Raw genomic sequence first — 288358 nt, 5'->3', positions numbered from 1 at the left:
ATAAAAGGTGTGGATAAAGTAGACATGGGGCAGATGCTTCCTCTTGTAGCACATTCTAGGACGAGAGGTCATAGTCTCAGGATAAGGGGCAGCAAATTTAAAACAGGGAAACACTTCTCCCAAAGGGTTGTGAATCTGTGGAATTTGCTACCCAAACTGCGATGGATGCTGGGACAGGGAGTAAATTGAAGGAGGAGTTAGACAGATTTTTAATTGGTAATGGGTTGAAGGGGAAAGGCAGGAAAATGGGGATGAGGAGCATATCAGCCATGATCGAATGGCAGAGTGGACTCGATGGGCCGAATGGTCTAATTCTGCTCCTACATCTCATGAAGAAGGCACGTCCCTGACTTAGCACCCTGGAAATCTCAATGGTACAGCTCCATTGAACCAAGACAGGGCTGCAATGCTTTCTATGGCAGTTCAAAATCCTTCCACATGTCTGTTAATTATGGTGTTTCCAAGTTGGTCTAAAGGGGGTACACAGCCACCTGGTTTGTCTGAATGGATTTACAGTCACAGTGACTGGCTTCACACCATGTGAATGATCAGAAAAACCATCTTACCAGAACCAGGCACATTTCAGAATATCCCAACAGTGCAATAAAGTACATCCTGAATCTAAGAGGAAAAGTTCTGACATTGCTCCATTGTCTTACCTTGTCTTGTTTGTACTCCTCGTACTCTGCGTTGTCAGTGGGTAACTCCAGTCTGCACAGTGGGCAGGAATTTGTCTAGGAAAATACAACAACATTCGAATTGAGACACTCTCTCTCTCTCTCTCTACTGACCGATGCAGACCGCGAGCTGGTGTTACTTAGGGTGGCACAGTGGTTAGCACTGCTGCCTCACAGCGCCAGGGACCTGGGTTCGATTCCTGGCTCAGGTCACTGGCTGTGTGGAGTCTCTTGTGTCTGTGTGGGCTTCCTCCCAGTCTGGTGAGGTGGATTGGCTCTGCTAAATTGAACTTAGTGTCGGGGATTAGCGGGGTAAATACGTAGGGTTATGGGAATTGGGCCTGGGTGGGATTGTGGTGAGTGCAAACTCAATGGGCCAAATGGCTTCCTTCTGCACTGTAGGGTTCTATGATTCTACAGGGCCACCTCAAAGGGACAAGAGAGATTATTGCTACTAATAGTCAGTGCCCTTGGGAAGGAAAGTTTCAGGGATCGAAAACTAATTAATATCTAAATGAACGGAGAAGTTTCAGGTGGCAAACCGGGTGGCACAGTGCCTCATAGCACTAGGGTCCCAGGTTCGATTCCCAGCTTGGGTCACTCAGTGTGGAGCCTGCATTTTCTCCCCATGTCTGCGTGGGTTTCCTCCGGGTGCTCTGGTTTCCACCCGCAGTCTAAAGATGTGCAGGTTTAGGTGGATTGATCATGATAAATTGCCCCTTAGTGTCAAAGGGACTATCTAGGGTAAACACATGGGGTTATGGGGATAGGGCCTGGGTGGATTGTGGTCAGTACGATGGGCCAAATGGCCTACTTCTGCATTGTAGGGGTTCTATAACTTGTGCCCACGTACCTTGCCCAACCAGGGCACGATGCACCCAGAGTGGAAGAAATGTTCACATGGCATCTTCTTCACTTTCTCTTCTTCCTCAAATTCTAACAAGCACACCGGACACTTCAGGCCTCTGTCTGAAAGGAAAGCAAAACAGCCCTTGCTGTAACATGGCGCAGAACAATTCTGTGACACCTCAACTGCGTGATTCACCCAAAACAGAAATCGCTGGAAATACTCAGCAGGTCAGGCAGCATCTACAAGAACCAGATTTGAGCTCAATGACCTTTTATCAGAATGGGCTATTTTTAAAATTTCATTCATGGTGATGGGATGTGGGCATCGCTGACTAGAACAGCATTTGTTGCCCATCCTGTGAAAGGGTAGTCAGTGATAAGCTGCCTTCCTCAGCCATTGCAGTCCATGTGGCATAGGTACACCCACAGTATTTGGGAGGTGGTTCTGGGATTTTCACAGCGACAATGAAGGAACGGAGATTTGGTTCTGAGTCAGGATGGTGTTGCAGGGGCACTTGGAGGGGAACAGGTGGTAGCATTTCCGTGTGACTACTGCCCCTGTCCTTCTAGGTGGCAAAGGTTTGGCCAGTGCTGTCAAAGGAGCCTTGATGAATTGCTTCAGTATATCACCAACACAGTCAACAGAATGGCATACCAACAAAGAAAAGTAATTCCTTCTTTCCCTGCTTTTTTTAAATTCATTTGTGGGACATGGGTGTTGCTGGCTGGCCAGCATTTATTGCCCATCCCTCATTATCCGAGGGCACTTGAGAGTCAACCACATCGCTGTGGCTCTGGAGTCACATGTAGGCCAGACCGGGTAAGGCCAGCAGATTTTCTTCTCTAAAGGGAACCAGATGGGTTTTTCTGACAATCGACAATGGTTTCATGGTCATCAGTAAATTCCTAATTCCAGATTTTATTTTTAATTGACTTCAAATTCCACCATCTGCTGAGTTTCTGGATTAATATTCTAGCAATAATACCACTCAGTCACTGCCTCCCTGTACCTTAAACTACAGGGCTATGAACCAGGTGTAGGAAGGTGGGATTAGAAAGGGCACTTGGGTGTTCTTCGGCTGGCATGCACAAGATGGGCCAAACAGCCTCCTTCCATGCTGTTTCATAGAATCCCACAGTTCAGAAGGAGACCCATCAAGGCCACACCAACTATAATCCCACCCAGACCCTATTCCTGTAATCCCACATATTTACCCTGCTAATCCCCTGACACTTAGGTGAATTTATCATGGCCAATCCATCTAATCCGCACATCGTTGGACTGTGGGAGGAAACTGGAGCACTCGGAGGAAACCCACACAGACACAGGGAGAATATGCAGACTTCACACAGACAGGGACCCGAAGCCGGAATTGAACCTAGGTCCCTGGAGCTTTGAGACAGCAGTGCCAACATCTGTGCCACCATGCTGTTTTTTGCGCTATAACTTTCTCTTGATCATGCCTATGGATCTTTGAAGGTGACAGGGCACTGACAGTAGATAGCAAAGCAAAAGATCCTGTGTCTTAGTGGGTTCCCTCTGGGTGCTCCAGTTTCCTCACACAATCCAAAAGACGTGCTGGTTAGGTGGACTGGCCATGCTAAATTGCCCCCTAGTGTCAGGGGGACTAGCAAGGGTAAATGCATGGCATTATGGGGATGGAGCCTGGGTGGGATTGTGGTCAGTGCTGACTTGGTGGGTCGAATGGCCTCCTTCTGCACTGTAGGATTCTATGATTCTATCTCAAAAGGAAATCGGACTGGATAAAACTACAGGGATACGGAGATAGAGCAGGAGAATGGAACTGTCTGAATTGACCTAAAGCGAGCTAGCATGGATTTGATGGGTTGAATGGCCTGCGTCTGTGATGTAATGTCATTATGACCCTAAGGGCTAAACCTGGAATCTTGAGATTAGCATTGCACACGTCATTTAGGTAACCAATTTTACAATCCTGTACCCTGATCCCGACAACACTCAATCATCAGGCAAGGCTAATTATATCCCCTACGGTGCTGGCCCTGAACCTACCTGCCTGGGCTGGTGTCACAGCAAACGTGGGGAGATTCTGTACAATCTCCTTCTTGGCAGCGGGTGGCAATCGGTGATCCCAGTCAGAGAAATCCACCTGCCCCAGGTCCAGGTCCATTCCTGCCAACAAAGACCTGCAAAACCCACAGCACAAAACAGGAAGAAGAGTTATTGCTCAGACATTTCATATCTTATCCTCATTAATACGAAACATCACCCCCACCTCCCATCCATTGGCTCCGTCTACATTTCCCGTGCCTTGGCAAAGCAGCCGGCATAACCAAGGACCCCACGCACCCCGGACATTCTCCCTTCCACCTTCTTCTGTCGGGAAAAAGATACAGAGTTCTGAGGTCGTGTACCAACCGACTCAAGAACAACTTCTTCCCTGCTGTCATCAGACTTTTGTACCTCGCTCTAACTTGAATTTTCCCTACACTCTAGCTATAACTGTAATACTAGATTCTACACTCTTCTCTATGAACGGTATGTTTGACTGTATAATGTGCAAGAAACAATAATCTTCACTGTATGTTACAGATACGAGAGAGAGGCGAGAGGAGGGATTACGAATGGGAATGAGCCAGAATTCGCTGCCTACAAGGGCAGTGGAAGCAGAGAGGATGAGTGATCTTGTGGGGCAGCGCGGTGGAACAGTGGTTAGCACCACTGCCTCACAGCGCCAGGTTCGATTCCCAACTCGGGTCACTGTCTGTGTAGAGTTTGCAGGTTCTCCCCTGTGTCTGCATGGGTTTCCTCCCACAGTCCAAAGATGTGCGTGGATTGGCCATGCAAACAAAGTCAAATTTCTGCCGCCACTTCAGGAATACTTTATCTTTTTAAACAGATATCTGTCCTTCCTATCCATTTCATGGAAGTCCCTTTCTAATATAAGAACACAGCCTCTTCTGCATTGTAAAATTCTACAATCCTTCCTCAGAAAAGGAGACCAAAACTGCACACAACACTCCAGGTGTGGCCTCACCAAGGCGCTGTATAATTGCAGCAACAACAACATCCCTGCTCCTGCACTTGAAACCACTCGCAACGAAGGCCAACACACCTTCTTTACCACCTGCATACTTACCTTCAGTGACCAATGCACAAGGACACCCAGATCCCTCTGCCCACTGCCTTCTCCCACTTTACAGCCATTCAGGGAATAATCTACCTTCTTGTTTTTACTTCCAAAGTGAATAACCTCATATTTATCCAAATTAGACTGCACCTACTATCGATTACCCCACTCACCCAACCTGTCCAGGTCTCCTTCCCATTAAACCCCACCCCAACCCCACAGATATCTATCTATCTATCTATCTATCTACCTACCCTCCCTGTCCTGTCCGTAAAGGTCTCGGGGTGAGGCTCTGTACCTGGCCAGCTCCAGCAAGGCGTTCTGCCGGTACTGCTCCTCGGGGTCAGTCGGCTCACAGTCATGTTCATCGAAATAGGAAGCCATTTTGATGCTTCAGCCGCTCCTGCATCATCACCACCCGCCCACCGCCGTGACTGACAGGCCGCTCCACCAATCACTAAACCCGATTCCGGCCGCTGACTAGCAGGTTAACCAATCCGTGGAGAGGGCGAAGGTGGGACCTTTTCACCATCGTCCGCCCCCTTCCGGGGTGCTGATTGACATCAAGATAGACCAATCAACTTTCGAAGAGACGGCCATTGACGGATCATGAGCCAATCGGTGGAGCGGGAAGGCGGGACCGCTCTCGCGAAGCCCTGCTCCCTCGCCCCGTGACGTTCCGCAGCCCTGTATGCTGATTGACATGCAGTTTGACCAATCACCGTTGGAATCGTGTTGATGGGCGATTAACCAATCGGTGTTGAGGGAAGGCGGGACCGTCTCAGCATCTCCTCGCCCCCTTTCCTGGGCTGCTGATTGACATCAAAATTTTCCAATCACCATTGGAAGCTGGGCTGCTGACGACCCATGAACCAATTGGTGGAGAGGAAAGGCGGAACATCGCCGCATCGCCCCGGTGTTGATTGACATCCGAATCAACAAATGACCAGCCGTAGGCGGATGATTACTCAATAAGTGGCGAGGGAAGGCGGGTTCTCCCTGTCTGCTGATTGACAGCCAGGTTAGCCAATCACCGTCCGATAACTGGGTATGGCCCATTCAGTGGAGAAGACCCGCCCCTCTGTGCTGATTGACATCTCGGAAACCAATCACATCTTGGAAACCAATCACATTTGGAACTGCCTCCCTTTATCGGAGATGAACCAATTGGTGGCGAGAAGAGCCACCTCCCTCCGTCCGTGAGCAGATTGACAGCCAGCTTGACCAACCAACATTCACAAAACTGTCCCCTTTGACGGACGTGGAGCCAATCGGCTGAAAGAAGAGGCGGGACGTATCGTCCTCTCTCCTCTCCCGCCTGCGGCAGGCCAAGCTAACGGTTACCTCAGCAACTGCGCTCACCTGGCCTGAAGGTGTTGAAAGATGTTCTGGCCATTCCCCAGGTAGATGCTGAAGGAGCTTGACCAGATAACCAGCTTCCAGGTAACTATCTCCAGGTAACTAGCCTTTCTTAAACGTTTTAATTAACTAATATGAGTTATTCATTATTATCAATGATCAATCATTCTGGCTTATGCCATAAGCAAAAAGCATTTATTTTTATTTGGCAATTTATATTTCAGTAATTTTTTTTATAAAACATTTATATTTATTTTGCAGTTTATGTTTTCTGTAATAATTTCTGGTAAAATATATAGCAACTTATATTTTCTATAATAAGTTTTATAAAACATTTAAATTTATTTAGCAATTTATATGTTGGTTTTTTTTTGTAAAACATTGATGTTTGGCAATTTATATCTTAGTAATTTTTTTTTGTAAAACATTTATATTCCTTTAGGAATTTAACCAGGATTATGAATGAAGCCTGGTCCATCACAGAAACCAGTCTCCCACTCTGTCTACACTTCCCACTGCCTCGGAAAAGAAGCCAGCATAATTAAGAAGCTCATGCACTTCGGAAATTCTCTCTTCCATCTTCTTCCGTCAGGAAATAGATACAAAAGTCTGAGGTCGCATACCAGCAGACTCAAGAACAGCTTCTTCCCTGCTGCTGTCAGACTTTTGAATGGATCGACCTCATATTAAGCTCATCTTTCTCTAGTTAGGACTGGAACACTACATTCTGCACCCTCTCCTTTCCTTCTCCCTTATGTATTGGATAGACAATATGCTTTATCAGTATAGCGTGCAAAAAATAATATTTTTCACTCTATACTGATACATGTATAGTATAGAATCATAGAATTTACAGTGCAGGAGACCATTTGGCCTATTGAGCCTGCACTGACAACAATCCCACCCAGGCCCCATTCCCATAACCCCACATATTTAACTTCCTAATCCCCCTGATACTAAGGTGCAATTTATCATGGCAAATCAACCTAACCCGCACATCTTTGGAGTGTGAGAGCAAACCAGAGCACCCAGAGGAAACCCACGCAGACATGGGGAGGATGTGCACACAGTCACCTGAGGCTGGAATTGAACCCAGGTCCCTGATGCTACGAGGCAGCAGTGCTAACCACCGTGTCACCTCTCTGGCACCTTGGCCATGCTAAATTCTCCCTCAGATGTACCCGAACAGGTGCTGGAAGTGACATAAGAACATAAGAAATAGGAGCAGGAGTAGGCCATCTAGCCCTTCGAGCCTGCCCCGCCATTCAATAAGATCATGGCTGATCTGTCGTGTCTCAGTTCCACATTCCCGCCCTCTCCCCATAACCCTTAATCCCCTCTCTTATCAAAAACCCATCAACCCGTGTCTTAAAAATATTTAGCGAGGCAGCCTCCACCACCTGAACGGGCAGAGATTCCAGAGATTCACCACCCTTTGAGTGAAGAAGTTCCTCCTCAACTCCGTTCTAAACCACCCCCCCTTTATCTTGAGGCTGTGCCCCCTAGTCCTACTGCCCTTTCTGAGCGGGAAGAGTCTCTCCACCTCTATCCTATCCATCCCATTCATCATCTTATATGTCTCAATTAGATCTCCCCTCATTCTTCTAAACTCTAACGAGTACAAGCCTAGTTTATTCAGCCTCTCCTCATAGCTCAACCCCCTCAACTCTGGTAAACCTAGTAAACCTCCTCTGCACTCCCTCCAAGGCCAAAATATCCTTGCGTAAGTACGGCGACCAAAACTGCACACAGTACTCCAGCTGCGGCCTCACCAATGCCCTATACAGCTGCAGCAAGACCTCCCTACTTTTATATTCAATCCCTGATTTTCCCAATAACTTCACTGCAGTGTTAATGTAAGTCTGCTTGTGACACTAATAAACAAACTTTAAACTTTAAATAAATATTGCTTCTCGATTCATAGAATCCCTATAATGCAGGAGGAGGCCATTTGGCCCATTGAGCTTGCACCAACCACAATCCCAATCACTGTATTTAACTTGCTACTACCTGACACTAAGAGACAATTTAGCATTAACTAATTAATTAATCAACTTAATCTGCAGGTCTTTTAAAAGCTTTTTACAGTTTATTTAGTATTGTCACAAGTATGCTTACATTAACACTGCAATGAAGTCACTGTGAAAATCCCCTCATCATCACACTCCAGTGAACAAAGAACAAAATCAGCCTGGGAAACAGGCCCTTCGGCTCAACAAGCCCGTGCCGCCATCCCAACACCACCAGCCCACCTCTCTACCCATGACCCCTATCTAATGTTTTATGGCCATCCAGATTGAGGGAAACTGATTTAGGGACAATTTATTCCTGCCAATCAGCCTAACAGCGCATCTTTGGGGTGTGGGAGGAAACCGGAGCACCCGGAGAAAACCCACGTAAGCACGGGGAGAATGTGCAAACTCCCACAGACACCGGCCCAAATCCATGTGTCTGCACAGCAATCAGTGATAGTCACTGAGCTGTCGTCTTGCCCAGTATCTTGTCCAGTTTAGGCATACACTAACGACATGAAGCACTCGGCCAATCTCGAACAACCAAGAGCAGCCCCAGTACGACCCATCGCGTGTATGCCCCTCGTTGGACATGAGGTGGACCGACTTAAAACCTGTGAATGAAAAGAAAAAAAACAGTATTATCATACTATACCCATTTATATTACCAGGGACGCCCCAATGCTAATGACCCTTATTTAAAAGGTTCTCCTACATCCACCCATCTCCAACTCAGTCATGTGCCTGTCTAAGTTACTCTTAAAGGACTCTAGCGTGTTTGCCTCCACCACCTTACTTGGCAGAGCATTCCATACCCCGACTACCCTCTGTGTGAAAAACCTCCCTCTAATATCTGTGTTGTACCGCTCCCCCCTCACCTTAAGTCCATGGCCCCTTGTCCTATGTGTCTCTATTATAGGAAATAGCTTACCTCTGTTTACTCTATCTATACCCTTCATAATCTTATATACCTCTATTAGATCCCCCCTCAGTTGGCGTCTTTCAGGGGAAAAGAACCCCAATTTCTTCAATCTTTCCTCACTGACGGAGAATTTAGCACCTAATTAGCAAATCTTTCGGACTACGGGAGGAAACTGGAGCACCCAGAGGAAACCCATGCAGACACGGGGAGAATGTGCCAACTCCACACAGACAGTGACCCAAACCGGGACTCGAACAGGGTCCCTGGCGCAATGCTAATCGTGCCATCATGCAGACTGTGGGAGGAAACCGGAGCACCCGGAGGAAACCCACACAGACACAGAGAACGTGCGGACTCTGCACAGTCACCGAAGCCAGGAGTTAAACCTGGGTCCCTGGCGCCGTGAGGCAGCAGTTCTAACCACCGTGCCGTCCAGTTTAAGGTAAGGTTGTTGGTTTATCTGAAATTGATTGTCAGTGTAGCTATTAATGCACTCAGAAAAGTTTATCAATCTCTGTTTTGCTATCAAGCTTCTCTCTGCCTCTGCTCGGGAATAGTTTGGTATCATAACATTGCATAAATGCAGTTCAACGCATGGGAGGGTAAGGTCACACACTCTGAATGTAAGAGAAAGAAAAACAGAATAATGAAGGAGAAAGGAATTTTGGATCCACGTCCATAAAAGTTTGGTACAAAATCAAGAAGGCTTAAGGGAGTTATCTCTGGGGTAAGGGTGTATAAAAGTAGCAATGAGTTATAACTAACTTATGCACAGCCTCAGTCACACAGATCATACGGAGTATTGTATTCAATCTGTGCAGGAAGGATGTGGAAATAGAAAACCTGTTTTTCCTGGTGGGGCAGCCTGAACAAGAGGGAATGGATAAGATTGTGAATAAAAGCAGGAAGTCCTTTTTAATACAAAAGGTAGAACACTCCCCATAAAAGTTTATTATTAGTTCACAAGTAGGCTTACGTTATAGAATAGATTTCCCACGGTACAGAAGGAGGCCATTTGGCCCATCGCATCTGCACTGACAACAATCCCTCCCCCCACCCCTGTAACCTCACATATTTACCCTGCTAATCCCCGCAAAACTAGGGTCAATTTAGCACGGTCTAACCTGTGCATCTTTGGATTGTGGAAGGATATCAGAGCACCCGGAGGAAACCCACACAGACAGGGGGAGAACGTGCAGACTCCACACAGCCAGTGACCCAAGCCAGGAATAGAACCCGGGTCTCTGGTGCCATGAGGCAGCAATGCTAACCTCTGTGCCACCCCAACATCACTGCAATGACGTTACTGTGAAAATTCCCTAGTCGCTACACTCTCCAACATCTTTTCGGGTACGAAGAACAAAGAAAATTACAGCACAGGAACAGGCCCTGCAGCCCTCCACGCCTGCACCGGCCACGCTGCCCATTTGAACTAAAGCCCCCTACCCTTCTGGGGACCATACCCTCTGTTCCCATCCTATTCATGTATTTATTGAAATGCTTCTTAAAAGTCACTTTCGTAATTGCTTCCACTACCGTCCCAGTACACTGAGGGAGAACTTTGCATGGCCAGTGCAACTAACCAGCATGTCTTTCTGACTGTGTGAGGAAACCGGAGCACCCGGAGGAAACCCACACAGACATGGAGGAGAACGTACAAACTCCACACAGGCAGTGACCCAAGCTGGGAATCAAACCCGAGTCCCTGGCGCTGTGAGGCAGCTTTGCTAACCACTGTGCCACCGCGCGTTTGGGGTACTGGCCGGATTATGGGGCCAGGGTGAGTCAGGTCCATGGTCTAACTGAATGGCGGACGGGGCTCAAGGGGCCACCTTCTGTTTCTTCCTCCCTATTTACAAGAACAAGGCTCACTGCTTCTGGTTTGTACTGAATTTGGTCTGAGTAGGTGTGCCACTAGGTGGAGTTTAAGAACCACTTCTCAGTTAAGTGCACATTTCTGATGCCTCATTTCAGCCTCTGGGATCCTGAGCGGAAGTGGATTTGATGTCAGCAGCCTAGCAATCATTAACTGAGAGCACTTCATTCACTGTGTCCCTTCCAACTGCAGCTGTTGACATATCTCACTGCAGGGATCAGTAAACTCATTCTGACTGATTTACTGGGCTGGACCATAAAACCGTCACGATAAATGTCACTGGAAAACTTATAAAAAACTAAATTAACCAAAATTAACATTCAATATTTCAAAAAAAGTAATTGTAAAATCTCAGGAAGCCCAACTGGAAAGTTTAACATTTATTTATTAGTGTTATGTTAACACCGCAATGAAGTTACTGTGAAAATTCTCCAGTCGTCACGCTCCAGCACCTGTTCAGGTACACCTGGGGGAGAACTTAGCACCTAACCAACACGTCTTTTGGACTGTGGGAGGAAACTGGAGGAAGTCCATGCTGACGTATCAAGAACATGCAGATTCCGCACAGACTGTGACCCAAGCCAGGAATCGAACCCGGGTCCCCGGCATTGTGAGGCAGCAGTGCCACACAGTGGAAGTGGATACGGACTCCCTAAGACGGTTTTAGTTTAGGCAGGTATCATGATCGGCGCAGGCTTGGAGGGCCGAAGGGCCTGTTCCTGTGCTGTACTGTTCTTTGAAACCAGAGCACCCGGAATAAACTCACGCAGACACGGTGGGGTGGAATTTGCAGACTCCACACGGACAGTGACCTGAGGCCGGGAATTGAACCTGGGTCCCCGGCGCTGTGAGGCGGTAGTGCTAACCGCCGTGCCACCAGTTGAGGAGCAGAATGAGGGAGAGATCAAAGTGCTGAGTTTTGACTATAAAAGGCATGGTTCGATGAAAAAATACTCGATAGTCATCACCTGATTTGAGGTCAGTCATTCTGAGAGAGTGATCAGCAACAATATATCTCAGTTTAGCTCAAACATTCCTCTTTCGTGCAGTGCACATGCTGAGCTTCCTCATTAATAATATCTGAACTGGCTGAGGTTTGTTACTGTACATGTTTACACCACGGTAGCCATTGTCACCTTCCCCTTTCCTCAAATCACTTGGTTCCTGATGGTTTTGAGACACTTTCGAATCTTTTTGTGGATTCGTAGAAGTTTACTACACAGAAGCAGGCCATTCAGGCCTTCATGCATGTGCTGGTCCTTTGGTCAGTCAGTCCCTCTTCTCAACCTTGACCCTCATCCGAGGTGTGGTGATCCTCAGGTTAAATCACTACCAGTCAGCTCTCCGCTTCAAAGGGAGGAGGTGCCTCTGTTATCTGGGCGACTATGGCAACTTTATCTTACCTTACTCTTGTCCCAAAGTGTTGTAATTATTTCTTTCCCTTTGAGTAATTATCCATAGAATCCCTCCAGTGCAGAAGGAGGCCAATCGGCCCATCAAGCTCACATCAACAACTATCCCACTATGTCGCAAAGGGGCAATTTAGCATGGGGGGGCTGATGGCCTAGTAGTGTTATCGATAGACTGTTAGTCCAGAAACTCAGCTAATGTTCTGGGGACCCGGTTCAAATCCTATCAGGACAGATGATGATATTTGAATTCAATAAAAAAAAATCTGGAATTAAGAATTGACTGATGACCATGAAACCATTGTCAGAAAAAACCCATCTGGTTCATTAATGTCCCCTTAGGGAAGGAAATCTGCCATCCTTACCTGGTCTGGCCTACATGTGACTCCAGAGCCACAGCAATGAGTGTGGTGATTAGGAGATTCTCCACAGTAACTTCATTGCAGTGTTAATATAAGCCGTCACTTGTGACACTGATAAATAAGCTTTACTTGACTGCAGTCCAACATGAGTAGGACTGAGGAATCAGGGTATTTGCTGCATTGTCTTAGTACTTATTGATGTTGGTATTTATAGTTATTTTCCGACAGCCCTGCTGAGAATATATTTCCACTGTGGATGTACTTGCACGAAGAAAATTGGCCCTGAAAGTTTTTTGTAATCCAGTCTGGCACTGCCTGTCAGATAGGTCCTCACAGTAACAGTGCTTGTTGCAGGACTGCTACAGTTACTGCGATTTTCTGTTTCATTCTTATACTTGAAAGCTTGTAGGCTCACAGCTAGTCTAACTGTGTTATCCCCCAAATTATTGCTGGCTAGTACATATCTGTTAAAACACTGTTGAACCTTGGGAGCCATTCCTAGTTCAAAATAGCTGTGGGGGGGCTGCAGGTGGAGAGAAGGGCTTTGAATGAACAAAATAATCATTCCAAAATCATCTGAAAGGGCGCTGTTTTAGCAGCACAGAAACTAAAAGCAGGATGAGGCTATTCAGCCCTTCAAGCCTGCTCTGCCATTCCACAGCTGATCATCAAATTCAATATCCTGATCCCCCCTTCTCCCCATATCCCTCGATCCCTTTAGCCCCAAGAGCAAAATCTAATTTCTTCTTGAAATCTCACAACTTTTCGTCCTCAACTACTTTCTGTGGGAGTGAATTCCACACATTCACCACCCTCTGGGTGAAGAAATTTCTCCTCACCTCAGTCCTAAAAGGTTTACCCCTTACCCTCAAACTGTGACCCTCGAGTTCTGGCCTCCCCCACCATCGGGAACATTTTTTCTTTATCTACGCTGTCTAATCCTGTTAGAATTTTATAAGTTTCTATGAGATCCCCTCTCACTCTTCTAAACTCCAGTGAATATGAGCTTACATTAACAGTGCAATTAAGTTATTGTGAAAATCCCCTAGTTGCCAAACTCCGGCGCCTATTCGGGTTACACTGAGGGAGAATTTAGCATGGCCACTGTACCTAACCAAAACTTTGACAAAGAGTCATCTCTCCTTCCAGATGCTGCCAGACCTGCTGAGATTTTCCAGCATTTTCTCTTTTGACCTCAACTACTTTCTGTGGGAGTGAATGCCACACATTCACCACCCTCTGGGTGAAGAAATTTCTCCTCACCTCAGTCCTAAAAGGTTTACCTCTTATCCTCAAACTGTGACACCCCCTAGTTCTGGACTCTCCCTCTCTCTCTCTCTCTCCCCCCGTGGCCCCCCCCCCCCCCCCCCCCCCCCCCCACCACCACCACCACCACCACCACCACCATTGGGAACATTCTATTTGAATCTACCCTGTCTAACCCTGTTAGAATTTTATAAGTTTCTTTGAGATCCCCTCTCGCTCTTCTAAACTCCAGTGAATTCAATTCTAACCAACTTAGTCTCTCCTCATATGATAGACCTGCCATCCCAGGAATCAGCCTGGTAAATCTTTCAATAGTAACTAAATGAACAATATAATTTGGTACATCCAAAACATCTTAGCAATCAGTGATATTTCCAAAATATTCAAAAAAACGGGGAATGTATTTGTTAAGGACCAGGTCTTAAATTCCAAGGTACATTGTAAAGTTAGCCTAAACCCCAGCTTTATTTGATTTTGGCATTATTCTGAACATAAGGGCTTTCACTCCAGATGTGATTCTATTGACCCACCAGGAAGCTTTTATTAAACTTTATTTCACCATACAGTTAGAATATAACAAAAAAAATTAGCATAACGTTTACCAACTGGAAATACTTAAACACGACCAGGAATAATTCTCAACTGCTGGCTATCTCTATAGTTCCAATGTAAGCAATATCCCCATAGGCATATATCCTTCTTCAGAACCAATTCGAACCAAAAATAGATATGGTCAAGTGGATGCTAGCTTTCCAGCCTTTTAACCCCACTGGGAGACACAGAAAGGCAACTGCCTTCTGACTCCCATATAGCAATCTCTGGAGAAATATCTACCTTCAAACAGCAGAACTTAAGAGAAATAGATCTATTTTCCAGCAGATCCCACAGAGAGAGAGAGAGGTATTCCTTCTCTCTACCGACCCCCAAACAGCAACTGAGCTGTGTTTCTCTCTGTGAGCCGAGCCCTGCCCAGCCACATGACCTTTTGTGTCAAAACTCAAATCGAGCCCCATTTATCCAACAATCCCATTCAGATCCTATCCCTGTAACCTCCCATGTTTACCCTGCTAATCCCCCTAACGATAAGGGACAATTTAGCGTAGCCAATTCACCTTAATCTGCACATTTTTGGACTGTGGGAGGAACCCGGAGCTGCCAGAGAAAACCTAAGCAGACATGGGGAGAATGTGCAAACTCCACACAGACCTGAGGCTGGAATCGAACCCGGATTCCTGGTGCTGTGAGGCATCAGTGCTAATCACTGTGGCACTGTGCTGCCTAGGAAAAGGATTGGCTGAACAGCTCTTACAGAGAGTCAGCACAGACACGATGGGCCAAATGGCTTCCTCTGGACACAATGATTATTAAAACAGGTTTACCCGCTGAACATAAATATCTGTCTACAGTTTCTTGAAATTGGTCATCTCACAGATCCTGGCATCGAATGCCAACAGTGAGGAATGCACAGCCTTAATGACCCTATCTCTGTAATTTCCTCCACTTACAGTCCACTTTTGAAAGTTCCAAAATACCACGGGAAACAGGATGACTGCATCATTGTTTTATCCTTTGGGAAGAGTGTCATACACGTAAGTAACTATTCCCGAACTCGCAGAGACCGACAAACAAATGGAGGAAGAAAAATTGAAGGACAAACTGAAGTGGGCTTCTATTAACATGCTTCCTCGATTTGCTTTATTTTTAGTTTTCCTTGTAGCTTCACATCCTCTTCCACCAAGTGGTACAGTGGTTAGCATTGCTGCCTCACAGCACTAGGGACCTGGGTTTGATTCCCGGCTCAGGTCACTGTCTGTATGGAGTCCCGGATTCCCGGCTCAGGTCACTGTCTGTGTGGAGCCTGCACGTTCTCCCCCTGTCTGCGTGGGTTTCCCTCAGGCGCTCCAATTTTCTCAGAGTCCCAAAGCCATGCTGGTTAGGTGCTAAATTCTCCCTCAGTGTAACAAGAACAGGCGCTGGAGTGTGGTGACTACGAGTTTTTCACAGTAATCTCATTGCAGTGTTAATGTAAACCTGCTTGTGACACTAATAAATAAACTTTAATCTTAAGCTCAATTATGATGGCCGATACAAAGCCATTGAATTTGATGGTCAGCCATGATCAAAGTGAATGGCAGAGCAGGTGTGAAGGGCCGAATGGCCTCCTCCTGCTTCCAGTTTCTAAGCCCTGACCAAAGTCTTGCTTTAAAAACATTGTGTCATGTGATGTATATCTCGCTGGCTGGGCCAAATATTTATTGCCCAACGCTAATTGCCCCTTGAGAAGGTGGCGGGTGAGCTGCCATCTTAAACCCACTGTAATTTCTGTGGTGTAGGTACATCCACAGTGCTGTTAGGGAGGGAGTTCCAGGATTGTTATTGGACATAAGTCAGTCCATGTGGTGTAGGTACACCCACAGTGCTGTTAGGGAGGGAGTTCTGGGATTGTTATTGGACATCAGTCAGTCCGTGTGGTGTAGATACACCCACAGTGCTGTTAGAGAGGGAGTTCCAGAATTTTGACCCAGCAACAGGGAAGGAACGGCCGATTTATTTCCAAGTCAGGATGGTGAGTGGCTCAGAGGGGATCTTGCAGGTGGTGGTGTTCCAAAAGGGGGTGTGGGGTGAAGGATGGTGGTGCAAAGATCACGGAGGAGGTCAGGTGACTGCTCTTTCGTGGTTGCTGTCTCTGAGGTTGAGAGTTACCTGACTAATTACATTGAAAATTGAAACTAGAAGTAGGAGTAGGCCATTCGAGCCTGCTCCGCCATTCATTATGATCATGGTTGCTCAGCGAATTTAATATCTTGATTTTCCCCCCCCTCTTCCCCATAGCCCTTAATCCCTTTAGCCCCAAGAGCTACTGTAATGACTTCAATCAGGCCATTGAGGTTGGTCTATTGGAATAGGAACTCCCTGATTAAGGATCCAATTGATGGGCCAGTCAGGGTGTCTTTGCCTTGTACTTAACCAGGCATGTCAGTTCCTCTGGCACCCCCAAGGGTAGACAGCTGATTGATAGCACTCTGTGTACTGCTGTTAGAGTTGTAAATAAAGGGATATTGGTGAAGGGACTTCTGCCTCTGAAGAATTATTACAGCTATATCGAATTTCTTCTTAAAAACACACAATGGGGCGATTTTACCATTGCGTTGCACCTCAGGCACAACACGGTGGTAAAATGGGGTGTAAAGCGCTTAGCGCGATTGCTGCTGGTTTTCCAGCATGGTCAACTTGCCGTTGAAAATGGTTGAGAGATAGCACTAAAATAAATTTAAATACATTAACCTGTTATACAACTACATAGCGAGCCCAACACTCATTCATCCAGGCTCACTCCCATTTATGGCTTCGCCTGGAAAGGGCAATTTTCATGGCTAATCCCCCTAACATGCACATCTTTAGAGATTAGGGGCAATTTAGCATGGCCAATCTCCTTAACCTATACATCTTTGGACACTAAGGGGCAATTTAGCATGGTCAATCCACCTAATCTACATATCTTAGGACTATGGGAGGAAACCGGACCACCCTGACAAGTGAAGAATGTGCAAACTGCACACAGACAGTGACCCGAGGCTGGATTCAAAGCCAAGGGTCCCTGGCACAGTGAGGGTGCAGTGCTTAACCATTGTAGGTAGGGATGAGAAGTGGAATGAAATGAGGAATTTCATAATTGGAGGTTCTAGGGAACAACTATGAGAGCAGGACACAATACAACAGTCATCATTTCAACACTGTGGAGATATTGTGTAGGAAGAAATGTGGGAAGTCAACGTATAATAAATAAAACAGATCATTTTCTGAATGAGTGGGGATAGATAGATTTTTATAACGGGTTGTAATTCTGAACACAATCTCCAAAAACATTTTTATTTTACCAGATTGTTGGAGATATGACATCATCCACTGCAGTGTATCTGATCTGGCAAAGAGCCTTACTACATAAATCCACACTCATTTTCATTTCAAAATGCCTGATGAGATGTATTTTATTTACAAATTCTTTTGAATTCCCGAGGCACTTTGAATGGCTTCCAGCCTTATTTTAGAATCATAGAATCTTACAGTTCAAAAGGGTCTGCACTGACCACAAGCCCACCAAGGCCCTATCCCCATAACCCCATGCATTTACACAAAGGGCAATTTAGCATGGTCAATCCACCTAACTTACACATCTTTGGACACTAAGGGGCAATTTAGCATGGCCAATCCCCCTAACCCGCATGTCTTTGGACAGTCAGGGGCAATTTAGCATGGCCAATCCCCCTAACCCGCACGTCTTTGGACACTAAGGGGCAATTTAGCATGGCCAATCCCCCTAACCCGCACGTCTTTGGACACTAAGGGGCAATTTAGCATGGCCAGTCTGCCTAATTTACAGATCTTTGGACTGTGGGAGGAAACCGGAGCACCCGGAGGAAACCCCCACAGACACCGGGGAGAATGTGTAGACTCCACACAGACACTGGCTGGAACCGGCGCCTTGGGATCTGGCGCTGTGACAGCAGTGCTAACCATTGTAGGAAGGGAGGAGAAGTGGAAACGAAATGAGAATTGGAAGTTCTAGGGATCAACTGTGAGAGCAAGACACAATACAACAGTTATGGTTTCAACATTGTGGGGTATATAGTGTAGGAAGAAATGGGGGAAGCCAATGTATAATAAATAAAACAGATCATTTTCCGAATGGGGGAAAAAAGATAGATTTTTATAACGGGTTGTAATTCTGAACACAATCCCCTTTAAACCTTTTTATTTTACCAGATTGTTGGGGATATGAGGTCATCCACTGCAGCGTATCTGATCTGGCAGAGAGCCTTACTATATAAATCCACACTCATTTTCATTTCAGAATGTCTGATGAGGTGTATTTTATTTCCGAATTCTTTTGAATTCCCGAGGCACTTTGAGTGGCTTCCAGCCTTTTCTTAGAATCATAGAATCTTACAGTTCAGAAGGAGCCTGCGCCGACCACAATCTCACCAAGGCCCTATCCCCATAACCCCATGCATTTACGCAAAGGGCAATTTAGCATAGCCAATTCATCTAACTTGAACATCTTTGGACACTGAGGGACAATTTAGCATGGCCAATCCACTTAAACTGAACATCTTTGGACACTAAAGCGTCAACTTAGCATTGCCAGTGCACCTAATGTGCACACCTCTGGACTCTAAGGAGCAATTTAGCATGGCCAATCCACCCTAACCTGCACACCTTTGGACACTAAGGGGCAATTTAGCCTGCCCAATCCAACTAATCCACACATTTTGGACATAAAGGGGCTATTTAGTATGGCTAATCCAGCTAACCTGCATACCTTGGGACACTAAGGAGGAATTTAGCTTGGCCAATCCACCTAACCAGAACATCTTTGGACACTAAAGGTCAATTTAGCATGGTCGACCCACCTAACCTGACTTCTTTGGACTATGGGAGGAAATTAGAGTACCTCGAGGAAACCCATGCAGACAAGAGGAGAACATGCAGACTCTGCACAGACAGTGACCTGAGCCAGGAATTGCACCCAGGTCCTTGGCGCTGTGAGGCAGCAGAGCTAACCTCTGTGCTGCAGTGCCGCCCTTGTTTCTCTTACTCCTTCAGTTTTCTTTCCTCCCACTCCTGTGCGCCACTGAACTGTGACACCCCTCAGCACTCCCAGGGTGGCCTCCACTTTTCATAGGTATGGCACTTAAGTGATACAATGGATAGGAGGCAAACTGGGAGGATGTTGCCCTTGGCAGAGTCAAGAACTCGTAGACACAATTTAAGAATAAATCGTTTCTCTCCTAAAATTGAGATGAAGAGTTTTTCTTGACTCCAGAGGGTTGTTAGTTTGTGATATTCACCAACACCGGTGGAAGCTCGCTCATTGAATTTATTTCATAGAGTCTAGAAGCAGGAGTAAGCCATTCAGCCCTTCAAGCCTGCTCACCCATTCATTTTGATTATGGCTAATTCCCCTTCCCTGCCCTTCCCCCACCGTATTCCTCGATCCCTTTAGCCCCAAGAGCTAATTTCTTCTTGAAATCACACACTGTTTTGGCCTCAACTACTTTCTGTGGGAGTGAATTCCACACATTCACCACCCTCTGGGTGAAGAAATTTCTCCTCACCTCAGTGCTAAGCGGTTTACCCCTTATCCTCAAACTATAACCCCCCCTAGTTCTGGATTTCCCCCACCATCAGGAACATTCTTTCTGAATCTACCCTGTCTAACCCTGTTAGAATTTTATAAGTTTCTATGAGGGTGTCATAGGCATTGCTGCCTCACAGCACCAGGGACGCCGGTTTGATTCCCGGTTTGGGTCACGGTTTGAGTCTGCATGTTCGCCCCATGTCTGCATGGGTTTTCTGCAGGTGTTCCAGTTTCCTCCCACAGTCCGAAAGACGTGCTGGTTAGGTGCTAAATTCTCCCTCAGTGTAACCCGAACAGGTGCCGGAGTGTGGTGACTAGGGGATTTTCACAGTAACGTCATTGCAGTGTTAATGTAATCCTATTTGTGACAATAATAAATAAACTTTAAGATCCCATCTCACTCTTAAGCTCCAAAGAGTACAATCGTCCCACATTCCAAAGGTGTGTGGGTTAGGTGGATTAAGCATGATAAATTTCGCCTTAGTGTTAGGGGGATTAGCAGGGTAAATATATAGAGTTGTGGGGAGGAGCCTGGGTGGGATTTTGTGGGTGCAGACTTGATAGGCCAAATGGCCTCCTTTGCACTGTAGGATTCTATATGTGTTGAGTTTGACATCCCCATCTACCTACTAGAAACATTTGATATGATTTATTATCGCCTTGTATTGGGATACAATGAAAAGTATTGTTTGATTTATTATTGTCACATGTATTGGGATACAGAGAAAAGTATTGTTTGATTTATTATTGTCACGTGTACTGGGATACAGTGAAAAGTATTAATTTATTATTGTCACGTATTGGGATACAGTGAAAAGTATTGTTTGATTTATTATTGTCACATGTATTGGGATACAGTGAAAAGTATTGTTTAATTTATTATTGTCACATGTATTGGGATACAGTGAAAAGTATTGTTTGATTTATTATTGTCACATGTATTGGGATACAGTGAGAAATATTGTTTCTTGCATGCTATATAGACAAAACATACTGTTCATAGAGAAGGAGAGAATGCAGAATGTAGTGTTACAGTCATAGCTAGGATGAGAAAGGTGAACTTGAATCAAGATAAGTCCATTTAAAAGTCTGATGGCAGGAGGGAAGAAGCTGTTCTTGAGTCGGTTGGTATGTGTCCTCAGAGTTTTGTATCTTTTGGTGGAAGAGAGAATGTCTGGGAATGCCCTCGATTTTGCTGGCTACTTTTCTGAGGCAGCAGGAAGTGTAGACGGAATGAACGGATGGGAGGCTGGTTTGCGTGATAGACTGGGCTACATTCACGACGTTTTTGTATTTTCTTGAGGTCTTGGACAGAGCAGGAGCCATACCAAGCTCTGATACAACCAGAAAGTGCATCTGTAAAAAATTGGTGAGAGTCGTAGCTGACATGCCAAATTTCCTTAGTCTTCTGAGAAAGTAGAGGTGTTGTTGGGCTTTCTTAACTATTATGATGGCATGGTGGGTCCAGGACAGGTTGTTGGTGACCTGGACGTCTAAAAACCTGAAGCTCTCGATCATTTCTACTTGGTCTCCTTCGTACTGAGGTAGCAACAGGGAAGTGTTTGTTCCTCCCTCTTCCTGCCTGGCTTCGGATCCGAGGCTAGTTTCAGCATGCTCTGTCACTTGATCAGAAGATATCTGCGATTGTACATGGGCTTTGGCGACCAGGAGAATCCCAAGTCTATTAAATGAGAACTTGAAACAAACAGAGACAAAACTTGTGGACATTCTGATTGTCCAATACAGCTCATTTAAAGTTTATTCATTTATTTATTTGTGTCACAAGTAGGGCTTACATTACCACTGCAATGAAGTTACTGTGAAAATCCCCTAGTCACCACACTGTGACGCCTGTTTGCGTTATGCTGACAGAGAATTTAGCACCTAACCAGCACATCTTTCGGACTGTGGAAGGAAACCGAAGCAGCTGGAGGAAACCCACGCAGACATGGGGAGAACTTGCAGACTCCACACAGACAGTGACCCGAGTTGGGATTCGAACCCAGGTCCCTGGCGCTTTGAGGCAGTGGTGCTTACATTTTTATTTGATTTGACTTAGTATTGTCACATGTATCGGGATGCAGTGAAAAACATTGTTTCTTGTACGCTATACAAACAAAGCATATTGTTCATAGAGTACATAGGAGAGAAGGAAAGGAGAGGGTGCAGAATTTAGCATTACAGTCATAGCTAGGGTGTAGAGAAAGACCAAGGTTGTATTACAGCTTGGTATGGAAGATAAAAGGGTCGTGAATGAAGCCCAGTCCATCATGCAAACCAGCCTCCCATCCGATGACTCCGTCTACACCTCCCACTGCCTCGGAAAAGCAGCCAGCATAATCAAGGATCCCCATGTACCCCGGACATTCTCTCTTCCACTGTCCTTTGTCAAGAAAAAGATATAAAAGTCTGAGGTCAGGTATCAACTGACTCAAGAACAGCTTCTTTGCTGCCATCAGACTTTTGAATGGATCTTACCTCATGTTAAATTGATCTATCTCTACACCCTAGCTATGACTGTAACACTACATTCTGCATCGTCTCCTTCCCTTCTCTATGAATGGTATGTTTTGTCTATATAGCGCGCAAGAAACAATACTTTTCACTGTATCCAGTGCATGTGACAATAATAAATCAAACAATACTTTTCACTGTATCCCAATACATGTGACAATAATGAATCAAGTCAAAATATAACCAATTTATGCTATAGTTATGCTACAAAATCCAATAATGGTTCTTATTTTTTATTCATCAACAGCATTTGGACAATGCCAGCAAAGGCAATTTATAGTTTGCTCCAGTTTGTTTCATGGAATATTAAAATTCAACAATATATATTTTATTCATTACTGGGATGTGTGTGTCATTATTTATTACCCATCCCTAATTGCCCCTTGAGAAAGTGGTGGGTGAACTGCCTTCTTAAACTGCTGCAATTCATGTGGTGTAGGTACACCCACAGTGCTGTTAGGGAGGGAGTTCCAGGATTGTTATTGGACATCAGTCAGTCCGTGTGGTGTAGGTACACCCACGGTGCTGTTAAGGAGGGAGTTCCAGGATTTTGACCCAGCGACAGTGAAGGAATGGCTGATATATTTCCAAGTCAGGATGGTGAGTGGCTCGGAGGGGAACTTGCAGGTGGTGGTGTTCCCCATTTATCTGCTGCACTTGCTCTAGATGGTAGAGGTTGCAGGTTTGGAAGGTGCTGTCTAAAAGGTGGGCCTGCGTTGCTGTGGATGTGTGGCACTTCTTGAGTGTTGTTGGACGCAAGTGGAGAGTACTTTTTAATTCAGGGACTGTGGGCGTCGCTGGCAAGTTCAGCATTTATCACCCAAGTGTCCTGCTCAGCCATTTCAGAGGGCAATTAGGGGTCATTATTGCTATCTGGAGGCCAGACCAGGTAAGGCAGACTTCCTCCCCTAGGGGACATTAGTGAACCATGGAACAGAATGGCCTTGTTTTGCACTGTAGCATTCGGCCCATCAAGCCTGACCCTTCAACAATCCCATCCAGGCCTATCCCCGTAACCCCATGCATTTAAAATGCTAATCTCTGACATTTAGGGGCAATTTAGCATGGCCAACCCACCTAACCTGCACATCTTTGAACCAGACAGGATTTTTTTTATGACAATCGACAATGGTTTCATGGTCATCATTAGACTTTTAATTCCACATATCTTTTATTGAATTCAAATTCTACCATTTGCCAAGGCAGGGTTCGAACCCTGATCCCCAGAACATTACCCTGGGTCTTTGGATTGCTAGTCCAGTGATAATGCCAGTACACCACCGCCTTCTCATATTCCATCACACTCTTGACTTGTGAATAGGCTTTGTGGGGGAGAGTCAGGAGAGTGGGAGGTGGCCAATTCGGGTGAATCATTAGAATCCCGACAGATCCCTGAAGGAGGCCATTCGACCCATTGAGTCTGTAGCGACCACAATCCCATACAGGCCCTATTCCCGTAACCCTCATTTACCCTGCTAAGCCTCCTGACACTAAGGGTCAACTTACCATGGCCAAGCAACCTAACCCGCACATCTTTGGAATGTGGGAGGAAACTGGAGCACCCGGAGGAAACCCACACAGACGTGATAAGAAAACGCAAACTCCACATGGACAGTGACCCAAACCGGGAATCGAACCCGGGTCCCTGTCGCTGTGAGGCAGCAATGCTAACCACCGTACCACTGATTCTCTTAGCGGACCAGTTGAACTTTCCTCACAACTCAATTCCTCGAACAATCATTTTCTTCAATGCCGCAACTACCTGGCTTTGTCAAATTCTCTTTGACTAATGTGGCGATGACGGTGCTCTGATTAATTTAGTACCGTAACTTATAAAGCAGTCATATCTTAATTCTACCCATTGGAATGGTGTTAAGGAGGTAGAGGTGAGTTCTAACCACACTGTTTGAGTGACAGACTCAGGAAAACCAAAGACTCGAACATGAGATGACTTTGAGGTTGGCCTGTTGGAATATGAACTCTTTTTGATTAAGGAGTTAGTTGATGGGAATCTTTTCCTTGTATTTAACCGGGCACGTCAGTTCCTCTGGCGCCCTCAAAGACAGACCGCTGACGGATAGTACTCTGTGTACTGCTGTCGGAAAGGGATTTTGGTGAAGGGATTTCTGCTTCCGATGACTTGTTAGTCCAATGTAGTAGCTTAAATTAAGTTGCTTTGATTTTTTTTCCTCCCCAATACGGTTGGACGACAAGGTTGCAATAAAAACGTGTTAACAGTGTCAACGGCTGCTCCTCAGGCCGCTAACTTCTAAGTACCACAGTAAGCGTCTAGGCTCAGCAAGTTGGATCTTGCTGTGAATCGCACAATGGCCCCTTCGTCGAGGGAGCAGAAGATGATTCCACTGTTTTAGAAGACGGAATGGTGCAGATGATCACAATGATGATGATGAGGATCACCAGGCCAATTGTCACTCCCAAAATAATTTTCCATTTCTGGTTCGCAAACCTCTGCTGCTTCTCCACCTCTTTGGCCGTCTTCTGAAACACTTTACCCTACAAAGGTCAACACACACCATTAGCATGCGCCAAAATCCTCAAACAGTGTCCTCCTATTGCAATTATTGGTGGGACCTGGGCATCCCTGGCCGGGCCCAGCATTCATTGCCCATTGCTAGTTGCCCTGTCAACTGAGTGGCTTGTTAGGCCATTTGAGAGTCAACCACATTGCTGTAGTTCTGGGGTCACATGCAGGCCAGACCGAGTAAGAATGGCAGATTTCCTTCCCTAAAGGACAGTAGTGAACCAGATGGTAGTGAATTCAAAATTGGCTCAGTTGTAGGAGACAGAGAGTGATGACGGAAGGCTGCTTTACTGACTGGAAGCCAGTATCACAGGGATCTGTGTTGGGCCCCCTATTATTCATAGAACCGCCCCACAATGCAGAAGGAAACCATTCGGCCTATCGAGTCTGCATCAACAACAATCCCACCCAGGCCCTATTTCCTTAACCCCATACATTTACACTTGCTAATCCCCCTGATTAGGGGCAATTTGGCACGGCCAATCCATCTAACCTGCACATCTTTTGGACTGTGGGAGGAAACCGGAGCACCCGAAGAAACCCAAGCAGACACAGGGAGAATGTGCAAACTCCAGGCAGACAGTGATCCAAGGCCAGAATTGAACCGGGGTCCCTAGCGCTGTGAGGCAACAGTGCCAACCACTGTGCCACCGTGCTGCCCTATTATTTGGTATTTTTATGAACGACATTGATGACTATGCAGGGGGAATTAGTAAGTTTGCAGATGACACAAAGATTGGACGGGTGGTTAACAATGAGGCAGAGTGTCTTGGGCTGCAAGAAGATATAGACAGAATGGTCAAATGGGCAGATGGAATTTAATCCTGAAAAGTGTGAAGTGATGCAGTTTGGAAGGAGTAATTTGACAAGGAAGTAATCAATTAAAAACATGATATTTGGAAGTTCTGAGGAATAAAGGGACATTGGTGTATTTGTCCACAGATCTCTGGAGGCAGAAAGGCAGGCTAGTAGGGTGGTGAAAAAGGCATACGGCACACACTTTTATCAATCGAGATATAGATTACAAAAGCGGATAGGTCATGTTAGAATTGTATAGAACATTACAGCTAGAGTACTGTGTGCAGTTCTGGTCACCACGTTTTTGTTTTAGCTTACAGAAATGCAGAAGGAGGCCATTTGGCCCATCGAGTCTGCACCGACCACAATCACACCCAGGCCCTACCTCCAAAACCCTAAGGTAGTCCCCATGATGCTGAGGGGCAATTTAGCACGGCCAATCCACCCAACCCGCACATCTTTCGGACTGAGAGAGGAAACCGGAGCACTTGGAGGAAACCCACGCAGACACAGGGAGAATGTGTCTGCCTGATGGGGAACTGCAGCCCGGTCTCCCACATGATAAGCGAGGATACTAACCACTATGCTAACAAGGAATGCATTATTATAGGACGGGGGTGATTACACTGGAGGGGGTGCAGAGGAGATTCACTAGGATGCTGCCTGGGACGGAGCATTTAAGTTATGAAGAGAGGTTGGATAGGCTTGGGTTGTTTTCTCTGGAGCAGAGAAGACTGAGGGGGCGACCTGATTGAGGTGTACAAGATTATGAGGGGCGTGGACAAGGTGGTTAGTTGAAGGATCAGTCAGGAGGGTCAGAGGTTCAATGTGACGGGGGGGGAGGTTTAGGGGGGATGTGAGGGAAAACGTTTTTACCCAGAGGATGGTGAGGGTCTGGAATGTGCTGCCTGGGAGGGTGGTGGAGGCGGGATATCTCGCATCATAAAGTTGTCTATGGGCCCAGTGCTGGCAGATGGGATGAAATGGGGATTCAGGTATTTCTAATGTGTCAGTGTGGACTCAAAGGGCCGAACAGCATGAATGATTCTATGATACCACTCCCATTGCCTCCCCTAAGTGGGGCATGCTAAATTGCCCCTTAGTGTCCAAAGATGTGCAGGTTAGGGGGATTGGCCATGCTAAATTCCCCCTTAGTGTCCAAAGATGTGCAGGTTAGATGGATTGGCCATGCTAAATTCCCCTTAGTGTCCAAAGATGTGCAGGTTAGGGGGATTGGCCATGCTAAATTGCCCCATAATGTTCAAAGATGTGCAGGTTAGGTGGACTGCCCATGCTAAATTGCCCCATAATGTCCAAAGATGTGCAGGTTAGGTGGATTGGCCATGCTAAACTGCCCTTTAGTGGCCAAAGATGTGTAGGTTAGGTGGATTGGCCATGCTAAATTGTCCCTTAGTGTCCAAAGATGTGCAGGTTAGGGGGATTGGCACATGTGTGTGTGTGTGTGTGCCGTGTCCTGTGATCGACTGGCGTTGTGTCCTGTATGTATTCAGCCTAACTGAGTTCCTGTCGGAAGAGGTTGTGAATTCTCACAACCACCGAACTGGAGTAAGTGGATAGTGAGAGTGAGATGAGGAATTTATAGTGCCTCTCTTGTTCTTCCCACATAGGATTTAAAAAAAGGCTGACTCAATCACTTTGGCAAAAAGGAAGTCAGTCTGAAGCGATATTGACTGCAATTGTACAGATAATCCTCAAACTCACTCTCGAGAATGGATTACATTATTCCACAGGTCAGATCTGTAGCCATTTCCACTGAATGACAACTGTGCAAGCAAGTAGCTACTCAGTGGAGTTTACTTACGGCTTCCATCAACTGTTCTGCTCGGTCTCCCAGAACCTCCAGGTTCTCTCCTCGCTCCTTGACCTTCTCCGTGTTAGCGACCATCACCTCCAAGACTTCGTCCGCATCTTCCTGGAGCTTTCTAATCATATCGGACTTTTTCGTACCCTGCAATGAACGAGACCACAGTCAGAGAGCGCAAGAAGGAACCTCGGCAATCAATGGTACGGGATTTGTAAATAACCTTCATCCTCTGCCTCTGAGAAGTCTACAAGGTTTATGAGGGGCATGGACAGAGTGGATAGTCAGAAGCTTTTTCCCAGGGTGAAAGAGTCAGTGACGAGGGGGTACAGGTTTAAGGTGCGAGGGGCAAGATTTGAAGGAGATGTATAAGGAGGTTTTTGTTTTTACACAGAGAGTGGTGGATGCCTGGAACCTGCTGTCAGATGAGGTAGAGGAAACAGGTATGACTTTTAAGGGGCGTCTGGACAAATACATGAATAGGATGGAAATAGAGGGATATGGTCCCCGGAAGGGTAGGGGGTTTTAGTTCAGTCGGGCAGTGTGGTCAGTGCAGGGTTGGAGGGCCGGAGGGCCTGTTCCTGTGCTGTAATTTTCTTTGTTCTTTATTCTCCCATCCAATCATTGGGATTTTCCAGCTGCGCTCACCCCAAAGTCAGAAAATCCCGCCTGAGGTCAGCGGATCCTCTGCATGGTCCGTGTCCCGTCCACTAAGATTCCCGTGGCAGATGGGACGGGAAAACTCCGCCTGTACAGCGCAGAGGGTGAGGTGATGGTCTAGTGGTACTATCGCTAGACTATTAATCCAGCTAATGTTCTGGGTTTCGAATCCTGCCATGGCAGGTGGTAGGAATTTGAATTCAATTAAAAAAATATGGAATCTATTGATGACCATGAAACCATTGTCAGAAAAGTCTATTTCCTGCACTTGTCCCAAATCCTTGAATGTTCTACTTTGAGCACTCATCAAAAATTTTTTGAGAGGTTGTAAAGGCATTCCAGATTCCCACACTACCCTCTGAGTTTAAAGGTTTTTTTTCTCAAATCCCCTCTGACTTTCCTGCTCCTAACCCTAAAACTCTGTCCCCTCGTGATTGGCCTCTCAGCCAAGGGGAACAGCCTACTCCCCCTCATAATCTTATACACCTCAATCATGTCCCCCCTTAGCCCTATCTGCTCTAGAGAAAGCAGGGGAGGCGGTGGCCTAGTGGTATTATCGCTGGACTATTAATCCAGAAGCTCAGCTAATGTTCTGGGGACCCGGGTTTGAATCCCGCCACGGTACGTGGTGGAATTAGAAATCCTACAGTACAGAAAGAGGCCATTCGGCCCATCGAGTCCGCACTGACCACAATCCCACCTAGGCCCTACCCCCATATCCCTGCATATTTACCCACTAATCCCTCTAACCGATGCATGGCCAATCAACCTAACCCACACATCTTTGGACTGTGGGAGGAAACCGGAGGAACTCACGCAGACACGGAGAGAATGTGCAAACTCCACACAGAGAGTGACCCGAGCTGGGAATCGAACCCAGGTCCCTGGAGCTGTGAAGCAACTCAACAGTGACAACAAGAGGCAAGCATGCTGGAAATTTTGACCAAGTTATAATTAAACATACATATATATATGTCGTAAAGGCTGCTGCGAGTCATGACCTGTTCTGGGAGATATGTCGACTGTACTACTCTCATCTACACACCTTATCACTTCCTGTGTTGACCAAATAAGGATAGTTATTTGGACTATGTTCGACACCCCAGAGCTATTGTTACCATGTACAGTGACCGACATGCAGTTTGGTATAAACAGTTAGGAGTTGTCTACGAGTAACTCTACTGGCTGGATTTTCAGAAGGCGTTTGACAAGGTACCTCACAAGAGGTTATTGCAGAAGGTCAGGGGACATGGAGTTGGGGGTAGGGTGTTAGCGTGGATAGAGGATTGGTTGTCAAATAGGAGGCAGAGAGTGGGGGTCAATGGGTGCTATTCGGATTGGCGGATGGTGACTAGTGGGGTGCCCCAGGGGTCAGTGCTGGGGCCTCAGCTATTTACCATTTATATAGATGATCTGGAGGAGGGAACCGAGTGCAGGGTGTCGAAATTTGCTGATGACACCAAGATTGGGGGAACGGCAAATTGTGCGGAGGGTGTGGAGAGTCTGCAGAAGGATCTAGATAGGCTGGGCGAATGGGCCAGGAAATGGCAAATGGAATTTAATGTTGGCAAGTGTGAGGTGGTCCACTTTGGTAGGAAGAATGGTAGGAAGGACTATTACTTACGGGGCGAAAAACTGCAGCAGGCGACGGTGCAGAGGGACCTCGGGGTCCTTGTGCATGAGTCGCAAAAACCCAGCTTGCAGGTGCAGCAGGTGGTCAGGAAGGCGAATGGGATGCTGGCCTTCATAGCGAGGGGGATTGAATATAAAAGTAGGGAGGTCTTGCTGCAGCTGTATAGGGCATTGGTGAGGCCGCAGCTGGAGTACTGTGTGCAGTTTTGGGCGCCGCACCTGCGCAAGGATATTTTGGCCCTGGAGGGAGTGCAGAGGAGGTTTACTAGGCTGATACCGGAGTTGAGGGGATTGAGCTATGAGGAGAGGCTGAATAAACTAGGCTTGTACTCGTTAGAGTTTAGAAGAATGAGGGGAGATCTCATTGAGACGTATAAGATGATGAATGGGATGGATAGGACAGAGGTGGAGAGACTCTTCCCGCTCAAAAAAGACAGTAGGACTAGGGGGCACAGCCTCAAGATAAAGGGGAGGCGGTTTAGAACGGAGTTGAGGAGGAACTTCTTCACTCAAAGGGTGGTGAATCTCTGGAATTCTCTGCCCGTTGAAGTGGTGGAGGCTGCCTCGCTAAATATTTTTAAGAAGCGGGTTGATGGGTTTTTGATAAGAGAAGGGATTGAGGGTTATGGGGAGAGGGCGGGAAAGTGGAACTGAGCCACGACAGATCAGCCATGATCTTATTGAATGGCGGGGCAGGCTCGAAGGGCTAGATGGCCTACTCCTGCTCCTATTTCTTATGTTCTTATGTTCTTAATCGAACACTGTGATCAGTTTCCAGTGATATCATTGCCAGAGTGCTAGAGAACTTTCTGGAAGAATGAGAGAAGTTCAGGATAAAGAGATGTGTTTGAGCCTTTATCTCTAGCGACAACTGCGCGCGTGTGCGTGTGTGTCAGTGTATGTGTGAGTTTGTGTGTGTGTGTGTGTGTGGGTTGGGGGGGAGGCGAGGAGGCAGAGTGGGGCTTCTCTGAGAACCTGGAGCACCTGGCTGAAACCCATAATTGAACCAAATTGATCATCACTGTCACATGTACTGGGATACATACAAAAGTATTGTTTGATTTATTATTGTCACATGTATTGGGATACAGTGAAAAGTATTGTTTGATTTGATTTATTATTGCCACATGTATTATGCAGTGAAAACTATTGTTTCTCGCGCACTATTCAGATAAAGCATAACGTCTATTCATCCAAAGCATAATGTACATACAGTACAAAGGTGTGACGGAGAGGAGAGTGTGCAGAATGTAGTGTTACAATCTCAGATAGATTGAAGAGTAAGATTAGCTTAAGACAACCTTGAGAAGGTAGTGGGGGGGGTTTGAATGGGGAATTCAGCAGATAAAGTAGAGTCCTTTGCTGTGCTCGGCAAGGTGTGGACTTCGACCTGTGGCTGGGGATTTACTGGGGCTGCCCAGTGCCGCTGGCAGATTGTCACGGAGGTAGATTTGGCGGCATGCCCATTATTGCAACTTCTTTCAATCAACTTCCAAGACAAAACTGGCTCCTTGACAGAAGCCCGAAGTGGTTGTTGAGGGTTGTTTTTCAAACTGGTGGCCTGTGACCAGCAGTGTGCCTCAGGGATCAGTGCTGGGTCCACTGTTGTTTGTCATTTATATTAATGACTTGGATGACAACATAGGACACATGGTTAATAAGTTTGCAGATGACACTAAGATTGGTGGCATCGTGGACAGTGAAGAAAGTTACCTCCAATTGCACAAGGATCTTGATCAATTGGGCCAGTGGGCTGACGAATGGCAGATGGAGTTGAATTTAGATAAATGCGAGGTGCTGCATTTTGGTAGATTGAACCAGCACAGGACTTACTCAGTTAATGGTAGGGCGCTGGGGAGAGTTAGAAAACAAAGGAATCTAGGGGCGCATGTTCATAGCTCCTTGAAAGTGGAGTCAAGGTGGACAGAGTGGTGAAGAAAGCATTCCACATGCTTGGTTTCATCGGTCAGAACATTAAAGTGGAGATGCCAGCATTGAACTGGGATAACTTGGTGTTGTGAGACATTGAATACAGGAGCTGGGATGTCTTGAAGTTGTACAAGACATTGGTAAGGCCACACTTGGAACACAGTGTACAGTTCTAGTCACTCTATTATAGAAAGGATATTATTAAACTAGAAAGAGTGTAGAAAAGATTTACTGGATGCTATGGGGACTGGATGGTTTGAGTTATAAGGGGAGGTTGGATAGACTGGGACTTTTTTCTCTGGAGTGTAGAAATCTGAGCGGTGATCTAATAGAGGTCTATAAAATAATGAGGGGCATAGATCAGCGAGATTGTCAATACCTTTTCCCAAAGGTATGGGTGTCTAAACCTAGCGGGAAAAGACACCAAAGGGTCCAGAGGGGCAATTTGTTCACACAGAGGGTGGTGAGTGTCTGGAACGAGCTGCCAGAGGTCGTAGAAGAGGCGGGTACAATTTTGTCTTTTAAGAAGCATTTAGACAGTTACATGGTACGATGGGTATAAAGAGATATGTGCCAAACATGGGCAATTGGGATTTGTTTAGGGGTTTAAAAAAAAAGGCAGCATGTACAAGTTGGGCCGAAGGGCCTGCTTCCATGCTATAAACCTGAGTGTGTCCTCTTTAGACAAGGATGTGGCCTTCTGGGCCTCTACTTGCAGGGGAGAAAATGGCAGCGCAACCTCTCATTTCGGGCTTTAACCCCAGCTGCTGGTGTTGGGGAGTGCAGCAGGCATTGGCGCCCATCACCCTGCCAGGTAAACGGAGGGAGGTCAGTGGCAGGGAGGCTGGACTGAAATCACTGAAATTCCAACAGCCTGTTCTAAGCCTCATCCCCAACGGTGTTACTCAGCTTGCTGAATGCATTGACCTACGGGTGGCACAGTGGCCTCACGGTGCCAGAGACCTGGGTTCGATTCCCTTCTTGGGTCAATGTCTGTGCGGAATACAGTGAAAAGTATTGTTTGATTTATTATTGTCACATGTATTGGGATACAGTGAAAAGTATTGTTTGATTTATTATTGTCACATGTACTGGGATACAGTGAAAAGTATTGTTTTATTTATTATTGTCACATGTACTGGGATACAGTGAAAAGTATTGTTTGATTTATTATTGTCACATGTACTGGGATACAGTGAAAAGTATTGTTTGATTTATTATTGTCACATGTACTGGGATACAGTGAAAAGTATTGTTTTATTTATTATTGTCACATGTACTGGGATACAGTGAAAAGTATTGTTTGATTTATTATTGTCACATGTACTGGGATACAGTGAAAAGTTTTGTTTCTTGCGCACTATACAAAGCATAACCTACATACAGGAGAAGGAAAGGAAAGTGTGCAGAATGTAGTGTTACAGTCTCAGATAGGGTGAGGAGTAGAACATAGAACATAGAACATTACAGCGCAGAACAGGCCCTTCGGCCCACGATGTTGCGCCGACCAGTTAAAAAACAATGACCCACTAACCTAAACCAATCCCTTTTCGTCCATGAACCTATCCACGGATCTCTTAAACACCCCCAAACTAGGCGCATTTACAACTGCAGCAGGCAGGGCATTCCAATCCCTCACCACCCTCTGGGTAAAGAACCTACCCCTGACATCCGTCCTATAACTAACCCCCCTTAATTTAAAGCCATGCCCCCTCGTGCTAGCTTTCTCCATCCGAGGAAAAAGGCTATCACTGTCCACCCTATCTAAACCTCTAATCATCTTATATGTTTCAATAAGATCCCCTCTTAGCCGCCTTCTTTCTAGCGAAAACAACCCCAAATCCCTCAGTCTCTCCTCATAGGACCTCCCCTCCATACCAGGCAACATCCTGGTAAACCTCCTCTGCACCCTCTCCAAAACCTCCACATCCTTCCTGTAACGTGGGGACCAGAACTGCACATAGTACTCCAAGTGCGGCCGCACCAGAGTTGTGTACAGTTGCAACATGACGCTGCGACTCCTAAATTCAATCCCCCTACCAATAAACGCCAAGACACCATATGCCTTCTTAACAACCTTATCTACTTGATTCCCAACTTTCAGGGATCTATGTACACATACACCTAGATCCCTCTGTTCATCCACACTACTCAAAGTCCTCCCATTAGCCCTATACTCGACACATCTGTTGTTCCTACCAAAGTGAATTACCTCACACTTCTCCGCATTAAACTCCATCCGCCACCTCTCGGCCCAGCTCTGCAACCTGTCTAAGTCTTCCTGCAAACTATGACACCCTTCCTCACAATCTACCACACCTCCGACTTTGGTGTCATCAGCAAATTTACTAATCCACCCAACTATACCCTCATCCAGATCATTAATAAAAATTACAAACAGCAGTGGCCCCAAAACAGATCCCTGAGGCACACCACTCGTAACCGAACTCCATGACGAATATTTACCATCAACCACCACCCTCTGTCTCCTATCTGCTAGCCAATTCCTGATCCAATTTCCTAGACTACCCTTAATCCCATACATCTGCATTTTCTGCAGAAGCCTACCATGGTGAACCTTATCAAACGCCTTACTAAAATCCATGTATACCACGTCAACTGCCTTACCCCCATCCACCTCTTTGGTCACTTTCTCAAAAAACTCAATAAGGTTAGTAAGGCACGACCTACCCGCTACAAAACCATGCTGACTATCTCCAATCAATTCATTACTCTCCAAATAACTATAAATCCTATCCCTAATAATTTTTTCTAAAACCTTGCCCACAACAGAAGTAAGACTCACTGGTCTAAAATTCCCAGGGAAGTCTCTGTTCCCCTTCTTAAACAATGGGACAACATTCGCTATCCTCCAATCTTCCAGTACTATAGTAATAAATCTGACAACACCAGGTTTTAGTCCAACCTATTTATTTGATAACATACTCGCAAGCTTTCGGGTTAGCCCCTTCGTCAGGTGAATGGAGAGTTCTGGCCTCAGACAGAGCATATAAAGCACAGACAGTTTAGAGATTACTGATTAGAATGCGAATCCTTACACCTAACCTGCTGTTCAAGACCTGAAGTGGCTGATAATGTGAGTGGAAGGAGCACTGATCACAGTTTAAAGAGATGTGTATTGTCTCCAGACAGTATAGTAAGTGAGGTTTTGCAAACCCAGGCAAGTCACGGGGGTTACAGATAGTGCGACATGAACCCAAGATCCCTGTTGAGACCGTCCTCATGTGTGCGGAACTTGGCTATCAGTCTCTGTTCAGCGACTCTGCGCTGTCGTGTGTCGTGAAGGCCGCCTTGGAGAATGGAGAAGTGGTCATGAGCATTCAGCCTCTGACCTTCGGGTAAGCATTCTCCAAGGCGGCCTTCACGACACACGACAGCGCAGAGTCGCTGAACAGAGACTGATAGCCAAGTTCCGCACACATGAGGACGGTCTCAACAGGGATCTTGGGTTCATGTCGCACTATCTGTAACCCCCGTGACTTGCCTGGGTTTGCAAAACCTCACTTACTGTACTGTCTGGAGACAATACACATCTCTTTAAACTGTGATCAGTGCTCCTTCCACTCACATTATCAGCCACTTCAGGTCTTGAACAGCAGGTTAGGTGTAAGGATTCGCATTCTAATCAGTAATCTCTAAACTGTCTGTGCTTTATATGCTCTGTCTGAGGCCAGAACTCTCCATTCACCTGACGAAGGGGCTAACCCGAAAGCTTGCGAGTATATTATCAAATAAATAGGTTGGACTAAAACCTGGTGTTGTCAGACTTTTTACTGTGTTTACGCCAGTCCAACGCCGGCATACCCACATCATGACTTCCAGTACTATACCAGAGGCCAACGACGACCTGAAGATCAGAGCCAGAGGCTCTGCAATCACTTCTCTTGCCTCCCAGAGAATCCTAGGGTAAATCCCATCCGGACCAGGGGACTTATCTATTTTCAAACCCTCGAGAATATCCAGCACATCCTCCTTATCAACTGCAATACTGTCTATTTTACTCCCCTGCAACCCAGTGTCCTCCTCAGCTATATTCATGTCCCCCTGCGTGAACACCGAAGAGAAATATTGGTTCAATGCCTCTCCAATCTCTTCCGGTTCCACACATAACTTCCCTCTGCTGTCTGTAACTGGCCCTAATCTTGCCCTAACCAACCTTCTGTTCTTGACATACCTATAGAACGCCTTAGGATTCTCCTTAATCCTATCAGCCAAAGTCTTCTCATGTCCTCTTTTAGCCCTTCTTAACTCACTCTTCAACTCCCTCCTAGCCAATCTAAACCTTTCTAGTGCACTACCCGAGCCCTCAAGTCTCATCCGAACATAAGAGCATAAGAAATAGGAGCAGGAGTAGGCCATCTAGCCCTTCGAGCCTGCCCCGCCATTCAATAAGATCATGGCTGATCTGTTGTGGCTCAGTTCCACTTTCCCGCCCTCTCCCCATAACCCTTAATCCCCTCTCTTATCAAGAACCCATCAACCCGCTTCTTAAAAATATTTAGCGAGGCAGCCTCCACCACTTCAACGGGCAGAGAATTCCAGAGATTCACCACCCTTTGAGTGAAGAAGTTCCTCCTCAACTCCGTTCTAAACCGCCTCCCCTTTATCTTGAGGCTGTGCCCCCTAGTCCTACTGTCTTTTTTGAGCGGGAAGAGTCTCTCCACCTCTATCCTATCCATCCCATTCATCATCTTATACGTCTCAATGAGATCTCCCCTCATTCTTCTAAACTCTAACAAGTACAAGCCTAGTTTATTCAGCCTCTCCTCATAGCTCAATCCCCTCAACTCCGGTATCAGCCTAGTAAACCTCCTCTGCACTCCCTCCAGGGCCAAAATATCCTTGCGCAGGTGCGGCGCCCAAAACTGCACACAGTACTCCAGCTGCGGCCTCACCAATGCCCTATACAGCTGCAGCAAGACCTCCCTACTTTTATATTCAATCCCCCTCGCTATGAAGGCCAGCATCCCATTAGCCTTCCTGACCACCTGCTGCACCTGCAAGCTGGGTTTTTGCGACTCATGCACAAGGACCCCGAGGTCCCTCTGTACCATCGCCTGCTGCAGTTTTTCGCCACGTAAGTAATAGTCCTTCCTACCATTCTTCCTACCAAAGTGGACCACCTCACACTTGCCAACATTAAATTCCATTTGCCATTTCCTGGCCCATTCGCCCAGCCTATCTAGATCCTTCTGCAGACTCTCCACACCCTCCGCACAATTTGCCTTTCCCCCAATCTTGGTGTCATCAGCAAATTTCGACTCCTTTTTCTTTTTAACCAACGAATCAACTTTTTTAGTGCACCACGGTTCCCTAGCCCTACCAATTCCTCCTTGCCTGACAGGGACATACCAATCACAGACTCGCAGTAGCTACTCCTTGACAGTCCCTGTAATCTCCTAGTCCAACCTGTGCTTCCTAATTCTCTCCTAATAGCCTCATAACTACCCTTCCCCCAGCTAAAACTACTGACCCGAGGTTCATGCCTATCCCTTTCCATCACTAAGGTGAACGTAACCGAATTGTGATCACTATCACCAAAATGCACACCAACTTCCAAGTCTAGCACCTGGTCTGGCTCATTTCCCAGTACCAAATCCAATATAGCCTCACCTCTAGTTGGCCTATCTACATACTGAGTCAAAAAACCTTCCTGCACGCTTTGAACAAAAACTGACCCCTCTAACGAGCTAGAGCTATAAGGTTAGCTTAAGATGCCCTTGAGAAGGTAGTGGGGCTCAGAATGGGGAATTCAGCTAACAAAGTAGAGTCCTTTGCTTTGCTCAGCAAGTAAATAATGTGGCAAGGTGTGGACTTCCTCTTGTGGCTGGCGATGCTGGGAATTTACTGGGCCTGCCTACTGCTGCCGACAGATTGCCATGGAGGTAGATTTGGCAGCATGCCCATGCTTGCAAATGCTTTCAACTGGCTTCCGAGACTGTTCTCTTTAGATAAGGATGTGGCCTTCCGGGCCTCTACTTGCAGGGGAGAAAATGGCAGTGCAACTTCTCATTTAGGACTTTAACCCCAGCCGCTGGTATTGGGAAGTGCTGCAGGCATTGGCGCCCATCACCATGCCAGGTAAACGGAGAGAAGTCAGCGCCAGGGAGGCCGGACTGAAATCACTGAAATTCCAACAATCTGTTCTAAACCTCACCCCCAACGGTGTTGCTCATTTTGCTGAATGCATTGACCTATGGGCGGCACAGTGGCACAGTGCTCAGCACTGCTGCCTCATGGCACCAGGGATCCAGGTTCGATTCCTGGCTTGGGTCACTGTCTGTGTGGGGTGTCAGTGTTCTCCCCGCGGCTGCATGGGTTTCCTCCGGGTGCTTCGGTTTCCTCCCACTGTCTGAAAGATGTGCTGTTAGGGAGATTGGCTGTGCTAAGTTATCCTTTAGTGTCCAAAGATGTGAAGGTTAGGGGGATTGGCCATTCTAAATTGTCCCTTAGTGCCCAAAGATGTGAAGGTTAGGTGGATTGACCATGCTAAATTGTCCCTTAATGTCCAAAGATGTGCAGGTTAGGTGGATTGGCTGTGCTAAATTGCCCCTTAGTGTCAGGGGGAATTAGCAGGGTAAAACGTGGGGTTATGGGGATAGGTTGGGATTGTTGTCAGTGCCTCCTTCAACACTGCAGGGATTCTAGTCTATGATCTTAAAACTCACAGTTGGTATTTTGGTTTCAGTTCTTTCAGTTTCTGTTGTTTGTAGTGTCACTCATTATAAACCCTCCTCTGGCTGTTGGCAGCCTTTGGAGTTCCCCTCTTTCGCGCCCCACCCAAAACTCTGGCCACATTTGCAGAGAGCAATTGTTTTGGTTTTCCACAAGATCCCAGCGCCTGTGTCTCTTTCTTTTTCCCTCATTCATGAGAAATGGGCGTCGCTGGCTGGGCCTAGCATTCATTGCCCATCCCTAGTTGCTCTTTGAACTGAGTGGCTTGCTAGGCCATTTCAGAGTCAACCACATTGCTGTGGCTCTGGAGTCACATGTAGGCCAGATTGGGTAAGGATGGCAGATTTTCTTCTCTGAAGGACATTAGTGAACCAGATGGGATTATCCGACAATGGTTTCATGGTTTTCAATAGAATTTTAATATTTTTATTTTATTGAATTCAAATTCCACCATCTGCCATGGCAGGATTCGAACCCGGGGTTCCCAGAACATTAGCTGAGTTTCTGGGATTGATAGTCTAGTGATAATACCACTAGGCCATCTCTTTATGTAGGTACTATTAATAGAGAACTGAATGACAAGGGCACTGGGAGCAGCCATTTTAACTCAAGCAGGAGTCTGACTGCTTCCAAACTTAACGCAGTTGCCCCAGCTGGGGTTTGATCAGAGAATTATAAAATTCCTACACTCTAAAAGGAGGCTATTCAGCCCATCAAGCCAACAATCCCACCTCGGCCCTGTTCCTGTAACCCCACATATACACCCAGCTAGTCCCCATGACACTAAGGGGCAATTTAGCATGGGACGGCAATGGCCTAGTGGTATTATCGCTAGTGCCCTCAGTTTCTAGTCTCTCCTACAATGGAATCATCTTCCCCACGTCCACTCTATCCAGGGCCTTTCAGTATTCTGTAGGATTCAATGACATTCCCCCATTCATCCTTCTAAACTCCATCGAGTACAGACCCAGAGTCCTCAAACGCTCTTCATGCATCAAGCCTTTCATTCCCAGGATCACTCTCGTGAACCTCCTTTGAACCCCCTCCAAGGCCAGCACATCCTTCCTTAGATATGGCACCCAAAATTGTTCACAATATTCCAAATTCGGTCTGGCCAGAGCCTTGTAAAGCCTCAGCAGTACATCCAGCAGCATGGTGTCACAGTGGTTAGCATTGCTGCCTCACAGCTCCAGGGATCCGGGTCAATTCCAGGCTTGTGTGGAGTTTGCACATTCTCCCCGTGTTTGTGTGGGTTTCCCCCAGGTCTCTGATTTTCTCCCACAGTTCCAAGTTAGGTGGATTGGCCATGGTAAATTTCCTCTTCATGTCCCGGGATGCACAGATTTGGGGGATCGTTGGTGTGGATATATGGGAGCGGGGCCTGGGTGGGATTGTGGTTGGTTCAGGTTCAATGAGTGAAATGGCCTCCTTCTGCACTGTAGGGATTCTATTATACCTGCTTTTGTCTTCTAATCCTCTTGAAATGAATGCTAACATTGCGTTTTCCTTACCAACTCATCCTGCAAGTTAATCTTAAGAGAATCCTGAACTGGGCAATTCTCCTGGTTTCAAATATTAATTGTCAATACACCACAGAGAAAATTCTACTTAAGACACCATCTTGTGATGCTGTGCAATATACTCCCCCTAAATTTAACTCCTCCTATAGCTCCCACCTGCTCCACAAAATCTGTCCCTATCAATTCTCCACCCCAGAGTCACTCGGCTCAAATCGAGTCAAAGGTATAACTTTGTAGCACACTCAATCTTACTCTGAAAGTAAGTGCACAGCCAGTGAAGAAGGTTAATGATATATTGGCCTCCATAGTGAGAGGATTTGAGTACAGGGATAAGGATGTCAGAACACTGAATACAGGAGTTGGAAGCCTTGTTAAAGTTGTACAAGACATTGGTGAGGCCACACTTAGAATACTGTGTACAGTTCTGGTCACCCTATTATAGAAAGGATACTATTAAACTAGAATGAGTGCAGGAAAGATTTACTAGGAAGCTGCCGGGATTTGATGGTTTGAGTTATAAGGAGAGGCTGGGATAGACTGAGACTTTTGCTCTGGAGCGTAGAAGGCTGAGGGGTGATCTTATAGAGGTCTATAAAATAATGACAGGCATAGATTAGGTAGATAGTCAAAATCTTTAAAGGTTGGGGAGTCTAAAACTAGTCTAAGATGAGAGGGGAGAGACACAAAAGTGTCCAGAGGGGCAATTTTTTTCACTCAGTGGGTGATGGCTGTTTGGAACAAGCTGCCAGAGGCAGTAGTAGAGATGGGTACAATTTTGTCTTTGAAAAAACATTTAGACAGTTACATGGGTAAGATGTATAGAGGGATATGGGCCAAATGTAGGCAGTTGGGACTAGTTTAGTGGTAAAAACTGGGCAGCATGGACAAGTTGGGCCGAAGGGCCTATTTCCATGCTGTAAACCTCCATGTTTTACTGCAATTGTATAGGGCATTGGTGAGGCCACACCTGGAGTATTGTGTGCAGTTTTGGTGTCCTTATCTGAGGAAGGATGTCCTTGCTATAGGAGTACAGTGAAGGTTTACCAGGCTGATTCCTGGGATGGCAGGTCTGTCATATGAGGAGAGACTAAGTCAGTCAGGATTATATTCACTGGAGTTTAGAAGAGTGAGAGCGGATCTCATAGAAACTTATAAAATTCTATCAGGGTTAGACAGGGTAGATTCAGAAAGAATGTTCCCGATGGTGGGGGGAGTCCAGAACTAGGGGGTCATAGTTTGAGGATAAGGGGTAAACCTTTTAACTGTCCAGTCTAGCTCACACATAGCTTGGTGTGGTTGCTGTTCTGATCAAGACTGCAAGAAATTACAAAGGGTCATGAACAAGTAGCCCAGTCCATCACCCAAACCAGTCTCTCACCCATTGACTCTCTACAATTCCTGCTGCCTCAGGAAAAGCAGCCAGCCTAATCAAGGACCCCCACGCACCCCGGACATTCTCTCTTCCACCTTCTTCCGTTGGGAAAAAGGTTAAAAGTCTGAGGTCAGGTACCAACCGACTCAAGAACAGCTTCTTCCCTGCTGCCATCAGATTTTTGAATGGACCTACCCTGCATTAAGTCGATTTTTCTCTACACCTTAGCTATCACTGTAACACGACATTCTGCACTCTCTCCTTTCCTTTTCCCTTATGTACTCCATGAACAGTATGCTTCACAGCGCGCAAGAAACGCTACTTTTCGCAGTGTCCCCATGCTTGACAATAATAAATCAAATTAAAAAAAATCTCCCAGACAGCGTAGGATTAATGGTTTGAAAGAAGCTAAAAACAAAAAAATGCTGGAAAATCTCAGCAGGTCTGACAGCAACTGTGTGTGTGAGAGAGAGAGAGAACAGAGCCAATGTTCAAGTCTGGGTGACCCTTGGCCAGAGATAATGAAACCGAGCGTGCAACACTGGGGCAATTCATATGAGACCAAGGAACAAACCATTTCACCTCCTCTGCCAATACTCACCCCGCTTTAAGGACATGGTGCTTTAATTTAACTTTGTATCTTGCTGGGGGAGGGAGGAGCGGGGGTGGGTTCGATCCAGAGTAATTCAGAGAGATAGGCGCACTGTGGTCGCAAAACTGTCTGGGACTATTTTCAAACTCGATCGTCCTTCTTCACCCACTTGTCATTTCAGTTGCGATTTCATTTTGCCTTCCTCAAGGACTGACACACTCTCTCACACACACACACACTCTACATAAAAGCTTGAAACTTTACTCACCATTACTGCTGCTTGCTCTCTCTCTTTCTTCCCCTGTCTCTCTCTGACTCCGTTTGCCACTTCGCTATTTCAGTCCTGGATTTCCCCTCTGCGTCTTTTCCTGCAAACAGTTGGCTTCCGGGTACTGGCACCCTTCTTGCTGTATGTGTGTGTGTTCTCTACAGCTGTTTATCAAATCGACTCAGCGAATGTTTAATTTAGAGTCAATTTTTTTCTCTGCTCTCCTGATCCTGTTGCTCACCACTCTGTAAGTAAAAAGTGGAGATTTACCAGAGGATTTTAACTTCCCAAGGCTGGCACAGTGCTTAGCACTGCTGCCTCACAGTGCCAGAGTTTGATTCTGGCTTTGGGTCACTGTGTGTAGCGTCTCCCCCAGCGTCTGTGCGAGTTTCCTCCAGGTGCTCCAGTTTCCTCCCACAGTCCAAAGATAGATTTTTTTTATTAGTGTCACAAGTTCCTTACATTAACACTGCAATGAAGTTATTGTGAAAATCGCCAGAGTCCTGTTCGGGTACACTGAGGGAGAATTTAGCACCTAACCACCTGGAGGAAATGGAGCACCTGGAGGAAACCCATGCAGATACGGGGAGAACGTGCAGATTCCACACAGACAGTGATCCAAGGCCAGGAATCGAACCTGGGTCTCTGGCCCGTGAGGCAGTGGTGCTAACCACTGTGCCGCTGTGCTGCCTGTGTGCGGGTGAAGGGAGACAGGTGAGCAATAAAACAAACACTTAGAATTCAAACAGCAATTTAAAATGTTGGCCCCAATATTCACAGCTTATTTCACGCTACCCCAGCACTCACGTGTTAGCACAAGGTGCGGTCCCTTAGGTGGGCTCGGGTGCAGCAGAGTGGCTTCACTGGTTGTCCATACGTGTGTGGGCCAATGACCTTGCACAGTGCGAAGTGGCCATCTTGTGCAGCCATCTTGCACCGGGCAGGAGGAACATTGGGGAAAAAAACTTGAAGAGATATAGTGGGAGGGAGGGGAAATCGGACAAACATACTGATCTATCCATGGCACGGTGGCAGAGTGGTTAGCACTGCTGTCTCACAGTGCCAGGGACCTGGGTTCGATTCCAGCCTCAGGTGACTGTCCAAGTGGAGTTTACACATTCTCCCCGAGTCTGCATGGCTTTCCTCGCAGGTGCTCCGGTTTCCTCCCACACTTTAAAGATATGTGAGTTAGGTTGATTGGCCATGCTAAATTGCCCCTTAGTGTCTAAAAATGTGTGGGTTAGGTGGATTGGCCATGGTAAACCGCCCCTTAGTGTCCAAAGATGTGCAGGTTAGGTGGATTGGCCATGCTAAATTGCCTCTTAGTATCCAAAGATGTGTAGATTACATGGATTGGCCATACTAAATTGCCCCTTAACGTCCAAAATGTGTGGGTTAGGAGGATTGGTCATGCTAAATTGCCTCGTACTGTCCAAAGAAGTGCAGGTTAGGTGGATTGGCCATGGTATATTGTCCCTTAGTGTCCAAAGATGTGCAGGTTAGGGGGTATTGGCCATGCTAAATTGTCCCTTAGTGTCAGGTGGATTAGTAGGATAAAGATGTGAGGTTATAGGGATAGAGCCTGGGTGGAATTGTTGTTGGTGCAGACTTGATGGGCCAAATGGCCTCCTTCTGTACTGTAGAAATTCTTCAGCGTGCCAGCATGAACTCAGTGAGCTGTCCTCCTGGGACAGAGAGTGATGGGTTGGGATGGTGTATATGCCAGGGAGGTGGGCTGATCAGGCTGGAGGGGGGGCAGCTTGTGGAATGACATCAGATGAGGGGAAAGTTGAGCAGCTTTTGTTCAGATTATAAATGGAATCACTTATTTTCATGCAAGCCTCGACAAGCTGAAGTGGCTGAATTGGCAGATGTTGATTTTCCCCCGTGGGTACTTGGTTGGAATATTAATACCTCCTCCATTCCATTCATTGTTTCCTCTCAAAGCGTGTTGAAAAGTCTTGTGAGAATAGCTTGGAGCGAACCTCCTCCCTGCCCTACAAGAAGGAAATAGATGCTTACCGGAATAAAGCTTCGCTTTTTGTCACACAGTGCCATTCACTATGAGACTGTGTCTTCTAGTCGACGTTAAATCCTGTTCTATGCTGAGATTAACTGTTGGTGAGACCAATACAGAGAGATTCAGCACCCCCCAGACTCGAGGGGAGAGACAAATTAGCCTTGAGTACACCGTGGCACAGTTGGTTAGCACTGCTGCCGCACAGCACCAAGGGTTCGATTCCCAGCTTGGGTCACTGTCTGTATGGAGTTTGCATGTTCTCCCAGTGGGTTTTGCCTGGGGGCTCTGGTTTCTTCCCAGTCCAAAGATGTGTGGGTTAGATGGATTGGCCATGCTAAATTGCCCTTTGGTGTCCAAAGATATGCAGGTTAGGTGGATTGGCCATGCTAAATTGTCCTTTAGTGTCCAAAGATGTGTAGGTTAGGTGGATTGGCCACGCTAAATTGGCCCTTGGTGTCAAAGATGTGTGGGTTAGGTGGATTGGCCATGATAAATTGCCCCTTAGTGTCCAAAAATGTGCGGGTTAGGTGGATTGGCCATGATAAATTGCCCCTTCGTGCCCAAAGATTTGTAGATTAGGTGGGATTGGCCATGGTAAATTGGCCCTTAGTGTCCAAAGATGTGCTGGTTAGGTGGATTGGCCATGGGAAATTGCCCCTTAGTGTCAGTGGGATTAGTAGGATAAATACATGAGGTTATGGGGCTCGGGTCTGGGTGGGATTGTTGTCAGTGCAGACTTGATGGGTCGAATGGCCTCCTTCTACACTGTACGAATTCTTCAGTGAGCCAGCATGAACTCGGTGTGCTGAATGGTCTCCTCCTGGGACAAAGAGTGATGGGCAGAGAGTAATGCCAGGGAGGTGGGCTGCTCAGGCTGGAGGGGGGGCAGCTTGTGGAATGACATCAGATGAGGGGGAAGTTCAGCAGCTTTTGTTCAGATTATAAATGGAATCACTTATTTTCATGCAAGCCTCGACAAGCTGAAGTGGCTGAATTGGCAGATGTTGATTTTCCCCCGTGGGTACTTGGTTGGAATATTAATACCTCCTCCATTCCATTCATTGTTTCCTCTCAAAGCGTGTTGAAAAGTCTTGTGAGAATAGCTGGGAACGAACTTCCTCCCTGCCCTACAAGAAGGAAATAGATGCTTACCGGAATAAAGCTTTGCTTTTTGTCACACAGTGCCATTATCTATGAGACTGCGTCTTCTAGTTGACGTTAAATCCATGCTGAGATTAACTGTTGGTGAGACCAGTACAGAGAAATTCAGAACCCCTGAACTAGAGGGGGGAGACAAATTAGCCTTGGGTTAGCACCGCTGCTGCACAGCACCAGGGGTTCGATTCCCAGCTTGGGTCACTGTCTGTGTGGAGTTTGCATGTTCTCCCAGTGGGTTTTGTCTGGGTGCTCCAGTTTCTTCCCAGTCCAAAGATGTGCAGATTAGGTGGACTGGCCATGCTAAATTGTTCCTTAGTGCCCAAAGATGTGCAGGTTAATTGGATTGGCCATGCTAAATTGTTCCTTAGTGTCCAAAGATGTGCAGGTTAGGTGGATTGGCCATGCTAAATGGCTCCTTCGTGTCCAAAGATGTGTAGGTTAGGTGGATTGGCCATGCTAAATTGTTCCTTAGTGTCCAAAGATGTGCAGGTTAGGTGGATTGGCCATGCTAAATGGCTCCTTCGTGTCCAAAGATGTGTAGGTTAGGGGGATTGGCCATGCTAAATTGTCCCTTGGTATCCAAAGATATGTAGGTTAGGTGTCACGCAAACACACACACACGCACAAACACTCACACACTCTCACTTTCCAGTGGAAGCTGTCACATTCTCTTTCTACCAAAGGCACTGGTATCACGGACACCGGGTTCGGAGTTGAGCCGGGAATCACAATGGAACACTGCTGAAACTTGTTGTATTTTATTCAGGATGTTAAAGCCTGGAATCAGAATATAGCTCTGCAATCTTCATGGTGGAATGTCTGGACAGGCTCCCCACAGATCAGTAACTAACCAGTATTTACCTGAGTAATTTCAGAGCCCTCTCACAGTGCATATTCAGTGTCCTGTTAGTTAGGGAGCCATTTAAAACACCACAGGCATACTTTCCACATCTACCAGATTCATGACTAAGATTTTTCATCACAATTTTGCCCCTCCAAGCCACTCACCGTCCTGTCGTGAAAATATATCGACTGTTCCTTCACTGTCGCTGGGTCAAAACTCCCCTCCGCAGCACTGTGGGCGTACCTACACGATGCGGAGATGCTGGAGTTGGACTGGGGTAAACACAGTAAGAAGTCTCACAACAGCAGGTTAAAGTCCAACAGGTTTATTTGATAGCAAAAGCCACTACCTTTCAGAGCGCTTGCTGCTCCTTCGTCAGGTAAGTGGTGTTGTGAGACTTCTTATGATGTACCTACACCATGTGGATTGCAGCGGGTACAAGATGGCGGCTCACGCACCATCTTCTCAAGGAACAATTAAGAATGGTCAATAAATGCTGGCCTAGCTAGTGATGTCAACATGAATGAATGATTTTATAAAAGATACACAACCAATGAAATTGACTTGAGTTTAGGTGGATTGGCCATGCTAATTTGCCCCTTAGTGTACAAATGTGTGTTGGTTAGGTGTATTTGCCAGAAAAAATTGCCCCTTAGTGTCCAAAATTATGTGGATTGGCCAGGTGTGCGGCCTTACAAGATGGGGTGGGGGGGCAGAGGACCTGGTGATGAGACTGTGTTAGAGGGATGATGCAGGCATGATGGGCCAAATGGCCTCTCCTGCATTGCAGGGATTCGGTGCTTCTATTTTGTGAGTTGCTGAACCCAGAAGGAAAGGAATTACATTTGCAACGTGTCTTTCTGCCCCTGGGAAGTGTCCCATAACATTTTCAACTGGCCCCTGAGGTGCAATCACACGCTGAATGGATGGGTGCCCATTCTCAGACAATACTGATGGAGCAGTCACTACTAGTGTACATTACAGCTAATGACTCCCCCTGCTGGAGGTACAATCAATAAACGGACGGGAAAAGGTTCCTGGAATCATAGAACCCCGAGTGCAGAAGGAGACCATTCAGCCCATCAAATCTGCACTGACCACAATTCCATCCAGGCCCTATCCCCATAATCCCACATACTTAATTCCTGCTAATTCCCCCTGACAGTAAGGGGTAATTTAGCATGACCAATACCCCTAACCTGCACATCTTTGGACACTAAGGGGCAATTTAGCATGGCCAATCCACCTAACCTGAGCATCTTTGGACACTAAGGGGTAATTTAGCATAGCCAATCCACCTAACCTGCACGTCTTTGGACACTAAGGGGTAATTTAGCATAGCCAATCCACCTAACCTGCACATCTTTGGACACTAAGGGGTAATTTAGCATAGCCAATCCACCTAACCTGCACATCTTTGGACACTAAGGGGTAATTTAGCATGGTCAATCCACCTAACCTACATATCTTTGGACACTAGGGGCAATTTAGCATGGCCAATCCACCTAACCTGCACATCTTTGGACACTAAGGGGCAACTTAGTGTCCAAAGATGTGTAGGTTAGGTGGATTGACCATGCTAAGTTGTCCCTTAGTGTCCAAAGATGTGCAAGTTAGGTGGATTGACCATGCTAAATTGCCCCTTAGTATCCAAAAGATGTGCGGGTTAGGTGGATTGGCCATGCTAAATTGCCCCTTAGTGTCCAAAGATGTGTAGGTTAGGTGGATTGGCTATGCTAAGTTGTCCCTTAGTGTCCAAAGATGTGCAAGTTAGGTGGATTGACCATGCTAAATTGCCCCTTAGTATCCAAAAGATGTACGGGTTAGGTGGATTGGCCATGCTAAATTGCCCCTTTGTGTCCAAAAGATGTACAGATTACGTGGATTGGCTGTGATGAATGCTGGGAACAGGGGGATTGGGTGGTGGATGTTGAGTGCTACTTTGAAGAGTCTGTGCAGACTCGAATGGGCTGAATGGCCTCCTTCTGCACTTTAGGGATTCTTTGTTAACCAGGAGCTGGGATGCTCTGCCTGAGGGTAGGAACAGATTCAATTTAGGCATTCGAAAGGGAATTGGAGCGTTATCTGAAGAGAAATATGAATTACAGAGCTCTGACAAAAGCTTGGGGAGCAAGTCGAGGTGGCCTGTAGACAGACAAATACTTCTGCGCTTGAAGTTCCAGAGAGGGAAGTATCCTACATTCTTAACATACCAGTTCTTCACCCTCAATTGTGTCCAGCTGAGAGTTATCCAACTTAAAATGTTCTCTTGAATCATTTTCATAGTTTAATGGGCAGTTTTTTTTATTCACTCGTGGGACATGGGTGTCGCTGCTGAGCCAGCATTTAAGACCATCTCTAGCTCCCTGGACAGCTGAGAGTCAACCACATTTCTGTGGCTCTGGAGTCACATGTAGGCCAGACCAGGGTAAGGATGGCAGATTTCCTTCCCTAAAGGGAACCAGATGGGTTTTTCCAACAATGGTTTTATGGTCATCAGTAGAGTCTTAATTACAGATTTTTTTTATTGAATTCAAATTCCACCATCTGTCGTGGCGGGATTCGAACCCGGGTCCCCAGAACATCTGGATTAATAGTCTAGCAATAATACCACGAGGCTGTCGCCTTCCAATAATTGTTCAAAGCTAACATGCATTTCACCATATCAGAAACAGGACAAAGAGAGAATTAGGAAACCAACTTTCTCTTTGTGAGTGAGTGTGTGAGTTTTTGTGTATGAGTGTGTGTATGTGTGTGTGAGTATGTCTGTGTGTAATATGTGTGTGTAGCGTTTGTGTGTGTGTGTATAGTTTTGTTTGTGTGCATATGTAGTGTTGGTGTGTGTATAGTGTGTGTGTGTATAGTTTTGTTTGTGTGCATATGTAGTGTTGGTGTGTGTGTGTGTATGTGTGCATAGTTCTGTTGTGTGTGTGTACTGTTGTGTGTATAGTTCTGTTGTGTGTGTGTACTGTTGTGTGTATTGTGTTTTGTGTGTGTGTACTGTTGTGTGTATTGTGTTTTGTGTGTGTGTACTGTTGTGTGTATTGTGTTTTGTGTGTGTGTACTGTTGTGTGTATTGTGTTTTGTGTGTGTGTACTGTTGTGTGTATTGTGTTTTGTGTGTGTGTACTGTTGTGTGTATTGTGTTTTGTGTGTGTGTACTGTTGTGTGTATTGTGTTTTGTGTGTGTGTACTGTTGTGTGTATTGTGTTTTGTGTGTGTGTACTGTTGTGTGTATTGTGTTTTGTGTGTGTGTATAGTGTTGTGTGTATTGTGTTTTGTGTGTGTGTATAGTGTTGTGTGTATTGTGTTTTGTGTGTGTGTATAGTGTTGTGTGTATTGTGTTTTGTGTGTGTGTATAGTGTTGTGTGTATTGTGTTTTGTGTGTGTGTATAGTGTTGTGTGTATTGTGTTTTGTGTGTGTGTATAGTGTTGTGTGTCTCTTGTGTGTGTGTACAGTGTTGTGTGTCTCTTGTGTGTGTGTGTATAGTGTTGTGTGTCTCTTGTGTGTGTGTATAGTGTTGTGTGTCTCTTGTGTGTGTGTACAGTGTTGTGTGTCTCTTGTGTGTGTGTATAGTGTTGTGTGTCTCGTGTGTGTGTGTGTAGTGTTGTGTGTCTCGTGTGTGTGTGTGTGTAGTGTGTGTCTCGTGAGTGTGTGTCTCGTGTGTGTGTGTGTGTGTATAGTGTTGTGTGTCTCGTGTGTGTGTGTGTGTGTCTCGTGAGTGTGTGTCTCGTGTGTGTGTGTGTGTGTATAGTGTTGTGTGTATAGTGTGTGTGTGATTGTGCGTATAGTGTTTATGGGTTCATAGAAACATGTTCTTTGAAATAATTTTTAAAAATGACATCTCCTCCTGGCATTGTTGGCTTGCAAATCTCACTCTGAGTGCCTGAGATAAAATTTAAGTACATACTAAGCAAGGGAAATGGTGTCACAAATGGTCAGCCCAGGTATGGGGCAGAGTTTTACATTTCACCTCCTGAGAGTATGTCATAGAACATAGCTCACTACAGCACAAACAGGCCCTTTGGCCCACAAGTTGCGCCAATCACATCTATACCTACCAAGCCATAGAACTATCTGTAACTCCCAATGCCATTAGATCCCATATACTCATCCAGAAGTCTTTTAAAAGACCCCAGCAAGTTCGCCTCTACCACCACCGACGGCACTCACCGTCCACACACTCACCACCCTCTGAGTGAAAAGCTTTCCCCTAACATCTCCTCTGTACTTGCTTCCCAGCACCTTAAACCTGTGTCCTCTCGTAGTGACCATTTCAGCCCTGGGAAATAGCCTCCGAGAATCCACCCCATCTATTCCTCTCAACATTTTATAAACCTCTATCAGGTCGCCTCTCAACCTTCATCTCTCCAGGGAGAAGAGACCTAGCTCCCTCAACCTATCTTCATAAGGCATGCCTCCCAATCCAGGCAACATCCTTGTAAATCTCCTCTGCACCCTCTCAATAGCTTCCACATCCTTCCTGTAATGAGGCGACCAGAACTGCGCACAGTACTCCAAGTGGGGTCTGACAAGGGTCCTATAAAGTTGCAGCATTACCTCCGACTCCTAAACTCAATCCCTCGATTAATGAAGGCCACTACACCATACGCCTTTTTGACCACATCCTCCACCTGCGAGGCCGATTTAAGAGTCCTATGGACCCGGACCCCAAGATCCTTCTGCTCTTCAACCCAGCTAAGACTCCTACCCTTGATATTGTAACTCCTACCCTTGATATTATATGCGATGTGGCTTCGGGGCAAACAGAAATAGCAGAGAGGTGTTCCCTGCTCAATTTCCAAAAAACCCCATCCTCAAAACCCCTGGCCTCACTCTCCGAGACCAGAAATAGATCTTTTTGAGGTTATAAGGTTGAGCTGGCATAATCAAGGACCCCACACTCCCCAGACATTCTTTCTTCCACTGGGAAAAAGATACAAAAGTCTGAGGACACAAGCCAATGACTCAAGAACAGCTTCTTCCCTGTTGCTGTCAGACTTTTGAATGGATGTACCTCGCACTAAATTGATCTTTCTCTATACCCTAGCTATGACTGTAACATTACATTCTGCACCCTCTCCTTTCCTTCTCTCCTATGTACTCTATGATTGGTATGCTTTGTCTGTGTAGTGCGCAAGAAACAATACTTTTCACTGTATCCCAGTACATGTGACAATAATAAATCAAACAATACTTTTCACAGTATCCCAATACATGGGACAATAATAAATCAAACAATACTTTTCACTGTATCCCAGTACGTGTGACAATAATAAATCAAACAATACTTTTCACTGTATCCCAATGCATGTGATAATAATAAATCAAATCAAATCAAATCAAAATGAGGCTGGAGGAGATATCAGAGGTGAAGAGAGATGAAGCAATGGAGCGATTTGCAAACAAGGCTCAGAATATTAAAATCAAGGCATTGCTTAACCAGGAAGTTTATTTTTTAGTTTATTTATTCATGTCACAAGGGGGGTTATGTTAACACTGCACTTACTGTGAAAATCCCCGAGCTGTCACACTCTTGCTTGGATAACACTGAGGGAGAATTTACAAAGAACAAAAACAGCCCAGGAAACAGGCCCTTCGGCCCAATGAGCCCGCGCCACCATCTTAACACTACCAGTCCCCCCTCCACCCGTGACCCTTATCTATGCTTATGGCATTCCACATTGAGGGAAAACGAATTTAGGGACAATTTACTACCTCCAATCAGCCGAATAGCATATCTTTGGGGTGTGGGAGAAAACCGGAGCAGAGAAAACTCACGCAAGCGTGGGGAGAATGCGCAAACTCCCACAGACACCGACCCAAATCCATGTGTCTGCACAGCAAACAGTGATAGTCACTGAGCTGTCGTGTTGCCCAGCATCTGGTCCAGTTTAAGTGTACACTAACAGCATGAAGTACTAGGCCAATCTCAAACGTTCAAGAGCAGCCCAAGTACGACCCATCGCGTGTATGCCCCTCGTTGGACAACAAGGCGGACCAACTTAAAACCTGTGAATTAAAAGAGAAAAACATTGGTATCATTCCACATCCTTATACATTACCAGGGACGTCCCAATGCTAATGAACCTTATTTAAAACAATCTCCTATATCCTTCCATCTCCAACCCACAATTTAACACCTAACCAGCACGTCTTTCAGACTGTGGGAGGAAACCGGAGCATCCGGAGGAAACCCACGCAGACACAGGGAGAACGTGCAGACTCCACACACACAGTGACCCGAGTGGGGAATGGAATCCCTGGCGCTGAGAGGCAGCAGTGTGGAATATTTTGACACATTCAAAATCCAGTTGAATAACCACGTCTGCACTGTTAAGTTGATTCCAGCTCAATGACCTCTGTTAAGCAATGTGATCGGGCGTTCAAATGTTTGGAAAGCTTGTCTGTACCTGTGCCAAAGCATGCTTATGTTAAAATATAAGCTTACGCAACAGGCAAGAGGAAACACGAGCTTCATCACACGTGACAAACCGTTATTTCTACTCCCACTGTCTGCAGCCGCTCACTGCTGTGGTTACATATCAGAAAATAGGCTGCCATGCAGAGAACACTGCAAACAGCCTGTTTGCTCACCCTGGTTAATTCAGGGGAGAGGTAATAAGGGAGAACCAGTACAAATCTGAGGGAGCTGAGGGAACAGAATCATAGAACCCCTATAGTGCAGAAGGAGGCCATTCCACACTGTTCCACTGACAGAGCTTCTTATGCGGGACCTCTCCCTCACCCCACACATTTACCCTACTAATCCCTCTAACCTACACAGCTTGGGACACTATGCGGCAATTTAGCATGGCTAATCCACCCAACCTGCACATCTTTGGACACTAAGGGGCAATTTAGCATGGCCAATCCACCTAACCTGCACATCTTTCAGAGAAAACCAGAGCATCCAGAGGAAATCCACACAGACACTGGGAGAACGTGCAGACTATGCACAGACAGTGACCCGAGGCTGGAATCGAACCTGGGTCCCTGGTGCTGTGAGGCAGCAGTGCTAACGCCTGTGCCACTGTGCCGTCCCCCACTCTGAGAGAATTAGCTCCCCAAGTGAACGGTAGTTTCTCACCACAAAACACACCGGTTGACTGCACCCTACAAGTCAAAGGGACTTGTGCAGCCTAACCAAGGAGTAATGAGTAAGTGGGGCGGCACGGTAGCACAGTGGTTAGCACTGCTGCTTCACAGCTCCAGGGATCCGGGTTCGATTCCCAGCTCGGGTCACTGTCTGTGTGGAGTTTTGCACATTCTCCTCGTGTCTGCATGGGTTTCCTCCGGGTGCTCTGGTTTCCTCCCACAGTCCAAAGATGTGCGGGTTAGGTTGATTGGCCATGCTAAAAATTGCCCCTTAGTGTCCTGAGATGCGTAGGTTAGAGGGGCTAGTGGGCACATGTGTGGTGATATGGGGGTGGGGCCTGGGTGGGATTGTGGTTGGTGCAGACTCAATGGGCCGAATGGCCTCTTTCTGTGCTGTGGGGTTTCTATGATTTCTACAATACTGCCAGCTAGGAGACATGTGAGGGGGATGTGATGGCCTGGTGGTATTATCGCTGGGCTGTTCATCCAGAAACTTAGCTAATGTTCTAGGGACCCAGGTTTGAATCCACCCCGGCAGCTGGTGGAATTTGAATTCACTTAAAAAAAAAATCATTGTTGGAAAGACCCATCCAGTTCACTAATGTCCTTTAGGGAAGGAAATCTGCCGTCCTTACCCGGTCTGGCCTACATGTGACTCCAGAGCTACAGCAATGTGGTTGACTCTCAACTGCCCTCCAAGGGGCAACTAGGGATGGGCAATAAATACTGGCCCAGCCAGCGATGCCTATGTCCCACGAATGAATATTGGATAGAGTTGAGTGCTTCTGAATGGATCTGTAGATACTAATGAAGGGAAAGGTTGGCTTGCCTTAGTCTGAGGCGAGGTCACAGCTTTGCAGTGAGCAACCCACAGTAACAAGTGTGGTCACTGCGAGGAGGTTAATCTTTGAACTGCATCACAGTTAGGAGCCATCTGCTGCGTTAATGTTAACTGGGAGATTCATCTGATAAGGCAGATCAACATGGACGGGAGTGGGGGTACACTGGAGGTAACAGTGAGTGAGGCAAAGGGAAAGCTTACATAGAACAAAGAACAGTACAGCACAGGACAGGCCATTCAGCCCATCATGTTGTACCCAACATGACAGCAAATTAAACTCATCCCTTCTGCCTGCCCTTGCTCCATATCGCTCTATTCCTTGTATATCCATGTGTTTAAGTAAAAGCCCCGTAAACCCCACCCCCTATCGAATCGCCTCCACCACCACCCCTGGCAGCAAGTTCCAGACACCTACCGCTCCCTGTGTAAAAAAACTTACCCTTTATTCTCTTTCTAACCATGTGCTGTACCTGTCCTGGGAGTGTTTGATGGGGACAGTGTGGAGGAAGCTTTACTCTGTATCTAACCCTGTGCTGTACCTGTCCTGGGAGTGTTTGATGGGGAACAGTGTAGAGGAAGCTTTACTCTGTATCTAACCCCATGCTATACCTGTCCTGGGGGTGTTTGATGGGGACAGTGCAGAAGGAGTTGTACTCGATATCCAACCCCATACTGTAGCTGTCCTGGGAGTGTTTGATGGGACAGTGCAGAAGGAGTTTTACTCGATATCTAACCCCGTGCTGTACCTGTCCTGGGAGAGTTTGATGGGGACAGTGCAGAGCGAGCTTTACTCTGTATCTAACCCCGTGCTGTACCTGTCTTGGGAGTGTTTGATGGGGGACAGTGTAGAGGGAGCTTTACTCTGTATCTAACCCCGTGCTTTACTTGTCCTGGGAGTGTTTCATGCAAAGTATTCCATCTTCGAGCCTGGATCAGTTTAAAATTCACCAGAAGAAAATATGCAATCTTCCTTATATTTTATTGAGTCAACATTTACATCAGTAAGTTTTTACAAGGGATTTTTTTTGCAGGGTTGTGTACAGTGAAGGGGGGTTTGCCCTGAAAATATACAACGCAGAATGGACAGGGTTACCGAGAGACAGGGCATAGAAACTGGCCACAAAGAATAAAATACTTCCTTCTTCCACCACTCAAGACCACGTGTGAAGTCTGGAGGTTAGGTTGGGATGACTCCTGTTGCAATAAGAATGATAAATGTCAAGATGATCGCGACAATGACGACAAGCAGGATAATCATCTTGGTGTTTTTCCACCAGTATTTCCGAGCCACTTTCTGTGAGGTCGTCTTAAAGTTCTCCGACTGCAACAGAACAAGAAAATAATATAATCAGGGGCTGTTCTACTTAAATAGGGCCTGTTGTGTCCACTCTCTTAACAATCACTCATACAGCCATAGAGCTTTACAGCATGGAAACAGGCCCTTCAGCCCAACTTGTCCATGCTACCCCATCGTTTTTTAACCACAGAGCTCGTCCCAATTGCCTGCGTTTGGACCATATCCAGGCCCATATCTGGGGCAACACGGTGGTTAGCACTTCCATCACACAGCGCCAGAGACCTGGGTTCAAATCTCAGGTCACTTTCTGTGCGGAGTTTGCGCATTCTCCACGTGTCTGCGTGGGTTTCCTCCGGGTGCTCCGGTTTCCTCCCACAGTCCAAAGATGTGTAGGTTAGGTGGATTGGCCATGCTAAATTGCCCCTAGTGTTCAAAGGTGTGCAGGTTAGGTGGATTGGCCGTGCTAAATTGCCCCTCAGTGTCAGGGGGACTAGCAGGGTAAATATGTGGGATTATAGGGATAGGGCCTGGGTGGGATTATGCAGACACGATGGGCTAAACGACCTCCATCGCCCTGGAGCGTTTCTATAACATTCTGTGAATCCCTCTCTACCCATCTTACCCATGTAACTGTCTAAATGCTTTTTAAAAGACAAAATTGTACCCGCCTCTACTACTGCCTCTGGCAGTTTGTTCCAGACACTCACCACCCTCTGTGTGAAAACATTGCTCCTCTGGACCCTTTTGTATCTCTCCCCTCTCACCTTAAACCTATGCCCTCTAGTTTTAGACTCCCCTACCTTTGGGAAAAGATATTGACTATCTAGCTGATCTGTGCCCCTCATTATTTTATAGACCTCTGTAAGATCACCCCTCAGCCTCCTACACTCCAGAGAAAAATGTCCCCAGTCTACCAGCCTCTCCTTACAACCCAAACTATTAAGACCCACTCACTAACCCTCACACAATGGACATGTACTGGGTTAGATACAAAGTAAAGCACCTTCTACACTGTCCCCATCAAACCCTCCCAGAACAGGTGCAACACGGGGTTAGATACAGAATAAAGCTCCTTCTACACTGTCCCCCCATCAAACACTCCCAGGACAGGTACAGCATGGGGTTAGATACAGAGTAAAGCTCCCTCTACACTGTCCCCCCATCAAACACTCCCTGGACAGGTACAGCACGGGGTTAGATACAGAGTAAAGCTCCCTCTACACTGTCCCCCCATCAAACACTCCCTGGACAGGTACAGCACGGGGTTAGATACAGAGTAAAGCTCCCTCTACACTGTCCCCCATCAAACACTCCCAGGACAGGAATACTGGCAGGACGATGCCACAATTATCTGTTGTGGTTCTCGGCAGAGGGTGGAATATTCTGGTATCTTGAGGGCAAGAAGGAGGCCATTTAACCCATTGGTTCCATGGTTAGTTTGGGTTTATTTATTAGTGTCACTAGTAGGCTGACATTAACACTGTACAAAACTCTGGTGCATCTGCACTTGGAGTATTGTGTGCAGTTCTGGTCCCCACATTATAGGAAGGATGTGGAGGCATTGGAGAGGGTGCAGAGGAGGTTTACCAGGATGTTGCCTGGTATGGAGGGAAGGTCCTATGAGGAGAGACTGAGGTTGTTTTCGTTAGAAAGAAGGCGGCTAAGAGGGGACCTTATTGAAACATACAAGATGATTAGAGGTTTAGATAGGGTGGACAGTGATAGCCTGTTTCCTCGGATGGAGAAAGCTAGCACGAGGGGGCATGGCTTTAAATTAAGGGGTGGTAGTTATAGGACAGATGTCAGAGGTAGGTTCTTTACCCAGAGGGTGGTGAGGGATTGGAATGCCCTGCCTGCTGCAGTTGTAGATGCGCCTAGTTTGGGGGCATTTAAGAGATCCGTGGATAGGTTTATGGATGGAAAGGGATTGGTTTAGGTTAGAGGGTCATTGCTTTTTCAATTGGTCGGCGCAACATCGTGGGCCGAAGGGCCTGTTCTGCGCTGTAATGTTCTATGTTCTATGTAATGAAGTTACTGTCAAAATCCCCTAGCTGCCACACAGTGTTCAGGTACACTGAGCGAGAATTTAGCACCCAACCAGCACGTTTTGTGGACTGTGGGAGGAAACCAGAGCATCTGGAGGGAACCCACGCAGACACGGGGAGAATGTGCAAACTCCACACAGACACTGACCTGAGCTGGGAATTGAACCCAGATCCCTGGCACTGTGAAGCAGCAGTGCTAACCACTGTGCCACCCATTTAGCCATATTCTAGGCTGTGGGCCAAGTGAATGGGATTAGGTGGGAGGTTGGGCATGCTGGTGCAGACACAATGGCTGAAGGGCCTCTTGTGTACTGCATGACTCGTTGATCTAAGAGGGCCTCTAGCTTACACTGGCTTGTAGATCCTCGGTCGTTCTCATAAGGTCGTCCAATTTCTCTCCACGAGCCAGAATACGGTCGACATTTTCAGACATGATGGTTTTTACGCCTTCTACGTCACTCTGGAGGGACCTGACACGGTCCTCCTTCACACGCCCTTCCTCCTGGCAAGAGAGAACATTATCCATTAACACAGCCAAGCAAAAAAAAAGGCGGCTACGCAAAAATGGGTCAAAAATGGCCGCCTGCTCTGCAACCAAGCACCCCTTCTGGACCCTGACACCTCAGTCCCTTGTTAACACTTTGACTTGTCTTCCTCCCCTCAAGGTGGTGAGGTTAGAATCATTGAACCCACACACGCAGAGGAGGCTCTTCGGCCCATCGAGTCTGCGCTGACTCTCCGACATTCTTATCCGGGGCTTATCACAAGACGTCTGAGCAGACTCACCTTGGCAAAGTGTGGCCTGGAGAACATCTTGAGAAAAGAACCATGAGGGAAGATCTACATCGGGGAACAGGCCTGGCCAGTTCACTCAAAACCGGTTAGTATCTTTTTTTGGTTAAAAATTAGAGTTAAGTGCATTAACGTTAAAGTGTTGCATCGGTTGTGAGTTTTGTATGCAATATTGGTGCCTAAAGTGTAGAATAAAGAGAAATGTTTCTTATAAATGAATTTAAGTCCACTCCTGTCCTTTACTTGGTCACGCTAAGTATCTGGGAAGAGGGCTAGGTTTACAGATGGATGGGCCAAAGGGCCTGTTTCTGAGTCTGTAGGTTTAGGGAATTGTAAGACTATAAGTTATAGAAGCAGAATTAGCCCATTTGGTCTGCTTCGTCGTTCGATTATGGCTGGTAAGTTTCTCAACCCTGTTCTCCTACCTTTTCTCCATAACCTTTGACCTCCTTACCAATCAAGAACCGATCTATCTCTGTCTTAAATACACTCAGTGACCCGGCCTCCTCTGTGGCAATGAATTCCACAGATTCCCCAAACCCTCTTACTGAAGATATTTCCCCCATCTCGGTTCTAATCCCAGAAACTCCATGTATTTCCTCCACTAATCACACTGACCTGCACATCTTTGGACACTAAGGGGCAATTTAGCATGGCCAATCCATCTAACCTACACATCTTTGGACACGATGGTGCAATTTGGCATGGCCAATCCACCTAACCTGCATATCTTTAGACACTAAGGGGCAATTTAGCATGGCCAATCCACCTAACCTACACATGACACTAAGGGGCAATTTATCATGGCTAATCCACCTAACCTACACATCTTTGGACACTAAGGGGCAATTTAGCATGGCCAATCCACCTAACCTACACATCTTTGGTCACTAAGGGGCAATTTAGCATGGGAAATCCATCTAACCTGCACATCTTTGGACACTAAGGGGCAATTTAGTATGGCCAATCCACCTAACCTGCACAGCGTTGGACGCTAAGGGGCAATTTAGCATGGCCAATCCACCTAACCTACACATCTTTGGACAGGGGCAATTTAGCATGGCCAATCCATCTATCCTACACATCTTTGGATACTAAGGAGCAATTTAGCATGGCTAAACCCCCTAACCTGCAGAGTATTGGACACTAATTTATCATGGCCTCCTTCTGCACTGTTGGGATTTGATGGAATGTCCACCATCACTCGGAGCACTGATCTAAGGTGCATAAACTGGTTTAACCAGAAATTGGTTTCTATCAATTCCAGGCAACACACAACAAGGCACCATTGATGAAGGAAGATTACCAGGCGGGTGGTTTCCAGCCTTTTGCATGCCTCAGTATACTAGCTTCCTTTAACAAGATGCCAAACAGGGTTGTACACAAGTGTTTTAACCAAAATTTGATCTATTCCAGCCCTCTAGAAATAAACCCCAGTGTTTGCACTTTTTTTCTCGACTTAATAATTTGTGTCACTACCTTTATTGACGTGAGTATTTGTATCCCTTTGTCCTCTATCCCATTTCAAGTCTTATTTTCAAAGTAACCCTGCAGGATTCCATAGCTCCTTTAATTTCGCCAGCTTGTCATCCCTCAGATTTTTCTATGTCACCACTCTTTTTGCCAATTACATGCCAGTTTTGCAAGCTTATTAAACAAGGGATCAACAGTCACGCAAATGTAAAAAGCTCAGTCACACCGTGAAAACTATGTGCAAACCACAGGCCCTGATTAAAGCAAACCCAGATGAGAGTCACGGACCTTTTCATGGAAGGATGTGCAGTTGAAGTTCATGTTTGCCCATTACAACAATGGAAAGGGAGGTTGATATCCCAATGATCAGAGGTTTGGTTATCATTGCTTGATGATATAACATGTACAAGTTATAAATGGACAACTATACCCTATGTATGCATGACGTAACCTTAATCAATAACTGAGGGGATTGAGACATCTATACTTTGGTAAATGTTAATCAAATTTGAAATGAAAATTGCTTGTGTATTTCTAAATTCAGCACTCTGATGACTTTGGATGGCTTAGTCAGAGTCCTGTAGCACTGCAGCGGTCAATAAATCACCTAGAACCACTCTGTGGCTTCGTCTGGCTTCCTGAGGGGAACAATAGTTTCACACACAGTGAGAAAAAGACATTGCGGCAGTCCCGAGACACTTATTAATAGCTACGTTATTTCAGGCCTCCTCACTATTGAATATCCTGCAACCGATTTGTTACCAGTGCAAGTTTAGAAACCGTTTTTAATTCCAAAGTCTGAATCATTAATGTAACTTGTGAAGGAGGTATAATGAACACAATGCATCTGCATAACCAGGACAAGCACTCGCAAAACCACCACCAGAAAATGGCGTAACAAACATCAGGAGGACAGGGACATATTTGGCTATGATGTACACCATTTCGCGTTGTCAATTTTAACTGACATCACTTGGGCTGAGGGGGACAAGCAGAGTCTGCCGAGGAACACACGGCTGCGTTGCACGGAAAATCCCACCCTAACAAGCTGCTAAGCATGGATCCTTTACTATTATTATTTTCTTGCTAGCAGACTCCCTCTGTTGGTATAAGTGCATATGGTATAGTAGCTTCAAGCAGACAAAATGCACAGTGCGATTCTCAATACATTACATACATTTTCGGCATCTTCCAGGGAGGAACACACAGGGAGAACGGTGGAGTGGAGGAAATAAGCAATCAAGATGTTTTACGCAGCACAGAATAACTGAGAAGCAGGGCATTATTAAAGCTACTATGATCGATGTCAACTTCCCTGATCTCAGATGTCAACCCTGGCAAGTTGTGGTGGTCTTTATCCTTTGATTCTAATGCTGGCAGATGATTGGAGCTCAGCAAAGTCTGGCTTTGCCTCGGAACATGGTTTGCTTAACCTCAAGCTACTCAGATCATGATGCTTGACATGTTAGGATTGAGCACGTGTTTGACATGTAAGGAATGATCACATGTTTGACATGTAAAGAATGATCACATGTTTGACATGTAAGGAATGGTTACGTGTTTGACATGTAAGGAATGGTTACGTGTTTGACATGTAAAGAATGATTACATGTTTGGCAGCAGGATGAGGGAGGGGGAAACCACTCACCTAGCTGACCAAATCAAACATGTCAACTGCTGATAAAAGGTGGATCTTTGCGAGAATGTGTCATGTTCTTCTTGGGACATAAACAGTTCTATGCTCAGCCAGGGGTGTTTAGAATTAGTGCTGGAATTGGCCACCGGCTAATGGCAGGCCACTTCTTCTGCAGTGGAACATGTGGCTGGGATTGCATGGAAAATCCCACCCTAGAACTGCACAAGCTGCTAAGCGTGGACTCTTGACTATTCTTATTCACTTGCTAGCAGACTCCCGCTGCTGGTACAAGCGTGTATGTAACTTCAAGCAGGCAAAATGCGCAATTCAATTTTCCATACACGACATAAATGCCCCATTTTGCATGACGAAACAAGGACACCTTCAGGAGTAGGACAAGTTGTTAAAAATACTCCAAAATGCTGGATTACATGTTCTCTCATTATTGTCCCACCCCCTCATCCCTGAGAGAAACAGGGGCGGCATGTTCCAAAGTTTTCAGACACTCTCTGCAGCCATGTCATAGGAACTAGAAGCAGGAGGAGGCCATTTGGCCCTTCCAGCCTGCTCCGCCATCCACGGCTGATCATCAAATTCAATATCCTGATCCTCCCCTTCCCCCCATATCCTTCAATCCCTTTATCCCCAAGAGTGAAATCTAATTTCTTCTTGAAATCACACAATGTTTTGGCCTCAACTACTTTCTGTGGGAGTGAATTCCACACATTCACCACCCTCTGGGAGAAGAAATTTCGCCTCACTTCAGTTCTAAAAGGTTTACCCCTTATCCTCAAACTGTGACCCCCTAGTTCTGGACTCCCCCCACCATCGGGAACATTCTTTCTGAATCTACCCTGTCTAACCCTGTTAGAATTTTATAAGTTTCTATGAGATCCCCATCTCACTCTTCTAAACTCCAGCGAATATAATCCGAACTGACTTTGTCTCTCCTCATATGACAGACCTGCCATCCCAGAAATCAGCCTGGTAAACCTTCGCTGTACTCCCTCTATTGCAATACGTGCCCCATAGAATCCCCACAGTGTAGAAGGAGGCCATTCGGTTCATTGAGCCTGCACCTATCACAATCCCACCCAGGCCCTATCCCCGTAACCCCACATATTTATTCTGCTAATCCCCTGACACTAATGGTCAATTTAGAATGGCCAATCAACCTAACCTGCACATCTTTGGACTGTGGAAGGAAACCGGAGCACCCGCAGGAAACCCACGCAGACACGGGGAGAACATGCAGACTCCGCATGGACAGTCATTTGGAATAGAACTGGGTCCCTGGCACTGTGAAGGAGCAGTGCTAACCACTGTGCCACCATCCCATCCAAAAATAATAGAATCCTGCAGTCCAGAAGGAGGCCATTCAGCCCATCGAGTCTGCATCGACAACAATCCCATCCAGGCCCTCTCACCATAACCCGAGCTCGTCCCCCTGACACTAAAGGGTCATTTAGCAAGGCCAATCAAACTAACCTACACATCTTTGGACATTAAGGGACAATTTAGCATGGCCAATCCACCTAACCCGACACCTTTGGACACCAAAGGGCAACTTAGCATGGCCAGTCCACCTAACCAGCACATCTTTGGAGTGTGGGAGGAAACTGGAGTACCTGGAGCAAACCCACGCAGACACGGAGAGAACATGCCGACTCCGCACAGACAGTGACCCAAGCCAGGAATTGAACCCAGGTCCCTGGCTCTGTGAGGCAGCAGTGCTAATCACCGTGCCACCGCTCATTTTTCAGACATGACAAAACAGAGACAGCTGCAGGAGCATGACAACAATACTGAGAAATGCCCCCACTTCACACTGTCATTATTGCCCCCCCCCTCCTTCCAAAGTTGCCAGCCACACTCTGTGGCCAAGTCAACGTGACATTCCTCACAAGCTAGCCCAGGTTTCAAGCTATCTGACCATAAAGGCACCACAGTCGCAAGTGATTCCTTCCTTGTACTTGACCTACGTGGGAAAACAGCCAGACAGAAGCCTCAGATAATGTTATCGACCCTTCCCATTGGTTCAAGGGTCAGGAATCAGGGGCAGTTGATATCAGATGAGTGTCAATACAGGCGACATGGTGGCACAGTGGTTAGCACTGCCAGGGATCTGGATTTAATTCCTGGCTTGGGTCACTGTCTGTGTGGACTCTGCACGTTCTCCCCCATGTCTGCTTGGGTTTGCTCTAGGTGCTCCAGTTTCCTCCCACAGTAAAAAGACGTGTAGGTTAGGTGGATTGGCCATGCTAAATTGCCCCTTAGTGTCCAAAGATGTGCAGGTTAGGTGGATTGGCCATGTTAAATTGTCCCTTAATGTCCAAAAAAGTGCAGGTTAGGTGGATTGGTCATGCAAAATTGCCCCTTAATGTCCAAAGATGTGCAGGTTAGGGGGATTGGCCATGCAAAATTGCCCCTTAGTGTCCAAAGATGTGCAGGTTAGGTGGATTGGCCATGTTAAATTGACCCTTAATGTCTAAAGATGTGCAGTTGGATGGATCGGCCATGCTAAATTGCCCCTTAGGGAATTAGCAGAGTGAATACATAGGGTTATGGGGCAGGTAAGATGCTCTGTTGGAGAAACAGTGCAGACTCAATGGGTTAAACAGCCTCCTTCTTCATTGCAGGGATTCTATGAACTAACCTGTAAGCCTTTAAGGAATCCAGGACTGTGCTACCACCAGCAAATCCCCTGGGGTAATGTCAGTGGGTTTTGAGGTGAGGTTGTTATTCATGCTTGGAAAGGGGCAGCTTCTGCCTGTTTATAAGGCGGTTAGGGCACCGTCTCTTTCTATTCTGATCTCCAAAACATGACATCAAATTACCAGAAATATAGAGTGAGTGAAATGAATGGGTTTGTGTCTCCCAGTCGCCACTCTGCAGACGCCTTTAATTCCTGGGGACCTGGGCTCAATCCCAGAATTAGTTCTCCCTAAGGGATGTGGTTAATATGTATTTGGGAGAGAAGTTCAGGGGATGGACTCAATGCAGAAAGTTAATATGCTGGTACAGCAGGCAATAACGTGAGCAATTGGCATCTCAACCTTTCGAAGAAAGCAGGTTGGAGCATGAGAATAAGGAAGTCTTTCTGCAATTTTGCAGGTACTTTGTGAGGACACTCTTTGCACACTTTTGGTCTCCTTGCCGAAGGAAGGGGACTCAGACGAGGGTAAAGGTTGGTTCCTGGGAAGAGAGACATTAATTCATGCGTGATGCAATTGAGCCAAATTGAGCCACATTCTCCAGTGTTTACAGGCACAGCGGTTAGCGCTACTGACTCACAGAGCCAGGGACCTGGGTTCAATTCCAGCCTTGGGTAACTCTGTGGAGTCAGTACATTCTTCCCGTGTCTACATGGGTTTCCTCCGGGTGCTCCGGTTTTCTCCCACAGTCCAAAGATGTGCTGGTTAGGTGGATTGGCCATGCTAAGTTCTCCCTTAGTGTCCGAAGATGTGCAGGCTAAGTGGATTGGCCATGCTAAGTTCTCCTTTAGTGTCCAAAGATGTGCAGGTTAGGTGGATTGGCCATGCTAAATTGTCCCTTAGTATCCAAAGATGTGCAGGTTAAGTAGATTGGCCATGCTAAATTGCCCCTTAATGTCAAAAGATGTGCAGGTTCAGTGGACTGGTCATTCTAAATTGCCCCCTAGTGTCCAAAGATGTGCAGGTTAGATGGATTGGCTATGCTAAATTGCCCCTTAGTGTCCAAAGATGTGTAGGTAAGGTGGATTGGCCATGCTAAATTGTCCCTTAGTGTCCAAAGATATGCGGGTTAGGTGGATTGGCCAGGCTAAATTACTGCTTAGTGTCCAAAGATGTGCAGGTTAGGTGGATTGGCCATGCTAAATTGCCCCTTAGTGTCCAAAGATGTGCAGGTTAGGTGGATTGGCCATGCTAAATTGCCCCTTAGTGTCCAAAGATGTGTAGGTTAGATGGATTGGCCATGCTAAATTGTCCCTTAGTGTCCAAAGATGTGTAGGTTAGGTGGATTGGCCATGCTAAATTACTGCTTAGTATCCAAAGATGTGCAGGTTAGGTGGATTGGCCATGCTGAATTGCCCCTTAGTGTCCAAAGATGTGTAGGTTAGATGGATTAGCCATGTTAAATTGCCCCTTAGTGTCCAAAGATGTACAGGTTAGGTGGGTTGGCCATGCTAAATTGTCCTTTAATATCCAATGATGTGCAGGTTAGGGGAATTAGCAGAGCAAATAAGTGGGATTACGGGGGTGGGTAAGATGATCTGTGGGAGAAACGGCACAGAATTGATGGGCCGAACAGCCTCCTTCTGTATTGCAGGGATTCTATGAATGAACCCATGAACCTTTAAGGAATCCAGGACTGTGCTACCACCAGCAAATTCCCCTGGGGTAATGTCAGTGGGTTTTGAGATGAGGTTGTTATTCATGCTTGGAAAGTGGTAGCTTCTGCCTGTTTATAAGGCGGTTAGGGCACCGTCTCTTTCTATTCTGATCTCCAAAACATGACATCAAATTACCAGGAATATAGAGTGAGTGAAATGAATGGGTTTGTGTCTCCCAGTCGCCACTCTGCAGACGCCTTTAATTCCAAGGGACCTGGGCTCAATCCCAGAATTAGTTCTCCCTGAGGGATGTGGTTAATATATATTTGGGGCAAGTTAAGGGGATGGACGCAATGCAGGAAGTTAATATGCTGGTACAGCAGGCAATAACGTAAGCAATTGGCATCTCAACCTTTCGAAACAAGCAGGTTGGAGCATGAGAATAAGGAAGTCTTTCTTCAATTTAAGAACATAAGAACTAGGAGCAGGAGTAGGCCATCTGGCCCCTTGAGTCTGCTCCGCCATTCAATAAGATCATGGCTGATCTTTTCGTGGACTCAGCTCCACTTACCTGCCCGCTCACCATAACCCTTAATTCCTTTACTGTTCAAAAATCTATCTATCCTTACCTTAAAAACATTCAATGAGGTAGCCTCAACTGGGCAGGAAATTCCACAGATTCACAACCCTTTGGGTGAAGAAGTTCCTCCTCAACTCAGTCCTAAATCTGCTCCCCCTTATTTTGAGGTCGTGCCCCCTAATTCTAGTTTCACCCGTCAGTGGAAACAACTTCCCTGCTTCTATCTTATCTATTCCCTTCATAATCTTATATGTTTCTATAAGATCTCCCCTCATTCTTCTGAATATAGTCCCAGTCTATTCAGTCTCTCCTCATAAGCCAACCCTCTCAACTCCGGAATCAACCTAGTGAATCTCCTCTGCACCCCCTCCAGTGCCAGTATATCCTTTCTCAAGTAAGGAGACCAAAACTGTACACAGTACTCCAGGTGTGGCCTCACCAGCACCTTATACAGCTGCAACATAACCTCCCTGTTTTTAAACTCCATCCCTCTCGCAATGAAGGACAAAATTCCATTTGCCTTCTTCATTACCTGCTGTACCTGAAAACCAACTCCTTGAGATTCCTGCACAAGGACACCCAGGTCCCTCTGCACAGCAGCATGCTGAAATTCTTAAACTGCACATCTTTGGGTCAGCATGGTGGCACAGTGGTTAGCAATAATGCCTCACAGCGCCAGGGACCCAAGTTTGATTCACGGCTTGGGTCACCGTCTGTGTGGAGTCGGCACATTCTCCCCATGTCTGCCTGGGTTTCCCCCGGGTGCTGCGGTTTCCTCCCACAGCTTAGGTGCTAAATTTCCCCTCAGTGTAACCCAAACGGGCGCCAGAGTGTGGTGACTGGGGGAATTTTCACAGTGACGTCATTGCAGTGTTAATGTAAGACGTCATAAATAAACTTTAAAACGTGGGAGGAAACCGGAGAACGTGCAAACTCCACACAGACAGTGACCCAAACCGGGAAACGGACCTGGGTCTCTGGCACTGTGAGGCAGCAGTGTTAACCACCGTGCCACCCATTTTGCTGTTATTCCTACTCAAATGGATAACCTCACTTTTACCGAGATCGAAGTCCATCTTCCAGACCCTTGCCCCCTCACTTCAACGCATCTGTATCCCTCTGCAGACTTACAAAGTCCTCCGTACTGGTTCAATGATTCCCTGATACAATGAGAAGTGTTGCCATTGAAACATGTAAAATTTTTAATCCGGTTTTTCCTGTTTGGAGAGTTTGGACTGGATGTCCCTCCATTCCGAGAACTAGGAATCTTTGGAATCCTCTACTTTACAGCACAATAGTTGTTTAATCGTGACATAAATCTTTGGCTGAGATTTTGAAAGATATCGAGAGGTGAGCGAGGGCAGGAAATGCGGAGAAGATTTGGAAGAGTAGAAAGTGCCGAGGCCACTCTTGAACTCACTGATTGGTGGAGTAGATGCAGTGGACAGAATCACAGTATACTACAGTTCAAAAGAGGCCCTTCAGCCCATCGAGTCTGCACTGGTGTTAAAAAAGGCCCTGACTGGCCCATGTAATCCCCCTTGCCAGCGCTGGGCCCATAGCCTAGAATGTTATGATGTGCCAAGGCTCATCCAGGTACTTTTTAAAGGATGTGGGGCATCCCACCTCCACCACCCTCCCAGGTAGCGCATTCCAGACCCTCACCACCCTCTGGGTAAAAAGTTTTTTCCTCAAATCCCTCCTAAACCGCCCATCCCTCACTTTTAACTTGTGTCGCCTCATAACTGACCCTTCAACTAAGCTGCTCCTTATCCACTCTGTCCCTTATAATCTTGTACACCTCGATCAGGTCACCCCTCAGTCTTCTCTGCTCCAATGAAAACAACACAAGCCTATTCAACCGCTCTTCATAATTTAAATGTTCCATCCCAGGCAGCATCCTCCTCTGCACCCCCTCCAGTGTAATCACATCCTTCCTATAATGTGGTGACCAGAACTGCACACAGTACTTCAGCTGTGGCCTCACTAAAGTTCTGTACAACTCCATCATGATCCCTCTGTTTTTGTAATCTGTACCCTGATTGATAAAGGTGAGTGTCCCATATGCCTTTTTCACCACACTATTAACCTGCCCTTCCGCCTTCAGAGATCTATGGACCAGCACACCAAGGTTTCTTTGTTCCTCGGAACTTCCCAGTGTCAGATCTTTCTTAGTATACTTCCCTGTCAAATTACTTCTTCCAATGTGCATCACCTCACACTTTTCAGGGTTAAATTCCATCTGCCACTTGTCCGCCTGTTTGACCATCTACATCTTCCTGTAACCCAAGACACTCAACCTCAAAGGCCTGTTCTTAGACTGTCGCCAAGTCAACACTGAAGAACTGGGTGTTATGGAAACAGTGTCATGCTTAACAAGCTACTGAGTCAAGTCTCTGTGTTGCTATGGCAGTGACACAAGATGGCCGCCTCGGAGAACAAAAGTGAAGCTCCCAGCCAAGCGAGTATCAGGTGCCATAATCTTATTCTGTACTGGCTCTTGCTGCGTAACCATGGTTTGCAGACCACCCTCCCTCACCTTGGCCAACAGGATTCCCCACAAGCGTCTGAATGAAAATTTACGGCAAATTGAGAATTATTTTTAGGAGTCCAGTCATTATGTGGACGTCATAGCCAAACGTTAGCCTCACCCAACGCACGGGAGGGCAGAATCCTAGTCCTCTGTCCTGTGGGCATGGTGCTTTTTATTGATTCGTGGGACATGGGCGTCGCTGGCTGGGCCAGTATTTATTGCCCATCCCTAGTTGCCCTGGGAGGGCAGTTGAGAGTCAACCACATTGCTGTGGCTCTGGAGTCACATGTAGGCCAGACCGGGGTAAGGACGGCAGATTTCCTTCCCTAGAGGGAACCAGATGGGTTTTTCTGACAATGGTTTCACGGTCATCAGTAGATTCTTAAAATCAAAGAGTCATAGAATCCTTACAGTGCAGAAGGAGGCCATTCAGCCCATCAACTGTCCAAAGATATGTGGGTTAGGTGGATTGGTCATGCTAAATTGACTGTTAGTGTCTTGGGATGTGACAGGCCAGAGGGATTAGCAGGATAGCTAAGCGGGGATCGGGCCTGGGTGGAATTGTGGTCGGTGCAGACTCGATGGGCCAAATGGCCTCCTCCTGCACTGTAGGGATTCTATGAAAGCTGAGAGAAGGCATGAAAATGACTTAGATAGAGGGAGAGAATCAGTAGAATCCTTACAGTGCAGAAGGGGGCCATTCAGCCCATCAAGCCTGCACCAATCACAATCCCACCCAGGCCCTACCACCATAACCCCATACATTTACCCTGCTAATCCCCCTGACCCTGAGGGTTAATTTAGCATGGCCAACCAGCAGATCTTTGGGGTGTGGGAGGAAACCGGAGCACCCGGAGGAAACCCCCGCAGACACGGGAAGAATGTGCAGACTGCGCACAGACAGTGACCCAAGCTGGCAATGAAACCCAGATTCCTGGCACTGTGAGGCAGCAGTGCTAACCACTGTGCCGCCCCGAGTAAAGTGGCTAAACGATCGCTGGACACCTCAAAGCAACTTATCAGTAGTCGACCCATGTTGGACGAGGTGGGCTCGAGGAGGAGTTCTTGGAATGCTGCCGGGATAATTTCCTTGAACAGTGTGTGTTGGAGCCGACGAGGGAGCGAGCTATCTTGGATCTGGTGCTATGTAATGAGGCGGGTAGAATTAGGGACCTTGCGGTGAAGGATCCTCTTGGAGAGAGTGATCATTGCATGGTGGAGTTTCTGTTGCAGATGGAGGAGGAGAAAGTGGGTTCCCGGACACGCGTCCTTTGTTTGAATAGAGGGGAGTATGGTAGGATGAGAGAAGAATTGGCGAATGTGGACTGGGGGAGCGCGTTGGAAGGTAGGTCTGCTGAGGAGCAGTGGAGGATCTTTAAGGAGATCTTTCTTGGTGCTCAGCAGAAATTTATTCCGATGGTCAAAAAGGACAGTAGGAGGAGAGGTAATAAGCCGTGGATAACGAAGGAGGTGAAGGAAAGTGTTAAATTAAAAGCGGAGGAATTTAGAGTAGCTAAGAGCAGTGGGCGAGAAGAGGATTGGGAAAGGTTTAAATGTCAACAAAGATTGACAAAGAAGTTGATAAAGGAGGGTAGGAGAAGCTATGAAGCTGGGCTAGCACTTAATATAAAAAAGGATAGCAAGAGTTTTTATAAATATATAAAAAGGAAGAGGCTGGCTAGGGTGAACGTTGGTCCTTTAGAGGATGAGAAAGGGGAGCTAGTGGTAGGGGATGGGGATATGGCTAAGGTATTGAATAACTTTTTTGTTTCTGTCTTCACGGAGGAGGACGTGAATAATTTGCCGGGTGTTAGCGATGGAAAGGTGGTAGGACTGGAGGGTCTTAATGACATTACTGTTACTAGAGAGGTGGTGCTCGACAGACTGGAGGGGCTGATTGTGGACAAGTCCCCAGGACCGGATGGAATGCATCCGAGGGTTCTGAAAGAAATGGCGGAGGTTATAGTGGATGCCTTGGTGGTTATTTTCCAGACGTCGCTGGATTCCGGGGAAGTGCCGGAAGATTGGAAAACGGCTAATGTTACGCCGTTGTTTAAGAAGGGTGCCAGGCAAAAGGCGGGGAATTATAGGCCGGTTAGTTTAACGTCTGTGGTAGGTAAAATGTTGGAATCCGTCATTAAGGAGGAAATTGCGAGGCATCTTGAAGGGAATTGCTTGATAGGGCAGACGCAACACGGTTTCATTAAAGGGAAGTCGTGTCTGACAAATTTACTGGAGTTCTATGAGGATGTGTCTAGGGCAGTGGATAGAGGAGAGCCGGTGGATGTGGTCTTTCTGGATTTTCAGAAGGCGTTTGACAAGGTACCTCACAAGAGGTTATTGCAGAAGGTCAGGGGACATGGAGTTGGGGGTAGGGTGTTAGCGTGGATAGAGGATTGGTTGTCAAATAGGAGGCAGAGAGTGGGGGTCAATGGGTGCTATTCGGATTGGCGGTTGGTGACTAGTGGGGTGCCCCAGGGGTCGGTGCTGGGGCCTCAGCTATTTACCATTTATATAGATGATCTGGAGGAGGGAACCGAGTGCAGGGTGTCGAAATTTGCTGATGACACCAAGATTGGGGGAAAGGCAAATTGTGCGGAGGGTGTGGAGAGTCTGCAGAAGGATCTAGATAGGCTGGGCGAATGGGCCAGGAAATGGCAAATGGAATTTAATGTTGGCAAGTGTGAGGTGGTCCACTTTGGTAGGAATAATGGTAGGAAGGACTATTACTTACGTGGCGAAAAACTGCAGCAGGCGACGGTGCAGAGGGACCTCGGGGTCCTTGTGCATGAGTCGCAAAAACCCAGCTTGCAGGTGCAGCAGGTGGTCAGGAAGGCGAATGGGATGCTGGCCTTCATAGCGAGGGGGATTGAATATAAAAGTAGGGAGGTCTTGCTGCAGCTGTATAGGGCATTGGTGAGGCCGCAGCTGGAGTACTGTGTGCAGTTTTGGGCGCCGCACCTGCGCAAGGATATTTTGGCCCTGGAGGGAGTGCAGAGGAGGTTTACTAGGCTGATACCGGAGTTGAGGGGGTTGAGCTATGAGGAGAGGCTGAATAAACTAGGCTTGTACTCGTTAGAGTTTAGAAGAATGAGGGGAGATCTCATTGAGACGTATAAGATGATGAATGGGATGGATAGGATAGAGGTGGAGAGACTCTTCCCGCTCAAAAAAGACAGTAGGACTAGGGGGCACAGCCTCAAGATAAAGGGGAGGCGGTTTAGAACGGAGTTGAGGAGGAACTTCTTCACTCAAAGGGTGGTGAATCTCTGGAATTCTCTGCCCATTGAAGTGGTGGAGGCTGCCTCGCTAAATATTTTTAAGAAGCGGGTTGATGGGTTCTTGATAAAAGAGGGGATTAAGGGTTATGGGGAGAGGGCGGGAAAGTGGAACTGAGCCACGACAGATCAGCCATGATCTTATTGAATGGCGGGGCAGGCTCGAAGGGCTAGATGGCCTACTCCTGCTCCTATTTCTTATGTTCTTATGTTCTTAAGTGCTTCTGGTAGTGTCGTCACTGTTATAAAGTCGGAAATGCTGCTTGTAAGCTGCCACAAACAGCGGTGCGATAACCATCTGATGATCTGTTTCTGTGATATTGATTGAGGGCTAAATATTGCCCAGGGAGAGCCTCCCCTTCCCTTCTCCAGAAAGGCCACAGCGGTAGCACAGTGGTTAGCACTGCTGCTTCACAGCTCCAGGGGACCTGGGTTCGATTCCCGGCTTGAGTCACTGTCTGTGTGGAGTTTGCACATTCTGCTTGTGTCAGCATGGGTTTCCTCCAAAGATGTGCAGGTTGGGTTGATTGGCTGTGCTAAATTGCCCTCTGTGTCCTGAGATGCGTAGGTTAGAGGGCCTAGTGGGTGGATATGGGGGTAGGGCCTGGGTGGGATTGTACTCGATGGATCGAATGGCCTCTTTCTACGCTGGATTCTCTTACAAACAGCTCAGTTTAACATCTCATTCTGGCCCTCTCTCAGTACCAGAGTGTCAATCCTGAGTTTTGCATCTGGGATTAAAAGAGTTTTTTTCTCCCTGTCACCCAAAATCTTAAATCTGTGTCCCTCCCCCCAGCTAATCCTTGTCCCATCAGCGAATGAGAACAGCTTCTCATTGCCAATTTGTCATAATCTAGTACACCTTCATCGAATCTCCCCCTCAGGAACCATTCTGGTAAATATCCTTCTTCACCCTCTCAACAATCCCTCACATCTTTCCGAAAACAATGAGATAATTAAACAGTTGATTTTTTAAAAATTCATTTGTGGGACTTGGGTGTTGCTGGCTGGGCCAGTATTTATTGCCCATCCCTAGTTACCCTCGGAGGGCAGTTGGGAGTCAACCACATTGCTGTGGCTCTGGAGTCACATGTAGGCCAGACCGGTTAAGGACGGCAGATTTCCTTCCCTAAAGGAACCAGATGGGTTTTTCCGACAATGGTTTCAGGGTCATCAGTAGATTCTTAATTCCAGATTTTTTAAAATTGAATTCAAATTCCACCATCTGCCGAGGCCGGATTCGAACCCAGGTCCCCAGAACATTCGCTGAGTTTCTGGATTAATAGTCTAGCAATAATACCACTAGGCCATCGCATAGTGGAGCCACAGAATCGAAGTTAAGTTTATTTTTTAGTGTTACAAGTAGGCTGATATTAATACTGCAATGAAGTTACTGTGAAAATCCCCTAGTCGCCACACTCCTGTTCGGGTGACACTGAGGGAGAATTTAGCACCTAACCAGCACGTCTTTCAGACTGTGGGAGGAAACCGGAGCACCCGGAGGAAACCCACGCAGACACGGGGAGAAGGTGCAGTCTCCGCACAGACAGCGACCCGAGCCGGGAATCGAACCCGGGTCCCTGGTGCTGTGAGGCAGCAGTGCTAACCACTGGGCCACTGTGCTGCCCCAATCCAACACTGGTTTAATGTCTCATGTGCTCTCTAGTTCTTGATCATTCTGCCAAAAGGGAATAGGTTCTCCCCATTGATTTGTCCAGGTTCACTAGAGATTGACACGCAAAACGAGTACTGAGGGAGTGCCGCACAATCTGTGTGTTTCGGATAACACGTTAGGCTCAAGGGGTGGAGGAATGTTTTCACATCTAGCCCTGGGCACTTATTAAAGTAGGAGCTCTGCCTCGTGAAAGCAAACCTTTAATTCTCATCTCAATCGTGTCACACAATGAGGTGACTTCAACTCTTAATGCAACACGGGTGTGACAAATTCCTCTCTGCTGGGAAGTGAGCAATTAGCATTCCATCGGCAGTTGCCAGAACAAATCGCTGGAGTGTCCCAAGTTTGCCAAGAGACAACAGGAGTGAGGTAAGGCCAACCACAGTGTGTCTGGCTCAGTAAGATCCAAAAAGTGTACAAATAGAATCCTTACAGTGCAGGAGGAGGTTGTTCGGCCCATCAAGTCTGCACCGACCACAGTCTCACCCATGCCCTATTCCCATAATCCCATATATTTACCCTGCTGGTTCCCCTGATACCAAGGGGGAATTTAGCATGGCTAATCCACCTAACCAGCACATCTTTGGACACTAAGGCACAATTTAGCATTGATAATCGCTCTAACCTGGACATCTTGGGACGCTAAGAGAAAATTAGCTTGGCCAATCTCCCTAACCTGCACATCTTTGGACACTAAGGAGCAATTTAGCATGGCCAGTCCCCCTAACCCGCATATTTTTGAACACTAAGGGGCAACTTAGCATGGCCAATCCACCTAACCTGCACATCTTTGGACACTAAGGGGCAATTTAGCATGGCCAATCCACCTAACCCGCATATTTTTGGACACTAAGGGACAATTTAGCATGGCCAATCCACCTAACCTGCACATCTTTGGACATGAAGGAGTAATTTAGCCTGGCCAATCCACCTAACCTGCACATCTTTGGATACTGAGGGGCAATTTAGCATGGCCATTCCATCTAACCTACACATCTTTGGATATAAGGGGCAATTTATCATGGCCAATCAACGTAACCCACACATCTTTGGACTGTGGGAGGAAACCGGAGTACCCGGAGGAAACTCATGCAGACACTGGAGGATGTGCAAACTCCACACAGAAGGTGATCCGAGGCTGGAATCGAATCCCGGTCCCTGGCGCAGTGAGACAGCAGGGCTAACCACTGTGCACCATGCTGCCCTTTTGGACATGGAAGGGAAAGTTCGAGAGGGATATGGGCTGGAATAGAATACAAAATGGACAATTGTACCACAGACGGCTGCGGGAAACACCTTAACTCTCGTGGGCTTCACTCTCCCATGTTGGAGTAGAAACAAATGCCATTTCAGGGCACGGTGTAGAATCAGAGAATCATACAGCACAGAGGATGTCCTTCGGTCCATCGAGTCTGCACCAACAGCGAGAAACACCTGATCTCCCATCTAATCCCATCCACCAGCGCTGGGTCCATAGCCCTGAATGTGATGATGTGCCAAGTTCTCAAACAGGTACTTTTTAAAGGATGTGAGGCATCCCGCCTCCACCACCCTCCCAGGCAGCGCATTCCAGACCCTCACCAACCTCTGGGTAAAAAAGTCCTTCCTCACGTCCTCCTTAAACCTCCTTTCCCTCACCTTGAACCTTTGTCCCCTCGTAACTGACCCCTCAACTGAGGGGAACACCTTCTCACTCTGTCCACGTTCATAATCTTGTAATCAGGTTGCCCCTCAGTCTTATCTGCTCCAATGAAAACAACCCAAGCCTATCCCACCTCTCTTCATCATTTAAATGTTCCATCCCAGGCAGCATCCTGGTGAATCTCCTCTGCACCCCCTCCAGTGCGATCACATCCTATAATGTGGTGACCCGAACTGCACACAGTACTCCAGCTGTGGCCTCACCAAAGTTCTACGGAGCTCTGAAAAAGCAATAAAACTTCCGATACACAGCCAAAATGCTTTAAGCTCCCAGTACTACTTACAACTGCTGCCATGACTCCCCCCCCCAACAGCAAGATCGATCGTTGTTCCACTTATAATCGCAGGAGACTCATGTACTCTGCTGTTCCTGTGAGTACTTCTCAATGCACTTCCTGCTTTTTAAATGTCATCATTCTTTTTTCGCCCAAACTTCCTGCTTCCTACTTAATTACCCATGCTGCGTAGACTACCTCTCTGTGTGGCTGTGGGCAGATTCGAACAGGACAGGAATGTGTGGAGCGTTAACCCTTCCAGCACCATCCTGAAATTCATCCTGTACTCAAAATCAAATATAGAATCAGAGGATCCTGGCCCGTCCAGCCTACACTGATTCTCTGACAGACCATCCCACCCAGGACGCTTCCCCGCATCCCACATATATACCCCATTAATCCCTCCTAACCCGCACATCTCTGGACACTAAGGGACAATTTAGCATAGCCAATCCACCTAACCTACACATCTTTGGACACTAAGGGACAATTTAGCATGGCCAATCCACCTAACCTACACATCTTTGGACACTAAGGGACAATTTAGCATGGCCAGTCCACCTAACCCGCACATCGAACCCTGTTAGAATTTTATAAGTTTCGATGAGATCCCCTCTCACTCTTCTAAACTCCAGTTAAATAATCCTAACCAACTTAGTCTCTCCTCGTATGACAGACCTGCCATCCCATGAATCAGCCTGGTAAACCTTCGCTGTACTCCCTCTATAGCAAGAACATCCTTCCTCAGATAAGGAGACCAAAACTGCACACAATACTCCAGTTGTGGCCTCACCATCGCTCTGTCCAACTGCAGTAAAACATCTGGGGCAGTACGGTGGCACAGTTGTTAGCACGGTGGCCTCACAGCACCAGGGACCTGGGTTCGATTCCAGCCTCGGGTGACTGTCTGTGTGGAATCTGCACGTTCTCCCTGTGTCTGCGTGGGTTTCCTCCGCATGTTCTGCTTTCCTCCCACAGTCCGAAAGATGTGTTATTTAGGTGGATCAGCCATGCTAAATTACCCTTTAGTGTCCCAGGATGTGCAGGTTAGGGGGATTAGCGAGGTAAATGTATGAGGTTATGGGGATAGGGCAGGGCTGGGATTGCAGGCTCAATGGGCCGAATGACCTCCTATGGCACTGTATTGATTCTATGATTCCATGATTAAATCCCTATCCCTATACTCAAATCACCTCGCTATGAAAGCCTACGTACCATTTCCCTTCTTTACTGCCTGCTGTACCTGCACGCTTACTTTCAGCGACTGATGCACGAGGACTCCAAGGTCTCGCTGAGTGTCCACCTCTCTCAATTTACACCCACTCGAATAATAATCTGTCTTCCTATTATTGCTACCAAAGTTGATAACCTCATATTTATTCAGCACAGATGCCACGCAGCACCAGGGATCTAGGTTTGATTCCAAGCTTGAGAAGCCTGCACATTCTCCCCGTATCTGCGTGGGTTTCCTCCGGGTGCACCGGTTTCCTCCCACAGTCCAAAAGACGTGCTGGTAGGCGCTAAATTCTCCCTCAGTGTACCCGAACAGGTGCCAGAGTGTGGCGACTAGGGGATTTTCACAGTAACTCCATTGCGGTGCTAATGTAAGCCTACTTGTGACACGAAGAAACTTTAGTAAGACTGCACTCGCAGCCTGTCCAAATCACGCTGAAACATCTCTGCATCCTCCTCACAGCTCACCCTCCCACCCAACTTTGAATCATCTGCAAATTTAATTCCCTTTTCCAAATCATTAATATGTAATGTGAACAGCTGGGGTCCTGGTATAGATGCCTGTAGTACCCTACTAGTCACTGATAGTGAGTCTTTAAGCTGATCTGTGTAACGCGTAACTAAGCTACCTTGACGCAAAGAACTCAATATGCATTCCTCTTACAGAAATGTGGAAAATATCCTGCCTGGAGTTAGCTAGAAATCTCGAAACTCTTGCTTCCCATTGCCACTACCTCTGACCACAACCACATGAAAGTAACTGGGTGAAGAATGAATGAGGAAAGACTGTATGGAACAATACACGCAACCCAATCCGGTGCTTACTAAATTCATAAACAGGATTGAAAATTTAACAAACTCAACCTGACAACATCTCAACAACTGACTTCATTACAAAATGCAGGTGACCTTTCCTTTCTGTTGTGCAAATTAAGCTTTAAGTTTATTTATTATTGGCACAAGTTAGACTTTTACATTAACACTGCAATGAGGTTACTGTGAAAATCCTCTAGTCGACAGACTCTGGACCGTGTTTGGGTAAATTGAGGGAGAGTTTAGCACCTAACCAGCACGTCTTTCGGAGTGTGGGAGGAAACCACAGCACCCAGAGGAAACCCACGCAGTCATGGGGAGAACATGCAGACTCCACACAGACAGTGACCCAAGTCAGGAATTGAACCCAGGTCCCTGGTGTTGTGAGGCAGCAGTTCTATCCACCGTGCCACCATACTGCCCATCTATCTATTGTTTGATTACATTGTTTGATTTATTATTGTCACATGTACTGGGATACAGTGAAAAGTATTGTTTGATTTATTATTGTCACATGTACTGGGATACAGTGAAAAGTATTGTTTGATTTATTATTGTCACATGTATTGGGATACAGTGAAAAGTATTGTTTGATTTATTATTGTCACATGTATTGGGATACAGTGAAAAGTATTGTTTGATTTATTATTGTCACGTATTGGGATACAGTGAAAAGTATTGTTTCTTGCAAGCTGTTACAGACAAAGCATATTGTTCATAGAGTACATAGGTGAGAAGGAAAGGAGAGGGTGCAGAGTGTAATTGAACAGTTATAACTCGGGTGGAGAGAAAGATCAACTTAAGGTGAGATAGGATCATTGTAAAGTCTGAAGGGAGCAGGGAAGAAGATGTTCTTGAGTCGGTTGGTACGTGTCCTCAGAATTTTGTATCTTTTTCCCGACAGAAGAAGGTGGAAGTGAGTATGTCCAGAGTGCGTGGGGTCCTTTATTATACTGGCTGCTTTTCCCGAGTCAGTGGATGGGAGGCTGGTTTGCGTGATGGACTGGGCTACATTCACGACCTTTTGTAGTTCCTTGCGGTCTTGGGCAGAGCAGGGGCCTATACCAAGCTGTGATACAACAGGAAAGAATGCTTTCTATGATGTATCTGTAAAAGTTGGTGAGAGTCGTAGCAGACATGCCAAATTTCCTTAGTCTTCTGAGAAAGTAGAGGCGTTGGTGGGCTTTCTTAACTATAGTGTCAGCATGGGGGGACCAGGACAGGTTATTGGTGATCTGGACACCTAAAAGGTTGAAGCTCTCGACCATTTCTACTTCATCCCCATTGATGAAGACAGGGGCATGTCCTCCTTTACACTTCCTGAAGTCGATGACAATCTGTTTTGTTGACATTGAGTACAGATTATTGTTGTTCACCAGATTCTCTATCTCTTTCCTGAGTGTTGCAGAGTGACGCAGTTCAAGTTTCACTATTATGTGTTGGAGGGCAGAGGTGGATTTACTGTGAGACACGCCATGCCTCTGCATAGGGCCCCAACCAATGGGAGGGCCCAATACTGGACGGTGCTCTGGGCATCCAATCAGATTTACTGGCGGGCTCAACAAATACAGATGCCAAATCAGACTCTGATTGGTGAGTCTGAAAGAGCGAGGTGCCAAAACGTAAGATTGACACCAAGTGAGGGGAGCAGTCGAGGCAAGCAGCAACAGCAATGGCAACAGAGGCCTGGAGCCTTAGCCATGAGGTGAAGTGACCCTTCAAGAGCCTAAGTGAGTGAAGTGAGTGATAATGAGAGAATGGGAGGGGGAGGTGGACACTGTGAGGAAATGGGGGTGAGGTTGGGGGGGCTAGTGGAGAACGGGAAGAGTGTGTGAGGGGGTTTAGCCAGACTTGCAAGGAAGGAGAGCAGAATTAGACCATTCGGCCCATCTGCTCTGATAATGGCCGATAAGTTTCTCAACCTCATTTTCCTACCTTTTCCCCGTAACCTTTGACCCCCTTACCAATCAAGAACCTATCTATCTCTGTCTTAAATGCACTCAGTGACCCGGCCTCCTCTGTGGCAATGAATTCCACAGATTCCCCAAACCCTCTGGCTGAAGAAATTCCTCCTCATCTCGGTTCTAAAGGGTTGTCCCTTTACTCTGAGGCTGTGCCCCTCGGATCTGAGTCTCTCCGACTAATGGAAACATCTTCCCTGTGTCCGCTCAATCCAGGGTCTCTCAGTATTCTGTAAGTTTCAATGAGATTCCCCCCCTCATCCATCAAGTACAGACCCAGGGTCCTCAAACGCTCCTCATAGAAATGAGGAATACAATACAAATACAATACATACAGGGTCCTCATATGCTCCTCCGCAAATTGTGCGGAGGGTGTGGAAAGTCTGCAGAGGGATCTGGATAGGCTGAGCAAGTGGGCGAGGACCTGGCAGATGGAGTACAATGTTAGCAAGTGTGAGGTTATCCACTTTGGCAGGAATAATAGTAGGAGGGATTATTATTTAAAAGGCGAAAAGCTGCAGCAGGCTACGGTGCAGAGGGACCTGGGGGTCCTTGTGCACGAGTCGCAAAAACTCAGTCAGCAGGTGCAGCAGGTGATCAAGAAGGCGAATGGAATGTTGGCCTTCATAGCGAGGGGGATAGAATATAAAAGCAGGGAGGTCTTGCTGCAACTGTACAGGGCACTGGTGAGGCTGCAGGTGGAGTACTGTGTGCAGTTTTGGTCGCCGCACTTGCACAAGGATATTTTGGCCTTGGAGGGAGTGCAGAGTAAGTTCAGTAGGCTGATACCAGAGATGAGGGGGTTGGACTATGAAGAGAGGCTGAATAGACTGGGTCTGTACTCGTTGGAGTTTAGAAGGATGAGGGGGGATCTCATTGAGACGTATAAGATAATGAATGGGATGGATAGGATAGAGGTGGAGAGACTCTTCCCGCTCAAAAAAGACAGTAGGACTAGGGGGCACAGCCTCAAGATAAAGGGGGGGCAGTTTAGAACGGAGTTGAGGAGGAACTTCTTCACTCAAAGGGTGGTGAATCTCTGGAATTCTCTGCCCGTTGAAGTGGTGGAGGCTACCTCGCTAAATATATTTAAGACACGGGTAGATAGGTTTTTGGTAGGCAAGGGAATTAAGGGTTATGGGGAGAAAGCGGGAAAGTGGAACTGAGCCACTTCAGATCAGCCGTGATCTTATTGAATGGCGGGGCAGGCTCAAAGGGCTAGATGGCCTACTCCTGCTCCTATTTCTTATGTTCGTATGTTCTTATCAAGCCTTTGATTCCCAGGGTCACTCTCGTGAACCTCCTCTGGACCCTCTCCAAGGCTGGCACATCCTTCATTAGATACGGGGCCCAAAACTGCTCTCAGTATTCCAAATGGGGTCTGACCAGGGCCTTATATAGCCTCAGCAGCACAGTTTGGTGGTGAATTTGAGCAGTTATGTAATGTATTTACGTAATGCACTCTTTGTAACTGTATAGATCTTATCAGTTTCAACAACGGAGTTACTGTGTGTAACTCTGCACACTTCCCTTTTCTCCTCAGTTGGCTAAGGATTAGTTGATTTGCAACTGGACATTTTTCCTGTGTCCTGGACACTGTCACACCAGCATCAGCATTTCGCAACGACTGTGGGTTAAAGGCAGCACTGTAGGTTGTAGGACACGCAAACATCGAAGATAGAAGCAGGAGCAGGCCATTCGGCCCTTCTATGCTGCTCCACCATTCAACTGATCATAGCCAATCCTTTATCCCAAACTCCCAGCTTTCTCCCCAGTCTTCCCAGAACATAGAGACAGCACGGTGGCACACTGCTGCCTCACAGTGCTAGGGACCCAGGTTCAATTCCGGCCTCGGGTCACTGTCTGTGCGGAGTTTGCACATTATCCTGCATGGGTTTCCTTCAGGTGCTCTGGTTTCCTCCCACAGTCCAGAGATGTGCAGGTTAGGTGGATTGGCCATGCTAAATTGTACCTAAGAGTTCAAAGATGTGTAGGTAGGTGGATTGGCCATGCTAAACTGTCCCTTAGTGTCCAAAGATGTCGGGCTAAGTGTATTGGCCATACTAAATTGCCCCTTAGAATCCAATGATGTAAATTGCCCCTTAGTATCCAAAGATGTGCAGGTTAGGTGGATTGGCCATGCTAACTTGCCCCCTAGTGTCCAAAGATGTACAGGTTAGGGGGATTGGCCATGCTAAATTGCCCCTTAGTGTCCAAAGATGTGCAAGTAGATGGATTGGCCATGGTGAATTGCCCTTTGTGTCCAAAGATGTGCAGGTTAGGTGGATTGGCCATGCTAAATTGCCCCTCAGTGTCCAAAGATGTGCAGGTTCTGTGGATTGGCCATGTTAAATTGCCCCTTAGTGTCCAAAGATGTGCAGGTTAGGGTGGATTGGCAATACTAAATTGCCCCCTAGTATCCAAAGATGTGCAGGTAGATGGATTGGCCATGCTAAATTGCCCCCTCGTATCCAAAGATGTGTGGGTTAGATGGATTGGCCATGCTAATTGCCCCCTAGTATCCAAAGATGTGCAGGTTCGGTGGATTGGCCGTGTTAAATTGCCCCTTAGTGTCCAAAGTTGTGTGGGTTAGATGGATTGGCTATGCTAAATTGCCCCTTAGTGTTCAAAGAAAGGAGTGGGGGGTTGGGGATAGGAGAATTTGGGGTGTCAGATAGTGGAACAGCAGAACTTACTGGGAGAAGAGGAAACGGTGAATTTCTGCTGGAGAGCAAAAGAGTTAAAACAGCAACAACAGTAAGCAGCAGCAAACTCTGGCATTCCCTAACTTTGGGGAGGAGCTTTTCACGACAAGCTCAGGGTTTTGCGGCAGTGTGTCTGAGAGTGGGGGTGGATACAGCGTTTGGGATTTGCTTTCTGGCAGTGTGGCAGAGTGTGCGGACGTGGTGACTGAGTGGATAGACAGCGCTGGAAGGAACAGTGTTGGTCCCAGCGGCAGCAGCGGCGGAGCGCGAACATGCACAGGGACAACCTGAGACAGACAGGTAAGTGCAGAGGCAGCAGCGACAGTACAGGGGCAAGCAGCGAGTCCCTCAAGTCAGGTCAAGTCAAATCAAATCAAATCAAATCAGACATCCCCACAGGCACAAAACAACTCTATTTATTTAAGCAAACTCTTGCAAAACCCACAATGGTTAATGATTTATTTGGGGGGGAGAATTAGGCAAAGAGTTAGTTTTCACTGAAATTTTTGCAATGTAACCCATTAAGCAACAGATTTCTTATCGCCATTTCTCTTCAGTTTAAGTCCTTATTGTTTAATCATTCAGTCCTGAAGGTTCATAGAATCTCTACAGTGCAGAAAGAGGCCATTCAGCCCATTGCACTGACCACAATCCCACCCACGCCCTGTTCCTGTAACCCCACATGTTTACCCTGCTAATAGCCCTAACACTAAGGGGCAATTTAGCATGACCAATCCACCTAACCTGCACATCTTTGGAGTGTGGGAGGAAGCTGGAGCATCCGGAGGAAACCCACGCAGATACAGGGGAGAGAACATGCAGACTCCATACAGACAGTGACCAGGAATCGAACCCAGGTCCCTGGTGCTGTGAGGCAGTGGTGCTAACCACTGTGCCACCTACTTCCCATGCTCCCCATCAAAAACCCTGCACTGGTGTTCTGAGACTTCTTACTGATACGGTGGCACAGTGGTTAGCACTGCTGCCTCAAAGCAGCAGGGACCCGCATTTGATTCCAGCCTTGGGTCACTGTCTTTGCAGAGTTGGCACTTTTTTTCCCTCATGTCTGCGTGGGTTTCCTCCGAGTGCTCCGGTTTCCTCCCACACTCCAAAAATGTGCAGGGTAGGTGGACTGGCCATGCTAAATTGCCACTTCGTGTCCAAAGATGTGTGGGTTAGATGGATTAGCGGGGTAAGTGTGTGGGGGTTACAAGGATAGGATGGGGGAGAGGGTCTGGTTAAGATATTCTGTCAGAGAGTCGGTGTAGACTCGAAGGGCTGAATGGCCTCCCTCTGTACATGGGTGGCACAGTGGTTAGTACTGCTGCCTCACAGCACCCAGGACCCAAGTTCGATTCTGGCCTGTGTGGAGTTTGCACATTCTCCCCATGTCTGCGTGGGTTTCCTCTGGGTGCTCTGGTTTCCTCCCACACTCCAAAGACGTGTGGGATAGATGGATTGGCCATGCTAAATTGCCCCTTTAGTGTCCAAAGATGTGTAGATGGATTGGCCATGAGAAATTGCCCCTTACTATCCCAAACTGCGTAGGTTATGTAGATTAGGCACATTAAAGTATGGGGTTATGGGGATCGCATGTGGGAGAGGGCCAGGGTAAGATACTCTGTCAGAGAGCCAGTGCAGCCTCGATGGGCTGAATGGCCTGTTCTGTTCTTTAGGGATTCTAAGTTGTTTCCTCTTGTGGGACGATCTAGAACCGGGGCTAGTGTCACTGTTTAAAAACCAGAGACTGACCATTCAAAATTCCTGGGGATATGGCCAAGTTTTTACCCCTCGAAGGGTTGTTGTGACTGTTTGGTACTCCCTTCCTCGTAAGGCAGAGGGTGGGATTTTCCAGCTGCAACCCCCAGTGGGGGTTTTCCAGTCCTCCCGAAGCTGACACTCCCCCCTCTCTCCCCCCGCAGGGGTAAATTCTCCAGTGGAATAGCCAGTAAACAAAGCAAATGTCTATTTCCTCTGGCGGGACTGGAAGATGTTTCTGGTGAATTGTGCTGGAAAACCCACCGCCAGAGGTTCTGAATATCTCTAAGGCAGAAGTGGAGGTTCTTGGTAAGCAAAGGGGGTCAGACTTCTGCAGATTTGAAGTCACTATTCAAACGGCCATGATGTTAAATGGTACGGAGCAGGCTTGAAGGCCGAATGGCCAACTCTGGCTCCTTAGAACAGTACAGCACATGATTCCCAACTTGGGTCGCTGTCTGTATGGAGTTTGCACGTTCTCCCTATGTCTGCGTGGATTTCCTCTGGGTGCTGTGGTTTCCTCCCACAGTCCAAAGACGTGTAGGTTAGGTGGATTGGCCATGCTAAATTGTCAGGGGGACTAGCAGGGTAAAATTGTGGGGTTTTAGGGATAGGGCCTGGATGGGATGGTTGTTGGTGCAGGCTCGATGGGCTGAATGGCCTCCTTCTGCACTGTAGGGAACTCTGAATCTAAGTTTCTGTTTGGGTCTTTTTATGGGGCGGCCCAGTGGTTAGCACTGCTGCCTCGCAAAACCAGGGACGCAGGTTCAATTCCAGCCTTGAGTCACTGTCTATGTGGAGTTTGCACATTTTCCTGGTGTCTGCATGGGTTTCCTCCAGGTACTCCGGTTTCCTCACATAAGAAAAATGTGCAGATTAGAGGGATTGCCATGATAAATTCTCCCTTGCGTGTACCTGAGTGTAGCCGGAATGTGGCGACTAGGGGATTTTCACAGTAACTTCGTTGCAGTGTTAACGTAAGCCGACTTGTGACACTAATAAATGAACTTTATTTTTGTGTTGGTGGGGGGGCCGGTGAAGGTGCTACCTTGGATTCCAGCTCTCCGGAGATGTCTCAGCCCGCACGGAGGAGAGTCCCAAAGGAGACTGGGGTGGAGGAGAAGACGGCCAGCAGAATGAAGAGGATCTTTGGATTTGAGCTGTCGGATTTCCAGAGTTGGCATCGGTTTGTCAGTCTGCTGAACCGGCCGACTGACCCTGCGTCCCTGGGAGTCTTCAGGTTTCTGTTTGGTGAGTCCAGACTTCTATCCCGCTTGTCGCCAAGGGGCATTTGGTCTCTGAGACAGAGAGTTATAGGTTTGAGGCCTTCACGGAGAGGCCTGAGCCATCTAATCGGGCATTGAGGGGGTGCTGCACTGTCAATGGTGCTGTCATTAAATTTCGGCCAAACCTAGAGTCGTAGGCCGAAGCCTTACTACCAGAACAGAAACGTCTATTGGCCTTGGGTGGGATTTTAGATCTCACCTGAGCGAGGCCAGAGAATTCCGCGCGTGGAGATATCCAGCATGGCAGCAGGCCCTTCAGCCCAAATTGTCCATGCTGACCATGTTTCCCAAACTGAATTAGTCCCATTTGCCTGTATTGGCCCACATCTGTGTCCAAATGGTCAGCACAACTGCCTCACAGCGTCAGGGACCCGGGTTCGATTCTCGGTTTGGGGCACTGTCTGTGTGGAGTTTGCATGTTCTCCCTGTGTCTGCGTGGGTTTCCTCCGGGTACTCCGGTTTCCTCCCACAGTCCGAAAGACGTGCTGGTTAGGTGCTAAATTCTCCCTCAGTACCCCGAACAGGAGTGTGGCGACTAGGGGATTTTCACAGTAACTTCATTGCAGTGTTAATGTCAGCCTATTGTGACACTAATCAATGAACTCAAACACCACCTCAGAAAAGGAACTCTGGAAGGTATGTATATGTACGTCACTCATGGCACTGTATCCCCTTTTAACTTAATTTGATTTATTGATGTGAAAAGTATTGTTTCTTGCACACAATACAGACAAAGCATACCGTTCATAGAGTACATAGGGGAGAAGGAAAGGAGAGGGTGCAGAATGTAATGCTACAGTCACAGCTAGGGTGTAGAGAAAGATCAACTTAATATATGTTAGGTCCATTCAAAAGTCTGACAGCAGTGTTTATTAACAGGGGGTTTGAGTTTAAGAGCCGTGGGGTTATGCTGCAACTACACCAGACCTTGGTGAAACCACATTTGGAATATTGTGTGCAGTTCTGGTCACCTCACTATAAGAAGGATGTGGAAGCATTGGAGAGAGGAGATTTGCCAGGATGCTGCCCGGTTTGGAGGGTGGGTCTTATGAGGAAAGGTTGAGGGAGCTGGGGCTTTTCTGTTTAGAGCGGAGGAGGATGAGAGGCGACTTAATAGAGGTTTATAGGATGATGAGGGGGATAGATAGTCTCTGCACATCCACTCTATTTTCTCGAGTGGATGTAGCTGTTACTAGGGGGGCATAACTATAAGATGGGAGATATAGAAGGGATGTCCGAGGTAGATTCTTCACTCAGAGAGTGGTTGGGGTGTGGAATGCACTACCTGCTGTGATAGTGGAGTCGGACACTTTAGGAGCTTTCAAGCAGTTATTGGATAGGCACATGGAGCGCACCAGAATGATGGGGAGTGGGATAGTTTGATCTTGGGATTGGACGTAGCTCGACACAACATTGAGGGCCGAAGGGCTTATACTGTGCCATAATGTTCTACGTTTCTAAGCTGTTCTTGAGTCTGTTGGTACGTGACCTCGGATTCTGTAACTTTTTCCTGATGGAAGAAGGTGGAAGAAAGAATGTCCGGGTTGCGTGAGGTCTTATGCTGGCTGCGTTTCCTGATGTGGATATGCTGGCGTTGGACTGGGGTAAACACAGTAAAAAGTCTGACAACACCAGGTTTCAGTCCAACCGATTTATTTTCCTGAGGCAGTGGGAAGTGTAGATGGAATCAATAGATGGGAGGCTAGTTTGTGTGATGGACTGGGCTACGTTCACAACCCTTTGTAGTTTCTTGCAGTCTTGGGCAGAGCAGGAGCCATACCAAGCTGTGATACATACGGAAAGAATGCTTTCTATGGTGCGTCTATAAAAGTTGGTGAGAGTCATAGCGGACGTACCAAATTTCTTTAGCCTCCTGAGAACGGTTTAAGTTGAAAGTTTATTTATTTGTGTCACATTAACACTGCAATGAAGTTGCTGTGAAAATCCCCTAGTTCCCACACTGTTTGGGTACACTGAAGGAGAATTTAGCACCTAACCAGCACATCTTTTGGGAGGAAACCCGTGCAGACTCTGCAGTGACCCGAGGCTGGGAATCAATCCCAGGTCCCTGGCGCTGTGAGGCAGCAGTGCTAACCCACAGTGCAAGGCAATAGTCGCGAAAGGAAATGAGGAGTGGAAGCAGTCACTGGCCTGTGCGTGTTTATCTGGTGAGATGAGAGCCACAGAGCTGAAGGAGGTCATTCGGCCCATTAAATTGGTGCTGGCTCTCTGTGAGGAACTTAGCTAGTTCCACCACCCGGCCCTTATACTCTGTAAAAACCAGAAACAAATGCTTCTGGTGAGGTTTTTTCCTTTTGAGAGACACAGTATATTCAGTTTCCACCTAGGGTGTGCATTCCAGCCAATCTTGTTACCATGCAATTAAAAGAAATGAAAGCACAGAGGCCTGTTCCACCCCTAATCATTCCCAGATTTCCTCTGGAGTTCAAAGTGGCCACGTCCCTTCCTTGTTATTTTGGGGTGTGATAACTCGACACATAACGGCCTGCAAACCTTCAGGAGACTGAATCACTCATTGTGTACCTGGGAGTTATGTGCGACATGTACTCTGTTCTGCTTCCAGCATGTGGGGGTGTGTTTGGTAGTTGAGCTAAGCAGAATGCTTGCATTTTTCTTTTAACACCAGCCATTCTGTAACCCTTCAACATGTTGTAACTTGCTATAATGACAGTCGTGATTATAGGGTTCCCCGCAGTACAGAAGGTGGCTGTTCGGCCCATTGATTTTACACCGACTCTCTGACAGAGCATAGTACCCAACCCCACGCACACATTTACTCCGCTGATCCCCCTAACCTGCACACCTAGGGACACTAAGGGGCAATTTAACATGGCCAATCCTCCTAACCTGCACATCTTTGGACACTAAGGAGCAAATTAACATGCCAATCCGTTAATCTACATACCTTTGAACAAGACATTAGGGATGGCATAGTGGCACAGTGGTTAGCACTGCTGTCTCTCAGCCAGGGAACAGGATTCGATTCCGGCCTCGGTCACTGTCTGTTTGGAGTTTGCACATTCTCCTTGTGTCTGCATGGGTTTCCTCCACATGCTCCGGTTTCCTCCCACAGGCCAAAGATGTGTTGGTTAGGTTGATTGGCCATACTAAAAATGCCACTTAGTGTCATGGAGGATTCGTAGGTTAATTTGTGGAGTTATGGGAATAAAGCCTGGGTGAGATTGTGGTTGGTATAGACTTGATGGGCTGAATGGCCTCCTTCTGCACTCTAGGGATCCTGTGATATGGGAGGGGGGGAATCAGGATATTGAACTTGATGATCAGCCATGATCAAAATGAATGGCGGAGCAGGATCGAAGGGCCGAATGGCCTACTGTATCCCCAAGTAGTTACCAACCTGGACGATCTCAGTGAGGGGTAATCTGCACTGTTTGCGCATTAATTTTAACCCCACATTGTTCACTTCTTTCCTTCACGCACGAGGCACATTTATTAGATGTGTGTGAACTTAGATAGTAGGCATTTCAACCGTAAATCTTAGAATCCCGACAGTGCAGAAAGAGGCCATTTGGCCCATCAAATCTGTACCGAGCACAATTCCCATAACTCTATATACTTACCCTGCTAATCCCCCTGACACTAAGGGGCAATTTAGCATTGCCAATCCACCTAACCTGCACATCTTTGGACACTCAGGGACAATTTAGCTTGGTCAATTCCCCCCTAACCTGCACATTTTACCTACCTAATTCTCTTCGTAACTGAAATGTTCCATCCCAGGCAGCATCCTGGTGAATCTCCTCTGCACCCCCTCCAGTGCAATCACATCCTTCCTATAATGTGGTGACCAGAACCGCACACAGTACTCCAGCTGTGGCCTCACCAAAGTCCTATACAACTCCAACATGACCTCTCTGCGTTTGTAATCGAGATATTGGTAGTTCCAGGAGCTGACACACTCTGAATAGCCTCATTTTGTGCTGTATGTTTTGCTACTGGGCGGCATGGTAGCACAGTGGTTAGCACTGCTGCTTCACAGCTCCAGGGACCAGGTTTCGATTCCCGGCTCGGGTCACTGTCTGTGTGGAGTCTGCCCGTTCTCGTCGTGTCTGCGTGGGTTTCCTCCGGGTGCTCGGGTTTCCTCCCACAGTCCTAAAGATGTGCAAGTTAGGTTGATTGGCCGTGCTAAAATTGCCCGTTAGTGTCCTGGGATGTGTAGGTTAGAGGGATTAGTGGGTAAATGTGTAGGGGTATGGGGATAGGGTCTGGGTGGGATTGTGGTTGGTGCAGACTTGATGGGCCGAAGGGCCTGTTTCTGCACTGTAGGGTTCTATGTTCTATGTTCTCAAGCCTTTCTCTCCTTTTGTTTCCAACCCCCCTTGCAGGCTTCCTCATGGCCCTTGACATTCCACAGGAGCGGGGTCTGAGTTCGTTGGACTCCAGGTACTTTGACGATCTGGTGGTCTGTCGTTTCCCCCTCTTCAATTTCTTGGAGCCTTTACCTTTGGACTGGATGTATGTGGTCTTTGTCACCATGTGGCTGGGTGAGTCTTCGTGTCTTTGGTTCCACAGAGAGAGTCTCGTGCATGGAAACATTGAGCACTTCAGTTAGAAGGGTAGATTGGGTGGCACGATGGTTAGCCATCAGGTACCCAGGTTCGATTTCAGTTTTGGTATCTGTGTGGAGTCTGCACATTCTCCCTGTGTCTGCTCCGGTTTCCTCCCACACTCCAAGATACGCAGGTTAGGTGGATTGGCCATGCTAAATTGCCCCTTTGTATCCAAAGATGTGTGGGTTAGGTGGATTGGCCATGCTAAATTGCCCCTTAGTGACTGAGGATTAGCAGGGTAAAAACATGGGGTTGTGAGGATAGAGCCTGGGTGGGACAGGCTTGATGGTCTGGATGGCCTTCTGCACTCGGGATTCTATTGTGGAGAGTCAGAATGGAAACAATGGGCTGAATGGCCTCCTCTTGTGAAGTATCAATTCTGTGAAGAGCAGGGGAGTTGTCTCAATACCTGTCCTGAAAAAATATTCCCAAGAATATTTGAGAGTCAACCAAATTGCTGTGGCTCTGGAGTCACATATAGGCCAGACCGGGTAAGGACAGCAGATTTCCTTCCCAAAGGGAACCAGATGGTTTTTTCCGACAATGGTTTCACGGCCATCAGTAGATTCTTAATTCCAGATTGAATTCAAATTCCACCGTCTGCCATGGCGGGATTCGAACCCGGGTCCCCCTGAACATTAGCTGAGTCTCTGGAATAATAAAACGATGGCACAGTGGTTAGCACTGCTGCCTCACAGTGCCAGTGACCTGGGTTCAATTCCTGGCTTGGGTCTGTGTGGAGTCTGCATGTTGTCCCCATGTCTGCGTGGGTTTCCTCTGGGTGCTCCGGTTTCCTCCCACAGTCCATGCTGGTTAGGTGCTAAATTCTCCCTCAGTGTAACCCGAACAGATGCCGGAGTGTGGCGACTAGGGGATTTTCACAGTAACTTTGTTGCAGTGTTAATGTAAGCTGACTTGTGACACTCAGAAATAAACTTTAAACTTTTAGTGATTTAAATTTAGCACCTAACCAGCATGGACTGTGGGAGGAAACCGGAGCACCCGGAGGAAACCCACGCAGACACGGGGAGAACATGCAACCTCCACACAGACCCAAGCCAGGAATCGAACCCAGGACCCTGGAGCTGTGAGGCAGCAGTGCTAACCACTGTGCCATCGTATTATTATTCCAGAGACTCAGCTAATGTTCTGGGGGACCCAGGTTCGAATCCCGCCATGGTAGATGGTGGAATTTGAATTCAATCTGGAATTAAAAATCTACTGATTGCCGTGAAACCATTGTCAGCTATCGGAAAACCTCATTTGGTCCCCTTGAGGGAAGGAAATCTGCCATCCTTACTAGGCTGTCCTTGAGTGAGGAGTCAAGACTCTTGTATTTGCCCTTCAATACCCGTCTGTCTCTCTCTCTCTCTGTGTCTGCAGGGGCTATTGGGATCATGCTGGGCTGCTTCTATCGTCTCTCCTGCCTAATGTTTCTCATTCCCTATTGGTACAACTTCTTCCTGGACAAAACCGCCTGGAACAACCACTCGTATCTATACGGTCTCATTGGCTTCCAGTTCACCCTGATGGATGCCAACCGATACTGGTATGAAACTCGGGGTGGGGTGGGGGGGGGTTGGTGGTTGGGTGGGGGGGGTTGGTGGTTGGGGGGGGGGGCGGGGAGGTTTAAACGCACTGGCTTGGAGATTAAGGGGTGAGATGTGCCCCCTACGTGCTAGGTGCTTTCTGTTTGTACTCCAGCATTTTGCTTATAGCGAAAATTAGATATAGCTCTTGCGGCACAAGGTGGAGGTGGGGAGGTGGCATCAGGATACTGCATTCAATGATCAGACTGACAGCATCTGCCGACCTCTCACTGACCAACCCCCTCTCGGTTCTTGTTCTGACCCATACTGCAAAAAAACTACTTCCTTGGCGTCCAGATCACCAACAACCTGTCCTGGTTCCCCCCCATGCTGACGCTATAGTTAAGAAAGCCCACCAACGCCTCTACTTTCTCAGGAGGCTAAGGAAATTTAGCATGTCCGCTATGACTCTCTCAAACTTTTACAGATGCACCATAGAAAGCATTCTTTCTGGTTGTATCACAGCTTGGTATGGCTCCTGCTCTGCCCAAGACTGCAAGAAACTACAAAAGGTCGTGAATGTAGCCCAATCCATCACATAAACCAGTCTCCAATCCATTGACTCCATCTACACTTCCTGCTGCCTCGGGCAAAGCAGTCAGCGTAATCAAGGACCCCACGCACCCCGGACATTCTCTCTTCCACCTTCTTCCAACAGGAAAGAGGTGCAAAAGTCTGATCACATACCAGCCAACTCAACAGTTTCTTCCCTGCTGCCATCAGACTTTTAAATGGACCCATTGCATATTAAGCTGATTTTTCTCTACACCTGAGCTGTGACTGTAACAGGGTTGTAAACTGGATAGTATTGCAGTTGATAAGGAGGATGTGCTAGATATTCTTGAGGGTTTGAAAATAGATAAGTCCCCTGGGCCGGACGGGATTTACCCTAGGATTCTCTGGGAGGCAAGAGAGGCAATTGCAGAGCCTCTGGCTCTGATCTTCAGGTCGTCGTTGGTCAGAGGTATAGTGCCAGAGGATTGGAGGATAGCGAATGTTGTCCCACTGTTTAAGAAGGGAAACAGAGACTTCTCCGGGAATTATAGACCGGTGAGTCTTATTTCTGTTGTGGGCAAAGTTTTAGAAAAAATTATTAGGGATAGGATTTATAGTTATTTAGAGAGTAATGAATTGATTGGAGATAGCACGGTTTTGTGAAGGGTAGGTCATGCCTTACTAACCTTATTAAGTTTTTTGAGAAAGTGACCAAAGAGGTGGGTGGGGGTAAGGCAGTTGACATGGTATATATGGACTTTAGTAAGGCGTTTGATAAGGTTCACCATGGAAGGCTTCTGCAGAAAATACAGATGTATGGGATTGGGGGTGATTTAGTTAATTGGATCAGGAATTGGCTAGCAGATAGGAGACAGAGGGTGGTGGTTGATGGAAAGTATTCGTCATGGAGTTCGGTTACAAGTGGTGTGCCTCAGGGATCTGTTTTGGGGCCACTGCAGTTTGTAATTTTTATAAATGATCTGGATGAGGGTATAGTTGGGTGGATCAGTAAATTTGCTGATGACACCAAAGTCGGAGGAGTGGTAGATAGTGAAGAGGGATGTCATAGTTTACAGAGAGACTTGGACAAGTTGCAGAGCTGGGCTGAGAGATGGCAGATGGAGTTTAATGCGGAAAAGTGTGAGGTAATTCACTTTGGCAGGAATAACAGATGTGTAGAGTATAGGGCTAACGGTAGGACTCTGAATAGTGTTGATGAACAGAGGGATCTAGGTGTATGTGTACATAGATCCCTGAAAGTTGGGAATCAAGTAAATAAGGTAGTTAGGAAGGCATACGGTGTCTTGGCGTTGATTGGTAGGGGGATTGAATTTAGGAGCCGCAACGTCATGTTGCAACTGTACAAAACTCTGGTGCGTCCGCACTTGGAGTATTGTGTGCAGTTCTGGTCCCCACATTATAGGAAGGATGTGGAGGCATTGGAGAGGGTGCAGAGGAGGTTTACCAGGATGTTGCCTGGTATGGACGGAAGGTCCTATGAGGAGAGACTGAGGGATTTGGGGTTGTTTTCGTTAGAAAGAAGGCGGCTAAGAGGGGACCTTATTGAAACATATAAGATGATTAGAGGTTTAGATAGGGTGGACAGTGATAGCCTTTTTCCTCGGATGGAGAAAGCTAGCACGAGGGGGCATAGCTTTAAATTAAGGGGTGGTAGTTATAGGACGGATGTCAGAGGTAGGTTCTTTACCCAGAGGGTGGTGAGGGATTGGAATGCCCTGCCTGCTGCAGTTGTAGATGCGCCTAGTTTGGGGGCGTTTAAGAGATCCGTGGATAGGTTTATGGATGGAAAGGGATTGGTATGGGTTAGAGGGTCGTTGATTTTTTTAATTGGTCGGTGCAACATCGTGGGCCGAAGGGCCTGTTCTGCGCTGTAATGTTCTATGTTCTGTTCTATGTGCTACATCTGCACTTCCCCTTTCCTTCCCTATGTACTCCATGAACGGTATGCTTTGTCTGTACAGCAGGCAAGAAACAATACTTTTCACTGTATCCCAGTACATGTGACCAATAATAAATCAGATCAAACAATACTTTTCACTGCAAATTGACACTATAAGCGGAGCTAAGTATAAAACAGTCCCTGCGCAGGAAACATGACACAAATACACTTATTAAAGGCACAGTATATCACATTCACTGGTAAATCATGTTTTTTTAACTTGAATCCCTGTTAGGTCTGTCGATGGACTACGGAACCCGAGAAAGAGGAACGCTCATGTGCCACTGTGGAATTACACTTTGTTGAGGGCACAGGTGAGTGGTGTGCTGTGCATATCTGTGTATCTGACACGGAATGTCACGTGTCAAATGATGCTCAGTCCTTGGCACCACATGTTGAGTGCATGACCCTGCACTACTGTGTGTCACATGACCGTTGAAGGCCTATGCTGCCCTCCTTCCCAGGCCTTGTGTCACTCTCACAGAATGGTTACAGCATGGAAGGAGGCCAAACACAGAATGCCACAGTGTAGAAGAGGCCATTCAGCCCATTGAGTCTGCACTGATGCATGAAAGGCCCCGATCTGCCCACCTATTCCCAGTTGCCAGCTCTGGGCCTGTAGCCTAGAATGTCATGGTGCTTATCCAGGTATTTTCTAAAGGATGTGAGGCATCCCGCCTCCACCACCCTCCCAGGCAGCGCATTCCAGACCCTCACCACCCTCTGGGTAAAATGTTTTTTCCTCAAATTCCCCCCACTCACTTGTATCCCCTCGTGACTGTTCCTTCAACTAAGGGGAACAGCTGCTCCTTCTCCGCTCTGTCCACGTCCTTCATAATCTTGTACACCTCAATCAGGTCACCCCTCAGTCTTCTCTGCTCCAGTGAAAACAACCCAAGCCTATCCAACTTCCCTTTTTAATTTAAATGTTCCATCCCAGGCAGCATCCTGGTGAATCTCCTCTGCACCCCCTCCAGTGCGATCACATCCTATAATGTGGTGACCAGAACTGCACACAGTATTCCAGCTGTGGCCTCACCAAAGTTCTATACAATTCCAACATAACCTCTCTTTTTATAATCTATACCCCAATTGATAAAGGTGAGTGTGCCATTTGTCTTTTTCACCACCCGATTAGGGTTAGGGGGATTGGCTGTGCTAAATTGCCTTATTAATGATTTATTACTGTCATATGCATTAGGATGCTGACATGGTGGCACAGTGGTTCGCACTGCTGCTTCACAGCACCAGGGATTCCAGTTCAATTCTGGCCTCAGGTGATTATCCATGAGGAGTCTGCAAGTTCTCCCCATGTCTGCTTGGGTTTCCTACCACACTCCAAAGATGTGCAGGTTAGGTGGACTGGCCATACTAAATTGCCCTGTGGAATCCTTAGAGTGCAGAAGGAGGCCATTTGGCCCATCAAGTCTGCACTGACAACAAGCCCACCCAGTCTCTATCCCCGTAACTCAACACATTTAACCTGACAATCACTCTCAGATTAGATTAGATCCTATGCATCCTGGGACAGTAAGCGGAATTTAGCATTGCCAATGCACCTAACCTGCACATCGTTGGAGTGGGAGGAAACCAGAGCACCCGGAGGAAACCCACGCAGACGCGGGGAGAACATGCAAACTCCACACAAACAGTGATCCAAGACTGGGAATCGAACCCAGGTTCCTGGACCTTAAGGCAGCAGTGCTAGTTGGAGGGGCTAGAGGGCACAACCTCAGGCTAAAGGAACAACCCTTTGGAATCAAGATAGGGAGGAATTTCTTCAGCCAGAGAGTGGTGAATCTATGAAACTCTTTGCCACAGAGGAGGCTGTGGAGGCCAAGTCATTGAGTGTCTTTAAGACAGAGATATGTTCTTGATTAAGAAGGGGATCAGGGGTTATGGCAAAAAGGCAGGAGAATGGGGATGAGAAAAATATCAGCCATGATTGAATGATAGAGCAGATTCGATGGGCTGAGTGGCCTCGTCCTGTTCCTATGTCTTATAGTCTAGCCACAAGTGTGGGGTAGGGGAATTCGGGGTAAATATGTGGGGTTACGGGGAGAAGGCCTGGGTGGGATTATTGTCGATAAATACTCGATGGACTGAATGGCCTCCTTCTGCACTGTAGGGGTTCTATGATTCTCTGTTTACGTAGTTTGGTTGGTAAATGTTGAGCTAATTCATTTGTTATTGTTAAACCGTATTGTTAAATAAAGTTTATTCTGCTAGCTTCCTAAATGGAGTGAAGCACCGCAATAGTGCCAAAATAGCAAAACTTGTCTAGTTGGGCTTCTTGGCATAATTTGGGGTTTGTGAGCCATACCTTAATACGGCTAATGTCAATCTTTCCTGACCTCCTGGTAACCTCGGAGTTTTAGAGCCTTCATTTTGTTCTTTCTTCCCTCTTCAGATCTTTATTGTGTATTTCATTGCTGGCATCAAGAAGCTCGATGCTGATTGGGTGGAAGGATATTCCATGAACCATCTCTCGCATCACTGGCTGTTTGATCCCTTTAGGTAAGAGGTTCTAAGGCAGGCTTTTGATTCTGAGGGGAGGGAGTGGGGAAGAGGGCACATTTCCATAAACATCTTACTTCAGCACCATTGGCACATGGTGCCTCACGGTGCTGCGGACCCGGGTTCGATTCCCGGTTCGGGTCACTGTCTGTGGAGATTGCAGATTCTCCCTGTGTCTGTGTGAGTTTCCTCCGGGTGCTCCTGTTTCCTCCCACACTCCAAAAGACGTGCTGGTTAGGTGCTAAATTCTCCCTCAGTGTAACCTGAACAGCTGCCGGATTGTGGAGTTCACAGTAACTTCATTGCAGTATTAATGTAAGCCTTACCTGTGGCGCTAGATTTCGGGAAAAAGAAAGACTTGACAAAACAGTGGTTTGGATTTCAGGAAAAGTTGAGACTTAAAGGAAAGGATATTGCAAAACAATGTTGGAGCAATAAATTTTCAAGTTATAAGAGGCTAAGCGATAGAAATGACCAGAATGTTGGAGGGTCAGCCTACGTGTGTGGGTAAGTGCGTGTACTAGTGTGTTGCAGTGAGTGAGAAAACTGGGACTTGGTTTAAGGCAGACTCACACTCGGTCCCACTCAGTCATCACTCATAGAATTGTAGAATCCATACAGTGCAGAAGGCTATTCGGCCCATTGAGCTTGCACCGACAACAGCCCCACCCAGGCCCTATTTCCGCAACCCGTCATATTTACCCTGCTAATCCCCCGACTAAGGGGCAATTTAGCATGGCCAGTGCACCTAACCTGCACATCTTTGGGACTGTGGGAGGAAACTGGGGGAATCCCAGAGAATGTGCAGATTCCGCACAGGCCGAAATCAAACCTGGGTCCCTGGCGCTGTGAGGCAGCAGTGCAAACCACTGGCACTGTGCCACCCTCATTGACTGTCTCCTCCCCAATACCGTCAAAATAACCAAACTGCAATCTCACTGTAAGCAACATAACTGCCTAATGAGACCTCGCCCTCTCTGGTTCCAAAGTCTCCTGGGCTCTGACCCCCGCCATTGATGGAGTCCGCATGCTCCAAACCCAACTTAAATGGTGCTTCTCTGGCCCACCAGCCTTCAGCCCACTGTTTGCTGCTCTACCAATCAAGAAACCTTTTCTCTCCCCCACTTGCTGCTGATAGGCTGAGCAGTGACATGCGGCAGTGAAACAGCCTGCGATTGGAAGCTGGTTTCACTCCTCTTTTGTCTCACTTTCCCCTTTTATACATGTGATGACACATCAATATCATTTTATTGATATTATTTATCTAACTGTGAGCAAATCTAGATGCCTCTTACCCTCCATAAAGAGAGTCCGCTAGAGTATGAACTCCCTGATTGAGTCCTTGGCCCTTTTTGAGTTGTCCCTAAGTTAATTTAATTTTGTTTTTGATTGGGCATTAAAAGATGTCCCTGATTGGGCCATCAATTGGACTCAATCAGAGACTCCTGTTCCATATTTAAAGCAGGTATGTCAGTCTCTCTGCCTGTTGAAGCAGGGAGCACTCTGATGTGTGGATGTCTTGTAAATAAAGGAACTCCATGGACTTATTGCATTTATAACTTCCCCCTTTTGTTTTTTCCACCTTTTTTGAACAGGTTGGTGCTGACGGAGGAACTAGTGAATGTTTTGGTCGTACACGGCGGAGGCCTCATCCTGGACCTGACAGCTGGATACCTTCTCTTCTTTGACCTGACCCGCCCGTTTGCCACGGTTTTCGTCACCTACTTCCATTGCATGAATTCCCAGCTCTTCAGCATAGGTAACTACCTCTGCCACCCGGTCTCACTCATGATCTCCAGTTGATGCCAAATTTGGACATTTCCACAGGCCTCTCCCATTGCATCCAATGGGGAAGGCCATTCCTCCAGACGAGACATAGGGACAATCTTTAGCGCAGGAATTGGTTATGTTGGATTGAGTAATTGTAGAGTAAAATACTAGAGGGAGAAAGCATTTCATAGTCCTGTTAAAAGGTGGTGCTTTTCCTGTGCTTAGAAATTTAAAATGCAAGTACATAGAGTACATAAGAACATAAGAAATAGGAGCAGGAGTAGGCCATCCAGCCCTTCGAGCCTGCCCCGCCATTCAATAAGATCATGGCTGATCTGTTGTAGCTCAGTTCCACTTTCCCGCCCTCTCCCCATAACCCTTAATCCCCTCTCTTATCAAGAACCCATCAACCCGCTTCTTAAAAATATTTAGCGAGGCAGCCTCCACCACTTCAACGGGCAGAGAATTCCAGAGATTCACCACCCTTTGAGTGAAGAAGTTCCTCCTCAACTCTGTTCTAAACCGCATCCCCTTTATCTTGAGGCTGTGCCCCCTAGTCCTACTGTCTTTTTTGAGCGGGAAGAGTCTCTCCACCTCTATCCTATCCATCCCATTCATCATCTTATACGTCTCAATGAGATCTCCCCTCATTCTTCTAAACTCTAACGAGTACAAGCCTAGTTTATTCAGCCTCTCCTCATAGCTCAATCCCCTCAACTCCGGTATCAGCCTAGTAAACCTCCTCTGCACTCCCTCCAGGGCCAAAATATCCTTGCGCAGGTGCGGCACCCAAAACTGCACACAGTACTCCAGCTGCGGCCTCACCAATGCCCTATACAGCTGCAGCAAGACCTCCCTACTTTTATATTCAATCCCCCTCGCTATGAAGGCCAGCATCCCATTTGCCTTCCTGACTACCTGCTGCACCTGCAAGCTGGGTTTTTGCGACTCATGCACAAGGACCCCGAGGTCCCTCTGCACCGTCGCCTGCTGCAGTTTTTCGCCACGTAAGTAATAGTCCTTCCTACCATTCTTCCTACCAAAGTGGACCACCTCACACTTGCCAACATTAAATTCCATTTGCCATTTCCTGGCCCATTCGCCCAGCCTATCTAGATCCTTCTGCAGTACCCAAACTGAAACATTTTTATCTAAAGACCAAGCAGCAGGGGTACCAAGACAACAGGCTTTTGAATTTAGCCAATCAGTTTGAATCAGGCGCATAGATATCAAAAACCTATTAAATTTAAATCTGATGGTTTTGATAACCAATGTTGGAAATGTTGATATATCATCCTGGTATAAAAGAAGGGGGAAGTGGCACAAAGAGGAGAGAAGCAACTGCCACCTGCCAGAGCTAACAGCTCTCAGCGCTCACTCTTTGTCTCTGTCTCTCTCTCTGGCATCAACTGAGAAAGCCCAGATGCTTCAGAAAGGCTGAGTGTGTGGGCATCTGCATGGCAGACACAATATAATGTGGATAAATGTGAGCTTATCCACTTTGGTAGCAATAATAGGAAGACAGATTATTATTTGACTAGGTGTAAATTGAGAGAGGTGGATACTCAGCGAGACCTTGGTGTCCTCGTGCATCAGTCGCTGAAAGTAAGCGTGCAGGTACAGCAGGCGGTAAAGAAGGGAAATGGTATGTTGGCCTTCATAGCGAGAGGATTTGAGTATAGGGATAGGGATGTTTTACTGCAATTGTACAGGGCGTTGGTGAGGCCACACCTGGAGTATTGTGTGCAGTTTTGGTCTCCTTATCTGAGGAAAGATGTCCTTGCTATAGGGGGAGTACAGCGAAGGTTTACCAGGCTGATTCCCGGGATGGCAGGTCTGTCATATGAGGAGAGACTAAGTTGGCTAGGATTATATTCACTGGAGTTTAGAAGAGTGAGAGGGGATCTCATAGAAACTTATAAAATTCTAACAGGGTTAGACAGGGTAGATTCAGAAAGAATGTTCCCGATGGTGGGGGGGTCATAGTTTGAGGATAAGGGGTAAACCTTTTAGAACTGAGGTGAGGAGAAATTTCTTCACCCAGAGGGTGGTGAATGTGTGGAATTCACTCCCACAGAAAGTAGTTGAAGCGAAAATGTTGCGTGATTTCAGGAAGAAATTAGATTTCGCTCTTGGGGCTAAAGGGATTGGGGGAAGGGGAGAATTGCGATATTGAATTTGATCACAATGAATGGCGGAGCAGGCTCGAAGGGCTGAATGGCCTCCACCTGCTTCTAGTTTCTATGATTCTACGTAAGTGAAGGGACAACAAGGTCACAGTGCAAGGGTTAGGGGTCAAATCAAAATCTGTGCTTCTAAGAGAGGATTAAATTCTATTTGCTATTTCTCCACCCTAGTCTCCAGCCTATTTAGATTTAAATGATGGGAAAGATGGGACTGGAGCACTTGTACCAGTATGGACTGGCTGGACCAAATGGCCTGTTATGGATGCTGTGTATCCAATGTCATTTTGCATGGTGACTGAGTGTCTCCAGTCTGATCATCTTACACTCACACGCAGCATGAAGGAGCCTTCAAATCGTTTGGTCAATCAAGGTGAGATGGTTTGCAGGATGGAGAGAGGGGCCAGAGAGGGAACAAAATGAGGTCCTGGCTGGGCAGAGGGTGGTGCGGGCAGGAAAATTTATAATTTTGGATCGGAATTTTGTAACTCCCTTAATACTGCATCACTGAGCTGTTAAAACTACCGAGACAGCTCACAGACCCCACTTTGCTGCACTGTTGGGTCCTGTGATGGCCTGTTGTGGGGCTATTTGGTGTTCAGCCTTAGTATGACTCTCTTCCCTTTAAGAGCCGGGTCGTAGAGTTTTTCAAACAGCTGTTTATTCTGTGAGCTATGTAGCAAGAACCCTGAAATGTCAAAGTGGCCAGCTAGAGTACAGGTATACACAGGCAGATGTACTTTCAAATTTGATAACAAGTAATTAACATATAGCAATCAAGGTATTATCTCTGTCCCCTCTCAACTACTGATTAAGTTCTCATCATGCATGAGATGCAAATGTTTATGCCAGCCACTGTTATTAGCCAGAGTATGGTGCAGATATACTTTTACATTTGATAAGACGTAATTAACATATACTAATCCAAGATATTATCTCGATTCACTCACAACTGTTGATTAAGGTTATATCATGCGTAAGATAAAGGTGGTGAAACTAAGCATAACCGTTGCACGACTGCTCAATTATATCTAGTAAAAAGTCTGACAACACCAGGTTTCAGTCCAACTGATCGATTTGATAGTAAACTCACTAGCTTTCGGGCTAGCCCCTTCGTCAGGTGAATGGAGAGTTCTGGCCTCAGACAGAGCATATAAAGCACAGACAGTTTAGAGATTACTGATTAGAATGCGAATCTTTACACCTAATCTGCTGTTCAAGTCTTAAAGTGGCTAACAATGTGAGTGGAAGGAGCACTGATCACAGGTTAAAGAGATGTGTATTGTCTCCAGACAGGACAGTAAGTGAGGTTTTGCAAACCCAGGCAAGTCACGGGGGTTACAGATAGTGCGACATGACCCAAGATCCCTGTTGAGACCGTCCTCATGTGCAGAACTTGGCTATCAGTCTCTGCTCAGCGTCTCTGTGCTGTCGTGTATTGTGAAGGCTGCCTTGGAGAATGCTTACCCGAAGGTCAGAGGCTGAATACCCGTGACCACTGAAGTGTTCACCAACAGGAAGGGAACAGTCTTGCCTGGCGATTGTCGAGCGATGTTCATTCATCCGTTGTCGTAGTGTCTGCATGGTCTCCCCAATGTACCATGCTTTGGGACATCCTTTCTTGCAATGTATCAGGTAGATGACACACGACAGCGCAGAGTCGCTGAGCAGAGACTGATAGCCAAGTTCCGCACACATGAGGACGGTCTCAAATGGGATCTTGGGTTCATGTCGCACTATCTGTAAACTATCTGTGCTTTATATGCTCTGTCTGAGGCCAGAACTCTCCATTCACCTGACGAAGGGGCTAACCCGAAAGCTAGTGAGTTTACTATCAAATAGATCGGTTGGACTGAAACCTGGTGTTGTCAGACTTTTTACTGTGTTTACCCCAGTCCAACGCCGGCAAATCCACATCACAATTATATCTAATCAGTGTAAAAGTTAGCTGACCCAATTTATTATCATAAGTTATTCTCTCTCTCTCTTTACAGGAATGTTCTCCTATACCATGCTGGCATCAACTCTGCTCTTCTACCACGTGGACTGGCCAAGGGCAATAATTCGGAGGCTCCCAGCCTTCCTGAGGGTCCTGCTGCCGCTTGCCGAGCCCCCCCAGCAGAGCAGCTCCTGCGTGTATGCTGAGAGTGAACCTGCCAGGAGTCGTGGGAAGCAGGAGCGCGCCGGCGGCAAGGGGTTCACTGTGCGGCAGCGTCTGGGGGCAGTTTTCACCGTACTCTACCTCACAGAGCAGTTCTTCTTGCCCTATTCTCATTTCATCACCCAGGTAAGGTGTCCCATCTGAAAATCATTAGTGTTCCTTTGGCTGGATCAGGGGTTGGGGGCAGCCAAGTATCCAGCTTTGATTTGATGTATTCTATAAAACCTTGGTTAGGCCACATTTGGAGTATTGTGTGCAGTTCTGGTCACCACACTACCAGAAGGACGTGGAAGCTTTGGAGAGAGTGCAAAGAAGGTTCACCAGGATGTTGCCTGGTCTCGAGGGCTATGAGGAGAGGTTGGATAAACTGGGATTGTTTTCACTGGAAAGACAGAGGCTGAGGGGATAGAGGTCTACAAAATGATGAGAGGCGCAGACAGGGTGGGTAGTCAGAGGCTTTCCCCAGGGTGGAAGGGTCAATTACAAGGGGGCACAGGTTCAAGGTGAGAGGGGGGGTAAGTTTAAGGGAGATGTGTGGGGGGAGTTTCTCACACAGAGAATGGTGGGTGCCTGGAACGTGCTGCCAGAGGTGGCAGTGGAAGCAGACACATTAGCAACATTTAAGAGGCATCTGGATGGGTACATAAATAGGGAGGGACCAGAGGGATACAGACCGAGTAAGGGTAGAAGGTTTTTTAGTTTAGTTTGGACTTCATGATTGGCAGGGGCTGAAGGGCCTGTCCCTGTGTTGGATTTTTCACTGTATCCCAATACATACAAAGTATTGTTTGATTTATTATTGTCACATGTATTTGGATGCAGTGAGAAGTATTATTGTCACGTGTACTGGGATACAGTGAAAAGTATTGTTTCTTGCATGCTATACAGACAAAGCATTCCGTTCATCGAGTACATAGGGGAGAAGGAAAGGAGAGGGTGCAGAACGTAGTGTTACAGTCAATAGCTAGGGTGTAGAGAAAGATCAACTTAATGCGAGGTAGGTCCATTCAAAAGTCTGACAGCAGCAGGGAAGAAACTGTTCTTGAGTCGGTTGGTACGTGACCTCAGACTTTTGTGTCTGTTTCCGAAGTAGGTGGAAGAGAGAATGTCTGGGGTGTGAGGGATCCTTGATTATGCTGTCTGCTTTGGGAAGTGTAGACCGAGTCAGTGGATGGGAGGCTGGTTTGCGTGATGGACTACGTTCATGACTCTTTTGTAGTTTCTTGCGATCTTGGGCAGAGCCGGAGCCCATACCAAGCTGTGATACAACCAGAAAGGATGCTTTTTTTTTGTTGAAGTTTAGTTTTATTATTAGTGTCACAAGTAGGCTAACATTAATACTGCAATGAAGTTATTGTGAAAATTTCCGAGTTGCCACACCTCCGGTGTCTGTTTGGGTGACACTGAGTAACAATTTAGCACCTAACCAGCACGTCTTTCGGAGTGTGGGAGGAAACCGGAGCACCCGGAGGAAACCCATGCAGACACAGGGAGAATGTGCAGACTCCGCACAGACAGTGACCCGAGCTGGAAATCAAACCTGGGTCCCTGGTGCTGTGAGGGAGCGGTGCTAATCACTGTGCCACCGTGCTGCCTGTGTGTGGGTGAGGGGAGACGGGTGAGGAAAGCAGCCCTTCCTCAGCCTGCCCACTAGGTGGGAGTGTTTCTCTGAGACTGAGTTGGCTTTACAAATCCTGAGAGTTTAGAGGGAAACCTGTGGCTTCTTTCTTTCCTAGACCGCTCCGCATAAGCCTCTACCCATTGACCTATCCTTTTCAATTTCCCCCTCTCTCCTTCTACACATTCCACACTGCTGCCAGACTGGGTAAAGAGCCCTCGACAGCTGAAAACTCCTCTCCGTTTCTGAATGCCCCTTAGAACACAAGGGTCTCTGGATCTGCCTCAGTCTGTGTCCATCATGAGCTGAAAAACAGTCCCGAGGCCCTGAAAGGCGCTATATCAATGCAAGTTGCTTCTTTCTCCAAGCAGGCAAAGTCCTAGTGAATGCACCATTGGGAGGGATAGGACTTAGGAGCAGGAGAAGGCCACTCGGCCCCTTGAGCCTGCCGTCCCATTCTGGCTGATCTGATTGTAACTTCAAGCCCACTTTCCTGTCTGCGCCCCCGCCCCCCCCCCGCCCGATAACCTTTCATTCCCCCTCTTGTTAGTCAAGAATCTATCCATCTCTGCCTTAAAGATACTCTGATTTCCCCTGCCTCTTGTAGGAGAAAGTTCCAGAGACACTCTCCACCCTCGAGAGAGAACATTCCCCCCTCCCCCCTCCCCCCTCCCCCCTCCCCCCTCCCCCCTCCCCCCTCCCCCCTCCCCCCTCCCCCCTCCCCCCTCCCCCCTCCCCCCTCCCCCCTCCCCCCTCCCCCCTCCCCCCTCCCCCCTCCCCCCTCCCCCCTCCCCCCTCCCCCCTCCCCCCTCCCTCAGGAAACATCCTCCTAGGACTGAAGGCACAGTGGTTAGCACTGCTGCCTCTTGGTGCCCAGGACCCGGGTTCAATTCCTGGCTTGGGTCACTGTCTGTGAGGAGTCTGCACATTCTCCCCATATCTGCATGGGTTTCCTCCAGGTGCTCCAGTTTCCTCCCCCAGTCCAAAAGTCGTGCTGGTTAGGCACATTGGTCCCTCAAGATTTTCTACACCTCTGAAGATTGCCAAACAAGTAGGTAGAGCCATGAAGAAGGCTTGTAGAGTGTTAAGAGCCATGGGGTTATGCTGCTGTGTTCAGTTCTGGTCACCTCACTACAAGAAGGATGTGGAAGCATTGGAGAGAATGCAGAGGAGATTTACCAGGATGCTGCCTGGTTTAGAGGGTAGGCCTTATGAGGAAAGGTTGAAGGAGCCGGGGCTTTTCTCTTTAGAGCGGAGGAGGATGAGAGGCGACTTAGTAGAGGTTTATAAGATGATTTGGGGGATAGATGGAGTGGACGTGCAGAGACTATTTCCTCGGGTGGATGTAGCTGTTACTTGGGCGCATACCTACAAGGTTCATGGTGGGAGATACAGGAGGGATGTCCAAGGTAGATTCTTCACTCAGAGAGTGGTTGGGGTGTGGAATGCACTGCCTGCTGTGATAGTGGAGTCAAACACTTTAGGAACTTCCAAACGGTTATTGGATAGGTACATGGAAGACACCAGAATGATAGGGTGTGGGATAGCTTGATCTTGGGTTTGGACATAGCTCAGCACAACATCGAGGGCCAAAGGGCCTGTACTGTTCTATGTTCTAATAAGGTCTCCTCTCATTCTCCTGAGCTCCAAGGAATAAAGTCCTAGCCTAGTCAACCTCTCCCTATAACTCAGGCCCACCAGTCCTGGCAACATCCTCGTAAATCTTCTCTGAACTCTTACCAATGTCTTTTTTTTGTAACAGGGAGACCAAAACTAACAAAATACTTAGTGATGTGTGGATTAGGTGGATTGGCCATGCTAACTTGACCCTAGTGTCAGGGGGATTAGCAGAGGAAATATGTGTGGTTACAGGAATGGGGCCTAAGTGGGATTGTAGTCAGTGCAAACTCAATGGGCTGAATGGCCTCCTGCATTGTAGGGATCCTATGAAGTCTGGCCTCAACCAATGATCTATACAACTGTAACGTAATATGCCAACTCCTGACTCAGTGCCCTGACTGATGAAGGCCAGTGTGCCAAACATCTCCTTTTCACCCTATTAATCCCGAAACTCAGCTGATGTTCTGGGGACCCGGATTCAAATCCTGTCACAGCAGATGGTGGAATTTGAATTCAATAAAAAATATCTGGAATTAAGAATCTACTGATGACCATGAAACCATTGTCGGAAAAACCCATCTGGTGCCCTTTAGGGAAGGAAATCTGCCGTCCTTACCCCGGTTTGGCCTACATGTGACTCCAGAGCCACAGCAATGTGGTTGACTCTCAACTGCCCTCCAAGGGCAACTAGGGATGGGCAATAAATGCTGGCCCAGCCAGCGACGCCCAGGTCCCACAAATGAATAGAAGAAAATTCATGATGACTTGAGATGCTGTGATGAAAAGTAGAATTGTTTAATCGCTCTGTTTTCCTACAGGGATACAATAACTGGACAAATGGATTGTATGGATATTCCTGGGATATGATGGTTCATACCAGGTTCCACCAACACGTCAAGATAACCTATAAGGATGGAGTAACCGGAGAGATTGGCTACCTAAATCCTGGTGTGAGTTACAGTGTTGTTAAAACCCTTAACCTGGCTCGCCCTCCACGCGTGGCTCAACAGGTAGCACACTCGCCTCTGGACTTCCAAGGTTCCAGGTTCAAGTCCCACCCCAGGACTTCTGAGTGTCAAATTCTAAACTGACACTGATTGCAGGGGTAACACAATGATTGCAGTTCCAAAAATTGGCGGCACGGTATCACAGTGGTTCGCACTGCTGCCTCACAGCAGCAGGGACCCAGGTTCAATTCCAGCCGTGGGTCACTGTCACTTGTGTGGAGTCTGCACGTTCTCCCCATGTCTGTGTGGGTTTCCTCCGGGTGTCCCAGTTTCCTTTCTCAATTTCAAAGATGTTAGGTGGATTGGCTATTGGAAAATTGCCCCTTAGTGTCCAGCAATGTGTAGGTTAGATGGATTGGCCAGGCTAAATTGCCCCTTAGTATCCAAAGATGTGCAGGTTAGGTGGATCGGCCATGCTAAATTGCTCCTTAGTGTTGGGGGAATTAGCAGGGGAAATACATGGGGTTATGGGGACAGGGCCTGGGTGGCATTTTGTCAGTGCAGGCTCAATGGGCTGAATGGCCTTCTGCACTTTCCAGCACGTTTATGAACCCGCTGCAGACTGTGAGGTGTAGGTACACGCAGAAAGCTGTTAGGGAGGGAGTTCTAGGATTTTTGACTTGGGGAAGGAACGGTGCCCACCAATCCATGTCAACTCCATGAGCCCTTCTCTTGTGTATGAACCCTGCTGTGAGACCTTTAAGTGTCTTGGAATCCAAGCATACTACATCTACTGGTTCCTCTTTACATACCAGATGAGTTATATCCTCTAGAACACATGAAGAACTTAGTGGAACGTAAGTTCCTTCTTGTGAAACCATGTTGACTACATGACTAAACGTGCTTCTCGCTCTGGCAGGTTTGGACACAAAGTCGGCGTTGGAAGGACCATGCAGACATGTTGAAACAGTATTCCAGCTGCCTCGCCAGAGAACTGCACCACTACAACATCTCCGACCCGGAGATCTATTTTGACATCTGGGTGTCCATAAACGAAAGGTTTCAGCAGAGGTGAGCGCGGGAAAGGACACAGACTTGAGTAACTTCTCAACGTTCAGTAGCACTAGTGAGTGGGTGGCACAGTGGATAGCACTGCTACGTCACAGCAAGAAGTCTCACAACACCGGATAAGTCCAAAAGGTTTATTTGGCAACACAAGTCTGTAGGACTTTAACCTGGTGTTACTTGTTACTGTGCCCACCCCAGTCCAACACCAGCATCTCAGCCTCTCAGCGCCAGGGACCGGGGTTCGATTCCCGGCTTGGGTCACTGTCTGTGTGGAGTCTGCATGTTCTCCCTGTGTCTGCGTGGGTTTCCTCTGGGTGTTGCGGTTTCACAGTGCAGAAGAAGACCATTCAGCCCAACAAGTCTGCTCTCACCCAGGCTGAATCCCCGAAACCCCACGTATGTACCCTGCTCATCCCTCTACACATCCCGGGACATTAAGGGGCAGTTTAGCACGGCCAGTTAACTTTGCACAGTCTGAAAGACGTGCTGGTTAGTGCATTGGCCATGCTGTGTTACCTGGTAAGTGTCAGGCAGACTAGCAGGGTAAATATGTAGGGCTATTCTCCTCAGTCCTAAAAGGTTTACCCCTTATCCTCAAACTATGACCCCCATTGGGTCAAGGTGGGAGATCAGCGTCACGGGCCTTGTTCCGGGATTTGCACATGTGACGAGAGCGCATGCGCGCCTCCCAGAGCCAGCGAACACTCGCTAGTCAGACCACACTGGAAACCGGCGGGAAGGCAGGTAAGCGAGATAAATCTTTTTAAAATCTACTTTCAATATGTTTATCAGTTCATTACTGGGAACATTCCAATCCCGATCGAATCTCCCAATCCGCCAAGGGTACCTCATTCCGGCGGGGTTTGGACTAGCTCGCCACGTTCGGGGAACTAGCAGGAGACCCTGCCGGAATGAAGTGGGGGCAATCAGCCCCCCCCCCCCAGTGATCTGCCCCCAGGTGGTGGGCTGGATATCGGGGTGCTCCGGGACGGGAGGGTCAGAGCTGGCCCAGGAATTGTTGTGGCTGCCGCGATCAGTCCGTAGGGGGAGAGGGGTGCTGGAGGGGCAGCGCTGGAGGGGAGGGGTGCAGGGGAGGGGTGCTGGAGGTGGGAGGGGAGGTCCCGGGCTGGCTAGCTATCGAGCTGGCCAGCAAAGGGGAAGTCTGACAGATCGGGACCATTGTGCGTGTGCAGAGTTCAAGAACTGTCGGACTCTGACACGAATAGGCCCCGTCCCCTTGGGTTTTTAATGAGATTCCTGACTGGGACCTCTGCGGTGCACAGAGTGCAGAGATTCAGGTGAAAAGCTGAACTGACAGAACAGTTGGGGTTTAGAACAGTATTCCCACCAATTCAACACTTTTGGGAAAATCACAGCCATTCTTTCTGAATCTACCCTGTTAGTTTTATAAGTTTCTATGAGATTCCCCCCTCACTTTTCTAAACTCCAGTGAATATAATCCTAACCGACTTAGTCTCTCCTCATGTGACAGACCTGCCATCCCAGGAATCAGCTTGGTAAACCTTCGCTGGACTCCCTCTATAGCAAGGACATCCTTCCTCAGATAAGGAGACCAAAACTGCACACAATACTCCAGGTGTGGCCTCACAACACACTGTACAATTGCAGTAAAACATCCCTATCTCTATACTCAAATCCTCTCGCTGTGAGGTGGTTAGCAGTGCTCCCTCACAACACTACAGACTGGGGTTTGATTCCCAGCTTAGGTCACTGTCTGTGTGGAGTTTGCACATTCTCCCCGTGTCTGTGTGGGTTTCCTCCGGGTGCTCCAGTTTCCTCCCACAGTCCGAAAGACGTGCTGGTTAGGTGCTAAATTCTCCCTCAGTGTAACCCGAACAGGTGCCGGAGTGTGGACACTAGGGGATTTTCACAGTAACTTCATTGCAGTGTTAATGTTCGTTGACTTGTGATATAAATATGAAGGCCAACATACCATTTGCCTTCTTTACTGCCCACTGTACCTCCGCGCTTACTTTCAGCGACTGATACACAAGTACTCCAAAATAGCACACAATATTCTGGATGTGGCCTCACCTATGCCCCGTACACCTGTGATTAGGGTTTATTGCTGAAGATCTTGCTCCTGTTTAAGTGACGCTGAATCTTTCCCCCTCAGGCTGTTTGACCCCCGGGTTGACATTGTGAAAGCGGAGTGGTCCCCCTTTAAGAAGACCCCCTGGCTGATGCCCCTGCTGGTTGACCTCTCTCCCTGGCGGTCAAAGTTCGACGAGATTGAGAAGATGTTGGACAATCAGACGGATGTGGTTTTCATTGCGGACTTTCCAGGTAAACTGGGAGAGAGGAATGTGGCGAGGGAGGGGTGGCTGGAATTTCTAAAACAAACTCTGCGAGTTTGAATAACCTGAACACTTGCTCATGTGTGTGTGTAAAAGAATGTTCCCTCTCTGGTGTATTGCGTAGAGGTTTTTCATTGCATTGTTAATGTAAGCCTACTTGTGACTTACCCAGGTCCCGTCCTGCGCTCTCTCCCTGTAACCCCACACACTTAACCCACCTAACCTGTACATCTTTGGACACTAAGGGACAATTCAGCACGGCCAATCCACCCGACCTGCATATCTTTGGACACAAAGTGGCAATTTAACACGGCCAGTCCACCTAACCTGCACATCTTGGACACAAAGCGGCAATTTAGCGTGGCCAATCCTCCTAACCCGCACATTTTTGAATACTAAGGGGCAATTTAGCATGGCCAATCCACCTAATCTACACATCTTTCGGACTGTGGGAGGAAACCCACGCAGACACGGGGGAGAACATGCAGACTCCGCACAGACAGTAACCCAAGGCGGGAATCAAATCTGGTCCCTGGCGCTGTGAGGCAGCATTGCTAATCACTGTGCAAGACTTGGTTTCAAACCCCTCACGAGATAATAAACTTTTTCAAGGATGTGTTGAAGATTGTTTACTGAGAAACATGAATCAATTTCTCCATTCTTTCTGGGTTCTGTGGCAGTTGGGAAATCACTGGTTGACATTTTCTGATTATATTTCTTCTTTGTTCAACTGAAGCGGAAGGAACGAAAGCTGATAAGATGAAATATAAGAACTTGTAATTGCTTAGGGACTGCCCAGTGTTGTTAATCTGGAATTAGGAATCTACTGATGTCTGCGAAACCGTTGTCGGAAAAACCCATCTGGGTCTCTAATGTCCCTTTAGGGAAGGAAATCTGCCTTCCTTACCTGGTCTGGCCTGCCTGTGGCTCCAGAGCCACAGCAATGTGTTAGAAAATAGTCCATGTCTCCATTCCTCCTTCCAAAGTTCATAACCTCACATTTTTCCATATTGTATTCCATCTACCTCTTCTTTGCCCACTCTCCTAACCTGTCCAAGTCCTTCTGCAGACGCCTTGCTTCCTCAATACTCTCTCTACATATCTTTGCATCATCTATAAACTTGCTAACAGCGCCTTCAGTTCCTTCTTCCAAATCGTTAATGTCTGTTGTGAAAAGTTGTGGTCCCAGCACCGACCGCTGAGGCACACCACTAGTCACCAGCTGCCGCCCTGCAAAAGACCCCTCTATCCCCACTCTCTGCTTTCTACGGGCAATTAGGGGTGGGCAATAAATGCTGGCCCAGCCAGAGACACCCATGAACGAATAAAAGTAAACCATCTGCTACTGCTGCGGCTTTATGGTAAAATTATCGTAATCCGATTAAAGGGGGCTGTTCAGTCTGTCTTCTCTCTCTGTCCACTCTGCCCCAGACCCCCCTCACGATTTTGAACATCTCGACCGTATCTCCTCTCCACCGCCTCCTGTCCAAGGAGGACAATCCCAGCTGCTTCAGTCTGTCAGGTAACCAAAGTTCCTCCATCATTGGACCCATTCTCATGAATCTTTTCTACATCCTGCCTTAACATCCTTCCTAAAGTACGGTGCCTGGAATTGCGCTCAGTACTCCAGTTGAAGCCCAACACAGATCTCAACTGAAGAGATGGGAGCCAGCCATTAAATATGATCCTTTTTTTTTGAGTTCATTTGTGGGACCTGGGTGTTGCTGGCTGGGTCTACCATTCATTGCCCATCCCTAATTGGCCTTGAACTGAGTGGCTTGCTGGGCCATTTCAGAAGGCAGTTGAGAGTCAACCACATTGCTGTGGCTCTGGAGTCACAGATAGGCCAGACTAAGTAAGGAAGGCAGATTTCCTTCTCCAAAGGACATTAGTGAACCAATGGGTTTTTCCAACAATGGTTTCATGGTCATCAGTAGATTCTTAGTTCCAGATAGGGGATTAAGGGTGGCACAGTGGTTAGCACTGCTGCCTCATAGCACCAGGTGCCCAGGTTCGATTCCCGCCTTGGGTCACTGTCTGTGTGGAGTCTGTATGTTCTCCCCGTGTCTGCGTGGGTTTCCTCTGGGTGCTCTGGTTTCCTCCCCTAAGATGGGTAGCTTAGGTGAATTGGCCATGGTAAATTCCCCTTTAGTGCCAATGATGTGTAGATTCAAGAGATTAGCCATGCTAAATTGTCCCTCAGTGTCCAAAGATGTGCAGGTTAGGGGGAATTGGCCATGCTAAAATGCCCCTTAGTGTTCAAAGATGTGCGGGTTAGATGGATTGGCCATGCTAAATTGTCCCATAGTGTCAGGGGGATTAGCAGGGTAAATATGTGGAGATAGGGCCTGGGTGGGATTGTAGACTGTGCAGACTCCATGGGCCAAATGGCCTCCTGCACTGTAGGGATTCTATAAATTTTTTGTCGAATTCAAATTCCCACCGTCTGCCGTGGCGGGATTCGAACCCGGGGTCCCAGGAACATGAGCTGAGTTTCTTGGTCAGTAGTCCAGCGATTGATACCACTGGGCCATCGCTGATGCTGACCCTCTGTAACTGTTGGGCTGTGTGCTATTGCCAGCGTGGGGCGGGGGGGGGTATTCTTTAACCTGTTGAACGCACTGACTCTCAGTCTCTGCTTGAAAGGTCTTCACCTGGAGAATTTTGTGAGTGAGGATCTTGGGAACACCAGCATCCAGGTGCTGAAGGGAGAGGTGGTCGTGGAGTTTGTTACAGAGAAGAGGAACTACACCCTGAAGGAGGCAGAAAAGATGCAGGTCAGATGCTGGCTTGTCTAGGTTGCTTTTTGTAGTTTAAAAGAAAATGATATTCCTGAATTATTGTGGCAGGGAAGGGATCGATCCCATAGCATGTCTGGTTAGAGCCAAGACTCACTAAATAGCTCCTGACGTCAGATTAAATGTACACGTTTGAATTCAGAAATCAGAACCGCAAAGGGAGTCCCAAGCATTCTCTTGTGGTTAGAATCCTACAGTGCAGAAGGAGGCCACTCGGTCCATCGAGGCTTCACTGACCACAATCCCACCCAGGCCTTATCCCCATAACCCCTTTTTTTTTGTTGTTCAAATTCATCCATGGGACATGGGCCTCACTGGCCAGCATTTATTGCCCATCCCTAGTTGCCCCTTGAGAAGGTGGTGGTGAGCAGCCATCTTGAATTGCCGCAGTCCACGTGCTGTGGGGTTGACCCACAGTGCTGTTAGGGAGGGAATTCCAGGAATCTGACCCAGCGGCTATGAAGGAACGGCTGATATATTTCCAAGTCGGGATGGTGAGTGGCTCAGAGGGGAACTTGCAGTTGGTGGTGTTCCCCGTGTGGCCCCCTGTCCTTCTAGATGTTAGAGGTTGTGGGTTTGGAAGGTGCTGTGTAAGGATGAGTTGCTGCAGTGCATCTTGTAGATGGTACACACTGCTGCTACTGAGTGTCGGTGGTGGAGGGAGTGAATGTTTGTGGATGGGGGGCCAATCAAGCGGGGCTGCTTTGTCCTGGATGGTGTCGAGCTTCTTGAGTGTTGTTGGAGCTGCACCCATCCAGGCAAGTGGGGAATATTCCATCACACTCCTGACTTGTGCCTTGTAGATGGTGGACAGGTTTTGTGCTTATCCTAGCTAGATATGTTAGAGGGATTAGTGGGTAAATATGAAGGGATATTTGAGGACTCTGGGTCTGTACTCGATAAAGTTTAGAAGGATGAGGTGGGGGGTTGGGGGGGGGGATCTCATTGAAACTTACAGAATACTGAGAGACTCTGGATAGAGTGGACGGGGGAGATGTTTCCATTAGTTGGAGAGACTCGGATCCGAGGAGCACAGCCTCAGTGTAAAGGGACAACCCTTCAGAACTGAGATGAGGGGGAATTTCTTCAGCCAGCGGGTTTGGTGAATTTGTGGAATTCATTGCCACAGAGGAGGCCGGGTCACCGAGTGTATTTAAGACAAGGATAGATAGGTTCTTGATTGATGAGGGTCAAAGGTTACGGGGAAAAGGGCAGGAGAATGGAGTTGAGAAACTTATCATCCAAGATTTAATGAAAGAGCAGACTCGATGGGCGGAATGGCCTAATTCTGTTCGTATATCTTATGGTCTTATAAATAGAGGCATTGCATACAAAGGCACAGCAATTATACTGAACCTTTTAGAGACCCTGGTTAGGCCCCAACTAGAATATTGTATCCAATTCTGGTCGCCACTCTTTAGGAAGGATGTGAGGGAGTTCTTGAGAGCGTGCAGAGGAATATTTACCAGAATGGTTTGAGGGATGAGGGGGTTTTAGCTCCAAGAGAAGCTGGGGTTCACAGAATCACAGAATACTGCAGTGCAGAAAAGGCCCTTCAGCCCATCGAGTCTGCACTGATGCATGAGAGGCTATGACTTACCCACCTAATCCCACTTGCCAGCACTTGGCCCATAGCCCTGAATGTTGTGGTGTGCCAAGCGCTCATCCAGGTACTTTTTAAGGGATGTGAGGCATCCCGCCTCCACCCTCCCAGGCAGCGCATTCCAGGCCCTCACCACCCTCTGGGTAAAAGTCTTTCCTCAAATTGCTCCCTCACCCTCCCACCCGTCTGTGTCCCCTTGTGACGGACCCTTCAACTCAGGGGAACAGCGCCTCCCTATCCACTCTGTCCATGTCCCTCATAATCTTGTTCACCTCGATCAGGTCACCCCTCAGTCTTCTCTCCTCCAAAGGAAACAACCCAAGCCTACCCAATCTCTCTCCATAATTTAAATGTTCCATCCTAGGCAGTATCCGGTGAATCTCCTCTGCACCCCCTCATTGTAGGAAGGATGTGCGATCACATCCTTCCTACAATGTGGTGACCAGAACTGCACACAGTACTCCAGCTGTGGCCTCATCAAAGTTCAAATAACATCAACACAACCTCTCTGCTTTTGTAATCTATACCCCGATTGATAAAGGCAAGTGCCTTTTTCAGCACCCTATTAGGGTTAGGGGGATTGGCTGTGCTAAATTGCCTTGGAGGACGAGTTAGGGTGAAAGCATGAGGCAATGGGGATAGGGCCTTGGTGGGATTGTAGTTGGTGCATACTGGATGGCCTCCTTCTGCACTGTAGGGAGTCTGATTCTATTAACCTGCCTTTCCACAATCTGTGAACAAACTTGCCTTTGTTCCTCCGAACTTCCCAGTGTCCTACATTTATTGAGTGCTTCCTTGTCCAATTACTCCTTCCAAAGTGCATCACTTCACACATTTTTCAGGGTTAAATTCTATCTGCCACTTGCTGATGGCCAAATGGGGCAGACCCTGCAACCCAAGACACTGAACCTCACTGTTAACCACCCGGCCACTCTTTGTGTCTTAGTTATTCTCCTTGGAGTGACGGAGATTGAGGGGGGGAGATTTGATCGAGATCGTCACGGGTCATAGAGATTTACAGCATGGAAACAGGCCCTTTGGCCCAACTTGTCCATGCCGCCCCCTTTTTTTTTTTGAAACCCCTAAGCTCATCCCAATTGCCCACATTTGGCCCATATCTCTCTATACCCATCGTACCCATGTAACTGTCTAAATGCTTTTTAAAAGACAAATTTGTACCCTCCTCTATTACTACCTCTGGCAGCTCGTTCCAGACACTCACCACCCTCTGTGTGAAAAAAATTGCCCCTCTGGACCCTTTTGTATCTCTCCCCTATCACTTTAAACCTATGCCCTCTAGTTTTAGACTCTCCTACCTTTGGGAAAAGATATTGACTATCTCGCTGATCTGTGCCCCTCATTATTTTATAACCTCTATAAGATCATCCCTCAGCCTCCTACGCTCCAGAGGAAAATAGTCCCAGTCTATCCAACTTCTCCTTATAACTCAATCCATCAAGTCCCAGTAGCATTTCATTCTAGTTCAACAGGTTGACAATGAAAAGCTGTTCCCATTAGCTGATGGGACGAGGACCCGAGGGGAAAACGGGGATTTAAGGTTTTGGGCTAAAGTACAGGGATGGGTGTGAGGAAGAAGCTTTTTTACACAGCGAGAATGGGCTGTGAGCTGGAACTCGCTGTGCGGTGACAGCAGAGACACTGATGGAAATTGGTTGGGGAGTAATTTGCAGGGATACGGGGATAAAGTGGGAACACGACTGACTGGATTGACCCTCAGAGAGCTGGCTTGGACTCAATGGGCCAAACGGCCTCCTCCTGTGCTGTCACGACACCAGTGAACAGAGAGGATCTTTCTTTTGTGTTGCAGTTGCCGAGTGGTGACTATCACCACGTGTACACAGTGTCGGAGGAACCTTCGTGTTACATGTACATTTATGTTAACACAACCATGGTACGCTTTGAGCAGAATTACACCCGTTTCAGGGAGTTACAGGAGAAGATCAAGAATGGAACAGGTGAGGGCGCAGCAGAATCCTATTGGGGGTGGCACAGTGGGTTAGCACTGCTGCCTCACTAGTGCCAGGGATCCGGGTCCGATTCCCGGCTTGGGTCACTGCCTGTGTGCAGAGTCTGGACTCTCGACACCAATCCTTCACACAAACCAGCCTCCCATCCATTGACTCCGCCTACACTTCCCGCTGCCTCAGCAAAAGCGTAATCAAGGGCCCCACGCAGCCCGGACATTCTCTCTTCCTTCGCGAAAAAGATACAGAAATCTGAGGTCACGCACCAACCATCCCAGGCAGCATCCTGGTTGATCTCCTCTGCACCCCCTCCAGTGTGATCACATCCTTCCTATAATGTGGTGACCAGAACTGCACACAGTATTCCAACTGTGGCTTCTTCCCTGCTGCTGTCAGACTTTTGAATGGACCTACCTCGCATTAAGTTGATTGTTCTCTGCACCCTAGCTATGACTGTAACACTACATTCTGTACCCTCTCCTTCCTTCCTTCTTTATGTACTCTATGAACAGTATGTTTTGTTTGTCTAGTACACAAGAACCAATACTTTTCACTGTATCCCAATATATGTGACAATAATAAATCAAATCAAATTATATTAAGCTGATCTTTCTCTACACCCTAGCTGTGGCTGTAACAACACATTCTGCACCCTCTCCTTTCCTCCTTCTCTATGAACAGTGTGCTTTTGTTGTAGAGCACGCAAGAACCAATACTTTTCACTGTATCCCAATATGTGACAATAATAAATCAAACAATACTTTTCATTGTATTCCAATACATGTGACAATAATAAATCAAACAGTACTTTTCACTGTATCCCAGTACGTGACTATAACTGAAAAGATAGGTAGGCAAGTAAATTGTGACATGGACATTACATAGAAATGTACTAGAAGCAGGAGGAGGCCATTCAGCCCTTCCAACCTGCTCTGCCATTCATTATGATCATGGCACATCACCCATCTCAATATCCCATCTTGCCTTAGCCATTCTATGTCCCATAATCCCTTGCATTGCCCCTTTTCAGAGACGGAGGACGTTCTGCCCGAGCTGCAGATGGTGCTGAATGGGAGTGCCGAGGATGTCAACATCACCGACCCGGTGCTGGCGGCATTTGTGCGGCGGCAGAGGCGGCAGGAAGAGTACGAGAGGAGAAAGAACGCGACCGTGGCAGATAGGCTTGTCCGCTTTGCCCAGAAAAAGCACCAGACGTTCCGCAGGAGGTGAGTGTCCGACAGCTTTGGCACAGTGGTTAGCACTGCTGCTTCACAGCACCAGGGACCCAGGTTCGATTCCCAGCTTGGGTCACTGTCTGTGTGGAGTCTGCACGTTCTCCCGTGTCTGCATGGGTTTCCTCCAGGTGCTCCAGTTTCTTCCCATAGTCCAAAAAATGTCCATGTTAGGTGGATTGGCCATGCTAAATTGCCCCTTAGTGACCAAAGATATGTAGGTTAGGTGGATTGGCTGTGCTAAATTGAGCCTTAGTATTAGGAGGATTAGTGGGTTAAGTATGTGGGGTTATGGGGATGGGGCCTGGGTGAGATTGTGGTTGGTATAGACTTGATGGGCCAAATGGCCTCCTACTGTACTGTAGATGCTATGGTTCTCCCCCTCTGGGTTCTCACGGGGGGGTGGGGGGAGTCTGGACTGTTATTTTGGATGTGGGGGGTGATGCTTTTTCTTTTGGTTGCATTGCCACATACTAACAGCTATTTCTAACCCACGTTCCACCTCCCTCCATCCCCATGTAGCATCCTCATGACTGGCTACGCCATAAGGAACCTCCTATACGGCCGACCCCCCATGGAGCAGCTGATGGAGGAAATGCAGTACGTCAACATGAAACTCTACGAGAACGCAGAATCCCAGAGACCCAAGCCGGAGGACCATGCTGAACTGTGATGGGCGGCCAACCTCACCCGCATCTTCAAATCTCAAACACCTCTAAAGCCAAGAGCCATGGGCTTCACGCACCAACTGCCACCGACAAACCGTAACTATTTTTATAAATAAATGAACCTTTTACATTTGGGCGTGTCGTTCAGTCTGACCTCTGTCTCATTTGAGGCGGTTAGCACTAAGAACAAAGAAAATTACAGCACAGGAACAGGCCCTTCGGCTCTCCAAGCCTGCACCGTCCATGCTGCCCCGACAGAACTAAAACCCCCTACCCGTCCGGGGACCATATTCCTCTGTTCCCATCCTATTCATGTACTTGTCAAGTACTCCCGTATCTGCTTCCACTACCTCCCCCAGCAACGAGTTCCAGGCACCCACCACCCTCTGTGTGTTTAAAAAAAAACTTGCCTCGTACATCTCCTTTAAACCTTGCCCCTTTTAAATCTATACCCCCTAGTAATTGACTCTTCCACCTTGGGGAAAAAGCTTCTGACTATCCACTCTGTCCATGCCTCTCATAATCTTGTAGACTTCTGTCAGATCGCCCCTCAACCTCTGTCGCTCCAGTGAGAACAAAACAAGTTTCTCCAACCTCTCCTCGTAGCTAATGCCTTCCATACCAGGCAACATCCTGGTAAATCTTTTCTGTACCCTCTCCAAAGCTTCCACCTCCTTCTGGTTGCGTGGTGAGCAGAATTGAACACTACATTCCAAGTGCGGCCTAACTAAGGTTCTATAAAACTGCAACATGACTTGCCAATTTTTAAACTCAGTGCCCCGTCCGGTGAAGGCAAGCATGCTGTATGCCTTCTTGACTACCTTCTCCATCTGCATTGCCACTTCCAGTGACCTGTGTACCTGTACACCCAGATCCCTCTGCCTATCAATACTCTTAAGGATTCTGCCATTTACTGTATATTTCCTATCTGCATTAGACCTTCCAAAATGTATTACCGGATTAAACTCCATCTGCCACCTCTCCGCCCAAGTCTCCAACCTCACACTCTCTGCTCCCTCAAAGCACCAGAGTCCCAGGTTTGATTCCCGGCTTGGGTCACCCACTGTCTGTGCAGAGACTGAACATTCAACTCCCCCCACCGCCCCTGCTAATTCTGTATGTGGGTTTCCTCTGGGTTGCCTCCCACAGTCCAAATCGCATTTGGAATTGCTGTGACCAGTTCTGAGATTTTCCCAGCATCTTTTGTTTCAGATTCCAGCCGCAATTTGCTTTTACTGCGCTTGGGTCTTGCTATGTGGCACAATCCAGCAGCTCAGAACTGGGCATATACCGGGACACTGTGGGCTAATCAGCAGCAGTGTGAAACATTGAGTGTTAGCCACAAGGCTAAAAACTTTGGCCACATGCCTCCTCATAGAATCCCTACAGTGTGGAAGCAGGCCATTTGGCCCATTGAGTCTGCACTGACTCTGCAACAGAGTACCTTGCCCACATTGTTCCTCGTAACCCCACATTCACGTTATCCCGTGAATCCCCCTAACCTGCACATTTTTGGACTGTGGGAGGAAACCAGAGCATAAGAACATAAGAAATAGGAGCAGGAGTAGGCCATCTAACCCTTCAAACCTGCCCCGCCATTCAATAAGATCATGGCTGATCTTAAGTGGATCAGTTCCACTTTCCCGCCTGCTCCCCATAACCCTTAATTCCCTTTTCGATCAGAAATCTATCTACCCGTGACTTAAACATATTCAACGAGGTAGCCTCCACCACTTCAATGGGCAGAGAATTCCAGAGATTCACCACCCTTTGAGTGAAGAAGTTCCTCCTCAACTCTGTTCTAAACTGCCCCCTTCTTATTTTGAGGCTGTGCCCTCTAGTTCTGCACCCAGAGGAAACCCACGCAGACACAGGGAGAAGGTGCAGACTTCACACAGACAGTGACCCAAGCCAGGAATTGAACCTGGGTTGCTGGCACTGTGGGGCAGCAGTGCTAACCACTGTGTCACCCTATCTTCGCAGCAATGTTGATAAGATCGCAGGTGCAACCGTTGCAGCCTGTTACACATTACCACTCGAGGATTACTTGTGCATTCCCGTTTGTTAGCTGATCTCCAATCCATGCTTTTATCTCCAATCCCATTGAGTCCTAATCTGAAGTTATCACCTCAATTGATACCTTATCAAGAACCACTTCCACTCATCTGTAAACTCACTGATCATGCACTTCCCCTTTCATGGTGATCAAAGATCAGCAGTGTAGAGGATAAGAAGGATCTTGGGGTCCAGGTCCATCGCACTCTTAAATCGGCCTCGCAGGTGGAGGATGTGGTTAAGAAGGCGTATGGTGTACTGGCCTTCATGAATCCAGGGATTGAGTTTAGGAGTCGGGAGGTAATGCTGCAACTTTATAAGACCCTTATCAGACCCCACTTGGAGTACTGTGCGCAATTCTGGTCGCTTCACTACAGGAAAGATGTGGAAGCCATTGAAAGGGTGCAGAGGAGATTTACAAGGATGTTGCCTGGATTGGGTGGCATGCCTTATGAGGATAGGTTGAGAGAGCTTGGTCTTTTCTCCCTGAAGAGATGCAGGTTGAGAGGTGACCTGATAGAGGTTTATAAAATGTTGAGAGATATAGATCGAGTGGATTCTCAGAGGCTATTTCCCAGAGCTGAAATGGTCGCTATGAGAGGACACAGGTTTAAGGTGCTGGGGAGCAGGTACAGAGGAGATGTCAGGGGTAAGTTTTTCACTGAGGGTGGTGAGTGAGTGGAATTGGCTGCCATCGGTGGTGGTGGAGGCAAACCCGCTGGGGTTTTTTAAGAGACTTCTGGATGAGTATATGGGATTTAATGGGATTGAGGGTTATAGATAGGCCTGGTAGGTAGGGATATGATCGGCGCAACTTGTGGGACAAAGGGCCTGTTTGTGCTGTAGTGTTCTATGTTCTATGTAACAATACAACAGAGGAACAGGCCCTTCAGCCCATCAAGCCTGCACTGACCATGATGCCCTAAATAAAGAAAAAAATCTTCTGCCCTTCCTCGGTCCTTATCCCTCTATTCCCTCCCCATGTACCTATCCAAATACCTCCTTAAAGAGTGGCATAATGGTTAGCACTCCTACCTCACAGCGCCAAGGTTTGGGTTCAATTCTGGTCTTGGGTGACTGTCCATGTGGACTCTGCATGTTCTCCCTGTGTCTGCGTGGGTTTCCTCCGGGTGCTCTGGTTTGTTTGATTAACCATGTGAAATTGTCCCTTAGTGTCAGGGGGACTAGCTGGGGTGAATACGTGGGGTTATGGGAATAGGGCCTGGGCAGGATTGTGGTCAGTGCAGACTCGATGGGCCAAATGGCCTCTGTCTGCACCGTAGGAATTCTATGAACCTAACAATATCCAGTGACACTGGGGAGAAAGTAATTCTGCAGACAAACCACTTCCTGGAAGACTTTTTTTTATTCGTGGGACATGTGTCGCTGGCCAGCCAGTATTTATTGCCCATCCCTAAACACAGCTGATACAACTGAGTGGCTCGTGCACATGTAGGCCAGACTGGGTAAGGAAGCAGATTTCCTTCCCTAAAGGGCATTAGTGAACCAGATGGATTTTTCCAACAATGGCCATTTGTAGATTACCAATTCTAGATTTTTGAGTTCAAATTCCACCATCTGCCATGACGGGATTTGAACCCAGGTCCCCAGAACATTAGTTGAGTTGCTGGATTAATAGCCTAGGTATAATACCACAAGGCCATTATCTCCCATGTTCTACTAGCTCCCACAAGAGGGAGCATATCCAGATCCTCTCTGCCAAGTCCTCTCCATCTTGTGTTTTAATAAGATCACCCCTCATTCTTTTAAATGACAGTGGGTGCAGGTGCAAACAGTTCAGTCCTAAAGTAACCTCTTAATCCCAGGGAATCAGTCAAATGAACCTTCTGCAAACTCCTTTTAATGCAGTTATATCCCAAAAATTACTCGTAGCACTCCGTATGTGGTCTCATCAACTCAATTCTGATGCAGTAAAACTTCTCCAGTTTGGTATTCGTTCCCCCGCAATAAACACCAATGTTCCATTTGCCTTCCGACTTACTGACTGCATCTGCCGACTAAGGGTGGAATAGTGGTTAGCCTCGCTGCCTCACAGCGTCAGGGACCCTGTGTCGATTCCCAGCTTGGGTCACTCTGTGGAGTTTGCACATTCTACCCATGTCTGCGTGGGTTTCCTCCCACACTCCAAAGATGTGCAGGTTAGGTGGATTGGCCATGCTAAAATTGCCCCTGTCAGGGGGACTAGCTAAGGTAAAAGCATGGGGTTGTCAGGGATACGGCCTGGGTGGGATTGTGGTCACTATTGACTTGACAGGCCGAAAGGCCTCCTTCTGCACTGCAGGAGTCTATCGCTTTGTGGTACATGCACCAATTTTTAGTTCCATTCCTGGATCTATCAAGGAATTTCTTTTCCCCTTATAATCCCAGTTACTGCAAGGCCAGGATATGAATATAGACCTGACAAATGTGCACACCTTCTAATTTATCATCTAACAGGGTACAGAAGTTGCTGTTGAATCAGGTGTCAAACTTGATAGTTTATTCTATATGCTAATAAGTCCATTTGAAAGCCATCCACAATAGGGGAGGCAATGGCTTAGGGGCATTATCGCTAGACTATTACTCTGGAAAATCAGCAAATGTTCTGGGGACCTGGGTTCAAATCCTGCCATGGCAGATGGTGGAATTTGAATTCAATTTTTTAAACAAAATCTGGCATTAGAATCTACTGATGCCCATTGTCAATTATTGGAAAAACCCATCTGGTTCCCTTTAGGGAAGGAAATCTGCCATCCTTACCCGGTCTGGCCTACATGTGACTCCAGAGCCACAGCAATGTGGTTGACCCTCAACTCCCCTCTGAAATGGCTGAGTGAGACACTCAGTTGTATCAGTGCTTCAGGAAGGCAGCTCAACCCCACCTCAAAGGCAATGAGGGATATCTTTCAACAGCAGGATGACATGGTAGCACTGCTGCTTCACAGCTCCAGGATCCTGGGTTTGATTCCTGGCTTTGTCCTGGTCACTGTGTGGCTTTCCACTGGGTGCTCTGGTTTCCTTCTACAGTCCAAAGATGTGTGGGTTAGGTTGATTGGCTATGCTAAGAAATTGCCCATTAGTGTCCAGGGATGCATAGATCATAGAACCCTACAGTGCCCTTTGGCCCATCAAGACTGCACCAAACAGAATCCCACCCAGGCCCTACCCCCATATCCCTACACATACCGACTAATCCCCTCTAACCTACACATCCCTAGACACGAAGGGGCAATTTCTTAGCATGGCCCAGTCCCTGTGGTGGCCAGTGGGCACAGAAGGCAAAGGACAATTAGAGATGGGCCATAAATACTGGCCAGCTAGTAAAGCCCATGCCCCACAAATAAATAAAGCAAAATACTGTAAGGAGAGACAGGAGTTAATGTCAAGTCCAGTATGACTTCCAAACTTAGGCTGAACTCAAACCATCAGCTGTCCTTCATCTCCAAATGGAGTGGCATGGTGGTTAGCACTACTGCCTTGCAACACCAGGGAATGGTTTGATTCCCAGCTTCGGTCACTGTCTGTGTAGAGTCTGCACAGTCTCCCTGTGTCTGCATGGGTTTCCTCCCACAGACCTAAAGACACACAGGTTAGGTGGATTGGTGATGCTAAATTGCCCCCTACTGTCAGGGGGACTAGCTAAGGTAAATGCATGTTGTTAGAATAAGGTGGGTTTGTGGTCAGTGCTGATGTGATGGGTTGAATGGCCTCCTTCCACATTGTAGGATTCTACAATTACACAGATGTGGCCAGAGCAGACATGTTTTTTTCCAGCATTTTGTGTTTCTATTTTATGCAAGACTTTTCCCTCTAGCTAATCTTGGAATAACATCTCTGCTTCAGTTTGCTAATCAAATGAACTTGCTCAAATCACCCTCAGACATTCCTGATTTTAGTTTTGATTTGACTGCAATAGTCCAGCTACAGCCTCCTCTGAGCTGTCACAAATTCATGGGTTTCACTGTCAAAAACCCAGAATTCAGAGGAACATCAATACTTTGGAGCATTGGTTACATGGACTATCAAGTTCCTCCACATTCTTGTAAGGAAACAATAAAGCAATAATGTGGAGTGTGCATGGAAAAAGATATCTGATTTGTTGCAACATACCATTTAACTGGACACATGACAGTGGTAGAGTGGTGAGATCACTTGCCTCAGGTTCAATTCCTAGCTTGGGTTACTGTCTGTGTGGAGTTCAGACATTCTGTTGTGTGCATTGAGCATTGTGTGCATGCTGCTGAGGTGCTAAATTCTCCCTCAGGTGTACCTGAACAGGCACAGGAATGTGGCAACTATAGCATTTTCACAGTAACTTCATTGCAGTATTAATGAAAGAACAACACAGCACAGGAAACAGGCCCTTCGGCCCAACAAGCCCATGCCGCCATTTTAACATTGAGTCCCCTCTCCACCCATGACTCTTGTCTGTGCTTATGGCACTCCACATTGAGGGAAGACTAATTTAGGGACAATTTGTTACACCAGTCAGCCTAAGAGCACATCTTTGGGGTGTGGGAGGAAACCAGAGCACAGGGAGAATGTGCAAACTCCCACAGACACTGGTCCAAATCCACATAAGCTGACTCATAACCCTAATCAAATTCAATTCCCTTTTAGCCCCAAAAGCTGTATCTAATTTCTTCTTGAAATCTCACATTTTGGCTGCAACTACTTTCTATGGGAGTGAATTCCACACATTCACCACCCTCTAGTGAAGAAATTTCTCCTCACTTCAGTCCTAAAATGTTTACCCCTTATCCTCAAAATATTATCCCTAGTTCTGGGTGGTCATCCTGTCATGGGAGTTAGAGGATAAGTACCAAAGTAACCTGATACCGTTGGGTGACAGTGGTTAGTACTGCTATCTCACAGCACCAGGGACCCAGGTCCCTATGCAGTTTGCACACTGTGGTGTGGGTTTCCCTCCACAGTCCAAAGATGTGCCATTAGGTACATTGCTGGATGACATTTGGGACAATTTAGCATAGCCAGTGTAAATAAGGGCTACAGAAGTGGGGCTTGGGTGGGATTGTGGCCAGTACAAACTCAACAGGCTGAAAGGTCTCCTGCTGTACTATAGGGTCTGTACATTTGCAGCCCACACTCCCATTTTGACATTTGGTAACTCAGGGTAATTAAGTGGACAATGAACAAAACCTGCAGAGACTTCAGATTTGCAACTTCAAAGCAAGGCTGCCCATTAATAATAAAAGAAAGCAGACAGACAAGACGATTTTATATGGAGAACCTAGCACTTTATTGAGATCTCAGCATTTGGACTTCTGATAACAGACATACGTAATAACTGCCAAGTTACAAAAAGGCACTTGCCGAAAACAGCAGCAGCGGAAGAGCATGTAAACAGGCCGGCTTCTCTGTACAACACCAGCCAAGAGGCCCTTCGCCAACTGCTGCACTCGCCAGCCCCTGTGTTTAACACCAGCCAGACCCCTTGTAGGTGCAGTCCAAGGGCTTTCTGTAGGACACCTTGGGCCTACCAGGGTTACTGGGACTGAAGGAATTGCAATATATCTCTTTTTTAAAAAAAAAATAATCCATATCTTTTTAAGCTGCCAACTGAGACACTGACTTCTCTGTAACTACGCCAAGTCTCAGAATAAATAGGAACGTAACATTATTCAAGTATGAAGGTTAGATTTCCAGGGGCCATCACCTTGCTGGCTTCTCTGTATCGACACCAGCTTTCCTGCAATGTCCATCTGACTTAAACTGAGGAACGCATTGTGCAGTTTATGACTGATTCCTTGGAGAGAAAAAAAAAAGTACCAAAAAAGTGTGCAATCTGCAGGCCTGGGGAGCTGCTTTCAACTGTGAGCAGTTCAACACTACCACAGGCCCACACGAAGAAAAAAAAAGCAGAGAGTTTGGCCAGTGCAGAAACAATGCATAGCTGTTGTCAATTCCTTTAAAAACCCTTTTTGTCTTTTAAAAATCATTACGTACGTCCTCAAGAAAAAAGAAACAGGGGCCGGAGGGGGGAAAAGGAAGGAAGGAAATTAAAAACAGGTTGCGAATCCAGAAACAGGACTGCACGTTCTTTTAAAGTGTCGAGGATAATTTAAGTTACATTAAAGGGTCGGAACTACACAATAAGCACCATTACGAGATGTACCCCAATGCTTTGGGTGACACTGACAAAAGGTCATTACGTCCAATGTATAAAAGCAACACTACAGGTTTCACGCAAAGCAGTCTCGCGGACCCAAGGTTACAAGCTGTGACTGGGACAACTGTAGTGTGTATGGTCATTCCAACACCCCCGTCCATCCCATTCCTCCCCAACAACACCCCCCCCCCCGCTCCAAACTAGATCTGAGAACGTGGAAACTCAAAACTTTGATCCTCTGGTTTGTGGTCCCTTTCAACCCACACCCTGCTAAGTGAAAAGCTACACATTAGCATTCCAGTGGCTACTGTGGAGGTGGGAAGGAGGGGGGGGGAAGAATGGGGTGGGAAGGAGTGGTGGGGGGGGTTGGTTTAAGGACAAAGCTCTGCCTAAGAGTGGTGGGGGGAGGGGGGGGGGGGACACAGATTTTGCCACTAGCAATGCGTGGAGTTATGGGAGGACAGGATATATGGGAGGTGGCCTTTCTCCCCGAAAGCTTGTAGCTTCTCTGTATTATACACTAACAAGTCAGGGGAGAAAGACTTTACACTCAGTACTTAAGTTTTTTAGGCACTTCCCAGGGGAAGCTATCCCTACCAAAGTGGCCGTAGGCTGCCGTCTTCTGGTATATGGCTTTCTTCATGTCCAGGTCCCTGGAAAAAACATTTACATGCCGTGAGAGTCTTGTCTCCCCTCCCCAGATGTTACTGTGAACTGATTAAAAGACTGTTTACCTGACAATGACACCAGGACGGAGGTCAAAGTTCTTCTTCACCACTTCCAGCAGCTCTTTCTCACTCATCTCAGAGGTCCCATAGGAGAAGATGGAGATGGACAGAGGGTGCGACACTCCAATGGCATAGGACACCTAAGAGTAGAGGCAACGTTACTCCCCCCCAAAGTAGCACGCACAATTTAACCACGAATTCCTGATGTGGCCAACCCTCGTGAACCAGAGACCGACACCGAGTGGCGTGCTGTACAGGAGCATGCCAGTTAGGCCTCAACTCTCACTACTGCAGGGGAGTCCGTGGACAGCGGATCAGGATCAGGAGCCTGGTTCTCCTTCCCCCATCACGTACCTCAACGATTACGGATTTTTTTAAAAAAGATCCCTTCAATAACTTGAGCCAAGAGGAGGCGAGCCGATTCAAGATTCCTGAAGTTCTGCACCGCCCGAGATCTGTGTAGCCTAAGAGATGGGACTAAAAATCATGGCAATCATTCAAGCACAACTCCCGTAGTCAGCTTGGCGCAACTCGACTCAAAAACGCTGCCATCCGACTCCAGCACAGTCCACTGGTGTTGCGCTCAGTAAATGCCAGCGGCACAAAAAAAGCTATTCAAATACCATCCCCTTTCACCCGTAACGCAAGTAAACTTGTAGCTGTCAATGACTCACCTGAACAAGGACACGTCGGCACAGGCCAGCTTTTACCAGAGACTTGGCAACCCATCGGGCAGCATAGGCAGCAGAGCGATCCACCTTGGTGTAGTCCTTGCCAGAGAAGGCACCACCCCCGTGGGCACCCCATCCACCATAGGTATCAACAATGATCTTTCGCCCAGTGAGGCCTGCATCTCCCTGTTTTGAGAGGTTTGGGGGGTGTTTTTAAGTCTCAATCGTCAAAAACAATCCCGAACGCTTGCCAGCATTTTTTTTCTCGTCACTTGGATTTCAGTAGCGTTTGCAGCATGCAAGGCTTCCCCCCCGCCCCCAACCATTTATAAAACAGACATAATCAACTGACCTGCTAAGGAACATATTAAACTGGTATGTAGGGGTTCAAAATAGCAGGGAGCTGAAAGGGAGTTACAATAGTCACTGAACAGGACATTGGGATTATCCAAAAATGGAACTTCACTTCCCCCCCAGTACCATTTCTGTAAACATACATAATAGGATCAGGAGTATGCCATCTAGCCCTTTTGAGCCTGCCCCACCATTCAATAAGATCATGGCTGATCTGAAGTGGCTCAGTTCCACTTTCCTTTCTCCCCATAACCCTTAATTCCCTTGTCTATCTACCCATGACAAATATATTTAGCAAAGTAGCCTCCACCACTTCAACGGGCAGAGAACTCCAGAGATTTGAGTGAACAAGTTCCTCCTCAACTCTGATCTAAACTGTCCCCTCTCCCTCCCCCCTTATCTGAGGCTGTGCCCTCGAGTCCTGCTATCCTTTCCAAGCGGGAAGAATCTCTACCTCTACCCTATCCATCCCCTTCATTACCTTATACGTTCTACAACCCACAAGTGTAGGTTCTGCTGCTCCGGTTTCCTCGTCCAAAAGATGTGCTGATTAGGTGCTAAACTCTCCCTCAGTGTACCTGAACAGGCACCGGAGCAAAGCAACTAGGGGGATTTTCACCAACTTCAATTAATGTAAGCCAACTTGTGACTTGTTAATGTAAGCCAATTTGTGACATCAAGTAGCCAGTGACATCAAACAGGCACCAGTGTGGCAACCGTGGGGATTTTCACAGCAACTTCATTGCAGTGTGAATGTAAACCTACTTGGTGACTAATAAGCAGCCAGGATCACAAATTTAAGCCTTTTGTTTAAAAATGTTGCATTTAAGGCATATGGAAATCAAATGATATTATCATGTACAAATCTGCAGCACTGATGAGATGAGCAAGCAGCTGCCCCCATCCCCCCAATTCCATAAACTCTTACAATGGGGGGAGGGGTTTAATAGTCAGCCCCTATTGAGACAACAGTAGGGTACGCCAGGCTAGGAGACAAGACCGCTTCCAGCAACACTCACCGTTAAGTGTAGAAATAGTGCCTGTTCAAGTCAGGGTTATAGCTCAGAAACAGGCCCTTCAGCCCAACTTATCCATGCTGCCCCTTTTTTAAAAGCAGTACACTCATCAGTCCCAAATCCCTCTATAATCATGCAATTCTTTTTATAAGAAAGTTGTACTCATCTCCACTACTGCCTCTGGCAGCTCATTCCAGACTCACCACCCTCAAAAAATTGCCCCCTCTGGACCCTTTTGCACCTCTCCCCTTAAACCCATGCCCTTATTTTAAACTCCCCTATTTTTGGGAAAAGATATTGACTATCTAGCTGATCTGTGCCCCCCATTTTATACATCTCTACAAGATCACCCCTCAGCCTCCTACACAGAAAGAAGTCCCAGTCTATCCCAGCTCTATAACTCAAATCAAGTCCCAGTAGCATTTTAATAATCTCTTTTGCACTGTTCCTACTTTAATATCTTTTCTATAACAGGGTGCACAGTATTCCAAGTGCGACCTTACTAGTATCAACAAGCTCTTACCAGGCTGAAGGAATTAGCTGAGAAATGTCTCAGCATCAGGGGGAAGAAACACTGTCATTCGCTTTCAGGCAAAAAGCAAAGCTTGAAGCACATGCAGCAAACAGCCTCAAAAGCTAATCTAAGACTGTACACGTCAGCAGATTTCAGAAGCCCACCACACACAAGAATGACAAGCTCTAGCCAACCTGGGGTCCGCCAATAACAAAACGTCCACTGGGCTGCAGGTGGTAGATGGTCTCATCATCCAGGTACTTGGAAGGCACGACAGCCTTGACCACCTTGTCCTTCAGAGCGTCCCTCATCTCGTCCACAGGGACCTCCTCATCATGCTGCACTGAGATGACAATGGTGTGCACACGGATGGGGATAACAGCACCATGGTCCTGCAGGTATTGCACGGTCACCTGTATAACACAGATACAAGACAGCAACTATTTTAACGTTGTGGCCAACTACAACTAACAGGGTCCACCCAAGTTTCCCCCTCGAGTGGGTGAGATATCAAGACAGCTCAGCTTATCTGAGCCAGTAATTCAACAGCAGCCCAAACATCTACACGCCAAGTGTTAACCAGATACATTAAAAAGTCAGAGCATTGAGGTGGCAGAGAGAGGAGACAAACTAGAAGGAGTAGGCCTTTTGAGCCTGCTCTGTCATTCATTTTGATCAAGTTCGGTTTCCTAATCCCCTCTCAACATGGGCAACAGTTGTTAGCACAGCTGCCCCAGCACCAGGGACCTGGGTTCAATGCCCAGCTTGGGTCACTATGGAGTTTGCACGTTCTCTCTATGCTCCGGTGTCCTCCCACAGTCTGAAAGATGTGCAGGTTCAGTGGATGGGACATGCTAAATTGTCCCTTAGTGTCCTGCAATGTGTAGGTTAGAGGGATTAGCAGGGTAAATACATGGGGAGCGCCTGGGTGGGATTTTTAGTGCAGTCAATGGGTCAAATGGCCTCCTTCTGCACTGTAGGAATCCCATGATTCTGTAACTAGATAGATTAAAAAGTCAGAGCATTGAGGTGGCAGGTAATGAGCAGACAGTGAAAAACCTTCAAGCCTGCTCTACCATTCATTTTGATCAAATTCAGTATCCTCCCCCTGCAATACGATGGGTGGCGCCAGGGACCAGTGTTTGATTCCTGGCTTGGGTTACCATGTGGTGAGTCTGCATGCTCTCCTCACATCTGTGTGGGGTTCCTCCGGTTTCCTCCCACAATCCAAAGATGCACGGATTAGGTGCACTGGCCATGCTAAATTGCAGAGGATTAGCAGGTTAAATGTGTGGGATTACAGAGATAGGGCCCAGGTGGGATTGTTGGTGCAAATGCAGTGGGCCGAATGGCCTCCTTCTGTACTGCGTGGACATCTTTTGATCCTTTCGGCCCCCATCAATAGAAACATTGAAGCTTTGACGCCAGTGGCAGGAAGTGGCTTTGTCAAAAACATGATTAGGCGCCCATAAGTCAAACACCCTACCAAGCTCTCGTCACCTGAGTTTTGCAATCTGGCCGAAGCCAGGGGAGGGTGCCATCGCGTCGCAGCTCCGCCATCTTGGCGTTCAGTTTGTGAGCGAGGACAATGGTCAAGGGCATGCATTCCTCAGTTTCATCAGTGGCATAACCAAACATAAGACCCTGTAAAAAAAAACAATTTAGTTTCACACAAAAACCAAAGAGTCACAGCAAAAGTCAAGGCCTTCCCGACGTGGCACTCACTTGATCTCCAGCACCAATATCCTCCTCGTTCCTATCCAAATGAACACCTTGTGCAATATCTGGGGACTGCTGCTCCAAAGCAACTAAAACGTTGCAGGTCTTGTAGTCAAAGCCTACAAAAATAAGGAGACAACTCCATCATTTACTGCACATTCAAGAGACAAAGAAGGACGGATGAGAAGTGAGCCCAACGCTAACCCACCTTTTGAAGAATCGTCGTAGCCGATGTGTTTGATAGTGTCTCGCACAATCTTCTGATAATCCACAGACGCCCTGGAGGTAATCTCACCACACAACAGAATCATACCAGTCTTCGCAACAGTCTCTACGGAAAGGGAAAGAGCAGTCACAACAACTCAAGACAAATCTCTCATTACTCCTCACTACAAATTCATTAATGTCACAAGTTAGGTTTACATTAACACTGCAGTGAAATTACTATGAAAACCCCCTAGTTCCCACATCAGGTGCCTGCTCGGATAGACTGAGGGAGAATTTGACACCTAACCAGCATGTCTTTTGGGCTCAATCCATGCAATGCAGGAGGCTGTCATTCAGCCCATTGAATCTGCACCAACCACAATCCCACCCAGGCCCTATTCCCGTAACCCTAAATATTTACCCTGCTAATCCCCCTGATAATAGGGTCAATTTAGCACGACCAATCAACCTAACCAGGTGTGTTTGTGGGAGGAAATCCATGCAGATAGAGGGAGAACATGCAGACTCCACACAAGACAGCAGCCCAAGCCAGGAATTGAACCCAGCTCCCTAGTGCTGTGAAGCAGCAATATTAAACACTGTGCCACCCACCTTGAGCAAGGTAAGTTCCCTACAAGCCGTGAAAACATTGTTCCCAGCCAAATTCATGGATCACAGCCAGCCCGCATATTTGAATGAATTTAAATTGTCAAGCTGACTTGAATTTCTGAGTAATAATTAGTTACAAAATTTGCCACAAGGCTGATGGCAGTCTCAGACTACACATTTTAAGTCCATCTAACTGGGATATCAGAACTTACCACAAGCAACTTTGGCATCAGGATCTTGTTTGAGATGGGCATCCAACACAGCATCACTGATCTGATCACAAATTTTGTCTGCACACAAATAAAATCGTATTCAGTCAACAGGCAAAAGATCAAAACCCTCATCTTACTATTACCCTCCCTATACCATTCTCTATCTCCTCAAAACTTTTTTTTTTTAAAGACAGTAGTAAGGAAGAGACTTGTAGATTAGGAACCAGGATGGTCCAAGTGTTAATTTTATAGCATCCACTGTCCCCGCACACAATTCAATTATCGTCGCAAGTTCAGAATGAATTATAGCCAGGAACTGATCTGGGGCACGGGCAAAAACTGGCTCAGCGAATGCAAGAGGCAAGATTCTGCGGAATAGGGAAAAAGAGGCACAGCCAGTCTAGCAGCAAGTCAACATTTGACTATGATGACTTGCTTATGGCATTGAAGTGTCAAACCACAAACTTTTGACTGTTTCTCTCCACCAGCCTTGCTTTATTGCCAATTACTGTGCTGGGATACAGTGAAAAGCATTGTGTCTTGCAATACAAAGCATACCATTCACAGAGTATGTAAGTGAGGAGGAAAGCAAGAGGGTGTAGAATGTAGTGTTACAACTTTTCGTTCCAACACTGGGGAGGAAAGGAGAATATGTTGTGTTGCAGTTTTTGTTCCAACGCTTCGTACTTTTTATTATTATGTTTGTATTCTCAAACACTCCACATTTCTTATAATTCTGGATTTCCTTTTGAGGGCTTTCGAGACAATGAACCTTGGATTAGGGCAGGGTTAGGTTCAGCAGTGACGCCACTTGTAGTCGAACTGCTCATCATGCCAGCAAGTGGGAAAGCAAAGTTGAGAGACAAAAGGTCATCCAGACTCAAAGTGCTGGCTCTTATCTCCCTGTAAGAAGTCTCTCAACACCAGGTTAAAGTCCACCAGGTTTATTTGGTTGCAAATGCCACTAGCTTTTCGAGCACTTGCTGTCCCTTTGTCAGATTTTGGGGCCCAAAAGCTAGTGGCGTTTGCTACCAAATAAACCAAGTTGACTTTAACCTGGTGTTGAGAGAATTCGTACTGTGTTTACCCCAGTCCAACGCCAGCATCTCCACCTGCACAGATGCTGTTCAGACCCGCTGAGAATCTCTCTGCATTGTGTATCAGATTCCAGCATCTGGAACATTTGATGTCAGACCAGGCAGGCACGAGGACCCAACGCCCGCCAGCTGCCTCGAGGGAGAGCGCACCGCCACGTGGATTGGCAGGGAGCAGCTGTCAATCAGCCCGACTGTCAGCCGCCGCAGCCAATCAGAACGGTCGTCCCCCAGCTCCACCGGAGGCGATTGGCCCAGCCGGGAGCACGCGGGTGATTGACGACCGTCGGCGAAACGCGCCTGCACAAACGGCAGCGAGAAGGGAAGAGGCGGGATAGGAGTCAGCAGCTGCCGCCCACATCGCCCCCCCCCCCCAAAAAGCAACCAACCCGGCCGTGGGGGGGAGAAACAGAGCGAAAGAACCGGCGGCATCACCGAGAGCCTGTTCAGGTAGACAGAGGAAGCGGGGGAAAACGGAGACTTCACCAGTCCCGCAGCGACGCGAAGAGGGGAGGCCTGAGTCCCGGGGGGGGGGGGGGGGGGAAGCGCAGCGCGCCGAACATTCCCGAAGCCGCGCCACTCGGTGCGCACGCGCAGTCCCCCTACCCAACGCGCGTCCCTGCTCCCCAACCTGGGTGCGCACGCGCGGTCCCTTTCCTCACCCTCGGTGCGCCGGCGCGGACCCTCTCCTCCCACTCCCCCTCCCGCCTCCATCTCTCGGTGCGCACGCGTGGTCCCCCTCCTCAACCTCGGTGCGCACGCGCGGACCTTCTCTCTCCCCCCCTTTCCTCCTCCCGCCTCCATCTCTCGGCGCGCACACCAGGCTGAAGGCCTTTCCCCTCCTTCCACAAACCCCGGCCACGCAAGGAAAAGGCGGGTAACATAGTCACCTGGGTGGCCTTCGCCCACCGACTCGGAGGTGAACAGAAAAGCCCTGTCGTCCAGCGAGGAGACGTGCAGGCCGTTGATCTGACCGTTCATGGCGGCAGCGGGGTGAAACACTTGAGGGTTTTTTTTCCTCCGAGGAAAAAAAACCTGTTAGGAATGTGCACAAACGCCGAGCTGTATCTCCGCTCCCGCACGTTGAATAATGGCAGTACGCGCTCGCCCGCCCTGCTTTATATAGCCGGCAGCCCGACCACGTGGGTCCCTCCCAACGTTCCACCGGACGAGACCGACTCTCCTGCCCACACGGGGGAAGGACCTCCCAGGAAGCTCAGACTAAATCTCCAATCCTTCCGTACGAGCAGCAATGATATTAAATATCTCCTGAGCATTCAATGGAACAATATATCACCCATCCGTGCATGCCTTCGGGGTGAGGAATTTAAGTAGGTTGGAGTTGGAGGCAGTTACCTCCTTCTCCCACTCCGCTTCCCGCAATGGTAGCGGCCGGATGGGGGCGGGGCTTAGCTCCCGGGCTCCTGTCAATCACCCAGTTTGCCACAGAATGCCGCAGTCAGGCGCAGTCACATTGCTGTTCCATGTTGTGGCAGCCAAGCATGGCACCCCCCTCAACCCCGTATTATTGCATGCAACAATCGCTTTTATTTGACTTGAAGGAAATTTATCACGTTGTAAAGTATGGGATTAAAAATTTGCCTTCCAGAAATCAGCCCAATCTGCTTACTGTCATCTACGTCAGCCCCATATTCCATTTTTCCCCAGAACAATATGTCTTCTGATTTATTATCGTCACATGTATGGGGATACAGTGAAAAGTATTGTTTCTTGCGTGCTATACAGACAAAGCATACCAGAGTACAAACGGGAGAAGGAAATGAGAGGGCGCAGAATGTACTTGAGAGAACCAGTTTACACAATTACTCAGCACAAATAAAAAGCAGGACATCAATTAATTTGTGGGACACAGGCAGAGCTGTCTGGCCAGACCATCCCTAGGGTGGCATGGTGGCACAGCGGTTAGCACTGCTGCCTCACAGCGCCAGGGACCCGGGTTCGTTTCCCATCTTGGGTCACTGTCTGCAGAGTTTGCACATTCTACCCCCGTGTCTGAGTGGGTTTCCTCCGAGTGCTTCGGTTTCCTCGCACAGTCTGAAAGACTGGTTCGGTGCTAAATTCTCTCTCAGTGTACCCGTACAGGTGCCAGAGTGTGGCAACTGGGGATTTTCACAGTAACTTCATTGTAGTGTTAATGTAAGCCTACTTGTGATACTAATAAATAAACTATAATGTCAGCCCCACTTTTCATTTTTATCTCCTAGAACAATATGGGCAGAGAATCAATTTACACAATTACTCAGCCCAAATAAAAAGCAGGACATCAATTTTTTTCATTCATTTATGAGTCATGAGCGGCGCAGCCAAGCCCTAGTTTTTTAAGTTTAGAGTTTATTTTAATAATGTCACAAGTCAGCTTAGGCAATTCAGCCTCTCGAGCCTGCTCTGCCATTCAATCAGATCATGGCTGATCTCTCCCTGGTCTCAAATCCATCTTCCCCTATCTCTCTAATCCATTTATTTTATCAGAAATATATCTATTTCCTTGAAGCCATTTAATGATTCAGACTCCACCACACGATGGGGCAGCGAGTTCCACAAATTCACCACCCTCTGCGAGAAGTAGTTCCTCCTCATCTCAGTTTTAACTGCAACACAGCAATGAATTTACTGTGAAAATCTCCCAGTCTCCACACTCCGGCGTATGTTCGGGTACCCTGAGGGACAATTTAGCATCAGGGCCAATGCATCTAACCAACGTGTCTTTCGAACTGTGGGAGGAAACCAGAGCACCCAGAGGGAGCTCTCACAGGGAGAACTTGCTGACTCCTCACAAACAGTGACCCAAACTGGGAATTAAACCCAGATTCCTGGTGCTGTGAGGCAGCAGTGCTGACCACTGTGCCGCCCAGTCGTTGCCATTGTTCAGAGGGCAGTTGAGAGTCAACCACATTGTTTTAGCTTTGGAGTCACATGTAAGCCAGACCAGGTAAGGACAGCAGATTTCCTTCCCTAAAGAACATTAGCGAACTAGAAGGGTTTTTCCGACAATCAACAATAGTTTCATGATCATCAGTAGATTCTTAATTCCAGATATTTTTTATTGAATTCAAATTCCACCATCTCCGTGGCAGGACTCGAACCTGGGTCTCCAGAGCATTAGCTGAGTTTCTAATTAATAGTCTCATGATAATATCACTAGGCCATCGCCTCATCTAATGCTACTTTCCTAGTCAGACCATTTGACACAGATGCAACTTGAATAGCGACCATTGCTCTCTCTAATGGTTTACATTTCATCAGTTACTCAGCAGGGAATCTCTTTATTCCACGTAGCAAGTCGTTGGAAAGGGGAGGGGTGTGGGGAGCGATTTGTCTGCCTGTGTAGAAAGTGACAGAGGTGGAAGGTCTGTGTAAGAAGTTTCTGGAAGTTCTTCCACAGGATTTTAAACACTCCCCCACAGAGCAAATAACCAGGGGTGGGGCAGCACGGTAGCACAGTGGAACCTGGTTCAATTCCTGGCTTGCATCACTATCTGTGTGGAGTTTGCACATTCTCCCTGTATCTGTGTGGGTTTCCTCTGGATGCTCTGGTTTCGTCCCACAGTCCAAAGATGTGCAGGTTAGGTGAATAGGTAATGTTAAATTGCCCTTCAGTGTCCAAAGATGTATCGGTTAGGTGGATTGGTCATGGTAAATTGTCCATCATGTCAGAGGGAGTAGCAGAGTAAATATGTGGGGCTACGAGGATAGGGTCTGGGTATGGTTGTGGTTGTTGCAGACTGGATGGGTCGAACGGCCTCCTGCACTGTAGGGATTTTATGCGAATATACAGCAAATACAAAGAAATGCAAAATTGGGTTAAAGCTTAAAAATTTCTGCTCTCCTCCTGCCTGATGACACTGACATTTTGCCTTGACGTGCCCATTTTAGTTTGAAAAAGTGGTGCAATAGCAAAGAGAATCAGGGTCCCAATCTCGCCCATCTGTTTCATTCACATATTTCACACATTGCCATTTTAAATTTGGCATCCATCCATTGTCTACTTACAATGAGTGCATGCCGAAAAGTCCTTCTCAAAAGTGCTGGTGTCCTATTAACAATTGCACGTGAGTCACAAAAACCATGAGCTTGAACAGGCTGCATAGTTTTACTTCCAGCAATACTTAAAAGGAGTCATTAGCTGTTCTCACAGTTACTGATTAGTTTATTTACACAGCTGGTATGCTGCTTTTCAGCTTTCAGAACTTTTTTTGAGGACCGTCAAACCAAAGAGTGTTTACAAAGTTATCTACTGATGACAGAGGTGGAAAGGCCGCACTTTTACATAGGAGGACAAAAGCGGGGTGAGTCGGGAATATCACGTGGCATGTGGAGCATGACGGGTCATGTGCAGTCCACATCTGCATCCCATCTATTGACTCCACCTACACTCCCCGCTGTCTCGGGGAAAGCAGCCAGCATAATTAAGGACACCACACACCCCGGACATTCTCTCTTCCACCCTCTTCCATCGGGAAAAAGGTACAAAAGTCTGAGGTCACGTACCAACCGACTCAAGAGCAGCTTCTTCCCTGCTGCCATGAGACTTTTGAATGGATCTACCTTGCATTAAGTTGATCTTTCTCTACACCCTAGCTATGACTGTCATAGAATCATTGAGTCCATCAGCCCATCAAGTCTGCACTGATCACAACCCCACCCAGGCCCTACCCCCATATTACATATTTTACCCACTAATCCCGCTAACCGACACATCTCAGGACACTACGGGGCAATTTTATCATGGCCAATCAACCATCTTTGGACTGTGGGAGGAAACTGGAGCACGCGGAGGAAACCCACGCAGACACGAAGAGAATGTGCAGACTCCACACAGACAGTGACCCAAGCCGGGAATCGAACCCGGGTCCCTGGAGCTGTGAAGCAGCAGTGCTAACCACAGTACTACCATGCCGCCCAACTGTAACACTACATTCCGCAACATCTCCTTTCTTTCTCCCCAGTGTACTTTATGAACAGTATGCTTTGTGTAGCACACAAGAAATAATACTTTTCACTGTATCCCAATACATGTGACAATGATAAATCAACTCAAATCAAATTTTGTTCTTGTTGATGGGAATGGAGGAGTCTGGGTTGTGGGATATAGTTAAGGGCAGTGCAGGGTGATCACTGAATCAGTTGGCCATGTACCGCAAATGTCCTTTGCACCCATGAGTTAGTCCATAGAAACACTACAGTGCGAAAGGAGGCCATTCAGCCCATTGAGTCTGCACCGACCACAACCCCACTCAGGCCCTATCCCCATAACCCCGGCATTTATCCTGCTAATCCTCTTGACAGTAAGGGGCAATTCAGCATGGCCAATCCACCTAACCAGCACATCTTTGGACTGTGGGAGGAAACCGGAGCATCCGGAGGAAACCCACGCAGACAGGGGGAGAACATGCACTCTGTGCACAGACAGTGAGATGGGAATCAAACCTGGGTCCCTGGTGCTGTGAGGCAGCAGTACTAACCGTGGTGCCACCGTGCTGCCACTCTGGAAGTGCCAGTTTGCAACACAGTGTGATAGCTCTGAGCACTGGAAGTTTCGGGCAGACCAAAGAGCACCATTCATCGGTGTGATGGTCTTCCAGCAGCAGTTGCTATTTACTCCCATGTGTATCCCTGTTTTCATCCATGGTGCTATATGCACAAGGGGCACTGCACTGCCTAATGGATAGGTTCACATTGAATGCTCGCTTCCTCTGCCCTACCCCTTCTTTTCCTATGGGCCTTGAGACCTCTCTCAGTTGACACTATCACCATCACATTTTCAGGGGCAGAAGAGTAATGAAAGTTGCTTTTTTTCTTACTCTTACATGGTTAACCATGATGTGGAGATGCTGGTGTTGGACTGGAGTGGACACAGTGAGTAGTCTCACAACAGCAGGTTAAAGTCCAACAGGTTTATTTGGAATCACAAGCTTTCGGAGACTCACCTGATGAAGGGTCAGCGCTCAGGAATCTCGTGACTCCAAATAAACCTGTTGGACTTTAACCTGGTATTGTGAGACTTCTTACTGTTACATGGTTAAGTTTGAGTATTTTAAGTTTATTTATTAATGTCACGAGTAGGCTTACATTAACACTGCAACGAAGCTACTGTGAAAATCCCCTAGTCGCCACATTCCAGCACCTGTTCGGGTTACACTGAGGGAGAATTTAGCACCAACCAGCACATCTTTTGAACTGTGGAAGGAAACTGGAGCACCTGGAGGAAACCCACGCAGACACGGGGGAGAATGTGCAGACTCTGCACAAGATGGTGATCCAAGCTGGGAATCAAACCCGGGTCCCTGGCACTGTGAGGCAGCAGTGCTAACCACTGTGCCACTGTTCCACCCTAAGTAACCAAACCCTTGTTTTTCACTCTACGTGGGACATGGGTGTCGCTGCTAGGGCAAATTAAAGTTTGCATTTCAATCAAATAACGTAAGAACACATTTGCTAACAGTCATCATCTGCCTCTCTGTCAATGTAAAAGATCAGCCTCAGCTCCTTTGCCCTTCCTGCTAATGCGGCTACATTTACCCAATGTGTTTGATAAGGTAGGGTTTGGGTCATGAGACAGAGATTCCTGTCGGAGGGTTCCCTCAGCAGACATGAGATCATGCGTCGACATGAGAACTTTCAGACAAGCACCAAGACATGGCTTGGTTGATGGTAAGAAGACCCTCTTCCCATCAGATCCTCCCTCATGTCTAGAGCGACATTCCTTACCACATCCCTCCCTCCCCACACACATACACCCACTTCCGCATGCTGTCTTTGAGTGGCTGTGGTGGGGAGGAAAGAGGACATTATCCACGTCTTTCTGGAATGTGCCTTGTGTGGGAAGAGATGCAGAGATTGAGGTTTACTCTTCACAGCTCTGTAATGCAGGAATTTCACATTCCAAAGTTGTGTAGATTATGTGGATTGGCCATGCTAAATTGCCCCTTAGTGTCCAAAGATATGTAGGTTAGGTGGATTGGCCATGAAAAAATGTCCCTTAGTCCCCAAAGGTGTGCAGGTTAGGTGGATTGGCCATGCTAAATTGTCCCTTTGTGTCCAAGATGTGTATGTTAGATGGATTAGCTATGGGAAATGTGTGGGGTTATAGGGGCAGTGTGGGGGTGGGGGCCTAGGTGTGATGCTCTGTCAGAGAGTCGATGCAGACCTGATGGGCTGAATGGCCTCTTCTGCACTCTGCATTCTGCCCAAAGATGTGCAGGTTAGGTGGATTAGCCATGTTAAACTGTTGCCTAGTGTTCCAAGATGTGTGGGTTAGATGGACTGGCCATGGGAAATATTTAGTTAGAGTTAGGGATTCAGTGGGGGAATAGGGCCTGGGTAAGATACTCTGTCAGAGAGTCGGTACAGACCCAATGGGCCCAATGGCCTCTTCTGCACTGTAGGCATTCTATGATTCTCTGACTCTTGTGCTCTATGGGCTGTCCCCAAGGTTGCAACCCGACAATCACATTTTAATTTAACGTTTTAAGTTTCCTTCCGACTTTGGTTTTTTGTTCGGGCCATCCCCCCTTCCCTTTTGGCGGGCTGCCCCTTTTAATTTGTCCCTAAGTTAATTTGAGTTTGTTTACTTGTTTGGTGCCTTAAAGGAGCTCCCCAGGGTTGCACACTCTGAGGTAAGCATCAGTAGTGTCCGAGGATCATCAGCTGGATAAAAGGTACTCTCTGGCCTGTCTGAAATTTGCTGGTCTTCCGATGTAAAGAGCTGTCAGACTAAGTGTTGCAGACTGGCACATTCCAAGGTCCAGGACTATATGCTTTAGGACATTCTGAAGGTTGGGAAAGTGACCATAAATGGGAAAGGACACTGCCTAAGGGCCTGATCCCACCGTATAAAACCTAGCGGCAGGAACCCCTGTAAAGGCCCTTGGGTTATATGGAATACAAATTGATACCTGTAATTGTAAGTATAGTGTGGCACCTCAAGTGTCATGTAATCTCTATAAAGAAACCAACCTTGCACTTAATGTAGTGTCAAATTCGAACTTTTAAAACATTTTTTTTTCCACAGAGTGTGGGCATCTCTGGCTCGCCCATCCCTAATTGCCCCTTGAGAAGGTGGTGGGTGAGCTGCCATCTTGAACCCGCTGCAGTCTGTGTGGTGTAGGTACACCCACAGTGCTGTTAGGGAGAGAGTTTCAGGATTTTGACCCAGCGACAGTGAAACAGGTGATATATTTCCAAATAGGGATGGTGAGTGGCTTGGAGGGGAACTTGCAGCTGGTGGTGTTCCCATGTATCTGCTGCCCTTATCTTTCTAGGTGGTAGAGATAACAGGTTTGGCAGATGCTGCCTAAGAAGCATTGGCAAGTTGTTGCTACTGTGCGTTGGTGGTGGATGAAGTGAATATTTCTGGATGGGGTATAAATCAAGTGGGGCTGCTTTGTCCTGGATGATGTTGAGATTCTTGAGAGTTGTTGGGATTCGCACCCATCTAGGCAAGTGGGGAATATTCCATCACACACCTGACTTGTGCCTTGTAGATGGGGGACAGGCTTTGGGGGAGTCAGGAGGTGAGTTACTCTCCACAGGATTCCCAGCTTCTGACCTGCTCTGGTAGCCACATTATTTATATGGCTGGGTCCAGCTCAGTTTCTGGTCAGTGGTAACCACCAAGGATGTTGACAGTGGGGGGATTCAGCGATGGTAATGCTGATGTTGGTTAGTGTTGGTTAGATTATCTCTTGTGGGAGATGGGCATTGTCTAACACTTGTGTGGCATGAATGTTATTTGCTACTTATCAGTGTAGGCTTAACTGCTGTCCAGGCCTTGTTACATATGGACACAGACGGCTTAATTATCTGAGTAGTGGGTCTGATCATTGCGCAACCATCAGCAAAGATTTCCACTTCTGATAATATGATGGCGAGAAAGTCACTAATGAAGCAATGGAAGATGGTTGGGCTAGAACACTAACTATGAGGAACCCTTGCACAGATGTCCTGGGACTGAGATGATAGATCTCCAACAACTATAAGAGACTATCTGATTCCTGATTCCCACAAACTAGGGTCCCTTGATGCCACACTCAATCAAATGCATCCTTGATGTCAAGGGCTGTCACTCTCACCTCATCTCTGGAATTCAGCTCTTTCATCCATGTTTGAACCAAGGCTGTAACAAGGTCAGGAGCTGAATGCCCCTGGCGAAACCCAAACCGGACTTCTGTAAGCATGTTATTGCTGAATAAGTGGCACTTGATAGTGCTGTTGATGATCCCTTCTGTTGCAATGATCGAGCGTTGGTGGTAATTGGCCGTGTTTAATGATTCCTGCAGGATATATGTGGGCAATTTTCCACATTGTTGGGTAGATGCCTGAGAAGCCTAGTCAAAACAATTTGACTAGGGGCACAGCTAGTTCAGGAACACAAGTCTTCAGTACAATTATTGGAATATTGTCAAGGCCCATTGTCTTTGCAGCATCCAGTGCCTTCAGTTATTCCTGACATCACGTGGAGTGAATTAAATAGGCTGAAGTCTGGTATCTGTGATGTGGGGGACATCCAGAGAAGGCAAAGACAGATTGGTAGATAGTGCCTTGTCTTTGTTACTGTTATGTAATGTGCCTTTTGCACATTTTACCAACAATGTATATTTTTGGAGAGCAGAATGAGTTAAATGCACCCAAAAAGATTTTGTGTCAGGTATTATTGGGTGACAGTGTCAGTCGAAGTATACAATCTGACGTCCCATGTTAACACAGACAGGCAAGTTTCTCTATATTGCAAAGGCAATCTCTTACTTATTCCTACACTTGGCTGTAATGCCTTACTCTTAATCAAGCTTCAAACTAGAAACCCAACCAGCGACACAGTGATTAGCATTGCTGCCTCACAGCGCCAGGGACCCGGGTTCGATTCTCGGCTTGGGTCACTGTCTGTGTGGCTACTGCATGTTCTCCCCATGTCTGTGTGGGTTTCGTCCCATAATCTGAAAGATTTGTGGGTTAGGTGCATTGGCCATGTTAAATTCTCTCTTCACCCGAACAGGCACCGGAGTGTGGCGACTAGGGGATTTTCACAGTAACTTCATTGCAGTGTTAATGTAAGCCTACTTGTGACATTAGTAAATAAACTTCAAACAACCAATTGAAGGAGTGCTGCACGGGCAGAGGTACCCTGTTTCAGATTAAGCCAAGGCACCTGTTATCTTCGCGGGCGCATGTGAAAGATCCTCTGGCAATCTTTTGAATGAGACCATAAGACCATAAGTTATAGGAGCAGAATTAGACCATTTGGCCCAAAGAGTCTGCTCCACCATTCGATCATGGCTGGTAAGTTTCTCAACCCCATTTTCCCACCTTTTCCCCGTAACCTTTGATCCCCTTACCAATGACGAGACAGAGTACAAGAATGAGATAGAGAATCTGGTGAACTGCTGCGACAACAATAATCTCTCCTTCAATGTCAACAAAATGAAGGAGATTGTCATTGACTTCAGGAAGTGTAAAGGAGAACATGCCCCTGTCTACATCAATGGGAATGAAGTAGAAAGGGTTGAGAGCTTCAAATTTTTAGATGTCCAGATCACCAACAACCTGTCTTGGTCCCCCCATGCCAACACTAGAGTTAAGAATGCTAACCAACTATTTTCTTAAAAGACTAACAAAATTTGGCATGTCAACTACAACTGTCACCAAATTTTACAGATGCACCATAGAAAGCATTCTTTCTGGTTGTATCAGAGCTTGGTATGGCTCCTGCTCTGCCTAAGACCGCAAGAAACTACATAAGGTTGTGAATGTAGCCCAATCCATCACGCAAACCAGCCTCCCATCCATTGACTCTGTCTACACTTCCTGATGCCTTGGCAAAGTAGCCAGCATAATTAAGGACCCCACGTTCCCAGACATTCTCTCTTTCACTTTCTTCCTTCGGGAAAAAGATATAAAAGTCTGAGGTCACGTACCGACCGACTCAAGAACAGATTCTTCCTTGCTGCTGTCAGACTTTTGAATGGACCTACCTCGCGTTAAGTTGATCTTTCTCTACACCCTAGCTATGACTGTAACACTACATTCTGCACCCTCTCCTTTCCTTCTCTATGAACGGTATGCTTTGTATGTATAGCAAGAAACAATACTTTTCACTGTGTACCAATATATGTGACAATAATAAATCAAATCAGATCAGTCAAGAACCTATTTATCTCTGTCTTCAATACACTCAATGACCCGGCCTCCAGAGCCTTCCGTGCAATGAATTCCACAGATTCATCAAACCCTCTGGCTAAAGAACTTCCTCCTCATCTCGGTTCTAAAGGGTCGTCCCTTTACTCTGAGGCTGTGCCCTCAGATCCAAGTCTCTCCGACTAATGGAAACATCTTCCCTGTGTCCACTCTATCCAGCCTTTCAGTATTCTGTAAGTTTCAATGAGATTCCCCCCCTCATGGTGGCACAGTGGTTAGCACTGCTGCCTCGCAGTGCCAGGACCCCGGGTTCGATTCCCGGCTTAAGTCACTGTCTGCATGGAGGTTGCGTGGAGCTCTCCCTGTCTCTGCTCCCACTGGGTGCTCCGGTTTCCGCCCACAGTCCGAAAGACGTGCTGGTTAGGTGCCAAATTCTCCCTCAGTATACCTGAACAGACGCCGGAGTGTGGCACCTAGGGAATTTTCACAGTAACTTCATTGCAGTGTTAATGTAAGCCTACTTGTGACAGAAATAAATAAACTTTAAACTCATGAGGCACGGTACGTTCTCTCTGGTGTCGTGACTAATCTCTACCATAGAAACATGCTCTCAGCTCACTATCAGATTACTATCTGTGGGAGTTTGCTATATGCACATTGGTTGCTGCATCTCCAGTATTACAGCAGTGACTGCGCTGTGAAAGATATTTCATTGACTTTAATGATCCTAAAAGGCGATGTATAAATGCAAGCCCTTTTTTTTCCTGCTTACATTTAAGAAGAAATGTAAATCCATTCCAGAAATGGATGTAGTACTCATGTTAAAGTTAAAGTTTATTTATTAGTCACAAGTAAGGCTTACTTTGAATTAAATTACTGTGAAATTTCCCATGTCGCCACATTCCGCTGCCTGTTCGGGTCAATGCACCTAACCAGCACGCCTTTGGCTAAGATCAAGGTGTAGTTTTGTAACACTTGGTTGAAATCATGAGGTTACATTGAGGCTTCATTTGAAGAAATTTTTTTAAAGCGGCATCGAGGCCTTTTTGGGGAGGAGGTGCAATGCCTGCTCCAATCAGCTTGGATCATGTAGATCAAGCCCAAGACAGGAAGTGGTGAGCCTGTCTTGTCAGCTTGGATCAGGAATGTCTCACTTGCTGAGATTTTGAATTGAACTTTGATTGAATTGAATTGAATATAAACAAAAAAAAGACTGTGGGAGGAAACTGGAGCGCCCGGAGGAAACTCATGCAGACATGGTGAGAATGTGCAGACTCTGCACAGACAGTGACGCAAGCCATGAATTGTCCCTGGTGCTGTGAGGCAGCAGTGCTAACCCACTGTGCCACCGTGCTGCCACTATGCCACCATGTGTAGTTCGATCATGAGTGTTCCATCCACATACTGTACAGGCACTATACAATTTTAGCATTCCCTGCCTTTCCTGCATGCAGGCTGTGACCCACTTGCTGTTCACTGCCAGTTTTTAGTGTTTTATTTTTAGCATTCTCTTTGCATTGATCAGAATGCAGAAAATGAACGCAGCAACTGTTGACTCTCAGCCCAAACTGAGTCTCAATTTGTAGCACGTCTTAACTATGGATTTGGAAAAAAAGACCTATTCTTGTTTTATCCTCACTTCTCTCCCCTCCCTCCCAAAAACCAGCTGAATATCAAATGAGGAGCCTTTTCTCACATGACTCCTGGTCACATACCGAATGACTCAAGAACAGCTCCTTCCCTCTGCTATCAGACTTTTGAATGGATTACCTTATATTAAGCTGATCTTTCTCTACACCCTAGCTCTGACTGTAACACCACATTCTACACCTTCTTCTCCCCTTCTCTATGTATGGTGTGCTTTGTCTGTATGTGGTGCGCAAGAAACAATACTTGTCCCTTTATCCCAATACATGTGACAATAATAAATCAAATTAAGTCAAAAATCTAAAGCTGTGAGACTTGGCAACCAAAATGGTGCCACAGTGGTTAGCACTGCTGCCTCAGTGCCAGGGATTCGGGTTCAGTTCTTGGCTTAGATCACTGTCTGTATGGAGCCTGTATATTCTTACCCCCTCCCCCCCATCCCCACCCCACGTCTTCATGGATTTCCTCCAGGTACTTCAGTTTCCTCTCATGGTCCAAAAGACGTGTTGGTTAAGTGCGTTGGCCATGCCAAGTTCTCCCTCAGTGTACCTGAACAGGTGACGGAGTGTGGCGACTGGGGAGTTTTCACAGTAACCTCACTGTCACATTAATGTAGGACGTCTCACACCACCAGGTTAAAGCTGAACAGGTTCATTTGGAATCACGAGCTTTCAGACCACTGCTCCTTCATCAGGTGAGTGGCGAGGTAGGTTTCACAAACATGGTCTATATAAGCCACGACACAGTTGCAAGATAACAGAGCATATATAGGCAATGACACAATTGCAAGATAATGCAGTGTTTGTGAACCTACATCCACTCACCTGATGAAGGAGCACCGCTCCGAAAGCTCATAATTTCAAATAAACCTGTTGGACTTTAACCTGATGTTGTGAGACTTCTTACGGCGCCCACCCCAGTCCAATGCTGCAATCTCCACATTGTGTTCATGTAAGTCTACTTGTGACAATAATAAAAAAGATAGTATCAAAATTGGGAAGCAAGAGGTCGGTACTGATATTGACATGAAATTGAGACCTTAGGTTAAGGAATATGCAAAGCTCCTTCTGTAGAACCATGTCTTCTCTCATTTTGCCTCTTTCTCAGACTTCGTCAAGCTTATTAAAAAAAACACTTTATCGGTTGTTTTACCTTTAAGTTAAAAATATCCACCCATTGACCACTTATATAAATGTACAAATTGAATCATGTGTAATTTACTTGACACTTTTATACCTCTAGGAGACTTTTCTTCAATCAAATCCACCCTCACGTGATTTAAGCCTGAGTACAACCCAGGTATGATCCATCAATGCTTAATCATAGGATTCCTATAGTGTAGAAGGAGGCCATTTAGCTCATTGAGTCTGCACTGACCACAATCCCACCCAGGCCCTATCCCAATTATCCCATACGTTTACGCTGGCTACTGCCCCTGACCAGAGGGCAATTTAGCATGGTCAATTCACCTAACCTGTTCATCATTGGACTGTGAGAGAAAACTGGAGCACCCGGAGGAAACCCACGCAGACACAGGGAAAATGTGTAGACTCTGCACAGACAGTGACAAGCCGGGAATCGAACCCTACTCCCTCGTGCTGTGAGGCAGCAGTCCTAACCACTGTGCCACCCATTTTATAATATATATATAATGTATATATAGATATGTGAATATATTTGTCTTGCCTTAATAAGTGCCTTCAATTGGAAAGAATTCAGCAGCTTTTTTTATTCATATGTGGTACATTTGATTTGATATTATTGTTACGTATTAGTGTACAGTGAAAGGTATTGTTTACTGCGTGATACATAGACAAAGCGTAGAGAAGGAAAGGAGAGGATGCAGAACGTAATGTTACAGTTATAGCTAGGGTGTAGAGAAATATCAACTTAATGCAAGGTAGGTCCATTCAAAAGTTTGATGGCTGCAGGGAAGAAGCTATTCTTAAGTTGGTTCGTATGTGATCTCAGACTTTTGTATCCTTTTCCCGATAGAAGAAGGTGGAAGAGATTATTTACAGGGTGCATGGATATTGATTATGTTGGATGCTTTTCTGAGGCAGTGGGAAGTGGAGACAGAGTCAATGGATGGAGGTTAGTTTGCGTGATGGATTGGGCTTCATTCACGACCCTTTGTAGTTTTTTGCAGTCTGGGCCAGAGCAGGAACCATACCAAGCTGTGATACAACCAGAAAGAATGCTTTCTATGGTACATTTGTAAAAGCTGGTGAGAGTCAAAGTGGACATGCCAAGTTTTCTTAGCCTCCTGACAAAGTAGATGCATTGGTGGGCTTTCTTAACTATAGTGTCAACATGGAGGGACCAGAACCAGGTTGTTGGTGATCTGGACATCTAAAAACTTGAAGCTCTGGATCATTTCCACTGGGCAGGTCCTCCACTACGCTTCCTGAAATCTATGACTATATCTCTTGTTTTGTTGACATTGAAGGGGAGATTATTGTTGCTGCACCAGTTCACTAGATTCTCTATCTCATTCCTGTACTCTGCCTCATCATTGTTTGAGATTTGACCCATTACATGGTGTCACAGCAAACTTGAAAATTGAATTGGAGGGGAATTTGGCAGTCATAGGTATATAAGGAGTACAGTAGGGGGCTGAGAACACAGCATTGTGGGGCACCCGTGTTGAGGATGATTGTGGAGGAGGTGTTGTTGCCTGTCCTTACTGATTGTGGTCTGTGGGTTAGAAAGTCTAGGATCCAGTCGCAATGGGAGAAGCCGAGGCCCAGGCCACCGAGTTTGGAAATGAATTTCGTAGGAATAATAGTGTTGAAGGCTGAACTGTAGTCAATAAATAGAGGGTCTGACATATGTGTTTTTGCTATCTAGGTGTTCCAATGTTGAGTGCAAGGCCAAGAAGATTGCGTTTGCTATGGATTTGTTATGGCAGTTGGCAAACTGTAGTGGATCCAGGCAATCTGGGAAGCCGGAATTGATTTGTGACATGACTAACCATGACTAACCAGTGACATGGGTATTGCTGGCTGGCCAGTATTTATTGCCAGTTCCTAGTTGCCTTTGAACTAAAGCGGTTTGCTAGGTTATTTCAGAGGCAGTTGAGACACTGATTTAAGATTCTGGGTGATGAGGAGATGTGAGGAAGACACTCTTTTAATCCCAGGCCAGAATGCAAAACTCAGTTGCTGTACTGAGAGAGGGTCAGAATGAGATGTTAAACTGCGGCCTGAGCTGTTTGGAGGCTGTAAGAGAATCCTGAGAAGGGCAGGAGAGGCTCTCCCTAGGCAATACCTAGCCCTCAATCAACATCACAAAAACAGATGATCAGATAGTTATCACATTGCTGTTTGTGGCAGCTTACAAGCAGCATTTCCGAGTTTATAACAGTGATGACACTACCAGAAGCACTTCATTGCTTATAAGTTACTTTGAGGTGTCCTGTGATTGTTTAGCCACTTTTTTTGCTCTATCTAAATCCTCCTTGTACCTTCTCTAGGCTTTGTTAGAACACAGAACGGTACAGCATAGGAACAGGCTCTTCAGCCCACCATATTGTGTCGAACATGATGCAAATTAAACTCATCCCTTCTGCCTGCCCTTGCTCCACATCCCTCTTTTCCTTGTATATTTATGCGCTTACCTTTTTTTAAAATTCATTCATGGGATCAGGGCATTGTTGGCTGGCCAGCATTTATTGCCCATCCCTAATTGCCCTCAGAGGGGCAATTGAGAGTCAACCACATTGCTCTGGAGCTGGGGTGGCATGATGATGCCTCACAGAGACCTGGGTTTGATTCCCAGCTTGGGTCACTGTCTGTGTGGAGTTTGCATGTTCTCCCTGTGTCTGTGTGGGTTTCCTCTGGGTGCTCCGGTTTCCTCCCACACTCCAGAGATGTGCAGGTTTGGTTGATTGGCTGTGCTAAATTGTCCCTTAGTGTCCCGGAATGCATAGTTTAGTGGGATTAGTGAAGTAAATATGTTGGGTGACGGTTTGGGATTGTTGTTGGTGCAGACTCGATGGCCAAATGGTGTCCAAAATCTATGATTTTGTGATTCTTGCATATTCATGTGCTTATCTTTTTTGCAATTCACTTGTGGGGCATGGGCATCACTGGCTGGCCAGCATTTATTGCCCATTCCTAGATGACCTCGGAGGGTAGTTCAGAATCAACCACATTGCTGTGGTCTGGAGTCACACGTAAGCCAGACCAGATAAGGATGGCAGATTTCCTTCCCTAAAGGACATGTGTGAACTATCTGTCCATTAGTGAGCATAATTATCCATTGCCAAGAAATTGTGAGTTATACTAATTATATTTAAATGATCTGTCTTGGTCCTTCCATGCCAACACGATAATTAAGAAAGCCCACCAACTCTACTTTCTCAGAAGGCTAAGGAAATTTGGCATGTCCGCTTCGACTCTCACCAAATTTTACCGATGCACCATAGAAAGCATCCTTTTTTGTTGTATCACAGCTTGGTATGGGCTCCTGCTCTGCCTAAGATCGCAAAAAACTACAAAGGGTTGTGAATGTAGCCCAATCCATCATGCAAACCAGCCTCCCATCCATTGACTCTGTCTACACTTCCTGCTGCCTTGGAAAGATAGCCAACGTAATTAAGGACCCCATGCACCCTGGACATTCTCCCTTCCACCTTCTGCAGTTGGGAAAAAAATACAAAAGTCTGAGGTTGCGACTCAAGAACAGCTCCTTCCCTGCTGCTATCAGACTTTTGAATGGACCTACTTTGCATTAAGTTGATCTTTCCCTACACCCTAGCTATGACTGTAACACTACATTCTGCACTCTCGCCTTTCCTTCTCTATGAACAGTATGTTTTGTCTGTATGGTAAGCAAGACACAATACTTTTCACTGTGTACTAATACACATGACAATAATAAATCAAGTTAAATCAGTGCCATTCTGTCTAGTGACTGTAAATGATTTCAAGACTTCATCCACCACAAAAGGTCAAACGCAACTTCTTGTGTCCTTTCTTAAAAACATGACCTAGAATTCTGTGTGTAAATAAAATTATCCATTGCTGCAGTTAGTCATTACCCTTTGAACTCGTACCTGATTTATTCTCAAAGTTGATTGGAAAGCAGCCATTTTATATACTGTATATAGTACCAGACTTAAAAATACACTAGCGTTTCCTTATCCTGTGCTATGATTTCTTGTGGTTCACAACACATCATGATTAAAACATGGATTACCTCCCAGTCTCTCTCTCAGAAAGAAATTGGTAATTAAAACTCTCCCTCCCCATTACTTCTGTGTCCAGTCTTTGACTAGTTTGATGCGGCAAGATCAGGATAAAAGGGATTTTGTAGGCAGCATTTAGAAAAAGCCTTGATCCCCGTAATTCTGAGCTACATTTGACCATGGGTGCGACAGATAGATAAAAGGCCCCTTTTAAATTCTGCCTTGCTGTCCCATAATCCCTCGCTTTGATGATTAGTGGGTTAAAAAAGAACATTGGGCGAGCAAGCCGCCCATAATGATGAACTCAGTAAGAAGGCACTGTTTTTAACCTCACTCACTGGGTGGGTTTGGAATGGGAAGTTTCACCATCTATTTACTTTGCTGATGAGTAAAATGGGCAAGTGAAATTAACATAAAACCTATCATCACTAAAAGTCTGGGGGTGATTGTCCCAAAAACATTCTAAAGTGTCAAATTCACATAAAAACTGGAGTAAATCCAGCTGGTGTTTTCAGCAGGCGTTTAGCAATGAATCTCCGACACTCTGAGCACTGCAGAGACTGGCGCATGTGCAGTGGCCCCGCACCTCCGGCCTCCTGATCGCGGGCCTGTTCCATTGCTAGCCAGTCCCAAGACCCCCTATTGCTGCCCCCTCGGCCCAATTGTTGTCCCCCCAAACATGCCTGGGCCCCCCAAACATGTCCCGGGCAGTGCCGGGGGCCAGGCTGGCTCTGCCAAAGTGGCCATGCCTAGGGGACTTGGCCTCCTCACCCACCGCACCCCCCCCCCGCCCTCCATACCCCGCTGGTGGCCAACCCTCTGGGAGGTCTTGCTCCCCTCCTATTTCACTCCAGTGGGGTCGGGCAGCCAGCTCCCCGCAAGTGGGGAGTTATGGTAAACCCTGTTGGAGTGAACCACTCAAGATGGGGGTGGAGAGGCTAGCAGGCTGGGATATTTCGGTCCTGGGCCCTCTAATACAGCTTAAAATATATTTAAATTAGAAGCTGCATACATTACATGGAGTTTAGAAGGATGAGGGGGAATCTTATAGAGATGTATAAGACAATGAAAGGGATGGATAGGGTAGAGGTAGAGAGATTCTTCCCGCTTAGAAAGGATAGCAGGACTAGAGGGCACAACCTCAAGATAAGGGGGTGGGGGCAGTTTAGAACGGAGTTGAGGAGGAACTTCTTCACTCAAAGGGTGGTGAATCTTTGGAATTCTCTGCCTGTTGAAGTGGTGGAGGCTACCTCGCTAAATATATTTAAGTCACGGGTAGATAGGTTTTTGATAGACAAGGGAATTAAGGGTTATGGGGAGAAAGGAAAGTGGAACTGATCCACTTCAGATCAGCCATGAATGGCGGGGCAGGCTCGAAGAGCTAGATGGCCTACTCCTGCTCCTATTTCTTATGTTCTTATTACCCAGCGCTGAGGAAGCAAGGCAGCCCAGGCAGACAGCGGGAATGCCACAAAATTGTCTGGAGTCTCCCGGCCCACTGTGCTAAGAAAGCAGGGCAGCAGGGTGGGAGAATGGCCCCCCCTCCCCCCCAGTATATGTTGTGGCTCAGTTGGTAGCACTCCTGAAACTCAACACTCTGGGTTCAAGACCCACCCCAGGGCTTGAGCACAACATTTCATAGGATCCCTACAGTGCAGAAGAGACCATTCGGCCCATTGAGTCTGCACTGACTCTCTGACAGAGCATCTTACCCAGGCCCCCTCCCCTGCCCTATCCCTACAACGCCACACACTCTGCATGGCTAATCCAGCTAACCTACACATCTTTGGACACTAAGGGGCAATTTAGCATGGCCAATCCACCCAACCTGCACACCTTTGGACTGCTGGCACAACGCAGTGCAGTGCTGAGGAAGTGCTTTGATTTGATTTATTATTGTTACATCTATTTGGGATATAGTGAAAAGTATTGTTTCTTGTACCCTATACAGACAAAACATATTGTTCATAGAGTACATAGGGGAGAAGGAAAGAAGAGGGTGCAGAAGGTAGTGTTACTGTCACAGCTAGGGTGCAGAGAAAGATCAGCTTAATGTGTGGTAGATCTTTTCAAAAGCCTAATGGCAGCAGGGAAGAAACTGCTTTTGAATCAGTTGGTATGAGACCCTAGATTTTTGTGTCTTTTTCCTGATGGAAGGAGGTGGAAGAGAGAATGTCTGGGATGCGTGGGGTCTTTGATTATGCTGGCTGCTTTTCCCGAGGCAGCGGGAAATGTAGACGTAGTCAGTGGATGGTAGGCTGGTTTGTGTGATGTACTGGGCTACGTCATGACCCTTTGTAGTTTCTTGCAGTCTTGGACAGGAGCAGGAGCCATGCCAAGCTGTGATACATTTGGAAAGAATGTTTTCTTGGGTGTGTCTGTCAGAGGTGTGTTCTTTCGGATGTAATGTTAATCTCAGGCCCCTTTTCCTGTTTAGGTGAAGTATAAAGATCCAGTGACGTTATTTCAAAGAAGTGCTGAGGGAGGGGGAAGATGGGGGTTTACCTTAACCCTGTTGACTTTCTATCAATATCACACAGCAAAAAAAAACCCAGATGATCTGGTTATTATCACATTGCTGTTTGTGGGAGTTTGCTGTTTACAAATTGGCTGCTCTGTTTCCTATCTTACACAGTGCTTACTGCATTGGTTGTAAAACACTCCGAGATATGCAGTGGCAGTGAAACGTGCTGTCTAAAACCAAGTCTCAGGTTCAATTCCTGTTCTGGAAATAGAAATGACTGGGACAGTTGGTGAAGAATTCAGGTTACAAGGAGAATTATGTTACTCAGTTAGTAAGATCAGCTTGGGAGGCAATGGGGCAGAATAAAATCAGATGCGAAATCTTCAGTGTGGGCTGCCAGTCCATTCGATTCTAACCTAATTACCTCCTCCCACCCTGCCTCCATAAGAACAGAGGAAATAGAAAGAGGAGTAGATCAAATAAGGCCATAAGATATCAAAACAGAATTAGGCCTTTCGGCCCATCAAGTCCACTCTGCCAATCATGACTGATAAGTTTCCCAATCTCATTCTGACACCTTTTCCCCCGAACCTTTGACCCTCTTACCAATCAAGAACCTATTTATCTCTGTCTTAAATACACTCAATGACCCAGCCTCCACAGCCTTTTTGGAATCATAGAATCCCTATAGTGCAGAATTAGGCCATTCAGCCATCGGGTTTGTACCGACCACAATCCCACTAGAACCCTATCCCCATAACTCTGGAATCGAACGCGGACCCCTGTCATTGTGAGGCAGCAGTGCTAACCGTTGTGCTACCAGGCCATCCCAATGAATTCCATCCCCATCCTTCTAAACTCCATTGAGTACAGACCCAGAGTCCTCAAACACTGCTCATACGTCAAGCCTTTCATTCCCAAGATCGTTCTTGTGAACCTCTTCTGTAGTCTGTCCAAGACCAGCACATCCTTCCTTAGATAGGGGGCCCCAAAACTGCTCACAGCACTCCAAATGGGGTCTGGCCAGAGCCTTACAAAGCCTGAGCAGTACATATCTGGCCCTTTGAATCTGCACTGCCATTAAAAACAACCATGGCTGATCCTCTGACACTTCTTCCAGCCCACTCCCCAAATCCCTAGATTCCCTTAGAAATAAAAATATCTCTCTATAGCTCATCCATCGCAAGGCTACAACATCAAAGGAGGCCATTGGGCCAATTGTGTAGAGGCTAACTTCCTTTGTCTTTGTGTTTATTGTACAATCCCTACAGTGCAGAAGGAGGCTATTCGACCCATCGAGTCTGCACCGACCACAATCCCACCCATCTCTATCCTCATTACCCCACATATTTACCCTGCTAATCCCCCTGACACTAAGGGGCAATTTAGCATGGTCAATCCACCTATTTTGCACATCTTTAGATGCTAAGAGGCAGTTTAGCATGGCCAGTCCCCCTAACCTGCACATCTTTGACACCAAAGGGCAAGTTAACATGGCCAATCCACATAACCTACACATCTTTGGACACTAAGGGGCAACTTAGCATGGCCAATCCATCTAATCTACACATCTTTGGATGCTAAGGGGCAGTTTAGCATGGCCAATCCCCCTAACCTGCACATCATTGACACCAAAGGGCAATTTAGCATGGCCAATTCACCTAACCTACACACCTTTGGACACTAAGGGCCAATTTAGCATGGCCAATTCACCTAACCTACACACCTTTGGACACTAAGGGCCAATTTAGCGTGGTCAATCAATGTAACCTGCACATCTTTGGACTGTGGGGGAAACCGGAGCACCCGGAGGAAATCCACACAGACACTGGGAAAACGTGCAGGCTCCGCACAGACAGGAATCGAACCTGGGTCCATGGCGCTGTGAGGCACCAATGACAAGCACTATGCCACCGTTCCACCGTTCAACGATGGAGCATCCACAACCCTCTGGGTAGAGGATTCTAAACATTCACGACCCCGAGTGAAAAATTTCTCCTCATCTAAGGCCTAAATGATTGGCCCTTTGTGCTGACACTGTGTTCTAGATTTCGAGGGGGTCAACCTCTCAGTGTCCATCCTGTCAAAGCCCTTCCACATTATAGGGTCCATTCATTCCTTTGAATAGACGCTGCAACCCCCTCAGCTCAGCCACCTCCCTGCAGAAATACCTGAAGATGGAGCCATCTCCCTTCCGGGTGGTCACCCCCCCGCCCCGCTTCACCACAGAACAAATTTTGTACAACATAAAACGAGTACAAACGCAATCAGAAAAAGAGGCATTTAGAAAGTCCTGGTACAGAGTTTAAATGAATTTCCTTTATTGAACAGAACTTAAAATTAAATCAATACAAAAGTGAAGAAGAAAAGAGAAAAGCTATAGAGAGAGTGAGAGAGAGGAACTGGCTTCTTGCTGATAGTGATGAGGACCATCAGAGGATACCACAGGACATAGATCGGTTGGAGACTTGGGTGCAGAGATGGCAGATCGAGTTTAATCTGGACAAATGTGAGGTAATTCATTTTGGAAGGTCTAATACAGATAGGAAATATACAGTAAGTGGCAGAACCCTTAAGAGTATTGATAGGTAGGGGAACTGAGTGTACATGTACATAGTCACTGAAAGTGGCAATGCGGATGGAGAAGGTAGTCAAGAAGGCATACGGCATCTTTGCCTTCATTGGCTGGGGCATTGAGTTTAAAAATTGGCAAGTTATATTGCAGCTTTATAGAACCTTAGTTAGGCCGCACTTGGAATATAGTGTCTAATTCTGGTCACCACACTACCAGAAGGATGTGGAGGCTTTGGAGAGGGTACAGAAAAGATTTACCAGGATGCTTCCTGGTATGGAGTGCATTAGCTACAAGGAGAGGTTGGAGAAACTTGGTTTGTTCTCACTGGAATGATGGAGGTTGAGGGGTGACCTGATAGAATCCTACAAGATTATGAGGGACAGAGTGGATAGTCAGAAGCTTTTTCCCGGGGTGGAAGAGTCAATTACCAGGGGACACAGGTTTAAGGTGCGAGGGGCAAGGTTTAAAGGAGATGTACGAGGTAAGTTTTTTACACAAAGGATGGTGGGTGCCTGGAACTCACTGCCGGAGGAGATGGTGGAAGCAGATACAGTAGTGAGTTTTAAAGACAAATACATGAATAGGATGGGAATAAAGGAATATGGTCCATGGGATGGTAGGGGGTTTTAGTTAAGTTAGGCAGTATGTTCGCTGCAGGCTTGGAGGGCTGAAGGGCCTGTTCATGTGCTGTAATTTTCTTTGTTCTTCGTTCTTCTGCCAGTCCCGCACTGATCAAAACAGAACTCAAAAACAGTGCTGGACTGAATGAAAACATAGAGCTGAAGCTACAATATATTTGATTCTCTGACTTGGAGAAACCGGCCTTGCAGATGTTGTTTATGAAAAGGTTTGCTTGGCTTATGAAAAGCCTGTTTTGCTGGCATTGTACTTTTCAAAAATGCAGTCAATGTTCTAGCTAGCCCAGCATGCCTTCCGAGTTTCAAAATGTAGTCAAGCTAAAGCTAAGTTAGTTAATTCTTTAACTTGCCATTGAAATGTAATTGCATTGGCAGAAATACCTTAAAATGAAGTCTTTGCATAAATGGAACAAACCATTCATAGGGTTAACACGTACCTTGAATGTGTCTGTGAGATCACTTCTCATTTTTCTAAACCCCAAATAGTGTGGACTCAATTTACTCAGTGTCTGATCTTAGGACAATCCTCTCACCTCAGGCACCTACCAACTGAACCTTTGCTGTATTGCCTCCAATGCAAGTGTGTCCAAAGAAATATGGAGGCTAGCACTGCACTCAGTACTCCAGGTGTGGGTTGAATAAGTCCTATGCAATTGTGGTAAGCATTCCTCGTTCTCATAGTCCAGCCCCCTTACAGTAGAGGCCCACATGCCCACATTGCTGTGGTTTTGAAGTCACACGTAGGCCAGACTGGGTAAGGATGGCAGACTTCTTTCCCTCGATGACATTAGTGAACTGAATGGGTTTTTCCAACAATTGTCAGTGGTTTCATGGCTCCTGCTCTGTCCAAGACTGCAAGAAACTACAAAGAGTTGTGAATGAAGCCCAGTCCATCGCACAAACCAGTCTCCCATCCATTGACTCCATCTACATTTCCCACTGGCTCGGAAAAGCAGCCAAGGACCCCGAACATATTCTCTCCTACCTTCTTCCGTCAGAAAAAAATACAAAAGTCTGAGATTACATACCAACTGACTCAAGAACAGCTTCTTCCTTGTTGCTATCAGACTTTTGCACTACCATGCACTAAGTTGATTTTTCTCTACACCTTAGCTATGACTGTAACACTACCTTCTGCACTCTCTCCTTCTCTGTGAACGGTAAGCTTTGTCTGTATAGACGCAAGTAACAATACTTTTCACTGTATCCCAGTACATGTGTCAATAATAAATGAAAGAATACTTTTCGTTGTATCCCAATACATGTGACAATAATAAATCAAACAATACTTTTCAGTGTATCCCAGTACACGTGACAATAATGAATCAAACAATACTTTTCACTGTACCTTAGTACACGTGACAGTAATAAGTCAAACAATACTTTTCACTGTATCCCAGTACATGTGACAATAATAAATCAAACAATACTTTTCGTTGTATCCCAGTACATGTGTCAACAATAAATGAAACAATACTTTTCGTTGTATCCCAGTACGTGTCAATAATAAATGAAACAATACTTTTCATTGTATCCCAATACATGTGACAATAATAAATCAAACAATACTTTTCAGTGTATCCCAGTACATGTGACAATAATGAATCAAACAATACTTTTCACTGTATCTTAGTACACGTGACAGTAATAAATCAAACAATACTTTTCACTGTATCCCAATACATGTGACAATAATAAATCAAATACTTTTCACTGTATCTCAGTACATGTGACAATAATAAATCAAACAATACTTTTCACTGTATCCCAATACATGTGATAATAATAAATTAAACAATACTTTTCACTGTATCCCAATACATGTGATAATAATAAATTAAACAATAGTTTTCACTGTATCCCAATACATGTGACAATAATAAATCAAACAATACTTTTCACTGTATCCCAATACATGTAGCAATAATAAATCAAATCAAAGTCATCAGTAGGTTCTTAATTCCAGATTTTTTAAAATTGAATTCAAATTTCATTATCTATTATGGTGGGATTTGAACCTCGGTCCCTCGAATGTCAGCTGAGTTTCTGGATTAATAATCTAGCAATAATACCACTAGGCCATTGCCTCCCCATAAATCATGATCCAAAGAGAAAAAATGTCTAGGTTACAGGGAAAATATGGCTCATTCGCCCTTGTGAAAATCCAGCAGAACCACTATGCTATGGCAGCTAATGATTCTATTCAAGAGCCTACAAGAGAATCAAACGCCAATGGCCACCGGTTCTGTCAAACACATACAGCATTGTTAGAGGCACCTGTCCTGGCACTTCAGGTGCCATTTACAGACCAATATAACACCTGCAGCATCTGTGCATTCCACTGAAGCAAGAAACACTTTGCTGTGGACGAGATGAATGGCCACAAGGAAGGCACGGCAGCCTGGTGTTTGGCACTGCTGCCTCACAGCTCCAGGGCCTGGGTTTGATTTCCAGCTTCGATCACTGACTGACTGCGTGGAGTCTGCACCTTCTGTCCCGTGTCTGCATGGGTTTCCTCCGGCTTCCTCCCACGGTCCAAAGATGTACGGGTTAGGTGGATTAGCCATACTAAATTGTTCTGTGTCAAGGGGACTAGCTGGGGCAAATGCTTGGGGTTACGGGGTTGGGCCTGTGTGGGATTGTGGTCTGTGCAGACTTGATGGGCCAAATGGCCTCCTTCTGTAGGGATTCAATGATTTAAGACTTATCTGGATAGATATTTGGACAGGCGGGGAATATAGAGATAGGTAGGACAACATGATTGGTGCAGGCTTGATGGGCTGAAGGGCCTCCTTCTATACTGTAGGGTTCTATGATTCTATAAAGGAGTATGTAGAGTAGGCAGGCCATGACCTTAGTCCTTGTGAAATGCTGATTTGATGCCTTCAATGTTATTTTTGACCACAATGCTCCAGCTAACACCCTTTCTGAACCTCACACAGATGAACACACGTTGAGCAGCAGGAAAGACCTCACACCCCCCAACCCTCCACCACCAGCACCAGCACCACCCCCCCCCCCCCGCCCCCCACTGGCCCCCAGCTCACCCCCACCACCAGGTGAAAGTCCAAAGTCCAACAGGTTTATTTGGAATCACGAGCTTTCGGAGCGCTGCTCCTTCATCAGGTGAGGGGAGATGTAGGTTTCACAAACACGGTGTATATTGGCCAAGACACAATTGCAGGATAGTTGCAGATTAGCATGTGAAGAATGGTTGGAATGCGAGTCTTTACAGGTAATCAAGTCTTTACAGGTACAGACAGTGTGAGTGGAGAGAGGGTTCATCACAGGTTTCAGAGAAGTGAATTGTCTCAAGCCATGATAAGACAGTTGGTAGGATTTTGCAAACCCAGGCAGTATGGTAGTGTTGTGAGGCTAATTACTGTGCCCACCCCAGACCAACACTACATCTCTACCCCTTGGAGTACAGTATGACTATAGGAAAATGAACAGAGGCTTCACAGAGCAGGACAAGGTGCTGGAAGAGGGAGGAGGAGGGAGGAGAAAGCCTCTTAGCAACCTAGGCGTTAGGAGAGCAATTTTCCTAACTGCATCTCAGAAAGGAATAATGTATGTGTTACACTAAGAACATCCTCACCACAATCTGCCTCTATCCATAACTGCAGCTGAGCAGGGCAGGGACGATGTTGCTAGTGCCTGTGAAGGTGACCATGGTGATAAACATTAATGCATCCAGTTCCTGCCAGGCCAGCACCAGGGGCAATCACAATACCTCGCAGCTTGCTGTCCATGATTGGGCTAGGGAGGTCACTGAGCCTCTCTATTCATTGAGAGCAAACTTCAATGTGTTCTAAATTCTGTCAGTACTCTTGGGCGGCCAATAGGGTTCTGTGGTTGGACAAGTTTGGGAAATCCTGGTGCAGTTTCCAGCTTACAGACCGTCCTCAAGTCATAGGCTGTGATTTCCTGCCCACTGCAGTACCCACTGCAGCACCACAGAAAGTCGATGGGATCTTTTCCTGGTCCATCAGATCCTTTGTGCCGCCTGTGATGATTCCTGTTACAGTGTGGGGATGGAAAATCCCAACTTTTGAGTCAGTTCATGCAGAGGCTATTCTGCAAGGAGGCTATTCTGCTTATTGAGTTATAGAATCCATAGAATCCTGTGGTGCAGAAGGAGGCCATTTGGCCCATCGAGTCTGTACTGATCACAATCCCACCCAGGCCCTATTCCCGTACCCCACATATTTGACTTTCTATGCCTTTTGGCTTTGACAAAGGGTTATATGGGCTCAAACGTCACCTCTTTTCTCTCCTTATAGATGCTGCCAGATCTGCTGATATTGTACAGCATTTTCTGTTTTGACCCCACATACTTATCCTGTTAGTCCCCCTGTCACTAAGCTCAGTTTAGCATGCCCAATTAACCTAACCTGCACATCTTTGGACTGTGGGAGGAAACCAGAGCACCTGGAGGAAACCCACGCAGACGCAGAGAGAACATGCACAGATAGTGACCCGAGGCTGGAATTGAACCTGAGTTCCTGGCGCTGTGAGGCAGCAACGTTAACTCTCCATTCTGGGTCTCTGTAGATCGATCCACTCCCCTGCTCTATCCCTGCAAGTTTCTTTCCCTAATTTAATTTCATTTTGAAATCATTCATCATCTCTGTTTCAACACACTTGGAGGCAGTGCGTTCCAACTCATTCCCACTTGCTGGCTAAAAAAGTGTGCTTCCTCACAACCCCTCTTCCCCCAGTTTTTCTCACCTAGAATCATAAAATCGTACCTTCCTAATCCTTGTCCCATCAGCTAATGGGAACAGCCTTTCAATGTTGGCCTTATCTAAACCTATCTAATCTCGAGCAAATCTTCCCCCAATCTCCATCACTCCAAGGAGAACAATCCCAGTTTCTACAGCCTCACCTTGGAGCTAAAACTTCCTCATCCCTGGAACTGTTCTGATAAATTTCCCTCTGCACTCTCTCTTGAACCTTCACATCCTTCCTAAAGTGTGACAACCAGAACTGGACACTAAGGGTGGGATTGTCCAGCCTCGCTTGTTCCAAGACTGTAAAATCCTGCCTTTCCATCAACAGACCTTTCCATGCTCTGTCCACTTGCCTGCTCAGATTCCGGGTGGGATGGTAAAATCCTGGCCTATTTCCCATTGTCTAAATCGACATGTTTGGAGCCTTCAACAAGTCATCGATGAAGATGAACATCTTGCCAAGGCCATCCCCACACCTCCATTACTTGCCTTCAAACAACCGTGCAACCTCAAACAGGCCATTGTTCGCAGCAAACTACCCAACCTTCAGGACAACAGTGACCATGACACCACACAACACTGCCACGGCAACCTCTGCAAGACATGCCAGATCATCAACACAGACACTACTGTCATACGTGAGAACACCACCCAGCAGGTACACAGTACAGACTCATGTGACTCAGCTAATGTTGTTTACCTCATGCACTGCAGAACAGGATGTCCTGAGGCATGGTACATTGGTGAAACCATGCAGATGCTACAACAATAAATAATTGGACACCGCATCACCAGGCAGTCAAGGGCTTTCAACACGGACACTACTGTCACACATGAGAACACCACCCACCAGGTACACAGTACAGACTCATGTGACTCAGCCAATGTTGTTTACCTCATGCACTGCAGAACAGGATGTGCCGAGGCATGGTATATTGGTGAGACCATGCAGATGCTACAACAATAGATGAATGGACACTGCATCACCAGGCAGTCAAGGGCTTTCAGCCTCCAATCTTCGGATAAGTATTCTCCAAGTTGGAGAATACTTACACACAACGCAGAATCGCTGAGCAGAAACTGATAGCCAAGTTCTGTGTGAATGAGGATGGCCTCAACCAGGATCTTGGGTTCATGTCACACTAGGTTGCTGTAGATGAGGCGGCAACGGTGGGAGTGGGATGGACGGTGGCGGGAGGTTCTGATGGGCAGGATGCTGCAGTACCGACTGCAACTGCTGCTGGTGCATTTGCTGCAGCTGCTGCATCTGCTGGAGGTGCTGCTGCCTCAGCGTCTGGAAGTTGGACGCTAAGCCGGCAGCAGGAACTGGCGGGGGCACGGTGGTCGGGCTCAGAGTGGCGCCGATGCCAACCTAAAAAAAAACAAAAAAAAAGTGACTTGGACAGGTTGCAGAGCTGGGCCGCGAGGTGGCGGATGGAGTTTAATGCGGAGAAGTGTGAGGTAATCCATTTCGGTAGGAATAACAGATGTGTTGAGTATAGGGCTAACGGGAGGACTTTGAATAGAGTGGAGGAGCAGAGGGATCTAGGTGTATGTGTACATAGATCCCTGAAAGTTGGGAATCAAGTAGATAAGGTTGTTAAGAAGGCGTACGGTGTCTTGGCGTTTATTGGTAGGGGGATTGAATTTAGGAGTCGCAGCGTCATGTTGCAACTGTACACAACTCTGGTGCGGCCGCACTTGGAGTACTGTGTGCAGTTCTGGTCCCCACATTACAGGAAGGATGTGGAGGCTTTGGAGAGGGTGCAGAGGAGGTTTACCAGGATGTTGCCTGGTATGCAGGGGAGGTCCTATGAGGAGAGACTGAGGGATTTGGGGTTGTTTTCACTGGAAAGAAGGCGGCTAAGAGGGGATCTTATAGAAACATATAAGATGATTAGAGGTTTAGATAGGGTGGATGGTGATAGCCTGTTTCCTCGGATGGAGAAATCTAGCACGAGGGGGCATGGCTTTAAATTAAGGGGGGGTAGTTATAGGACGGATGTCAGGGGCAGGTTCTTTACCCAGAGGGTGGTGAGGGACTGGAATGCCCTGCCTGCTGCAGTTGTAAATGCACCTAGTTTGGGGGCGTTTAAGAGATTGGTGGATAGGTTTATGGACGAAAAGGGATTGGTTTAGATTAGTGGGTCAATGTTTTTTTTTAAAAATAAGACTGGTCGGCGCAACATTGTGGGCCGAAGGGCCTGTTCCGCGCTGTAATGTTCTATGTTCTATGTTCTATGTACCTGTAACCCCTACCATTTGGCTTCAGCTTGCAAAATCCGACTCACTGTCTTGCCTTGAGACAATTCACACCTCTTTAACCCTCTCTCCAGGCACACAATCTGTACCTGTAAACACTTGATTATCTGTAAAGACTCGCATTCCAACCATTATCCTGCAATTGTGTCTTGGCCTATATATGCCGTGTTTCTGAAACCTACCTTTCCACTCACCTGATGAAGGAGCAGCACTCCGAAAGCTCGCGATTCCAAATAAACCTGTTGGACTTTAACCTGGTGTTGTGAGACTTCTTAGTTGACTGAAAATCTCTGGGATTGTGAGACCCAATCCCTGGACACTACGGTAAGCGAGCAACATCACAGGGTATAAGCAACACACCCATTACAATCAACAGAAAAAAATTCAATTAAATCCTTTCCAGAAGGTTCTGGTGAGGCCATGTGGCTGAGTGATTGGTGTACAGTGAGGTATTGTTAATGATCTGTGCCCTGAAGCAGTTCCTTGAAGCTCCACTGATAACATAATCACACCCAAACTCAGATTCACAAACGGTGGACATGGTTCATGTACGTATTTTCAAAAATAAAGATCGCCAGATGGATCTGTGTGAATCAGGACTTTGATTCACAACTCTTCCAGCCCTCCAGGCTCTCAAAGTAATGTTTACCACACAGCAGTGCAGGCCACTGCTAGTTAACTGCCCCTTCACTCCACTGTCTCCTGGGCTGTAGTGGGGACATGGCCCTGTAACCGCCATTCTTGGAACTTGCTGGGAGAGAGGACACTTGGAGACGCACTATTATTTTTAAAGTTTATTTATTTGTGTCACAATTAGGCTTACATTAATGCTGCAATGAAGTTACTTGAAAATCCCCTGGTTGTCACACTCCAGCGCCTGTTTGGTGACCCTAGCTGCTTATTAGTGTCACAAGTAGGCTTATATTTACACCGCCATGAAGAATAAACTGAAAAAAAGAACATTCTTTACACTCCTCTGCAATCAAGGAGAATGCACAAACTCCACACAGACAGTGACTTGAGCCAGGAATTGAATGCAGGTCCCTAGAGCTGTGAAGCAGCAGTGCTAACCACTGTGCTACAGTGCTGCCTGTACCGTGCTTGAACAAAAGATACAGACAGAGGGTTATGAGGCAGAATCTTTTCTACACAGGGAGTGACACTGAGCTGTGGCTATGGGCCAAGTGCTGTTGGATGGGATCAGGTGGGAGGTCAGGTATTTTCCACGTGTTGGGGCAGACTCGATGGGCTGAAGGGATTCTTCTGCAGTGTGTGGATTTACAGTTCTATGAGCTGGAACTCGCTGCCTGTGAGGGTGATGGAAACGCAGACGATGAATGGTTTCAAAAGGGAGGTGGATGGGCATTTGAGGGTAATAAACTTGCCGGGTTATAGGGCTAGAATCCCTACAATGCAGAAGGAGGCCATTTGACCCATCGAGCCTACGCCAACAACAATTCCAAGGGTGACACAATGCTTAGTACTGCTGGCTCACAACATCAGAGAACCGGCTTCGATTCCCAGCTCGGGTGACCATCTGTGTGGAGTTTGCACGTTCTCTCCATGTAAGCGTGGGTTTCCTCCAGGTGCTCCAGTTTCCTCCCATGGTCCAAAGATGTGTAGGTGAATTGGCCATGTTAAATTAGCGTCAGGGGGGATTTGGAGGGTAAGTATGTGGGGTTATGGGGATGGGACCTGGGTGGGATTGTGGTCTTGTTTATACCTCTGCCTCTGCAATGCTGGAATAGGCTCAACTCACTCACTGACAACAGGGATCTTTTACTTTAGTTAAACGTTCAATAAAACCTGGGAGACTGACACTGGGGAACTGATGGTTCACATGGCTGGCGACACAGTGGCACAGTGGTTAACGCAACTGCCTTACAGTGCCAGGGAACCGGGTTCAATTCCTGGCTTGGGACACTCTCTGTGTGGGGTCTGCATGTTTTCCCCATGTCTACATGGGTTTCCTCTGTGTGGTCTTGTTTCCACCCGCAATCGAAAACATGTGCGGGTTAGGGGGATTGGCCATGCTAAGTTGCCCCTTAGTGTCAGGGGGACTAGCTGGGGTAAATGCATGGGGTTAAGGGGATAGGGCCTGGGTGGGATTGCGGTCAGTGCAGACTCGATAGGCCAAATGGCCTCCTTCTGCCCTGTAGGATTTGATAAAAAAGAAGTCTTCTTTTGGCTTTCAGTGAATTGAATGTCAATGTAGAGGGACATTTACGGCCAAATAAAGGTGGGTGAAAGATTTAACTGGCAATGTGTGGAACCAAAATTAGATTTATCACAGTGCCAGGGACCCGGATTCGATTCCCAGATTGGGTCACTGTGCAGTATCTGCACGTTCTCCCCTGTGTTTGCGTGAGTTTCCTCCAGGCACTCCGGTTTCCTTCCACAGTCCAAAAGATGTGCTGGTTAGGTGCATTGGCCGTGCTAAATTGGCTCTTAGTGTCAGGGGGGTTAGCAGGGTAAATGAGTGGGGTTACGGGAAAAGGGCCTGGGAGGGACTGTGGTCAGTGCAGACATGATGGGCTGAATGGCTCCTTCTGCACTGTAGGGAATTCTATGATTTACATGGCAGGTAGGTTTATTTATTATTCAACTGGGGTATATTTTTAAAACTAATTTATTAGTATCACAAGTCAACTTACATTAACACTGCAATGAAATTACTGTGAAAATTCCTTAGTTGCCACACCCCGGTGCCTGTTTGGTTACACTGAGGGAGAATTTAGCACCCAACCAGCACTTCTTTCAGATTGTGGGGGGAAACCAGAGCACCTGGAGGAAACCCACGCAGAAACGGGGAGAACATGCAGACTCTGCACAGACAGTGACCCGAGGCTGGAATTGAACCCAGGTCCCTAGCGCTGTGAGACATGATGTGGAGATGCTGATGTTGGACTGGGGTAAGCACAGTAAGAAGTCTGACAAAACCTGGTTAAAGTCCAACAGGTTTAACCTGGTGTTGTGAAACTTCTTGGTGTGAGGCAGCAATGCTAACCACATGCTACCGTGCTGCCCTGAAGGTGGGGTGCAGCTCGGTTGCTATATACCTGTTTGGGGGACATGCAAAGCAAAAGATTTGAACTGTATAAGCAAATCTAAACTCCGCCGAGCATTTGCAAATGGTCCTGTCTTGCTTCCACGTCACAGGCTACAGAGCGGCTCGCAATCTGTGTTTGAAACCCAGGCTGACAGGGTACCATGCAAGACAGAATTCTCCTATTTTGAAACTAAGCAAGGTGTGGTGGGGCCCTGGCATAGCCCGCTGACCAGAATAGCAAGATCCCACGCCAGATTCAAACCTTTGGACCTAATTAATTATGCACAGGTGCGTCCTGCCCCTCCGTATCACCTGGCAGGCTGGGAGATGATTCTTCTGCCTGTCCTCAGCTAGTGGGTTTCAAGGCTACGCTGCCATATTGAAACACCAGTTCAGCCCAGTCCTGTCACACTCTCGTTCTCTCGCTCTCTCCAGCCACTTGTCTTCACCAGAATGTGCAGGATGTCGTCAACCCCGGGGAAAAAGGCTAGCATCCTCAACAAGAAGTCTGTTCCGCAATTCAGCCACCCTCCCTCACCCGAGCCCATAGCATACGCGGCACCCGTGTCCCCATTTGAGCTTCTACCCACCCTGTCTGGAGTCTTTATCCATTCCTACCAGCAAATGATGTCAGCCATGATGTGGAGATGCCAGCGTTGGACTGGGATGGGCACAGTAAGAAGACTCACAACACCAGGTTAAAGTCCAACAGGTTTATTTGGAATCACAAGCTTTCGGAGCACTGGTCCTTTGTCAGGTGAGTGGAGAGGTAAGTTTCATAAACATGGTTTACAGACAGAGACCCAATTGCAGGATTATTACGGATTGGAATGTGAAGAATGGTTAGAATGCGAGTTTCTACAGGTAATCAAGTCTCTACAGGTACAGACAGTACGAGTGGAGAGAGGGATGATCACAGGTTTAAGAGATGTGAACTGTCTCCAGCCAGGACAGTTAGTAGAACTTTGCCATGGAAACTGATAGCTAAGTTCCACATGCATGAGGACAACCGGGGTCTTGGGTTCATGTCACACTGCCCCCACCATTTGGCCTGGGTTTGCAAAAGTTTGTTTTCATTACTTTACAAATATTGGGCAACACGGTGGCACAGTGGTTAGCACTTAAGAACATAAGAACATAAGAAATAGGAGCAGGAGTAGGCCGTCTAGCCCTTCAAGCCTGCCCCGCCATTCAATAAGATCATGGCTGATCTGTCGTGGCTCAGTTCCACATTCCCGCCCTCTCCCCATAACCCTTAATCCCCTCGCTTATCAAAAACCCATCAACCAGCGTCTTAAAAATACTTAGCGAGGCAGCCACCACTTCAACAGGCAGAGAATTCCAGAGATTCACCACCCTTTGAGTGAAGAAGTTCCTCCTCAACTCCGTTCTAAACCGCCCTCCCTTTATCTTGAGGCTGTGCCCCCTAGTCCTACTGTCCTTTCTGAGCAGGAAGAGTCTCTCCACCTCTATCCTATCCATCCCATTCATCATCTTATATGTCTCAATGAGATCTCCCCTCATTCTTCTAAACTCTAACGAGTACAAGCCTAGTTTATTCAGCCTCTCCTCATAGCTCAACCCCCTCAACTCCAGTATCAGCCTAGTAAACCTCCTCTGCACTCCCTCCAAGGCCAAAATATCCTTGCATAAGTGCGGCACCCAAAACTGCACACAGTACTCCAGCTGCGGCCTCACCAATGCCCTATACAGCTGCAGCAAGACCTCCCTACTTTTATATTCAATCCCCCTCGCTATGAAGGCCAGCATCCCATTAGCCTTCCTGACCACCTGCTGCACCTGCAGGCTGGGTTTTTGCGACTCATTCACAAGGACCCCGAGGTCCCTCTGCACTGTCGCCTGCTGCAGTTTTTCACCACGTAAGTAACAGTCCTTCCTACCATTATTCCTACCAAAGTGGACCACCTCGCACTTGCCAACATTAAATTCCATTTGCCATTTCCTGGTCCATTCGCCTAGCCTATTTCGATCCTTCTGCAGACTCTTCACACCCTCCGCGCAATTTGCCGTTCCACCAATCTTGGTGTCATCAGCAAATTTCGACACCATACACTCGGTTCCCTCCTCCAGATCATCTATATAAATGGTAAATAGCTGAGGCCCCAGCACCGACCCCTGGGGCACTCCGCTAGTCACCATCCGCCAATCCAAATAGCACCCATTAACCCCCACTCTCTGTCTCCTATTTGACAACCAATCCTATATCCACGCTAACACCCTACCCCCAACTCCATGCCCCCTGACCTGCAATAACCTCTTGTGAGGTACCTTGTCAAACGCCTTCTGAAAATCAAAAAAGACCAGATCCACCGGCTCTCCTCTATCCACCGCCCTAGACACATCCTCATAGAACTCCAATAAATTTGTCAGACACAACTTCCCCTTAACGAAACCGTGCTGCGTCTGCTCTATCAAGCAATTCCCCTCAAGATGCCTCGCTATTTCCTCCTTGATGACGGATTCTAACATTTTACCTACAACAGACGTTAAACTAACCGGCCTATAATTCCCTGCCTTTTGCCTGCCACCCTTCTTAAACAATGGCGTAACATTAGCCGTTTTCCAATCTTCCAGCACTTCCCCGGAATCCAGCGACGTTTGGAAAATAACCACCAAGGCATCCACTATCATCTCTGCCATTTCTTTCAGAATCCTTGGATGCATTCCATCCAGTCCTGGGGACTTGTCCACAATCAGTCCCTCCAGTCTGTCGAGCACCTCCTCTCTAGTAACAATAATGTCATTGAGACCCTCCAGTCCTACCATCTTTCTATCGCTAACACCCGGCAAATTATTCACGTCCTCCTCCGTGAAGACCGAAACAAAAAAGTTATTCAAGACCTCAGCCATTTCCCCATCCCCTACCACTAAGTACCCCCTCTCATCCTCTAAGGGTCAACGTTCACCCTAGCCAGCCTCTTCCTTTTTATATATTTATAAAAACTCTTGCTATCCTTTTTTATATTAAGCGCTAGCCCAGCTTCATAGTTTCTCCTACCCTTCTTTATCAACTTCTTTGTCAATCTTTGTTGACATTTAAACCTCTCCCAATCCTCTTTTCGCCCACTACTCTTAGCTACTCTAAACGCCTCCGCTTTTAATTTAACACTTTCCTTCACCTCCTTCGTTATCCACGGCTTATTACCTCTCCTCCTACGGTCCTTTTTAACCATCGGAATAAATTTCTGCTGAGCACCAAGAAAGATCTCCTTAAAGGTCCTCCACAGCTCCTCAGCAAACCTACCTTCCAACGCGCTCCCCCAGTCAACATTCGCCAATTCTTCTCTCATCCTACCATACTCCCCTCTGTTCAAACAAAGGACACGCGTCCGGGAACCCACTTTCTCCTCCTCCATCTGCACCAGAAACTCCACCATACAATGATCACTCTCCCCAAGAGGATCCTTCACCGCAAGGTCCCTAATTCTACCCGCCTCATTACATAACACCAGATCCAAGATAGCTCGCTCCCTCGTCGGCTCCAACACACACTGTTCAAGGAAACTATCCCGGCAGCATTCCAAGAACTCCTCCTCGAGCCCACCGCGTCCAACATGGGTCGACCAATCAATATGTAGATTGAAATCCCCCATAATTATCGCCGGCCCATTCCTGCACGCCGCACTTATTTGCGCGTTAACAGCCCACCCCACCTCCAGATCATTATTCGGGGGCCTATAGACGACACCCACTAGCGTCTTCCTCCCTTTGCTGTTCCTAATCTCCTCCCACAACGATTCCACTTTCTGCTCTTTGGTTCCTATATCATCCCTTGCTACCACCCTGATGCTATCCTTAATCAGCAGAGCTACGCCCCCCCCCCCCCCCTTTTTCCTCCCGCCTATCCTTCCTAAACACTTGATACCCCTGGACATTCAGCTCCCAGTCCCTGTAACCTTGCAGCCACGTCTCTGTAATGGCCACCAGATCACATCCATTTGTGCTGATCTGTGCCACCAGCTCATCCACTTTATTCCGAATGCTTCGTGCATTCAGATAAAGTGCCTTCATCCCAGCCTTCACCTGGACCCTATTTGCCAGAACGCCACCAACCATACTCACGCCCCCTACTCCCTTTATTATTGGGACATCCTCGGCCTCTTCCCTTACCTGTACCGGCTCCTTAACTTTAGACCCCGTAATGTCACCTACCCTCGCACCCTCCCCCCCAATTAGTTTAAAGCCCTGTCTACAGTCCTATTTACACGATTTGCCAGGACTCTGGTCCCAGCACGGTTCAGACCAACCCCATCCCACCTGAACAGGTCCCACCTACCCCAATACTGATGCCAATGCCCCATAAATTCAAACCCATTCCTCCCACATCAATCCCTGAGCCACCCATTCACTTCCTTAATCTTATCAACCTTACGCCCATCTGCACTCGGTTCAGGCAGTAGCCCAGAGATAACCACCTTGTCGGTTCTACTTTTTAATTCCATTCCCAGCTTTTCATACTCCCTGCCCAGATCCTCAGTTCGCATTTTGCCTATGTCGTTGGCACCCACATGTACCACAACGACCGGATTCTCACCCTCCCACTCCAGGTTCCTCTGCAGCCCAGATGTGACATCCCGGACCCGAGCACCAGGCAGACAACACACCCTTCTGTGCACTTTGTCATTGTGACAAAGGACAGTGTCAATACCCTTAACCCCACTATCCCCAATTACTACTACGTTCCTTGTCACCTTCTCTTTGCCTATGTCCTGCGTCTGCATCACTGTACTGTGTGCAGTTTGCTCACCAACCTCACCTCCCTTGTTCTCGTCCAGAGTGGAAGCAAGAACCTCAAACCTGTTATGCAGATTGAGAGGCTGAGGCATCCGCTCCCCACCCTTCTTCCTCCGCTCCCCACCCTCCTTCCTCCGCTCCCCACCCTTCTTCCTCCTCTCAGCAGCCCCCTCTTGTTCCTGACCCTTGGAGTTAGCCAGTCTAGGGGGGGTGGATGTCACTTGCACCCCATTGACAATGGCACCCTCCCTCCCCCTGATGAGCCTCAGTGTCTGTAGCTCAGAGGCCAGCTCATCTACCTTGAGCTGGAGCTCCTCCAGCAACCTGCACTTACTGCAGACATGGTCACTGGGAAGGACCCTGGGGTCCACCAGCTCCCACATCATACAGAAACAACACATCACGTGCCCCTCCATTATTCACTGTAGTAATATTGAAAATTTCAACACAAACTTACCTGGCCCTTTTTCTCCCAAGCCCTTTTGCTCTTACTTCTGTCTCACAGTACCAGGAATCCGGGTTCAATTCCGGTCATTGTCTGTGTGGAGTCTGCATGTTCTCCCTGTGTCAGTGTGGGTTTCCTACCACAGTCCAAAGAATGTGGGTTATGTGAATTGGCTATGCTAAATTGTCCCTTAATATCCCAAGATTTATAGATTAGGGAGCTTGGCCATGCTGAATTGCCCCTTTCCCAAAGATGTGTAAGTTAGGTGGATTGTCAATACTAACTTGCCCCTTAGTGTCCAAAAATATGTAGGTTTGGTGGATTGCCCATGCTAAATTGTCCTTAGTGTCCAAAGATGTGCGGATTAGGTAGATTGGCCATGCTAAATTAGCCCTTCATGTCTAAAGATGTGCAGGTTAGGTGGATTGGCCATGCTAAATTGCCCCTTAGTGTCCAAAGATGTGCAGGTTAGGTGGATTGGCCATGCTAACTTGCCTCTTAGTGTCCAAAAATGTGCGGGTCAGGTGGATTGGCCATGCGAAATTGCCCCTTAGTGTCCAAAGATGTGTGGATTAGATGGATTGGCCATGATAAAGTGCCACTTAGTGTCAGGGGGATAGCCAGGGTAAATGGGGTTACGAGATAGGGTCTGGGTGGGATTGTCGATGGTGCAGGCTTGATGGGCTGAATGGCCTCCTTCTGCACTGGTGGTATTCTATGATTCTATGAAATATAAATGGTGAAGGAAAAATGCTTCAATTCAAATTTCCGATATATTAAACATCGCTATTGTTAAGTAACCTTCCCCCAATAAACACACTGCTGCCATTTCCCAATATTCCCCATTTTTCATTCAGATCTCCGGAGTTCATCAGTTTTTTTGAAAACATTCCTTCGATTACGCAAAGAATTAGGGAATTGAACTCTCTTGCATAATAGGGGCAAGATTTACTTTGTATAAGAAAACGTTTAATGAGTAGACACACACAGTACAGAGGCTGGAACATTAATCAGTGGGAGGTATGGTCATGAACATTACATTTGGAACATCCAGTGAATGGGGAAACAGGACAATGTGGCAACAAGCTGAATATCGATTCAGGCCAGCTCTCCTTCCCTTTTAGACGTACTGGATGCTCGTTGAGTGGGGGCTACCATCTGCTATTGGGTGGGAGAGAGAGGTCCATGAAAGGCCATTCAGCTTCTGACCAGCTGTGGCAGCCCGTGTGACTGATAAGTGCTGCTAAAAGTAGCAGGAGGGAGGGATTCCATGTACGCTGTGCTGAATTTCACCCCCTCCTCCTCCACTGCCCCCCCCCCCCCCCCCCCCCCCCCCCCCACCTTCTAAAGAGACAGGGAAAAGCAACTTGATCCCGGCGGGCGAATTGGGATTTGCTCTTCCTACAAAATGTTTGATTTCCTCTCCACACTCCCCCTCCCACCACGCTTTCCGTAGTGCTGACCATGAGTGGAGTCTGATTACACAGGCCTCCCTCTCTCTCTCTCTCTCTGTAAGCTATCCAGTGCCTCACTACGCAGCCATTCATCCTGGCTGGAAGGACTGTGAGTACTTGCAAACTATGTGACATGTATCCCCTCATCTTTTCTCAAGTTATATGTTACAGTGGAGACATTTCATAGAATCCCTACTGAGCAGAAGGAGGCCATTTGGCCTATCAAGTCTATACTGACAACAATCCCTCCCAGGTCCTATTCCCGTAACCCCACATATTTATTCTGCTAATCCCCCTGACACTCAGGGGAAATTTAGCATGGCCAATCCACCTAACCTGCATATGTTTGGACACTAAGGAGCAATTTAGCATGGCCAATCCACCTAACCTCGACATCTTTGGACACTAAGGAGCAATTTAGCATGGACAATCCAGCTAACCCGCACATCTTTGGACACTAAGGGGCAATTTAGCACGGCCAATCCACTTAACCTGCACATCTTTGGACGTTGGGAGGAAACTGGATCACCCGGAGGAAACCCATGCAGACATGGGGATGTACTTTACCCTGACACACACTGTTACTCCTGCCCATTTCATAAATTATTTTAACCCACAGATGGGAACAGTTCTGGTTCATGCCAGAGAACGCGCAGGGGAAGGGGGAAGGGAGGAGGGGGGAATGGGGAAGGGAGGAGTGGGGAAGGGGGGGCGATTGACGATTCCTGTTCTCTTTGATCCCTGATTGCACACACGTCAGAAGTTAATCTTGCGAATTTACTGAGTAGCAAGGGAAAGGATTCACTGCCCGAGAAGGCTGGTGGTTCTGTCGCACCTCGGAATATAATGGGAACCTGGAAACATCACAGTGTTAAAACAGGTAATACAGTTCAGGCACCTGCCACAGAGAGCACCTGACCTTCTAACACGGATTTGACATTGCAGCAGGAAATTCAAACATCGTTCCCTTTGTAACAAGGAACAATAGTGAGATTAGCTTCACAGTAATCCGTAACTATATCCTGTAATGTTTGCCATACCGTGGCATGATTTCACTGCACCGGACTGTTGCATCATTTTGCACTACATCGCTCTGATCTACATGATTTCACTGTGGTATGTGATTGCATCAGCCCCTGTATTATTGTCAGGGACTGACCCTATCAGCCAGTCCACTGAACCCATTCAAATAGGCCTCCAGTACTTAACCTCTGCACTGGTTAATGTGCACTGCCAATTATTCCACAAGCAAGAAGGGCTTGACCCCTATTCCCCACCCCCTGACACTCCCTCACCCTGACCTAGTTACAAATGCATCAAGGAGCACGAGGTATGCTTAGTCTCTCCCAAGCAAAACACTGTGCCTTCCCCTCCAAGTCCTCAGGCAGAAGACATCTAATGGTTTGATAATCAGGGGTGGCATGCTGGCACAGTGGGTTAGCACTGCTGTCTTACAGTGCCAGTGACCCGGGTTCGACTCCTGACTTGGGTCACTGTCTGTGCGGAATCCGCACCTTCTCCCCCTTGTCTGCATGGGTTTCTTCTGGGTGCTCCGGTTTCCTCCCACAGTCTGAAAGATGTGCTGGTTAGGTGCTAAATTCTCCCTCGGTGTACCTGAACAGGCGCTGGAGCATGGAATTTTTTGCAGTAACTTCATTGCAATGTAAATATGAGTCTACTTGTGACACCAATAAAAAAACTTCTAAAACTATCAATGGATTTAAATGGGAAGGTAGTTAAGTATATGCCAGAGGAGAGAATGGAGGATCTGTCAGCAGAGTGAGATGAAGGCTCATTTGGAGCCAGCATTGACAACTTGGGCTGAATGGGCTATGTTTGTTCTGTGAATCCAGTGCAATTTTATCTCAGTAAATAGGAATAATGCACTAAATCAACTTGTCATAAGACATCAGTCACTTGGCAGGACAGAATTTGAGCATTGCTGAAAATAGAGACATGCTAGCAAAACTTTTTGTCTTGCACTCATTAGTATAGATGCAAGACTGTCAAATTTCAAAGGCAGTGACAATTCATGCTGGATGAGAAAAAAGGGTGTCAATTGGTTGGCCAGTTGACTCTAATCAGCCAAGGCATTGCCATGGAGAATGTTCGGGCTCCCTGCCCCCAATGGAGGCCATCCCTGCCACCCTACGATACTACGCAACCCCCGCATATTCCTCTTGATCCTTACCCCCCCTCCTACTTATGCCCCAACCATTCTCCTCACCCAGGCCTACTAGCCCGGAAACTTCACCCCCTCCCCCACCTCCTGGATTTGCTGCCACTATTCCGTGTAAAGTTTGACCCATGGCTCTCCACCTCTGGCCTCTTACTCCCGTCAGATCTGGGTCTGTTGTAGGTGTGTTGATAGAAAGTGATCACTATGGTTACTCAATAACTCTATTCTCACTATGTCATATGACGATCAGAATGATAGAGGGCCGGATAGATGGGTTCATTCAGCAATTCCTGGAACTGATTTGTGATGAAAATGTTATACAATATACTGTTACAGAACGATTCAAGGATTAAGTGTAAAGATTTGATTTTCCCCTGCCCAATTTAGCCTCAGAACTGAATAGCAGCTGACAAGCCCTGTGCCTATTCAAGATGAGCGTGCTGATCAGGGCCTGAATCCACCTCAGCAGGGCCTCACTCCAATGGGAGGGAGTGTGGGTGGGGTGGGTGTGGTGGCGGCTGGGCGGGTGGGGAAGAAGTGGAGCCCAGCTACAAGCTGCCTCAGACACCCCGCAACCTTCCTGATAGAACACTGGCCCAGGGACACGGGTTCGATTCCCGGTTTGGGTTACTGTCTGTGTGGAGTCTGCACATTTTCCCCATGTCTGCACGGGTTTCCTCCAGATGCTCTGGTTTCCTCCCACACTCCAAACATATATGGGTTAGAGGAATTGGCTATGCTAAATTGCCCCTTAGTGTCCAAAGATGTTCAGGTTAGGTGGATTGGCCATGCTAAATTGTCCCTTAGTGTCCCAAGATGTCAGGTTAGTGGGATTAGCGGGATAAATATGTGGGGTTACGAAGATAGGGTTCTGGATAAGATGCTCTGTTGGAGAATTGGTGCAGACTCAATGGGCCGAATGGCCTCCTTCAGCACTGCAGGGAGCCTATGATTCTAGGCAGCCTACTTATTTTCTAAACTTTTGTTTTTGTGATTGCGTCTGTGTCTGGCCAGTGGAAACAATCTTTCATTATTTACTATATCCAGACCCATCCCTGACAGAGCTATTAACCAGTCCTCCATTTCACCTGTATCAATAAATCTAACGTCACAAATCTCTCTTTGTAACTATAATCTCAATCGATGTGTGTTCACTTTTCCATTGTGATTTTTATATTCATTTTATAATGAGGGCCTGATAACTTTGTACCAGCTGTGGCCTAAGAATCCATTCAAGGGCAGCTCTATGTTTCAACTTGACCTCAGTGGTGGCTCTCTCAGTGCCAGCCAGAAGGCCATCAATTCAAATCCCACTCCAGCCACATAAATGCACACTGTCTAGGCCAATACTCCAGTTTGTACTACACTGTCGGAGCTGACTTTTGAATGTGATGTTAAAACCAGGGCCAGTCTGCCCCCAGAATCATAGAATCCCTACAGTGCAGAAGGAGGCCATTTGGCCCATTGAGCTTGAACTGACAACAACCCAAGCCCACACATTTACCATAGCTAATCCACCCAACCTACAAATCTTTGGACTCTAAGGATCAATTTAGCATGACCAATCTATCCAACCTACACATATTTGGACACTGAGGGGCAATTTAGCATGGCCAATCCACCCAACCTACACATTTTTGGACTCTAAGGACCAATTTAGCATGGCCAATCCACCTAACCTGCACATCTTTGGGCTGTGGGAGGAACCAAGCACCCGGAGGAAACACATGCAGAAAAGGGGGAGAACATGCAAACTCCGCACAGTTTCCTGAGGCCGGGAATTAAACCTGGATCCCTGGCGTTGTGAGGCAGCAGTGCTAACCACTGTGCCACAGTGCTGCTGCAGATCTCTAGCAAGGTTTCAAAAACTTTGTATCCATTCCAGTCACAGCCTAGCTTGGGGTCCGCTTTGAACATTCAAAAGCATCTTCCTGTTGTTGAAGTGCCTTCTTTGAATAGTGCTGTGGGCTGCGCTTATTGGTTCCCTTGAAAACGGCATCTTTGGCTCAATATTTCCTCAGAACTGACTCGATAATGAGGCAGGGGGGTTGAAACCAAGATGGCAGAGATTATGGCAAGGCTTTACAAATAATGCATTTGTTAGGCCCCATTCCACTGTCCTGTGCTGAATTATTTGCACTCAACTATTAGAGGACTTATCCACCAATGAGGCAATTGTGCATGAGGATGCAAGGGTCTTCCATCACCCGTTTCCCACTCTCCAACGTCCTTCCCTCCTTCTCTCCCTCATCTCCTTCCTTGGTTTAACTCATGTCAGTCTTATCATTTATTCAGGTGGAAAGAGTAGTGAGGGGGGCTGGAAGGAGGTCACCGCGCAGAGGCAACTGTTCTTGGTTAATCTTTCCAGCATATCTGGCTGATCAGCCATTCCCATCACAATGGCTGGAATTTTACTGCCCCGCCCGCCAAGGGAATTGGAGCAGGCGAGGAGTGGACAATGGAAAGGCCGGTTGACCTCGGGAGGGGTGTTACGGTTTTTGGACGAGCGAGGCCGTAAAATCCCGCCCACTAGGTCTGGGCAAGTAGCACACAGAGGAGCAGTCTGTGGCTTTTCCCATGTTCACTCGAATGCGCAAATGCATTCACCTGCCTTTTCCTGGGAATAATCGGCACCTGGAAACCGACCCTCCTCCCCCCGCATCTCTGACCAAATGGGGCTCAGGAACACCGCAAGCAAGTTTCAGGCGGTTTTGCATGAACTTTTTACTTTTCTTGGTAATTGAGTATCTCAGCATGAATCACATAAACTCACTGAGGCAATCAAAAAGGGAATGCGTCTTAATATTACTCAGCAAGATTTCGTGGTCTGGAACTCTGCCTGAAAACAAGCAGATTAGGCAATAACTTCCAAAAGGGAATGGCACAGTGGTTAGCACTTCTGCCTCACAGCACCAGGGACCTGGGTTCAATTCCGGCCTCGGGTCACTGTGTGGAGTTTGCATCTTCTCCCCACGTCTGTGTGGGTTTCCTCCGGGTGCTCCAGGTTAGGATGATTAGTTATGCTAAATTGACCCTAGTGTCGGGGGATTCATAGGTAAATGCATGGGATTACGGGAATAGGGCCTGGGTGGGATTGTGGTTGGTGCAGACTTGATGAGCTGAGTGGCCTCCTTTTGCACTGTAGGGATTCGATGACTTGATTTATTATTGTCACATGTATTGGGATACAGTGAAAAGTATTGTTTCTTGCATGCTATACAGACAAAGCATAGCATTCATAGAGTACATTGGGGAAAAGGAAAGGGAAGGGTGCAGAATGTAGTGTTAGTCACAGCTAGGGTGCAGAGAAAGATCAGCTTAATATAAGGTAGGTCCATTCAAAACTCTGATGGCAGCAGGGAAGAAGCTGTTCTTGAGTCAGTTGGTACATGACCTCAGACTTTTGTATCTTTTACCCAACGGAAAAAGGTGGAAGAGAGAATGTCCGGGGTGCGTGGGGTCCTTTGTTATGCTGGCTGCTGCTTTTTCCGAGGCAATGGATGGGAGGCTGGTTTGCATGATGAACTGGGCTTCATACACAACCTTTTGTAATTTTTTGCGGTCTTGGGCAGCGCAGGAACCATACCAAGCTGTGATACTTTCTATGGTGCTTCTGTAAAAGTTGGTGAGAGTAGTAGAGGACATGCCAAATTTCCTTAGCCTCCTGAGAAAGTAGAGGCATTGGTGACTTTCTTAACTGTAGCTTTATTGGATAGGGGGCTAGAAATGCAGGCCAGAGAAGTGGGGCTGATTGAAAAGCTCTTCCAAAGAGGTGGCATGGGTGTGATGGGCCAAATGGCCTCCTTCTACTGCTCTGATTCTAAATTTATTTGCCTGGAGCTAGTAGTAACAGCCCTCCCATCTATCAGGAATCACTATGTGCCAACACCTTCTTAATGTCAGTACAGATGCATGATGATGATGGGATACCAGCCAAAGTCCATTCATCCATCTCAGCCCTCTTCGTGTCTGGCTGGGGATGAAGCAGCGCGCTGCTTGCTCTGTAGGGGTTGAGTGACACTCAGACAGTGAGCCGTAATTGGAGGTCACATTACGAGCTAACATATTAACATGCAAAAAAATAGCAACAATGTGAGTCTAAACTACAAACAGAATGGAAACAGACCTGCCCTTCCAGCCTGTCAACATTAAAGAGGCACCTTACGCACTTACTAACTCAACACTGAGTTCAACAATTACAGATCGTACCCACTGTTAAAGTGGTCCCACCTTTGGTGCAGAGGGTGACTTTCATCCAGAATTCAATTCGGGACCTAAGCTGCTGAGAGTGTAATAAGAATGAGTAACATATATAGCGGAATTCTACTGCCTTGCTCGACTCGAGATCGGAAAATCCCGCCTGAGATAATGGGCATTTCCATTGTCCACTCTTTGCCTGCTCCGATTCCACGGTGAGTAGGGTGGTCGAATTCCGGTGACAGACATCTCACTCTCTGTAATGTTACATTATCTCCTTCTCTCCTGACCATAGAATCGATGAACAGATACATTGAAACACAAAAAAAGGAGTAGGAGTCGGCTATTTGGCCCTTTGAGCCTGCTCCATGATTCATTACGATCATCAAATTCAATATCCTGATCCCCCTTCCCCCCCATAATCCCTTGATCCCTTTAGCCCCAAGAGCCAAATCTAATTTCTTCTTGAAATCACACAACGTTTTGGCCTCAACTACTTTCTGTGGGAGTGAATTCCACACATTCACCACCTGCTGGATGAAGAAATTTCCCCTCACCTCAGTCCTAAAAGGTTTACCCCTTATCCTCAAACTATGACCCCCTACTTCTGGATACCCCCACCATCGGGAACATCTTTCTGAATCTACCCTGTCTAACCCTGTTAGAATTTTATAAATTTCTATGCGATCCCCTCTCACTCTTCTAAACTACAGTGAATATAACCCTAACCAGCTTAGTCTCTCCTCTTATGACAGACCTGCCATCCCAGGAATCAGCCTGGTAAACCTTTGCTGTACTCCCTCTATAGCAAGGACATCCTTCCTCAGATAAGGACACCAAAACTGCACACAATACTCCAGGTGTGGCCTTACCAACGCCCTGTACAATTGCATCCCTATCTCTATCCCTATACCCAAACCCTCTTGAGGCCAGCATACCATTTGCCTTCTTTACTGCCTGCTGTACCTACACGGTTACTTTCAGCAACTGATGCACAAGGATTCCAAGGTCTCGCTGAGCATCCTTCCTTTCTCAATTTACACCCAGGCGAGTAATAATCTGTCTTCCTATTATTGCTGCCAAAGTGGATAACCTCACATTTATCTACATTATACTGCATCTGCCATGCAGATGCCCATACAGTCAGCCTGTCCAAGTCACACTGAATCACCTGTGCATCCTCCTCACAGCTCGCCCTCCCACCCAACTTTGTACCATCTGCAAATTTGGAGATAATACATTCAGTTCCGTCATCTAAATGATTCATATATAATATGAACAACTGGGTTCCTAGCAGATCCCTGCAACACCCCACTAGTCACTGCCTGCTAATCGGAATAGTATTCATTTATTCCAAATCTTTTCTTCCTGTACGCTAACCAGCTTTCTATTCATCTCAAGATACTTTCCACAATCCCATGTGGTTTAATTTTACATAATAATCTGCTCTATCAGATCTGTCGAAAAAATATCAACTGACCACAAGGTGAAGCCTTCCATTGTTTGCTGGAGCAGACAAGTGAAGGAGCAGAGAGAGAGCTAAGATTTTACCTGTTAAAAACCTGTTTAAAATAAGTTTAAAGCACTTTGTTCTTTGTAGAACTGTTTAAAGCATTTATTTATTGTATTCACTGCTTTAAGAATTCTGAGGGAGTGGTTAGCAGTTGTGGGCCATCAGCTTTAAATCAGCGCCAGGTTTAAAAGGAGGCCTGGTGTAGACAGCGGGCGCGTCTGAGCGGGCAGCGGAGTGAGAGGGAAGCAGAGTGAGCTACTAGGGCTTAATATCAAAAAGGGCTGGAAGGAAAAAAGGCCAGGTGAGTTTGTTTGAAAAACAAAAAAAAAAAATTTTTTCAAAACTACTACAGTAAATAATGGAGGGGCATGTGATGTGTGGTTTCTGTATGATGTGGGAACTGGTGGACCCTAGGGTTCATCCCAGTGACCATGTCTGCAGTAAGTGCAGATTGCTGGAGGAGCTCCAGCTCAGGGTAAATGAGCTGGCCTCTGAGCTACAGACACTGAGGCTCATCAAGGGGAGAGAGGGTGCCATTGTCAATGGGGTGCAAGTGACATCCACCCCCCCTAGACTGGCTAACTCTAAGGGTCAGGGACAAGAGGGGGCTACTGGGAAGAGGAAGGGGGGTGAGGAGCGGAGGCCTCAGCCTCTTAATCTGCATAACAGGTTTGAGGTTCTTGCTTCCAGGCTGGACGAGAACGAGGCAGGTGAGGTTGGTGAGCAAGCTGCACACGGTACAGTGCTGCAGCAGGACATAGGCAAAGAGAAAGGGAAAAGGAACGTAGTAGTTATTGGGGATAGTGGGGTTAAGGGTATTGACACTGTCCTTTGTCACAATGACAAAGTGCACAGAAGGGTGTGTTGTCTGCCTGGTGCTCGGGTACGGGATGTCACAGCTGGGCTGCAGAGGAACCTGGAGTGGGAGGGTGAGAATCCGGTCGTTGTGGTACATGTGGGTGCCGGCGACGTAAGCAAAATGCAGACTGAGGATCTGGGAGGGAGTATGAAAAGCTTGGAATGGAATTAAAAAGTAGAACCGACAAGGTGGTTATCTCTGGGCTACTGCCTGAACCGTGTGCAGATGGGCGTAGGGTTCACAGGATTAAGGAAGTGAATGGGTGGCTCAGGGATTGGTGTGGGAGGAATGGGTTTGAATTTATGGGGCATTGGCACCAGTATTGGGTTAGGTGGGACCTGTTCGGGCGGGATGGGGTTGGTCTGAACCGTGCTGGGACCAGAGTGCTGGCGAATCGAGTAAAGAGGACTGTAGACAGGGCTTTAAACTAATTAGGGGGGGGGAGGGTGTGAGGGTAGGTGACCTTACGAGGTCTAAAGTTAAGGAGAGTGTACATGTAAGGGAAGAGGCCGAGGATGTCCCAATAATAGAGGGAGTAGGGGGTGTGAGTATAGTTGGTGGCGTTGCGGCAAATAAGGTCCAGGTGAAGGCTGGGATGAAAGCACTTTATCTGAATGCACGAAGCATTCGGAATAAAGTGGATGAGCTGATGGCGCAGATCGACACAAATGGATACGATCTGGTGGCCATTACAGAGACGTGGCTGCAGGGTGAGACAGGGACTGGGAGCTGAATGTACAGGGCTATCAAGTGTTTAGGAAGGATAGGCAGGAGGGAAAAGGGGGGCGCGTAGCTCTACTGATTAAGGATAGCATCACGGTGGTAGCAAGGGATGATATTGGAGCCAAGGAGCAGAGGGTGGAATCGTTGTGGGTGGAGATTAGGAACAGCAAAGGGAGGAAGACGCTGGTGGGTGTCGTCTATAGGCCCCCAAATAATGATCTGGAGATGGGGCGGGCTGTTAACGCGCAAATAAGTGCGGCGTGCAGGAATGGGACGGCCGTAGTTATGGGGGATTTCAATCTGCATATTGATTGGTCGACCCGTGTTGGACGTGGGGGGCTCGATGAAGAGTTCTTGGAATGCTGCCGGGATAGTTTCCTCGAACAGTGTGTGTTGGAGCCGACGAGGGAGCGAGCTATCTTGGATCTGGTGCTATGTAATGAAGCGGGTAGAATTAGGGACCTTGTGGTGAAGGATCCTCTTGGGGAGAGTGATCATTGTATGGTGGAGTTTCTGGTGCAGATGGAGGAGGAGAAAGTGGGTTCCCGGACACGCGTCCTTTGTTTGAATAGAGGGAAATACGGTAGGATGAGAGAAGAATTGGCGAATGTGGACTGGGAGAGCGCGTTGGAGGGAGGGTCTGTTGAGGAGCAGTGGAGGATCTTTAAGGAGATCTTTCTTGGTGCTCAACGGAAATTTATTCCGATGGTCAAAAAGGATAGTAGGAGGAGAGGTAATAAGCCGTGGATAACAAAGGAGGTGAAGGAAAGTGTTAAACTAAAAGCGGAGGAATTTAGAGTAGCTAAGAGTAGTGGGCGAGAAGAGGATTGGGAGAGGTTTAAATGTCAACAAAGATTGACAAAGAAGTTGATAAGGAAGGGTAGGAGAAACTATGAAGCTGGGCTAGCGCTTAATATAAAAAAGGTTAGCAAGAGTTTTTATAAATATATAAAAAGGAAGAGGCTGGCTAGGGTGAATGTTGGTCCTTTAGAGGATGAGAAAGGGGAGCTAGTGGTAGGGGATGGGGATATGGCTAAGGTCTTGAATAACTTTTTTGTTTCTGTCTTCACGGAGGAGGACGTGAATAATTTGCCGGGTGTTAGCGATGGAAAGGTGGTAGGAATGGAGGGTCTTAATGACATTACTGTTACTAGAGAGGTGGTGCTCGACAGACTGGAGGGGCTGATTGTGGACAAGTCCCCAGGACCGGATGGAATGCATCCGAGGGTTCTGAAAGAAATGGCGGAGGTGATAGTGGATGCCTTGGTGGTTATTTTCCAAACGTCGCTGGATTCCGGGGAAGTGCCGGATGATTGGAAAATGGCTAATGTTACGCCGTTGTTTAAAAAGGGTGCCAGGCAAAAGGCGGGGAATTATAGGCCGGTCAGTTTAACGTCTGTGGTAGGTAAAATATTAGAATCTGTCATTAAGGAGGAAATTGCGAGGCATCTTGAAGGGAATTGCTTGATAGAGCAGACGCAGCACGGTTTCATTAAAGGGAAGTCGTGTCTGACAAATTTACTGGAGTTCTATGAGGATGTGTCTAGGGAGGTGGATAGAGGAGAGCCGGTGGATGTGGTCTTTCTAGATTTTCAGAAGGCGTTTGACAAAGTGCCTCACAAGAGGTTATTGCAGAAGGTCAAGGGACATGGAGTTGGGGGTAGGGTGTTAGCGTGGATAGAGGATTGGTTGTCAAATAGGAGGCAGAGAGTGGGGGTCAACGGGTGCTATTCGGATTGGCGGATGGTGACTAGTGGAGTGCCCCAGGGGTCGGTGCTGGGGCCTCAGCTTTTTACCATTTATATAGATGATCTGGAGGAGGGAACCGAGTGCAGGGTGTCGAAATTTGCTGATGACACCAAGATTGGGGGAATGGCAAATTGTGTGGAGGGTGTGGAGAGTCTGCAGAAGGATCTAGATAGGCTGGGCGAATGGGCCAGGAAATGGCAAATGGAATTTAATGTTGGCAAGTGTGAGGTGGTCCACTTTGGTAGGAAAAATGGTAGGAAGGACTATTACTTACGGGGCGAAAAACTGCAGCAGGCGACGGTGCAGAGGGACCTCGGGGTCCTTGTGCATGAGTCGCAAAAACCCAGCTTGCAGGTGCAGCAGGTGGTCAGGAAGGCGAATGGGATGCTGGCCTTCATAGCGAAGGGGATTGAATATAAAAGTAGGGAGGTCTTGCTGCAGCTGTATAGGGCATTGGTGAGGCCGCAACTGGAGTACTGTGTGCATTTTTGGGTGCCGCACCTGCGCAAAGATATTTTGGCCTTGGAGGGAGTGCAGAGGAGGTTTACTAGGCTGATACCGGAGTTGAGGGGGTTGAGCTATGAGGGGAGGCTGAATAAACTGGGCTTGTACTCGTTAGAGTTTAGAAGAATGAGGGGAGATCTCATTGAGACGTATAAGATGATGAATGGGATGGGTAGGATAGAGGTGGAAAGACTCTTCCCGCTCAAAAAAGACAATAGGACTAGGGGGCACAGCCTCAAGATAAAAGGGGGGCGGTTTAGAACGGAGTTGAGGAGGAACTTCTTCACTCAAAGGGTGGTGAATCTCTGGAATTCTCTGCCCGTTGAAGTGGTGGAGGCTGCCTCGCTAAATATTTTTAAGACGCGGGTTGATGGGTTTTTGATAGGAGAGGGGATTAAGGGTTATGGGGAGAGGGCGGGAAAGTGGAACTGAGCAGCGACAGATCAGCCATGATCTTATTGAATGGTGGGGCAGGCTCGAAGGGCTAGTTGGCCTACTCCTGCTCCTATTTCTTATGTTCTTATGTTCTTACGTTCTTCAGCCTCTGAAAGTCTAAATAAACCACATCCCTGGTCAGCCCCAAATGTTACATCTGACTTTGTCTGATTAAACCACTGCTTTCCAAATGCTGTACTATAAATCTTGATAATGGATTTTAGCAACTTCTCTAATATCGAGGCTCACTAGTCCATAGTTCCTTGTTTTCTCTCTGTCTCCGTTTTGAATAGTAGGCTTACATTACCAACCCTCCAAATCTGTAGGAACCATTCCAAAGTCCAAAGAATTTTGGAAAATGACCACCAGTGGATCTACTGTTTCTAGAGCCATTTCCTCACGTACTCTGGGATGAAGATTATCTGGCCCGGTGTTTTACCTGCCTTGAATTGCATTAATTTTCCCAAAGTAATTTATCCACTAGTATTACTTTCTTTCAGTTCATCCCTAAACCTTGTTTTTCTCAGAGAAGCAAAGTACAAATTTAATTCCTCGGCCATTTCTTTATTCCCATTATGAATTCTCCCATTTCTAACTCTAGAGGGCTTACATTCATTTTGTCAATCTTTTTCTCTCTACATGTCTATAGAATACTTTTTCTCTTTCGTGTTCCCCACTATCTTGCTTTCATACTCTATTCTTCCCTTCTTAATCAATTCCTTGGTATCCTTTGCTCAATTTTAAATTGCTCCCAATCCGCAGGTCTATTGCTCTTTCTTGTCAGTTTGTTTGCTTCTTTCTTGAATCTAATGCTATTGCTAATTTCCCTTCTAAGCCATCCTTTGGCCACAGTTCCTTTTCCACTCTTGTGCCAAATAGGAATAAACAGCTTTTGGAGTTAACCAATTCATTCCTTGAATGCCTGCCATTGCCTATCCACAGACTTTCCTTTCAGTAATGTTTCCCAGTCCATCACGGTCAATTATAAGTTCATAAGTTCAGAAGATATAGGAGAAGAATTAGGCCATTTGGCCCATTGAGTCCGCTCTGCCATTCAATCATGGAATGTGTGTTTTTCATCCCCATTCTCCTGCTTTCTCCGTATAACCCTTCAACCCATTACCAATTAAAAATCTGTCTAACTCCTTCTTAAATTTACTCACTGTCCCAGTATCCACCACAGTTTGGGGGAGTGAATTCCACAGATTCACAACCCTTTGGGAGAAGTAGTTTCTCCTCAACTCTGTTTTAAATTTGCTCCCCCTCTCGCCCGAGAACGCCCCACCAGTGGAAGCATCTGCTCCACATCTGCTTTATCCTTACCTTTTATCATCTTGTAAACCTCAATTTGATCTCCCCTCATGTCTCATAGCATCATAGTTACCTTTACTGAGAATCAAAACTCTGGTCTCAGAATCAACTACTTCACTGTCCACCTTGACAAAGAATTCTACCATATTATGGTCACTTGTCCCCAAGGGTTCTTTCACAACTAGATAGCCAACTAACCCTTTCTCATTGCACAACACCCAGTTTAAAATAGCTTGATCCCTTGCTGTTTCCTCAACGTATCGCTCCCAGAAAACCATTCCGTATGCACTCCAGAATTTCCTCCTCTAATGTACTGTGACTAATTTAACTCTCCCAATCTATATGCAGATTAAGGTCACCCATAATCATGGTATTTGTTGAACACATGCATCTCTTTGGATATTGTGATCAGTTTTGGGCCAGTATCTAAAGAAGGATGGGCTGGCCTCGGAAAGGGTCCAGAGGAGGTTCACAAGAATGATCCTGGGAATGAAGAGCTTGTAGTGTGAGGAATGGTTGAGGAGTCTGAGTCTGTACTCGATGGAGTTTAGAAGGATGAGGCAGGGGGGATCTTATTAAAACTTACAGGATACTGCGAGGTCTGGATAGAGTGGACATGAAGAGGATATTTCCACTAGTAGGAAAAACTAGAACCAGAGGGCCCAACCTCAGGCTAAAGGGACGATCCTTTAAAACGGAGATGAGGAAAAATTTCTTCAGCCAGAGTGGTGAATCTTTGCCGCAGAAGGCTGTGGAGGCCAGGACATTGAGTGTCTTTAAGACAGAAATAGGTAGGTTCTTGATTAATAAGAGAACCAGGGGTTATGGGGAAAAGGCAGGAGAATGGGGCTGAGAAAAATATCAGCCATGATTGAATGGCGGAGCAGACTCGATGGACTGAGTGGCCTAATTCTGTTCCTATGTCTTATGGTCTCTGATTTCTTGTCTAATGCTTTTCCCAACATTATCAAGACAGTTTGGTGGTCTGTTTGCCCCTTGGTATTATCTTGACCGTAGAGATTCCACAACATTTGTGCTAGATACTTCCTCTCAATATTGTATTACAATGTTGTTATCTGATGAGATGCCAAAATGCAAATAAACCTACATGACACTAATTTCCTTCTGAATCTAATTCATTGAGGGAAAATAATAATTACTCCTCCAATCCCATTCACCTGCAAATTTTCTCTCTTCTTTCATATGTTCATGAAATGTGGACATTAAGTTTATTTATTATTGTCATGAGTTAACACTGCAATGAAGTTACTGTGAAAATCCTCTAGTCGCCATAGTCTGGTACCTTTCAGGTACACTGAGAGGGAATTTAGCACCTAATCTGCGCGTCTTTTGGACCATGGGAGGAAACTGGAGCACCCGGAGGAAACCCACAACATGGTGAGAAGGTGCAGACTCCACACAGACAATGACCCAAGCTAGCAATCTAACCTGGGTCCTTGGCGCTGTGAGGCAGCAGTGCTCAGCACTGTGCCAGTTAGGCCTGCATTTATTGCCTATCCTGCCCTGGAGATGTATTCTTGGCATAACATTGCGAATCAAGGCTGCTGTTACCATAGCTACAGGACAGGGAATGCAACTGTTTTTCTTTGTTCTTTAAACACCTCGCCTCACCCAAGGTTCCCACACAGTTTCAATCCGGGGTCACTGCGGGTGATCAGGAACAAAGACGCTGGCCATCTCTTCCTGACCTGTTCATTGTCCTCAAACTAGGAAGACAATGACATGTGCAGTACCTGGAATGTTACCCTGGTTGACATAAGTTGGCAAATACAAATATTGTACAAATATTGATAAGCTAACAATACAAGTATTGGCGGCATGGTGTTGCAGTGTTAGCGCTGCTGCCTCACAGCAGAAAGCGGGAAAGTGGAACTGAGCAGCGACAGATCAGCCATGATCTTATTGAATGGCGGGGCAGGCTCGAAGGGCTAGATGGCCTACTCCTGCTCCTATTTCTTATGTTCTTATGTTCTTATGTTCAAAGAACCCGGTTCAATTCCCGGCTTGGGTCACTGTGTGGAGTCTGCATGTTCTTCCAGTCTCTACTTGGGTTTCCTCCGAGTGCTCCAGTTTCCTCTCACAGTCCAAAAGTCATGCTGGTTAGGTACATTGGTCATGCTAAATTCTCCCTCAGTGTACTCGAACAGGTGCTGGAGTGTGGTGACTAGGGGATTTTCACAGTGACTTCATTGCAGTGTTAATGTAAGTTGACTTGTGACAGTAATAAATGAACTTAAAAACTTAAACTACAAGTGGTTAGCATTGCTGTCTCACAGCGCCAGGGACCCAGGTTCAATTCCTGACCTTGGGTCACTGTCCATATGGAGTTTGCACATTCTCCCCGTGTCTACATGGGTTTCCTCCAGGTGCTCTGATTTCCTCCCACACTCCAAAGATGTGTGGGTTAGGTGAATTGGCCGTGCTAAATTTCCCCTAATGTCAGGGGGATTAGCAGGTTAAATATGTGGGGTTATGAGGATAGGGCCTGGGTGGGATTGTGGTCGGTGCAGACTTGATGGGCCAAATGGCCTCCTTCTGCACTGCAGGGATTCTATGAGGAGTGCTAACTGTTGTGCCACCGTGCTGCCTCCAAGGTGCAAACTTTAAGATTTCTGCAGAAAAAAAATACCTCACCTCCATCTGAGATGAGAGAGGAAAAGATTGCCCCAAGGTCAAAGCAACAGAACAATAAGCTTTTTTTTTCCCATAGAATAATAGAGAACACAAATCAGCTTGTGTAATAACCTCTGTCACAACAAGTCTGACCAAGCTGATGTAATCTCAATGTATCCTCACACTGTGCCATTGCTGCAATATTCTGTAGATATCAAATGTTTTGTAGATATGGGCCACAGAAAATACTTAGATGGCCAGGAGATATACAAGGGAATCTGTTGATTCAATAGTTGGAGCTCTTATTTCATAGAATCACAGAATCCCTACAACGCAGAAGGAGGCCATTCAGCCCACCGAGTCTGCACTAATCACAATCCTACCAAGGCCCTGTCCCCATATATTTGTCCTGCTAATCCCTCTAATTTATGCATCCAGGGACACTAAGGGGCAATTTATCACGGCCAATCAACCTAACCCACACTCTTTGGACTGTGGGAGGAAACCGGAGCACCCGGAGGAAACCCACACAGACACAGGGAGAACTTGCAGACTCCGCACAGACAGTGACCCAAGACGGGAATCAAACCCGGGACCTGGTGCTGTGAGGCAGCAGTGCCAACCACTATGCCACTGTGCCAATCCCAAATTCTGCTGATGTTGCAGAAAATTTTGAATTCGGAACTTAAGTTGAAAATTTATTTATTAGTGTCACAAGTAGGCTGACAGTAACACCGCTGTATTCCTAACACAGAATGTGGAGATGCCAGCGTTGGACTGGGGTAAACACAGTAAGAAGTCTCACAACATCATTTGGTAGTGTTTGCTTCCAAATAAACCTGTTGGACTTTAATCTGGTATTGTGAGACGTCTTTCTATGGCCAAGCCAGTTCAGTACCCATCTAGCTAGTTCACCTTTGATTCCGTGAGATTTGCCCTTTTGAACCAGCCTGCCATGAGGGACCTTGTCAAATGCTTTACTGAAATCCATGTACACGACATCCACGGCCCTTCCCTCGTCAATCATTTTTGTCACCTCCTCAAAAAACTCATCCAAATTTGTGAGGCATGACTTCCCTCGTACAAAACCATGTTGTCTATCGCTAATGAGACTATTCAGTTCTAAATGTGTATCGATCCTATCTCTAAGAATCTTCGACAATTTCCCTACCATGGACGTCAAGCTCACTGGCCTATAATTACCCGGGTATCCTTGCTACCCTTCTTAAGTAACGGGACCACATTTGCTATCCTCCAATCCTCTGGGACCTCACCTACGTCCAATGAAGAAACAAAGATTTCTGTTAGAGGTCCAGCAATTTCATCTCTTGTCTCTCTTAGTAATCTGGCCCTGGGGATTTGTCTACCTTAATGCTCCCTAAAGCACCTAACACTTTCTCCCTTGTAATTGCAATTTGTTCTAACGGGTCTACACATCCCTCTGAAACACTACCAATCAACGTGTCCCTCTCCTTGTGAAAACTGATGCAAAGTATTCATTTAGGATTTCACCTACTTCCTTGGGTTCTAAGCATAATTCCCTTCCTTTGCTCTTGAGAGGTCCAACTCTTTCTCTGACAATCCTCTTGTTCCTAACGTATATATAAAATGTTTTGGGATTCCCCTTAATCCTGTCTTCCAAGGACATTTCATGACCCCTTTTTGCCCTTCTAACTCCCTGTTTGAGTTCTTTTCTACTTTCTCTGTATTCCTCCAGTGCTCCATCTGTTTTTAGCTGCCTGGAACTTATGTATGCTTCTTTTTCACTTTGATTAGACCCACAATTTCTCAGGTTATCCACGGCTCTCAAATCCTACCTTTCCTGTCCTTCCTTTTTGCAGGCACGTGCCTGTCCTGCACTCCTATCAAATGCTCCTTAAAAGACTCCTACGTGCCAGATGTGGATTTACCCTTGAACAGCCTCTCCCGATCAATAGTCACCAAATCTTGCCTAATCCGGCTGTAGTTAGCCTTCCCCCAATTCAGCACCTTACCCATAGGACAACACTCATCCTTTTCCATGACTATTTGAAAGTTTACAGAATTGTGGTCACTGTTCGCCACATGGTCCCCCACTGAAACTTTGATGACCTGATTGAGCTTATTCCCCAGTATTAGGTCCAGTAAAGACCCCTCTCTAGTTGGACTATCAACATATTGTTCCAAAGAACCTTCCTGGACACATTTTACAAATTCCTCCCTGTCTGGACCCCCAATCCTAAGGGACTTCCAGTCTAAATGAGGGAAATTAAAGTCTCCCACTACAACAACTGTATTTTTTCTACATCTGCCCAGAATCTCTTTACGTATCCGTTCCTCAACATCCCATGGGCTGTTAGGAGGCCTGTAGTATATCCCCAGCATAGTCACTGTACAGGCCCAGCCCGTCCAACCTTCCCTCATAAGATAACCCCTTTTCCCTAGGGATCAATCAAGTGAACCTTCTCTGAATGACGGCACAGTGGTTAGCACTGCTGCCTCATTACTAGGATTTAGCATTCCAACTCCGGCAGTGCCTACACTGGGAATGTCTGCACCGGGTGGATTACCCCCATAGCAATGTACAACCCATAGCCACACCTTCCTTAGTTTATATTTTAAACCATTTAACTGATAGTTTAAGCTCGTTCCTACAAATAAAAGAGGAACTATTTCAAATGTCCCATAAATATCCACAAGTCATTCCGCCATGCTAGAGTCTGCTGTCTCGACAGCTAGATATTTGTACCACAGCCTTTAAATAGGGATGTCAGCAGTAAAATAAATCCTTCAGCTGTTTGAACTTGACCTGCCAGTGATAAGCTATGGCTGTCTCAGCCTCCTGTACTTTTACAATCGCCATTGACGTCATTTAACCCCTCCAGGTCTGTCTCCACTCCCAGCTTTTTCCCCTCTCCTGTCCCAAAGGTGTTAACCCCTGTGTGGCTGGCTTGTGACATTTTCCAGGGGTAGGTACCTCAGAACAGGAGGATACCATTTAGTTCCTCAAACCTGTTCCATCTGTGGCCTAACTCTGTAGAATCATAGAATCCCTACGGTGCAGAAGGAGGCCATTTGGCCCATCAATTCTGCACTGACCACAATCCCACCCAGGCCCTATTCCCATAACCCCACATATTTACTTTGCTAACCCCCTGACACTAGGGTCAATTTAGCATGGCCAATCCACCTAACCCGTACATTTTGGACTGTGGGAGGAAACTGGAGCACCCAGAGGAAAATCACGCAAACACAGAGAGAATGTGCAGACTCCACACAGACAGTGACTCGAGCCAGGAATTGAACCCGGGTCCCTGGCTCTTTGAGGCAGCAGTGCTAACCACTGTGCTGCCACTCACTATGCTCTTTGCTCCATAGTGCTTACTATATTTGGTTAACAAAAACCTATCAAACTTCATCTGAAAATTAACAAGTGGTCAATTGCAATTGCAGAACAGAGTTCCAAACTTCTACTGTTCTTTGTGTGTTGAAATGTTTCCTAATTTCATTCCTGCCCTGCCACCCCACATTCCTAGACTTCCCAACTAATAGATTCTCTATCTATGTTGACCTTAACATCTCACAGATTTCGATAAAAATGTCCTTGATCTTCTAATTTTTTGTTTATTCATTTGTGGGACATGGGCGTCGCTGGCTGGCCAGCATTTATTGCCCATCCTTAGTTGCCCGAGGGCAATTGAGAGTCAACCACATTGCTGTGGCTCTGGAGTCACATGTAGGCCACACCGGGTAAGGACGGCAGATTTCCTTCCCGAAAGGACATATTGAACCAGATGGGTTTTTCCTGTCAATCGTCAATGGTTTCATTGTCATCAGTAGATTCTGAACACCAGATTTTCTTTATTGAATTCAAATTCCACCATCTGCTGTGGGGAATTCGAATCCAGGTCCCCGGAACATTAGCTGAGTTTCTGGGATCAATAGTCTAGCAATAATACCATAGGCAAAAGCTTCCCGTGCCACACAGGATGCCATTTATAACATCAATAAGAGCTGTTACATGGTGCGGAAACCTGACAGGAGTCTGGCAATAATACCGCGGGGCCATTGCTTCCTCGTCAAGGGAATACAACTCCAGTTTGTGTCATCTCTCCTCCTAATTTAACCCTTGGAGTGAAGATATCATTCTGACAAATCTAGAATCATGGAATAGAATCCCTACAATGCAGAAGGAGACCATTCAGTCCATCGAGTGTGCACCGATGACAATCGCACCCAGGTCCTAACCCCGTAACCCCATGTATTTATCCTGCTAATCCCCCTGATGCTAAGGGGCAATTTAGCATGGCCAAGCCACATAACCCGCACAGCTTTGGACTGTGGGAGGAACCCAAAACATCAGGAGGATACCCACGCAGACAGAGGGAGAATATGTAAACTCCACCCAATCACCCAAGGTCGGAATTGATCTCAGGTCCCTTGCGCTGTGAGGCAGCAATGCTAAGACGGTGTGCCTAGAACTGCTCATAGTGACCCCAATGTTGGAATCTTAATGGCACGCCCACCCCAATTCCGGGGCGTCCAGGCTTGCAGAATGGCATTCTCCATTGGCCTCGGGTGGGTGAGGCGGTAAAATTCCGGCACAAGTGTGACCTACCCAGGGCTTTGTATAACAACGTCTATAAAATCTATCCCATGTATTCTAATCCTCTAGATAAGATCAGCGTTCTATTGGGCAAGTAGCATCTACCTTCGATGAACACTGGGCACTGCCACGAGGAAGTAATGTTATACAAACAAATTTCACCATCAATCTCTGATGAGGGACTTTATCAGATGGTTTCTGCCAGTTCACATAAATAACATCCGCACACCATTTCCCTATCCATTACTGTGGCCACCCTATCAGCACGGTTGCACAATGGTTAGCACTGCTGCCTCACAGCGCGAGGGAGCCGGGTTCGATTCCCAGCTTGGTTCACTGTCTGGGATGGGGGCAAAGGGGCTTCCAGGTCCTTAGCTCCATCCACCCACCTGATGAAGGAGTAGTGCTCCGAAAGCTCGTGAACCAAATAAACCTGTTGGACTTTAACCTGGTGTTGTGAGACTTCTTACTGGGTATCACAGCGGCACAGTAATTAGCACTGCTGCCTCACAGCTCCAGAGATCCAGGTTCAATTCCGGCCTTGGGTCACTATCTGCGCAGAGTTTGCATGTTCTCCCTGTGAAATAAACTTTAAAACTTGAACTTTAAACTTCAGCTAAGAGTCTGTGTGGAGTTTGTACATTCTCCCCGTAATGTATGGGTTTCCTCTGGGTGCTCTGGTTTCCTTCCACAGTCTGAAAGACATGCTGGTTAGATGCATTGGCCATACTAAATTCTCCCTCAGTGCAGGTGCACTGTGAACAGGTGCTGGAGTGTGGTGAGTAGGGGATTTTCACAGTAATCTCATTGCAGTGTTTCTGTAAGCCTACTTGTGACACTGATAAATAAACTTTAAAACGTTAACTTTAATTTTAGATAAGAATCAGTGTTAGTATGGGGTTTGCACATTCTCCCCATGTCTGCATGGGTTTCCTCCACGTGCCCTGGTTTCCTCCTACAGTCCAAAGATATGCAGGTGGATTGGCCACAATATAGGAAGGATGTGATTGCACTGGAGGGGGTGCAGAGGAGATTCACCAGGATGCTGCCTGAGATGGAACATTTAAGTTATGAAGAGAGGTTGGGTAGGCTTGGGTTGTTTTTAAGAACATAAGAACATAAAAAATAGGAGCAGGAGTAGGCCATCTAGCCCTTCGAGCCTGCCCCGCCATTCAATAAGATCATGGCTGATCTGTCGTGGCTCAGTTCCACATTCCCGCCCTGTCCCCATAACCCTTAATCCCCTCTCTTATCAAAAACCCATCAACCCGCGTCTTAAAAATATTTAGCAAGGTAGCCTCCACCACTTCAACGGGCAGAGAATTCCAGAGATTCACCACCCTTTGAGTGAAGAAGTTCCTCCTCAACTCCGTTCTAAACTGCCCCCCCTTTATCTTGAGGCTGTGCCCCCTAGTCCTACTATCCTTTCTGAGCGGGAAGAGTCTCTCCACCTCTATCCTATCCATCCCATTCATCATCTTATACATCTCAATGAGATCTCCCCTCATTCTTCTAAACTCTAACGAGTACAAGCCTAGTTTATTCAGCCTCTCCTCATAGCTCAACCCCCTCAACTCCGGCATCAGCCTAGTAAACCTCCTCTGCACTCCCTGTAAGGCCAAAATATCCTTGCGTAAGTACGGCGCCCAAAACTGCACACAGTACTCCTGCTGCGGCCTCACCAATGCCCTATACAGCTGCAGCAAGACCTCCCTACTTTTATATTCAATCCCCCTCGCTATGAAGGCCAGCATCCCATTAGCCTTCCTGACCACCTGCTGCACCTGCAAGCTGGGTTTTTGCAACTCATGCACAAGGACCCTGAGGTCCCTCTGCACCGTCGCCTGCTGCAGTTTTTCGCCACGTAAGTAATAGTCCTTCCTACCATTATTCCTACCAAAGTGGACCACCTCGCACTTGCCAACATTAAATCCCATTTGCCAGTTCCTGGCCCATTCGCCCAGCCTATCTAGATCCTTCTGTAGACTCTCCACACCCTCCGCACGATTTGCCGTTCCACCAATCTTGGTGTCATCAGCAAATTTCGACACCATACACTCGGTTCCCTCCTCCAGATCATCTATATAAATGGTAAATAGCTGAGGCCCCAGCACCGACCCCTGGGGCACTCCACTAGTCACCATCCGCCAATCCGAATAGCACCCATTGACCCCCACTCTCTGCCTCCTATTTGACAACCAATCCTCTATCCACGCTAACACCCTACCCCCAACTCCATGTCCCCTGACCTTCTGCAATAACCTCTTGTGAGGTACCTTGTCAAACGCCTTCTGAAAATCAAGAAAGACCACATCCACCGGCTCTCCTCTATCCACCGCCCTAGACACATCCTCATAGAACTCCAGTAAATTTGTCAGTAAATTTGTTTTTGTTGGAGCAGAGAAGACTGAGGGGGCAACTTGATCGAGGTGTAGAAGATTATGAGGGACATGGACAGAGTGGATAAGGAGCAGCTGTTCCCTTTAGTTGAAGGGTCAGTAACAAGGAGACATAGGTTCAAGGTGAGGGGAAGGAGGTTTAGAGGGGATGTGAGGAAAACCTTTTTTTACCCTGAGGGTGGTGAGGGTCTGGAATGCGCTGCTGGGAGGGTGGTGGAGGCAGGATGCCTCATGTCCTTTAAAAGGATGTGCGGATTAGGTTGATTGGCCATACTAAATTTCCACTTAGTGTCATGGGATACATAGGTTAGAGGGACTGGCAGGGTAAATATGCGGGATTATGGGGATAGGACCTTGGTGGGATTGTTGTCGGTGCAGACCTGATGAGCAGACTGGCCTCCTTTTGCACCGTAGTGATTCTATGATTCTATTCTAAGTAACTGGATGAGCACTTAGCACATTCAGGGCTATGGGCCAAGTGCTGGCAGATGGGACTGCTTAGGAGTTCAGGTGTTTCCAATGTGTCAGTGCAGACCCGATGGGCCAAAGGGCATCTTCTGTGCTGTATGATTCTAAATACATGGGGGTATGGGGATAGAATGGGATTGTCATCAGTGCAGGCTCGATGGGCCAAGTGGCCTCCTTCTGTAGGATTTTATACGATTCTTTGATAAACAACCAGATGATCTATTTTAGGTGTTGGTTAGGAGAGAATACTCTTTCAGGAAATGATGCCTTGGGATCTTTTGTGTCCAGCTAAATGACCAGGGCTCAATTCAAATCTTACTTGAAAGATGATGTCTGGTCTGAAGGTGCAACACTTCCTCAGCACTCTGTTTATCGGCTGAGATTATGTGCTCAGACCTCGAGGGAGGTAGGCGGGGGCCTTGAACTGACAAACTTCTTGCTGCAGAGCACTGCCACGGACCTCTGGCTGGGAGGGAAAGGTGGAGAGAGGGGAGGGGGAATGTTTGTGTCTTAAAACTTAAAGCAGGGGATGTGATGTTTCCGAATCTGGGTTGGTAGTATCAGTGTTATACTGAGTCAGCAAATACTAGTGATCAGGGGTTGTGCAGTTGAGGATTAAACTGACCCTGCCTCGCTTGGTGTCGAGTAGCCTAACTGCCAGTATGATCCCGGAATGGTTGAAACATGCGAATGTACGTATACAGTCCGAGCAACAGATGGCTCCTTAAATGGGATCGGTTTACTGTAGCAGAGCTCTGCATTAACTCTCTACTTCACCATTGTAACCTTGGTGTGATGTCTCCTGCGTCAGATACCTAAACTTCTGAAAAAAAAGTTCAGCAAATTCCACCCGTTCCCACTGCGAACAAGTTTTTAAGATGATCAAAGGTGAACGGGCTACTCATTCACAGCGTCAGAGGGCTGAGAAGCAGAACGACACAAGTTAAACAGTGTATACTTAGGAGCCAGAAGGGAAGTCAGTCAGAACTTGGTCCCCTCAAAGGCTAACCGAGTTACAGAATAAGTTACCAGAGAAGGACACTGCAGCAGACAGTGTGACTGGGAGACAACTGGGTGCATTTGGGATGGAGGTTGAGGTTTACTTATTAGTGTCACAAGTCGGCTTACATTAACACTAAAATGAAGTTACTGTGATAATCCCCTAGTCGCCATATGACAGCACCTGTTCGGGTACACTGAGGGAGAATCTATCGTGGCCAGCCCACCTAACCTGTACATCTTTGGACACTAAGGGGCAATTTAACATGGCCAATCCACCTAACCTACACATCTTTGGACACTAAGGGGCAATTTAACATGGCCAATCCACTAACGTACACATCTTTAGACACTAAGGAGCAATGTATCATGGTCAATTTACGTAACCTGCACATCTTTGGACACTAAGGAGCAAATTAGCATGGCTAATCTACCTAACCTGTACATCTTTGGACAGTAAGGAGCAATTTAGCCTGGCCAATCCACCTTAACCTGCACACCTTTGACACTAAGGAGCAAATTAGCATGGCTAATCCACATATCCTGCACATCAAAGGGCAAGTTAGCATGGCCAATCCCCCTAACCTTTGGACAGTGGGAGAAAACTGAACCACCTGGAAGAAACCCACTCAGACATGACGGAGAACATGCAGACTCTGCACAGACAGTGACCCAAGCTGGGAATTGAACCTGGGTCCCTGACGGTGTGAGGGAGCAGTGCTAACCACTGTGCCACCAGTGAGTTTGATCTGTGGAAAAAGAACAAGCATACTGGGACTAATGGTCTCTTCGTGTTGCTAAAAGGCTTAATGTTGAAATTGTCCTCAGGATATTTTTGAAAGGTTAATGCTCATGCAAACGTCAACCCCTCCATTATGATCCTGTAATTGAAAACTTCCAGAGCACAAATTTGTAACAAGCAGTAGTACATTGCTGGATAATTGCAGACAGCTCCACAAATAGCCAGTGGAAATTTCTAAATATGAAAAATAGTCTTAACAGGAATAAAACCTTTCCTGCACTGTTTCCATCTTCCCTAGAATGCCACGCTTGAATTCGTCCTATCAGGTTTCCGCCTCGCGTAACTGCTTTTATTGATGTTATAAATGGCATGCAGCCTGGTGGGGGAGGCGATGGCCTAGGGGTATTATTGCTACGCTATTAATCCCAGAAACTTGGCTAATTCTCTGGGGACCTGGGGTTCAAATCCTACCATGGTGGAATTTGAATTTGATTAAAAAATATCTGGGATTAAAAATCTACTGATGACAATGAAACCATTGTGAATTGTCGTACAAAACCCATCTGGTCCACTAATAGGGTGGCACAGTGGTTAGCACTGTTGCCTCACAGTGCCAGGGACTGGGGTTCAAATCTGGTATTCAGTGTGGAGTTTACATTTTTCCCAGGAGTTACTCACAGTTTAAGGTTTTGTATACAATGCTGCAAAATATGCAAAAACAGTTTTCTGTGTCTGCGTGGGTTTCCTCTGGGTGTTCTGGTTTCCTCCCATAGTCCAAAGATGTGCAGGTTAGGGGGATTGGCAATGCTAAATTGCTTCTTGGTCTCCAAAGATGTACAGGTTAAGTGGATTGGCCATGCTAAGTTGCCCCTTAATGTCCAAAGATGTGCGGGTTCAATGGATTGGCCATGTTAAATTGCTCCTTAGTGCCCAAAGATGTATAGGTTAGATGGATTGGCCATGCTAAATTGCCCCTTAGCGTCTAAAGATGTGGCAATTAGATGGATTGACGATGCTAAATTGCCCCTTAGTGTCCAGAGATGTGCAGGTAAAATGGATTGGCCATGCTAAATTGTCCCTTAGTGTCAGGGGGGATTAGCATAATAAATTCGTGGGATTACAGGGCTAGGGCCTGAGTGGAATTGTTGTCGGTGCAGGGTTAATGGGCTGAATGGCTGCTTTCTACACGGTAGGAATTCTGTAATTCTAAAACTAGGGCAAAGGCAAACTTCCCCTCCTCACCCTTCTGGACACAGACTGACCACCTCATCTTCTTCCAGCACCTCCCCACTGTCACCCAGCTTAGTATATGGTGGGGCTGCACCCTCTTGGTTCCATTCTTATTCTCTAATCAGCTAGAGAATCATAATATGAAGAAAAATGATATGGACTCAAAACATTAACTTTGCTCCTCTCTCTGCAGATGCTGCCAAATCTGCTGAGTTTTTCCATCAATTTCTGTTTTTATTTCAGGTTTCCAGTATCAATGGTTTCTTTCTCCCTGCTCCAACACTGCAACAACCCTTTGGTACTCCTCAAGGATCTAGCCTTGGTTTCCTCTTCTGTCTCATCTACATTCTGTCCCTCGGTGACTTCATCCGAAAGTACAGCGTTTAGTTTTCTCATGTATGCAGACCACATTCAGCTCTGCCTCACCACCTCTCTCTCATCTCTTCTACTCTTGCTAAGTTAACAAACAGCTCATCCCACATCCAGAACTGTATGGGCAGAAATCTCCTCCAAATAAATAATGGTAAGGCTGAAGCCATTGGTTTTGGCTCCTGCTCCATACTTTGTTCTCTTGCTACTGTCACCATCCCTCTCTTTTTTTTGATTTGATTTAATTTATTATTGTCACATGTATTCGTACACAGTGAAAAATATTTTTTTCTTACACGCTATGCAGACAAAGCATACAGTTCATAGAGTACATAGAGGGATGGCATGGTGGCACAGTGGTTGGCACTGCTGCCTCACAATGTCAGGGACCCGAGTTCATTTCCAACCTCGGGTCGCTGTCTGTGTGGAATTTATACATTCTCCCCGTGTCTGCATGGGTTTTTTTCAGGGTTCTCCAGTTTCCTCCCACACTCTGAAAAAGTGTGTGTTAGGTTGAGTGGCCATGCTAAATTGACCCTAGTGTCATGGGGTTAACTAGGATATATATGTGGGGTTACAGGAATAGGGCTTGGGTTGGATTCTGGGTGGTGCAGACTTGATGGGCTGAATGGCCTCCTTCTGTACTGTTGGGATTCTATGCATGAGGGAGGAGGAAAGGAGAGGGTGCAAAATATAGTATTACAACCATAACTAGGGTTTAGAGAAAGATCAACTTAGTATATGGTAGGTCCATTCAAAAGTCTAATGCCAGCAAGGAAGAAGCTGTTCTTGAGTTGGTTGGTATGTGACCTCAAATTTTTGTATTTTTTTCTCGATGGAAGAAAGTGGAAGAGAGAATGTCCTTAATTATGCTGGCTGCTTTCCTGAGGCAGCTGGAAGTGTAGTCGGAGTCAGTGGATGGGAGGCTGGTTTGCGTGATGGATTGGGCTACATTCATGATGTTTTATAGGTCCTGGCGGTCTTGGACAGAGCAGGAGCCATACCAAGCTATGATACAATCGGAAAGAATGCTTTCTGTGGTGCTGAAATCCTTATCCATGCCTTTGTTACGTCTAAACTTGACAATTTCAATGCAGTCCTGGTTGCACCTCCACATTTTACCCTCATCCAAAACTCTGCTACCTGTGTCTTAACTCACACCAAGTCCATGTTGCTTTCTCATCCCCCCATCATCGCTAACTAACAACATCTTGGTTTTATCATTCTCACCCCAGTTTTCAAATCTATCCATAGCCTTACCCCTACCTGTCACTAATCTATTTTAAAAAAGTATATAATCATTCATGGGACATGGGCGTCACTGGCTGGGCCAGCATTTATTGCCCATCCCTAGCTGCTCTTGAGCTGAGTGGCTTGCTAGGCCAGTTGGCTCTGGAGCCACATGTAGACCAGACCGGGTAAGGACGGCAGATTTCCTTCCCTAAAGGTACACTAGTGAACCAGATAGGTTTTTCTGACAATCAACAATGGTTTCATGGTCATCAGTAGATTTTTAATTCTAGATTTTTTTACTGAATTCAAATTTCTGTTTTTAGGGTGAAATTTTCCCATCCCGCCTACCACGGGAATTGTAGCGGGTGGGATTGGAACATGCAAAAGTCCATTGACCTCAGGAGGAAATACCCAGCCTTGGGGTGAACATGGCTGGAGAATGCGCCCTAATAGTCTAGCGATAATACCACAAGACCATCGCCTCCCCTGCTACAGCCCTATGGAGAGGTCATGCCCTAGTGGTATTATTGCTAGACTGTTAATAAGAACATAAGAACATAAGAAATAGGAGCAGGAGTCGGCCATCTAGCCCTTCGAGCCTGCCCCGCCATTCAATAAGATCATGGCTGATCTGTCATGGCTCAGTTCCACTTTCCCGCCCTCTCCCCATAACCCTTAATCCCCTCTCTTATCAAGAACCCATCAACCCGCTTCTTAAAAATATTTAGCGAGGCAGCCTCCACCACTTCAACGGGCAGAGAATTCCAGAGATTCACCACCCTTTGAGTGAAGAAGTTCCTCCTCAACTCCGTTCTAAACCGCCTCCCCTTTATCTTGAGGCTGTGCCGCCTAGTCCTACTGTCTTTTTTGAGCGGGAAGAGTCTCTCCACCTCTATCCTATCCATCCCATTCATCATCTTATACGTCTCAATGAGATCTCCCCTCATTCTTCTAAACTCTAACGAGTACAAGCCTAGTTTATTCAGCCTCTCCTCATAGCTCAATCCCCTCAACTCCGGTATCAGCCTAGTAAACCTCCTCTGCACTCCCTCCAGGGCCAAAATATCCTTGCGCAGGTGCGGCACCCAAAACTGCACACAGTACTCCAGCTGCGGCCTCACCAATGCCCTATACAGCTGCAGCAAGACCTCCCTACTTTTATATTCAATCTCCCTCGCTATGAAGGCCAGCATCCCATTTGCCTTCCTGACCACCTGCTGCACCTGCAAGCTGGGTTTTTGCGACTCATGCACAAGGACCCCGAGGTCCCTCTGCACCGTCGCCTGCTGCAGTTTTTCGCCACGTAAGTAATAGTCCTTCCTACCATTTTTCCTACCAAAGTGGACCACCTCACACTTGCCAACATTAAATTCCATTTGCCATTTCCTGGCCCATTCGCCCAGCCTATCTAGATCCTTCTGCAGACTCTCCACACCCTCCGCACAATTTGCCTTTCCCCCAATCTTGGTGTCATCAGCAAATTTCGACACCCTGCACTCGGTTCCCTCCTCCAGATCATCTATATAAATGGTAAATAGCTGAGGCCCCAGCACCGACCCCTGGGGCACTCCACTAGTCACCATCCGCCAATCCGAATAGCACCCATTGACCCCCACTCTCTGCCTCCTATTTGACAACCAATCCTCTATCCACGCTAACACCCTACCCCCAACTCCATGTCCCCTGACCTTCTGCAATAACCTCTTGTGAGGTACCTTGTCAAACGCCTTCTGAAAATCAAGAAAGACCACATCCACCGGCTCTCCTCTATCCACCGCCCTAGACACATCCTCATAGAACTCCAATAAATTTGTCAGACACGACTTCCCTTTAATGAAACCGTGTTGTGTCCGCCCTATCAAGCAATTCCCTTCAAGATGCCTCGCAATTTCCTCCTTAATGACGGATTCTAACATTTTACCTACCACAGATGTTAAACTAACCGGCCTATAATTCCCCGCCTTTTGCCTGGCACCCTTCTTAAACAACAGCGTAACATTAGCCGTTTTCCAATCTTCCAGCACTTCCCCGGAATCCAGCGACGTCTGGAAAATAACCACCAAGGCATCCACTATAACCTCCGCCATTTCTTTCAGAACCCTCGGATGCATTCCATCCGGTCCTGGGGACTTGTCCACAATCAGCCCCTCCAGTCTGTCGAGCACCACCTCTCTAGTAACAGTAATGTCATTAAGACCCTCCATCCCTACCACCTTTCCATCGCTAACACCCGGCAAATTATTCACGTCCTCCTCCGTGAAGACAGAAACAAAAAAGTTATTCAAGACCTTAGCCATATCCCCATCCCCTACCACTAGCTCCCCTTTCTCATTCTCTAAAGGACCAATGTTCACCCTAGCCAGCCTCTTCCTTTTTATATATTTATAAAAACTCTTGCTATCCTTTTTTATATTAAGTGCTAGCCCAGCCTCATAGCTTCTCCTACCCTCCTTTATCAACTTCTTTGTCAATCTTTGTTGACATTTAAACCTTTCCCAATCCTCTTCTCGCCCACTGCTCTTAGCTACTCTAAATTCCTCCGCTTTTAATTTAACACTTTCCTTCACCTCCTTCGTTATCCACGGCTTATTACCTCTCTTCCTACTGTCCTTTTTAACCATCGGAATAAATTTCTGCTGAGCACCAAGAAAGATCTCCTTAAAGATCCTCCACTGCTCCTCAGCAGACCTACCTTCCAACGCTCTCCCCCAGTCCACATTCGCCAATTCTTCTCTCATCCTACCATACTCCCCTCTATTCAAACAAAGGACGCATGTCCGGGAACCCACTTTCTCCTCCTCCATCTGCACCAGAAACTCCACCATACAATGATCACTCTCTCCAAGAGGATCCTTCACCGCAAGGTCCCTAATTCTACCCGCCTCATTACATAGCACCAGATCCAAGATAGCTCGCTCCCTCGTCGGCTCCAACACACACTGTTCAAGGAAATTATCCCGGCAGCATTCCAAGAACTCCTCCTCGAGCCCACCTCGTCCAACATGGGTCGACCAATCAATATGCAGATTGAAATCTCCCATAACTGCTGCCGTCCCATTCCTGCACGCCGCACTTATTTGCGTGTTAACAGCCCGCCCCACCTCCAGATCATTATTCGGGGGCCTATAGACGACACCCACCAGCGTCTTCCTCCCTTTGCTGTTCCTAATCTCCACCCACAACGATTCCACGTTCTGCTCTTTGGCTCCGATATCATCCCTTGCTACCACCTTGATACTATCCTTAATCAGCAGAGCTACGCCACCCCCTCTTTCCTCCTGCCTATCCTTCCTAAACACTTGATAGCCCTGTACATTCATCTCCCAGTCCCTGTCACCTTGCAGCCACGTCTCTGTAATGGCCACCAGATCGTATCCATTTGTGTCGATCTGCGCCACCAGCTCATCCACTTTATTCCGAATGCTTCGTGCATTCAGATAAAGCGCTTTCATCCCAGCCTTCACCTGGACCCTATTTGCCGTAACGCCACCAATTGGGACATCCTTGGCCTCTTCCCTTACCTGTACCCTATCCTTAACTTTAGACCTCGTAGCGTCACCTACCCTCGCACCCTCCCCCCCCCTAATTAGTTTAAAGCCCTGTCTACAGTCCTCTTTACTCGATTCACCAACACTCTGGTCCCAGCACGATTCAGACCAACCCCATCCCACCCGAACAAGTCCCACCTACCCCAATACTGGTGCCAATGCCCCATAAATTCGAACCCATCCCTCCCACACCAATCCCTGAGCCACCCATTCACTTCCTTTATCCTGTCAACCCTACGCCCGTCTGCACTCAGTTCAGGCAGTAGCCCAGAGACGACCACCTTGTCGGTTCTACTTTTTAATTCCATTCCCAGCTTCTCATACTCCCTCCCCAGATCCTCAGTCCGCACTTTGCCTATGTCGCCGGCACCCACATGTACTACAACGACCGGGTTCTCACCCTCCCACTCCAGGTTCCTCTGCAGCCCAGCTGCGACATCCTGTACCCGAGCACCAGGCAGACAACACACCCTTCTGTGCACTTTGTCATTGTGACAAAGGACAGTGTCAATACTCTTCACCCCACTATCTCCAATCACTACTACATTCCTTTTCCCCTTCTCTTTGCCTATGTCCTGCTGCATCACTGTACCGTGTGCAGTTTGCTCACCAACCTCACCTGCCTCGTCCTCTTCCAGACTGGAAGCAAGAACCTCAAACCTGTTATGCAGATTAAGAGGCTGAGGCCTCCGCTCCTCACCCCCCTTCCTCCTCCCAGCAGCCCCCTTTTGTCCCTGACCCTTAGATTTAGCCAGTCTAGGGGCACCCTCTCTCCCCCTGATGAGCCTCAGTGTCTGTAGCTCAGAGGCCAGCTCATCCACCTTGAGCTGGAGCTCCTCCAGCAACCTGCACTTACTGCAGACAAGGTCACTGGGAAGGACCCTGGGGTCCGCAGAAACTCAGGTAATGCTCTGGAGACCTGGGTTCGAATCCTGCTTGGAATTACCTAGAAATACCTGGAATTAAGAATCTACTGATTCTACCATAAAAACGTTGTTGATTGTCCAAAAAACCCATCTGGTTCACTAATGTCCTTTAGGGAAAGAAATCTGCCGTCCTTACTCAGTCTGGCCTACATGTGATTCCAGAGCCACAGCGATGTGGTTGACTCTTAACTGCCATCGGGCAACTAGGGATGGGCAATAAATACTGGCCAGCCAGTGATGTCCATGTCCCAAGAATGAATAAAAACAAACAACCCTCTAAGATATCAGTGCACTTCTCATTCTGACCTCTTGAGCATCCTAATTTTAATCGGTCCAACAATAGTGGTTGTACCTTCAGCTGCCTTGGACCCAAGCTGTGGAAGTCCCACTCTACAACTCTTCTTCTTGCTTAAGACGCTTTCTTAAAACCTACCTCTTTAACCAAGTTTTGGACATTTGACCTAATAGCTCCTCATGTGAATCATGTTGTATTTTGTTTTACACTATCCCTGTGGAGCACCTTGGGATGTTTTATTACAATAAGAATATAATCTAGTTGTGGACCCATTAGCTTGGCTTGATAAGGGACAAGTTGCATTCACGCCAAACAAGTGCCAAGCAATGACCATCTCCAATGAGAGAGGATCTAACCATCTCCCCTTGACATTTAACGGCATTACCATCACTGAATTAATATCCTGGGAGTTACCATTGGCCAGAAAGTGAGCTGGACCCAGCTATATAAATACTGTGGCTACCAGAGCAGGTCAGAGCCTGGGAATCCTGCGGAGAGTAACTCACTTCCAGATTCACCCAAAGCCTGTCCACCATCTACAAGGCACAAGTCAGGAGTGTGATGGAATACTCTCCGCTTACCTGGATGGGTCCAGCTCCCAACAACACTCAAGAAGCTCAACACCATCCAGGACAAAGCAACCCCACTTGTGACACCCCATCCACCACGTTAAACATTCACTCCCTCCACCACTGACACTCAGTGGCAGCAGTGTGGACCATCTACAAGATGCACTGCAGCAACTCATCCTTAGACAGCCTTTGAAATCCACAGCCTCTACCGCCTAGAAGGACAAGGGCAGCAGATATAGAGGGAACACCATCACCTGGAGGTTCCCCTCCAAGCCATTCCTCATCACAGGTGGCACGGTGGCACAATGGTTAGCACCACTGCCTCACAGCATCAGGGACCCAGGTTCAATTCCCAGCTTGGGTCACTGTGCGGAGTCTGCACGTTCTCCCTATGTCTGCATGGGTTTCTTTCGGGTGCTCCGGTTTCCTCCCATAGTCTGAAAGATGTGCGGGTTAGGTGTATTGGCCATGCCAAATTCTCCCTCAGTGTACCCAAACAGGCACCGGAGTGTGGCAACTAGGGGATTTTCACAGTACCTTCATTGCAGTGTTAATGTAAGCCTACTTGTAACACACAATAAACTTTGAATTTGAACTTTATCTGATTTGGAAATACATTGGCTGTTCTTCACTGTCACTGGCTCAAAATCCTGGAACTCCCTCCCTAACAGCACTGTGGATGTGTCTACCTCAGGGACTGCAGCGCGTTCAAAAAGGCGGCTCACCCACCACCTTCTCAAGGGGCAATCAGGGGGATGGGCAATAAATGGTGGCCTAGCCAGAGACATCCACACTCCGAGAGATTTAAAAAAAGTAGCGCCACACCTATTTAACCTAGCCAAAGTTTTAACAGTACAGTCACTTATTATCTGAGTCAATGTGATCCATGTAACCTCCAAAATTAGCATCAGTCTAATCATGAAAATGTCCGCACCCAGTATTTGGAGGTTAGATATTGTATTAAAGATAGCAGCCTTTTCAGACCGTACTTCTGAAAAGAGCAGTTATCAGACAGAGCTTAGTAGTACCTTGGCAGAGTTATGCCGAGTTGAAAGAACAAGATACCTAGCCTATACAATAGAACAAAGAAAATTACAGCACAGGAACAGGCCCTTCGACCTTCCAAGCCTGCACTGACCATGCTGCCTGACAGAACTAAACACCCCCTATCCTTCTGGAGACCATATCCCTCTATTCCCATTCTATTCATGTATTTGCCCAGACACCCCTTAAAAGTCACTATCATATCTGCTTCCACTACCTCCCTGGCAGTGAGTTCCAGGTACCTACCACCCTGTGTGTAAAATCCGTGCCTCATACATCTCCTTTAAACCTTGCCCTTCACACCGTAACATAAGCTTGGAAACATAGAAGATAGGAGCAGAAAGAGGCCATTTGCCCTTCAAGCCTACTCTGCCATTCATCACGATTATGGCTGATCATCCAACTCAATAGCCTAATCCTGCTTTCTCCCCATAACCTTTGATCCCATTTGCCCCAAGTGCTATATCCAGCCGCCTCTCGAATACATTCAATGTTTTGGCATCAACTACTTCCTCTGGTAATGAATTCCACAGGCTCACCACTCTTTGGGTGAAGAAATGTCTCATCATCTCTGTCCTAAATAGTCTACTCTGAATCCTCAGACTTACACCTATATCCCTGGTAATTGACTCTTCCAACCTGGGAAAAAGTTTCTGACTGTCCACTCTGTTCGTACCCTTCATAATCTTATAGGCTTCTATCAGGTCGCCCCACAACCTCTGTCGTTCCAGTGAGAACAAACCAAGTTTCTCCAGCCTCTCTTCATAGCTAATGTTGGGTTAATTACCAGGGCGGCTACAGGAAAGGTTAGTATGCCAGTAGCCTTTTCAATTACTCTAGGGTGGCATGGTGGCAAGCGGTTAGCACTGCTGCCTCACAGTGTCAGGAACCCAGGTTCGATTTCTGGCTTGGGTCACTGCGGAGTCTGCATGTTCTCCCCATGACTGTGTGGGTTTCCTCCCACAGTCCAAAAGGTGTGCTGGTTCGGTGCTAAATCCTCCCTCAGTGTAACCCGAACAGCTGCTGGAGTGTGGCAACTAGGGGATTTTCACAGCAACTTCATTGCAGTGTTAATGTAAGGCTACTTGTGGCACTGACAAATGAACTTAAAAAAAAAGTGCATTGGCTTTTTATGCCTGCTGTTTATAGACCCTCTTTTGATTTTTCATAGCTCCTTCTCTCTCAGAATAAAGCAAACATAACAATTGGTCTTATCGTAAATCTAAAATGGATGCCACTATATTCGAGAGAAAGCTGCTATGGTTTAGGCATCACCCTTTAATCGCATTGTGCTCCTTCCAGCTTCCTAACTTAGCATCAGATTTAGACATTCAACTGTCTTATTCCTGAATCCGCGCAAATTTCCTTGTCTCCTCCCCAGCCCCCTGGCACTGAAACCAGTTTTCATTGTCTGATTGCAAGAATCAGCTAACTCGGGGCAGCAGAGATCAGCCGTGAACTTCTGGTCAGCATCATCCGATTTAATTGGCTGCAGTGTATGGGCTGTCAGGGTAGCTTAGCAACAGGTTATTCTTTTCATGAGGCTGAGAGAGAACATCAAGGCAGGAGAGAGAGGTAAGGAGCGATATCCTGTTATCCACCTAATAAGGCATCCCTTGAGGAAACAGTAAAGCAAGTGTCAATAATCATAGAGATCCTACAGAGCAGAAAGAGGCCATTCGGTCCATCGAGTCTACACCGACAACAATCCCACCCAGGCCTATCCCCGCTAATCCCTCTCACCTATGCTTCCTGGGAAACTAAGGGGCAATTTAGCATGGCCAATCCCCCTAACCCACACATCTTTGGACTGCGGATGGAAACCAGAGTATCCAGAGGAAACCCACATAGACACGGGGAGAATGTGCAAACTCCACACAGACAGTGACCTAAGCCGGGAATCAAACCTAGGTCGCTGGAGCTGGGAGGCAGCAGTGATAACCGCTAAGTATCATAATAATACTGAGATCTTTTTATTTAATAGTGTCACAAGTCAGCTTACATTAACACTGCAATGAAGTTACTGTGAAAATTCCCCAGTTGCCACGTTCTGGTGCCTGTTCGGGTACACTGAGGGAGAATTTAGCACCTAACCAGCACGTCTTTCGGACTGTGGGAAGAAATTGGAGCACCCGGAGGAAACCCACGCAGACTTGGGGAGAACTCCACACAGACAGTGACCCAAGCTGGGAATCAATAATCTCAAGAAAATTTCTACTTTGAAAAAGAATAAAACAGAAAGAGCTCCATTTCTGTGGCACCTTTTCTGATTTCAGGATCTTGACACAGACAGTGAATTTTAGTAAGCCGATCCACATGTAACAATGGATAATGGACCACAGTGGTTAGCACTGCTGCCTTGCAGCGCCTGGGACCCGAGTTCAATTCCTGGCTTGGGTCACTATCTGTGTGGAGTTTGCATATTCTCCCTATGTCTGCATGGGTTTCCTCCTGGTATTGTGAGACTTCTTACTGGGTATCACAGGGGCACAGTGGTTAGCATTGGTTCTTCACAGTGCCAGGAACTTGGGTTTGATTCCGGCCTTGGGTCACCGTACCTGCAGAGTCTGCACATTCTCCCCCATGAAATATACTTCAAAACTTTTAACTTTAAACTTCAGCTAAGAGTCACTGTCTGTGTGGAGTTTGCATGTTCTCCCCATGTCTGTGTGGGTTTCCTCCGGGTGCTCCAATTTCCTCCCACAGTCCGAAAGATGTGCTGGTTAGGTGCTAAATTCTCCCTCAGTGTACCTGAACAGGCGCCGGAGTCTGGCGACTAGGGGATTTTCACAGCAGCTTCATTGCAGTGTTAATATAAGCGTATTTGTGACACTAATAAGTAAACAAAATCATTTATTTTTAAGTGCTTAATTTTAATGTTTTGAGCCTTTTTTGTCTTAAGTAGACCAGTTCCATATGCCGTGTTACAAAACTATTGCTAACTGATTTGATTGGGAGGTTCAAAGGATTGAATTTTGAAACCTTTCAGCCAAGAACGGATTAGGAAGGCCTCAGATATTGAACCCAGAGTGAAAGTTTATTTTGGTTAAGGGATAAGTATTGTTCCAGGGCAGCAGGCCTACTCCAATGCTTTACTTCAAATTAATATCACCATATTTACTTGAGGCGCTAGTGGAGGGGAGTGGTGACTGGGTGTGGAGGAGGCAGGCTGTGGTTGGTGGAGAGCCAGCCTCTTTCAGAGAGGGACTTTAATAATGGCTGCCACTCAAGCACTGAACTGGACAATAGAACTGGTGGGGCCTTCTCCGTGGGATCCAGGATGCCTGGGATGGCGGGACTGATGTATGAGGAGAGGTGACGAAGCTAGGATTGTTTTCGCTGGGGTTCAGATGAGTTCAGGGTGACATGGTGGCAGGGTGGCATGGTTAGCACTGCTGCCTCACAGCGCCAGAGACCCAGTTCGATTCCCAGTTTGGATCACTGTCTGTGCGGAGTCTGTACATTCTCCCTGTGTCTGCGTGAGTTTCCCTGTTTTCCTTCCACACTCCAAAAATGTGTGGGTTAGGTTGATTGCCCAAGCTAAACTGACCCTGGTGTCAGGAGTCTTAGTAGGGTAAATATGTGGGGTTACGTGAGTAGCCATTGCAAGCTCAATGGGCTGAAAGGTCTCCTTCTGCACTGTAGGGATTCTATGAATGAGGGAGGATCTCATATAGACTTATAAAATTCTAACAGGACTAGACAGGGTAGATGCTGGGAGGATGTTCCCAATGGTGGGGGGAATCCAGAACCAGGGGGGTCACAGTCTGAGGATTTGGGGTAGACCATTTAGGACAGAGGTGAGGAGACATTTCTTCACCCAAAGAGTGGTGAGCCTGTGGAATTCATTACCACAGGAAGTAGTTGATGCCAAAACATTGAATGTATTCAAGAGGCGGCTGGATATAGCACTTGGGGCAAACGGGATCAAAGGTTATGGGGAGAAAGCAGGATTAGGCTATTGAGTTAGACGATCACCATCAGTGATGAATGGCGGAGCAGTCTCAAAGGGCTGAATGGCCTCCTGCTGCTCCTATCTTCTATGTTTCTATGACCCCGGGGGCGGAGGATACGGCCACCGAGTGATGGCTGCCAATCAGAAACTGGCAGCTCAATGAGCGGTAGCGCCACGGGGCAGGGCGTTGGCTACTGTTGGTGTGACACCCACAGAGGCCTTGCATTGTGGTTGGATCCAGGCTGCAGGTGAGTGATGGGGCGCAGGGTGAGGTGGCGGTTTGTGGGGAGGAGGGGGTAAGGGTTCAGCAGGGTGTGACCCTCAGCCTGCTCCCTTCCCAATGCCAGTTCTCTCGATCAGGCAGAGTACTTTTGAACAAGGCAACCCTCCTCTGGGGTGAAGTTCCTTGTCATGCTCCTTACGTGGCTGGGTTTTACTGGGCCAATTTGCAAATTTTGTTTTCAAGGGAGGGATTGGGCAAGTGAGGCTGGAAAATCCCACCCATATGGTGCGATCTTAACACCCTTTCAGGCCACTCTCCTGCTGCTGTGAGGTTGGAGAGTTTGGCAGCCAGTTGGGGGTGATGGGGAGGAGGACCTGGAGTGAGTTAGGACAAAACAGCAGAGGTTTGAAGAGGATAGAATGTGGGAGACCTACAACCTGTCCTGGTCCCTCCCACCAATGCCTCTACTTTCTCAGGAGGCTGAGGAAATTTGGCATGTCAGCTACGACTCTCACCAACTTTTATAGATGCACCATAAAAAGCAACCTGACTGGATGTACCGTAGCTTGGTATAGCTCCAGCTCCGACCAATACCGCAAGAAAGTACAAAGGATCGTGAATGTAGCCCAGTCAATAACTCAAACCAGCCTCCCATCCATTGAGTCCATCTACACTTCCCGCTGTCCCAGGAAAAGCAACCAGCACAATCAAGGACCTCACACACCCCTTTCTCTTCCACCTTCTTCCCTCAGGAAAAAAGATACAAAAGTCTGAGGTCACGTGCCAACTAAGAACAACTTCTTCCCTCCTGCCATCAAACTTTTGAATAGACCTACCTTGCAATAAGTTGATCTTTCTCTACACCCTAGCTATGACTGTAATACTACATTCTGCACCTTCGCCTTTTCTTCTCTATGACTCTATGAATGGTATGCTTTGATTGTATAGTGCGCAAGAAACAATATTTTTCACTGCATCCCAATACATGTGACAATAATAAATCAAACAATACTTTCCACTGTATCCCAATACATGTGACAATAATAAATCAAACAATACTTTTCACTGTATCCCAATACATGTGGCAATAATAAATCAAATTAAATATTAATTTGATCTTTCTAGCTGTGACTGTAACATTCCATTCTGCACCCTCTTCTTTCCTTCTCTATGAATGATATGCTTTGTCTGTATAGTGAGCAAGATACAATAATTTTCACTGTACACTAAAAATGTGACAGTAATAAATGAAATCAAATTAAACTATAGCTATGACTGTAAAACTACGTTCTGCACTCCTTGCCTTCTCTACGAACGATATGCTTTGTCTGTGTGGTGCCGGAGAAACAACTCTTCATTGTATCCCAGTACATGTGACAATAATAAATCAAACAATACTTTTCACTGTATCCCAATATACGTGACAATAATAAATCAAACAATACTTTTCACTGTATCCCAGTACATGTGACAATAATAAATCAAACAATACTTTTCACTGTATCCCAATACATGTGACAATAATAAATCAAACAATACTTTTCACTGTATCCCAATACATGTGACAATAATAAATCAAATCAAATATTAATTGATCTTTCTCTATACCCTAGCTATGATTGTAACGCTACATTCTGCACCCTTTCCTTTCCTTCTCTATAAACGGTATGCTTTGTCTGTATAGCGCAAGAAACGATATTTTTCACAGTATACTAATACGTGACAATAATAATTCAAATTAAATCAAATCAAAAATATCACAGGCCAATCAATACTAGGCCACGTAAACAGACTGCTGGGGTCTATGTAGTAGTCCCCTCCTTCTCTCTCCCCTCCTGTCCCCAGTGAGGAGTGCAGCTTCCCAGGATACGGAAGAAGGAGACCCCACCAATCCTTTATTTCTTTACCCCCGCCCCCACTCTGTCTGATTTTGGGATGAGGTTTTGAGTTGGATGTCAGGGTAATATCACTTCTTGTTTTCACTTCTTTCTTTCTTTCTTATGATCGAGCCATTTTCAGTGTCAGTAATCTCTCACTGGCTGCACAACAGGGCTCAGATCTCCTCCCCCTCCCCAATCGCACTCCCTGCTCCACCCTATCCTGTTCCTTGTCCAGTTTCAGACTTGGCAAGAGCTGGAGCTGGAGTAGGATCAGTGAAGGATAATCTGTCACCAGGCCTTGGCATATGTCTAAATTACCCCTTAGTGTCCAAGGATGTATAGGTTAAATTACACATTTACACTTGGGCAATTTAGCATGGCTAATCCACCAAATGCACACATCTTTCGATTATGGGGGGAGACCAGGGAGACACAGGGAGAATGCAAACAGGCAGTTACACAAGGCTGGAATTGAACCTGGGTCTTTGGCACCGTGAGGCAGTGGTGCTCACCACTGTGCCATTATGCCGCCCAGTTGTCTACGACTCAACTCGAAGTGGCAATTTCAGCACTCGGATTCTTGCTGCCTTCAGGGCAATGTTTTAATACCTCACAACAAATTTGGCCTTTTGCACCTAAAAAGAACACCTGCTGTATTTCTGCCTGGGGACATTGTGTCCTATGATCTCGCCGTGGCTACATTCAGTGCACTGCAGGGACGTTAAGTGATGCAAAGGACAAATCATTGTCCCCATGTTGTGCCTGGCAGTCAGCTGAGACCAGTTTAAAAACTTTAATGTTTAAAAAAAAAGCCACAGTTACAAAGGTGCCCATAAACTAGGCAAGGTGGATATGCAATAAGAAACATTCACTTTTATCAAAGCAAGCAAATTGTCAGGGGGGAAGTGGATAAGGCCAGAAACTCATAACCCACGCCCACGCTTGGCAGAGCAGACAACAGAGAAACTTGATGCTGTGTGTTAATTTAAAACATGGTGGTGTATGGCCATTGAGAAGTGTCACTATCCCAAAATCATGTGAGGCTAACACTATTTCAAACTAGCCTGCGCGGTGGCACAGTGGTTAGCACTGCTGTCTCACAGCGTCAGGGACCCGAGTTTGATTCCCGGCTTGGGTCACTGTCTGTGTGGAGGCTGCACGTTCTCCCCTGTGTCTGCGTGGGTTTCCTCCGGGTGCTCCAGTTTCTTCCCGCAATCCAAAGATCTGTAGGTTAAGTGGATAGGCCATGCTAAATTGCCCCTTAGTGTCCAAAGCTGTGTTGGTTTTGTGGATTGGCCATGCTAAATTGCCCATTAGTATCCAAAGTTGTGCTGGTTAGGTGGTTTGGCCATGCTAAATTGCCCCTTAGTGTCCAAAGATGTGTGGGTTAGGTGGTTTGGCTGTGCTTACTCACACACATGCACACACTCATCCTTGTATTATGTGCTGCTGCTCTGTCACCCTCACATGCTGCTGTGTAACTGGATTTAACCCATTAATTCTAATTGCCCTCAGTCAAAGTGGGAGGGGAGAGGTTTGTCCCAAGATTTCAGGATTAACTTGCCGGAATGTAAATTCTCCTCCTGCACGATCTGAGGCAGCTTAGTGCTCTGAGCCTGAGCAGTTTGCAGCCCTGATAACACATCCTTAGAAGAGAGGTCTCAAACTAATCATGCACACTTGACTTTGCTCTAAGGGGCCCGGAGCACAGTGAAACTGTTCTCAAACACGTCTTGCTTAAGTGCTTAAATGCAGGTGAAATATATTTACAGCAGGCAATTCACCAACTGACGGGGTTATTCAAAAGGGAGAATGTGGAGGTGTGTAGAAGCCTACTAACCATTTTGCTTCTGGGGCCCCTCTCTCCCATCTTTGCAAATTTTAAGTCCTGTGAACATTTTTACTGTATAAATAATTTGTAACACCATTGATTTTATTTCTTTACTCAAAGTGAAACATCCTGAACAACAAGCCTCTCAGGGCTTCTATTGGCGAGCTTAGAATGAAACTCATCTCCAAACTCCATGGCCTGGGCCTCAGCTCCTCCCTTTGCGACTGGATCCTGAACTTCCTAACTCACAGACTGCAATCAGTAAGGATAGGCAACAACACCTCCTCCACGATCATCCTCAACACCAGTGATCCGCAAAGCTGTGTTCTCAGCCCCCTACTATACTCCTTATACACCTGTGACTGTGTGGCCAAATTCCCCTCCAATTCGATTTTCGAGCTTGCTGACGACACCACTGTAGTGGGTCGGATCTCAAACAATGATGAGTCAGAGTGCAGAAATGAGATAGAGAATCTGGTGAACTGATGTGGCAACAATAATCTCTCCCTCAATGTCAACAAAACAAAGGAGCTTGTCATCAACATCAGGAAGCGTAAAGGAGAACATGCCCCTGTCTACATCAATGGGGATGAAGTAGAAAGGGTCGAGAGCTTCAAGTTTTCATGTGTCCAGATCACCAACAACCTGTCCTGGTCCCCACGTGCCAACACTTAGTTAAGAAAGCCCACCAACGCCTCTACTTTCTGAGGAGGCTAAGGAAATTTGGCATGTCCACTATGACTCTCACCAACTTTTACAAATGCACCATAGAAAGCATTCTTTCTGGTTTCATAACAGCTTGGTATGGCTCCTGCTCTGCCCAAGACTGCAATAAACTATGAAAGGTCATGAATGTAGCCCAATCCATCATGTTAACCAGCCTCCCATTCATTGACTCTACATTTCCCGATGCCTCGGCAAAGCAGCCAGCATAATTAAGGATCCCACGCACCCCAGACATTCTCTCTTCGACTTTCTTCTGTTGGGAAAAAGGTACAGAAGTCTGAGGTCACATACCAACTGACTCAAGAACAGTTTCTTCCCTGCTGCTGTCAGACTTTTGAATGAATCTACCTCACATTAAGCTGATCTTTCTCTACACCCTAGCTATGACTGTAACATTACATTCTGCACTCTCTCCTTTCCTTCTTCCCTACGTATTCTATGAACGGTATGCTTTGTCTGTATAACGCACAAGAAACAATACTTTTCACTGTGTTCCAATACATGTGACAATAATAAATCAAAAAATATTTTTCACTGCATCCCAATACATGTGATAATATTAAATCAAACAATACTTTTCACTGTAACCCAATACATGTGACAATAATAAATCAAACAATACTTTTCACTGTAACCCAATACATGTGACAATAATAAATCAAACAATACTTTTCACTGTATCCCAATACATGTGACAATAATAAATCAAACAATACTTTTCACTGTATCTCAGTACATGTGACAGCCATAAATCAAATCAAATATCTGTTAAACCTCCTTTTCAGGCACAACGTTGCAAAGATAGGCAGTAAAGGGAGCAACATGTTCGTGTACCAGGCCTGTGCAGGCAGCTGATTTTAATCACGCTTCTGTGACCAGTTTCTGCCACAGAGGATTGTGAATGGAAAGCTTCTGTCCAGCTCTGAAAGACTGCCACTCAATATTGCACCGATTGATTTACCAACCTGCTTTGATTCATCTCTCATTAAGATGCTGTCCGAGGCAGCTGAAGACATGCAGGGACCAAACGTCACGGTGCATTCAATCATGGTAATGGCTGTTTAGCCATACTTGGTGGGTGACAATGTTTGGTGCTTTCGACGTGCCTGTTTAAAAACATCCAGGACCTGTTCAGTCTGCGCTGAGAATATGAGGAGCTAAAATTCGATTACTGTCTGGGAAGAGTCTCGGAATGCCAGAGAGACCCTTCAGGAGTTAACATTCTTGTTGAATTGGTGGCTACCTCACTTTGATGCTGGGAGCCTTTGCCATCTCATCATTCTTCATCTGTCAGTCTGGACATTTTACCAGCAGGTTGCCTCATTCTCAGGCACAAAAACTTGGTAAAGTTGGGTGTGAGGTGAGTAGCGCGATCTGTGCCCGCTTCCGCACCAGTTCCCCCTTTTACAAGGCTGGAAAATGGCTGCAATCAGGACTGCACCCAAAACAGCCATTTAAATGCACTTAAATTGACTTAACGGGCTGGATGCCCAACCTTACTGGCACTTCCCCCTTTACCACCATGTGCGCCAATCTAGAATCGACGCGAGACAGACATGCTCCTTAAAAGTCCAATTTAGGTGCTTCAGTTAGTGAGGAGGTAAGTGCCATGCCTCCGATGGCTCTGTGCTTGAGACTGGTGGGGGACAGGGGGGGTCCGCCGCCACTCTGCCTGTGATCACTGAGGAGGAAGGGGGGGTCCGCTGCTACTCTGTCTGAGATCAGTGAGGGGGAGGAGGGGAGGTTCGCTGCCACTCTGCCTGTGATCAGTGAGGGGGAAGGGGGGGGTCCATCTTGGCTAGGCCGCTAGCTCCCCAGAGCTACCCTAAACCCTGCTGGAGTAAAAGACTCTGGCGGGGTGGGAGAGACTTGCGGGCCAGAGACTTCACTGCCAGGCCCACTAATCTCATTTAAATTGTGGGGAAATGATTATTTAAATCATTCCTGTGTCTCACTGCCGATTTCCAGCACGGAGCCAACACCGCTGGGAAATCTGCGATGGGAGATGCAAATGGGGTTGAAAGCGCATATCAATCTACAAACCAGCCACTGCGGGATGGAAGAATCGCAGCCATTGAGTTTGTGGATGGTGTTCATCATTTGTGATCAGTATTTGTTGTGTTTTATAGGGTGTTGCACATTCAGAGAACAGTGTTTGTTTAGAAGATTGCCCACGCTCCGACAGAGCTGAAACGCTCCATCGCACATCACTGCATCGATTCTCCTTCAGGTAAAGCAAGCGTCAAGTCATTCTGATGCACTTATTCCACTGATTCCATTGTGTACATCCTGTTACACCACACATCATTCTAGTAAACAATGACCTTCGCACAATCCCCACTAGAACAATGTCAGGAAACGTTAGCCCCACTGGGCCAAGGTCAGTGGAACATGTGGAACTTAGAAAGATTATCCTTTTGCCATTTCTCTCAGGTTGGTGGCCGCCCCCTTGCTCCATGTCACAGGCTGCTAACTCCCAGCTGACTCATGATACCGTGGCCAACACACTCTGCACTCGGCCCAAGTGGCTTCTGCATCTCTGGATGGCTCTGTGCTTCAGCACAGTGGTTAGCGCTGCTGCCTCATAGCGCCAGGGACCCGGGTTCGATTCCTGGCCGGGGTCACAGTCTGTGTGGAGTCTGCACGTTCTCTCTGCGTGGGTTTCCTCCGGGTGCTCCGATTTCCTCCAAAAGACATGCTGGTTAGGTGCTAAATTCTCCCTCAGTGTACCCAAACAGGCGAATAGGGGGTTTTCACAGTAACTTCACTGCATTGTTAATGTAAATCTTCTTGTGACACTAATAAATAAACTTTAAACTTAATATCGTGTCAAGCAGAAGCTGTTGAATGTAAATCACAGAATCCTTACGGTGCAGAAGAGGCTATTCAGCCCATTGATTCTGCGCCGACTCTCCACAGAGTATCTTACCAAGGATCTGTTCTCTGTCCTACCCATGTAACTCCACATATTCTGCATGGCCAATCCACCTAATCTACATGTCTTTGGACATGGCCAAATCTTTGGATTTAACATGGCCAATACCCCTATCTAGACATCTTCCATTTCTCACCTATTGCCCTCCTGCCCCATCAACCCGCACCCAAAGTTAGTACCCCAAATGGCCAGGTTTGTGCAGATACAGCTGGAGCAGACTTCCACAGGGTTCGAAGCAGGGATCTATGCTGCCTGCCCCCCTCCCTGCCCCTGCTGAAACCATCGGAATTGCAGTATGCAGAAGTGAGTGGACTTGTTGTTGGACCAGGGTGCATGCTGCAATGCTTGGTCGGTTTAGCGCTGAGATAAGTGAGGGGGAAGTGGTTGTGCCTGTAAGTGATTAGTTAAAATCTAATCGGAGCTTGCAATAGTGAGGGCACTCTGGACACCTCAGATAGCAATGTTCACCACTGCCAGTGGCTCGGGTTGCAACATGTCCCTTCCCTTCCCCCTTGGAATAGTCTGAAGATGTCTGAGCCTTGGTCTGTTTGCAAGTCCTTCCCGTATGGCTGTACAATATTATGCGGCACAGCGGCACAGTGGTTAGTGCTGCTGCTGCTTCACAGCGCCAGGGACCCGGGTTTGATTCTCGGCTTGGGTCACTGGCTGTGTGGAGTCTGCACGTTCTCCCCGTTTGTTTCTTCCATGTGCTCCAGTTTCCTCCCACAGTCCAAAGGTGTGTAGGTTAGGTGGATTGCTGTGCTAAATTACCCCTTAGTGACCAAAAATGTGCGGGTTAGGCGGATTGGCCGTGCTAAATTGCCCCTTAGTGTCCCAAAGATGTGCAGGTTAGGTGGATTGGCCATGCTAAATTGCCCCTTAATGCCCCTCTGGAACTGTCTAGGCACCTGACACATTATCTCCAGCATGGGCTTGCTAAAATGACCCATCTGGTCGCTATATGGCTTTCATTTTATCGCTGTTGGACCTGATTGGTTACATTTGTCACAGGCTCCACTAACCAGGCCTTATCCCTTGTCTCTGAACAGCCAGCCTGTAGGCCTAGCCCTTTGAGTTGCATAGGAACATAAGAGATAAATGGAATAGGAACAAGATATGGCTCCTCGAACCTGCTCTGCCGTTCAATAAACCCTAGCTGATTTTCTGCCTGACCTCCTGTCTCCCTGACTGCTCTCAGTGTGTCTTTATTCCCCGTGATCTTAAAAATCAACCTCAATCTTGAAAATATTCAATAACAGAGCAATGACAACTGTCTGCTGCAGAGAATCCCAAAGGTTCAAAATTCCTCAAGTGAAGAACTGTCTCCTCAATTCAATTCTAAATGAGTCAGCCTTTGTGGTTGGGCTCGGCCCCTGAGATTCCTCAGAATGGGCAAACATCAGTGCCTACCCTGTCAAGCCCCTTGTAGGTTTCCACGAGGTCACCTGACATTCTGCTGAATAGAATGGATGGTGGCACAGTGGTTAGCACTGCTGCCTCTCAGTGCCAGGGACCCGGGTTTGATTCCTGGCTTGGGTCACTGTCTGTGCGGAGTCTGCACATTCTCCCCGTGTCTGCGTGGGGTTTCCCCCTGGTGCTCCGGTTTCCTCCCACAGTCTGAAAGACGCACTGGTTAGGTGCTAAATTCTGTCTCAGTGTAACCCGAACAGCTGCCGGAGTGTGGCGCTTAGGGGATTTTCACAGTAACTTCATTGCAGTCTCAATGAAAGCCTACTTGTGACATTATAAATAAACATCAAAAACCCCTCAGTATTGATGCCAATTTATTAGTCTGTCATGATAGGACAACTCTCCCAGTGAACCTTCACTGTTTGATTTATGTCACATGTATTGGGATACAATGAAAAGTATTGTTTGGTTTATTATTGTCACGTGCATTGGGGCACAGTGAAAAGTATTGTTTGATTTATTATTGTCACATGTATTGGGATACAATGAAAAGTATTGTTTGGTTATTATTGTCACATGCATTGGGGCACAGTGAAAAGTATTGTTTGGTTTATTATTGTCACATGCATTGGGGCACAGTGAAAAGTATTGTTTGATTTATTATTGTCACATGTATTGGGATACAGTGAAAAGTATTGTTTGATTTATTATTGCCACATGTATGGGATACAGTGAAAAGTATTGTTTGATTTATTATTGTCACAGGCATTGGGATACAGGGAAAAGTATTGTTTGATTTATTATAGTCACATGTACTGAAATACAGTGAAAAGTATTGTTTGATTTATTATTGTCACATGTATTGGGATACAGTGAAAAGTATTGTTTGAATTATTATTGTCACGTATTGGGATACAGTGAAAAGTATTGTTTGATTTATTATTGTCACATGTACTGGGATACAGTGAAAAGTATTGTTTGATTTATTATTGTCATGTGTACTGGGATACAGTGAGAAGTATTGTTTGATTTATTATTGTCACTTGTACTGGAATACAGTGAAAAGTATTGATTTATTATTGTCATGTGTACTGGGATACAGTGAAAAGTATTGTTTGATTTATTATTGTCACGTGTACTGGGATACAGTGAAAAGTATTGTTTCATTTATTATTGTCACGTGTACTGTGATACAGTGAAAAGTATTGTTTGATTTATTATTGTCACGTACTGGGATACAGTGAAAAGTATTGTTTGATTTATTATTGTCGAATGTATTGGGATACAGTAAAAAGTATTGTTTGAATAATTATTGTCACATGTATTGGGGTACAGTGAAAAGTATTGTTTGATTTATTATTGTCACATCTATTGGGATACAGTGAAAAGTATTGTTTAGTTTATTATTGTCACATGCATTGGGATACAGTGAAAAGTATTGTTTGTTTTATTATTGTCACATGCATTGGGATAAAGTGAAACGTATTGTTTGATTTATTATTGTCACATGTACTGGGATACAGTGAAAAGTATTGTTTGATTTATTATTGTCACATGTGGTGAGATACAGTGAAAAATATTGTTTGATTATTATTGTCAGATGTACTTGGATTCAGTGAAAAGTATTGTTTGATTTATTATCCTCACGTGCATTGGGATACGGTGAAAAGTATTGTTTGATTTATTATTGTCATGTGTACTGGGATACGGTGAAAAGTATTGTTTGGTTTATTATTGTCACATGTATTGGGATACAGTGAAAAGTATTGTTTGGTTTATTATTGTCACATGCATTGGGATACAGTGAAAAGTATTGTTTGATTTATTATTGTCACGTACTGGGATACAGTGAAAAGAATTGTTTGATATTATTGTCACATGTATTGGGATGCAGTGAAAAGTATTGTTTGAATAATTATTGTCACATGTATGGGGATATCGTGAAAAGTATTGTTTGATTATTGTCACATGCATTGGGATACAGTGAAACGTATTGTTTGGTTTATTATTGTCACATGTATTGGGATACAGTGAAAAGTATTGTTTGGTTTATTATTGTCACATGCGTTGGGATACAGTGAAACGGATTGTTTGATTTATTATTGTCACATGTATTGGGATACAGTGAAAAGTATTGTTTGATTTATTATTGTCACATGTACTGGGATACAGTGAAAAGTATTGTTTGATTTATTCTTGTCACATGTATTGAGATACAGTGAAAAATATTGTTTGATTATTATTATCAGTTGTATTTGGATACAGTGAAAAGTATTGTTTGATTTATTATTCTCACGTGCATTGGGATACGGTGAAAAGTATTCTTTGATTTATTATTGTCATGTGTACTGGGATACGGTGAAAAGTATTGTTTGATTCATTATTGTCACATGTACTGGGATACAGTGAAAAGTATTGTTTGATTTATTATTGTGACATGCATTGGGATACAGTGAAAAGTATTGCTTGATTTATTATTGTCACATGTATTGGGATACAGTGAAAAGTACTGTTTGATTTATTGTTGTCACATGTATTGGGATACAGTGAAAAGTATTGTTTGATTTATTATTGTCACGTGCATTGGGATACAGTGAAAAGTATTGTTTGATTTATTATTGTCACGTGTACTGGGATACAGTGAAAAGTATTGTTTGATTTATTATTGTCACCTGTATTGGGATACAGTGAAAAGTATTGTTTGATTTATTATTGTCACGTGCATTGGGATACAGTGAAAAGTATTGTTTGATTCATTATTGTCACATGTACTGGGATACAGTGAAAAGTATTGTTTGATTTATTATTGTAACATGCATTGGGATACAGTGAAAAGTATTGTTTGATTTATTATTGTCATGTATACTGGGATACGGTGAAAAGTATTGTTTGGTTTATTATTGTCACATGCATTGGGGCACAGTGAAAAGTATTGTTTGATTTATTATTGTCACATGTATTGGGATACAATGAAAAGTTTTGTTTGATTTATTATTGCCACATGTATGGGATACAGTGAAAAGTATTGTTTGATTTATTATTGTCACAGGCATTGGGATACAGGGAAAAGTATTGTTTGATTTATTATAGTCACATGTACTCAAATACAGTGAAAAGTATTGTTTGATTTATTATTGTCACGTGTACTGGGATACAGTGAAAAGTATTGTTTGATTTATTATTGTCACGTATTGGGATACAGTGAAAAGTATTGTTTGATTTATTATTGTCACATGTACTGGGATACAGTGAAAAGTATTGTTTGATTTATTATTGTCATGCGTACTGGGATACAGTGAAAAGTATTGTTTGATTTGTTACTGTCACGTGTACTGGAATACAGTGAAAAGTATTGATTTATTATTGTCATGTGTACTGGGATACAGTGAAAAGTATTGTTTGATTTATTATTGTCACGTGTACTGGGATACAGTGAAAAGTATTGTTTGATTTATTATTGTCGCATGTATTGGGATACAGTAAAAAGTATTGTTTGATTTATTATTGTCACATGCATTCGGATACAGTGAAAAGTATTGTTTGATTTATTATTGTCACATGCATTGGGATAAAGTGAAACGTATTGTTTGATTTATTATTGTCACATGTACTGGGATACAGTGAAAAGTATTGTTTGATTTATTATTGTCACATGTGGTGAGATACAGTGAAAAATATTGTTTGATTATTATTGTCAGATGTATTTGGACACAGTGAAAAGTATTGTTTGATTTATTATTCTCACATGCATTGGGATGCGGTGAAAAGTATTGTTTGATTTATTATTGTCATGTGTACTGGGATACGGTGAAAAGTATTGTTTGGTTTATTATTGTCACATGCATTGGGATACAGTGAAAAGTATTGTTTGATTTATTATTGTCACACGTACTGGGATACAGTGAAAAGATTTGTTTGATTTATTATTGTCACATGTATTGGGATGCAGTGAAAAGTATTGTTTGAATAATTATTGTCACATGTATGGGGATATCGTGAAAAGTATTGTTTGATTATTGTCACATGCATTGGGATACAGTGAAACGTATTGTTTGGTTTATTATTGTGACATGCATTGGGATACAGTGAAAAGTATTGTTTGGTTTATTATTGTCACATACATTGGGATACAGTGAAACGAATTGTTTGGTTTATTATTGTCACATGTATTGGGATACAGTGAAAAGTATTGTTTGGTTTATTATTGACACATGCGTTGGGTTACAGTGAAAAGTATTGTTTGATTTATTATTGTCACATGTGTTGAGATACAGTGAAAAATATTGTTTGATTATCATTATCAGTTGTATTTGGATACAGTGAAAAGTATTGTTTCATTTATTATTCTCACGTGCATTGGGATACGGTGAAAAGTATTCTCTGATTTATTATTGTCATGTGTACTGGGATACGGTGAAAAGTATTGTTTGATTCATTATTGTCACATGTACTGGGATACAGTGAAAAGTATTGTTTGATTTATTATTGTGACATGCATTGGGATACAGTGAAAAGTATTGCTTGATTTGTTATTGTCACATGTATTGGGATACAGTGAAAAGTACTGTTTGAATAATTATTGTCACATGTATTGGGATATCGTGAACAGTATTGTTTGATTTATTATTGTCACATGCATTGGGATACAGTGAAAAGTATTGTTTGATTTATTATTGTCACATGTATTGGGATACAGTGAAAAGTATTGTTTGATTTATTATTGTCACATGCATTGGGATACAGTGAAAAGTATTGTTTGATTTATTATTGTCACATGTACTAGGATACAGTGAAAAGTATTGTTTGATTTATTATTGTCACGTGTACTGGAATACAGTGAAAAGTATTGATTTATTATTGTCATGTGTACTGGGATACAGTGAAAAGTATTGTTTGATTTATTATTGTCACCTGTATTGGGATACAGTGAAAAGTATTGTTTGATTTATTATTGTCACGTGCATTGGGATATGGTGAAAAGTATTATTTGATTCATTATTGTCGCATGTACTGGGATACAGTGAAAAGTATTGTTTGATTTATTATTGTGACATACATTGGGATACAGTGAAAAGTATTGCGTGATTTATTATTGTCACATGTATTGGGATACAGTGAAAAGTACTGTTTGAATAATTATTGTCACATGTATTGGGATATCGTGAACAGTATTGTTTGATTTATTATTGTCACATGCATTGTGATACAGTGAAAAGTATTGTTTGATTTATTATTGTCACATGTATTGGGATACAGTGAAAAGTATTGTTTGATTTATTATTGTCACGTGCATTGGGATACAGTGAAAAGTATTGTTTGATTTATTATTGTCACATGTACTAGCATACAGTGAAAAGTATTGTTTGATTTATTATTGTCACATGCATTGGGATACAGTGAAAAGTATTGTTTGATTTATTACTGTCACATGCATTGGGATACAGTGAAAAGTATTGTTTGAATAATTATTGTCACAGTATTGGGATATAGTGAAAAGTATTGTTTGATTTATTATTGTCACATGTATTGGGATACAGTGAAAAGTATTGTTTGATTTATTATTGTCACATGTACTGGGATACAGTGAAAAGTATTGTTCGATTTATTTTTGTCACGTATTGAGATACAGTGAAAAATATTGTTTGATTATTATTATCAGTTGTATTTGGATACAGTGAAAAGTATTGTTTGATTTATTATTCTCACGTGCATTGGGATACGGTGAAAAGTATTCTTTGATTTATTATTGTCATGTGTACTGGGATACGGTGAAAAGTATTGTTTGATTCATTATTGTCACATGTACTGGGATACAGTGAAAAGTATTGTTTGATTTATTATTGTCACATGTATTGGGATTCAGTGAAAGGTATTGTTTGAATAATTATTGTCACATGTATTGGGATATTGTGAAAAGTATTGTTTGATTTATTATTGTCACGTGCATTGGGATACAGTGAAAAATATTGTTTGATTTATTATTGTCACAAGTACTGGGATACAGTGAAAAGTATTGTTTGATTTATTATTGTCACGTGTACTGGGATACAGTGAAAAGTATTGTTTGATTTATTATTGTCACGTGTACTGGGATACAGTGAAAAGTATTGTTTGATTTATTATTGTCACGTGTACTGGGATACAGTGAAAAGTATTGTTTGAATAATTATTGTCACATGTATTGGGATACAGTGAAAAGTATTGTTTGATTTATTATTGTCACTTGCATTGGGATACAGTGAAAAGTATTGTTTGATTTATTATTGTCACATGTATTGGGATACAGTGAAAAGTATTGTTTGATTTATTATTGTCACATGTATTGGGATACAGTGAAAAGTATGTTTGATTTATTATTGTCACATGTACTGGGATACAGTGAAAAGTATTATTTGATTTATTATTGTCACATTATTGGGATACAGTGAAAAGGATTGTTTGATTTATTATTGTCACATGCATTGATACATTAAAAGTATTGTTTCTTGTGCGCTATACAAAGCATACCGTTCATGGAGTACATTGGGGAGAAGGAAACATGAGAGCGCAGAATGTAGCATTACAGTCATAGCTAGAATATAGAGAAAGATTAATTTACAGTGTGGCAGGTCCATGATGGCAGCAGGGAAGAAGATGTTCTTGAGTCAGTTGATATGTGTCCTCAGACTTTTATATCTTTTTCCTGACAGAAGAATGTGGAAGGAAGAATGTCCAGGGTGCATGAGGTCCTTATGCTGGCTGCTTTTCTGAGGCAGCAGGAAGTGTGGATGGAGTCAATGGATGGGAGGCTGGTTTGTGTGATGGATTGGGCTACATTTACGACCTTTTGTAGTTTCTTGCAGTCTTAGGCAGAGCAGAAGCCATACCAAGCTGTGATTCAACCAGAAAGAATGCTTTCTATGGTGCATCTGTAAAAGTTGGTGAGAGTCTTAACTGACATGCCAAATTTCCTTCGTCTTCTGAGAAAGTACAGGCTTTACCACTTCCAAGTAAATTTTTCCTTAGAACCTAAAACTGCGCACAATACTCCAGATGTGACATTTGCAACGACATTATTTTTGAACTCCAATCCCCATGCAATGAGGCAAACATGCCTTTTGTCTTTCTAATTGCTTATGTCAAATTCTTGTGTTCCTCTTAATCTGGTTTCCAATCGGGGTACCATAATCATAGACACGGGTCAACGGTGGTGTAGGAAAAATACATTGTTAAGATGGCGGCGCGGGCTCGTTGGGCCGAAGGGCCTGTTTCCCATGCTGTGTTGTTCTTTGTTCTTTGTAACACTCAAGTCCTTAAGGAAGTTCGGATATACTACATCTACTGGTTCTCCTTTATCAATTGTGAAAGCATGGCTGATGGTAAATGCCGAGCTGCCCAAATCCCAAAGGGAAACATGAAGTAGCTGCCAAAACAGTTTTTGTAATTCGTGTATTGTGAGGAGGTTTTCAGGAATCAGGAAGGTACACCTCCAAACAATTCTGGTGATTTTATATTAATGTAAATATTTATTTAAAAAATAAAGAATAAAAAAAATTACACTTGAACTTTAGAATAGCTTCACACAGTTAACAATACTTAAACTACTGTTCGAAAACTAAACTTAAGCTACACTCAGAGCTCATCTTCCTATTTTAAATCTATAGAATTACTGTAGTACGATGCAGTGCTCTTTTGCTCCTAGGGTGTCCTCTGAGGCTGACAGTAACTGGCTTTGTTTGCACTGCCTTCTGAGAGATCTGACCAGCTACCATACTGTCTGTTGGGAAATCTCAGCAGCAACACCCTTCACACAGGCTTCAGTGTTTATCAGTGTTTATCATCTACTATTTCACCCAGTTTTCTCAGAAATGCCTGTTGCCCCAGGTATTTCTAATATCCTGCAGGCTTACTCAGCCAGCAAAGAACAAAGAAAATTGCAGCACAGGAACAGGCCCTTCGGCCCTCCAAGCCTGCATCGACTGCTGCCCATCTGAACTAAAACCCCCTACCCTTCTGCAGACCATATCCCTCTATTCCCATCCTATTCACGTATTTATCAAGACGCCCCTTAAAAGTCACTATTGTGTCCAGTTCCACTACTTCCTGAGTGAATTCTAGGCACCAGCCACCCTCTGTATAAAAAACTGGCCTTGTAGATCTCCTTTAAACCTTTAAACCTTGTCCCTTGCACCTTAAACCTGTGCCCCCTCATAATTGATTCTACCACCCTGGGAAAAAGCTTCTGACTATCCACTCTGTCCGTGCCCCTCATAATCTTGTCGGATTCTATCAAGTCACCCCTCAACCTCCGTCGCTCCAGTGAGAACAAACCAAGTTTCTCCAACCTCTCCTCATAGCTAATGCCCTCCATACCAGACAACATCCTGGTAAATCTTTTTTGTACCCTCTCCAAAGCCTCCACATCCTTCTGGTAGTGTGGCGACCAGAACCGAACACTATATTCCAAATGTGTCCTCACTAAAGAGGATAAAGCTGCAACATGGCTTGCCAATTCTTAAACTCAATGTCCTAGCACTGTACAATGGATTTTACCCAAATGCCTCTGCTTCCATCAGGCAAATGGACTATGCACACGAACCAATCGTAAGTAACTAAGTCGCAACTTTATTCCAAACAGAAAGACTTAAGTTTCACAAATTTAACAACTCTCTCACCCTCTAGCGAATGGGGACAACACAGAGGCACAGTAGTTAGCACTGCTGCTTCACAGTGCCAGGGACCCGGGTTCAATTCTCGTCTTGGGTCACTGTCTGTGCGGAGTCTGCACGTTCTCCCAGTGTCTGCATGGGTTTCCTCCAGATACTCAGGTTTCCTCCCACAGTTTGAAATACGTGCTGGTTAGGTGCTAAATTCTCCTTCAGTGTAACCTGAACAGGCGCCGGTGATTAGGGGATTTCCACAGTAACTTCATTGCAGTGTTAATATAAGCCGACTTGTGACTAATAAATAAACTTTAACTTCAGCTTTAATTGATCATTTAGAAATTTGTATACTACCCCAGATCCTCGTGATCCCATCAGTACATTGAACTTTCAAGTCTGTCCCTCTCTTTCTCTCTCTCTCTCTGGCCTGGAGGTGAGTTGCTGTTGTCACTATTGTGTCCTGACGCGCTTCTGCGGAAGCTGGAGAGGTGGGATCTCTTGAATGCTGCTAGCATCAATTTCTTACCTGTCTAGCTACCTTCTGGAATCTTCCGAGGATTTGGTCCATCAGTGCGTAGGTTTGGTTAGTTTCCCATCATTGTTGATGGATTTCAATGGATGTTATTGGGTTTCAGTGGTGGACCATATCCTGTAGTGCAGGAGAAGGCCATTCGGCCCATCAAATCTGCACCAACCACAATCCCACTCTGGCCCTACCCCTATAACCACATACATTTACCCTAGCCAGCCCTCTTGACACTAGGGGGCAATTTAGCATGACCAATCCATCTAACCTGCACACCTTTGGAAACTAAGGCACAATTTAGCATGGCCTATCCACCTAACCTGCACATCTTTGGAGTATGTGAGGAAACTGGAGCACCCGGAGGAAACCCACGCAGACACGGGGAGAACATGCAGACTCCATACAGACAGTGACCCAAGCCGGGAATCGAACCCAGGTCCCTGGCGCTGTGAGGCAGCAGTGCTAACCATGCTGACCCTTTGTGTTTGTGTGCTAAGTATCTAGTTTCAGCTTCTAGTATGTGGAGATCCCAGCATTGGACTGGGGCGGGCACAGTAAGAAGTCGCACAACAACAGGTTCAAGCCCAACAGGTTTATTTGGAACTTATTTCAGACACCATGACAACGAATGAATGAACACTGCTCAACAATCACAGGCAGGACTGCTCCTTTCCAGTCGGGGAACACTTCAGTGGTCACAGGCATTCAGCTTCGGGCAAGTGTTCTCCAAGACGGCCTTCAGACACATGACAACACAGAATCGCTGAGCAGAAACTGATAGCCAGGTTCCGCATGCATGAGAACGGCCCCAACCAGGATTTTGGGTTCATGTCACACTGCATGTAGCTCCTACCATTAGGCCTGACAAATCCCACTAACTGTCCTGGCTTGAGGTAATTCACTCTTCTTTAACCTGTCATTGTCCCTCTCTCCACTCGCACTGTCCGTACCTGGAAAGACTCACAATCCAACCATTATCCTGCAATTGTGTTGTGGCCTATAATATGCCGTGTTTGTAAAACCTACCCCTCCACTCACCTGAGGAAGGAGTGGCTCTCCGAGAGCTCATGATTCCAAATACACCTGTTGGACATTAACCTGGTGTTGTGAGACGTCTCACTCAGCTTCTAATGTGCACAGAATCTCTGGTTTCACTGATGCATGTCCTGTCTCTCAGGAAATGAATAATTGTCATTTTCCACACATTGATGTGGCCTGTGCGTCTTTGGTTTCCAATTGTCTGATCTTGAGTCTTGCTGAGGGCCTGTCTCCAGGCAGACTGTTTTGGAGTGAGCTAATCCCAGCAAGCTGTTAGGTCAATTTCCTGCCTGTTTTTGTGTCACCTTTTTGTGCTGTGTTTCTTTCCTGATGTTTGTCATTTCTTTTCAATGATTCTATCTTGTTTCTTTAATTTTATTTGTGTCACTAGCAGCCTTACATTAACACTGCAATGAAGTTACCGTGAAAATCCCCACTCCAGCGCCTGTTCGGGTTACACTGAGGGAGAACTTAGCCCCTAACCAGCACGTCTTTCAGACTGTGGGAGGAAACCCATGCGGACACAGGGAGAGAACGTGCAGACTCTGCACAGTGACCCGAGGCTGGGAATTGAACCCGGGTCCCTGGCGCTGTGGTGCAGCAGTGCTAACTCACTGTGCCACCGGGCCGCCCTCTCAAGCAGTCACGAGCTCCGATATGCCCTTTCCCCAGAGCCAATCAAACTCCTTTTGCTGTGGTGGGATTAGAATCTGGATTCCTTGAGCATTATCCTGGGTCTCTGATTGCTTCTCCAGCCATAATAACAACCACGCTGCCTTAAAATTGCTTGAAAATTAAACAGAAGCTTAACATTCCAACCTTGTATGCACACAACCTTGCGCAACGGGAGATATTTACTCTCAGATACCAGCAATTTTGCACAATCTTTCCTCCCACAGCCTTTCATCAATTTCCTTTCACTAAATGTTGCTCTTGTGTCTTCACGTCCACTGTGCACTTCACCAATCCCCCCTTTAGCAACACCCGACAACCTCCTTTCCTCAGTATTATCGAACCCCGTTTCTTTAAGGTTCAGAAGCAGCCTTTGCGTGGAACTTATAGAATCCTACAGTGCAGAAGGAGGCCATTGAGCCTGCACCGACAACAATCCCACCCAGGCCTTATCTCCGTGACCCTACATATTTACCACAGCTCATCCCCCTGACATCACAGAGCAATTTAGCATGGCCCATCCACCTAATCTGCGCATCTTTGGAGTATGGGGGGAATCCGGAGCACCCGGAGGAAATCCACGCAGACACGGGGAGAATGTGCAAATTCCACACAGACAGTGACCCAAGCTGGGAATTGAACCCGGGTCCCTGGTGCTGTGAGGCAGCAATGCTAATAGAATGATAGTGCAAAATGGCCCCTTACACCTCTCCCAAGAGTTTCCCCAGTTGTTCTTATTCCCTTTCCCAGGAAGAGAAAAATGATTATTCTTCTACAATTATTGATTTGATTTGATTTGATTTATTATTGTCACATGTACTGGGGTACAGTAAAAAATACTGTTTCTTGCACACTTACAGACAAAGCATACCATTCATAGAGTATATAGGGGACAAGGAAAGGAGAGGGTGCAGAATGTAGTGTTACAATCACAGCTAGGAGGTAGAGAAAGATCAGCTTAGTGCAAGGTAGGCCCATTCAAAAGTCTGATGGCAACAGGGAAGAAGCTGTTCTTGAGTCAGTTGCTATGTGACCTTAGACTCTTGTCTGTTTTTCCTGAGGAAGAAGGTGGAAGAGAGAATGTCCGGAATGTGTGGGGTCCTTGATTACGCTGGCTGCTTTGCCGAGGCAACGGGAAGTGTAGACAAAGTCAATAGATGGGACCATGATTTGCGTGATGGACTGGGCTTCGTTCACAACCCTTTGTAGTTTCTTGCGATCTTGGGCAGAGCAGGAGCCATACCAAGCTGTGATACAATCAGAAAGGATGCTTTCTGTGGTGCATCTGTAAAAGTTGGTGAGAGTCGTAGTGGACATGCCAAATTGCCTTCGCCTTCTGAGAAAGTAAAGGCATTGGTGGGGCTTTCTTAATTATAATGTCAGCATGGGGGAACCAGGACAGGTTGTTGGTGATCTGGACACCTAGAAACTTGAAGCTCTCGATCATTTCCACTTCATCCCCGTTGATGCAGACAGGGCCATGTCCTCCACTACACTTCCTGAAGGTAATGACTATCTCCTTCATTTTACTGTTATTGAGGGACAGATTATTGTCATCACACCAGTTCACCAGATTCTCTGTCTCTATTTATTTATCCACGTAGATTTTAGAAGCTGTTGTGCATTCAGCTGGTCGGACATTCTGACCCCAGAATCTGGCCCCAGTTCCTCACAGTGGCACACTGGTTAGCACTGCTGCCTTATAACTCCGGAGACCTGGGTTCGATTCCCGGCTTGGGTCACTGTCTGTGTGGAGTCTGCACCTTCTCCCCTCGTGTCTGCGTGGGTTTCCTCCGGGTGCTCTAGTTTCCTCCCACAGTCTGAAAGACGTGCTGGTTAGGTGCTAATTCTCTCTCTGTGTGCCCGAACAGGTGCCAGAGTGCGGCAACCAGCAGATTTTCACAGTAACTTCATTGCAGTGTTAACATAAGCCGGCTTGTGACACTAATAAATAAACTTGGACAGCAGCACGACAGAGAGTCGGAGCAGAGGCAACAGAAGGTTGAAGCAGTTCAGAGATAGAAGAGAAGGAAGTCTTACCTCGGGGTCTTTGGGGAGCAACTCCTCTTCCTTAACTTCAGCCAGTGGCTGCGATGGCTGAACTTCACCTAGGGGCTTGTCACAGAACTGTGTCATCCCCCTCACAATATGCCTGCAGGTACTGGATGGGTATGGCCTAGGGCCACTGTGACCTAACTAAAGAGATATATACTTGCCTTGGAGGGAATGCAATAAAGGTTCACCAGACCAACTCCTGGGACGAGAGAATACATTATAGTTAAGAAAACCCGCCAACGCCTCTACCTTCTCAGAAGACTAATTTGGCATGTGTCACCAACTTTTACAGATGCACCATGGAAGGTTGATTGTATCGCAGCTTGGTATGGGCTCCTGCTCTGTCCAAGACCGCAAAAAAGCTACAAAGTCCATCACGCAAACCAGCCTCCCATCCATTGACTCTGTCAACATTTCCTGCTGCTTCGGCAAAAGCAGCCAGCATAATCAACAACCCCACGCATCCTGGACATTTTCTCTTCCACCGTCTTCTGTTGGGAAAAAGATACAAAAGTCTGAGGTCATGTACCAACTGACTCAAGAACAGTTTCTTCCCTGCTGCCATCAGACTTTTGAATGGACCTACCTCTCACTAAGTTGATCTTTCTCTACACCCTAGCTATGACTGTAACATTACATTCTGCACCCGCTCCTTTCCTTCGCCCCTATGTACTCTATGAATGGTATGCTTCGTCTGTATAGCGCAAGAAACAATAGTTTTCACTGTATCCCAATACATATGACAATAATAAAATAAACAATACTTTTCACTGTATCCTAATACATGTGACAATAATAAATCAAACAATACTTTTCACTGTATCCCGGTACATGTGACAATAATAATCAAACAATACTTTTCACTGTATCCCAATACATGTGACAATAATAAATCAAACAATACTTTTCACTGTATCCCAGTACATGTGACAATAATAAATCAAACAATACTTTTCACTGTATCCCAATACATGTGACAATAATAAATCAAACAATACTTTTCACTGTATCCCAATCCTTGCTCCATATCTCTCTATTCCTTGCATATTCATGTGCTTATCATAGATCACAGAATCCCACAGTACAGAAGGAAGCCATTCAACCCATCGAGTGTGTACTGAACTCAATCCCACCCAGCCCTTTTCCCACAATCCCACACATTTACACTGTTAGTCCCCCTGACACCAAGTGGAAATTTAGCATGGCCAAAGCACCTAACCTGTACATCTTTGGACTTATATAAAAGCCCATAACACCATACGTTTTGGAGCAGAATTAGGCCATTTGGCCCATCGAGTCTGCTCTGCCATTTGACCATGGCTGGTAAGTTTCTCATCCCCATTCTCCTGCCTTTTCCTCATAACCTTTGACCCCCTTCCCAATCAAGAACCTATCTATCTCTGTCTTAAATACACTCAATGACCCGGCCTCCACAGCCTCCTCTGTGGCAATGAGTTCCACAGATTCACCAAACCCTCTGGCTGAAGAAATTCCCCCTCATCTCGGTTCTAAAGGATCGTCCCTTTACTCTGAGGCTAATCTGGGAGGCCAGAATTGATTCATTTATAGAATCCCTATAGTGCAGAAGGAAGCCATTCGGCCCATCAAGTCTGCACTGACCACAATCCCACCCAAGACCTATCCCCGTAACCCCACATATTTACCGTGCTAATCCCATTAACATACACATCCCAGAACACTAAGGGGCAATTTATCATGGCTGATCAACTCAACCAGCACGTCTTTCGGACTGTGGGAGGAAACTGGAGCAACCGGATGAAACCCTCGCAGACACTGGGAGAACATGCAGACTCCACACAGACAGTGACCCAAGCCGGGAATCGAATCCGGGTCCCTGGTGCTGTGAGGCAGCAGTGCTAACAACTGTGCCACCGATTCATGCCATGACTGACCTTTCAAAGCATTTCATAATGATCGATATCAGACCCAGTGGACCACAGTCATTAATAAGGCATGCTGTCTGGCTTTTCTTTGGAACAGGGGTGATGGTTGTCTTCTTGAAACAGATAGGGACCTCAGATGGGAGTGAAAAGGGGTTAAAGAGGTCTGCAAATACCCTCGCCAGCTTAAACCCCCTCCTATTGTATCTCCTTCTACCACCACCTCTGGCAGTGTGTTCCAGACATGTACCACTCTGTGTAAAAAAACTTAGCCCTCACACCTTCTTTGAACTTTTGCCCTCCTCCCCCCACTCACCTTGGGTAGCACTGTGGCACAGTGGTTAGCACTGTTGCCCCACAGCGCCAGGGACCTGGGTTCGATTCCCGGCTTGGGTCACTGTCTGTACAGAGTCTGCACGTCTCCCCGTATCTGCCTTGGTTTCCTCCAGGTGCTCTGGTTTCCTCCCACAGTCCGAAAGACATGCTGGTTAGATGCTAAATTCTCCCTCAATGTAACCCGAAGAGGCACTGGAGTGTAGAGACGAGAGGATTTTCACAGTAACTTCATTGCGGTGTTAATAAATAAACTTTAAGTGCATGCCTCTTACTGAGGTATCACACGCAAGGAGTGACTTTTACTGTCCTGGTTATGGCATCATTTTCCCTGATTGCCACCACTCAGTCCTCACACTGTCACCTGAGGCCCTTACACAGTCAGATTTCAGTGTCTGATAAGAACATAAGAACTAGCAGCAGGAGTCGGCCATCTGACCCCTCGAGCCTGCTCCACCATTCAATAAGATCATGGCTGATCTTTTTGTGGACTCAGCTCCACTTACCCACACGTTCACCAGAACCCTTAATTCCTTCACTGTTCGTAAATCTATCTATCCTTGTCTTAAAAACATTCAATGAGGGAGCCTCAACTGGACAGGGAATTCCACAGAATCACCCTTTGGGTGAAGAAGTTCCTCCTCAACTCAGTCCTAAATCTGCTCTCCCTCATTTTGAGGCCATGCCCCCTAGTTCTAGTTTCACCCACCAGTGGAAACAACTTCCCTGCTTCAATCTAATCTGTTCCCTTCATAATCTTATATGTTTCGATAAGACCTCCCCTCATTCTTCTGAATTCCAATGAGTCCCAGTCGACTCAGTCTCTCCTCATAAGCCAACCCTCTCAACTCTGGAGTAATCCTAGTGAATCTCCTCTGCACCCCCTCCAGTGCCAGTATATCCTTTCTCATGTAAGGAGACCAAGGCTGTACACAGTACTCCATGTGTGGCCTCACCAGCACCTTATACAGCTGCAACATAATCTCGCTGTTTTTAAACTCCATTCCTCTCGCAATGAAGGACAAAATTCCATTTGCCTTCTTCATTACCTCCTCTCCTGATGGTCAGGTTAGGAATCCCAGCTTATTTTTCCCCACCCCAGGAACCCCATTCACATTTAGGGCTGAGAACTGAGTCCCAAAGCAGAATGGAAATTGATCCGTATGGCTTAGTATTTGCGCAGTGGCCATGACAAAAGGTGAGGTGGATGAGGAGGTGAGTAGGGCCTGAAGTGCTTATTGTCAGACGGACTGCGCCACTGACCATCCCTGTGGTTCAACAGCGCCACCTGGTGCACACTGAAGTAACAGCAGCTTAATTCGCAACCAAATCAACTAGGCAAAAAACACAGAGCAAGTGACGTTTACACCGCACAAGTGCTCCCCAGTTGCCTGGATGAAACATAGAGACGTAGAAGATAGGAGCAGGAGGAGGCCATTCGACCCTTTGAGTCTGCTCCACCATTCATCATGATCATGGCTGATTGTCCAACTCAATAGCCTAATCCTGCTTTCTCCCCGTAACCTTTGATCCCGTTCGCCCCGAGTGCTATATCCAGCCGCCTCTTCAATACATTCAATGTTTTAGCATCAACTACTTCCTGTGGTAATAAATTCCACAGGCTCACCGGGTGAAGAAATGTCTCCTCATCTCTGTCCTAAATTATCTACCCCAAATCCTCAAACTGTGACCTCTGGTTCTAGACTCCCCTGGCCTCAACTTGGATCTTGGGTTCAGGTCACACTATCCGTAACCGCCACAACTTGCCTGGGCTTGCAAAATCTTACTAACTGTTCTGGCTGGAGACAATACACATTTCTTTAACCTGTACTTAACGCTCTCTCCACTCACATTGTCTGTACCTTTAAGACTTGATTACCTGTAAAGACTCGCATTCCAACCATTATTTTGTAAATTGAGTTTGTGCCTTTATATGCCCTGTTTGTGAATAGAACTCCCACTCACCTGAAGAAGGAGCTTGAGGCTCTGAAAGCTAGTGCTGCCATATAAATCTGTTGGACTTTAACCTGGTGTTGTGAGACTTCTTACCATCTAGAAGGACTAGGGCAGCAGACACACTGGGGAAAGACCACGACCTGCAAGTTCCCCTCTGAGCCACCCACCGTCCCAACTTAAGTTTAATTACTAGTGTCACAAGTAGGCTTACATTAACATGGCAATGAAGTTATTGTGAAAATCCCCCAGTCGCCACACTTCGATGTCTGTTCGGGTACACTGAGGGAGAATTTAGCAGCTAACCAGTGCGTCTTTTGGACTGTGGGAGGAAACCGGACCACATGGAAGAAACGCACACAGATATAGGGAGAACGTGCAGACTCCACACAGACAGTGACCCAAGCTGGGAGTCGAACCCGGGTCCCTGGGGCTATGAGGCAGCAGTGCTAACCACCGTGCCACTGTGGATTTGGAAATCTATTGGCTGTTCCTTCACAGTGGTCAAAATCCTGGAGCTTGGCACGGCACGATTGCACAGTGGTTAGCACTGCTGCCTCACAGTGCCAGGGACCCGTGTTCGATTCCAGCCTTGGGTCAGTGTCTGTGCGGAGTTTGCATATTCTCCCCTTGCTTACATCAGTTTCCTCCGGGTGTTCTGGTTTGCTCCCACAGTCCAAAGATGTGTGGGTTAGGTGGATTGGCTATGCTAAATTACCCCTAGTTTCAGGGGGATTCGGAGGGTAAATGATGGGAATAGGCCCTGGGTGGGATTGTGTCGGTGCAGACTCAATGGGCTGAATGGCCTCCCTCTGCACTGTAGGGATTCTATAATTCCCTAACAGTACTGTGGGTGTACCTACACCACAGGGACTAGGACGGATCCAGAAAGTCAGCTCACCCAGCACCTTCTCAAGGGCTAATTTGGGATGGTTAATAAATGCCGGGCCTAGCTGTGATTCAGTTTGGCGAACTCCCTTCATAACCTTGGAAATGTGAATGAGGTCATCGTGACGTGTTTACCTTTCCAAAGAAAACCTGTTTTTTTATTCTTGGAACTGAAATTTCCGCAATCTAGATTAAATTGTCATTATCTTCTCGTGGAAAAAGTTTCCTAGCTGTCTGGAACAGTGCTGTGATTTGACCTGGTACAGTTCCAGATAGCTGAGTCATACAATCTAGGCTGGAGATGCACATGACTCAGAATGCTGTCTAACGTCAGTAAGAGTGTCAGTGAATGTTTGCTGTTCCTTTTTTTCTTATTGTTTTCTTATGGGCGACACAGTGGTTAGCACTGCTGCATCACAGCTCCAGGGACCCAGGTTCGAGTCCAGCCTCAGGTCACTGTCTGTGCAGAGTTTACACGTTCTCTCCGTGTCAGCGTGGACACTAAGGGGCAATTTAGCATGGTCAATCCACCTAACCTGTACATCTTAGGACACTCAGGGGCAATTTACCGTGGCCAATCCACCTAACCTGCACATCTTTGAACACTAAGGGGCAATTTACCATGGCCAATCCACCTAACCTGCACATCTTTGAACACTAAGGGGCAATTTACCATGGCCAATCCACCTAACCTGCACATCTTTGGACACTCAGGGGCAATTTACCGTGGCCAATCCACCTAACCTGCACATCTTTGGACACTAAGGAACAATTTAGCATAGCCAATCCACCTAACCTGCACATCTTTGGACACTAAGGGGCAATTTAGCATGGCCAATCCATCTAACCTGCACATCTTTGGACACTAAGGAACAATTTAGCTTGGCCAATCCACCTAACCTGCACATCTTTGGTCTTCTGTTCCTGTGGAGTGTCCTGAGATATTTCATTACACAGAGGGTGCTTCATAAATATGTTCTTGTCATTGCAGGTGACATCAGGTTTGGGTTTAAAAGCTTTGAGCTTGAGGAGGAAGAGGAATTCTGAGGAAGGTGAGACATTCAGGAGCAGGATTGAACCTCAGAGCGAGGAAGCTGGATTGGGGACTGTGTGTTGGACTGGACCTTGACATTTAAAGCAGCATTGACCATTCTACAGGTATGTGGCAATTTGTTAGAAACATATAAAGTTTATTTGACACATGGCAGGCTGCTGGGGTTAAGAACAAATCCATATCAGAATAAATTTCTACACAAGGATCCAAATCCACCATAACCAAACACAATCAATAACACGTTTAACAAGACACTCTTGAAGATGAACATCAAGACAGAAAACAATAGTTAGAAAGGAATTTCAGTAACATTTTTCAACACCGCAATGGTTCCAAAATACATCACAACAAATCTGTCGCTGTAGTAATGTAGAAAGAGCACAAGCAAACAGGATATTAGCTGAGCTAATATGTTTCGAGACAATTTAAATACAAACTGGCAACTTGTTCTTCTTTCCCTCTTGCCAAAAACTAGGCACAGGACTTTGGTAAGCCAGATGTTTGCTTTGTGGTGGGGAGGATGCACAGGGACAGGATAACCTGGCCTTGTGAGTGTACGATGCCCCTGACACAAACAAAGCGATTGGCTGCATACACAGTCCGTCGCCACAACAAGCAAGATCATGGGGGCGGTCCCAGGTTTGCGGAATCAATGATTCCCCTCTCCCCTTGCTGTGGTGATACCCAAGCGCGTCCCTGCTTCCTGACAAGAGGCCTGAATGAGATACGGTTCAGAAGCAGGAACGGGTGGCTGGATTTACCTGTCCCTCCCCCCACCCCATCTCTGCACAGGTCCAACTTAGAACCTCATCCCAAGTGGTAACTTTGACTGGTGCCTCAAGTGCAGACCTTGACCCGTCGTGCCTCAGTGCTCTGGCCCATCTGGGAAAGGGGGAACAGCATTTATTTTTGACAGGAATCAGTACTTATCCCGCCGTGCGGTGTAATACTGTCCAATTCTTAATGTTTGTATGGTATGGGTTCCAGATTGTGGTCATCAGTTCTTGGCCAATCGTATAAAGGTGGGAACCCATTCTGTGTACTGTGAAACTACCTGAACTCTGTAACCTGGCTGTACACTCTGACACAGCTGAGAGGCTCACACCAAAAAGCATACATCAAAAAACTTATCTCCTCATGAACAGCCCCCCTCCCTTTTTAAATAATAAGTTCCCCCTGCCCCGACCCACTTTGTCTCTAACCATCTACTGCCATTTCTGTACCTATGTACAACCCCTAACAACACGAAATATTGCCTGTGCTGGAGAGAGAGAGAGAGAGAGAGAGAGAGAGAACCAATAGCCTTCAACAGCTGAATTTCCGCTCCCTCTTCTTCCAGCTACAATGTTTGCCACATGCTGGGGAGTGATGGGGAAAAGGGGGGCAGGTAGTCTTCCCTTGTGGGTGAGGGGCAGCTCACTTGGAACTGAGTGTAGACCCATTGTGTCTCCAAATTTCAACAGGGACGCTCTCTCTCTCTCTCTGTCCAGCCAAATGTGTGGCTGGAGTTTTAATAAATTAATTTTTATTAAATTTTTTTAATGATCATAATAAATTATGATCATTAAAAAAAACAGCCCGTCCCTTCCACTGCAGTTTCTCCTGATTATTCAAGTCCCCTTTGTACTTGAGCCATCAGCATTGAAAAGAGGAAGGACTGAGACTTCAACTATCTAACAATCCCTTTCTCCCAGAACCATCGCAGAGCAGGGCAATGTCAAAATCCCGCTTCTCCGAAATCAGGGAATACTGCCCTGGCTGACAAGTGCAACCCCTGACTATTTTGTGTCAAGCCACAGGTAATACTGTTCTACCAGTCTTATCTCTTTAACACTCTGCACGGTAAATCATAGAATCCCTACATTGCAGAAGGAGGCCATTCGGACCATCGAGTCTGCACCGACCACAATCCCACCCAGGCCCTATCCTCGTAACCCCACATATTCACCCTGCTAATCCCCCCTGACACTAAGGGCAATTTTAGCATGGCCAGTCCACCTAACCCGCACATCTTTCGGGCTGTGGGAGGAAACTGGAACACCCAGAGGAAACCCACGTAGACACAGGGAGAATGTGCAAACTCCACACAGTGACCCGAGGCTGGAATTGAACCTGGGTCCCTGACGCTGTGAGGCAGCAATGTTAGCCACTGTGCCACCGTGCTGCCCAAATTGTGGAGCCTGCATTAAATGTACATGTGGTAAGGGGCCCGCTGTAGTAGGCAGGTCGTCAAACAGTGTGTGTTGCCTCCTTCAAGTTGTCTACCTTCCCTTGCTTACTTTCCCTCTTTCTTGACCAGGGCGTCCCTGCTGTTGCCCCTCCCTTCTCCCCCCGAGCACCTTGCGTCTCAGCATGCTTCACTCTCCAATCGGGGGGAGGAGGGGGAAAAAAAAACCGCCAAAAACAGAAAATAAACCAAAAGCGGGCCTCCTGGTGAAGCTGCGGCCACGCTCAGCGCTTTGAGATTCTCTTCTCAATCTCCTCTTGAATCCGCAGTCTCAGAGCTTCCTTCATCAGCGGCTCCAGGCTGTTCTTATTCCCAATTTTCTCAGCCACTTTCCTGGGATCGTCACCCTGGTGTGAGGGAGAGATTAAACAGAGTCAATTTCGCACCATTTCCTCACTGTCACATGATGACCCAGCAAAGGAGAACATTCAGCCCATCATGCCTGTGCTAGCTCTCCAATTAGTCCCACTCCCCTGCTCTTGTCTGTGAGTGCCTGAGTGTGCAACTGTGTCTGTGTGGATTGTGTGCATTTGTATCTGCCTGTCTGTGTGTGTATATCTGTGTGTGTGTATGTATCTGTGTGGGCATGTGTGTGTATGTGCCTGTGTGTGTGTGTATGTGCCTGTGTGTGTGTGTGTGTGTGTGTGTATATCTGTGTGTGTCAGTGTATCTGTATCTTTGTGTCTTTATGTGTGTGTCTGTATTTGTAACTGTGTGTTTCCCTCTGCAGGTATGTAACTGTGTGTATCTATGTATGTGTGTGTATCTGCGTGTGCCATTATGCATATCAGTGTGTCTGTACGTGTATGTGTGTGCTGTGTGTGTGTATATCTGTGTGTATCTGCGTATGTGTATATATATATATGTGTGTATCTATGTGTGCATCTACGTCTATGTGTGTATCTGTTTGTGTATGTGTGTGTATCTGTATATGCATCTGTGCCTGTGTGTGTATCTGTTTGTGTATGTGTGTGTAACTGTGTGTGAGTGTGTATATGTGTGTATATATCTGTTATGTGAGTCGTTGTGGACCGTGCTAAATTCTCCCTCAGTGTAACCCAAACAGGCGCCGGAGTGTGGCGACTAGGGGATTTTCACAGCAACTTCATTGCAGTGTTAATGTAAGCCTATTTGTGACATTAATAAATAAACTTAAAAATTTGAACCTTGAAGCAGATCACTGGCCAGTGATTTCCAGTGGGAATCCCAGTCGGTTTAAACCTCTCAGGCTAATTGCTAATCCCCGGTCAGTACCCTGGCTGAGGCGGGGAGGGCAGGGGTGTGCACGCGGTTCGTATGACTTGACAGTGTCCATTAGTATCCTTGCACCCAAATGCCAACTCACTTGATGAATAACAACTGAGGTGACAATGTTATCGTCTGCTTGGTAGTCTAGACAGAAGAGCTGGGTGCTGTCTGACTCCAGCGGGGCGCTCTGGGGCTCAGGGTCGGTTCCAGAGCTGCTCTCATTTGACTCCTCGCAGTCGAATCCCGAGGAATTCTCCACTCCATCTGTGAACGAAACCACCACCAAATTAGAATGGATGGGCAAGACTCAACCTCACTCTCTCAAACGCACCCTCGTCCTCTCTACGAGCCTCCAGACTGAGGCATGCTTCCACCCATATCAACTGTCCTCCCTGTTTGAAGTCTCACAACACCAGGTTAAACAGCGGTTGGTCTGACTTGGCAGTGTCTGCCCCCAAAATACCAACTCACTTGCTGAATAATAACTGAGGTGACACTAATCCAATCCACCCTAACCTGCACATCTTCGGACACTAAGTGGCAATTCAGCATGGCAATCCACCTAACCTGCACATCTTTGGACACTAAGGGGCAATTTAGCATGGCCAATCCACCTAACCTACACATCTTTGGACACTAATGGACAACTTAGCATGGCCAATCCCCCTAACCTGCACATCTTTGGACACTAAGGGACAATTTAGCATGGCCAATCCACCTAACCCACACATCTTTGGACACTAATCAACAATTTAGCACAGCCAACCCACCTAACTTGCACATCTTTGGACACTAAGGGATAATTTAGCATGGCCAATCCACCTAACCCACACACCTTTGGACACGAATGGACATTTAGCATGGCCAATCCACCTAACCTACACATCTTTCAGACTATTGGAGGGGACCGGAGCAGCTGGTTCCAGAGCTCGGCATCTCCGTACCTGAAGGCATGGCCCACAATAGTGGAGCATTAAAATCAGGGATGCTGAAGACTAACACTGGGGACACAGGTTCAAATCCCTGTCATTTTCCAATTCTCGCCCCTCTTTACAAATCCAAGAGAGAACATGCAAACTCCGCACAGGCAGTGACCCAAGCTGGAATCAAACCTGGGTCCCTGGAGCTCTGAGGCAGCAGTGCGAACCACTGTCATCTCCTCCAGCCTCGCCACCCTCTATGATTCTATATCCCTCTAATTCTGGCCTTTTTGCTATTATTCTTTCATGGAGTGACCTGACAAGGTCAGAGTTCGTCGCCCATCCCTAATTGCCCGAGTTAAGAATCAGCGTTGCTGTGGCTCTGGAGTCTGTAGGCCAGACCGGGTAAGGACAGTAGATTTCCTTCCTTAAAGAGAACCAGATGGGTTTTTCTGACAACAACCGATGATAGATTCACAATCATTATGACCAAATCTATTTCTAATTCCGATTGACTAAGTTGATTGATTTGAATTGAATTTAAATTCCACCAGTTGCTAGGATGGGATTTGAACCTGTGTCCCTAGTGTTAGTTTTCTTCAACATCGCTGATTTTAATCATTCCATTGTTGCAGGCCATGCCTTCAGGTTTCTCTATAGGTACCTCTATAAGATCACCCCTCAGCCTCCTATGCTCCCTGGAAAAAAATGTCCCAGTATATCCAGCCTCTCCTTAGGATTCAAACCCATCAAGTCCGGGTAGCATCCTAGTAAATGTCTTCTGCACTCTTTCTAGTTTAATAATATCCTTTCTGTAAGTGTTGCCAAAACTGTAAATTCCAAGTGTGGCCTCTGTAAATTCCAAATGTGGCCTTACCAATGTCTTGTGCAACTTCAACAAGACGTCCCAACTCCTGTATTCAATGTTCTGACCAATGAAACCAAGCATGCCGAATGCCTTCTTCAGCACTCTGTCCACCTGTGACTCCACATTCAAAGAGTTATGAACCTGTAACCCTAGATCTCTTGGTTCTGTAACTCTCTCCAATGCCCTACCTTTATCTTGGGACATCTGACCCAATATCTCATTGTGTGGCTCAATGACACTGCATTCTAGTGAAGTGTCTTGGGACATTTTATAATGTTGACGGTGCTACAGAAATGTAACTTGTTGTTGTTCCCCAACACAGGTTATCGGTCAACTATCATTTCCCTTTGCATCTATATCCTAAGTGCACTCCCGGGACATAGCTATAAATTGGGAGAGGGGAGTGTGTAGAGGGACCTGGGTGTCCTTGTGCACCAGTCGCTGAAGATAAGCATGCAGTGCAGCAGGCGGTAAAGAAGGCAAATGGTGTGTTGGCCTTCATTGCGAAAGGTTTTGAGTACAGGAGCAGGGATGTGTTGCTGCAAATATACAAGGCCTTGGTGAGACCACACCTAGAATATTATGAGCAGTTTTGGTTTCCTTTTCTGAGGAAGGATGTTCTTGCTCTCGAGGGAGTGCAGTGAAGGTTTACCAGCCTGATTCCGGGGATGGCGGGACTGATGTATGAGGAGAGATTGACTGGGTTAGGATGTTTTCACTGGAGTTCAGATAAATGAGGGGGGAGCTCATAGAGACTTATAAAATTCTAACAGGGTAGATGCAGGGTGGATGTTCCTGATGGTGGGGGAGTCCAGAACCAGGGGGTTACAATCTGAGGATTTGGGGTAGACCATTTAGGACGGAGATGAGGAGACATTTCTTCACCCGGTGAGCCTGTGGAATTCATTACCACAGGGAGTAGTTGATGCCAAAACATTGAATGTATTCAAGAGGCAGCTGGATATAGGACTTGGGGCAAACGGGATCAAAGGTTATGGGGGGAAAGCAGGATGAGGCTGTTGAGTTGGACGATCAGCCATGATGGTGATGAATGGTGGAGCTGGTCGAAGGGCCGAATGGTCTCCTCCTCTTTCTACGAGAGGCTATACTCACTCCTGCGGCGTGGGTGATAAACCTGCAGGTCAGGCTTACGAGGTCGGATGGGAGCCGGAGTCTGTCTCTTCTTCTGCCTCTCCTTTGCCTGTCTTACCTCTTTATCATAATCATCTCTGGAAGGAAAAAAGGGACAGGCAGAAAACTCTTTGTTTATTCACTCAGCGTTCCCCACACTTTCCGTTCACCCCCTTCCTCATTCTTGCTGACCCTGAGCAGGGACAGCACCTTGCCAAGTACAGGCTCTACACACTGGTGGGTCACAGTCATAGCAGTAAGGACCCTTCGGCCCATCGAGTCTGCACTGACAATATCTACCACTAAAGGCGCTAATCCCAGTTTCCTGCACTTGTCCCATATATTATATTTCAAGCGATTATCCAAATATTTTTCAAAGGTTTGATTTGATTTGATTTATTGTCACGAGTCTGCACCGACCACAATCTCACCCCACAATCTATCCCCATAACCCCATGCATTTACCTTAGCTAGTCCCTCTGACACTAAGGGGCAATTTAGCACGGCTAATTCCACCTAACCCGCACATCTTTGGACACTAAGGGGCAATTTAGCATGGTCAATCCACCTAACCTACACATCTTTGGACACTAGGAGCAATTTAGCATGGCCAATTCCACCTAACCTGCCACATCTCTGGAGTGTGGAAGGAAACCGGAGCACCCAGAGGAAACCCAGGCAGACACGGGAAGAATGTGCAGATTCCACACAGACAGTGACCCAAGCCCGGAACTGAACTGGGGTCCCTGGCACTGTGAGGCAGCAGTGCTAACCACTGTGGCACCCACGTGTATTAGTACACAGTAAAAAGTATTGTTTCCTGCAAGCTATACAAAGCATACTGTTCATAGAGTACATAGGGCAGAAGGAAAGGAGAAGGTGCAGAATGTAGTGATACAGTCATAACTAGGGTTAGAGAAAGATCAACTTAATAGGTTGTAAGATTTCTGGTCTTCACTACCTTAGTAAAAGTCTGACAACACCAGGTTTCAGTCCAACCGAATTCCCTTCCTAGGGCAGTGCATTCCAGATTTCCACCACCCTCTGAGTGAAAAATCCCCTCTGAATCTGCTGCTCCTCACCCTAAAACTCTGCCCCCTCACCCAAGGGGAACAGCTGCTCTCTACTCACCCTGTCCACACCCCTCATAAACTTATACACCTCAATCATGTCCCCCCTCAGCCTTCTCTGCTCTGGAGAAAACAGTCTAAGCCTATCCAGCCTCTCCTTATTGCTCAAATGCTCCATCCCAGGCTGGTGAATCTCCTGTGCACCCCCTCCAATGCTATCACCTACTCCCTCATTATTCTGGATGGGACACTGTTCGGGAGTGGAATCTGGCCACAACCCTGGGGTAATAATAATAGCAGGGACTGTTGCCTGTATTTTTGAATACTGGAACGTTGCTGTAAAGGCTGCAAAGTCCAGGGAACCACGTCTGAATGCTTAATGTAGAAACTAGAAGCAGCAAGAGTGGGCCATTGGCCCATCATACCATTCATTTTGATCATGGCTGATCATCAAATTCAATATCCGGATGAACCAAGGTCGGAATCGAACCCGGGTCCCTCTCTCACCCTCTCTTCTCACCTGAAAGGCCAGCCTCTGGTCCTTAAAAGTTTATTTATTTATTTGTCACAAGCAAGGCTTATATTAACGTTGCAATGAAGTTACTGTAAAATTCCCCTAGTCACCACACTCCGGTGCCTGACCAGGTACACTGGGGGAGAATTTAGCACCTAACCAACATGTCTTTCAGACTGTGGGAGGAAATTGGAGCACCTGGAGGAAACCCATGCAGACACAGGGAGAACGTGCAGACTCCACACAGACAGTGACCCAAGGCGGGATTCGAACAAGGATCCCTGGCGCTGTGAGGCAGCAGTGTTAACCACTGTGCCACCCCCTTACTGACCCACCAGAGTCACCGGACATCTATTAGACAGCGAGACTGTCCTCTGGCTTATGCAGTGCGAATCGGAGGTGAGTGCCTGTCATTGAGCGGGGGGGGAACCAGGAACTGCCCGGTTCCTGAAGCCTGCAGGAGAAAATCTTGCCCCCAGAAGTCAGGCACACAACCTTGGGTTAAGTACTTCATTTTGTTCTAAGGGGAGAATCAAGGCACCACCTAACTGGACGTCAAAGGTCTCCTTACACTTTTGAAGAAAGAATAGCTAGTTCTGGAGCTCGGGCCAACATTCCTTTCCTTCCTCAAGCCAAACAGAGTGATGAATAATTCTGCTGTTAAAGGGATTGCCCCCTGTTCAAAATGGCTGCTGTGTTTTGCTGCATTTTATTGTAAATTAAGTATTAAAGAGTTTTGTGGCTCATATAGTGCCTCACGATGTCTCAAGGTCCTTTGAAAGTAAGCGTGCAGGCACAGCAAGCAAGAAAGAAAGCAAATGGTATGTTGGCCTTCATAGCGAAAGGATTTGAGTACAGGGATAGGGATGTTTTGCTGCAATTGTACAGGGCGTTGGTGAGGCCACACCTGGAGTATTGTGTGCAGTTTTCGTGTCCTTATCTGAGGAAGGATGTCCTTGCTATAGAGGGAGTACAGCGAAGGTTTACCAGGCTGATTCCTGGGATGGCAGGTCTGTCATATGAGGAGAGACTAAGTCGTTAGGATTATATTCACTGGAGTTTAGAAGAGTGAGAGCGGATCTCATAGAAACTTATAAAATTCTAACAGGGTTAGACAGGGTAGATTCAGAAAGAATGTTCCCGATGGTGGGGGGAGTCCAGAACTAGGGGTCACAGTTTGAGGATAAGGATTAGGACTGAGGTGAGGAGAAATTTCTTTACCCAGAGGGTGGTGAATGTGTGGAATTCACTCCCACAGAAAGTAGTTGAGGCCAAAACATTGTGTGATTTCAAGAGGAAATTAGATTTTTCTTTTGGGGCTAAAGGGATCGAGGGATATGGGGAGAAGAGGGGGAGGAATCAGGATATTGAATTTGATGATCAGTCATGATCAAAATGAATGGTGGAGCAGGCTCAACAGGCCGAATGGCCTCCTCCTGCTTCTAGTTTCTATGTGTCATTATGATGTAACTTGGACAAACGCGATAACCAATTTGCACTCAGCCAGGTCACACAAACATCAGGGGGTGGCACAATGGGCAGTTTTGTATCTGACTCACAGGAAAGATGAGGGCCTTCACTTAACTGAAATTTGGTGCCGTGGCAGTGTGGAACCCCCTCAATGCTGCACAGAAATGTCACCCTGGATTGGGTGCTCAGCTTTCAGTACTGGAGCCTAAACTTGTAGGCTTCTGATTGAGGCCAGTGAGCCAGCTACAAGTGAGCATGGTGGTCTGTCTTTATCTTGTGAACACAGTGACATTTTGCTTTCAATTTTCTTCTACCTTCAGCACCATGGTTTGTTACTTGTATTGGGATACAGTGAAAAGTATTGTTTGATTTATTATTGTCACGTGTATTGGGATACAGTGAAAAGTATTGTTTGATTTATTATTGTCACGTGTACTGGGATACAGTGAAAAGTATTGTTTGATTTATTATTGTCACATGTATTGGGATACAGTGAAAAGTATTATTTCTTGCATGCTATAGAGTGTACCTTTCATCAAGAAGAAAATGAGAGAGTGCAGAATGTACAGTGATAGCTAGGCTTTTCGACGCTTCCAGCAATGGGGACAGCTTGCCCCTATCTCTGTCCAGACTGCCTCCCCAGGATTTTTAACACCTCTATCAAATCACTTCTCTCCAATGGAAAACCGCTTTCAACTCTCCTTTGCCAACTTCTGATCCCCCCTCCCTTTGCTGGTCAAACATTTCAAGCCTGCTGCCACCTCCCACCCGAATGGCATCACTGAACCTGCTTCTGCCTTCCACAGTTATTAGCAAATCTAAATTGTTGGAGAAATCATTTGCCGAGCGGGAGATTGGCACAAGATGCAATGGGGGCACAGCAAAACATTTTTTTTGGGTCAGTAAAATGAAGGAGACAGTCATCAACTTCAGGAAGCGTATGGAGAACATGCCCCTGTCTACATCAACGAGGATGAAGTGGAAATGGTCAAGAAATTATCTTTCTCTACACACCCTAGCTGTGACATTCTGCACCTTCTTTCTTTCTCTATGCACAGTGTGCTTTGTCTGTATGGCGAGGAAAAAACAGTACTTCTCACTGAACCTTGGCGGCATGGTGGCACAGTGGCTAGCACAGCTGGCACATAGCAGGGACCCAGGTTCGATTCCCGGCTTGGATCACTGCCTGTGCGGAGTCTGCATGTTCTCCCTGTGTCTGCATGGGTTTCCTCTGGATGCTCCGGTTTCCTCCCACAGTTCAAACGACGTGCTGGTTAGATGCTAAATTCTCCCTCAGTGTACCCGAACAGGTGCCGGATTGTGGCAACTAGGGGATTTTCACAGTAACTTCATTGCAGTGTTAATGTCAGCCGACTCGTGACATAAATAAATAGAATTTAACACGTGACAATAATAAATCAAATCAAAAAGGATGTAATTCTGGTATTGCATCTTCGATTGGTGCAGAAGGTGTGTTGTATCGTGAGTGATTTGCTTTTTATTGAAGGGTTTGGAGAGTCCAGTGTGGCTGGACTGTGTCCGTGAGCCTGTGCTGCACTCACCTCTGCAACACACGCAGCAGCCCCCCCGGAGAAAGGAGGGACCTGTCAATCAATGAGTGGAACTCCCGCCCTCATCCAGCTCCCATTGGGCAGCAAATAGAAGGCAACTTTTCCCCCATTGGCTGGCCGTGCTGTCAATCAACCCGACTGTCAATCATTGATCAGAAATTCCGCCCCCACTCAACTACCATTGGTCAGCAGGACAAGGGACATACACCTTCCCATTGGCTGGCCTCCCTGCCAATCATTGACCGAAAAAAAAAACAACCCGCCCCTACTCTATTCCGATTGGCTGGACGCGTGGTCAATCAACGCAGGTACCGCCCCAAACTGGCAATGCCGCATCTCAAAGGTGAATCGGACTGTCAATCATCTGATCGACCTAACGAGGACTCCCGGCCCTGCTCATCCCTGATTGGGCAACTGGGCAAAGACATCTCCTTTCCCATTGGCTGGAGCGGCTGTCAAACAGGGAAGATGCCGCCCTACTGAGGGCAGCCCATGTTTTGATTGGACAGTCCGGCCGTCAATCAGCCTGACAGTTTCCGGTCTCTCCCTCCCGCTTGAAGCCGGACAGCCGGCGGCGGCGGACACCCACCTGGCGATCTGGTTGCGGCGGATGTGATGGACGAAGCCGTGGCTCATGTCGAGGCGGGCGGACTTGGCGGCCGCTTTATCCCGGGAGCCGGAGCTCTCGTCCCCGAGCTCCATCCGGCGCCCGGCGAGCCCGCCTGCGGGAGATGGCCGAGCAGCGGCAATCCCGGAGTGACAGCTCCGCCACACCGAGCCAGGGGGAGATAGATGGCCGAGCAGCGGCTTTCCCGGGGTGACAGCGCCCCCACCCCCGCCCCGCCAGAGGGCGCCAAGCCCTCAATCAGTGCCCAGAGCTGACAGCCAGTCAGACACTTTAAAAATAAGGCCAATTCTTAACGGTTCAAAAAAAAATCCTGAGCAGAAAATTCTTCTCTTTATGCCAAGTCCTGTTTTGGCTCAGCCCACAAGGCTTTTTTTTGGCTTCAAATCCCACAAAATCCAAGTACAAGATCTAATCTGATGCCCCACTGGAGGAGTGCCGCACTGTCAGTGGTGCCGCCTTTCACATAAGGCTTCAAACCGAGGCCTGGTTGCACTGTCAGGAGAGTGTTTAAACTGTGACATTACAGGCAGCGCATTCCACACCATCACTTCCCTCTGGGTAAAAAAAGGATGTGAGGGAAAAGCCCTTTTTAGCCAGAGGGTGGTGAGGGTCTGGGATGCACTGCCCGGGAGAGTGGTGGAGGTGGGATACCTCACATCCTTTAAAAAATCAGTACTTGGTACGTCATAACTTTCAGGGCTATGGGCCAGGTGTTGGAGATGGGATTAGATGGAAGTTTCTAATGTGTTGGTGCGGACTCTGTGCTGTGTGATTCATTGATCCCAGCAATTTAGCATGGCCAATCCACCTAACCTCCACGTATTTGGACACAAAGGGACAATTTAGCATGGCCAATCCACCTAACCTCCATGTCTTTGGACACAAAGGGACAATTTAGCATGACCAATCCACCTAAACCAGACATCTTTGGTTTATGGGGTGAAACTGGAGCATCTGGAGGAAACCCACACAGATAAGGGGAGAACTGGCAAACTCCACACAGACAGTGACCCAAGCAGGGAATTGAACCTGGTCCCTGGTACTGTGAGGCAGCAGTGTTAATGACTGGGATTTTTAACACCTCTATCAAATCACTTCTCTTCAATGACTGTGCCACCATATCACCCTATTTAGTTTCTTATTAAAGATCTTCCCTTTTTTTCCACACTTCCTCGTCCCCTTTCAACAGCAGAAAACCCATTACATTTCTACCCACCTTCACTTCCAAAGAAGTAATTTGACTTGAACTGTTAACTGTCCCACAAGCACTGATAGACGTGTTGAGATTTTCCAGCATTCTCTGCCTTTATTCCCGATTGCAGCATCTGCACTATTTTGTTTTTATCCCGTTGCTATACCTCACTACTTGTGTTGCTGCGTTGAAATTGCTGCATTTAATTATGTTGTTGCAATTATACAGGGTCTTGGTGAGACCACAGCGAGAATATTGTGTGCATTCCTGGTCTCCTTTTCTGAGGAAGGATGTTCTTGCTCTTGAGGGAGTGCAGTGAAGGTTTACAGGCTGATTCTGGGGATGGAGGAACTGATGTATGAGGAGAGATTGACTAGGTTACGATTGTTTTCACTGGAGTTCAGACGAATGAGGGGGGGATCTCATAGAGACTTATAAAATTCTAACAGGAATGGACAGGGTAGATGCTGGGAGAATGTTCCCGATGGTGGGTGGGGAGTCCAGAACCAGGCGATCACAGTCTGAGGATTTGGGGTAGACCATTTAGGACGGAGATGAGGAGACATTTCTTCAACTGGTGAGCCTGTAGAATTCATTACCACAGTAAGTAGTTGATGCCAAAACCTTGAATGTATTCAAAAGGCAGCTGGATACAGCACTTGGGGCGAATGGGATCAAAGGTTATGGGGAGAAAGCAGGATTAGGCTATTCAGCTGGATGATCAGCCATTATCGTGATGAGTGGCAGACAGGATCGAAGGGCTGAATGGCCTCCCCCTGCTCCTATCTTCTATGTTTCTGTGAAAAGGAAGCTTCCTTGCTTTCAGAGTGTTGAGAGGAGAGTGCAGTCTGGTCACAGGAGGGGCACAGATTCAAAGTGAGAGGGAGAAAGTTTAAGGGAAATGTGGAGGATGTTTTCCACACAGAGGATGGAGGGTGACTGGAAATGTGCTGTCATTGGAGGTGGTGGAAGCAGGCACATTAGCAACATTCAAAGTATAGCTTGATAGACGCGTGAACAGGAGGCGAACAGAGGGATAGAAGCTGCATATGGGCAATAGATATTGGGAGTAAATAAGGAATTGGCGCAGACTTGATGGGTCAAAAGGCCTGTTCCTGTGCTGTATTCTCTAGTTGTGAGGAAGCAGCTGGAGAAGGGTGCTGACACTGGAGACTAAGTGACTGACTATGGGGATTCTGACGCCAATGGAATTATCCTACACCATCACTCAGGGATCTTTGGATGTGGCAGGGGGAGGGAGGAATTTCAAATTTTTATTAAAGGGAAAGGGGGCAGCTTGTTATCCAAAGTTTTGTAGCTCCAAATGGGGATACAAATGTTGTGGAAGTGCTTGTACCTTCTGTGCGCAGCACGGTGGCACAGTGGTTAGCACTGCTGCCTCACAGTGCCAGGGACCCAGGTTCAGTTCCCAGCTTGGGTCACTGCCTGTGCGGAGTTTGCGCGTTTTCCCCACGTTTGCATGGTTTCCTCGGGTACTCCAGTTTCCTCCCACACTCCAAAGATCTGTAAATTAGGTAGATTGGTCATGCTAAATTGCCCCTTAATGTCCAGAAATGTGCAGATTAGGTAGATTGGCCATGCTAAATTGACCCTCGTTGTCCAAAGATGCATTAAATGCATTTAAATGGCTGTCGCGCCTGGTCCGGATCGTGGCCATTTTCGGGCCTTGGTAAAGGGGGAACCGGCGTGGAGGTGGGCGCGGATTGCACTACTTGCCTCATGCCTGATTTTACCAAGCTTTCATGCCCGAAAATGGGCGCAACGCGATGGTAAAATTGGGCCCTAAATGTCAATTTAGCATGGCCAATCAACCTAACCTGCACATCTTTGGAGGAAACCGGAGCACCCGTTGGAAACCCACGCGGACACGGGGAGAACATGCAGTTTCCACACAGACAGTGACCCAAGCCGGGAATTGAACCTGGGTGCCTGGCACTGTGAGGCAGCAGTGCTAACCACTGTGCTGCCCTATCATTGCCGCCTTTTTGTTTGGCTGTTTATCCCATTGTGTTTTTTTTTATCTGGTCAGCGGAATGGGGCAGATCAGGATTCCTGACTTGTGGAAGGTGTAGTTCAGGCTTCCTCCGGCCAAGAGGATTAGCCGAGTGCAGAGCTGTAAGATCACATTATAGTAACCATTGGATTGAACCCTGTTTAAATGGATATAGGAGAACCTTTTAAATAAGGGTCATTAGCATTGGGGCGTCCCTGGTAATGTAAATGGGTATAGAATGATAATAATGTTTTTTCTCTTTTCATTCACAGGTTTTAAGTTGGTCCACCTCGTGGCCAACAAGGGGCATACACGCGATGGGTCGTACTGGGGCTGCTCTTGGTTGTTCGAGATTGGCCTAGTGCTTCATGTCATTAGTGTGTGCCTAAACTGGATAAGATGCTGGGCAAGACGACAGCTCAGTGACTATCACTGATTGCTGTGCAGATACATGGATTTGGGCCGGTGTCTGTGGGAGTTTGCACATTCTCCCCGTGCTTGTGTGGGTTTTCTCTGGGTGCTCCGGTTTCCTCCCACACCCCAAAGATGTGCTGTTAGGCTGATTGGCAGGAATAAATTGTCCCTAAATCAGTTTCCCTCAATCTGGATGGCCATAAAACATAAGATAGGGGTCATGGGTAGAGAGGTGGACTGGTGGTGTTGAGATGGCAGCGCGGGCTCATTGGGCTGAAGGGCCTGTTTCCCGGGCTGATTTTGTTCTTTGTTCTTTTGTTCTTCGTACTTACTCATTGTGAGGGTGGAGGATGCGATGATGATGAATAATCTAAACAGGAAATTAGATGTTCACCTGAAAGACAGTTACGGAGAGAGCAGGGCCAATGGGTCAGACTGGATTGGCCAACAGTGAACCAGCTTGGACATAGATGGGCTGAAGGGCCTCATGTGCTTGAAGTGGCTCTCTGTCCTTTGGTTGTAACACCTGGGGCTGACTTTATTCTGCTGTTCTTGTTCTGAACCTTGTCTGAAAAGTGACTGAAAATAGATGCTGTGTTTATTAGCACTGGTGGCTGTGTGTGCGTGTGTGTGTCTGTGTGAGTGAGTGAGTGCATGTGTGTGTCTCTGTGTGAGTGAGTGCATGTGTATGTGAGTGCATGTGTGTGTGTCTGAGTGAGTAAGTGAGTGAGTGCATGTGTGTTGCTGCTTAAATTTACCTTGGAGCTGGATAATGTCAGCTCAATCTGGTGGAAACAGTGCTACTTTGTGCACATCCAAGTTCGCTCGATTTTTCCTTGCTGCTTTGCCTGTTATTTAGTGACAAAACTCTGTTGTTTCATCACCAGATCTGGAAGAGATGTGAGGACAGTGATGAGAGTCTGCCCAGTCAGAGAGCAGCATGAACTGGAGCAGGGGAAAGATTGTGAGTGATTGGAACTTTACCCACTGTTAGGGAGAGAGGACTTATCACTGGGTGGAGCAGGCAGACTGGGAAGTATGGGTCACATGGATGTTAGTTTGTGTGCAGCCTATGTACCAACCAACTCAAGAACAGCTTCTTCCCTCCTGCTATCAAACTTTTGAATGGACCTACCTTGCGTTAAGCTGATATTTCTTTACACCCTAGCTATGACTGTAACACTACATTCTGTATTCCTTTCCTTCCCTAAGAATGGTATGCTTTGTCTGTATAGTGCGCAAGAAACAATACTTTTCACTGAATGCTAATACATGTGACAATAAGAAATCAAACAATACTTTTCACTGCAACCCAATAATGTGATGATAATAAATCAAATATTAAGCTGATCTTTCTCTACACCTTAGCTGTGACTGTAGCATTACATTCTGCACTCTCTCCTTTTCTTCTCCCCTATGTACTCTATGTATGGTATGCTTTGTCTGTATAGTGCACAAGAAACAATATTGTATACTAACACATGTGACAATAATAAATCACATCACCTCAGTGATAACTCCAAATTTGTAACATCTCCATCAGACATGTAAAGATCTTGTGACCACAAGATGCTACTATGAATATTTTCTTTTTTAATTAGTTCATGGGACATGGGCTGGCCGCATTTATTGCCCATCCCTCGTTGCCCTTGTTCAGAGGACAGTTGAGAGTCAACCACATTGCTGTGGCTCTGTAAGCACATGTAGGCCAGACCAGGTAAGGACAGTCCTTACCTAGTTTCCTTCCCTAAAAGGAACCAGATGGGTTTTTCTGACGATGATTGCAAGGACATCAGTAATCTTAATGTCAGATTTTTTTTTATTGAATTCAAATTCCACCATCTGCTGAGGCAGGATTTGAACCCAGGTCCCCAGTACATTAGCTGAGTTTTTGGATTATTGCTGTTAGGATATCACCTCCCTGGGAAGAAGCGCCTTCACAGGAAAAGTCTCGGTGGAAGGAATGCCGGACATGGAAAACCTCTGATTCAGCCAGGGATGTCACTGACAGATTTAAAAACTTTCCTGTACTTCTCACCTCTGTCTGTGTATTCAGCTAATGGAGCTTGGCTGAATTAATTCCACAGGACGTTACAAATCTCACTGTGTTTTATTATCATCTCACTGCCTTTCTGTTCAAGTGTAGACAGTATTTTTACAGTTATATCAGGTTCTGCAGAGGTGGGAGCAGAAAGCCAACTTCTATTCAGAGTGTTTCCACCTATTCCCTCCACTGCATGTGTGTCATGTTGTACACAGCAAAGGTAATACAAGCCCTGATAAAAGGAGACCCTTTTGGAATAGTCTGCCCTTTCCAGAAATGAATCAGAGAATCCCTACAGTGCAGAAGAGGGCATTTGGCCCTTCGAGCTTGACCCATTGACAAAGCATCTTATCCAAGCCCTCTCCCCCACACATCCATAATCCCACACATTTCCCAAGGCTAATCCATTTTACCTCCAATCTGGGACACTAAGGGGCAATTTAGCACAGCCAATCCATCTAACCTTTGGACCATGGGAGGAAACCGGAGCACCCGGAGACACAGGGAGGATGTGCAAGCCATACAGACAGTGACCCACGCCGGGAATTGAACCCAGGACCCTGGCAATGTGAGGCAGCAGTGGTAACCCACTATGCTGCCTGTTGGAACATTGAGGAGGGGGGATTCAGTTTCATTTAGATTGGTTTGGGGATGATTCCTCTCAATGGTATATTCTTTGGAAAATGATACATTTCACTTTGGGCATACTCCCCCTCATCCCCCCGTTTCTTTCAGCTTTGTCTTTGTTAAGGTCAATAGAATTGAGATCTTAAAATTGTGTTTGTTGTTAGGTGATTGTGTCGAATGTTGTTTCTGATCAGTCCAGGGTAACCGGTGGAGGGTTCGAAGCTTCATTGTCAGCCTGACAATGGGAATTGTGTTGTGTTAATCGATGGTTTGTGATGCCCCTCGAGGGGAATGAACTCAAACACTAATGAGAGTGGTGTGCACATCTTCCATGTTTTTAAGGTCAGTCTATGCTGCTTCTTCCACCTGGGGCATTGTGCCAGCTTCACTCCTGAAGAGTGTTGGTCGGAAACACTGTGCTGAAGTGGGACACGAGAGACAGGCTAAGTGGGGAATTTGGGCCGAGGAGTGAGGGAGGGAGGGCAGTGCTGTCGACAGTGGGGGTTCTGAATTCAGGGTACTGGTGACAGGAGGGGACAGTCAGAGTGGGAGGGAGATGCAGTAAGGGAGCTGTTCCAGGGTGGGTTTGTAGGTGATGGTCTAATTGCCATCACCAAATGGGGGTGGGGGGGTTATGGAGAGGGATCAGACAGGTAGAGAAGTGAGGGGATAACAGGAGAGAGCAGGATTAGGGTGGAATGGGGGCGGTAATTGGCATTGGTTCTGAGGAGAAGGCAGGCCTGTGAAGATGGATTATAAATAGGGCCCAGGGTAAAGGATTGAGATTCAGTGGTGACAAGATGGGAGAAGAATTGGGTGGATTGAGGGTGACGAGGGGGGGTGGGTAGGAGGTGGGTGCTGTGCCCGTGATGAGTTTGGAAGATGCTGGATTTCCTGGCCGATACGAGTAAATGGTGGTCTGGGTGCTGTTTCAATGTGGCAACAGGACCTGTAACCCCCATGAAGTAACGGTGAGGCAGTGTCTGCCCTGTCCTGGATGGGTTAGTAACTGGCTGAACAGCGGGAGATTGTCTGTATTCAGTCATCTTGCCTCCCCTGTGCTAAATGGCTAATTGAGTGAGGTGTTAAGTAGAAGAATTGAAAGACATGGCAATGAACTACAATCCCCAAATCAGTCTGTTAGTAAAAGTTTATTGAACAAAAAAATCATGGTTTTGAAGCACTTCAGCTTACAAGCTTAGCTGTCTCAATCCATCACTGTGCCACACATCAGCTACAGAGGGCGAGGACTGGATAATTAATGGTAAATATTAGCGAGTTGATTCAGATCTACATCAATGGTTAAAATTCTGTCACAATCCCTTTTTCTTTTGTTAAAAAATGAATGTTCTCCTCTTGAATCAGCAAATCTGTGTAAGTCCCAATTGTGCTGTTGCCCTGACCAGGTCTGAATGCAACTCGGCTGAAGTAATTGACAGCTCATTATATGGAGAAAGACAGAAACTGAAACAGTAACTGACCACATCTCAGATATATCTTTCATTCACCAGCGAGAATTTACTTTCAAACATTGTTATGGAGAGGGAACATGTTTAAACTGAACATTTTCACTCTCAGACTCTGCACAGATACAACAACGAACAGACTGAACTGTTTTGTTCACTTAGGGCCCGATTTTACCATTGCGTTGTGCCCGTTTTCACGTGTGGAAACGTGGTAAAGATGGGTGTGAGGCGCCCGTGTCCACACAGATTGCCACTTTACTGAGACCTGGGAATGGCCACGATCCGATTTGTGCCCGAAATGGGCATGCATTTAAATTGAATTAATGAACTGCCTGCCCAACTTTATCAGTATTTCCCCCTTTACCACCCCGTTCGCTGATCCAGAATCGCACCAAAATGAACATGCTGGATAAAAGTCTGAATTGGAAGCTCCAGCTGCTGAGGAGGTGAGTTCAGAGCTTCCAATGGCTCCCTGACTCTGATTGGTGGCGGGGAGGGAGGAGAGAGGTGGAACAGATCATTCTCTGATGGGGGCGGGGAGGGCCAATCGTTGTCTGGTGGGGGGAGGTGATCATTGTCTGGTTGGGGAGGGGGGAAGAAGATGGGCCAGATCATTCTCTGTGAGGGGGTGGACAGGGAGGAGGAGGTGGGTCAGATGTTCTTGGGGGTGGGGAGTGAGGCTGGGGGGGTGGGGGGGGGGGGTGGGGTGGAAGTGAGGCCACATCATTCTGTGGGTGGGGGGAGTGAAGCCAGATCATTCTCTGGGGGGAGAAGGGAAGGGAGGCAGGTAAGATATACCTCTGGTGGGGAGCGGGGGAGTGCCTGATTGCTCACTGGTGGGGGTGCGGCAGATGGATCTCTGGTGGGGGGGAGGCAGGGGGGTGTTAGAGGGTCCTCTGCCACTCTGCGGGCGATTGGTGGGAGGGAAGGGGGAGAGGATCACGATCGGTCTGGGTAGCAGTTGGGTGAGTGAATAAGGGGGACAGTGATGTCTGTGGGGATCATCGCCCCTGCTTTTTGCTCCTGGGCTGCTTTACCTTCTTTTTGCAGCCCGAGAATGATGTGACAGTGGCGCGGTTTTTCAATTTTTTTTTGAACTGTGCATGTGCAGTTCAGAGCTCCTATTGTTTTGGGCACGATAAACCCTGCTCCGTTTTCCTCCCACACTCCAAAGATGTGCTGTTTGATGCATTGGCTGTGCTAAATTCTCCTTCGGTGTACCCGAATTGGTACTGGGGTGTGGTGATTAGGGGAGAGACAGCAACACCAGCCATGGGAGGACAGAGTGACAGAGCAAGACAGGGAAAGACACTTTGTGAGTTGATTTCTCTGGCGGTTTGGTGTGGGGTGGGGGTGTACACCATGGCATCTTCATCAGCAGCTTATAAAATATGATTACTTTCACAGTCTTTAAGTGTAAGTATTTCAATGTGGAGGATTTTTACCATGGGGCCAGGACATCGAATGTTAAAATCATCTGGGTAATTGTAGTGACTGCAGTTGGCTCTGGATCTGCATCTGCTCAGGGTCCTGATGTGTAACAGACTTAAGTCCAGATGTTGGCACTCTGGATCCTGTTGGAGTTGGACAAATTAAGTATTCATCAATTTTAACATTATAATGCTTTTCTAGATCTGCGATGATGTCCTTTGGAGTATCCGAATTGGAAATCTCCGCAGGTTGGACATTGTATTTCGATGCAAACTCCTTGTTGTAGGTGGACAACACCCATTTCCAATAAGATGGTACCTGCGCCTTTGGTTTTAAAGGTATGTCCCAGGCATCAGACCGTTTGCACCGTGTTTCTATATAAACCGTGCTAAAGAGAAACTCCTTGACGTTTCGCATGCATCTTTGCCAGAATGATTCACCTTCTGCCTGATAACAATAGAAATGACAAGCTATAGCTTCACAGCTTTCAGTCGACAGTTTCTTACTCGATCTGAAGTTACAGCCTCCTATCCCCTGGGGCCAGTGATATGTCGCCAAGTGCTTCTTATGATCTTTAATAGTCTGCTCGCAGGGTACTCGGCAAAAAGGACAATGTTTTCCACAACCGCACAGGAACTTGTACAGTTCCCGGGAAGGATCAGTGGGAAGGTTTGAAACTCTCTGTTCAATATCCCATTCCACAATGTCTTGGAGGAGACATCTCTCCAAGTTGTGGATCGAATCGGCCAATTTAAGCACAAAGCTCGGCGCATTTTTGAAAATATTTTTCTTCTCCAGATATCCCTGCGGAAACACAATGTGTTTTTCAAGTCTCTGCTTGAAAGCATCCAAAAACAATCCAATATCTTCAGTGGGACTTTTCTTGATGTCCTCAATTGTTGTTTGCATGAGATTTATTTTCTGCTCCAGAATATTGGCAGCAATGTGGTAAAGTGTGGATTGTCTGTTGTCCAACCTTTTACAATGGTTCAGCACCTGTTTTCTCACCCAATCTTGTTCAAAATTCTCACTATTTTCAATGTATCGCCAATATTCCTCAAAACTGTTTTGCCTTTTCAGATCCAGCATAATCCCCACTTGGAGGTTCCTGCGTGATTTGAATTCTGCGTTCTGCCCATTTCTGATGTGATCCGCGATTGCTTTTCCCAATCTCTGGTTAAGATCTTCCAACAAAGCGGGCTTCAGCAAGGAGTCACAGAACAGTTCGGCACAGGTCTCACTCTGGTCCTTTAGAGAATACATAGCTTTAAATATTGTGAAATAGTAATTTCTGTCATTTGCTAGCCTCTTCACTGGATTGTGCTGATCACAGAATTTATTGTGCATCTCTCTAAATCTCTGAACTGCAAAACCACAAATGTGGATTTTTACATCTGTGTCAAACAATTCAGTGGGCTGGAATGTCTCCCCATCGACTTTCTGTAGCTCTCCATCAATTTCTCTTAGAAGTTTTCTGCACAGCAGTGGATGATAATCTTCGTCTTTCTTCACGATTTCTTCTACATGTAACTTGCATTGTGAAATCAATCCCTTAGCGATTCTCCCTGCTTCAACTAAACATTCAGATTCCACCCATTCTTCCATATCCTTATTGTCCAAGTTTACTTTAGTTTGACCCAAGTTACTTATCTTACTATAAAGTCCGTATGCCTTTCCTAGAATCCTTTTCAGGAGAGATTTTTTGCTTGCCTCAATGTGTTGCTTGGTAATCTTCCATGGCATCTTGCTCAGATCACAAAGGCTTGTTCCAGAAGCGAGTTTCGCGGTGAGTATGTTTCCACATGTCCTCTTATTTTCCCGCAAGCACTTTTCCATGTCTCTCTCGATATTGAATTCGACAGGCTGATATTTTACTGACTGCATTGTTTCTGTCCACATATTTTCGAACGCTTCAATTAGTTCACTCTCACTGTGGTCTGCTGTTTGCAATTTCATAGTGTTTAAAAGTTGATCAACTCGAACCTGTATTCTATCTGAGTAGCCACTTAAAATGTTGTTTAATTTGTTAAGCTCTTTTTGTCTGATCACTGCTTCTGCGCATTGTCTCTTTGTGAGTGTTTCAATCTCCCAGCACACTGACTCAAAACTGGCTGAAATCTCTGCCTTAAACCTCTCCACAAGGTGGGCCTGGGCAGTGTCTGTCTTGAAATAGTCTTCGATTTCATTCAGCTGTTGGGTTTTCTGTTCAGACATGACTTCCAAAATTTCATTGGTCAGAATTTCTTCTAATTCCTGTAAGTCTCCTTTACAGTTCCTAATTCGGATGTGTGCTTTCTGAAGCCAGGAATGTACCTCACTCCTCAGCTTCCAATCTAAATCCAAGCATTTTTCTGAGAGTTTGTTGTAGGCGTTTGCAACTAGACTGTTCCTGAAACTGAAAATGAAATTCTCGTGTTTCACTGCATCCCACGTGCTCTTCATCCAGCTGATGAACTCGGTGATGGTGGAAGATCTCCGAATGAGAAAATGCTGTAAAATATTGTGTTTGAGCTCCGCCACTTTCTGACTGTATGCCACTTCCACTGGTGCCATCGGTGGAGTGCCACACCACAGCACCGGGATGTACCAGTTACTTTTCTTTGACTCATAATCTAGCACATCTGAGAACTTTGAAAATTTGCCATCCTGTTTCTCAGCTTTAGCCGCGATCTTCGTCATTTGGTGCAGTTCCTGTTGAATTGAGATGTGACTTCTCACGTTTTTCTGGTATGCAGACACATCTCCAATTTTCTGGTGGAGAAATTGGCAATTGGGCCTTTTCCCGACTATTTTCATTCGAATAAGTGCATGGACCACGATTTGTAACACCTCCTTCATCTCTGACGCAGTTTCTGTTGACATATTGATTAATGTTAAATCACTCAAGCAAGAGACTAATGTCGCCAGTTCATTGTCGTGTTCATATGTGCCACCGGCACTGGACTGTTCCTGAGCCTCCAAACCTTCTGTGTCCAGGAGCAGGATAAAGTTGCAGCCGCAATTGTGTGTTTTTCTTGTAGTTTTAATGAGCTGCATGTGGACCCCTCGAGTACATCTTCCACATCCCACTGTAAACTGTGAGCCGAACATGGTGTTGAGCAGAGTGGACTTACCTGTGCTCTGTACCCCCAGTACCGAAAGGACAAAAATACAACAAGGGCCGACCTTCTTGTCAACTTCCGCTAACACGCTGCTTACCCACTCTACCGGTATGTTGGAAACATCTCCATCCATCAGCTCCAGTGGGAACCCTTCCAGCAACAGATCAGCTGCTATGGAAGGAAACTGTTTGATAGCTGGAGGAATGTTCTTCACGGTCTGAAACACTTGATAAATGAGCCCCATTTCTCGCAGGAAATGTTCCAAACCCAAACTCATCGAACTGTCGCTAACGTTGCTATGGTGTTCAGCCAGTCGATTCTGAAGAACTGAACTTTGGACTTGTTGTTCAGCCTCTCGATTTGAAACCATGAGTCGCTCAGACAGATTATGGAGCTCTGTGCGTGACCTGGAATCCAGATCATATTTGAGACAATTTAGGAAGTGTTTCCTTTTGTTTGCGCACTGGAGGAAACTTGTCACATTCATCATGACATTTGACATTCCCCTACCTATCAGTTCCTGACAAAGCTCATGTTCTTCCTCACGGAGTTTACTGACATACTCCCCTACACTTGGCCCAGTAAAGTGCTTGAGTCGACAGGTCTCCTTCTCAATATCTGAAATCTTTTTCCAAGCATCTCCCTGGAAATATAAATGCTTTTCTTTGAACTCCTTAACATTTCCATTGTGAATTGAATGAACTATTTGTTTTGACATTCCCCGAACTTCAGAAAACTCAGATGCATCTTCGTCTATCAGAAATGTACTCTCTTTCGCCAGTGGGGCTATCTCTTGTAAGCTGGGTGCCTTCTCCTTGAATTTGGACCTCTGAGTGAAGATTGCTAGGATTTTAGATCGAATGCTGGATAAAAAATCAGCTTCATTTCCTTGATATATTGGTAAAACCTGATCTTTGGTTAGGAATTTCGATTTGACTAACTCGTTTAAGTGAAGATTCATTTCTTGTATTTGGTGAGATTTGGGAGTGACAATTAGAAAGAGCTTCTGTGAAATGTGGGCATGGGATAACAGGAATGTTTTAATTTGTGTGTCTAAAGGATCAACGAAAACAAACACAGCAGCAGCAGCTTTACTGAGGAACTGGAAACTTCCAGGAAAGTCTAGGGCATCGCCCCGGAGATTCATTATAGCCAGGGGCTCTGGTATAATGTCGACTGCCTCACTGCCATAAGGTAAGTACCAGCACATTTCCATCAGTCCATTTGAAATATTTTTCACTACATTACCAGACGGCATATCTGAATGGACAAAGTAATGCAACTGTTGCTGGGAGTTGCTGAAAATATGATTTAACATTTTTGATTTTGACATCGGTCTGTGTCCAAGTCGAGTGAAAGCAAAGATTGGAATATGAGCTGTAGCCATGGATTCCTCAATGTATTCTCTATTTTCTCCCATTGAGTGAGGTCGATATCTTCTCACAATGGAATGCATCGGCCGCAAAAGAAAAGTTGGACTCCCTTCAGGACACGGCAATATGATAGGGACTGCAAACTGACACAAGGACATCCTGGAAATCACTTCCTGCTGCAGGAAGGTATCTGCACACAATAACAGGGCAGTAATGATGTCCAAAGGGTTGAATGCCACTGCAGTGGTTTTGGGCTTTTGAACTGAAGGGAAAAAGTTAAAATCATCTTCCATCGTCTCATCTTGTGTTGATTCCACTCTCGGTAGTTGGAAGATTCTGGCAGAGGAATTTCCTGCCATCAGCAATCTGAGGAAATGCCATGGAATATCTCTGGCACAGGTTGGTATCTTAACTTCTAGGGCCTCTATGTCAATCTCCAGCACTTTCTTCAGGGACAGTTTGTTGGGATAAAAGTCCTGGAGTCCCAGAGTTTGCAGTAGCTTTTTAAATTTGGACAGACCAATTTGCTCGGCGCTCCCAGTACATTCAGAATCCGTAGAGTGGCTGGAACAAATCATTTCTCTGTCAATGGATTTTGACATTTTCCTGAAACAATAAGAAACAAATACATTTATACAGCAGCTTTTCTAATCTCAGGACTTCCCAAAAGGGTTAACAAAGAAAAGTCTAGCACAGGAACAGCACCCTTCGGCCCTCCAAGCCCGTGCTGATTATGATGCCCTAACTAAACTAAAAAAAAACCTTCTACCCTTACTCGGTCCGTTTCTCTCTATTCCCTCCCTATTCCTGTACCCATCCAGATGTAGCTAATATGTCTGCTTCCACCACCTCTTCTGGCAGCGCGTTCTAGACACGCACCACTCTCTGCATGAAAAACTTGCCCCGTACATCTCCCTTAAACTTTCCCCCGCTCATCTTGAACCTGTGCCCCCTTGTAATTGACTCTTCCACCCTCTGATTATCCACCCTGTCTGTGCCTCTCATAATTTTGTGGACCCCCATCAGGTCTCCCCTCAGCCTCTGTCTTTGCAGTGAAAACAATCCTAGTTTATTCAACCTCTTTTCATAGCCACACTCTTGAAACCAGGCAACATCCTGGTGAACCTTCTTTGCACTCTCTCCAAAGCTTCCATGTCCTTCTGGTAGTGTGATGACCAGAACTGCATGCAATACTCCAAATGCAACCTAATCAAGATTTTATATAGCTGCAATATAATTTCCCAACTCTTGTATTCAATGCCCTGGTCAATGAAGGCATGCATGCCAAATGCCTTCTTAATCACCTTGCCCATCCGTTGCTGCTTTTAGGGAACTGTGGGACCTGCACGCCCAGATCCCTCTGTATGTTAATGTTCCGAAGGGTTCTGTCATTTACAGCATAATTTACACCTAAATTTGATCCTCCAAAATGCATCATCTTGGATTTATTTGGATTAAATTCCCATTTGCCATTTCAATCTATCTATATATATCCTGTTGTATCCTCTGACAATCCCTGTCATTATCTGTTAAACTCTGTCAATCTTTTCCTCGTGTCAATGGTTATTGCTTGGTTGCATTCTGCTTGTTATTTAAGCTGATTACTTGATGGTCAGGGTGTGCAGTCTGACCAGGAGTTTAGACCATTTTTTTCCCAAAATGCTTCCTGAAAATCCATCAGTGTTTATGTTCTAATGGTCAAATGAAGAGTTGAAACATGTTTTAAAGATACAGTTCTGGAAATTAAGTATTTCCACAGGGCTAGGATGACATTCATCGATGAGTGTTCGTGGCTTAATTTCTTCCATTGATTCTTTTGTTTAAATTGGAGCTCGCTCTGAAAAAAAACACCTGACCATGGCTTACTTTCGTAAAGAAGAGGAGGTGAGGAGTCCAAAGCTAAAACTGTCTGCTTTACAAAGGAAATGACTGTTCAAATAGAAAGAAAACTGAGCTTTCTGATCAATGACTGCAAGAACCAGGAAATAGAGACATAGAAAATAGGAGCAGGAGTAGGCCATTTGGCCCTTTGAGCCTGTTCCACCATTCATTATGATCATGACTGATCACCCAACTCAATATCCTGAGCCTGTCTTCCCCCACCCCATATCCTTTGATCCCCTTCACTCTAAGTGCTATATCTAACTCTATGATTCTATGAATTCCTTCTTGAAAACATACAATGTTTTGGCCTCAACTACTTGTTGTGGTAATGAATTCCACAGGCTCACCACTCTCTGGGTGAAGGAATTTCTTGTCATCTCTATCTTAAACAGGCTATCCTGTATCCTCAGACTGTGACCCTTGGTTCTGGACTCCCCCACCATCAGAAACATTCTTCCTGCATCTACCTCGTTTAGTCCTGTTAGAATTTTATTGGTTTCTACGATTCATTCTTCTAAACTCATTGTTCTAAATTCCAGCAAATATAATCCTAACCAACTCAATGTTCCTTATACATCAGTCCACCATCCCAGGGAATTAGCCTGGTAAACCTTTGCTGTACTCCCTCTATAGCAAGAACATCCTTCATCAGATAAGAAGACCAAAACTGCACTCCAGGTGTGATCTCACCAAGGCCCTGTATAATTGCAGCAAGACATCCCTGCTCCTGTACTTTGATACCTCTCGCTATGAAGACTAACATACCATATTGCCTTTTTTACTGCTTGCTGCACGTACATGCTTACCTTCAGTGACTGGCATATGAGGACACAGATCTCGTTGCACATTCCCTTCTAATTTATGGGTATTCAGATAGTAATCTGCCTTCCTGTTTTTGCTACAAAGTGAATAACCTCACATTTATCCAAATTATGCTGCATTGTCATTCATTTGCCCACTCACTTAAATTGTCCAAATCACACGGAAGGATCTCTGTATCCTCCTCACAGCTCACATTTAACATTCAGTTCCTTCACCTAAATCATCATACATATCATGAATAGTTGGGGTCCCAGCACAGAATCCTGCAGTACCCCACTAGTCACTGCCTGCCATTTGAAAAAAAGACCCATTTATTCCTACTCTTTGTTTCCTGTCTGCCAACTAGTTTTCTATCTCTTTCAATACACTACCCAATCTCATGTGCTGTAATTTTACACTCAAATCGCTTATGTGGGACTTTGTCAGAAGCCTTCTGTAGGTCGAAATAAACCACATCCATTGGCTTCCCCTCATCAACTCAACGATTTACACCCATAAAGAATTCCACTAGATTTGTCAAGCATAATTTCCCTTTTATAAATCCATGCTGACTCTATCCAATCCTGCCACTATTTTCCAAGTGTTTTGCTCCAAAATCTTTGATAGCGCATTCTGGAATTTTCCCTATTACTGCCATCAGGCTTACTGGTCTATAATTCCGTTTTCTTTCTACCTCCCTTTGTAAATAGTGGGGTTACATTAGCTACCTTCCAATCTGTAGAAACTATTCCAGAGTGTATAGAATTGTGGAAGATGACACCAATGCATCCGCTATTTTTTGGGCCATTTCCCTAAATACTCTGGGATGTAAATTATCAGGCAGTGGGAATTTATTGTCCTTCAATCCCTCATCTTATCCAATACTATTTCTTTACTAATACTGATCTCCTTCAGTTCCTCCCTATCACTAAACTGACTGTTTAAATAAAAAGAAAACTAAGTTTTATGATCAATGACTAAGAGCCATGAAATAGAGATAGAAATGAATGAAGTATAAACATGAATAACAAGAAAAGGTGAGACTACTTAGTGGGAAAATGGAAGGAGACAAGAAAATTATGATGAACACATGAAATGTAAAAAGATTATTATGTTATTAACCAATGTTGAATAGAACATAGAAGATTACAGCGCAGTAGAGTCCCTTCGGCCCTCGATGTTGCACCGACCAGTGGAACGAATCTAATGACCCTCTAACCTAAACTATTCCAATGTTATCCATATGCCTATCCACTGACCATTTGAATGCCCTTATCGTTGGCGAGTCAATGGGAAGAGTGACATTGAAATTATTTTGTAGAGAATCATAGAATCTACGGCACAGAGATGGGCATGGAACTGGTCCTGATAGAATCTCCCACCCCACCAAGAGTATTTCATTCCAGTGGGGTTCAGAGTAGCTCCCCACCTTGTGGGGAACTAGTGGGAGACCCTGATGGAATGAAGGGGACGGACGATGCCCCTTGGCACTGCCATTGGGTAGTGCCAAGGGAGCGAGACCTAAGGGCAATTGGTGGGTTTGGGGGGGCTCCCACTGCCACTCTGCATGGCGATTCGTCAGCACTGGACGGAGGCCAGTGATTGGGGCAGGCTGGGGGTGGGGGTCAAGGCTGCCTCGGGAATTGTTGTGGGGGGCCGCGACTGGGCTGTGGGAGGTGGGGTACTGGAGAGACAGCACTGTTGGCGTCTTGGGCTGGCTAGGAAACAGGGAGACTGACAGAATCGGGGCTGGTGTGCATGCAGAGAGTTCCGGAGCTATCAAACTCCAGCATGAATAGGCACTGCCCCCCCTGAGTTTTTAATGAGGTTCACGATTGTGACCTCTGCATTGCACAGAGTGGGAGATTCAAGTCTGAAGCTGCACAGAAAAAACAATCTAGAACAGTTTTCCCACCAATTCAGCACTTTTGGGAAAATTGCCCCCAATTTTTCTTCATAAAAATACTAAATGACGAAAGCAAAAGAAATGTTAGGGCCCATTGCCTTTGTAACATCCAGTGCCTGCAGCCGTTTCTGGATATAAGAACAGAAGAATTAGGAGCAGGAGTAGGCCATCTGGCCCCTCGACCCTGCTCCGCCATTCAATAAGATCATGGCTGATCTTTTCATGAACTCAGCTCCACTTATCTGCCTGCCATAACCCTTAATCCCTTTACTGGTCAAAAATACCTCATGGAGTGAGTCAAATTGGTTGAAGACTGAGACCTGTAATGATGGGGACCTCTGCAGAAGGCTGAGATGGATCAACCGCTTGGCATTTCTGGTTGAAGATGCATGTAATCCTTTACAATGGTGTGCTGGGCTCCTCCATCATTGAGAATGGGAATGTTTGTGAAACCTCCTCCTCCAGTGAATTGTTTAATTGTCCGCCACCATTCAGGATTGGATGTGACAGGACTGCAGAGCTGATCTAAACTCGAAACATTAACTCTGCTTCTCTCTTGACAGATGCTGCCAGACCTGCTCAGTTTTTTCGACATTTGCTATTTTTATTTCAGATTTCCAGCATCTGCAATATTTTGCTTGTTTTAACGTGAAGTTGTTATTTTTAAGAAGGGTGTCACAATGTTCAAATGTTGCAACAGAATGGAATATAGTTTAACTGAGTTAATACAGATGTTCTCTTCACTCTTTACCTGGGAGCTATGCGAAAGGAAGCCATGACAACTTTGCCTGCATTTTGTAATACAATAATGTTTGCTGTGAAGTATAATTAACCCTCAGTTGTCTGGAAAAATAAGGATTATACCATTATTGGAATATGTAACATTCAAGAATCAGGTCATATAATCACAGAATAGATTCACAGAATCCCTACAGTGCAGAAGGAGGCCATTTGGCCCATCGAGTCTGCACTAACTCTCTGACAGAACATTTAACCCAGGCCCTAACTCCACATATTTACCCTGCTAATCCCTTAACACATCTTTGGACACTAAGGGGCAGTTTAGCATGGCCAATCCCCCTAACCTACACATCTTTGGACACTAAGGGGCAATTTAGCATGGCCAATCCACCTAACCCGCACATCTTTGGACACTAAGGAACAATTTGCCATGTTAAATTCACCTAACCTAGACATCTTTGGACTGTGGGAGCAGACATAGGGAGAAAGTGCAAATTCCACAAGATAACCTCCTAAGGCTGGAATAGTACCCTGGCACTGTGCCCCATACAACTCTTTCACCGCAGCCTGTAGATTTATCCCCATATTTCAAATTCAGAGCAATTCATTACAAGTCATTTAAAACACCATTTTGTCACTGTCTCAGTTCATTTAAGACATTAAGCCTCTTAAATTCTTCAAAACTCAATTCCTGCTGACTAACATCTATCTGAATGCTTCATATCTCAGTTTTACTTTCACATTTGAAATATTTAGCAAGCTGTTCATTTTAATTCCATTTTGTGATTTGATTTGATTTATTATTGTCACATATTGGGATACAGTGAAAAGTATTGTTTCTTGCACGCTATACAGACAAAGCATACAATTCATAGAGAAGCAAAGGAGAGGGTGCAGAATGTAGTGTTACAGTCTTAGCTAGGGTGTAAAAGATAGAATGGGCATAATGAGGCGGAGGTAGATTTCTTTAGAGGGAAGCTATTTCCAGATAGTATTGTGTAGATGCCAGAGTCTCGTCTGATATGAAACATCACCTCTACAAAGCAAAGGCATTCTGGAGCATTAATAGATGCTAGAAAATTAGTTGTGCTAGGTAGGAAGCTGAAATGCTTCAGCAAGCAAAAGAAAAAAACTTGTTAAAAAATGTTTGTACCCATTGGTAAAATTACAAAGCCAATGCTCAGAGTGGATCAGTTCCTCGCTTGCTCCAAAACCCAAATTCAAAACCCAATTCATTCTCCCCATAAGAGAGACAAAAAAGATCCAAGCTGAGAAGATAAGGCATTGCAACCCATCTGGAGGTTGATCTGACGCTTGACTTAGCCAAAAGACCTGTAAAATAAAAAATACAAAACCAATAACTGTCCTTACCCAACTTAAAGCTGCAGCTCTTGAAAATATGCTCAGGGAATGAGTTCACTTTCGACAGCAGAGGTGGAAGGACTGGCAAAGATAACAAATAATCCCACCTCCTCAAGGTTTTCTTCAATTAGCTGAATAAAACCATGTTATGTCACTGTTGCCGAGTAGACATTTCATGAACAGTTTAGGTTCCAGAAAGATATTTATTAACTTTATTGGGCGTTGCATCATGAACAGAGGCAATGGCAAGTTGCCAAAACCATTTGGAGACATCGACACACACTCAACACAAAGATTAAAACAATCAGTCTCACACAGCTAGCTCAATTAATTATTATACTTGTGTGAGTGTTACTATGTGACTCCAAACCAACCAGGACAACCTGACCCCTACCATCCAAAAACCCCACAGACCAGAGCACCCAGGACAGAGCCCTCATTCCAACACACACCAGAGCACCCAGGACAGAGCCTTCGTCCCAGGACAGAGTCTTCGTCCCAATACAGACCAAACCACCCAGGACAGAGCCCTCGTCCCAATACAGACCACAGCTCCCAGGACAGAGCCTTTGTCCCAACATAGACCAGAGCTCCCAGGACAGAGCCCTCGTCCCAACACACACCAGAGCACCCAGGACAGAGGCTTTGTCCCAATACAGACCAAACCACCCACGACAGAGCTCTTGTCCCAACATAGACCAAACCACCCAGGACAGAGCTCTTGTCCCAACACAGACCAGAACTACCAGGACACAGCCTTCATCCCAACACAGACCAGAACTACCAGGACACAGCCTTCATCCCAACACAGACCAGAACTACCAGGACACAGCCTTCATCCCAACACAGACCAGAACTCCCAGGACAGAGCCCTTGTCCCAACACACACCAGAGCACCCAGGACAGAGCCTTCATCCCAATACAGACCAAACCACCCAGGACACAGCCCCGTCCCAATACAGACCAGACCACCCAGGACAGAGCCAAACAATTTAATGTTTCAGGAGCTTGGGCACATGGTCCACAAGGGTGGTGAAAGTGAATCTGGTGAATGAGTAATATCCCTGGGAGACACTCACTAGGATCTCAGTAAATATTATCAGTGACAAATAGCAGAAACTTCTAAATCCTAGGGGAACAAATAAATCTCCATTGGAACTGTGCCATGACAATATATAGTGGGGGTTAGAGACATAGTAAATATACCTCTTCACTGCTTCATCAAATATTCCCAGGGCAATCATAAAATTGGAGTTAGGTAAAGAATAAAGTTTCTTCCATGTAATACAATATAAATTCGGAGCAGGAGTAGGCCACTCAACCCCTTAAGTCTGCTGCACCATTTAATAAGATCATGGCAGATCTGAACGTAATCTTAACCTACATTCCTGTCTACTCCTGATACATTCCAGATTCACTCACTCACTACGTTAAAAACATTTCCTCATGTTGCCACTGTCACCATGTACCTTAAGTCAGCATCCTCTGGTTTTCAACCCTTCCACCAATATACTGATTATCTCAAAGCCAATTTTCTCAGTCCTTGGACATTGCTGCAGGAGTTCCTCAGGGTTAGTGTCCTAGGCCCAACCATCTTCAGCTGCTCCATCAATATTCTTCCCTCCATCATAAGGTCAGAAGTGGGATGTTCACTGATGGTTGTACGATGTTTAACACAATTCGCGATCCTCAGATACTGAAATAATAAATGTGAAAATACTAAGCAGGTCAGACAGCATCTGTGGAGAGAGAGAAAGAGATTCTTAGGAGATACTTGCCATAGTGGGAGGACTGTGAAGGTTCACCAGACTGATTCCTGGGATGGCCAGGTGAGATACAGGTTTGATATAGAGTGAAGCTCCCTCTACACTATCCCCATCAAACACTCCCAGGACAGGTACAAAATGTGGTTAAATACATGGCAGATTCAGTAAACTGAGGATAAATGTGAACTTAACCATTTTGGTCAGAGAAACATTAGAGATTTAGAAAATCGGGATTGTCAGCATGGCTTTGTCAGAGGGAGGTCAGGCCCAACAAATTTCGTATAATTTTTCAGAAAAGTAATTGAGTGTGTGGATGAGAGTTCAGTTAATGTAGTTTATTTAGAGTTTAGCAAAGCTTTTGACAAGGTCCCACATGGGAGACTGATTGAGGAATTTGAAGCACATGGAATTAAGGGAAACTTGGTAAGGTAAATCAGAAACTGGTTTAGTAATAGTGTACAAAGGGTAGTGGTAGAAGGCTGTTCGAGTGGCTGGAGGCCAGTGTCCAGCAGTATAACATAAGGATCCGTTCTGGGACCCTTATTGTTTGTTTTACACATAAATTAGGTGGAAACATGAGGGGAATGATAAGCAGGTTTGCAGATGAGATTAAGATTGGTGGGGTGGTTAATAGTGAAGAAGAAAATTGCAGGTTACAGGAAGATATAGATGGGTTGGTCAGATAGCCAGATGGTATTTAATCTTGATAAGTGCGAGGTGATGCACTTTGGAAGAAGAAAGAAGTCAAGAGGGTATTTAATGAATGGCAGGACATTGAGAGGCTCAGAGGAACAGATAGGTCTTGGGGTACTTATTCATAGACCCCTGAAAGCAGCAGATCAGATGAATAGGATAGTTAACAAGGCATAAGGGACACTGACTTTTATCAGTTGTGGTATAGAGTATCAGAGCAAGGAGGTAATGTTGGAGTTGTACACAGCGTTGGTTAGGCCACAGCTGGAGCACTGTGTGTAGTTACATAGAACATAGAAGATAGGAGCAGGAGGAGGCCACTTGGCTCTTCGAGCCTGCTCCACCATTTACCACGATCATGGCTGATCATACAACTCAACAGCCTAATCCTGCTTTCTTCCCATAACCTTTGATCCCATTCGCCCAAGTGCTATCCAGCCGCCTCTTGAATATGTTCAATGCTTTGGCATCAACTACTTCCGTGGTAATAAATTTCACAGGCTCACCGCTCTTTGGGTGAAGAAATGTCTCCTCATCTCCGTCCTAAATGGTCTACCCCAAATCCTCAGACTGTGACCCCTAGTTCTGACTCACCATTGGGAACATCCTCCCTGCATCTACCCTGTCTAGCCCTGTTGGAATTTTATAAGTCTCTATGAGATCTCCCCTCATTTGTCTGAACTCTGATGAAAACAATCCTAACCTAGTCAATCTCTCCTCATACATCAGTCCCATCATTCCTGGAATCAGCCTGGTAAACCTTTGCTGCATTCTCTTAAGACAAAGAACATTCTTCCTCAGAAAACGAGACCAGAACTGCACACAATATTCTCGATGTGGCCTTACCAAGGCCCTGTATAATTGCAATAACATATCCCTGCTCCTGTACTCGAAACCTCTCGCCATTTGTCTTCTTTATTGCATGCTGCACCTGCACGCTTACTTTCCGTGACTGTTGCACAAAGACACCCAAGTCCTGCTGCACACTCCCCTCTCCCAATTTATAACCATTCAGGCAGATCTGTCTCCTTGTTTTTGCTTCCAAAGTGAATAACCTCACATTTATCCAAATTATACTGTACCTGCCATTGATTACCCTACTCACCCGACCTGTCCAGATCATGCTGAAGGATCTCTGCATTCTCATCACAGTTCACCCTCCCACCCAACTTGGTATCATCTACAAACTTTGAGATGTTACATTTTGTTCCCCTCATCCAAATCATTAATATATATTGTGAATAGCTGGGTGCCCAGCAACGATCCCTGTGGCACCCCACTCACTAGTTACTGCCTGCCAACTTGAAAAGCACCCATTAATTCCTACTCTTTGTTTCCTTTCTGCCAACCAGTTTTCTATCCATCTCAATATACTTCCCCAATCCCATGCGCTTTAATCTTGCACGATAGATAATCTCTTATGCCAGATTTCGTCAAACTCTTTCTGATATCATATCGACTGGGTCCCCCTTGCCAATCCTACTAGTTACATCTTAAAAAAACTCCAACAGATTTGTCAAGCATGATTTCCCCTTCATAAATCCATGCTGACTGTCTGATCCTGCCATTGCTTTCTAAATGCTCCGCTATAAAGTCCTTGATAATGGTTTCGAGAATTTTCCCCACTTCCTGTGTTAGGCTTAATGGTCGATAATTCCCTGTTTTCTTCCTATCTTCTGGTCTGGTTCTGATCACCATAGGAAGGATGTGACTGCACTAGAGAGCGTACAGAGGAGATTCACCAGGATGTTACAGTCATAGAGGTTTACAGCATGGAAACAGCCCTTTGGCCCAACTTTTCCATGCACCCTTTGTTTTTTAAACTCCTAAACTAATCCCAATTCCCAGCATTTGGCCCATATCCCTCTTTACCCATCGTATCCATGTAACTATCTAAATGCTTTTTAAAAGACAAAATTGTACCCGCCTCTACTACTACCTCTGGCAGCTTGTTCCAGACACTCACCACCCTCTGTGTGAAAAAATTGCCCCTCTGGACACTTTTGTATCGCTCCCCTCTCACCTTAAACCTATGCCCTCTAGTTTTAGAATCCCCTACCTTTGGGAAAAGATATTGACTATCTAGCTGATCTGTGCCCCTCATTATTTTATAGACCTCCTAGACTCCAGAGAAAAAAATTCCAGTCTATCCAGCCTCTCCTTATAACTCAATCCATCAAGTCCTGGTAGCATCCTAGTAAATTTTTTCGGCACTCTTCCTAGTTTAATAATATCCTTTCTATAATAGAGTGACCAGAATTTCACAAGACATTTTTCTCGTGCCCCTAACACTATAAATTAGTGCAGAGAGGATTCCCGATTCTCTACACTGGTAGAGAATCCCACCCTTCCACCTCCTCTAACCTAATTATAAGTGTGAGGGAAGTTTTTTTTATATTTTTACTTTTCTGCTGGTAATTGATTCAGGGATGGCAGTTCAGGCTGTAAGCTGCATCTCCTGTGGGATGTATGTAGTGAGGGACTCCCACAGTGTTTCAGGTGATTTTACTTGTGGGAAGTGTGTTAGATTGCAGTTTCTGGAGGAGCGTGTAAAGGAGCTGGAGGTGGAATTAGAGGAGCTCCGCATAATTCGGGAAGTGGAGGAGGACATAGATAGGAGTTATAAGGAGTTAGTCACTCCTAGAAATAAGTCTTGGGTCACTGCCAGGAAGAGGGGAAAGAAGCAGTTGGGGGGACAATCCCCTGGGGCTGTTCCCCTCCAAAATAGGTTTTCGGTCCTGGATGCTACAGTTGAGGAGAAATCAACTGGGGATAGCCAAAGGGAGCAGGTCTCTGGGGGTGAGCCTATTGGCAAGCCTCAGGTGGTTAGGGGTAAGAGATTGGGCCTCGTGATTGGGGACTCCACAGTTATGGGGACGGATAGGAGAGTTGGAGGTAAGGGTAGGGACTCTGGGCTGGTGTGTTGCCTACCAGGGGCTGGGGTCCAGGATGTATCGGACAGAGTATTCAGGACTCTTAGGGGAGAGGGAGATCAACCCCAAGTTATAGTTCATGTGGGGACACATGACATAGGGAGATTAAGGGAAGGGGATATTAAGCAAAGATTTATGGAGTTGGGGTGGAAACTAAAGGCGAAGTCAGAAAGAGTAGTTATATCTGGACTCTTGCCTGTGCCACGGGATAGTTTAGAGAGGAATAGGGAGAGGGAAAGTTTGAACTCGTGGCTGAGGGGATGGTGCAGGAGGGAGGGGTTCAGGTACTTGAGCAATTGGGGCTCATTCTGGGGAAGGTGGGACCTCTATAAGAGGGATGGTCTACACCTGAACCAGAGGGGAATCAATATCCTGGGGGGTAAATTTGCAAAAGCGATGCAGGAAGGTTTAAACTGATTCGGAGGGGGGGAGGGATAGTGAGGAAAGGGGGTGAAAGTGAGGGGGGCATAGTTGGGGAATGCAAGGCACGGCATAGTGGGGGTGGGGCGGAGCAGGGTTTGAAATGCGTGTACTTTAATGCGAGGAGTATTCGCAATAAAGTGGATGAACTTGCAGCGTGGATCAGTACCTGGGACTTTGATGTTGTGGCCATTTCTGAGACATGGATAGAGCAGGGTCAGGAATGGATGTTGCAGGTTCCGGGGTACAAATGCTTTAGTCGGAGTAGAGAAGAAGGTAGAAGGGGGGGTGGGGTAGCATTGCTAGTCAAGGACTGTATCACAGTGTCGGAGAGAAAGTTTGATGAGGACTTGTCAGTTGAGGTAGTATGGGCGGAGATTAGAAATAGGAGGAGAGGTCACCCTGTTGGGAGTCTTTTATAGACCTCCTAAAAGTTCTAGAGAGGTTGAGGAAAGGATTGCGGAGACAATCCTGGTTAGGAGTGAAAGTAATAGGGTAATTGTTATGGGGGACTTTAACTTTACGAATATTGATTGGAGTTGCTATAGTTCTAGCTCGCTAGAGGGGTCAGTGTTTGTACAAAGCGTGCAGGAAGGTTTTTTGTCTCAGTATGTAGACAGGCCAACTAGAGGTGAGGCTATATTGGATTTGGTGCTGGGAAATGAGCCAGACCAGGTGCTAGACTTGGAAGTTGGTGTGCATTTTGGTGATAGTGACCACAATTCGGTTACGTTCACCTTAGTGATGGGAAGAGATAGGCATGAACCTCGGGTCAGCAATTTTAGCTGGGGTAAGGGCGATTATGAGGCTATCAGGAGTGAATTAGGAAGCATGGATTGGATTAGGGGATTACAGGGACTGGGAACGTCTGAAATGTGGAGTTTTTTCAAGGAGCAGCTACTGCGAGTCCTTGATAGGTATGTCCCTGTCAGGCATGGTGGATTTGGTAGATCTAGGGAACCGTGGTGCACTAAAAGAGTTGAGTCGATGGTTAAAAAGAAAAAGGAGGCTTATGTTCGGATGAGATTGGAGGGCTCAGATAGTGCACTAGAAAGCTTTAGATTGGCTAGGAGGGAGTTGAAGAGTGAGTTGAGAAGGGCTAAAAGAGGACATGAGAAGACTTTGGCTGATAGGATTAAGGAGAATCCTAAGGCGTTCTATAGGTATGTCAAGAACAGAAGGTTGGTCAGGGCAAGATTAGGGCCAGTTACAGACAGCAGGGGGAAGTTGTGTGTGGAACCGGAGGAGATTGGAGAAGTATTGAACTAATATTTCTCTTCGGTGTTCACGCAGGGGGACATGAATATAGCTGAGGAGGACATTGGGTTGCAGGGGTGTAAAATAGACAGTATTACGGTTGATAAAGGGGATGTGCTGGAAATTCTTGAGGGGCTGAAAATAGATAAGTCCCCTAGTCCGGATGGGATCTACCCTAGGATTCTCTGGGAGGCTAGAGAGGTGATTGCAGAGCCTCTGGCTCAGATCTTCAGGTCGTCATTGGTCTCTGGTGTAGTCCCGGAGGATTGGAGGATAGCGAATGTTGTCCCATTGTTTAAGAAGGGGAACAGAGACTTTGCCGGGAATTATAGACCGGTGAGTCTTACTTCTGTTGTGGGCAAGGTTTTAGAAAAAATTATTAGGGATAGGATTTATAGTTATTTGGAGTGTAATGAATTGATTAGAAATAGTCAGCATGGTTTTGTAGCGGGTAGGTCGTGCCTTACTAACCTTATTGAGTTTTTTGAGAAGGTGACCAAAGAGGTGGATGGGGGCAAGGCAGTTGACGTGGTATACATGGATTTTAGTAAGGCGTTCGATAAGGTTCACCATGGTAGGCTTCTGCAGAAAATGCAGATGTATGGGATTGTGGGTAATCTAGGAAGTTGGATCAGGAATTGGCTATCAGATAGGAGACAGAGGGTGGTGGTGGATGGTAAATATTCATCATGGAGTACAGTTACGAGTGGTGTGCCTCAGGGATCTGTTTTGGGGCCACTGTTGTTTGTAATTTTTATTAATGATCTGGATGAGGGTATAGTTGGGTGGATTAGTAAATTTGCTGATGACACCAAAGTTGGAGGTGTGGTAGATTGTGAGGAAGGGTGTCATAGTCTGCAGGGAGACTTAGATAGGTTGCAGAGCTGGGCCGAGAGGTGGCGGATGGAATTTAATGCGGAGAAGTGTGAGGTAATTCACTTTGGTAGGAGCAACAGATGTGTCGAGTATAGGGCTAACGGGAGGACTTTGAATAGTGTGGATGAACAGAGGGATCTAGGTGTGTGTGTACATAGATCCCTGAAAGTTGGGAATCAAGTAGATAAGGTTGTTAAGAAGGCGTACGGTGTCTTGGCGTTTATTGGTAGGGGGATTGAATTTAGGAGTCGCAGTGTAATGTTGCAACTGTACACTACTCTAGTGCGGCCGCACTTGGAGTACTGTGTGCAGTTCTGGTCCCCGCATTACAAGAAGGATGTGGAGGCGTTGGAGAGGGTGCAGAGGAGGTTTACTAGGATGTTGCCTGGTATGGTGGGGAGGTCCTATGAGGAGAGACTGAGGGATTTAGGGTTGTTTTCGTTGGAAAGAAGGCGGCTAAGAGGGGATCTTATTGAAACATATAAGATGATTAGAGGTTTAGATAGGGTGGATAGTGATAGCCTTTTTCCTCGGATGGAGAAAGCTAGCACGAGGGGGCATGGCTTTAAATTAAGGGGGGGTAGCTACAGGACGGATGTCAGGGGTAGGTTCTTTACCCAGCGGGTGGTGAGGGATTGGAATGCCCTGCCTGCTGCAGTTGTAAATGCGTCTAGTTTGGGGGCGTTTAAGAGATCTCTGGATAGGTTTATGGACGAAAAGGGATTGGTATAGGCTAGTGGGTCATTGTTTTTGTAACTGGTCGGCGCAACATCGTGGGCCGAAGGGCCTGTTCTGCGCTGTAATGTTCTATGTTCTATGTTCTAATGTCTTGTACAACTTCAACAAGATATTGCAACTCTTGTATTCAATGTTCTGACTGATGAAACATGCCGAATGCCTTTTTCACCACTCTGTCCACCTGTGACTCCACTTTCAAGGAGCTATAAACATGTACCCCTAGATCTCTTTGTTCTGTAACTCTCCCCAACGCTCTACCATTAACTGAGTAAATCCTGCCCTGGTTCAATCTACCAAAATGCATCACCTCACATTTGTCTAAATTAAACTCCATCTGCCATTTGTTTCACTGACAATGGAATCAAGATCCCATTGCAATTGGAGATACTTTCTTCACTGTCCACTATGCCACCGATCTTAATGTCATCTGAAAACTTACTAACCATGCCTCCTATATTCTCATCCAAATCTTTAATATAAATGACAAATAACAGTGGACCCAGCACTAAATGACTAAAGGAATGACGTTAAAAGCAAAACGGAGGACATTGGTACAAGAAAAGGGTGGCCTACCAGAGGTATAAATGGCCAAAGCAGAATCATTACCAAAATGTCTGAAAAAAAATGGAATTGGAGGTTGCGATCTGAAGCGGTTGAATTCACTGTTGAGTGCAGAAGGCTGTAAAGTCCGTAATTGAAAGATGAGGCATCGTTCCTCTCGTTTCCACTGAGCTTCACTGGAACAATATCTGGGGCCAAGGACAGAAGGGTCAGGATGGGACTGGGATAGTGAACTAAAGTGATGGCTGACTGGAAGTTTGCATCATGTTTTGGATTGAATGTTCCTCAAAGGGGTCACCCAGTGTGCATTTGGTCTCCCATGTAGAGCAGACTGCATCACTAGCGATTAATATAATAAGTACAAGTAAATTCAATTTCACCTAGAAGGAATGCTGATGGCCCTAGGCAGTAGCAAAGGAGTTTCATTGTTAGAGAGGGATCTATGCAGGTTGGAAGATGATTGTCAGTTCCAAACTACAGCTCAGAAAAACCTAGTGCTAAATCACTTGTTCTTTTCTTTTACAATTGTTGTGCTTGAGCTATGAGGAGAGGCTGAATAAACTAGGCTTGTACTCGTTAGAGTTTAGAAGAATGAGGGGAGATCTCATTGAGACGTATAAGATGATGAATGGGATGGATAGGATAGAGGTGGAGAGACTCTTCCCGCTCAAAAAAGACAGTAGGACTAGGGGGCACAGCCTCAAGATAAAGGGGAGGCGGTTTAGAACGGAGTTGAGGAGGAACTTCTTCACTCAAAGGGTGGTGAATCTCTGGAATTCTCTGCCCGTTGAAGTGGTGGAGGCTGCCTCGCTAAATATTTTTAAGAAGCGGGTTGATGGGTTCTTGATAAGAGAGGGGATTAAGGGTTATGGGGAGAGGGCGGGAAAGTGGAACTGAGCCACAACAGATCAGCCATGATCTTATTGAATGGCGGGGCAGGCTCGAAGGGCTAGATGGCCTACTCCTGCTCCTATTTCTTATGTTCTTATGTTCTTATGTAAGTGTGAGGGCTAGAGAAGGCGAATAAAATGTTTATTGAATATAACATAACAAGTTCTGATGGCAACTTAGTTCTTCCACCATCTGAGCATTACAAGCATTTCCTGTGACATTCTAAAATCTTCTTGGTTATCCTCCTGTCCTGAAGGTGTTATCATGCTTGGGTAACTTATCACAAACCACCATTCTCCATCCGTAATTGTAGCTAAATCTTATCCTGTACTTAGCCATCCTCCATTCACATGCTCTGTTTAGCAGAAACCTCAGCCAACTTCCATTCTGATCAGGATCCTGAACTGTGCACCACATAAGTTCCAACTGCTGCTGCCACATCCTATCCTGCATCAAACACTGTTCAACTCTCATTCCTGTCCTCCTCCACCTTCTCCTTGATCTTCACTGACCAGCTCTTGCAGGGGTTCAGTCAAACTGATTGACGCAACACCTTCAACCCAAGATGCAGATTCCACTCATCCAGCTCTAACCCACCACATATTTTCCCCCACTTCCTTTGCTCTACCTTTTCTAGGCATAACCTTCATTCCTGTTAATTCCCTCTGGAATCTTCTTTCCACCATTTTGCTCCCAGCTTAAAAGGCCTCTCCAAAAAAGTAATTACTTACTAAAGTCCTCAAATCATATCATCTTACATTTCTCCCTTTTTCTGAGCAGCAACTTGGGAATTAAAGTACAGGTTGTTGTAGCCTCCCAACTCTGTGCACTGCAATGTTCCATCGCTACTGTGGACGTGGCCAGCTAATGTGGAGATGCCATCATTGGATTGGAGTAAGCACAGTAAGAAGTCTCACAACACCAGGCCAAAGTTCCACAGGTTCACCTGGCAGCACAAGCGACAAGCTCCCGGGGCACTGCCCTCTGTGTCTATATATGCCCTGTTTGTGAACACAACTCCCACTCACCCGATGAAGGGACAGCACGCAAAGCTTGTGGCTTGTGCTAACAAACAAACCTAATGGACTTCAACCCGGTATTGTGAGGCCTCTTACACGGCTAATGTAACACAGATAAGAGAGTGGAATTCGGCCTTAAGAGAATGTTCCAACATCTCTGTTACTCTTTGCTGCCTCACCTGTGCCAGAGCCTCAAACAGAGACAGATTAAGCCACTTCAGGTAAGCAAACGACTTTGTGCATCGCATGACATCTATAGGGCTCGGCTCTGGTACCCTTGGAAGAAGCTCAGCGGCTAACCATTGGAAAACTTGCGTCTGTTGGAAATTCAGTTTCCCTGTTGGAACATCAGAAGGGAAATTAATATTTTTCTGCAGTTCCTATCTTGTATTTAATGAAGGCAGGGACATTTGTTTGCTACAGGTTTCTTTGTGGGGACAATTCCCAAATCACACTACAATGGGAGCTGTCAATCAAAGACAAGGCATTTGATCACACAAGGGTGGGTGAGCAAATCTGCAGAGTTTAAACTATGTAGCTCCCCAACAGCATTAGCATAAATACTGCAGCTCACTCACACTTCTGCTTGTTCTTTACATGTGAGTGGAGCCTGAAAAAAGTAGACATTAAAAAATAGCAAGATGGATGCAGAAAAATACAATCATAATTAAGAAAAGGTAAAAGTGCAAGGGTAGGCAGGGCACCTGGGCCAAAACTAAAGTTATAAAAATGCCTGTTCTAGATTAAATCAAGATAGGTGATCTGACAAGGAATTTAAAATAGCTAAGAGAATCAACAGGGTGGGTGGAGAATGACTGCTCCTGTTCACAATTAAAGTAAATTTAAAGTTAAAGTTTATTTGTTAATGTCACAAGTAGGATTACATTAATACTGCAATGAAGGTACTGTGAAAATCCCCAAGTTGTCACACTCCAGCACCTGTTCGGGTACATTAGGGACAATTTAGCATGGCCAATGCACTTAACCAGCACATCTTTCTGACTGTGGGAGGAAACCAGAGCACCTGGAGGAAACCCATGCAGACACAGGGAGAATGCGCAGACATCACACAGATAGTGACCCAAGCTGGAAATCAAACCAGGTCCCTGGTGCTGTGAAGCAGCAGTGCTAACCATTGTGCCATCATGCCACCCAACTGAGTTAAAAGAAAATCCACATGTTGTGAAAACAGAGGCAAATGTTTTCATCAAAAACCATTCTCACATCTTGCATCTCCACAAATTACCTAATGGTCTCTGATTCTACTCTTTACTTAGTTATCCTCTTGTTCTTTACATGTTTATAAAACATCTTTAGGCTTTCATTAATTTACTTTGACAATGTTTTCTCATGCCCTCATTCTGCTTTCCTAATTTCCTTTTTAGTCTCACGCTTGCACGTTTTATTCTTCAGCAGGCTATTGGGTGATCGCAATACAGAAAGGCACCATACAAATGCAAGTTCTTCATCCTTTCTCTGATGTTCCATATACAAATACCCAAATCTCTTGATAAAGTTTCAACCTGTAACTCCCTCCCTAGGTGTCAATTATACAGTATTTGAAAGATTGCTGGAAATTCACCAACAGATCCCTCAGTAAAGAACGATAGTATGACCTTCCAATTGTGCAGTTTTCTATGAAACAAAGAACAACTGGTTTGCACCTCGAAGGCAGAAAAAAGCCTTAAAGATGGGTATCTGCCATAAAAATAGTTGTCTGACACATAAGGGGTTAAAAGGCATTAAACCTGCACTGATTTCCAGCACAGACACTGACTTTAAAAAACGGAAAATTTAAACCACAGGACAGACAGTTACTTGAATTAAAACAGGGAACAGACACTTCAGGAAGCCAGGCATCTTAAAAGACATGAAGATAGTCCTGGGTCAATGGGGTCTAATAGGGAGATTAAGAACAGGAATGCATAAACACAAAGGAACCATGTATTACAAGAATAGAATAAAATTAAGTCATTGATAAAGAGGAAATGTACCCATTCATGGAACAATATGATATTGAAATGATAATGGCTGTACCTGTCCATAATAATGAGCTAAGTAATGTTGTACCCATTTGACTATAACGATGTCATAATCGTGTCCGGTCCACCTATTGTGAAAAGGGTATAAAGGTGGACCGCTTCTATTGTTTCATCGAGAGAAGGTAGCTGTCCAGTAGTGCGGAGTGCTGGTCCCTTTTCTCCACGAAACTTTGTTAAATAAAACTGTTTTGTTGTTCCTCCAGTCTGACTCCGAAGTGGTAATTTTCCCACAACACACCCAAACAGTAATGGAATTACAGTTTTCCCCCCAGCATTTTGATTTTATTTCAGAATTTCTGCATTTAGTTTCTTTTTAATTGTTAAAATCTATTTGTAGGTACCCTCACAGGAAACACTTGTCATAAAGTCCTGGTTCATGCGGCACATTGTCACATTGTTCTCACTCGTCAGAGACTTTAGACTTTCACAAACTATAAGCAAATGCCATGTTGATCAATACTCCAGTCTTCAAGTCACAATGCTTCTGCAAGAAATGATATGAGGGGGCACGGAGCAAGGGGATGGAGTGCCGATTCTGCATTGCCAAAGCCAATGCCACCTTCCTTGTGTGTTCAGGAGTAAAAAATTCGGCCAGTTCCAAGCCCTTATGTTCTAGTCTGTCACCCGGGAATGGGGCATTTGAGCTGGAAGGAGAGACCAGATAGACTTGGATTTTCTTTAGGGCAGAGAAGGCTGAGGGGGGATATGATTGAGGTGTATGAGATTATGAGGTGTATGGACAGGGTGAGTGGGGAGCAACTGTTCCTCTTGGTTGAGGGGATCAATCGCTTCACATCAGTCTCACATTCACATGTTTTTATACTATCACTTATTTTGAAAGCACTATTATTGACAACAATAAATGTTATTTCACCCCATACTTGTGACTAACATGCCTCTAATGAGCCTCTAACAGGAATGTACTTACTCCGATGGTTGCTGGAAGGACCCTGCGTATTGATATCAGTGGGGGAGGCCCCTCAACACACTGCTACTGAAAAAATCAAGACGCTCAGATAATTCATTGGCTACAGCGAGTAACATGCATTGGTACTGACTTACAGCATCTGCCATGGTATTCCCCAGTTCCTACCAGCCATAGGGCCCTGCATTGGGGTTCAGTGCTCCCATACCCGCCACCCAGATGTGGGCCCAGGTGCCAGCGTGCATGCGGAGCTCAGGAAGAAGTCAGACTAGTTTGCACCAGGACATCATCACAATGGCGCATAGCAAGTCATCATCACCCTCCTGCCTGCCACAGAAACTCGCTAACACAGTGTACAATGTTGCAGGAGATTGTAGGACTCTGGGGAGATGGAAGGAATGGAACTCACGTATGGCAACACAGGCCCCTAGTGACCAAAGCGCATGGTGATCAGGACATCCCTCACGTGCCTGACCCTTGCTGCCACCAGCCTCCAGCATCTGGGTGGCGTTGCTCATTGTCGTAATACTCCCCCTTCCCCTTCCTTCTGGGCGGCCTCCTCCCCAGCGATGCCCAGCTGGTAGGCTCCTAGCTCCTGCTACTCAAAAAGGTCACCTTGCTGCTGCACAGCACAACGCCACAATGCGGGACAACATTAGGGAGCTATATTGGAGGACCCCACCAGAGCGCTCTAACTGCATCTTGAGGAGTCCTGTGCAATGCTCCACTTTTGAATGGGGTGGCAACGTGGGCCTCAGTATATCAGCTCTCCACATCAATCTCAGGCCTCCGCACAGGTGTCATCAGCCAAGTCACCATGTCCCCCATGAACCATCCCAGCACCCTGGGCTCCTTCCCAAACACTTCTGGGACATCAGAATTCCTCAATATGAAGTTGTCCACGCATGCTTCCAGGGTGTCTGGAGCAGACTTGTATAATGTTCAGCTGATGGTCACACACCAATTGTACATTTATTGAATGGAAGTCCTTTCTATTCATGAATCTTCCAAAATTCTTCACCGGGGCTTTGAGGCCGAAGTGAGTGCAGTCTATAGCCCCCTGCACATTTGGTATCTCTGCAATGGCTGCAAATCCTGCAGCCCAGACTTCCTGCTGGACCTGGTAAATGTCAAATGTAATATACTGGCCAGCCTGGGCATACAGGGCATTTGTGACCTCCTTTACACACTTATGGGCGGATGGTTGAAATACCACAAGGTCTGTGCTAGAGATCTGGAAGAACCCAGTGATGTAAAAGTT

General features: G+C 46.4%; 7 protein-coding genes and 1 long non-coding RNA gene across 9 annotated transcripts in view; 2 read left to right on the top strand and 6 right to left on the bottom strand.

The window, feature by feature from the left end:
• rnf181 (ring finger protein 181) overlaps window positions 1–5045 on the bottom strand; it is a 9827-nt gene extending 4782 nt beyond the window's left edge. Inside the window, exons 1-4 of the mRNA XM_080217130.1 lie at window positions 4935–5045; window positions 3559–3692; window positions 1531–1646; window positions 660–734 (exon numbers count right to left, since the gene is read on the bottom strand). Coding sequence (XP_080073256.1) covers window positions 660–734; window positions 1531–1646; window positions 3559–3692; window positions 4935–5020 — 411 coding nt within the window. The 5' untranslated portion in view covers window positions 5021–5045. The remainder of the gene's footprint in view (window positions 1–659; window positions 735–1530; window positions 1647–3558; window positions 3693–4934) is intronic.
• An 18416-nt stretch (window positions 5046–23461) lies between these two features.
• LOC145361293 (vesicle-associated membrane protein 5-like) lies at window positions 23462–42749 on the bottom strand. Its single transcript, XM_080216942.1, has 3 exons — window positions 42327–42749; window positions 27658–27804; window positions 23462–25009 (listed from the first exon to the last, which is right to left on the bottom strand). Exons 1-3 carry the CDS (start codon window positions 42327–42329, stop codon window positions 24791–24793), a joined length of 369 nt encoding a protein of 122 aa, XP_080073068.1. The 5' UTR covers window positions 42330–42749; the 3' UTR covers window positions 23462–24790.
• Window positions 42750–55247: 12498 nt separating this feature from the next.
• LOC145361294 (vesicle-associated membrane protein 8-like) lies at window positions 55248–76041 on the bottom strand. 2 transcript variants are annotated; one of them, XM_080216944.1, is made up of 3 exons: window positions 75894–76041; window positions 57979–58131; window positions 55248–55608 (listed from the first exon to the last, which is right to left on the bottom strand). In XM_080216944.1, exons 1-3 carry the CDS (start codon window positions 75903–75905, stop codon window positions 55465–55467), a joined length of 309 nt encoding a protein of 102 aa, XP_080073070.1. In that variant the 5' UTR covers window positions 75906–76041; the 3' UTR covers window positions 55248–55464. The 2 variants fall into 2 exon arrangements, with proteins under 2 accessions (XP_080073070.1, XP_080073069.1); XM_080216943.1 differs by lacking the exon at window positions 75894–76041 and having other exon boundaries at window positions 57979–58155.
• Window positions 76042–82762: 6721 nt separating this feature from the next.
• Window positions 82763–118899, top strand: ggcx (gamma-glutamyl carboxylase). The gene is made up of 15 exons (XM_080217102.1): window positions 82763–82896; window positions 85396–85605; window positions 90008–90166; window positions 91616–91781; window positions 94512–94590; window positions 96687–96793; window positions 98389–98552; window positions 102741–103033; window positions 106964–107095; window positions 108012–108163; window positions 110298–110467; window positions 113125–113255; window positions 116708–116855; window positions 117895–118090; window positions 118619–118899. Exons 1-15 carry the CDS (start codon window positions 82869–82871, stop codon window positions 118767–118769), a joined length of 2286 nt encoding a protein of 761 aa, XP_080073228.1. The 5' UTR covers window positions 82763–82868; the 3' UTR covers window positions 118770–118899.
• A 7156-nt stretch (window positions 118900–126055) lies between these two features.
• Window positions 126056–135179, bottom strand: mat2ab (methionine adenosyltransferase 2Ab). Its single transcript, XM_080217082.1, has 9 exons — window positions 134964–135179; window positions 132980–133057; window positions 132160–132282; window positions 131958–132070; window positions 131733–131876; window positions 130427–130645; window positions 128352–128534; window positions 127684–127817; window positions 126056–127602 (listed from the first exon to the last, which is right to left on the bottom strand). Exons 1-9 carry the CDS (start codon window positions 135052–135054, stop codon window positions 127500–127502), a joined length of 1188 nt encoding a protein of 395 aa, XP_080073208.1. The 5' UTR covers window positions 135055–135179; the 3' UTR covers window positions 126056–127499.
• LOC145361387 (uncharacterized) lies at window positions 134396–257574 on the top strand. Its single transcript, XR_013889826.1, has 5 exons — window positions 134396–134523; window positions 148114–148170; window positions 219696–219796; window positions 240911–241077; window positions 257128–257574. It is a non-coding gene; the product is annotated as an uncharacterized LOC145361387 (long non-coding RNA).
• Window positions 241114–252714, bottom strand: c34h2orf68 (chromosome 34 C2orf68 homolog). Its single transcript, XM_080217083.1, has 4 exons — window positions 252582–252714; window positions 247350–247465; window positions 244546–244712; window positions 241114–243547 (listed from the first exon to the last, which is right to left on the bottom strand). Exons 1-4 carry the CDS (start codon window positions 252692–252694, stop codon window positions 243425–243427), a joined length of 519 nt encoding a protein of 172 aa, XP_080073209.1. The 5' UTR covers window positions 252695–252714; the 3' UTR covers window positions 241114–243424.
• Window positions 257575–261247: 3673 nt separating the features above from the next.
• LOC145361383 (interferon-induced very large GTPase 1-like) lies at window positions 261248–275427 on the bottom strand. The gene is made up of 2 exons (XM_080217081.1): window positions 274446–275427; window positions 261248–266888 (listed from the first exon to the last, which is right to left on the bottom strand). The coding sequence occupies exon 2, from the start codon at window positions 266882–266884 to the stop codon at window positions 261851–261853; it is 5034 nt and encodes a 1677-aa protein (XP_080073207.1). The 5' UTR covers window positions 266885–266888; window positions 274446–275427; the 3' UTR covers window positions 261248–261850.
• Window positions 275428–288358: the final 12931 nt, after the last annotated feature.

Source organism: Carcharhinus amblyrhynchos, chromosome 34 (genome assembly GCF_965287045.1).
Source record: "Carcharhinus amblyrhynchos chromosome 34, sCarAmb.v2.hapA, whole genome shotgun sequence".
In the NCBI taxonomy this organism is placed as follows: domain Eukaryota; kingdom Metazoa; phylum Chordata; class Chondrichthyes; order Carcharhiniformes; family Carcharhinidae; genus Carcharhinus; species Carcharhinus amblyrhynchos.
This window is presented reverse-complemented; position numbering and strand designations above follow the sequence as displayed.

Bases quoted from the DNA above. Each gene is read 5' to 3' on its own strand.
- LOC145361293 (XM_080216942.1), bottom strand. The intron at 25,010-27,657 runs GTAAGTAAACTC...TGACCTTTGTAG, and splicing joins CAGAACAGTTGATGGAAGCC to GGTAAAGTGTTTCAGAAGAC.
- LOC145361383 (XM_080217081.1), bottom strand. From the start codon at position 266,884: ATGTCAAAATCCATTGACAGAGAAATGATTTGTTCCAGCCACTCTACG.
- ggcx (XM_080217102.1), top strand. From the start codon at position 82,869: ATGCACAGGGACAACCTGAGACAGACAG. The intron at 108,164-110,297 runs GTGAGCGCGGGA...TTTCCCCCTCAG, and splicing joins AACGAAAGGTTTCAGCAGAG to GCTGTTTGACCCCCGGGTTG. The intron at 116,856-117,894 runs GTGAGGGCGCAG...GCCCCTTTTCAG, and splicing joins GAAGATCAAGAATGGAACAG to AGACGGAGGACGTTCTGCCC.
- c34h2orf68 (XM_080217083.1), bottom strand. From the start codon at position 252,694: ATGGAGCTCGGGGACGAGAGCTCCGGCTCCCGGGATAAAGCGGCCGCC. The intron at 247,466-252,581 runs GTGGGTGTCCGC...TTTTCCTTCCAG, and splicing joins CGCCGCAACCAGATCGCCAG to AGATGATTATGATAAAGAGG. The intron at 244,713-247,349 runs GTGAGTATAGCC...TTTCGTTCACAG, and splicing joins TTATCACCCACGCCGCAGGA to ATGGAGTGGAGAATTCCTCG.
- mat2ab (XM_080217082.1), bottom strand. From the start codon at position 135,054: ATGAACGGTCAGATCAACGGCCTGCACGTCTCCTCGCTGGACGACAGG. The intron at 133,058-134,963 runs GTGACTATGTTA...ATTTGTGTGCAG, and splicing joins GGTGGGCGAAGGCCACCCAG to ACAAAATTTGTGATCAGATC. The intron at 132,283-132,979 runs GTAAGTTCTGAT...CCCTTTCCGTAG, and splicing joins TGATGCCAAAGTTGCTTGTG to AGACTGTTGCGAAGACTGGT.
- LOC145361294 (XM_080216943.1), bottom strand. From the start codon at position 58,155: ATGGATAATGTTCTCTCTTGCCAGGAGGAAGGGCGTGTGAAGGAGGAC. The intron at 55,609-57,978 runs GTAAGCTAGAGG...GTTCTGTTGCAG, and splicing joins CCGAGGATCTACAAGCCAGT to TCGGAGAACTTTAAGACGAC.